Consider the following 288,358-nt stretch of genomic DNA (forward strand, 5'->3'; position numbering starts at 1 on the left):
TACCGCAACAGGAAACATTACCACTCTATAAATGCCCTGGTGGTGTGTCTTGCTAACATGATCATTTCCCATGTCTGTGCCCGTTTTCCAGGATCGTGCCACGATGCTTTCATCATGAGGGGTAGCAGGGTACCAGAGATGATGCTGCAGCTGCACAACCATCGGGCATGCTTTGTTGGTGGGTATACTCTGTTTGTCAAGTTTCAAGTTTATTTTTATTTATGTTTTGGAACTCATGACAGAGGTCCACATAAAATCATCAAACAATGATATTTATACAATTTTCAACAACTTACAAAGAACAAATCTAATATATATGCAAAAAACCTTTAAAAAAGTTAAAAACTGTACAACAAAACCTCTCGTTAGGCGGATTACAGATAGCATCTAAGAAAGCAGAGGCGGAGAAGATATTTAGTCGTAGGCAAGTAGGTCTCAACCATTTAAGACGGTGTTGTTTTAAGGCCGGACATACAAATAACACATGTTTAGCATCCTGTTTAAAATTGTTACAAAAATTGCACATCCCTGATGAGCCATACCATTTTGACAATAGGTTATTTAAAGGGAGTAAGTCCTGCCTCAGGAGAAACAAAAAACGACGTACCCCATGGGGGGAGATTCCAGGAAACATAAGGTTGAGAAGTCCTAATTTGATAGGAATTAATGACTGGTAGGGGACCTCTTTTTACAGTGAGGGCCTCCTTATCTATTTCAAAGCACAGGTTCCATGAGGCCAATTTTAGAGTCAGTTTTAACGGATAAGCAGATAAAGAAAAGAGTGTCAATTCATCTAATTTCAAAAGTTTAACTGCTAATCTAAAATTCTTTACAATTGAGGAGTACTCTTTTAGGGTTCTGAGAAGTTCTTTTTGGATCAAATATCTTAAGGTGCCAGGTTCACCCTTCGCCAAGCTGGAAACCCACCGTACTACCCCGGCAAGGCCCTGGACCCAAGCACTTCGTATGCCAAATTCCAGCCTAAGAGCCGCTATATTACACGGTATTAACCATACACAATTTCCGTAGAATTTTTCCTTCTGTGGTGTTCAGAAAACCCCATTTCCCCACTTCGATTAATTTTATGCCATATAGTAAGGAGGCCGAATATTATTAGCTATGTGGGCCTTATCACTTAGTGTACCAGAAATTTTTTTCCCCAGAAAAATATAGGATTGAACAACTTCCAGTCCAAGGCCCCCTATATTCCAGAAAAAACTCCCGTATTTTGGCTTTTTCCTTCCTACAATACACATGACTTTACTCTTGGATACATTTATCCTTAAATGGTGTGTCTCTGCAAAGCCGTGGAGAGCTTGCAGCCGATTATTCAATCCAGTGGGGGTCAAGTCCAAAATTAGTATATCATCTGCATATAGCAGACATACTATCGGTTTGCCCCCCAAGACTGGGGAAATACCAACACTTGACGATAAAGTTTGAGGAAGATCTGATAGGTATAAGGAAAACAGTAATGGTGCCAACAGGCAACCTTGTTTTAACCCATTGGCAGACGGGATAGTTTGAGAGAGGCCTCTTTCCCCTCCCAGAAGCACTCGGCACCATGTATCGGAGTGGAGCTCCCGGACCAAGTCCAAGAGCTCAGTTGGCATACCCAGATCAGATAGTTTTCTCCACAGCAAAGGACGTTCCACCTTGTCAAAGGCTGTGGAGAAATCTATAAATGCTGCATATATTCTCCCTCCCCGGAGCTTGATATATTTCTCCGATAAAACTTGTAAAGTGGTCAAATTATCCATGGGGCCATGATTTTGTCGAAACCCCGCCTGCTCAAAAGGCAATACATTATTCTCCACTACCCAATCATTAATTAATTCCAAAAGGCATTTAGCAAAAACTTTGCCAATAGCATCGAGAAGGGCAATTTGTCGGTAATTTTGGAGAGCATTTCTGTCTCCCTTCTTATACAGGGGGACCAGTATGCTGCCCTTCCAGGAGGAAGGAATCATGTTATGCAAAAAACAAAATTTAAACACTGGGAAGAGAATCTTACTCCAGATGACACTATTCTGTTTTAATACAGAAATGGGAAGCTCGTCCGGGCCCATTGCTCCCGACGAACGCATGCCCTTGATGGCTAATTCAATAGTCCTTTCAGAGGGTGGAACAAGGCCGGAATTGTTCTCTTTTGTTCTATTGTGAACAACTACTATTTCATTTCCGGCATACAAGTTCAAGATGTATTCTACCCATTTTTGTTCTTCAATCGGGACTGGTAAGGATCTAGATCTAAGATCGCAACCTTTCCCAATGAGTGACCAGAATAGCCTAGGTTGGCCGCTAGAAACAGCCTCCCGCAGTTTAATCCATACCGAATCCTCGCTTTCCTTTTTTAACTTAATTTTTAGCCTTTTCCTCCTTCTTTTTAATAGAGCCAATCTATGATGTCTTAAAGGGCAGTGACTCAGATATTGTTCTCTTACAAGTTTATTTATTTCTAAGTTGAGCAACTTCAGAATTTTTTAGTTTGTTCTTTTTTTGGTGTTTTTTTTGCAACCAATAACACCTTATTCAAGAAGTTAGCAAAGCAAATTAATTCAGAACCCTTCCAATTGATCAAATCATTCACTGCAATATCTAGCAGGCTCTTGATACCCCTAATTGCTTTAAAATTCCAAAAACATCTTCCGCTTTGAACTCCAAAATTGACCAGATTACCATCCAAGGACCAATGATCCGTAGGAGGAAGACTTAAATCTAGAGAGAGAGTTATTATTTTATGGTCGCTGAAGACGGTATGAGTGACCGTAAGGTCCTTAAGGAGGGGGAAAGTTGGAATATCTACCGCCACATATCTAAAATAGATTCACCAATAATAGACTTGTGCGTGAAATTTGCAGGAGTATCAGAGGGAAGCCTACCATTTACTATAATTCCATCAATTTCAGAGAGTTCTTCAAGTAACATTTTCCCTCTCTTTGTTGTTTTAATGTTCCTGGAAAAAGAGATTGGGGTATCTGTAGGGAATCCTCTTTATGTTCATTTCGAAAAATCTCCAAACTTAAGTTGGAGACTTTGCAATTAAAGTCCCCTAATAAAATTATATGGGGAGAAGCATCATTTACCAAAAGTGTTTTAATATAAGGGAAAACCCTGTATAAAATGTCATTATAGTAAACCTCCGGTGGAATATAGACATTTATTAAAATAATAGATTTGCTTTCAGAATTAGCAGAATTGGGTAACGTAACTACTTGGAAAAGGTTACTGGAGTCTAAAAAATGGGAAAAATTCCATTGTATTTTGGTGGACAAGAGGCATGCTATTCCCCCTTTAGCATGGCCTCTCCTTGAGGGACTTGCTCTACCTTCCAAAACAAAGTAATCCTTTCCTGTAAGAAAATTCTCTATACACCAGGTTTCTTGGAGGCATATAACACTGAACTCTAATGAAAGTAAAAATAGTCATTTTTCAGGGCTATTTCGTATTCCAGCAGCGTTCCAGGATAAAATCCTGAAATCTTTGTTAAAGATACGGGTGCAGTTGGGATTTATAGGAGGATTTACTCGCTAGGACTCCGGGCAACCAATTACATTGATGACACTCCTCTGCTGGAACACTTTGAGAGTGATAAAGAGGGGGGTTTGGATAATCCACATGCCACCCATTTTTTGCGATACTAATTTTTAAGTCTTCAAAAACAGAGGGATAAACCCCATTTCCAACTACAGCCTGAGAAAACCAAGGCTTGCCCATTAATCTATTGGATTGGGGTTTAACCAAAAACGGCATAACATCAATCCCCCTGCACTGAAAACTTTCAATTTTTTTAAGAATAAGGTTAACAACAAGTTTTGAGTAGAATCTTACTCTAGTTAGGGTCCCAACATCAGTTTTTCAAGATTTTTACTAAATCTATGTTGTTTGTCTGTAGCAATTTCAAACCATCCGTCTCATGGAGACATTGAAGAAGTGTAGATCTATTTAAAATATAATCAGAATCAAATAACAGAAGAAAATCTAGAATAAAGGTATCGATAATTTCCTCCTCAATTATCTCAGTTGGCCTTATTACATCTATTTCCCCTCCTGCGAAGGCGGGGAATGGCTTCGCTAGAGGATTAAGGCTAGACGACACTTGATCAACAGGTTTCATCAACTCCACAGGAGGAACTATATTAGCAAATCCCCCAGGTATCGCACAGGTAAAACCTGATATAGGCTGCATAGAGATAGAGGGGAGGGGATTTAGGGGGGAAGAGGGAGCAACAACCGTATCTGATGGGCCCAGTATCTCATAAGAAGTCTTATCCTCCCGAATTTCCTCAGGGGAATTATTAACTGTAATATTGAAGTGGTTTTCGAAGTTAATTTTCCTCCGCCTTTTTTTAGCAAATCTACGTAACTGTTTCCTCCTTTTCCCACCATTCTTTTTTAAATGCGTTATCTTTCCCTCATCGGATAACACCGATACCTCCTCTTTTCCAACTTTAACAGAAGGACCTATAGATTCGATTTCCAAATCACCCTCCACCACCCAGTTACTCCTGAGAGCTTCCGCCTGATTTATTGGAGAAATCTTCCGAACTGTTAGTACCTTCTTTTTATCTAAAGACGGAGAATTCTCCAGTAAATCGGTTTGGACTGAAACGTTAATCACATTCTCTTCCGATAAAACCTTCGGTGCATCAAAGCCAGATTGAGCAGTCACAGAGAATGGGCTAGAATCCTTTCTCCCCTTTTCTATCTAGCAGAACCTTTAATATTTGGGTCACAGTTTCCAAGACAGAATCAGAACCGCCAACAAATCTTTCCAACAGGGAAAGAATAGAAGAAAGCAAATGTTCAAGACATATCAATGATTCTGAAACTGGGTTATCATGCCTAACAGGCCCATTTGGGTCAGTACTAGTGATATTAAATTGGGGACTAGAAGAAATGTTTAACTGGGGCAAAGAGAGGAGAGAATTGTTGGAAAGAGTGCTGCTATATAATAGGAGCCCAGTTGGAGCAGGTACTGCCGGGGTTTTTCTTGGATCTAATGTCACATCAGTTTCATCCTCTATATACCTTTTGCAGAGATCCATATCTATATCAAGACAAAGGGGATCGATATTTTGCGCTGCCCCTTGCAATGAGGTACCAGAAGCATTCGCTAGAGGAGTTGGGGATTCACCGGAGTTAAACATTTTACTATGTACTATGACATCCACAGTTTTAAAACTTGGTGCAGATAATCTATGAGAAGGGGAAAAACCAAGTTTGTTTGTGGAGTCAACAATTTGCTGAGATGAAGTAGAAATTTTTGATAAAACGAGAGGACTCCCCAACTCCTCTTGAAGGGGGCCAATACTCTCCACCCTCGTAGGTACAACAATAGGGAAAAAAGGAGTGGTATCCCTATTCTCTACGTATTGGACCACATCATCTCCGACCTGTGAGCTATCGTTTGACGTGGGTATCCCAGTGAGGATTTTATCCTTGCCTCTTTCCCATAAGCTAAATAGCTGAGATTTTCCCTTTAATAAAGAAGTCTGGACATCCTTATTTCGTAAAGGGTTAGATTTAGTTTTTGAGCAAGACCTACCTACCAAAAGTCTCCCAGACCTCAATTTCTTGGCAGTCATAACTTAATAAAAATTAGCCTAAAAATAGACGATTTAGCCACAATAATACTAACACTAGAAATGCAATAAATTATACTAAAAATAGTGCAGGGGTCCGCACAGCACCAGCCTTTTCAGCCTCTGAGGGCCTCAGAGGGCCCTCCCTTTGCACGGGCTTCGCCCCGTGCTCCGTCCAGCGCGCGTCCCGCGTGCGAGTTTGTGTGCTGACCTATATACAGGGGAGGGGTGGGGCGGGAAGAGTCGCAGGTGCGCTGTTGGTTCGAGCGCTCTCCCTGCTGGGACTTGCAGTCCCGCACCCACTAACCAGTCAGGAACAGGTCTCTCCGGTGAGTTTGGGCGATTACAATCCGGCCCACGTCCTGCAAAGATTCTCCGCTTTCAATTCGGCAATTAGGCAAAGTGTCTTTCCACAAGACAGCTGCGAGCGGCGCCCGCGAAGCGGGGGCCTCGAGCCGTTATCAGCTACAGAGGAGGGCTGGGGCGGGAAGAGTCGCAGGTGCATTGTTGGTTCGAGCGCTCCCCCTGCTGGGACTCGCAGTCCCACTCCCACTAACCAGTCAGGAACAGGTCTATCCGGTGAGTTTGGGCGATTACAATCCGGCCCACGTCCTGCAAAGATTCTCCGCTTTCAATTCGGCAATTAGGCAAAGTGTCTTTCCACAAGACGGCTGCGAGCGGCGCCCGCGAAGCGGGGGCCTCGAGCCGTTATCAGCTACAGAGGAGGGCTGGGGCGGGAAGAGTCGCAGGTGCACTGTTGGTTCGAGCGCTCCCCCTGCTGGGACTCGCAGTCCCGCACCCACTAACCAGTCAGGAACAGGTCTATCCGGTGAGTTTGGGCGATTACTATCCGGCCCACGTCCTCCAAAGATTCTCCGCTTTCAATTCGGCAATTAGGCAAAGTGTCTTTCCACAAGACGGCTGCGAGCGGCACCCCTCTGTTTGTCATGTATGTCTCAATTTCATTCATTTCTCTAACGGCATCACATTGCCATGATGTTCAATTGTAGGAGACGCAGGATATTTTTTTATTTTTTTTTGCAGAGTTTTATATAGCGCGAACTAGACCCGAACTGAATCAGGTATCAGAGCGCTTTACGTAGCACCAGTTACGTTACATGAGGACACGCATTCATTTTAGGCACGGGGAGATTAAGTGATTTGCCCAGAATCACAGCAGTTTTTTTTTTTGTTTGTTTGTTTTTTGGCGTCGTTACCGAGACTCGAACCCAGATCCCTAGGTCCGAGGTCGAGCGCCCTAGCCGTCAGGCCAACTCCTCTCCCCTCAGGCCGTGGCTCATGACTCCGCTGCGCAACCCCAGAACAGCTGCAGACCAGCGGTACAATAATGCACTTGGGCAGACCAGGAGAGTCATTGAGCGTACGTTTGGACTCCTGAAGAGCCGTTTCAGGTGCCTCGACAAGACTGGCGGATCCCTCCCTTACGCCCCGCTCAAGGTGTGTGACATCTTTGTCGTGTGCTGCATGCTGCATGCTGCACAACATGGCAGTGGAGGAGGCAGTCCCACTCATCCTGGATCCTGATGATCTTGAACATCCACCCGTTGAGGATGAAGGCCTTGGGCAGGATGCAAGCGATGTGGAGGAGGATGATATCCGTAGTCTGCTCATACGCAACTTCTTCTCATAATGGTGAGTGGTAGGAATATAGTGTGCGAGCTTGTACCATAGAGTGGCCTGTGTAGCATACTGTGTGTCCAGCTGACTCTATGCAATGTCAATTTGCTGTTTGTTGTGCAGTGTCTCACAGGTGCGGATGTAATGCCACACACATATGTGCAAAGTGTGACTTTGGAATGTTAATGTGTACTACATTCTTACTGTATCATACATGACCATGTCTGAAATCATTTATTCAGAACGTGACCCCTTGTGTGCCTGTCATTCCCAGGTCGCCCTGCCTGTTGTCCGTCTGGGTCATCTTAATCCTCATGATGCTAGCAACGTCAGCCGAATCTGCGGGTCATGCACGGACATGGTGAAATGTCAGTTTGGGTAAGGATTACAAACAGGCTTTTTTGTGCTGGTATGGTTTCAATTGTGTGGTAAATGTTCATGTGTGGTAAATGTTCATGCGTATATTGAAGCACCATACATATATGTCACATAACAATGTATCACTGTTGCACACTTTGGAGTGGGAATAGTAATTTTTACCCCTACGCTATCCAACGCTTTCCCTACTGTTGCACCCTTTGGAGTGGGAATAGTAATTTTTACCCCTACGCTATCCAACGCTTTCCCTACTGTTGCACTCTCTGGAAAGGGAATAGTAATTTTTACCCCTACGCTATCCAACGCTTTCCCTACTGTTGCACCCTCTGGATTAGGAATAGTAATTTTTACCCCTATGCTATCCAACGCTTTCCCTACTGTTGCACCGTCTCGAGTGGGAATAGTAATTTTTACCCCTACGCTATCCAACGCTTTCCCTACTGTTGCACTCTATGGAGTGGGAATAGTAATTTTTACCCCTACACTATCCAACGCTTTCCCTACTGTTGCACCCTCTGGAGTGGGAATAGTAATTTTTACCCCTACGCTATCCATCGCTTTCCCTACTGTTGCACTCTCTGGAGTGGGAATAGTAATTTTTACCCCTACGCTATCAAACGCTTTCCCTACTGTTGCACCCTCTAGAGTGGGAATAGTAATTTTTACCTCTACGCTATCCAACGCTTTCTCTAGTGTTGCACCCTCTGGAGTGGGAATAGTAATTTTTACCCCTATGCTATCCAACGCTTCCCCTACTGTTGCACTACCTGGAGTGGGAATAGTAATTTTTACCCCTACGCTACCCAACGCTTTTCCTGCTGTTGCAATATGTAGAGTAAGTATATATATTAATTTATATGTAGTTTTTAATTTATTTTAAATTTGTATGTATTAGTTATTAATTTTTTAATATGTTTTAATGTTTATATTTTTAATTTGGTAAATTATATGTATTTTTAAATTATTTTTACATTATTATTAATACATTTAAAAAAACGATATTTTTAACTTCGATATTTTTGTATTACTATATTTTTTTTCGATATTTTTGTACTTACCTTTATGTAGATAGAACTCCGATATTTTTGATTTCGATATTTTTATGTCGATATTATTGTATGTCTATATTATGTCTGTCGATATTATGTCATAGATTCGTCAAAACAGATGCCGGAGAAGAGGTATTCCAAGAACTTTCACTAGCTTTTAAGCAGCTAGCTATCCCTGGTAACAGATTCGTGACATATTTGTCGACAAACAGATGTCTGCCGGTATCATCCGTCAAAGATTGACCGCTAAAATCATGAAAAGCTTCCTCAAAGCGGTTGAAGAAATCGGAAATGGAATCGTCAGCCTTTTGTTTACACGATGCTAAGACAGTCCAATCAATCTTTTTAGGGAGGATAACTGTTTTAAGTTTAGTTAAAATTGCTGCAGGGAGATCTAGTATTAACCGAAGTGGCTTTTTAGCAGGCTCCCTATCCACATCCATTCGTTCCAAATCCTTCCATTCGGCACCAAAGGTAGCACGGTCATCAATTTTACGAACAGTTCGCCACATATCTGGTGGCAAAATTCAACCGAAAAATAAATCTATATCACATAGAGTCATAGTACAGGAATTTAAAGTGCCTTCAACTTCCTCATAGAAAGCGGACGTATTTTTACGCGGATCGGGTAACACTGCTTTAAGCGCCATTACATCTGCTCTGTTCCAAGGAGTGTACACCCAATTATAAATAAAATATCCTTTAGCATCAGTAGAATTTTTATCATCACTATCACCCGCTCCTTTAGGAGGAACATACAAGGGCGCGGCTTCCCGCAAAGGTCTCATTTCGACTGGTATTATCTTGTCTGTTACGAAGATAGGAGACTGCGACATTCCGGACGGATTGGGCTGTGCAGCTTCGTCCGTACGCTTTTTCTGCTCCTTCAGGTGAACCGCAGCAGTTCGTAATTTAACCATCCGTCTAATCGTGTCAGGCACCTGAGAGAAAAGAAAAAGACCATCACGCATGGATTTACAATCAGCTGCTAAATCATCAGGTTCTATTATTGGAGAGAATTTTAGAAAAAATTCTATGACTTCTGTAGCAAATGTCACAGTGAAATATATGTGCTCCTTTTCCGACCATCCCTGTATACTTGCTAAAAGATCGGAAGCAGAGTCAATACTACGTAATGCTTTACGGGCAGCTTGTCTGATTTCGGACGAACGCGCAGCAGTCAACATGGATTGAGTGCCCCGCGCCTTTTGTTGTTCTGTGTCAGAATCCCCATCGCCTTCGGTCGGAGCGGACGGAACGGCATACGGAGGTGGAGGTCGATCTAGTAACAAAAAATCATCTTGCGGTTTGTTAAGGACAGGATAGAGAGGCTGTCGGACAGGATATTGGCCAGATACCTGTAACCTATGTTATTTCTCCTCTCTGTCTTTTAACTCTTTCACTTCTTTCTTTCTCAACTCCAGCACTTTCTCATACACATTCTTTCGCTGTTCCTTGTCAATCAACGCTTGCTCATGCTTTTCTTGCTGTCGCACTTCTTTTTCCCACATACGCACGCATTCAAACATGTCACGTCTAGAACTTCGCTCAAACATACATCGCTCCACATACTCAATCTTTCCTGCATCAAATGACCCATTCAGTGGCCACCGTAACTCAGGATCCCTTTTGGTATATCTGTGCCATAACGTGCTGTACATTATGGCAGAAAGACCAAATTTCACATACATAGTTCTATTAGACGTCCCCTCTGGGGGCGCCGGCTGCGATTCCTCAAGCCCTAGACTGGTACCATTACAAAAGCAGCACAACCTTCGAAGTGCGCTAAAAACAGGCATGCCAGAAATAATGCAAAATATGCAATATTATACACAAAGTAGCGCTTAAAGTACCTGTAGTACGTTGCGCCGTTCAAATCAAATAGTTGAAGAAAAATCTTCACATTGCCTGCCTATATCGGTTGCAACACATATATATACCAAGTTCCAAATGCAAATTAGACTAGTCTTTTCCAAATACAAATATGCCACAGTAAGTGTTCCTAAAACTACCTTACCATACAAGGGCATCCAAAACCCACAATAGGTACCGCAAAAACGGCTCTTACCAATTATAGGGTGTCCAGATTCCAACTGCCAAGTTCTAAATTCGACCAAACGGTCACTGCACGGCGAACCAACAGAAGAGATCTCAGTCGAGGACCGGCGCCGCCTGGATGGTCAGATCGGAAAGAAGGGAAGAAACGCCTCGGGTGCCAAGACTCGGGTCTTCTCTGGCCGCGATCGCATCCTCAGCGAGATTTCAAACCTTCGTCACGACCAATCCTTCGTGCATCCGAGTCACCGATGAGCCCCACGTGTCGGGCGCCAATTTGTCGTGCAGGCCTCAGCCAGACCCGCTATTGCAAAGGGTTCGCCCTTCTCTGCACGAAGTCCTCAGACCAGATTGAAAGAAGTTGGCAGAGAAACTGGAAATAGAAAAGGTAACATTTATTACACCTCATGAGGTGGTGCTACGGTTCAAACAGTACCCTTCGGCATTGCAAGAAGTAGCACCCCGAAGCTAGGGATGCATGGTTTATTTATACCCACACAGGGGCTCAAAAGAAGGCGGCACAATGCACAAGAGCACATTTTATGAACATATAAGGTAATATCGAGAGGCACAAACGATCAGTGGGAGGAGCTAACAGTCTTGGGGGTATCGGCTAACACATTCCATTCTAGGGTTAATCACTAACAGATGTGAACCCTAACGGTCAGCGGCGAAACAAGGGGACGCTATTAATAGCCTGTTGCTGGGCAGATTCAAGTGTCATGAACAGGAAGATAGGACAAAGCACATGGTCGGCACGAGGTAGCGTGTGGCAGTCAAAATGGCTGCCATGAATACAAAATGGAGTCTGTTAAATGTCAAGATAATGGCTAGAACTAAGATGTCTTTTGCTAATGCTCAATCTAATCGCTGTTAAATTACAACAGCTGTCCCTCCTGAAACTGCCTATGGAGGTCAGGAAAAACCACTTCCAGCCCCGGATCTCCTGCCACCTCTTGCGGATGTTCCTGATCCTCCGGCGAGGGCCCCCCGCACACCTGACAGCCCTGGATATGTCCAGCCAGATCACCCCCTTCCCATAGACAGTTACCTGTGAGGGAAACAAAGTGGAACAACATCAGTACACCTGCCCCATTTCCCAAAGACACACACTTGCACCACATTGACGATGACAACAGGGCATAGGATGCAGACAGGACTTGCATCATTGTCCATGTGAAAGTGGCATGTGAGCACACAGCAATACACTACATGCCTTTGAAAGGCAAAATATGCCATAAGGGGTGCAAAACACTCACTGAGCATGATACACACTGAACAAGCTATGCAACTACAGGCTGGTGGACAGCACGTGACATGCTGTCACATATCACACTTGTCACGATCGGCGCTCTGTGGTGCCGCTGTCCGCGAGATGCGTGGTATAAACAGCCCTTAATTCCCAAAGACTACGTTACCCAGGAACCTTAGCTGTAACGCTGCGTGGTGACGTGAGCTCAGCTGATGCAGGAACTAAATACCGGCAGCAGTAGACAGACGGTGCCGATAATTCTTGCTGTGTGATTTGTTTGGTCGGTAAGAAGGGGCTTAACAGATGAAATCGTGAGTACAATCTTTGTGTTCTTGCTGGCACGCGCTCTCGGAGTGGACCGAGTGCGTGTCAGATTTCCTGCTTTCGGAAGTACACGCGGCTGCGTGTAGACTTTTTGGGGTGTTTGGATTCCCTGCTCAGCTGCGTTATCGTTTGTTTTCCCCTGTTGTAAGAGGAAGACTCGCTTTCTCTGTGCAGGAGGAAAGCGATATTTCCCGGCCAAAACAAACATTGGGAGATGACTTATTGCTTGGTATGCTATTACCTGTAGTCTCACTTCATTTGCCTGTGGGATTTCTTTGGCAATTTGGAACCATTATTGCCGGGCGAGTTTCTCGCAGGGTACTTCAAGAAGTGCAAAGACTATAATAATGTGAACATTATTCTTTGTTTATGGAAGGAGTGTGATATGGTGAATTAACCTCACGTATTTCTTATGATTTTCTTGCACAACGTTATTACTTTATTTCCTTCAGTTTAGAGGAGACTCAACAGGGGGTACTTGATCAGAGGGAGCATGTGACCAAGAATAGCCCACAGAACTATTGTGGTATGTACGTTATGATAACCAGTGCATACATCTCCTTCACAAAACAAGGTATAGGTTCATGGTGTGTTGTTCCTTGTTTTCTTCTAGCTGGGGACAGCCCCTGGTAAACCCCTGTGCCTGTGCTCCTGTATTTAAAGAACCTATACTTTTCCTTTTCAGGTAGGGGGATATAACTACACTCATACAAGCTTAGAGGAATAGAGCATAGATATCCGTGTAGAGACAAAAAGGGGGGGGTTGTTCTAAACACCTGTCTTTGTCGTTTCAGATCTCCTTCCCCGCTGTTCCCTTCCTTTCCCGCGCTCACAGGACTTTTCTGGGGCCTGTGTTTTATTCCCGGGCTTCAGGGTTGTCGTGTGGGTGAGGGTATAGGACTTTCTTCACGGCCCCGAGGAGTATCGGAATTGGAGCCTGACAGAATTATCGGCCCACGTATACTGTTCTCCTCTTGGCTGTGTAGAAAATAGGAATGGCGTCCTTAGATGACGTATTGGCAGCCCTGGCCTTAGTACAAACTGAGTTAGCAGCCTCCAATAGAGAAGTGGCGGCTTCTAGGACTGAAAATGCACAATTGAGGGCTAGGATGGATGGGATCCAGGGGAATCCTTTTAGCGCTGGAACTAGTCCAACACCTCCCGCCTCTCTGGTAGTAGAAATGCCAACTCAAATACCACTTGCTCCTCCAGAGAGGTTTTATGGGGACAATAAGAAGGTCCAGGTGTTCATGACCCAAATTATGTTGCACTTTATGTGCAAACCTAAGATGTTTGCAACCAACCAGGCTCGGGTGGCTTTCCTAATTTCCTATTTAGGGGGAGAAGCAGCACAGTGGGAGGTTCCTGTCGTGAGGAGGGATGATCCTCTACTCTATGACTGGGACGAATTCAGAGTGGAATTCGAGAAAACCTTTGATCGTAGGGCAGAAACATTTTCTGTGGACAGAGAACTGTTAGTATTGAAACAGGGCAACACGGAGCTTGTAACCTATTTGAACAGTTTTCGCCGCTTGGTGGCAGAAACAGATTGGCCAGAAGCCAAACAATCTGCATTGTTCTATCAAGGCTTAAATGACGAAATGAAAGACGTCTTGGCGCACATCAATCCACAGCCCCGTACCTGCTCCGCTCTGATTGAACTTGCCTTGCGCTTAGATCATCGGATAAAAGAACGGAGGGGTGAACATAAGAAAAAAGAAACGCCGGTTTTGGCGTATGATAGAGGGGGAGAAAAACCTGCCTCTACTCAAGACGCCATGGAGATCGGAGCTGTGAGGACTTCCCTGACGTTTAGCGAAAAAGAATACTGGAGGAAACATGGTCTGTGTTTGTATTGTGGCAAAAAAGGCCACTTCCTGAGAGAATGCCCAGTGAAACCTAAACCTGGAAGAATTAAACCTGGTCAAGCTGCAGCTGGTGCAACTGACAAGCCGTCGGAAAACTCCCATGCTTGAGGACGAAAGAAGGGGACCCCTCAAGTAGGATACTAATCCCTTCCATTGCACCTGGAGGTAATCAGGAAAGGAGCCATGTGTTTTTGGAGATGTCTCTGTTCGTGGAAACCGAAGAGAAAGAAGTTAACGTAATGGTGGACTCCGGGGCTACTGGATGTTTCATGGACTATGTGGAGGCTGAACGGCTGGGAATCCCACTCATTACCAAGAAGACACCAGAAATGGTATATGCAGTGGATGGGAGCGAATTATTGGCAGGGCCTATAAAATACCATACGCCGGAGTATGTGCTCGGATATAAGGGGATACACTATGAGACATTATCCTTCAGCATTATCCAGGCCCCGCAATATGGAATCATATTGGGGCTTCCGTGGCTTCAGCGTCATGAACCACACATACATTGGACGACGAAAACGATCAGTTTTGGGTCTGATTATTGCAAAGAAAAGTGTCTATCGGGGTTTGACGTCCCGTCCCGGGTTTTGGCCTCTTTTCATAGCATCGCCACTGCTGAAGAGAAGGAAGTGGTACTGCCCTCTTGTTACGCAGCGTTCGAAAAGGTGTTTAGTGATACACAAGCTGAGGCTCTTCCACCACATCGATCCTACGACTGCCGGATCGACCTCATACCAGGTGCGGTTGTACCAAATGGAAGACTGTACGCTCTTACGGTGCCTGAGAACGAGTATCTACGTACTTATTTGGACAAGTATCTGGCAAATGGGTATATACGACCTTCAAGATCCCCTGCGTCGTCGCCTTTGTTCTTTATCCTGAAAGCAAATGGTGACAAACGATGTTGCATCGACTATCGTGCCTTGAATTCTATCACCATTAGGAACCAGTACCTGTTACCACTTATCCCTGTTTTGTTAGAACAGGTGAGATCTGCCAAGGTGTATACCAAGCTCGATTTGAGGGGAGCGTACCACCTTGTCCGAATAAGATCTGGGGACGAATGGAAGACGGCATTCAAGACGCGGTATGGGCTGTTTGAGTATAGGGTGATGCCCTTCGGGCTGTGTAACGCCCCCGCCGCCTTTCAATTTTTTTTGAATGAGGTGCTGAGAGAATTTCTGGATCGATTTGTAGTCGTGTACATCGACGATATCTTGGTATACTCGGACTCAACGGAGGAACATCCATTCCATGTGAGCCAGGTTTTACAGGCCTTACTCCATCATCATCTATACTGCAAGATCACGAAATGTGAGTTCCACGTGACCACCGTCGAATTCCTTGGGGTGATGCTTACTCCGTCAGGTCAGGTGATGGCGGAAAGAAAAGTGAAAGCTATAAAGGACTGGCCCGTCCCTGTAACGTCAAGGACATACAATGCCTATTAGGCTTCGCTAACTTTTATAGACGTTTTATACGGGGGTTTTCTGCCTTGGTAACTCCCCTGACTCGTCTTACACGAAAAAAAAATCCATTTCTATGGGGGGCGGAAGCACAAGGGGCATTCGATGGACTAAAGGCTGCGTTTACCAGTGCTCCAGTTTTGACGCATGCCAATCCGGATTTACCCTTTGCGGTGGAAGCAGACGCCTCTGAAGTTGCATTAGGAGCGGTTTTGTCACAGAGGAATGAAACTACTGGAACCATGCATCCTATTGCATTCATGTCAAGGAAACTTAGTCCAGCCGAGACAAATTACACCATAGCCGAGAAAGAGCTACTGGCCATACGGGATGCATTCGTGAAGTGGAGACACTGGTTATTGGGAGCCACACATCTAGTCACCGTCTATACGGACCATCGTAACTTGCAGTTTATGCGATCTGCCCGCCATCTTACTCCCAGACAATTACGCTGGATGATGTTCTTTGAGGAATTCAGGTTTCTTGTTACGTACAGGCCAGGTATCAACAATAAAAAGGCGGATGCGTTGACCAGACAAGAGAATCCCGCTTTACATACTACAGCACAGAATCGTTCCATCATCGATCCCTCCAAAGTGGTGTGCATGGCTCAATCTCGAGACTTTCTACAAGCAGTGCGAACCGGAATACAATCCTGTGTTTGGAGAACCTGGCTTCGTTATCATCCAGAGTGGAAAATGAAACAGGGGGTGGCCATGAAAGGAACGCAAGTACTGGTCCCCACGAAATCCCTGCAAAAAACAGTGTTTTCTTGGTGCCACGAGTCGCCTAGTGCAGGACACATTGGATACGTGAAAACGCTTGAGAAAGCATTAAGACAATTCTGGTGGCCCTCAATACGACTCGATCTGTGTCAATGGGGAAAAGACTGTATGCAATGTGCCCGAATGAAGTCAGACCGTCAACCACCTCAGGGATATTTGAAACCATTGCCCACACCTGGTGAGCCATGGGAAAGCTTTTCGGTGGATTTTATCGTTGGACTCCCGAAAGACCAAGGCAAAACTACCATCTTGGTGGTAGTGGACTATCTCACAAAAATGGGAAACTTTATAGCATGTGAACAAGTCCCTACGGCAGGTCGTCTGGCCCAGTTGCTGTTGGAACATGTGGTGCGGTTACACGGCCTCCCGAGGGTCATAGTTTCCGATAGAGGGGCTCAATTTACTGCTCACTTCTGGAAAGTCTGGTGTGCTGCTCTTCATATAACATCTTCTCTGTCCACTAGCTTTCACCCTCAAACGGATGGCCAAACGGAGAGGTTAAATCAAACCCTGAAGCAATACCTCCGTTGTTATGTGCAGGCTGATATAGATTCCTGGGTGGATTGGCTGTGGCTGGCAGAAATGGCTTACAACAGTACTCAACACTCTTCCACACAGCACTCACCCTTCTTCAGTTCGTACGGTCATCATCCTAGGGTGAATCCCTTGGTGCTCCAGAACGATTCGGTCAGGCTGCCAGACGTCAGGGCTAGATTATCACGCATTCGCCGAATACTATTGGCAACGCGGCGTAATCTAGCTCAAGCTAAGGTGAGGTACAAAATACAGGCTGACAAACATCGTAGGCCGTGTCCTGAGTATAAGAAGGGCGATCTTGTATGGTTGTCTACGAAGCACATTAGGTTTCGGAAGCATAGTGTGTTTAACCCTCGGTTTATTGGTCCTTACAGGGTGGTGGGCAGAGTGAATCCTGTGTCTGTGAGGCTGCGTTTGCCTGCTCATTTCAAGATACATCCTGTTTTTCATGTATCGTTATTGAAGCCCTCTGTGGCACCTGTACGCAGGGCTCCTCTGCCTATCTGGGTGCAGCAGGATCAGGAGTACGAGGTACGCAAGGTTCTTGACTCCAGGCGGGTGAGGGGACATCTGCAATATCTGATTGCCTGGAAAGGGTTTGGCCCAGAAGAGAACTCGTGGGAGCCGGTGGGTTCGGTTCACGCACCTCGGCTTGTGGCTCGTTTCCATGCTAAGTTTCCTTCTAAACCTGCTGCTGGACAGCGCCCCTTGTGAGGGTGGATGTACTGTCACGATCGGCGCTCTGTGGTGCCGCTGTCCGCGAGATGCGTGGTATAAACAGCCCTTAATTCCCAAAGACTACGTTACCCAGGAACCTTAGCGGTAACGCTGCGTGGTGACGTGAGCTCCGCTGATGCAGGAACTAAATACCGGCAGCAGTAGACAGACGGTGCCGATAATTCTTGCTGTGTGATTTGTTTGGTCGGTAAGAAGGGGCTTAACAGATGAAATCATGAGTACAATCTTTGTGTTCTTGCTGGCACGCGCTCTCGGAGTGGACCGAGTGCGTGTCAGATTTCCTGCTTTCGGAAGTACACGCGGCTGCGTGTAGACTTTTTGGGGTGTTTGGATTCCCTGCTCAGCTGCGTTATCGTTTGTTTTCCCCTGTTGTAAGAGGAAGACTCGCTTTCTCTGTGCAGGAGGAAAGCGATATTTCCCGGCCAAAACAAACATTGGGAGATGACTTATTGCTTGGTATGCTATTACCTGTGGTCTCACTTCATTCGCCTGTGGGATTTCTTTGGCAATTTGGAACCATTATTGCCGGGCCAGTTTCTCGCAGGGTACTTCAAGAAGTGCAAAGACTATAATAATGTGAACATTATTCTTTGTTTATGGAAGGAGTGTGATATGGTGAATTAACCTCACGTATTTCTTATGATGTTCTTGCACAACGTTATTACTTTATTTCCTTCAGTTTAGAGGAGACTTAACAGGGGGTACTTGATCAGAGGGAGCATGTGACCAAGATTAGCACACAGCACTATTGTGGTATGTACGGTATGATAACCAGTGCATACATCTCCTTCACAAAACAAGGTATAGGTTCATGGTGTGTTGTTCCTTGTTTTCTTCTAGCTGGTGACAGCCCCAGGTAAACCCCTGTGCCTGTGCTCCTGTATTTAAAGAACCTATACTTTTCCTTTTCAGGTAGGGGGATATAACTACACTCATACAAGCTTAGAGGAATAGAGCATAGATATCCGTGTAGAGACAAAAAGGGGGGGGGTTGTTCTAAACACCTGTCTTTGTCGTTTCAGATCTCCTTCCCCGCTGTTCCCTTCCTTTCCCGCGCTCACGGGACTTTTCTGGGGCCTGTGTTTTATTCCCGGGCTTCAGGGTTGTCGTGTGAGTGAGGGTATAGGACTTTCTTCACGGCCCCGAGGAGTATCGGAATTGGAGCCTGACAACACTACACCTAAGAATCCTCAGCAGACCACACATGCATGCCCTGGCACAGATCATTTGCTTGTCAGTGTCAGCAGTGTATCCAACCTCACTTTGCACATGTAACACTTTACAAAGATGTGACACAGGCATCATGCTAACTGCCCAAGTCATGCACACGGCACTCTATACTTGTCACTTCAGATGGGTACAGCTGTGGCATACGCCATGCATCACTTTTGCCAATCACACACACAATTAGCCTGGTGACAAATAACATTCACACTCTTCAATGTCCATGACTTCTAAGCATGCATTTGTGAAACATACACACAGGTCACGAAACACATTTGACAACAGTGAGTACATTCATCTGTCACTCTGGAGGGAACACTGTTGCACCTCAATAAATCATGGCAGACAAACATGCAAGGTGTGTCACAGCATAAAGTGTGATCCACATTGCATTGAATGTCACAGTTAGCACAATTGCAAAAAACAACAAGTGATGGACTGAATGTGGATCAATGTCACACACTCCCCCAGTCAAAAGATCTGGGCCCAAATCCATCGTTTTTTTGCACTCCACACCACCCTGGGTCAGATAATGGCTTTATGCAAATCAGCTCTGACCCTGTTGCCCCATGGGAACAGTCCAGTCCGAACTACAACAGCCATATCTTTCCCAGACCGGAATCAAGCATCCGAGGACCGGACCGGTTTCGAGGTAACACCTCTCTTCAGCCCGGCTAGCTTGACTCCAAGTGGTGTGGAGTGCCTGGGACCCACGTCTGGGCATCCCCAGCGCACTTAGGGCGGCAATTGCAAAAAACAACAAGTGATGGACTGAATGTGGATCAATGTCACACACTCCCCCAGTCAAAAGATCTGGGCCCAAATCCATCGTTTTTTTGCACTCCACACCACCCTGGGTCAGATAATGGCTTTATGCAAATCAGCTCTGACCCTGTTGCCCCATGGGAACAGTCCAGTCCGAACTACAACAGCCATATCTTTCCCAGACCGGAATCAAGCATCCGAGGACCGGACCGGTTTCGAGGTAACACCTCTCTTCAGCCCGGCTAGCTTGACTCCAAGTGGTGTGGAGTGCCTGGGACCCACGTCTGGGCATCCCCAGCGCACTTAGGGCGGCAATTGCAAAAAACAACAAGTGATGGACTGAATGTGGATCAATGTCACACACTCCCCCAGTCAAAAGATCTGGGCCCAAATCCATCGTTTTTTTGCACTCCACACCACCCTGGGTCAGATAATGGCTTTATGCAAATCAGCTCTGACCCTGTTGCCCCATGGGAACAGTCCAGTCCGAACTACAACAGCCATATCTTTCCCAGACCGGAATCAAGCATCCGAGGACCGGACCGGTTTCGAGGTAACACCTCTCTTCAGCCCGGCTAGCTTGACTCCAAGTGGTGTGGAGTGCCTGGGACCCACGTCTGGGCATCCCCAGCGCACTTAGGGCGGCAATTGCAAAAAACAACAAGTGATGGACTGAATGTGGATCAATGTCACACACTCCCCCAGTCAAAAGATCTGGGCCCAAATCCATCGTTTTTTTGCACTCCACACCACCCTGGGTCAGATAATGGCTTTATGCAAATCAGCTCTGACCCTGTTGCCCCATGGGAACAGTCCAGTCCGAACTACAACAGCCATATCTTTCCCAGACCGGAATCAAGCATCCGAGGACCGGACCGGTTTCGAGGTAACACCTCTCTTCAGCCCGGCTAGCTTGACTCCAAGTGGTGTGGAGTGCCTGGGACCCACGTCTGGGCATCCCCAGCGCACTTAGGGCGGCAATTGCAAAAAACAACAAGTGATGGACTGAATGTGGATCAATGTCACACACTCCCCCAGTCAAAAGATCTGGGCCCAAATCCATCGTTTTTTTGCACTCCACACCACCCTGGGTCAGATAATGGCTTTATGCAAATCAGCTCTGACCCTGTTGCCCCATGGGAACAGTCCAGTCCGAACTACAACAGCCATATCTTTCCCAGACCGGAATCAAGCATCCGAGGACCGGACCGGTTTCGAGGTAACACCTCTCTTCAGCCCGGCTAGCTTGACTCCAAGTGGTGTGGAGTGCCGGTAAGCAATACATACTATTTAACAACATCATTCACTGCATGGGAGATACCACAATGTACACACCTCGCACTCACTCAAAACCCCGTTGCATCTCTGTTCCATAAATACACGATGGCTGTAGTGACACTCATACATTCATCACTCACCTGCTCCTCTGGTGTCCCATACAGCTTGCAGTAGTTAGGTAGGAGGGCATCCAGCAGGGCCTGGTTCTCCTCCTCACTGAATGCAGGTGCCCTCTCCATGGTCCTTGACATACTGCTACAGGGAATGCAGTGACAGCAGCAGTGTGGTCCACTCCAATGTTGTGCAGGCAAGTGCCCTCTCACAGCCACATGCAGCCTTAAATCAGTGTTGCAGAGGGGCTGGCAGTCTCAGGAGTACAGTGTGATAGGCCATATCAGTATGCATCCTATGTTTCATCCAATACCATTCCAGCAGAAGGCCATGACACACATTTGCATGGTTCAAAAATTGAGCTCTAGCTCCACAACAAAATTTGCAACATTGTATAGTTTTGCCCAACTGAATTTTTCTGGACACGTGCAGCACACTCAAATGTCTGTTTCCTTGACAAGTAGCCTGCGTTCTGGGCATTCTACTCATCCCCTAGATGTTCCCTATGTATTTTCTGCGATCCCCACACAAGTACGGTGCGTTTAGCGTCGCGAATGCAACTTTTTCAACAGTGAAACGACCCGTACACGCACACGCAATGGTGGGGTACGGCCTGCTCGCGTATGTCTCGAATGCAATAGTGAAATGACCCGTACACATGCACGTACTATAGGGGTACGGGCCGCTCGCGTATGTCTCGAATGCAACAGTGAAACAACCCCTACACGCACACGCAATGGCGGGGTAAAGCCCGCTCGCGTATGTCTCGTATGCAATAGTGAAACAACCCGTACACGCAGACGCACTATAGGGGTAAGGGTCGCACGTGTATGTCTCGAATGCAATAGTGAAACGACCCCTACACGCACATTTACTATAGGGGTACGGGCCGCACGTGTATGTCTTGAATGCAATAGTGAAACGACCCCTACACGCACACGCAATGGCGGGGTACGGCCCGCTCTCGTATGTCTCGAATGCAATAGTGAGACGACCCATACACGCACACGCACTATAGGGGTACGGCGGCACGCGTATGTCTCGAATGCAATTGTGAAACGACCCCTACATGCACACGTACTATAGGGGTACGGGCCGCACGAGTATATCTCGAATGCAATAGTGAAACGACCCCTACACGCACACGTACTATAGGGGAACGGGCCGCACACGTATGTCTTGAATGCAACAGTGAAACGACCCGTACACGCACACGCACTATAGGGGTACGGGCCGCACGCGTATGTCTCGAATGCAATAGTGAAACGACCCCTACACGCACACGCACTATAGGAGTACGGGCCGCACGCGTATGTCTCGAATGCAATAGTGAAATGACCACTACACGCACACTAACCCTGGGCGAAGCACTACGCTACGCTCGCGGAGTTTGCGAAGTTTTTGCAACTTCGCACTACGCGAGCTGCACGTAGCACAGTGCGAACATGCGTAGTGCAGCATAGCGTAGTGCAGCGGTCATTTTTTGCATGTTCGCGGTCCTGAACGTCATGTCCGCGACCGCGAGCAAGCAAAATGACATCCCGGCGAGATTCTCAACGCGAGGAGGTCAGGTTTCTCATTGTGAGTGGTTGCGCATGCTCGCGACCGCTCTCAATGAGAAACTACCTGTTCGCGTTGAGAAAGCTGCCGCTCGAGTAATAATCTACTCAAGCAGCAGAAAACTACAGCTCGCACTGTGCAAGATGCCGTTTTCAATGCTTGCACAGTGCCGGATGCTTGTCCGCACTGTGCAATCATTGAAAACGCATCTTGCACAGTGCGAACATGCTACTACACAATTTACAATTGAGGAGTACTCTTTTAGGGTTCTGAGAAGTTCTTTTTGGATCAAATATCTTAAGGTGCCAGGTTCACCCTTTGCCAAGCTGGAAACCCACCGTACTACCCCGGCAAGGCCCTGGACCCAAGCACTTCGTATGCCAAATTCCAGCCTAAGAGCCGCTATATTACACGGTATTAACCATACACAATTACCGTAGAATTTTTCCTTCTGTGGTGTTCAGAAAACCCCATTTCCCCACTTCGAGTAATTTTATGCCATATAGTAAGGAGGCCGAATATTATTAGCTATGTGGGCCTTATCACTTAGTGTACCAGAAATTTTTTTCCCCAGAAAAATATAGGATTGAACAACTTCCAGTCCAAGGCCCCCTATATTCCAGAAAAAAACTCCCGTATTTTGGCTTTTTCATTCCTACAATACACATGACTTTACTCTTGGATACATTTATCCTTAAATGGTGTGTCTCTGCAAAGCCGTGGAGAGCTTGCAGCCGATTATTCAATCCAGTGGGGGTCAAGTCCAAAATTAGTATATTATATGTATATAGCAGACATACTATCGGTTTGCCCCCCAAGACTGGGGAAATACCAACACTTGACGATAAAGTTTGAGGAAGATCTGATAGGTATAAGGAAAACAGTAATGGTGCCAACAGGCAACCTTGTTTTAACCCATTGGCAGATGGGATAGTTTGAGAGAGGCCTCTTTCCCCTCCCAGAAGCACTCGGCACCATGTATCGGAGTGGAGCTCCCGGACCAAGTCCAAGAGCTCAGTTGGCATACCCAGATCAGATAGTTTTCTCCACAGCAAAGGACGTTCCACCTTGTCAAAGGCTGTGGAGAAATCTATAAATGCTGCATATATTCTCCCTCCCCGGAGCTTGATATATTTCTCCGATAAAACTGTGGTCAAATTATCCATGGGGCCATGATTTTGTCGAACCCCGCCTGCTCAAAAGGCAATGCATTATTCTCCACTACCCAATCATTAATTAATTCCAAAAGGCATTTAGCAAAAACTTTGCCAATAGCATCGAGAAGGGCAATTTGTCGGTAATTTTGGAGAGCATTTCTGTCTCCCTTCTTATACAGGGGGACCAGTATGCTGCCCTTCCAGGAGGAAGGAATCATGTTATGCAAAAAACAAAATTTAAACACTGGGAAGAGAATCTTACTCCAGATGACACTATTCTGTTTTAATACAGAAATGGGAAGCTCGTCCGGGCCCATTGCTCCCGACGAACGCATGCCCTTGATGGCTAATTCAATAGTCCTTTCAGAGGGTGGAACAAGGCCGGAATTGTTCTCTTTTGTTCTATTGTGAACAACTACTATTCCATTTCCGGCATACAAGTTCAAGATGTATTCTACCCATTTTTGTTCTTCAATCGGGACTGGTAAGGATCTAGATCTAAGACCGCAACCTTTCCCAATGAGTGACCAGAATAGCCTAGGTTGGCCGCTAGAAACAGCCTCCCGCAGTTTAATCCATACCGAATCCTCGCTTTCCTTTTTTAACTTAATTTTGAGCCTTTTCCTCCTTCTTTTTAATAGAGCCAATCTATGATGTCTTAAAGGGCAGTGACTCAGATATTGTTCTCTTACAAGTTTATTTATTTCTAAGTTGAGCAACTTCAGAATTTTTTAGTTTGTTCTTTTTTTGGTGTTTTTTTTTGCAACCAATAACACCTTATTCAAGAAGTTAGCAAAGCAAATTAATTCAGAACCCTTCCAATTGATCAAATCATTCACTGCAATATCTAGCAGGCTCTTGATACCCCTAATTGCTTTAAAATTCCAAAAACATCTTCCGCTTTGAACTCCAAAATTGACCAGATTACCATCCAAGGACCAATGATCCGTAGGAGGAAGACTTAAATCTAGAGAGAGAGTTAATTTTTTATGGTCGCTGAAGACGGTATGAGTGACCGTAAGGTCCTTAAGGAGGGGGAAAGTTGGAATATCTACCGCCACATAGTCTAAAATAGATTCACCAATAATAGACATGTGCGTGAAATTTGCAGGAGTATCAGAGGGAAGCCTACCATTTACTATAATTCCATCAATTTCAGAGAGTTCTTCAAGTAACATTTTCCCTCTCTTTGTTGTTTTAATGTTCCTGGAAAAAGAGATTGGGGTATCTGTAGGGAATCCTCTTTATGTTCATTCGAAAAATCTCCAAACTTAAGTTGGAGACTTTGCAATTAAAGTCCCCTAATAAAATTATATGGGGAGAAGCATCATTTACCAAAAGTGTTTTAATATAAGAGAAAACCCTGTATAAAATGTCATTATAGTAAACCTCCGGTGGAATATAGACATTTATTAAAATAATAGGCTTGCTTTCAGAATTAGCAGAATTGGGTAACGTAACTACTTGGAAAAGGTTACTGGAGTCTAAAAAATGGGAAGCATTCCATTGTATTTTGGTGGACAAGAGGCATGCTATTCCCCCTTTAGCATGGCCTCTCCTTGAGGGACTTGCTCTACCTTCCAAAACAAAGTAATCCTTTCCTGTAAGAAAATTCTCTATACACCAGGTTTCTTGGAGGCATATAACACTGAACTCTAATGAAAGTAAAAATAGTAATTTTTCAGGGCTATTTCGTATTCCAGCAGCGTTCCAGGATAAAATCCTGAAATCTTTGTTAATGATACGGTTGCAGTTGGGATTTATAGGAGGATTTACTCGCTAGGACTCCGGGCAACCAATTACATTGATGACACTCCTCTGCTGGAACACTTTGAGAGTGATAAAGAGGGGGATTTGGATAATCCACATGCCACCCATTTTTTACGATACTAATTTTTAAGTCTTCAAAAACAGAGGGATAAACCCCATTTCCAACTACAGCCTGAGAAAACCAAGGCTTGCCCATTAATCTATTGGATTGGGGTTTAACCAAAAACGGCATAACATCAATCCCCCTGCACTGAAAACGTTAAATTTTTTGAAGAATAAGGTTAACAACAAGTTTTGAGTAGAATCTTACTCTAGTTAGGGTCCCAACATCAGTTTTCAAGATTTTTACTAAATCTATGTCGTTTGTCTGTAGCAATTTCAAACCATCCGTCTCATGGAGACATTGAAGAAGTGTAGATCTATTTAAAATAAAATCAGAATCAAATAACGGAAGAAAATCTAGAATAAAGGTATCGATAATTTCCTCCTCAATTATCTCAGTTGGCCTTATTACATCTATTTCCCCTCCTGCGAAGGCGGGGAATGGCTTCGCTAGAGGATTAAGGCTAGACGACACTTGATCAACAGGTTTCATCAACTCCACAGGAGGAACTATATTAGCAAATCCCCCAGGTATCGGACAGGTAAAACCTGATATAGGCTGCATAGAGATAGAGGGGAGGGGATTTCGGGGGGAAGAGGGGGCAACAACCGTATCTGATTGGCCCAGTATCTCATAAGAAGTCTTATCCTCCCGAATTTCCTCAGGGGAATTATTAACTGTAATATTGAGGTGGTTTTCGAAGTTAATTTTCCTCCGCCTTTTTTTAGCAAATCTACGTAACTGTTTCCTCCTTTTCCCATCATTCTTTTTTAAATGCGTTATCTTTCCCTCATCGGATAACACCGATACCTCCTCTTTTCCAACTTTAACAGAAGGATTACAGATGGGAAATAAATCTTGACATATTCCTTTTCCCGGGACACCTATAGATTCGATTTCCAAATCACCCTCCACCACACAGTTATTCCTGAGAGCTTCCGCCTGATTTATTGGAGAAATCTTCCGAACTGTTAGTACCTTCTTTTTATCTAAAGAAGGAGAATTCTCCAGTAAATCGGTTTGGACTGAAACGATAATCACATTCTCTTCCGATAAAACCTTCGGTGCATCAAAGCCAGATTGAGCAGTCACAGAGAATGGGCTAGAATCCTTTCTCCCCTTTTCTATCTAGCAGAACCTTTAATATTTGGGTCACAGTTTCCAAGACAGAATCGGAACCGCCAACAAATCTTTCCAACCGGGAAAGAATAGAAGAAAGCAAATGTTCAAGACATATCAATGATTCTGAAACTGGGTTATCATGCCTAACAGGCCCATTTGGGTCAGTACTAGTGATATTAAATTGGGGACTAGAAGAAATGTTTAACTGGGTCAAAGAGAGGAGAGAATTGTTGGAAAGAGTGCTGCTATATAATAGGAGCCCAGTTGGAGCAGGTACTGCCGGGGTTTTTCTTGGATCTAATGTCACATCAGTTTCATCCTCTATATACCTTTTGCAGAGATCCATATCTATATCAAGACAAAGGGGATCGATATTTTGCGCTGCCCCTTGCAATGAGGTACCAGAAGCATTCGCTAGAGGAGTTGGGGATTCACCGGAGTTAAACATTTTACTATGTACTATGACATCCACAGTTTTAAAACTTGGTGCAGATAATCTATGAGAAGGGGAAAAAGCAAGTTTGTTTGTGGAGTCAACAATTTGCTAAGATGAAGTAGAAATTTTTGATAAAACGAGAGGACTCCCCAACTCCTCTTGAAGGGGGCCAATACTCTCCACCCTCGTAGGTACAAAAATAGGGAAAAAAGGAGTGGTATCCCTATTCTCTACGTATTGGACCACATCATCTCCGACCTGTGAGCTATCGTTTGACGTGGGTATCCCAGTGAGGATTTTATCCTTGCCTCTTTCCCATAAGCTAAATAGCTGAGATTTTCCCTTTAATAAAGAAGTCTGGACATCCTTATCTCGTAAAGGGTTAGATTTAGTTTTTGAGCAAGACCTACCTACCAAAAGTCTCCCAGACCTCAATTTCTTGGCAGTCACAACTTAATAAAAATTAGCCTAAAAATAGACGATTTAGCCACAATAATACTAACACTAGAAATGCAATAAATTATACTAAAAATAGTGCAGGGGTCCGCACAGCACCAGCCTTTTCAGCCTCTGAGGGCCTCAGAGGGCCCGCCCTTTGCCCGGGCTTCGCCCCGTGCTCCGTCCCGCGCGCGTCCCGCGTGCGCGTTTGTGTGCTGACCTATATACAGGGGAGGGGTGGGGCGGGAAGAGTCGCAGGTGCGCTGTTGGTTCGAGCGCTCTCCCTGCTGAGACTCGCAGTCCTGCACCCACTAACCAGTCAGGAACAGGTCTCTCCGGTGAGTTTGGGCGATTACAATCCGGCCCACGTCCTGCAAAGATTCTCCGCTTTCAATTCGGCAATTAGGCAAAGTGTCTTTCCACAAGACGACTGCTAGCGGCGCCCGCGAAGCGGGGGCCGCTAGCCGTTATCAGCTACAGAGGAGGGCTGGGGCGGGAAGAGTCGCAAGTGCACTGTTAATTCGAGCGCTCCCCCTGCTGGGACTCGCAGTCCCGCACCCACTAACCAGTCAGGAACAGGTCTATCCGGTGAGTTTGGGCGATTACAATCCGGCCCACGTCCTCCAAAGATTCTCCGCTTTCAATTCGGCAATTAGGCAAAGTGTCTTTCCACAAGACGGCTGCGAGTGGAACCCCTCTGTTTGTCATGTATGTCTCAATTTCATTCATTTCTCTAACTGCATCACATTGCCATGATGTTCAATTGTAGGAGGCGCAGGATATATATTTTTTTTTTTTTGCAGAGTTTTATATAGCGCGAACTAGACCCGAACTGAATCAGGTATCAGAGCGCTTTACATAGCACCAGTTACGTTACATGAAGACACGCATTCATTTTAGGCACTGGGAGATTAAGTGATTTGCCCAGAATCACAGCAGTTTTTTTTTTGTTTGTTTGTTTTTTGGCGTTGTTACCGAGACTCGAACCCAGATCCCTAGGTCCGTGGTCGAGCGCCCTAGCCGTCAGGCCAACTCCTCTCCCCTCAGGCCGTGGCTCATGACTCCGCTGCGCAACCCCAGAACAGCTGCAGACCAGCGGTACAATAATGCACTTGGGCAGACCAGGAGAGTCATTGAGCGTACGTTTGGACTCCTGAAGAGCCGTTTCAGGTGCCTTGACAAGACTGGCGGATCCCTCCCTTACGCCCCGCTCAAGGTGTGTGACATCTTTGTCATGTGCTGCATGCTGCATGCTGCACAACATGGCAGTGGAGCAGGCAGTCCCACTCATCCTGGTTCCTGATGATCTTGAACATCCACCCGTTGAGGATGAAGGCCTTGGGCAGGATGCAAGCGATGTGGAGGAGGATGATATCCGTAGTCTGCTCATACGCAACTTCTTCTCATAATGGTGAGTGGTAGGAATATAGTGTGCAAGCTTGTACCATAGAGTGGCCTGTGTAGCATACTGTGTGTCCAGCTGACTCTATGCAATGTCAATTTGCTGTTTGATGTGCAGTGTCTCACAGGTGCGGATGTAATGCCCCACACATATGTGCAAAGTGTGACTTTGGAATGTTAATGTGTACTACATTCTTACTGTATCATACATGACCATGTCTGAAATCATTTATTCAGAACGTGACCCCTTGTGTGCCTGTCATTCCCAGGTCGCCCTGCCTGTTTTCCGTCTGGGTCATCTTAGTCCTCATGATGCTAGCAACGTCAGCCGAATCTGCGGGTCATGCACGGACATGGTAAAATGTCAGTTTGGGTAAGGATTACAAACAGGCTTTTTTGTGCTGGTATGGTTTCAATTGTGTGGTAAATGTTCATGCGCATATTGAAGCACCATACATACATGTCACATAACAATGTATCAAGATTCATGGTACCCAACTCCCATGACAGGACTGTCACCCTTCTTGACAGTCATCTGTAGTTGAGTTTTGACTCTGGTGGTTGCATCAATGTGTGTAAACCTTGACCCAGACACATTGCAAATGGCACGGTATGACATCGTGGGGGCCATCACAACCACGGAGTCTGTGGGATATTGCTGTCACTGTGTGCAACAGGATGTGTCTGGAACATCTCCTCAACCTTGTGGGCCAGTACAGTTTGATTTACCTAAAACCATGTTGTGTAGGTGTGGCCCAGTGTATGTCCCACAAGTTCAGTCAACCGTCCTGTTAGTCTGTTGGCATGGAGGCATTACCCCTTGTGCCAGTATGTCATGTCACTGCCATGTCGTTACCTCAGTGCTGGTGGATAAAACTGCTTCGCTAGCCTTCTCTGTGAGTTGATGTCAACTTTCCATTTCAATGATGCAAGGTATATTGCGCTGATGCCATGACAACGTTGGGCTGTAGCAAATGTTAAATCTCCGTGACAGCAGTGGAGTGAGGTTATTCACAGGATTATCTGGTGCCGTGCAGCAGCTCATGGTAACGGTAGGGTATTTTTGTTGCTTTGTTCCTCGTTACTCGCTGTTGAGTTTGGTTACACTTGCTTGTCATGTTTAGCATAGTGAGGCACAGTTGCAAGAGCCAATGAGAGGCTTGTGTGGGGCTTCCTTGTGTTTCGGGAATTCCCTTCCTCATAGGAGGAGCTGCTTACGGCTCTTGCAGGTGATGTGTACTTTCCCTTCATGGACCATACGGATTCACAGGGCTACCTGCAGTTTGTTGGCTTTGTGTGAGTATCACTGCTATACATTACAATTCCTGAGATTAGGACCCTCAATCATACACTGGGACTTAGTTGTTGGCCGCATAGATCTAATTGCATATTAGCTGCCTTGTGAGCGTTACACATACTTCATGTAGGTGACTAACTGTGCTACATTTTATGTGTCCGTGTTCAAGCATCTGATCTTGTCTCAATGCAAAGACTGTGATCACACATAGGGTACAGTGGCAGTGCTTACACTTCACAGGTGTGACTGTTACAATGTAGGTCCGGATGTATTCTGTGAATCTGTGACAAAAGTATGGAATCCTCATGCTTGTATTCATTTGTTTCAGATCTCCCTCCCTGCTGTTCCCATCCTCGCCTACCCTCGCCTGATCTCCCTTTTGTGTCATTTGTACTCAGACCAAGGGGCTATTTGGGGATGGAACCCTTTCAGCATCGCTCCATTCTGATAATCAAAGGTACGTACAGTCCCTGGCAGTCGTGTGGAGATTCTTTCACCAGCATTACAGGGAACCTCATTGCATGACTGTGATTGTCTTCAGAGCAATGCCACTGGGCATGTACATTGGCTAATGCAGCATGGCCTCACAACCAACTGTATCCTTTTGTGAATGAAGTCTGTTTCACACTGTCATTGTGCCTCATAGCTGTCACTGCAGTTCTCTTGCCAGTCTGCATGTGTTCAATATGGCAATGTTTACAATGATTGCTCATATGTGGTTAGATGTACAGTGACAACATGCATGCTGTTGGTAATGGCAAATGTACCATATTGTGTGTGACGTACATGGTTGTGCATGTGTTGTTTAGCTTGCTACCCACACCATGCAGGCTACACCTGCTGACGCTGTGTGTCCTGTACCCGGCTTGGCCTTAGGGTGCCTAATCCTGTGTCCATGATATTTGGTGGTTGCTCACCCGTTTTGCTCGCAGTGAACCATAGGTAACCAGACACTCCTGCCTTCACATACACATGTCACTTTGTGACTTGAAAGAATCCTTGGTTTTGTGTGCTTGTTTGGCTTGTTGTCTCACCCCTTCTGCCGTCATGTAGTCACTCATTCCTGCTGCTGCATCCCCAGCCACTGCGCAGCACCAAGTGGCCAGATCCTGCACCACACACACCTTCAAGATACTCCTCCATCCATCCATTCTTGAAACATGCCGCAGCTTGTCTGTGCCACTGTTGCCCAACCTCCATGACAATGGCAGCTCCGTCAGCACATGCAACATGCACACTGCAAGACACTAAGATCATTTCATGACTCATGTGACACCACAGACTCATGCTCCAGCCACCCTCCACACAGTGAACACCAGGCATTCATCCACCTGGTATCACGCAACCCCAAACACACCCATGACAGCTTCTCAGCCTGTGTGTGCAACTCATACTGCCAACACGAAGCATCCCTACATAACAGTGCGTCTACGTACAACCAGGTAATGTTCCTTATACAGCACATATACAACTTCCAGCAGCACCACATCATACTGTGTTACCTCCTCCACACAACAGCCCAACACATTGCCTTTATTAATGTAACGTGGTAGTATTCAACCTCAGCACACCACTTCTACATAGCCATCGCCGACCGACAGTCCAAAACACACAGGAACCACACACCAACACCAGGATTATGATTGGTCTAACTTAAAGAGGTGCATCATTAGAGTCACATACAACACAAACGACACACTCCACATTGGCAAACATCTGCACATCGGGTATCAGACCAACAGCCTGACCACCATCATTGTAACTATCATCAACAGCTCTCAAATCGCTGACATTGTACCAGGCGGTCAGGTTATTTGTGTGGGTGTTGGTCTAGGGGGTGTGGACTCGTTTGTGGGTATGGGGGTAGCGGAGTGGAAGCTGTCGTGGATGTAGAGGAATCTACGGTGTAAGAAGGTGGTCAGTGTGTCACACAGGTCTTGTGATGGTGGTATGTCGTTGGTGTTGTAGGTGGAAGGAGAGAGTTCATTCCAGATGTTGATGTGCTGTTTGCTGTTGTGTGCGTTGCTGTAGGCTGTCCTGTTGGGGTTCCTGATGAGTTGGTGGTCTCTGCAGGTGGTGCTTGTGTGCGGTGTGGGTGTTTGGTTGTGGAGCCAGCTTCTCTACAGCTTCCAACATGTGCACTTGGAGGTCTTGAGGTCTTCAGTGTCCCATGCAGCTATCTTGTTGTTGTGACAGGTGGCGGAGATCTGCAGTGTGGTGAGGGTGTTTGCGCAGTCGTTGATCCACTGTTTAAGGTTGATGGCAGCAGTGTCGGGGTAGGTGTGGTTGGCGGGTGGTCCCAGGGCGAGGGTGGCGGTCAGTTAGTCCATGGTGGCCTTGCACCAGCAGCGGCATGGCATCTGCTGTGTGCGGGGGGGTGCTGGGTTTACTGGAGTTGAAGTGGAGGCATCTGTGGTCTGTCCAGTGGTGTTCGGTGTTGTTGTTGAAGGAGACGTGTGAAGTTACGGAGAACATGGGGTCCTGTGTGTGTCCAGCGGTGTGGGTGGGTGTGGTCAGGATTGTTTTAAATCCGAGGTTGTCTACCAGGGCAGTGGAGTTTGCGTCGTTGTTGGTCTCAATCTGGATGTTCGTGTCCCCAAGGAGGATGTTATCCGTGTAGCCGAGGGCGTGCATGCTGATGAGGTGAGTGATTGAGTTGATGAATTGTGCTTGGGGTCCAGGTGCTGTGTCGATGAGTGTTCCTCTGAGGGTGTTTTTTGCATCAGTGTGGATCTGTAAGTGCATGTGCCAGGTGGTGGGGAGGGTGTCGTTGGTGTTGGTAGTGTCTCGGGGAGTGTTCATGTGGATGATGGCGATACACACTCCCACTCAGTTTGTGCGTTGTCTGCATGAGATCTCATGGCCTTCTGGGATGGCTATGGTGATGTCTGTTGACGAGGTGGTGCTCAGCCTGGTCGCCATCAACAACACCAGCCAGCCCAACTACAGCAACAACCTCTGCACAGGTACAGGAACCAGACTCCAGGAGTCATTGTGCAAATCCTGGGTGCATGCACACCACTCATCCTCAACATCCCCTGCTACTGCCACATGACCGTCCACCTGAGATACCTACAATAGTCCCACAGTCAACTCCAGGTTCCCCTTCATACTAGTCAGCCACACTCAGTAGGCACTCCACAGGCCCAGGCCAATGAAGTAATATGTACGTCTACCATCCAACACCCCGTTGCCCACAGTCCATTTTGCCACTCTTGACCTGGGCAACATTCATCAGATCCACAGTACAACTGCATGTGGCAGATAAATCTCATTTCTCAGAAAAAAGATCCTGAAACTCCCTCCAAGGACACCTACTTATTATTCATGATCTGTACACCTCCAAGTGACTCTTCTATACCTGTTGTAATTGCGGTATTGCATGCCAAACCCTCCTTCAGCATTTACTAACCTTCACAGGTGTGTATTGCCATCCATGTGGAGGAGTGTGGCTCAATGGTTAGAGCGGCAGACCCTGATGCAGAGTTCTGGCCAGGGACCAGGGTTCGATTCCCACCTCGGCGGGGTCTCGGGCTCAATTTCCTCGGACCTGTTAATTCTCGCCTTGGTGCCTATTCAAATCACGGACCCCACGCTGCAACTCTGGGCAATAGCTTGCTTAGCCTCCACACCGGCCCCAACAGCGCTAAGGATGCCTGGCTTCACCCTGGGAGTGCCCAGGAGTGGACACTTCACAGGGAAAGCCAGGAGGTGTTCCACAGCGGTATGAGTATCAGCGCCAGGAAGCCGAATAGGCAACACCGCAAGGTGACCGTCTGGTGACAGTGAGCTCTATAAGTACCATGACATTTACATTTACATGTATGTATTTGTTGGAATATTGTGACCTATGTGTGTCCACAACCAGACTCAGATCCCAGTGTGTGGATGGCTGCAGTTTGTTCAACACTCTGGCATTTTATATCTGTCCCCACACATATGTTTTTGACACTGGGTACAAAACCTCTTCACCACTGCGTTTTATGTTATTTAGATTTATTTTCAGGTCTTGTGCGGGAAAAATGAGTAGGTGCTGTACAAAAAGGTGGGGAATCCAAAGTTCACAGCTGGAGATGTGATGCCTTACAGTTTGAGTCAACAGAGTCCAGGCTACAGTGCTTGGCATCATTGGGCACACTGCGACCAGCAAGTCCATGTGGGAGAGTCAATAAGGTGATGCTGTTGCATGCAAAGGCAAGATGCCAGACCAGGTGACCTTGGAGTTGTGCATGGCCCACTGCCTCTCAACGTCTTAGCCGTGGACGACCCACCTTCCTTGTGGGACCCTCAAGTGCAGGCCTTGACCATGCCTGGGACGCTCCGTCAGACAATTCCTCCTCTTCCTCCTCCCTCCCTGTGGCTGGTGTTGGTCTTTGCCTTGATGTTTCTGGCCTGGTGACACAGGAAGGGTGCTGCATGTTGACAGCAATCTGACGGAGTGATTAGCTTATTTCCCTATGCACCGTCAAGAGCTCATCCAGTCTTGCCTCCATCCGTCCCTGGTGTTGTTGTTGACTGCCATGTTTCTCGGCCTGCTTGCTTTTAATATCATTGAGGGCCACCACTACCTGGCTGAACTCCCTAGTGTCCCGCCGGTATGCCTCCATTATGTTTCTGAGTTCAGACATACCGGATCCTGCGGCTTCCTGGTCACATTCTCGCCTCCACCATGCCCCACTCCCACCTCCCCTGCCCACACGAGCCTGGCCTGCGCTTGTGGGCACATTGGATCGACGGGACCCATGAGTGATGGCAGTGGTGGTGTTGTCTGCCTCCTCCTGGGTGCCCGCCGAACCTTGTCCCTCATTTTCAGACTGGCTCTTTTGTGGATTATGGGCAGGGCTCCGAGCTGTCTGCTGGGATGTGGCGGGAGTGGGTGTGGTGGTTGGCACAGATATGTCTGAGCCCGCTGCTACAAGGGTTTGGGGTCCAGAGGGGCCAAGTTGGTTAGGGTCATCCACAGTGTGTTGAGAATGGTCAATGTCGGTGGGGTCTATGTCCTACTGAGCCTAGGACTGGGATCCATCTCCCCCCTGGTTGGGGGGGGGGGTTCCACACATTGCCCTGTGGGTGTGAGAGAGAGACACTGTTAATGCACTATCATGCAACATCCAAATTGGAGATCCATTGTCGTTCACACTGTTCCACCTGGTGTAGATTGTTGTCATTGTTTACTTGTACACATCCTTATACATCTCTCCCTGAAAATTGTGCCACTTGTTGCAAAACCTTGGTAAAACACCAAGATGTTGATGCCAACCCAAATAGAAGGCATGCAAACTGATACAGAACTCTTAACCACCTGAACTGCAGAAACTTGTGACTCTCCTTTGCAATAGGAATTGTAAAATATGCATCCTTCAGATCCAATTTTACCATCCAATCATTCTCCTGCAAGATAGCCCACCATAGATGGACCCCCTCCATCTTGGAATTCCTGTAAATGAAAAACTGGATCAATTCTCGCTAATTAATCACAGGCCACCAACCCTTGCTCTTCTTTCTGACCAAAAAGTTGTACTCAAAAACCCTGTTCTTCCTCAGATACTCTCTCTATAGCTCCTTCTCATAAAATGTCCTGCACTTCCTCTTGCACTAAATTTTGTAACTCTTCCTGAAAATCTAGCTGCCTTGGCTCCCCCATCTGCTTTGGATCCTTTCCGAATTTTAAAACATACCCCTGAACTGCAAGAAGTACCCACAGATCTTTTGTTAACATTTTCCAATTGTTCACAAACCACCTTAATCTTTCCCCTAACTTTTTTGCGGAAGAATCAAAAGGTATCTTCATACTTACCCTGAACTCCTTGGGCAACCTGCTCTCTTCCTCTTGATTGTCATGTGCAGCTTCTTCCCCTCTGGGATAAAACCTAGTTGCAGACGAAAGACCTCTGAATTTACCACGTCCCTGGGATTGGTACTGGGACCTTGTATATGATCAGCCAGGGAAACGTTCCCTTGCCCCGGCCCGATCAAAAACACTTCTGCCAAACATTCTTCTCAGAGCAGATTGAGCCTTGTCTAAACTGGTGAAGGTGGATACATGTTTCCCTACCCCCTTCACCAATCCTTCACCAAAACAAAAAAACCCTTAGTGTCCTCTGAAGGCTCTTTTTTGGAATAAATCACCCGACTTAAGACTTATCTCCTTTAAGCGCTGTGCGCTTCACTGCCATAATTGCTGCATTAGCTTTTCTGAGGAAGCAAACTGCTCTCTGTGACCACCCACACAAAACCTCGAGGTCTACCTGCACAGATTTCATCTTTGCATTCTCAGCCATGTCCAAAATTCTGGCTAATGGCCCCAACCCATCCAGCAAACGAACTTGACACTGCTTAAGAGCCCTCTCTAGTCCTTTTCTAGGATCTCATTCTATTTTAAACAAGATTCTCATTAAATCAGGATCCAAATCAGGCATTACACAAGCCTTGTTATAAATAATCAGCCAAGAGCATTCCACCCTCATTATCGCCCTGGCTTCCTTCTCTAATGGTCTCCTACTCTAAGGGGCCCATTAGGATGGCGAGAGGATTGCCCCCGCCAGGCTGGCAGTAGCCACCGCGAGCCTGGCGGGGGCATTCTGCCCGCCATCAGCACCTAAATTCCCCCTACCATATAAGGATGGCGGGGGGGAACGCGGCAGACGGAAAGACCGTCCGCCGCTTTTCCGCCCGGTCGCCTTGCGGCCGGGGCGGAAAAGGTTTAATATGGTGGCGGTGTCTATTAGACACCGCCAGCCATATTAGCATTGCCCAAAACACATGCCTTTGAAAGGCATGCGGTCTTCACTTCGGGGGCCCCCTGCGGGCCCCCGGAGTGAAGAACAGGTGGGGGGTGCACACATTTGCATTAACAAAGCGGCAGGCACCGCGCGGTGCCTGCCGCTTTTTTGATGCAAATGCATATGTGTAATTTTAGCATTGTGGCGTGCGATGCTGAGAGCACCGCCCGCCACAATGCTAAACATGCAGGATGCGCCTGCCACAGTGGCGGGCACATCCTAATCCCCCCCACGGGACCCCCGTGCCTTATGGCAGGCGGTCCCAAACACCGATAGGATGGCGGGCGGACTAAGTCCGCCCGCCATCCTAATGACCCCCATAGTTTCAAAAAATCTGCCACATGTGGAAGTGGCCACCAGTCCACACTTCTGGGATGCCTCCTTTCCTTTTCTACTTTGTCTAAATCCATATCCCATCCATCATCAAAATAATCACCTAAGTTTCTGCAGCACACATAGAATTAGGAAATCACCTCTGCTGATTGTATATGTACAGGAAGGTGTCCATTCATGCACGTAAATAATCATTAAAAATGATGTTTTTTAAGTTCTATGTGTGCTAATGCAGCACACATAGAAGATGTAAAACACCATTTCAGGTTCTTTATGTGCAGGAAGGGAATCCTTCCTGCATGTAAACAATCATCCCTGTGACACAGCTTTCCTTGCACAGTGGAGCAAGGGTGCCTGCATCGGAGTATGGCAGCCCATTGTGCCCCAATGCATGGGAGAGCACAAGAATGCAACATATTATTGTAAATATGTTGCATCCCTGTGCTTTGAAAGTGCTACAGTGTGGCGCAGCCAAAGGGCTTTCGGTACCATGTTGCTGCACTTTTTTGTAAATGAGGCCCCAGCAATATTTGGAGTTATAGCTTACTTGGCAGTACTGTGGGGTATACACACCCTGCTCCTTTGGAAGCTGCCCCTATTTGCTCTCTCCACCAGTATCTTCCTCTCTGTCACAACACGATTGCATTTACCCCACACACCATAACAGTGGGGAGAAGGTAACAAGGCGAATGGATGTTGTGCGGAGTATTGGGCTCCTCAAGAACTGGAAGATGTATTCAATTAGTGGTAGTTGTTAGTTTGGTGAACCTAGGAGATGTTCAGTCAGGAATGGGGGGCGGAGAGCGAAGCAGTCATTGTGGTCTACAGACAGCACTGTGACCAAAGAACCCTTCAGTGGACAGTTCTAGACAAAATCCAGCTCTGTAACTATAGGTGTTCCAGATACTTCCCCTGCTGCAGCGAGTAGTGCTATCTTCATTCATATTTGAGGTAGATAGCTCCATAGTGGATTGGAATATTAAGGTTTTTCTCACTTTACTTATGTTTGCACTAACCAGGCTAGTTTTTCAAGAAATATGCTCCCCATTTGGTATGCCAGTTTGCCTTTCAGTGCAAGACCTTGTTTTCTCATTTTTAATCCTGGTTGCTGGAGCAGGGGACTATGGGCATCTATTGTCTGCTAAGCATTTGCCTCCAGTATGTCTGTTCTCTGTTGCATTCCTTTCATTACCTTTCTTAGGCACATTTTTATAGGAAATGGGGATGCTTGTTTGCGGTGATGATCATTTCCTTTTCACCCAGGTGGCAATTGCATCTCCTTCTGTGCCTGATGTTACTGCTCCAGAGTAAATCTTTCCATTGCGTCTTTGTCTGTTGTGCCATCCTGCTGCGGCATCACTCTTCTGTTGACAAGTAAAACCATCAGCTTTGAGCTGAAAGGGTAAGGACTTAAATACTTAGACCTTGTGTTTTTGGTGTCCCTCTCTATTCAAGCTTCCCATAGGCCTATCCCTAAACAGTTTCCTGATCAAGGTGGTACAGTTCAAATTCCTTTATACTGTTCAGTGTACTTCTGAGTTCTGAGTTGGTTCTCCTGTTCCTGCAGTAGGCCTTTAGTTTGAGTTGTCTGTGTCAATGTTGTGGTTATGTTAGTTTATTATCTAGGCTGTAAGAGAGCATGTGGTTGGGCTACCCTATCTTGATGCTTTGACATTTAAACTTTTGTAGACGTTGAGGTTATGGAAGCCTAGAGTTCATGTTGACTGATCATTTCGTCATTTTAGAAGGCTCAATTTGAGCCTTCTGACGAGGTTTCTCAGGTTTTGAGGTAAGACCCCACTTAAAATTCAGGAAATTTACCACATGGAGGAGAAGGGGAACTGGACAGTGGAGACTACAGTTACGGAAGACAAAAGCTCTCACAAACGGATTTGAAACATGCTACACTAGCCACAAAAGTGACTTAGAGCTCAGAGAGGACAGAGTCCTGTAAAGAGTAAAAACAAACAAGGCCCTGTCTGGCAACATCATTTTTTTATTAATCACTTGATGTTACATTTCGGACTCATGATTCCATTCCCACACCATTGTTGTTTCTCCCCTTTGTCAGTTCCCTTAGTCTGCATTCTCCTGCTTCTCTATACAACCCCTTGTATTTGTTCTAGACTGACTTTGGTATTTGACTACGCTAATGTTTTTTAAACCTTCTCTACTTATTGTCAAAGCGAACCACGTCGTCCCTTACCTTGTCTTGGCTGAAGCCCTCTTGGATGACGTGGATGATTTCGCAGGGACGCAAGGGACCAACTTCCCTAATCTCTAATCTAAACTTACTGATTCAGAAGTATACAGCAAGATTTAAACTAGGAACCAGGGAGGAGGGCCGGTACTGGACGTTGAAGAGAAGACTTTGGTTCTTGCTGTCGACCTGCGAAGCAACAAGCACCGAAGACTTTAGTATGCAGGTCAGTAGGTTTTCGCCCCTAACTATTCTAAGGCCTTTTACTAACTCAGTCTGTCTAGAGAGAATACCTAAAATCAGTGTGGCGACTTTTGAGATTCCCCTACCTGCGATCAGGAAGTTGTTGGCCTTCGTCCAGTATTTCTTTGATTGATTGAGGTGATGAAGTCGTCAGACGTCCTCTACGATTAGTGGTCAGCTGGTAAGATGTCGGCTGGCTGGTCTAGAAATTGACGCAAAAGATAGGAAGGATTACTTTACATTCTTTAAAAGACCCTTGCAAGTCGTCCTATCTACTCCTAAAACTTACTTGATATTAACTTCTTGCTTCTTGGTCTGGGGGTTCGTGTCTTTTTCACTAAAACTGTTAAAGATAAACATAGACCAAGAGAACACCAAATCCTATATGTCTTTCTTCTAACACCTTGTTTAAGTAGCAGAAATCTAAACCACGATTATTATTAAATCTTTTCACAATTTAACATACTCAATAAATGAAAAGACAAATGTTCTTCCAAAAACTATGATGCATAAAATGTCCCAAGTCTCTTTCTTTGCATAATCTTCTGCAAATAAATGTTCCAAAAATTCTGTTGACCTTTCTTGCGAAGGGCGCCTTAAATTAAGTAAAGTACTTAGCTTTCAAATCAGAGTTCCAGATGCTTGCTCCGGGAAATGAGAAGAGCCGCCGTGAAGACTTGCCAGGATCGGATGTTCCTTCCGGTGAGTCACTCCAGCAGACGCGACCTTCTCCTCGAGAAATCTGAAGGCAAAGCGCCTTCCAGAAGGCTGGGTGCGCTTTAAATACAGGACCGCACCCAGCCGCTCCCAGCTACGCACTAGAACGTGCGCGAAGACGTTGCCTGCAATCCCCCTTGGACGCGCACCAAAAAGGAGCGTGCAGGGATGCGGGGACAGGAGGCATGAGACCTTCACTGGTGCATCGTCTCATAGAGCCATACGCGAAGGTTAAAACTCAGATATACTGAGTTCACAAGCCCTTAAACCAATGCCAAACAACACAAAAGTGAAAAGGTACAAGTTTTAAGCAAGTAGAATACAAATAAACCTAAGTGGTGAGAGGCATGAAATAACAAGGTAATAACACACCCAATCACACTGACTTTGATGCGTGCGGGGAGCACGGGACAGGGGTGGGTTTTACGAAGGGAAAACTCTGCACATGACTTCGGGATATGTGTAGCATGTTATGGGTTACGGGTACGCAGAACCATGACAGTACTCCCTCCTCAAGATCCCCCCAAGAACAGTGGAAATGGGCTTAGGTTTCTCAGGGTGTCTTAGATGGAAGGATCGGACCAATCTAGGAGAGTTTTTTAGATGTTCCAAAGGTTCCCATGATCTTTCCTCTGGGCCATAACCTTTCCAATCAATGAGGTAAAAAAGTTTTCCCCTAACTCTTTTGGAATCTAAGATCGTCTTGACCTCAAATTCAGGGTGATCTTCAATCATGATGGAAGGCGGAGATTTAGAAACACGAGTCTGGGGATGGAATGGTTTGACCAGAGAGACATGAAAAACCGGGTGTATCAAGTATTTGCGGGGAAGAGTCAGTCTCACACAAACTGGGTTAAGTACCTTCTCAATAGGAAAGGGGCCAATAAACTTTGGATTGAATTTCCTGTTTCCCTTTAGCTTTAAATTTTTAGTACTCAACCACACTTTATCACCAACAGTATACTGAGGTTGTTCGGATCGATGTTTATCCTTGGCTTCCTTTTGACATTCCTTTGCTTTAGCCAAGTGGAATTTAGCTTCTTCCTGAATGGTGAATACCTTGGATACATAGTCAGAAATTGCAGGTACAGAATCACAGGTTTTAGAACTTTCGGGAATGCTTTTGGGATGAAATCCAAAATTACAAAAGAATGGAGACATTTTGATAGATGAATGTTCAGAATTATTATAGGCGAACTCTAAGGGGCTTAAAAGATCTGACCATTCTTCAGGAACACTAGGCAACATACAACGGAGATATTGTTCGATAGTTTGATTAGTTCGTTCGGTTAAACCATCAGTTTTGGGGATGATAACTAGAAGATAAACGAACATCCATCTGTAACAATGAACCCAGTTTTTGCCAAACCTTTGAAATAAACTGTGACCCCCGGTCTGAAATAACCACAGAAGGAATACCGTGTAATCTTATCACATGTGTCATAATTACATGAGCTAGTTCTAAGGCAGTGGGAAGCTTCTTTAAAGGAATAAAATGGGCCATACGCGTGAACTGATCTACAACAGTTAAAATTGTATTAAATCCCTTCTTGGTTTCAGGTAGTTCGACAATGAAATCTAACGAAATAGTATGCCAGGGTTGAGGTGGAATTGGCAGAGGCATTAACAACCCACTAGGAGGTTGATGAGAGGTCTTGTGTTGAATGCAAATACTGCAAGTTTCAACAAATTGCTGAACGTCTTTGACCATACAAGGCCACCAAAAGGTTCGTTTAATAAGTTCCATAGTTTTCAAAATACTGGGGTGAGCGGATAACAGTGTGTCATGGTGAAGATGGATTATGGATTTTTGGATTTTTTCAGTAGGAACGAAAATCAGATCATGTACCATCATCAAATTATCTTTCTCATATAGAAAAGGATGATCTTTTTTCCACATCTCAACATCCTTTTCTTTCAAAGCCTCTTTGATGTTATCGACAATATCACTCATGGATATACTTCCCTGAAAACAAGAAGTTGGGATTACAGGGTGGATAATTTCAGGTAGTTCTGGGCCTTTGTCTCCAATTCTAGACAAAGCATCCGCTTTTAAGTTCTCTTTCCCTGGACGATAAGTTATTACAAAATTATAGTCATTGAAGAACATAGACCAACGTAACTGTCTAGCAGTTAGAGCCTTTACAGATCTTAGAGCTTGAAGGTTTCTGTGGTCCGTATAGATAGTTACTGGATGACGAGCCCCTAACAGGTAGTGGCGCCATTCTTCAAACACAGCCTTTATTGCCAATAACTCCTTATCGGCGATTGCATAATTCTGTTCAGCTTCTGATAATTTTCTAGAGAAGTATGCTATCGGGTGCATTTGGCCAGTATCAGAATTTCGTTGTGAATGAATACCTCCTAACGCATATTGAGATGCGTCTGCTTCTACGATAAATGGTTGGTTAGGGTCTGGATGACATAAGATTGGGGCCATGGTAAACCTTTTTTTTAGGATTTGAAAGGCTTCATCAGCATCAGAGGTCCATAAAAATGTTACTCCTTTTCTCAATAACTTGGTTATGGGTGTAATGATTTGAGAAAAGTTTTGAATAAATCTTCGGTAAAAGTTTGCAAAGCCTAGGAAACTTTGAATTTGTTTCACAGTAGTGGGGCTTGGCCAAGTTGTTACTGCTTCTACCTTTTTTGGGTCCATCTCTATTCCTTCGGGGCTAATAATGTAACCCAGGAAGTCTACCTTGGAAACATGAAATAGACTTTTTTCCAATTTCACATAAAGTGAGTTCGAGAGCAGTTTTTGAAGAATGGCGCGGACCTGTAGTACATGTTCTTTCTCTGAATCTGAATAGATGAGAATATCATCTATGTAGACTACGCAACAGATGTCAATGAATTCATGTAAAACTTCGTTTATAAAAAACTGGAAGGCGGCAGGAGCGTTGCATAGACCAAAAGGCATGACTTGGTATTCAAAGAGACCGAACTTAGTGCGGAAGGCCGTCTTCCATTCGTCTCCTTTTCTTACCCTAACTAAATGGTAAGCTCCTCGCAAGTCCAGTTTAGTATAAATCTTAGCCTTCTTAATTTGGTCCAAAAGAGTAGGAATCAGAGGTAAGGGGTACCTGTTCTTAATCGTGACATTGTTTATTGCCCTATAATCTATGCACGTACGCAATTCCCCCCCCTTTTTTGGAATGAAAAAAAGAGCTGAAGAAACTGGAGATTTAGAGTGTCTGATGAAGCCGTTTGCAAGGTACTCATCAAGGTATTCCCTCAGATGAGTGTTTTCAGCTTCGGTAAGAGCGTAAATGCGACTGCAGGGCAGGGTTGCTCCAGGCATTAGATCAATTCTACAGTCGAAATCTCTATGTGGGGGAAGAGTATTGGCTCTTTTCTTGTCAAACACATCAGATAAGTCACTATATTCTGATGGTACCCCATCCAAAAGCAATACATTGGGTGATTCTATCCCAAAATCAAAACCTTGAACCACATCCTTAGATCTATCTAAGAGGAAGCAATGTTCAATACAAGCGGATGCCTTAAAGGTGATTACCTTGGTTACCCAATCTATGCTTGGGTTATGTTTTACTAGCCAAGGTATGCCTAGAATCATCTTAAATTGGGAAGCGTCAATAATGTCGAATTGTATCCTTTCTCGATGTATAGGAGAACTATCCATTTCTAAAGGTTCGGTCTGTCTATTTACAAGCCCTGAAGTCAACTCTTTACCATCAACTGCTCTGACAGTTTCTGGGTGATCCTTAAACACCGATGTAAAACCTAACTGTAGGAAGAATTGAGAATCTATAAAGTTTCCTGTAGCCCCGGAATCTATAATGGCTTCAACTTTTCTTGTGTGAGAGTCAGGAAGCAGACCTCTGAGTTCAACTAAGATAGAAAAGTGTCTAAATCCAATGGGAGGAAGAGTTGAGGCCAAACTAGAAAAACTACCCGATAAACTGACCTCTCCTTTTACCGAGTTTTCTAGTTTTCCGACTTTTCCTGTGTACTGGCTACATCAGAGGATTTGATCTTAAACCTATTTGGTCGTGTGGGGCATTCCTTTACAAAGTGTCCTGTCTTCCCACAATATAGGCACTGATTTAATCGTCGCCTCTTTTCCTTCTCCTCCTTTGATAAAGGACCTCGGATTGAACCTATTTGCATGGGTTCTACCGAATCTGGTTTTGCACCGGTTTCTCGATTTGAAGCAGATCTCTCCTTAAAGAAAACTACCTTATGCTCTGACTTCCCTCTTTCTCCTTTTCTCTCTGAAATGCGATGATTTAGCTTAACCACTAAGTCAATGAAAGCACTTATGTCCTCTGGGGGCTCTAGAATCTGAGTTATCATGTCCTTTAATTCCTCCCTTAAACCTCTGTAAAAGATAGAGACTCTTTTGTCATACGGCCAATCAGCCTCTAAAAGCAATCGGTTGAAGGTAGATATATAATGTAAAAGATCAGAAGATCCTTGCTTTAAACCTAAAAGCTCGTTGTCTGCTGATTGAACAAAAAGATGTTTTGCAAACATCTTTTTTAAAGCCCTCTCGAAATCTTTAAAATTATACAAAATTCGGTCATCATTCTCTACTAAAGGAACCGACCATAGAGCTGCATCTCCACCCATATAGGATAACATAAATGCTACTCTGGAGGAATCGTCTGGAAAAGCTGTAGTCTTAGCTATAAAATGTAAGTGGCATTGTTGTAAAAACACTGAGAATTTGTTACAATCCCCATAAAACCTCTCAGGAGGGGCTAAGGGGGTGGGGAACGGAGTTACCACTTGGATTTGTGTCGTGGAATCAGAACTAGAAGATGGACTCTGAAAAGTGGTTGGTTTCAAGACTGACTTCTGCTGAATCGAGTCTTGGAGAGAGGACACATCCCTACGTAAGGCTGCGTTATCCTGTCTAATTGCCTCTAGAACTGCGGCCAAATCCTGCATATTTACTTGGTCCATTGCGTCCGGGCGAAATTATCTACGTGGGCTTTGCCTTCTGTCAAAGCGAACCACGTCGTCCCTTACCTTGTCTTGGCTGAAGCCCTCTTGGATGACGTGGATGATTTCGCAGGGACGCAAGGGACCAACTTCCCTAATCTCTAATCTAAACTTACTGATTCAGAAGTATACAGCAAGATTTAAACTAGGAACCAGGGAGGAGGGCCGGTACTGGACGTTGAAGAGAAGACTTTGGTTCTTGCTGTCGACCTGCGAAGCAACAAGCACCGAAGACTTTAGTATGCAGGTCAGAAGGTTTTCACCCCTAACTATTCTAAGGCCTTTTACTAACTCAGTCTGTCTAGAGAGAATACCTAAAATCAGTGTGGCGACTTTTGAGATTCCCCTACCTGCGATCAGGAAGTTGTTGGCCTTCGTCCAGTATTTCTTTGATTGATTGAGGTGATGAAGTCGTCAGACGTCCTCTAGGATTAGTGGTCAGCTGGTAAGATGTCGGCTGGTTGGTCTAGAAATTGACGCAAAAGATAGGAAGGATTACTTTACATTCTTTAAAAGACCCTTGCAAGTCGTCCTATCTACTCCTAAAACTTACTTGATATTAACTTCTTGCTTCTTGGTCTGGGGGTTCGTGTCTTTTTCACTAAAACTGTTAAAGATAAACATAGACCAAGAGAACACCAAATCCTATATGTCTTTCTTCTAACACCTTGTTTAAGTAGCAGAAATCTAAACCACGATTATTATTAAATCTTTTCACAATTTAACATACTCAATAAATGAAAAGACAAATGTTCTTCCAAAAACTATGATGCATAAAATGTCCCAAGTCTCTTTCTTTGCATAATCTTCTGCAAATAAATGTTCCAAAAATTCTGTTGACCTTTCTTGCGAAGGGCGCCTTAAATTAAGTAAAGTACTTAGCTTTCAAATCAGAGTTCCAGATGCTTGCTCCGGGAAATGAGAAGAGCCGCCGTGAAGACTTGCCAGGATCGGATGTTCCTTCCGGTGAGTCACTCCAGCAGACGCGACCTTCTCCTCGAGAAATCTGAAGGCAAAGCGCCTTCCAGAAGGCTGGGTGCGGTTTAAATACAGGACCGCACCCAGCCGCTCCCAGCTACGCACTAGAACGTGCGCGAAGACGTTGCCTGTAATCCCCCTTGGACGCGCACCAAAAAGGAGCGTGCAGGGATGCGGGGACAGGAGGCATGAGACCTTCACTGGTGCATCGTCTCATAGAGCCATACGCGAAGGTTAAAACTCAGATATACTGAGTTCACAAGCCCTTAAACCAATGCCAAACAACACAAAAGTGAAAAGGTACAAGTTTTAAGCAAGTAGAATACAAATAAACCTAAGTGGTGAGAGGCATGAAATAACAAGGTAATAACACACCCAATCACACTGACTTTGATGCGTGCGGGGAGCACGGGACAGGGGTGGGTTTTACGAAGGGAAAACTCTGCACATGACTTCGGGATATGTGTAGCACGTTATGGGTTACGGGTACGCAGAACCATGACACTTATCTCCTGTGATTTAGATTTGGGTCTTAAGACTCTGCTTCTAACCCAGTTTAGAAATCCCCCTGTTAGTTTGGTGAATACAGTTGTACCCTTCATTGTTGAAGAATGCTACTCATCTTCTGTTCTCAAACAAATGTCCAGATGTTCCTAGGTACTACTTAAAGTGACTCCTCCCAAAACAAAGAGAAAGATGCATAAAGTATTTCTATAGCACTTACCTGTTAAGAAGCTTCTTCTGTTATCAGATACTAAGTTTTCTATTTCCCTATTGACAGTAAGTCATATTGTGCCTCTACGATGCTGTGCCATGCTGAATCTCAGGAAGTGCAGTCCAGGTCTTCTACCAACCATCAAGCTTGAAATGTGTGCCATTCCATTTTTTTCTCTAATCACTCACTTCTTCTTCTCCATTTTTAGAAAAAGGTGCTCACTGCATTCCTGTAGTGTGATACACGGCGTGTGTGAACATCTATTAGGTGTGGAGGTGGGATTAACCTTGCTATCCTTCGGGCAGCGTAGTGTTATGTTAAACTATGTGTATTTGTGAAGCCCACTATCTGCAGCGAGGGTGTCCTGGTGCTAAGCAGATGTGTGTGCCTAGTCCTGCCTATGGTAAAGTGGTTAATTGAAAAGCCAGTGGTTCAGCTTCTTGTGGAATCCAAGCAGAGAGGAGGAGTCTCTGTTATCGAGTGGGAGGCCATTCCATGGTTTAGGAGGGATGTACTGATACGCCCCTCATCTTATCTGGTTCTTTGTATACATGGTATATTTGCAGGTAGGAGTCCTGTGGAATGTTGGTATCTCAATGGTTGGTGGAAGGAGATGAGACTATTCAGGTAGGTGGGGCCTACTTTGTATAGTGCCTTTGATGTGTGGATGAGGAGTTTGATTTGAGTGCATTTGTGTATTGGGAGCCAGTGGAACTCCCTGAGGTGTGGTGTGATTTGAGTTCTGTGTGGGAGGTTGAGGATGAGTCTGACTGCCAAGTTCTGGATGGTATGTAATCTTCTAGTCAATTACTTGCTGATCTTGGCATAGAGGATGCTCCCGTAGTCCAACCTGCTGGTGACCAGGGCATGAGTTACCTATTTCATAGTATTACTTGTTAGCTATTTGAAGATCTTCCTCAGTATCTTCAGGGTGTGAACGCAGGATGCAGTGATGACATTGACTTGTGGGGTTATGTCTAATTTGCTGTTGATGGTGTGGTCTGAGTTCAGCCGGCCACCAGTTTGAGTTCCATGGTGAAATGTTCTTTCCAACGGTCACTACTTCTGTCTTGCTGATGATGAGCTTCAGACAGTTGGCTTTCGTCCAGTTAGCAATTTTGGTCATGCAGGCGATAAATTTGTTTCATGTGTTCGGGGTCTTGTCTGAGAGGGAGAGTATGAGTTGCATGTCGTTGGTGTAGGAGAGAATGTTGATGTTGTATTCCCAGATAATGGTTGGCCATAGAGATCATGTATGCATTGAAGATGGTGGGGCTGAGCAACGGACCTTGATGCACTCTGCAGAGGATTTTGTGGCCTTCTGAAGTGTAAGGAGCCAGGATGACAGCTTGTGCGCTACCTGTTCAGAAGGAGCAGCTCTAGCAAAGTGTGATCTTTGGATGCCAATCTTGTGCAGGTAGCTGATGGCCTGATGAGAATGGGGTGTGAGACCATGTCAAATGCTGCAGAGAGGTCCAGAAGAATGAGGGCTGCCCTGCATCCTCTTTCAAGGATCACATGGTTGTGATGAGTGCGGTTTCTGTGGTTGGTCCTGTATTTGGATTGTGTGGCATTGAGGAGCTGGTGATTGCTGGGGTGATTGGTAGGGCATTGTTTGATCAGTTTCTCTAAGACATTTGATAGGTATGGTAGGTGTAAGATGGGTGTGTGGGTGAGTCTTTAGCTCGGTAAGTGCATGGTTTCTTGAGCAGAGACATACTTTCATGTGTCTGGAATGTGACTTAGTTGATGGAGGCAATGAGAAGGGGTGTTAGTGTTTCTCTGATTGGTGAAGGTGTAGTGGGGACGTGGATCAGATGCAGCCTCCGAGTGGATGATCTTCATGCTAGCAGTGATTTTGATGGTGATGACTGCGGGGCACAAGGTCAGGGTTCGTTCTTTGGCTATGATGGGTTGAGTTGCAACAAAGTCTAATTGAGGGTCAGAGTTGCAGTAAATGGAGGTCATTTTGTTACAGAAGAATCGTGGGAGCTTGTTGAAAAGGCCTTGTGAGGGGATGATGTTGGTGAAGGTGGCAGGAGGTGCAGTCAAATGTTGGCGATGGCGAAGTTTACTGTGCATCAATGAGTGCCTACATCAATTGAATTTGCAAGAGCTGCGCGTGTGGTGTTCTGTGTAAGTATGGGCGTAAAATCCTTTCCGTTCGCAGAATTTGCAGATTTTTGGCAAATTAGCGTTCCGAATTCTTTTGGTTGGTCGCGCTTGAAAAATACAATATTGCGCGCGCGGCGTTGACTTACTGTGATTCTGAGTTCGCCGAGTTGTTTTTCTCCCGGTTTGCGTGTGCTGCGCCATTTTGGATCTTGCTGCGTGATCGCACGTGAGTTTTTCGACCACGAGTACATCATCGCGGCCCGCCATCTTGCACAGCGAGAGTTTGACAACACAAGTACATCATAAGGGCCCGCGATCATGCATCGCGGGAGTAAACAATTGCAAACACGTAGATGCGGCGGGCAGCTGACTTCCGGCGGGAGATTTGAACAGCTCGCTTTACCGAACTTGCAAAAATTGCAATTCTGCACAAGAAATCAACTGCAGACAGCATAAACCTTCTGAAAATGATGATTTTGCTCAGAATAATTCCTCAGATTGACATTTGGCTGCACTTTTTTGTGCAAGGAGTCCATTTTTTGGGCGGGGGGTGGGAGGAAGGAAGTGCCCCAGAGTCTCCAACTTCCTGTTCCTGTCCAGCAGGCTCCTCCCAGTGCTTTGTCCCTGTCCTGGTCACTTTTCATTTGGATCTGGAGCTGGAAGGATTACTTTTTGTGGCTGCTGCTGGATATTTGTATTTGAGGACTTTTTGGACTTTGGAGTTTGGATCACTTTTGGATTTGAGATTTTACAAGTAAGTTGGTGTTGTTTGTTTGGGGCATTGGAGTTGCTACAACTACAATTTTAAAACTTTTTCACAGCTTTAAAAAAAATATATTGTGGGTAGCCACAGTATCCAGTAGGCCCAGGGTTAGTCATGGGTGCATGATACATCTGTTTCTGTGAGTTTGGTTGAACTTAAATCTCATTTATGTCATGGAATTTTAGCTCACTGTTATATGTGGATTTTGTTTTACATTTTGGGGTGCCTGTAAAGCCACACTAGCCCGAAGGCCCAGGGGTACTGAGTGGTGCATGGACCAAGTCTTTCTATCGGGTCTCTTGAATTTAAACATCATTGAGGGCATGGATGGCATTGGATTGTGGTGATTTTTATGTGTTTTTCAACTTTTTGGGGTGTTGTTGGGGCCAGGCCATGTGGATGTGGACCATTTTGAGGCCTGGTACAGGCAGGGTCTGGTCATGTGTTTGGGGGTCAAGGCTCAAGGGGCCATTTTGAAGCCAGGCAGTGTGCTCAGGCCTGCACCCAGTTTGCCTTGCTTTTATAAATTATGCCCAGGGGTACTCAGTGGTGTATGGGCCAAGACTTTCTGTGGGGTGTCTTGAATTTAAACATCATTGAGGGCATGGATGGCATTTGATTGGGGTGATTTTTGTGTGTTTTTCGACTTTTTGGGTGTTGTTGGGGCCTGGCCATGTGGGTGGGGGCCATTTTGAAGCCTGGTCCAGGCAGGGCCTGGCCATGTGGTGGGGGTCAAGGCACAAGGGGCCATTTTGAAGCCAGGCAGTGTGCTCAGGCCTGCACCCGGTTTGCCTTGCTTTCATCCATTATGCCCAGGGGTACTCAGTGGTACATGGACCAAGTGTTTCTGTGGGGTCTCTTGAATTTAAACATCATTGAGGGCATGGATGGCATTGGATTGTGGTGATTTTTGTGTGTTTTTTTACTTTTTGGGGTGGTGTTGGGGCCTGGCCATGTGGGTGGGGGCCATTTTGAGGCCTGGTACAGGCAGGGCCTGGCCATGTAGTGGGGTTCAAAGCTCAAGGGGCCATTTTGAAGCCAGGCTGTGTGATCAGGCCTGCACCCAGTTTGCCTTGCTTTCATCCATTAGGCCTGGGGGAGCTCAGTGGTGCATGAACCAAGTATTTCTGTGGGGTGTCTCTTCTATTAATGTAAATATCCATTTTTTATTAGAACTGCAATTTTTATTGTAGGTATTTCTGTTTTTGGGTGTGTTGTAAAAATAAATGCCTAGTTGCAAATATTAATTGAAGCATGACATATGCAACATTTATTTAACTGATGTTCCTTTGGCTTCCTTTGCTTTTAGGTGCACAAGAGAACCACAAATCAGTCATCATTCATCATCAGTGCCAGGAAGAAGTCCTGCTGCGGTGTGTGCAGCACGTCACGTGACGTCACGTGTCACCAAAGACAACTCTGCAACTCGTGCAACTGCGGCCTGCTGTTCTGACATCTGAAGAAGATGGGCCCAAAGAAAGGTGGCCGTAGCTCCTCCACCAAGAAGGTTGCCAGGGCCACTGCCAGTAAGAAGGAGCAGAAGAAGCAAGTAGCGCCACTTGCCAAGGAGACTGGTGTGCCTACAGACACTTTTTTGGGGGAACAAAAAGCTACCCCTGCAGCAGCGGGGTCCGCCGGGGACCAAGCTGGGAGCAGCACCTCCGCTTCATTGGGCTCAGAGCCACCATGCCAAGTTAAGTCCAAGGCCATGAGTGCTGCAGAGGCAGCCACTTTAATTGTTCAATCACTATCGACCAGTGATGTTGGCTCATCGCAAGAAAGTAGCATCCAATCAACGCAGGGTGTAACTCATCTGACGAGTGTTCAACAACCACAGCCACAACGACAACCACAGGTGCAACTAGTTCAAGCGCAAGTACATGCGCAAGGAGAGGCGCAAGTAGAGGCGCAAGGAGAGGCGCAAGGAGAGGCGCAAGGAGGGGCGCAAATAGAGGCGCTAGGAGAGGCGCATGGAGAGGCGCATGGAGAGGCGTGAGGAGAGGCGCATGGAGAGGCACATGTAGAGGCGCATGGAGCGGCACAACTGCGCACAATGCTTGTTCCTCCAGAAGTAGGGTCACATCAGGAAATCGAGATTCAAGCGGAGGTATCATCCGAGGAAGCCACTCCTCCTGATGATGATCCATTGTCTTCCAGACCCCCAGCAAGAAAAAGGTCAAGGAGAGCTACTACAAGTTCTTCTTCAAGCCCCCTTCCTTCTGATGATCTTGATGTGCAGTCTGAGAGTGAGGCACTCCATGAGCTGACAAAGGTAGCTAAGCCTAAAAGGAAGGTTCCCGCAAGGCTTCCACTTATGGGTGATGACGACGAACAAGAAGTGGTGTATTCTGCTGCTGATGAACAGTCTGACGACAACCCAGTCATCACTGTCGTCACTCCAGGCCCAGCAGGCATGCAGCAGACAGACATTTTGACCCTATCCCGAATTGCTGCTGAGCGTGATGTGGGCGGCGTGGCACTGGTACCACCACCAATGCAGTTAACTACTACACCAACACGACCTACAGCTTCCATATTTTCTTGTCAGAAGTGCCGGCAGGGAGCTCCATCCAGCTCGACCTCCATTACCTCATGTAGTGGTGCTGTAAGGGCACAACAGAGTCAAATTCAGCCACGCCCATCCTCCACTTCATCTGGCATTGAAAGTAGCACCTCCACCACCAGCAGACATCTCCAGTCCCCAGTTTGGGACTTCTTTAGTGTTAGCAAAAAGGCAGAAAACATGGTTGTTTGTTCGATTTGTAAAACTGTAGTTAGTCATGGTAAGCTTGGTACCAACTACGGTCATCTCCAAAAACACCACACTATCATTTGGGAGGCGCACATAAGGAAGATCTGGGAAGCGAAAAGTACAACAAATGCAAATGTATCCATTCATATTGCATCTGATGATGACGAGGGGCTGATCATGCAGGGGGGAAGTGAAGAAGCAACAGACATTTTTTCTGTTACACCCAGTACCCCTGGCAGCAGCACAGCAGTGGTAGCGCCCACACCCTCTACCCCAGCAACATGTATGAGGCACACTAAGAGTCTGGGAGAGACACCAATTCGAAAAAGTACATCAATGAGCCTATCTGGTTTGAAGAAGTCTGCATCATCATCATCACATATGAAAACGGTCAAGACCACTATTAAAAGCATGTTTTGTTCGGAGGCGCCAATTGAACGCATCCACTCAACGGCACGTCAGTATAACGCAAAGCTAGCTAAAATGCTAGCGCTGGACCTTCTCCCTTTTTCTTTCGTGGAAGGGGTGGGTTTTCTAGAATTTGTGGCAACAGTCTGCCCTAAATGGAAGGTTCCTAGCCGGCCCTATTTTGCCAGAGTTATGGTTCCAGCACTACATGAAGATGTGCTGGAAGTGATTGGGTCAGCTTTGCACAAGAGTGCTGTTCACACTATCCACCTGACAACAGACATGTGGACCAGTTGCCAAGACGTGGATTACATGTGCATCACTGCACACTGGGTCTCTTTTGCAGGGGTTAGAGAAAAGATGTCTGCAGGTGTTGACCATGCCACAATTTTTCAAGCGAGTCGGAAACATGCAACAGTAGCCATGTTTGCCATGGAGAAATCTCATACTGCATTAAACATTTTGGATGAGTTTAAGAGTAAGGTCTTTAAATGGCTGCATCCAAGAAAGCGCATGATTGGTTATGTTTCCACGGATAATGGCAGTAATATAGGTAAGGCCATACATGATGGTGGCTACTTCAGAGTGCCGTGTTTGTCGCTCTGCATTAACATTATTGTTCAAGATTTCTTTAAAAGAGAAAACACAGTCAGCAAGTTACCGACCACCTGCCGAAGAATCTGCACACATTTCAGTCATTCTTTTAAGGCCCGGAAGAAGATGAGGATCATTCAATGTAGCCATGGAGTGCCAGTCAAAGGACTCATCCAGGAGGTGGCAACACGTTGGAACTCAACATTCTACATGCTTGAACGTCTATTTGAGCAGTACTTGGCAATCAATGAGTATGTCACTAGCACTAACATACGGTCTGCTGCTATGAAAGACATGAGGCTGGAGCCGGAGGAATGGGACCTAGTTAAAAGCCTGACAGACATGCTTCGTCCTTTTGAGGTCTTCACCTGTGAAGTCAGCAGGGAGGACTGTAGTTTGGGCAAAGCTATCTTATTGTTGTTTATGCTAGAGCAACAACTGAAGGCGGTGTCTTCAACGTTCTGAGCTTCACAAACAAGACGCATATCGGTTGGCGGAGAGCTTATTAAGCCGCCTACTTGTCAATGAAAGGCTTAAAAAAATACATTCAGTACAACATTACATTTGTGCCACTATTCTGGATCCACGGTACAAAAAGGCACTGACCAGCAAAGTATTTATTCCTTTTGATGAAGAAGATGTTTCAAAGTGCAAACATTGGCTAGCTGTGTCAGCCACTCTATTCGAAAAAGAGCGGCAGGAAATTGAAGGAAACACCACATGTACTACTGAAGCAGCAGGCCATCCGGCGTCAAGGTCCACTTCTGTGGCCGAAGGCAGTCACTTTCCCTCACAACCGTTACCGACAGCAGTAACAGTATCCTCGTCCTCATCACCTGCACCAGGCCCAGCCATAATATTGTCGGAAGCAGATTGGATAACTCGGCAAGGGTTTGCTTGGTCCAGTGTTGATGCAAAGGAAACCCATGGTACGCAAAGTGGAGCACCACCCAGGGAGGCCCTTGAGTGGATGGTGCAGGCCTACCTGGATGACCCAACAGAGGTCTACATTGATCGTGACCCATTGGTGTATTGGTATGGGAAAAGGCCTCACTGGCCAAAGCTCAGCAGGCTGGCTATAAATTATTTGTCTTGCCCACTCGCAAGCGTGTCTTCGGAATGAGTTTTCAGTGCTGCTGGTGCCATTGTCACTTCAAAAAAGTCCCGCCTCTCGCCCAAAAATGTGCAGAGGTTAACAATGATCAAGATGAATCAGCACTTCATACCACCAGATTACAAAATACGTGAATCCACGCAGGAAGAAGAAGACACCGACTTAGGTGACGGAAGCTCTTCTCTGTTAGCTGACCTACTCCATGTTCAATTCACAGAGTTTGAGGACTAGCTCTACTTCCTTGACAACTAGGCTTGAAAAACTTACTTTTTGTTTTATTCCGTCCTTTTTGAATTTTATTTCTGTGTGTCTTTCTTTGATTTGCAACTTTTAGCACAACAAAACTTTAATCACAACAAATCCATCAGCAGCACTGTCTTCGTCTTATTTTCCATATTGAAGGTGCCGCTGTTTGCATTCCTGAAGTTCACAACTCAGTCATGCTCCTCTATCCTCCTCCTCCAGACTCCCCCTATCCATTTTCCTCAAGGCAGATGGCCGGATTATGCAGAATCTAGAAACTGTCCCTTCAGTCCATACACGAGTCCCCTCAAAAGAAGTGGGACTGGAATGACTCACTATGCTGACTGCACCTTCTGAAATTGACATGAGAGGCTGCCCTGAGGCCCTTCACTTAAGAATACGATGATGACAAGTGGAACAGGTAATGAATGATGAGATGGCATGCAGTGGTGGACAACACTGGCTGTCTGGCTCTGATGAAAGCAATTGTTGTTTGTTTGTTGTGCATGAAGTGAATCCTATCTATGTGTTCTGTTATTATTATTTAATCTTCTTCACACTAAATGTAGCTCAAGTGTACTCTGTTACCTTGTTTAATACAAATTGTACTTCTACTGCAGGGGCTAGCCACTACGTTGCATTTTTCTATATGGAAAATGTCCTTTGACTCAGTGTGTAGACAATATTGAGTTTGCCAATAACATACCATGATGATGATGAGTCTTGATGATTAAAGTTACATATTATCTTTATTCTTTACACAGTCACTCACTGGGATGGATGGATCATCATCATTGTCGGTTTACGGAAGACATATGGCAGTTTCTTGAGTGGCAAACAACAGGTAAACAAGTCAACAACAACTGCAGCAGACCTACATGTCTGTCTAGTCGTGGTATGGGAGTGGTCGAGCCAGTGTAGTGTATGCCAGAGACCAGACAGCAGTTCATGTAAAATTGTGGCTATGTGACTTGCTGCATAAAATTAGATATGCATTGTCTGTCTGTGTCAAAGAGGTATGCTACATCATCAGGGTGGTTCACTCAGTGGTGCCTGCCTTAACCATCTGCATGGCCCTGGCCTGCTGTGTGCAATTACTATCCTTGAAAAGGAGACTCAGAGTACACACTTTAGAAATGATGCCTGTATGTAATACTGTCGCCTCTGAAAGTGTTATTTTTGCACTACACACCGTACCTTATAATTTTTACTCAGTGCTGTTTTAATATCGCTTTCTGTTTTTCCATCAACAATTGCAGGCCGGCGTTTACCTTGTGCCATGGGAACAACATCAATCCGCAATTCAGCATCCGCCAGGCAGGCACTGCACAGTGTGTATGGTCACCAAGATTGATCGACGGAGGGTCAGATGGACTGGAGGAGTACCGCGAATAAGAGGAATGGCTGGATGCATGCAACTTCCCAAATTGAACAGGACAACAACAACATACAGTTACAGTATCCTTTCCTCTTCACTTCTCCTTATCTTTTAAATAACTTATTGTTGTGAACTTCTATGAGTGCGACTCTCTGCTTCGAATTCATCCCTACAGCTATTTCATAACTTACTTTGCAAAAAGTCCCTCAGAATCCCCAACTCCCAATTCCCACCCCCCCCCACAGTCTTTAAAAAAGGGGCAAGGGACACAGTCACTTCTGGCGGTGTCCTGTGGACAGGTGGTCCCGCAGCTCTCTGCGGAGTTCCTGGAGCTGGTGCTTCTGCTTCTCAACCCTGCGCTCCAGGTAGTCCACTCGGCAGGGTAGCCGGCGCAGGCATGCCATCCAGGCTCTGGGAGGGGCAGCTGCTGGTTTGTTGCAGCTGAGCAGCGGCGGCGGGAGGCTGTCGGACCACAGCGCCATACTGGAGGCTGCTGGCTGGTGGACCCGGGGGCACTGGAGGAGGATGCAGATGGTCTCGCCTCCTCCTCCTGTTCCCGAGCCCACAGCCGGTGATATTCTGCACAAATGGCCTCCAGCTTCTGGGCCCTGGCCCGGACAGCCATCTCCTTTCTAGTGAGCTTTTCTGGAGCATTGTTAGAAACGGGATTTCTGGTTGGCTGAGGCTTGCTCCAAAGCCAGGCAGAAACCACCACTCTAGTCAGGGCAAGGAAGTCACCCGCCAAAGATAACCCCTGCTCACCCCCTTGGTAGCTTGGCATGAGCAGTCAGGCGTATCTTGGAGGCAATGTGTAAAGCATTTGGGCACGCACCCCCAGCAATAACATCCCAGGCCCCCCACAAAAGGAACTCCACACAAGGTTATATAAAAATAGCCTTTGTATTATCAGAACACATCAGAATCATAATCACAGGATGTACATTGTGCCCTAGGCCGCCCTAGCTCTGTGCTTCCCGTGGGAGCTGAAACAGGTATCTAAAGGGGGGCACCGGCGTGGTGTTTCCCTACATCCCTCCCCCTGCCTGCTTCACTTATCAGCTCAGCGGGGGGGGAGGCTCTCTTCGTCGGGCGGTGGCTGCGCTTTGCGCGGCTCTCTCTACCCGAGAGCCCCGTCTCGATAGTGCGCCTGCTTCACTCTTCTCCCGGGGCTCCCTCCATCGCATGGGAGCCCCGCATCACTCGCGCTGCTTCCTGCGGCGGGTGGGCAGCATCTCCGGTCTCCCTCCTCCTCACGGGAGCCGGAAAGGTGGACATTGGCTTCCCCCAGGCAGGGGGAAGCAGAAGTGACCCAATCCAGGCCCAACCCACAGTCAGGCGGGCGCGTGCCTGGCTTCCGGTTTTGCCGCGGCGCTGGCATCATTTTCGGGGGCAATGATGAGGGTTAGGCACCCTTGATATAGAAAATAAAAGTAGAAATGGGGTGGGCACCCGTTAAGGCATATAAAAAGGGGTGGCACCCTTAATTAAAAATATAAAGACGCAAGGTGGGCACCTGCGCACTCGGGGACATTCAAAGGGCAGGAGCGCTTCCCTCCGAGGGAAAACAACAGCGCTCTGCCCAAAAAGGAAAAATAAAGTGCTGACAGGGTGCTAGGGGCAGCCACAGCCCTGAGGCAAGGGCAAAGGCACAGCAAAAGATCCTAGAGGTCAGGGAGGCAATGCATGGCCCAGGGGCCAGCACACAGGGCACTCCAGCAGGGAGACAGCCCCTATGGCGGTCCCTCCTGGGCCCCACCAATCAGCAAGGCCCCCTCTGTCAGGAATCCAAAAAGTAGAAGAGTCCCCCAGTCATCCAGCATTCAGGGCATCCAGGGGCTGGGCAGGGCCCAGGGAGGCAAACCTCCCCCTGGGCCCCAGCAGCAGCACGCCCCTGGAAGATTCAAGTCATGAAACAAGAACATTGAACATGAGGTCACTGCTTCATTTTATACACAAAAATCCCTTTGTCTCTAGGGTGCAAGGTGGGGGAAAACCAGACGCAGCTGGTTCTGGAGCTCTCTGTTTTGCTCAGCCCCTCTACCTATTCACAGGCTAGGCTACGGTCATCAGTCGTACCACAGGGGGTGGAGCCAGCATTGTGTGGGGAAAGCCCAGACCTATTCAGGTCCCAGGTGCACTCCTCTCTCACATCAGTTATGCAGACCTCTCCACTCACCACCGGGGCAGACCCATCTGGACTCCTGTAGCCAGGCTCACCAGCCAGCTCCAGCCAATCACAAGCCAGACAGCCAATTCACATAAATTACACAGACATGCCAACTTCTAGAAGTGGCACTTCCACACGCCGCACACATCATCGCACAGCATTTAATCACACGAGTTTGCACATACCAAACTCAACCTTGCACTCCCCACGCAGCAGAAATTACCATGGACACACATTTCCCCCATGCATTCCTATGGGAGGGCAGGCCAATCTCACACACGCACTCAGAGACCGCACGCACTTTACACTGCGCCACAGTGCGAAAGTACGCAAAGACCAGAAATCATTATAATTATCTAACACTAAAAGGCAAAAAGTTCAGGGGTGAACCGGCCAGAAGGGGCAAGTCCAACAAGCATCTATATGAAGAAAGAAAGAAAAATACTGTAACCAATACTCTTTAACAATAACACAAAATAATTCAACAGAAAGTTGTCTCACAGTAACACTAGCAACTTGCAAGCACAGTATAACATTTTGGCATGTATCTTTTCGCCGTCTTTGTAGGCCTGTAACATTAGTGGGAGTTTCAGGAATTCTACTAGCAGCACTATGGACTCACTACATAGTCAGAGAATCAGAGAGTACACCAGTTTTCTTCTTTTTTTCTCTAGTTTTACGAAAGAAATTACTTGTACGTGAACTTGTGGTAGCCGGCATAATGCCAGCTCAGTCAGCTTGCACCCAAGAAAAATAGACACAAGCCATGATGACGCAGACTCACATTACTTTAAGCAGTACATGCAGGTGTGGATAGGGAAGTTCTTACTTTTCTATAGGGGTGGCACTGGCCATACTCGGTTACATCAAGGGCCACTGCTTAATGTAATTTATATTTCGCACTGCCCCCCCCCCCCGCCCCCGGGCCTTCAGTACTACAAAAGGAAAATGAAGATTATTCATTTCTGATCATGTATCCAGCCGATCACATGATCTATGCTTATATGATGGATGACTTTAGGTGATTTGTTGTGATAGATTGCGTGAACAACAACGATAGTCCACCCATGATTGACAGAGCTGAAAGAAAATTATTAACATAGGGAGTGAGTGTGATACCCATAATTGCCGGCGGAAGGGATTCGACTTGATATAATGTCAACTATACAATACATACACAATATATGCTGTGCTTGCAAAGTAAACTACTGTAATGTTAGTCAAGGGAGAATTTCTGAACAATCACAACTTCTAGTATTTGTATTTCCTATGCTTTGATACTCTGGCACAGACATGCTGTTCAAACAAAGTAACATTCTTCATCCACTGAGTATCTGCACTACATACACCTCTGCTATCTATGAGGAAGAAGATACCATCCATGCTTCCAAAGTAAACGTCTATCATTCTTCTTAATGTCTGAACTGTACCAACTTTACTTTTTCTCAACAACCAACTAACACCCTTTTCATTTTATTTGGTAAACCACCGTCTTGACTTGCATTTCACTTTCACCCAAATGATATATTGCAATGCACACCACACATGCATTTTCTGATTCACCCACACAGGTAACCATCTTTTCTTTCTCCTCCAACCATCCTTGCTTCAAGCAGCCATGCATCTGATTCCTTCCTATCAGCCACCTCTACATGCATTCAAAAACACGTATCATTCTTTACAGTCATAAATGTTACGACTCGCTCGTCCTTCCTTACACCCTTCTTTCCCTTTTAGTTCATCACATCCCTCAAGTTCATCTGATCTGACTTGGCTTCACGATAAAAGTTTCAGTTGAAGTCAAATAGAGGGGGCCATGGCTTACTCGAGAACTACCGCTGCTGATGCTATGGCTAAGTCAAGGGTGACTGTCTTCTCCGTGATTGGCAAAAATGTAGTTCTAAATTAGTAACTGTTCATAACAGTACAGTGTACTTCTACTAGTGTACTGTCTATTGTACAGTACATCATACACCCCTTTGCGAGCCTACTCTAAAATGTAAATAAGTAAGGAGTATAATAAATTACCACCGTCCGCCGCTGCTGAGCCATCCCCCGCATCAGCTCCTCCTTATGGCACTTGTGGTGCCGCTGCATCCGCCCCTGGAGTGGACCCCTCCGCGCTGCTGGCCCCTGCCCTGGTGGTGGGAAGTGCCGCATCCGATGTTGTGATGACGCCTAGAAAAAACATGTCATATTTTTAGATGCCATACATCACCCCCTATTTCGTCTTGTAATGGAAGAGAAAATGTTAATACAAAACAATGTTTAATTATTGGGACTGAAAAAAAGTCACAGTTTTGGGGAGGGTGTTAACTTATATGCTTAGCTTCGGTGGATGTACTCTGCGACCAAGTGGGAAAAGTGCACGTAGAAACGGCCATTGGGAACTATGTGGACCTCAATTGGGGAGAGGAGCGCTTATCCGCGGCCACTAAGTGGGAGGCCCTGAAGGCAGTAGTGAGGGGCGCTTGTATGGGGCTTACCTATGGAGTTCGGAAACAGCTCCTCCGAGATCTCCAGAAAGAGGAGGACACCCTCCTGCAGGCTCAGCATATAGCGGATCCTAGTGAACCGCAGAAGCTAGAGGAACAAGCAGCCCGAGCTAGACTACATGACATCCTAGATAGACTCGACAAATACACCCTGGGCCAATATAGGCAGCACCTTCACAGAGAGGGCGATATGTCAGGGCGGCTCCCGGCATGGATTCTAAGGAGAGAGCAGACTCCCGAGCGTATTGTTGCCTTACGGGACCTGAACGGGCAAGTGGTTTACTCAGAGCTGGCCGTCCTTGGGGTTCTCCAATCCCATTTACGACAAGTATACGCGGCAGACCCTGCTATTTTGGAGGTCTCTTATCTTCCCTACTTACAGGGCCTACAGGGGAATTAGATGAGGGCCTGACATTGACCGAGGTCCGCGTGGCACTAGCCCGCTTACCGCGTGCAAAGTCGCCGGGAAGTGACGGGTTACCACCGGAGTTTTATCAAGAATACCGGGACGTATTGACTCTTTCATGAGGCGTTCGAAAGTGGAGTGCTCCCACAGAGCATGGCCCAGGGGGAAATCTGCATGATCCTGAAACCAGGGGGGGACAAACATGACCCCTCGTCATATCGTCCGATTACCATGATAAATTCTGATATCAAAATTCTGACTAAATTATTGGCCACACGGCTAGCTCCCCACATGGAGCACTTAGTGCACCAAGATCAATGCGGTTTTATTCCTGGGCGGAACACAGCTATGAATCTAAGACGTTTGAACCATATCGACCACAAAGTGCGAGGTAGGGAAGAACAGACTGTCTTGGTCTCCATAGATCTGGCCAAGGCATTTGATACTGTTGACTGGAGCTACTTGCAGGAGGTCCTCCGGAAGATGGGCCTATGGCCCAATTTCAGCCGTTGGATTTGTATCCTATATAGCTCCCCTCGAGCCAGGGTGCATCTAGGAGCCACGAGATCGGAGGAGTGGCAGCTGGGACGGGGCACGAGACAAGGTTGCCCCCTCTCACCACTACTTTTCACCCTGGCCATCGAGCCGCTTGCTATCATGATACAGACTGAGATGAGACAATGGGGTATTCAGGTGGGTGACACGTGCAATATTTATCGCTGTATGCGGATGACACCTTGTTTTACCTGAAAACCTCAAGGGAGGCGCTCCTGAGGTTACTACATCACCTGAACCGTTTTGGCGAGGTGTCGGGATTGCGGCTTAACCGTAGTAAGTCCCTTATTTTCCCGCTATCGGGATTTGAAATGGTTCCCCTGGAGGAGCTTGGGCTGCGTTGGGAACAGACCAGTTTCCGATACCTAGGCATTCATGTGGCCTCGACGGAGGAGCAGTTCCTCGCCCTCAACATAGACCAGGTGATTACGTTTCTCCAGCAATCCGTGTCCTTTTGGAACACCCTACCACTGTCCCTAATGGGGCGGCTGGCCGTCTCCAAGATGGTGATGCTGCCAAGGACACTGTATGTCCTTCAGAACACGTTGTGCCTTCTTCCGCCTAGGATTGTTCGGACCCTCAACACGCTGCTCACATCCCTGCTCTGGGTGGGTCGGCGATGCAGAGTTGCCCTCCATTCTGTTGTGCGCTGCTTTGAGGAGGGGGATTGGAAGCCCCACGCTTTGATCTTTATTATTACGCAGCACAGATACTTCCGGCTGCCAGATGGTTCGCAGACGCGGATGTATGGGAGACGCGATTACTTGCAGGAAGGGCGACAGTGCAGGAGCTTCAGCTGGCACTGATGCGGGGGGTAGGAGCTGATACCGAGCTACCCTATGTGGTAAGACACACAGCGGGCGTATGGCAACATTTTATAGAAAGGGTCCTACGCTCTACCCCTTTTCACAGGGATCTACCGATCTGGATACTGGCCCCTATGGTAGAGATAGAACACCATATGTCCTTCCGAGAATGGAGAGACGGGGGCTGTATGGTTCTAGCAAATCTATACCCCTCGGAGAGCTTCATGGCGTATGAGCAGGCAGAGGAGTCATTTGGCCTAAGTGGCGGACAATACTTACATTACCAAGGGTTGCGTTCTATTGTGCGCTCGGTCTGGCCGCAGTGTTCGGAGATACCCCTAATGACCCATACCTTACATATCATATTGTCCTGCGGCAGAGGACGTAGATTGATAGCCCTGTTGTATGCAGCTATGAAGTGTGATTCTGCCCCTCCGGTGCCACCGGCATGGGCGGCCTGGGAGGCGGACCTGGGAGCACCTCTGGATCAGAAACAACGGAAGCGTATAGGGGTCTTGACACGGCGGGTGTCCTGTAATGCGCGCTTTTAACGTATCCATTTTAACTTCCTGCACCGCACCTACCTAACCCCAAAGTCGAAGAGCCGCTTCTCGGAGGATAGAAGGGACAACTGCCCCAGGTGTAGTGCAGTGGAAGCGGGGTTTTTGCATCTGGCCTGGGAATGTCCACTGGTGGGGAGTTTTTGGACAGGGGTTGTAGCTCGGATAACGGCCACCACTGGCCTCCAAATCGAACTAACACCCTTACATTGTCTGTTGGCATTGGTCCCGAAGCCAAGGAAACGGAAGCTTTCATGCAAATTGTTGCAATTGATGCTCGTGCTGACTAGGCACAGGGTCGCCATCACATGGATGGGACAGAGGGCCCCAGACGTAGACACATGGCTCAAGGATGTGAGGGAATGGACACTCACAGAGGAAACACACATGCAACACACTAGGCGGGATGAGAATTTGCAAGAGGATTTGCTGGTGTGGCGAGCCATGTGTATGACAGGGTTGGCTGCAGAAGTGCACTCGTCACACAGTGACTCTTAAGGGACGAGTGGCGATTTATTCTCTGAGCAAGAATCTGAGGGGGAGGAGCCAACTGAGGGGTTATTCGAACAGTGCATGGAGCTGGGTCTGACCTGATTTCATCATGATGTCATCTGTTACCTGATTGTTATACTACTGTACTGCATGAACTTGTGTGCTTTCAGATGTTGTCCTAATCCGAGATGTGCCATAATGAGTCCGTGTCGATCTGTGTGCAAATGTTTTTAACGATGACTTGGAGGGGGGTTTTTTTGCTTTATATTTTGCAAAAAGTTGAAAAAAAACTTTAAACAAAACAACAACAAAAAAACGTACATGCTTAGCCATAACATGCAACACTTTTTGGCACAACTGATGAATGCTTGCTTTTTAACGTGCAACATTTTTCTAATTACAGACAGAGCCACTTACTCCTCATCACCACCAGGAGGACTTGAAGTTCCAACAAGGTGAGGGCTCCCGAGTCCCGCACAGTTACTATTAATAATTAGATGTGTTAAGTTGAAGTATATACTAGGGAAGGGTGTTAAAACTTTAACGTCATCTATCACCACTGCTCGAAGGGTATACTGCGCTATTAAAATTAAAGAAATTGTTTTTTTATTTCTTATTTGAAAATAAAACTTTAAAACTAAAAAACACTGTGTGGTTTTTGTTCACGAGTGAGTGAGCGGAAGGGTTTGCAGTTGCACTACTGTACTTTGCAAGCATGCTTTCGTGACTCTGATAGGTCGGGACTCAGTACTTTTCTTCTGTTCTTCTGGGTTGTATAATCATTGGTCAGACACACTAGATAGTCGGTCAGGGGATTGGGGGTTCAACTTCTGTTCTGACTGAGGTATGTGGAAAGTCGAACTGCACCTATCATCAACAATGTCCTATTTCTCTTGTCCATACTTCTGTATGTGCAGAATAGTCCCTGAAACACTAGCGGTACGGTATGTGCTACTATCAAATCAAAAAGCCAACTACTAGCTTAGTCTTGGTGGACATTGACATTTTGTGGTTGGAAATTGTCAAAGCACTAACATTAAGAAGACTGGAATAGACAGCAAGGGCAACCCAGAGGACTGCACTCAGTGCCTCTATAGCTATTGCTGGATCAGAGTTTTTGTAACATCGTTTACTGACTGGGCAAGCTTAGCTACCTACACAGACCGACTCATAATACAAATAGTAAATAGTAGTAGCACAGAGAGTGAGGCAGGATAAGAATGTAGAAACAGTCTACAAGAAGATCAAAGACTATTTTGTAAAAAATAGAATTAGGAAACAGTTTGGAATGAATAGGAGCTGTAAAAGTTAGGGAAGTATATTTATTAATATTAACAACAGAACAACTTACTGGGGCCAGCAGAAGAGCCTGCAGAGGACCGATCCTGCCTACCTTGCTCGGCTGGAGTCTGAGGTGTGGTCTTCTTGCCCCTGGGAGGTGCTGATGATCACGAAATAAACACAAACATGGATGATTGTTTTTTTGAAATATTTGATTTCTTTGACCCCAATCCAAAATTATCTTGGGGAAACAAATAACCAACAATTGCACTACATGTATTGATTGACCTATCTGATCTGGTCAACTAGGATAGATAGGACAGTATTGCTGGATTCGCAGACCGTCTACTTGGAAAGTTATGTAAATCACTAACTAAACGAACAACAAAAAGGTTCTACTACGACTGCCAGCACTCAGCAGCATGCGATGTGACAGACACAGTCTGTCATCATGATTGCAGACCACTAAAAAGTGTCCTACTACTAAATAACAAGTCATAATATACTCAACCTATCAATCCACCACTATCTCTTCTTAGTGGCAGCAGGAGTACAAAGGAAGGACTAGACTTGAGTCTCTAGTCTCTCTAGCATTATGCAGTTCTGCTCAAATGAGCACAAAGTTGCAAACAAGTAGGCATTGGAGCAAAGCCACTGAGCAGGCGAGCATCTGCAATCACAGAAACTATTTAAACATTAATTTACCTGCAATGTAATCGAATCTGCAGCATTCTTGCTCTTCGGGAAAAACATATATTAGCAATAAAACACAGAGCAGAAGAAAACAAAGTAGTTATTAAATAGCTACTCACCAAGGCCAGGGATCTCCACACCAACCCGGTGGAGCAGGTCCTGCTCCCAGTCAAGGAAGTCAGCCCACCGGTGCATCGCCTGATGGTAGGTGCGCCAGACCCCCGACTCCCTACACATGGCCCAGCACACTTTATCCCAGAGCTGGCGACGCTCCCGGTGGCCATTCCCTGAACGGGGCCTGCCCACTGCTGCCACGGTCTTGGGGATGTGGTGCTGGACGTAGAAAATCAGTGCGGCCACCTCCACCGCGCTGAAGATCTCCCGGGCTACTACTTGCTCCGCCTTAATCGCCCGCAAGGGAGCCGGGTACGAGGTGCGGGACCCTTCCCCTTGTTCTTCCCGGCTCCCTTTGCCATGGTCCTGGACAGGAATGGAAATAATAGAAAGAGAATAGAGAAAAAGTAAATAAAAGAAAAGAGTTAAAAAAGTAGTTTTAAAGTTACCAAAAGTAGAAAAAAACACAAAATATAGATGTAGAAAAAGAGAGGGATAGATAACGGGTAAAAAAGATTAAAAAAAGTTCAAAGAAACAAAGGATTGCAAAGATTAGGAGAGGATTGAAAAAGCATGCCCAGAACCATAGCAATGAATGAAAAACAAGATGGCCGCGCCCATTGAGGACCGCGTGGGTAAGTTTGCGCGATATTTCCCCCGCGAGCATGCAAAAACGCACGCGACCACGTAATCGCGCCCCACGCACAACACGAGAATGTAACTAGTGCCCGGAAACGGAAATAAGGAACGCAAACAAGATGGGTGCGCCCATGTACGACCGCATGGGTAACTTCGCAGTCGGCGCGCTGAAAGCGGCCCGCAAACACGCAAAGCAACCCGCGAACACGCAAAAAAAAAACCGCAAATTTGCGGATTATGCGGAACGCGAATTTGCTTTCGCACGAATTTGCGTTCCGCGAATTCGCAAATTTCACCCATAATTAGTTCTGTGTCTGCTGGTGCTGGCATCTTAGGGGTGATTTGGAGATGTCTTTATCTGTGGTGTCTTCATTAGTTCTTCATTTGTGCTCCAGTTTGATTCTGTAGGGTTAGGTCAGCCTGAGTTCCTCTGTGCACCAGCTAGCTTGTTGTCAGGCTCTTGCCTTTGGGGCAAAGTTTAGGGGTGCCAGGGTGTTGGTGCATGTGGTGATCCAGCTGTTGAGTTTATTGATGGCTTTAGGCAAGTTGCTCGTTTACTCAGGCTAGTGTGCATAGAGGCTTGATGCCCACTCCTCTTCTGTGAAGCTTTTTCAGCTGTGGCAGGTGGTTACAGTGATGGTAGGCCTGTGGTGGTGCAGGATAGGTATGCTGAACTGACAAGGGAATGGTCTGTCCAGGTCATATTTGCTGGGTTGTCAACGGTGATGTTACTGACTGAGGAGAAAATCAGGTCCAATAGATGTCTGGCCTTGTGGGTGTGTTTAGTAATGTGCTGTCTGAGGTCAAGTTTTCAAAGGTTTTCCCGGAACGGCAGTAGAGTTTGGGTTGGTATGATCTTCTAGGTGAAAGTTAAGGTCTCCAAGTTGGTGAAAGTGCTGGCATTGATGATGAAAGGTGCAACAAAGTTCATTATGTCACTGACGACATTTGTGAGGGGTCCTGGCGATCTGTAGATGTGGGTTCCGACCAGGGAGAAGTTCACTGTTATGCATATCTTGAACATAAAGTGTTCCATGTAGCTAGTGCAGGTGTCCGTTTAGAAGGGTCATCGGATGGTATAATTAAAAATGATGGTGACTTCACCTCCTGGCTTATGCTGATAGTCTTCCCTAGTCATCTTGTAACCTGCCAGGATGGCTATAGCGATGTGCAGTGCAGAGGTCTTGTTTAGCTATGTTTCCCAGTGGAAGAGTAAGCCTGGCACATTGTAATGCATGACCCAGATAACATGCAAGTCTGGGGAGTTGTGGGAGTGGTGTTTGATCTGTGTGATTGTGCGCGGGTAGCTGGTTTGTGTAAGTGTGAGTGAGTTGGGTGCTGGGTGCTGTTGATGCTTTAGTGGTCGTTATAAGGTGTGTGAGAGTGCATGAAAACTTGCAGGAAGTGCATGATAATGTTCCTTGAGTATTATGTCAGGCATGTGGAAGCAGTGTGGCAAGCAATAGTCAATGTTGAGAGCACAGAGGAGCACAACGTCATTAGTGGGTGGGGGCGGAACAAGAGTTCCTGGCGATAGGCGCGGTCCAGGCTCAGATTAGCACAGACGGGCTTGCCTTTGGCATGGCTTTGATGCATCAGCAATGTGTCTGCTATGCAGCTGTCAATCATTAGGCTCGGAGAGTAACACAGGGTGTCATGAGTGGGACAAAAGTGATGTCACTTCCTGTGCAGATGGATGTCGGGATATGCAGCCATGTGACTTCCTATGCAGCTGGGTGATTGGAAATGAAGTCCTCTTGCTTGGCTTCTTCTTTTAAAATGTTTGTGGTAAAATAGATCATAGGACTTGTGACAAGATTATAGTGATTTTTGACTACCAAGTTTTTCTTTTTGTATGGCTATTACCACTATTAGATTGCCAGGTAGCTAGGTTCCTTACATCGGCATCTTCTCAAATTCAAATCCAGGTTTCCCTCTTAAAGTCATCTTGGCCTTTCACCAAGAAAAGGGCATGATCCTGCCAGCTTTTTTGTACTAACACATCAACAGCTATTGACTTGCTTCTCAATGCATTCAATTTGGTGTCAGCTGTCCGTATTTATTTGTACAGACTGTGACTGTAGGAATTATTTTGGCCTATTTGTCAATGTTAGTGTGTGGTAAGTGTTACGAGTCATCCACAGCAATCCTGGGTAGGTGAGTTAAATCTGCCATTTTCCCTTTCTACTGTCAGGCTGATATTCCTTTTCCTCACCTTATTCAGGCTCAAACTATGAGAAGTGAAGGAGTCGTTCAAGCTTGAGATTAGATAGACTCTTTTTCTAACACCTGCAGAGCATTCACCTGGGCTTCACCACCCACCTTCATTTGTCATTCAAAGTGCATGTGGCAAGAAACACTGATCTGATTTTTGCTCCTAGTGTAATTTCGGATGCAGTGCAGATTTTGATTCAGGATATCTTCGTATACTGTAGAACAGGAATTATCAGAATTTACATGATGTTTCATACTAAAAACCAGCACTCCATCAGCAGGGAAGCAGAGCACAAAGTAGGTTGTAGCAGGGATGGACCTTTGACAAATATCTGACTGCAAGGCCTCCCCCTCATGCCCCTGTTGGGAGCTGATGCCCTGTTATTGTGGGGTAATTCCTCTTAAGAAACAGCGGCAAGTATTAGACTTGTTCCACCAAAATGATTTAATGTGCCACAGGCAAATTGCATGCCCATTGTGAACTCACGTCTTTGGGGGAAGTGACTTCATGGCATCCCGCCCTGACGAAAGCCCAGGACTGTTTTCTAGGCCATTAGAGAGAGATGAAACATGTTGGTGTCTAGTTTAGGGTCATAGGGCCATCACATCCTAATACCCTATTATAGTGTTGTTACCTTCTCTCCCACTCCACTAATAAAGGATACTTTAGGAGTGAGTGAGGAATGTTATCTTTAATGTTACGCCCCCATGAGGATGTGTCCCTTCCTACCTCTTTTGTGAGAACCTTGCTACCCTTCCAGGGCCCTTTTGGGTCTCTAACTTTGTAATACTGACTTTTAATGCTTGTAACTGCCTTAACAACTTATTTCCAATATTGCAAGAAGGCATTAACATTTTCAGTCCCTCCACCTGCTTTGCATATGCCTCTTCAAAGTTCAAAGTGACGGACAGCTTGGCGGTCCTCCAATTCTAGAGGATAAAAGGGCGTACAATCCTCAAAGCTACAGATATAACATATTGTTGACCCTTTGCTAATTATTGACTCCTTTTCAAAACACCAAATAAAGCTAGGGTAGGATCTGGCACAACTGATCAATAGATAGCCTGGCCAATAGCCTCAAATACTTGCAGCCAAATATTTTTAAGATGCGGGCATACAAAAAACATATAGAGACATCTCCCTTTGTCTGGTTGATTACAACGAAAACAAGTAAAGCAGTTGTTGGAAACCACACAGGATACATTCCATGGTATAGATTGCCATCCATCTTGACAGGAATGATATTCTTTTACAATTAGGTGCCCAAAGAGATTTATTTCCTATCTCAGCAATTAATTGCCAATCGCTCACTGATAAATGACATTGTGGGGAATATGTACAAACCCCTATCGCCTCCACAACATCATTTGTTCCTACATTGTGGTGGCGATAGGGGCATTGCCTTATTTACAAGGCAGCGTTAAGCCACTTAACAAGGTTTAACGCTGCCTTGTAGATAAGGTCCCCTTTCATGCTATGCTAAGGATGAAAGAGGTGGGCAGTGGGGGTTGCAATAAGCATTCCACCGCAACACCCATTGATTTTGACGCTGCCCCCTATGTACAAGGGTGACTTAAATATGAGGCAGCACCAAAATTAAGACCAGGGAAAATCTGGTCTTAAGCTGGCGAAATGAGGTGAAATGCATTATTTCCCCTCGTTTTTGCTTGCACAAGGCAGCACACTTGGAAAAAGTAAACTGCCAAGGGTTGTTTATGTACAGGAAGCAGCACACATAAAAATCACAAAATGGATTTTAGGATTGTTTATGTGCAGGAAGGGACACCTTCCCACACATAAACAATCCTCCCCTGCACGCACACCCCCTTGCACTATGGTGCAAGGGTGCCTGCATAGGCCCTACACTGTTAAGTGTAGCGTCAGCACAGGGGGAAATGCAGGGCAGCACCATATCCTTGTAACTATGGTGCAGCCTTGCGTTTCAGAAGTGGTGGAATGAGGCGTTAAGCCATGACTACTAAGGCCTCACTCCACCACTTCACTTGTACAAATCCCCCTGTATTTTTTCTGATACCCTGGAAAGAAAATTAGCTTGCCCAAGCTTCACGGAAAGATACGTCAGCAGTCTGTACCAATTTCAGATTCCTAGCCTTTTGCTCATACAGAGGGTACTGCTAATTGATTGGGGCTCTTGTATCAGACTTTTAAAGTGAACCTGTAGAAAGTGTGTGATCTTGTTAAAACTTAAAAAACGTTTCTTAGATTAAGGGCCATTCCTAGCTATTAGTTCTTTGCATGAAATATATTTCCATTGCCTAATGAAATCTCCAAAAGTTTATAGCCTAAAGCATTGCAGAGTCAGATCTCACGCTCTGTCAAAGAAAGGCCCAGATAGCTGCCCTTATCCAATCACACAAAAAATCTGTCAAAAGCTGACTTGTAGGATTTGACCAGGGCACTCATCCGCAGATAGATATCTGAAAGAAATGTATAGCTAGTTTTTTTTGGTAGCCTCAATATTTTTATAAACACTGGTAAGCGTATCTCTGATTCCTGAATCATCTCCTTAAACCATATTGAATCAAATATATAATCTGACTATATTTCCATGGTTATGAAAATGTCATGGAGTAAAAAATTGACAGTAAGTATGTAGTGTTTTTAGTGTTATCCCTTAGGATGTCGGTGGGATTGTCACCTACAGGCCGTCCATGGCTATCCTATCCAACATCCGGGAAAGTCGCCCGACCACTGCATTACGATGTGGTTGGTTGGACCACAGCGGTTAAAGGGACAGACAAACACCTCCAACAGGCTTAATAAGTCCGTCGGGGCATCAGTCGAACTGTAATCCTACAATAACGTCAGAGCCTGCGCAGGCACCACCGTAGGGATTATGATGTACATTTCCCACAGCCTTTTCATGGTGGTCTCACTGAAATGGAAAGGCTGTGGGAAAGGGACTTTGGGGGCCCCTAGCAGGGCCCCGTGGGCCTCCACTATATGGCCAGTGGGGCATATGTGGTGGACCCCATGCACCATGTGCCAGGCACGTTGTGGGGCCATGTTTGTACACATGTCCTTTGCTATTGCAGCTTGTGCTGAGACCCTTTTAATGCCCACAGCAAAAGCCACAATAGTAAACTCCATGTTTTCGACTGCCTAGACGGCGGTCATATCATAATATGGTGGGTGGAACCACCGACTGCATGTCTGGCAGTATGCCATCGTAATGAGGCACAGAGTTTCATTCCATATCATTTTGTTATGATGTTTTATTATATTGTTTTATTCTTAATTCAAGTTAAATTGTTAGATGTCATATATTTTTTTAAATATTATTGTAATGTATATTTTTGGGGTCGCTGGTCTATATTGGGTAGTTTTTTTAATGTATATGTTAATTAATGTTAGTCATTTTTTAAACATTTATATTGTTTGTTATTTATTCGTTTAAAAGTTTAATGCATTTTTAACTTATATATTGATTTCGATTTAAAAAAAATATATATTTAAATAAATGTATATTGGTTATTATGTTAATTATTGCACATATGGTAATAGTTTATGTTTAGTTGTGCAATAAGTTTTTAAATTGTGTACTATATTTCAATCTCTGGATATGCAGTTTATTATGAATTGTGTGTTAATGCCTATTTATTAATGTTACTAGATTTATAAATTATTTTTAGACTGTTATTTCTATGTTTGAATGCAATGTAAGTTGGCTGGGGATCCACTGGTTGTTTGGGTGAGTAACGATTTTATTTAAAATTGTTATCAGTTTAGATCAGTAGCATCTCGTGGTGGAAGTCCTGTGGGGCAGTGGGGCAGGACAGAGGTAAGTAAACAAATAAATAACTAATTTTGTTGCACTCGCTGCATCGCATTTGGCAATACAGCGCGCGCAGTGAAATTTGTTTTATTTATTTATTTGTTTACTTACTTCTGTTCAGCTGTATGTCGTAGTTTACTACCCCACACCCTGCTCATCCCCCTCCACTCCCCACCGCCCCGCGGCACTCCCACCACGAGTCACTAATGGTTTAGATTATCGGACTTGTGTGTAAATGATGCAATTTTTTAATGGGCAATTCATTATTTGTATTAGAATTAGTATTCTAATTTTAAAACATTTCTTAATATTATTTTTCAAATCTATATTTATTAACTTTGGAGGTTATATTCTGTGTTTATAATCACTAAAATAAGTACATGTCATATTTAAAATAAAGGAATAATGTTCTGTATATATTTATTTTATACAGATTGTTTTCGGGTATGTGAAGTGTTTTATGGGTGAGTTTGCGGTATATTGATTATTTTAAAAATGTTTTTTATTTGTTGAATAACATTCAGTTTAACCCCTTCGATGCTGATGACGGTCCCCAGCCGTCATGCATCACGGGGCTCGTGTGCTGATGACGGCTGGGGGCCGTCATAAACCCGCCCACTCGCGATTCTGCCGCACAGGCGCAGAATTGCGGCCACGCCCAAGGGGCCAAATTTTAAATATTTTAAAAATATTTATGTTTTTCAAAAACGTATGCATTTAATAACATTTAAAACATTGATTGCGTAAATATATATGCCATTGCAGGGAATGTGACATTAAAATGAATGTAGTTTCTTCAACATTTGTAAGACTTAATTTAGAATAGTAAATTTCACACATCCAATATATACTTTTCTCTCATTGTTTGTTGGACGGGAGTTAGAACAGTAATCTTGAAATCTGCTGGCCTCCCAATGTATGTGATTTCTCTAATGTTTGTTAGACTTGAGATAAGTACTAAGGGGCAGTGCTTAATTTGTAAAATAATAAGTGCCAGTGCTCTGACCAGGAGGTAAATGCAGCTTGCACCACCCATTACCCTTGTCATTGCTGCCAAAACAATTACTAAACATCTCTCTCGAAAGTAAATGAGACAGTTCAGATTATTACAGGTCGTCAATGTTAAAGGAATGGCTGGGGAGGCAGGTATTAGCAATTTTAAATTATATATTGGAGTCCTAAACTACTGCTGCTCATCTCTAAATGAGACGAGCAGCGCCACCATGTGGTGGACTGTTCTTAGTATGGTGTTGACAATTAGGTGCGGGTGCTGAGCGCCGTAAACCAATTAAGTGCCAGTGCTGAGCACCGGAAAGCACCGGCTCAATTTAAGCACTTCTGAAATGCACCACATTTACAACAATAAGGTGGAGCCCTGCATTTCCCCATGCACTGGCGCTAAAGTTAAATGCCTGATGCCAACCCAGGTACACTTGCATCATAGTGCAAGGGTGTCTGCACTGCAGGGGAAGTTTGTTTATGTGCAATCTTTAAATGGTGTTTTGTAACTTTTATGCGTGCTGCTTAATGGAGCATGCATAGAAGTTGCAAAATGTTTTTTATGACTGTTTATGTGCAGGAAGGCACACCTTCCTGCACATAAACAATCACTGGTGGTTTGCTGTTTTCATGTGTGCTTCCAGAACACAGCACACATGGAAAAGGCAAAAACTAGGAGGTTTTGCTTGGTAATAATTTTAGGGCTGCCTCATATTTATGGCACCCATGTAAATATGAGGCAGCGTCATCATCAATGAGTGATGTTGTGGAACGCCCACTGCAACACCCATCACCCTCCCCTTTCACGCTAAGTATAGCGTGAAAGGGTGCCTTATTTAAAAGGCAGTGTTAAGCCACGTTAAGTGGCTTAACACTGCCTTGTAAGTAAGGCGAAGCCTGTATCCAACACAACATCCAAAAAAGTGATGTTGTGGTGGTGTAAGGAGCTTGTAAATATGCCCCAAAATCAGATCCCTCCTCATTTATATATTGTCTGTATATTTTGTTGGTATGTTTTTAAACTTCTTTAATTGCTTGTTATGTTTTTATTTCAGTTTTTGTAATTGGTGAATATATTTGTATTAAGTTTTAACATTTATTAAATATTTGTTCAAGTGATATATTTTGAAATGTTTCCTTTAGAGTTTAAAATGCATGTAATATGTTCATATTTGGAATACCTTAAATATCATATATGCCTATATTGTGTTTTATGGTTTATTTTAAATAAAAGTATTATCTTTTTATTTAACTATTATTCTTATGAGTATTACAAAATGTATTTGCGAGCATAATGTAATTGTTTTATATTTTTAACATTATTTTAAAGATGAATGTTTTTTTAGGAAATATGTTTTAAAGTAAGTTCCTTGATGTTTACATTTATAATATAATATGTTTAAATAAATTAAATTTTTATAAAATTAATGTAATTCTTTCAGTTATTAATATATGCTTACCTCTGTATGTTCAATATTTTGGTTTGCAATATTTTTGTAGGGCACATTTTGTCATTTTACGTCAAATGTATAGTTTGTACCTTAATATTTATTCTTCAATATTTTTGTATCACAATATTTTGATGGTTGATATTGTGTAATACAAACATCCAGTTATGTAGAGTACTTAGAAGTCGTGAAGCCTATTACTATGGGCCACATGTATGACATTTTTAGCAGTCGAACACGGATATTTGGTCATTTGCAACCCCTAAAAAGGGTTGTAGCATATATCAACCTAATTATGTGAGTCAGTAAACTATTAGCTACTCGTAAAATAGGGTTTGTGGGTCGCTATTAGGGAGGAGTATGCCAAGGGCGTCCTTTCCTAATAGTGAGGCTACCACCCGTGCCTCATCCCAGGTGGCCAGTGGTAGGCCGTAGGTAGGTTTGTTCATCGTCCGCTTTATTGCTTTTATTGTATTGCCTGTGTTTTCATTGTTGTGTCTGTGACTGCTGCTGTCTGTCTTCCCCCGCTGCCTGTACGTGGTCTGTGCCCCTTTTTCTTCACTCTGTTCCCCTCACTCTCCCCGTGCTCTCTCTGCCCGGTCTTTCCTTCTGTACCCCTCGCGGCCCCCATGTCTCTGCCTGGTTTTCCATTCTGTTCCCCTCGGAACCCCAGTGCCTCTCTGCCCATTCTGCCTTCTGTTCTTAGCTGCCCCTGTATTTCTGTATTCTGTATTTTGCCTCTGTGCCACTCGTTTTTCCAGTATTTCTGTGCCCTTTTTGCCTTCTGTGCCACTCGTTTTTCCCTTGTTTTTGTCCCCCTACTGCCTTCTGTGCCACTTATTTTTCCCTCGTTTTTGTGCCTCTTTTGGTTTCTGTTCCACTCGTTTTTTGTGCCCTTCTGCCCTCTGTTCCACTCGTTTTTTGTGCCCTTCTGCCCTCTGTGCCACTCGTTTTCCCCTTGTTCTAGTGCCTCTTTTGCCTTCTGTTCCACTCGTTTTTTGTGCCCTTCCGCCCTCTGTGCCACTTGTTTTTCCCTCATTTTCTGTGCCCTTCTGCCTTATTTTCCACTCATTTTTGTGCCCTTCTGCCCTCTGTTCCACTCTTTATTTTGTGCCCTTCTGTCACCCCGAGTGGGATGGGTATGCTCAGACGTGAGTCCCATGCTCTCCATGCCACTGGAATCAAGCTATCCTGGCTGATGACGGCTGATAGCCGGAAACCGGTCCTAGGATGCTTGATTCCGGTCCAGGGAAGACATGGCTTGGCAGTTCTGGCTGGACTGTTCCCATGAGGCACAGGGTCAAGACTGATTTGCATATGACCATGTCTGAACTGGGGTGGTGTGGTGAGCAAAATAACGATGGGATAAACCCAGATCTGAGACTGGGGGTGAATGTTTTGCCAATGTGCAACATTCCATCCATCAATTGTTGTTTTTGCTTCTGCCCTCTGTGCCTCTCGTTTTCCCTTGTTTTTTTGCCCCTTCTGCCCTCTGTTCCACTCATTTTTTTGTGCCCTTCTGTCCTCTGTGCCACTCGTTTTTCCATCGTTTCTGTGCCCCTTTTTCCTTCTGTTACCTTCATTGTCCCTCACCACCCTCGCCGCTGTGTCCCCTACGGCCCCAACCCCTGACTGCCCACCACCCATTCGCTGCCCCACCTCCCTGCTGCTCCTTCCTCCCCATATATGCTGGCCACACAGCGGGCGCGCTGCTGGCGTGACCAAAGCGCGCCTAAAGCAAGCCCGTCCACGCCTGGACTGCGCCCAGCACCAGAACCCCTGGCCCCCGCACCTGCCACGACGACCGCTGCCACTACGACACCAGCACTCTGCACGCTCTCAACTTGGGACAGAGCCACACCTACTCTAAGGCCGCCCCGAAATGCACACACGGCTCCTTCACCTGCCGGAACTGCAGCTACACCAGCCTCAGAGCCGATGAACCACGCGCAAAGAAAGACCCCAACCACCTCCGATGCAAACTACTGAACACCCACTCTGCACGCAAGCATGCCGTCGAGCTCTGGGACCTGCTCAACACAACATCCCCGGATGTCGCCTTCCTGACAGAGATCTGGTTTAATGACTCCTCCGCACCCGACATTGCCATTGCCATCCCAGATGGCTACAAGACCGACCCGCAGAGACCGCATCAACGGAGTCGGAGGAAGAATCACCATCGTCCACAAGAACAGCATTGGGGTCTTGACTAGCACCGACGACGCCCTCAGCACCGCCAAACACATGCATTTCTAGATCCGCAATGATCCTAACTGCACCCTCAGAGGCACCCTTGTCTACCGAGCCCCCGGACCCCGCCCCCAGTTCAGCAACTCCATCGACCGCTCGCCCTGACCTCCACCGACTACATCCTCATTGGAGACCTGAACTTTCACCTTGAGAACAATGACGACAACAACTCCACAACCCTGATCGATAACCTCACCAACCTCAGACTGAAGCAACTCGTCACAACGCACACCCACTCCACCGGCCACATTCTCGACCCCGTCTTCTCCTCAAGCCTGCACGTCTCCGTCAGCCACACCACCGAACTCCTCTGGACCGACCACCGCTGCATCCACTTCTCCTTCCAGAAACCCACCACACACCACCGCACCCAACAGATTACCTGCCGCTGCTGGAGCAAAATCACTGAAGACCAACTACACGCAAACCTCGCTGGCAGCCCACCCACCGAACCCTCGAACACCGAGGATACTGTCCACAGCCTCAGACGCTGGATCGAGGACTGCGCCAACATCCTCGCCCCACTGAAGAAACCCCCCCCCCCACCAAGACACCAGCAAGAGGGCCAGCTGGTTCACCCCAGAACTCCTAGCCTCCAAGCAAGCCTGCCGGAAACTAGAGAAAAAATGGCACAGTGAACAGACTCTGGACAGCCACACATCACACAAGGACGCCATCCGCAACCACCACCACTTCATCAGGGCGGCCAATAGGACATCCTTCAAATACCGCTTTGACAACAACACACACAATAGCAAGGAGCTCTTTAACATCGTGAAGGAACTCTCCAACCCCAGCTCCAACACCAACGACATCCCGCCGTCGCAAGCCCTGTGCGACTCCCTCGCCACTTTCTTCCACCACAAGATAGCAGACATCCACGACAGCTTCAACACCCAGACATCCCCAACAGACAGCAACACAGCAGACCCTCCGCACACCATCCACCATGACCCCCTGCTAGCCTGGGCCAGCGTGAGCATCGAGGACACCATCAAGACCATGCGCACAATCCATTCCGGCTCGCCGTCAGTCCTATTCCAGCACCACGTCTTCAACAGAGCAAGCAGCTCCATCGCACCTCAACTGCGCAACGTCATTAATCTCTCCCTCAAGACCGCGACCTTCCCAGAGATCTGGAAACACGCGAGATCATTGCCCTAATCAAAAATTCTAAGGCAGACCCAAGAGACCTCAAAAACTTCCATCTCTCTGCTCACCTTCCCGGCCAAGGTCATTGAGAAAACTGTCAACAGACAGCTAACCCAATACCTCGAAGAAAACAGAATCCTGGACCCTTCCCAGTCAGGGTTCCGCAGCAACCACAGCACCGAGACTGCCCTCATCTCCACCACCGACGACATCAGGACCCTGCTGGACAACTGCGAGACCGCAGCACTCATCCACCTAGGCTTCTACCGCCTTGTACACCGTCTGCCACCGCACACTATGCGCATGCCTCCACGCTGCAGGGATCCAAGACAAGGCTCTGGATTGGACCACCTACTTCATCTCCGGCAGAACCCAGAGCGTCCGCCTCCCCCCATTCCATTCCAAAGCCTCCGAGATCATCTGTGGCATACCCCAGGGATCCTCCCTCAGCCCTACTCTGTTCAACATTTACATGGCCCCATTCGCACATGTAGCCTGACAGCACGACCTCAACATAATCTCCTATGCCGACGACACTCAGGTGATCCTCTCCCTCACCAAGGACCCCATCACCGCCAAAGCCAACCTTCAGCCTGGGACGACTCCTGGTGGCCGATGGCACTGGGGGCAGCGCCTACACCCACTGACCACGCACGCAACCTGGGAATTATCCTCGACTCAACGCTCTCAATGACCATGCAAGTCAACGCAGTCTCCTCCTCCTGCTTCAACACCCTCCGCATGCTCCGCAAGATCTGCAGATGGATCCCGACAGATATAAGAAAGACAGTCACCCAGGCCCTTGTCAGCAGCAGACTCGACTATGGAAACGCCCTCTACGCGGGAGCCCCGACTAAGCTCATCAAATGACTACAACGCATCCAAACCTTCTTGGCATGATTGATCCCCACCTGTGAAACCTGCACTGGCTCCACGTCAACAAGAGGCCATCCTTCAAGCTCCTCACCCACGCACACAAGGCACTCCACAAGACCAGCCAGCCTACCTCAACAGACGGCTCTCCTTCTACATCCCCAATCGTCAGCTATGCTCTCACTTGCCACCGTCCAGCGCATCCGAAGAACAACCACCGGTGGGAGATCCTTCTCCCACCTCGCCACCAAGACATGGAACACCCTCCCACTGAGCCTTCGACAGACCCAAGACCTTCTGACCTTTTGGAGGATACTCAAGACCTGGCTGTTCAATCAGTAGTGCCCGCCCCCCTCCAGCGCCTTGAGACCCTCGTGGATATGTAGTGCGCTTTACAAATGATTGATTGATTGAAGGGCATGTATGATTGTTTTGGGACCGAAATGATGTCGCAAAACATATGCAGTTTACTGCCTACTTCAAGTAGGTGGTAAGCCACTCACAAACAGGAAGGGGAGGGGTCAACAGGAGACCCCTTACCCTTTGTGATTGGCAGCTAAAACGTTTTTTAAGAGGAGGCAATGTTTTCACAGACCACAGCCTACTCTTAAAATTTTGAAACTGAAACATTTCATTTTTTTTATCACATCCCGTATTCCTGTAAGGAAAACGGGCTGCAATTAAAAAAACAGAAGTTGTTTTATTTAAAAAGCAACCACAGACATTGGGTACTGCTGTCCCCAGCAGGCCACCATCCCCACTGGGTTGCAAACTGCGACCTGCCACATGAATATTGATGAGGCAGGTCATGTGAGACCCCATTAGGAGTCGCAAAATGTGTCAGAGACACATTGGTACATTTCCTTTTGAGAGTCACAAAATGTGAGTCGCTAAAATTCGCAAATTGCGAGTCACAAAAGAAAATGGTATTACATGTGGCCCCAAATCTTTTACCCTCTTACTCATTCTGATTGAGCCTGGACTAAATTTACTTTACACCACTTTATTGTTGTTTGATCTTGTGTTTCTCTTGTTGCGAGAAATTCAAGAAATTAGGCAATCATGCAATTTAGCGTAGATAGCTGCTTTTCATGGTTCGGAAGAACCATGTACGACAGAAAGTGAGCTAATGTTGTTAGCCATGCTTGTGTTTTTTCACTCTATTTGCAGAACCAAATGCTTCTTTGAAATCATTATTAAAAGAGAGGACACTTTCAAGCAAAAATATATGCCAAATTCTGTTTATTCTCTTCACATAATTAAGTGTCATTACACATGATTTACCTGAAATTTAATAACATTTATGAAATAGCGAATTATATGAATTTTGCACACCCCTAAAATTTCTGATCATATGATATATATATTATTGTATTTCACGTGAAGTATTTCCTTTAAATTTCTATTAAAGTCCTTCATGTATAATTCCCAATGAATAACGAAGACTTTCATTTTGTAATTTGGCAATTTATGTTCCTATACATAATTATCTTATTTTTCTATATTTTATATGCTTGCAATATTAATGAAAACTAATATCTCCCTAAAATAAAATGCAAAATCTCGTACACAAGCATTTATAATGTTGATGAATGCTCAAAGAAACAATATTTTCTATGCAGTAGAAGTTGTTTTTAAATATACATCCAAAATAATTTTGCTGATGTTGTGAACTGCTGAATTGCTAATATGTGTCTGAGTGCTGAAGGTATTTAATTTTAAACTGTCAACTTTTTAAACTAATTATAAAGCTAAATGTTTTCTCTTTCATAGTATGATTAAACGCCAGCAAAGTTAGTATTCTGTTTTGTAACTTAAAGTAGATAATTTTCAAACAAGAAAATATTAAATTCAGTCTCACCTAATAATACGTTGCTCGAACCGGTTTAATGATGGGCATTGAAATCAGAGTAAGCGTCTTACCCTGTGTGAAGAAGAGTTGAAATATTGTGGCCATGCAGGGAAACACTGCTGAGATGCAGTCTTTATTGAGGTGAAGAACAATATTGTGGTGGAAATGATGCGAGAACAAATTATTTAAAACGATAGGAGTACTTTAGAACATCACGAATTAGCTAATCTGTGCAATTACTGAATTTGAATAATCTCAAGCAAACCAGCTCTGTCCCTCTTCAAAACGGGACGTCTGGACCAATCTGCTTGGTTATGTATTGCCTGCTTTAAGATATAGCAAACCTAGGGGTGTTTTTCCTAGTTTCCAGGTCTCTACAAAGAGGTGTAGCTTGAGCATGTAGACACAGTGAGTGTGGGGTCCATACCTGGATTTAAGGTAAATGAATGGAGAATAAATGAATCCCCTGGGAATCAGTGCTGTAAAAAAACATTAAAGTCACCCCATACAATAAACAATTGGAGAGGCCCCTACTCACCCCATCTTGTCCTCCACTCTCTGTTTACACAAAGCCTCAAAAAACTAGGTTATCCAATAGGTTACTCATACCGATAAACTCTTAATTTCCATAGGGTTATTCATCAGGTTTATCAATTATTGCTGCTTCGGAAATCATATGAAGCTTTTGTGAATAGTCGCTAACTCACCCTGTATCTCTTTTTTTCAGAACACTTCTAAACCAGAAATACTTACGTGCAGTACTCTATTTCTAAAGTATTTTTCATACTGCATGTGTACTAGCTCAGCAAAGCAGAATTAACTGATAAATGATCGAGTATTGACTAGCAAGACCGTACCTCGGAGTTGATGTGCATGAACAATCTGCCTGTGTCGATCATTGACCACCTCATGCATAGATTTTGCACACATCTATGCTACCATATGTACCTTGGCACGCATTACTGTGATTTGTATGTTGGGTTCAAGATCCGTGCTCTAAACCCTTCGTTCAAGATTAGTTGTACAAATCCTTTTCTTCGTTAACTATGAAGTAAAGCTATCAATAGAAATTTCTCATGAATTTTTGCAGTTAGTGTCGCCCTCAGAATATGCAAATATCTGCAACTCGCAGCTATGATGCAGCACTCATGGACACCCCTTAATTTTGATGCCTGAAGGTTCAGACTAATGGACATATTTACCATATATGTATCAAGTCACCAAATGTACAGTATTAAATAAATGAAAGACAGGAGGCCCTGAGGACTTAAGCATCCTCCTGAAATTGGACTAAAACACTCACCATGCAGTCCAGAGTTCCTGCCCATGCTTAAACCCCATACAATTAAAGCAGGTCTGCATCTTAGCAGTAGTCTTTTTAGATCTCTTCTAGACAGCACATGCACTTTCTCTTGTTTTTCAACATATTGTTGAAAGTTAGTGGGCTACAGCCCGCTCAAGGCTTACCATTTGTTAGCTGCAACACCTCTCTCATATCCTTCATTGCAGTTTACGATGGCATGCATGCTTAATGCCTCTTCTTGTTTTTAGTGCTCCCATTACGCAAGGACCAAGTACTTGTGCCCATCCACAGCGCCCATTTTTGGGAGCTACTTTTCTAATTGTGATTATGCACTCTATACGAGTGCTTTGTGTTCACTCATTCCATTCTCCATTCGTGTTGCTTCACTCTGCTCCTGTCTGTTTTTTCTTTACATTCCCCATCTCCGCTGCCCTTTAATTGTGTTTAACCTCTTGGGTGCTAGGGACTTCTAGACATGCTCTCAAGTCTGGCGCTCAGGTGCTGAGGATGTGTCCAGCACATCCTAGCACCCCCCCTAGCACTCCCCCCACACATGGGGGAAGTGGTGATGCTTCCCCACCGGGCCCACCTACTGCATATTCCACCAGGGGTGGCAGTGGAAGAGCTTCCGTTGCCACCCCAGGCCCCTCCCACGGTGATTTGATAATGTCAGCGCATGTACAGCACGCCAGTACCATCAAAACACGCCGGGGATGCGATGGAAGCCATTTGCTTCAGGCGCGTTTAGGAGGAAGGTAAGTCTTTTCCTCCCGGAAGGGATCGGATGGACAGAGAAATGCCGGGGGAAAGGAAAGAGTTTTTCCTTTCCCCAGTTGTTGCAGGGATTCTGCACATACACAGAACTATGCACAGGATTATGGGACCTCGGCGTACAGGGGCTGTACCTTCCCATCGCCTTAGTTCCCCAGAGCCCCGGACCGACTAGCTATAGTGTCTCACTTGCTCTCCTAAACACTCACAGAGAAGCAAATGATTAGACACACCAGAACACAACACTCCTGTATCTCTCAGGAATCGCGGTAACAACACACACCTTTTTGCTCACACTCTTGTACCTGTCCACAAAAAGATCTGACCAAGACACAAATATAGTTTATTTTATCTATTGTGCTCTAACATGCAATATACATGCCACAACAAGCAGAAATATGTATAACACAAGTATGGTTAGCATTGCAGCTAGAACATATATCATAAAGGGAGCAGTCATCATATAAAGACATTAGAGAAAGGAGCCTAACCTCCCTCCCCTTTTTGAGAAGGAGTGTTATTATATAATAGAAGATCTCTGGGCTTTGTCAGCAGACTCCATGCCTTAGATGGTATTTCTACAGCGCAGGTGCATGTTGCTCTTCTCCCTGGAAAGGTCCCTCTCACAAATTACTTGAACATGTATCACTATATTATCAAAGTACGAGCCTCCAGCAGCAGCTGTGTTAGTGTGTTTTGTCTAGGTGCTAGGGCCCGACTGGATCAAATTACCAAGGGGCATTGTTTATTGACCTTGCTCACAATGTTCAGCCTAACCTCCAGGAACAAGCAGAGAACGAACATGGCAAACAGTTCTCATGTGAAAGGCATAAACAGAGTCTTGCAAAAATAAAGTTTTGGAGTAAGGTGTGCAAAAGCTGCATTATGGCTGCTGTGCTTATGCTAATTTAGGGATGTACGGCATTACAACGCGGGCTTTTACACCACGTGCCGTTACAACGCTGTTTTTACAACGCAAGTCGTTACAACGACTTGCGCTGTAAGGGCTGGATAGTGGAATAGTTTAATTTTCTATTCCAACTCCAGCCCACGTTACAGTAGGGAAGGTGTTGGAATAGAAAATTAACTATTCCCTATCCAATAGCGCCCTCCAGCGCAAGTCGTCGTAACGACTTGCGTTGTAAAGGCAGCGTCGTAATAGCAGCGCGGGGTAATGCCCGCATTGTTAAGGATGTTTCCCCTAATTTAGTGATGCCGACACTGCCCTCATTGGCCACATGACAGTACTTGACACCAGGGATTTATTTTTTATTGTTGGGAGGGGTCCCTTGGGCAAGGGTAGCTCTTCATTATTTGGCACATGTTTTGACCATTTGCTGCCTCCACAGGAAAGATCGCCATTTTGAAGCCCAATATGCCTCCAAGGGCTGCAGTAAAATACTAGAAACCAGGAATTCATATATACATGTTGGGGAACGGCCTCTTGGGTATGGGTTCTCACCAAATTCATTATCACATTGCCAGGCTAATCTGCCCCCAAGGGTGGCAGAATACACTAGACACCAGGGATTGTATCATTTATGTATGTTGGGGAGCAGGCCTTGGGCAAGGGGGCATGCCCACATTTTTGGGAGCATGTTTTGGCAATTATCCACCCCTCTAGGTAAAGATGGGTCATTTTGAAGGCCAATATGCCCCCAATAGGGGCAAAAAATACTAGACCCTAGGAAATGTAACATTGGTAAATGTTGGGGAGCAGCCCCTTGGGAAAGGGTTGCTCCTCATTTTTGGCACTTTTTTGGCTGTTTTCTGCCCCCCACTGGAAGACTAACCATTTTCTATGCTGATATGCCACCAAGGTGGGGGGGGGGCAGAAAACCACTAATCACCAGGTATTTTATTGCTGGGGCACAGTCCCTTCGCCAAGCGCCATTCCCTAGTATTGTCCACACATGTACTTTGTGCTTTGTGCTCCTTGGGGGAGATCAGACTTTGCTAAGGCCGATCTGTCCAAGGGGGGAGGGGGCAGAAAACAGACACCACGAAATAAGTTTCGGAGTGTGAGCGAACTGGCATTTGGCTAGTGATCTGGGTGCACTGGTGATTGGCTGGTGATCTGCGTGTACTGGTGATTGCTGGGTTGTGTGTGTTTACTGGAGTTTTGCTGATGGTGTGTTTGAACTGGGAATTTTTATGGCTGTGTGTGTGGACTGGCTTCTGGCTGGCAATGTGTGGGGCTGACATTTCGATAGTGGTGCATGAGAACAGATGTTTAGCTGGGGTAAGTGTCTCTCCCCTCTGGTGTGCCAATATCTTGCCTTTGCTTTGTGCCCCCTTGGAGGCATATCACACGTCACAGTGTTTTATAATGTTTATTTCTTGTCAACACTTGCATTTATTATCTTAATGTTGTTTTCCTCTAATGTTTTGTTTTATCTCTCCTTTTTATTGTAGTGCAAAGCTTTCAATTTCCTTGATGGCGATTCCTGCTTGTGGTTTCGGCTCTAGTAGATCTGCAGGTGTTGTTGTTGCATCTGCCCTGCTAGAATGTTGTTTTTTATTTGTTGTAATAATTGTAGCATATTTACCTTTTGATTTTTTTTTCAAATTCACAGTTGGATTTGTGCAAGATCTATATTATATTATCTTGTGCGTGATGTTTTTTCCTTTGTAGGGGGATATCATTGGCGTTTGCTGCATCTGTGCAGAATAAGTGAAGTTGATCCTCAGTCTAGCTGTCTATGGCATGTGGAGGTATCTTTTTGGAGTATCAGATTCATTATGTGGATTGTATTGCTAGTTTTTTCCAGATCATTATTTGTCTATACAGCTAAGTTTGTTGAGTTCTAATTTAACACAGTCTTCTTTAGTGTTGTCTTGTTGGTTGTGTTCATAAGTAAGCATTAAGGTAGTGACGCCGAGCAGATTGTAGGTTTTCCTTTTGAATTTTCCTCTGAACATAGCTCTGGGACTGACTCTGCATCTGAGGCAGAGGACCAAGTTGAAGAGTCTGCCAGTGAATTTTCTGTGTGAGGGGATTGATCAGATGTGTCCACTATCATTGCTGATGAAGTGCAGTTCTTGACTTCCTTTAGTGGTGTATCAGGGTATAGAGTCAATACTAAGGGTGGGCGGCCAGCTACGCTCCGTGCACGGAGTGCACGTAGTGCCGTCTCCTACGCATTTTGCGTAGCGGGCGTAGCCAGGCGGCACTATGCGCGCTCCGCAGACGGTGCGTAGCCGGCCGCCACCCGCCTCCCTCCCGCCCTCCCTAAATATTTAAATAAAATGATAGAAAGCTTTTAAAAACACTTACCTTGTCCGCCGCGTCCCCGGGGCTCCCTCTCGCCGTCCCTGGATTCGCGCCGCCATTTCGGATACTAATGCGCATGCGCGGGCACCCGCGCATGCGCATTTCTCATGAGAAATGCGCATGCGCGGGCACCCGCGCATGCGCATTAGTATCTGAAATGGCGGTGGCGCGAATCCAGGGACGGCGAGAGGGAGCCCCGGGGACGAGGCGGGCAAGGTAAGTGTTTTTAAAAGCTTTCTATCCTTTTATTTAAATATTTAGGGAGGGCGGGAGGGAGGCGGGCGGCGCGTAGTGTGGCTACGCGGAGTGCGCGGGTGGGCGTAGTTTTGCGCCCACTTCGCGTAGCTCCGCAGAGCTCCACTCCGCACACTACGCCCAGGGTTAGTCAATACAGAAAAACATTTGCCTATCAATTTCTTCCAACTGTTTATTGATGATATTGTTGAGCAGACTAATTTGTATGTAGAACACTTTTTGATGGACAACCGTGCCACAATTAGGACTGTGGACTCCCACAAATATCCATGAGATTAATCAGTTCAGGGGTTTAAAGGTCCTGATGGGATTAATGAGATAGACATTACTGTCTTTATATTGGTCTACTAGTCCCTTGATGGCCATTGTTATATTTTCAGCAACTATGAGTCGTGACCAGTATTTGCTTCTGCAGCGAATGCTGCATTCTTTCGGATAATGCTAAAGCATTGCTATAATATCACCCTGAATATGACTGTCTCTTCAAGATTTGGCCTGTACTTGATAATTTAATAGGTAGATTCTCAGAGATCAATGTTCCAGGGAGAGATATATCTGTTAAATTCATTTTTTTCAAGGGATGTTTGGTTTTCAGACATTACATTTCCAGCATCAGAGCATAGTTATGGTATTAAACTGTATATGATTTGTAAAAGTGCCATTGGATAGGAGTATAATTTCAGGGTGAACATTGGTAGAGATTCTCCTGTAGATCCCCCTTTTTGTCCTTCCACTTTTGTAGTCAGTGAGAAAATTGTGTGGGAACTTGCCAGAGCACTTTTTTTTTACAAATGTCACGATTTATATGTGGCCAACTTCTATGCAGGTGTGCAATTATTAAAAGAATTGTTCAAAGTGGGCACTGCAGCTTGTGGCACAATATGCTCAAACCATGAAGGTTACCATAAAGAGCTTGTGTCTGTAAAACAACATAAAAGGGGATGGAGCAATGCTTGGCATAGTAATTAACTTCTTGCTGTTGAATATTTTGGCAAAGGAGCTGTCCAAATGTTTAAAACTATTCATGATGAAAGTACTGTACCTGCAACTGTTTGGGGTCAGGTTGTACAGTGCTGCTCAAATGTCCTCTGTGTGGTACTGTAGTGTAGTTCCTATATTCCCAATAGGCTCTGCGCATTGGAATAATATAAACAGCAGTTTAGACGTAGGACTGAGGTCATCTAGGTCTCTACTGACTATATTAGACTTAATTAGGTTTGCCAGCTAGCTCAGAGGTCACTAGAAACTTTCTCGAATGAACAGGAAGGAGTTAACTTTCCTGATTAGACAAGAAGGGATTAGTTTCTGACAACCGCATAAACATGACAACTTTGCTCCCTCAGAATAAAGAGTATATCTCTAGAGTCGTGTGAAAACAACAGACAGTTATTTCACTCAGTCAATCGTGCATACTTAGTTTCACCAGAGTGCAGAGAAATAGAGAGACGGGCATTTTCAATTAAAGGTGTTATTTATTGAGCAGTCTTCTTTCTCATGCAAGAGAAATGAGTTGCCACAATTGCAATACTTATCATGAAGTAAAGTGCGTACAGTAAAAGGAGTATTATGAAATAATACTGTAAAAGCATTGATATGGTTTCTTAGCTATATGATACTTTAAAACGGATAAAATATATACATACATATAAACATTGACTAACGTACTCAACTGGTGCTTCTAAGATACGCCGACCCCGGTGTAACTGACCTAAGCCTAATACGTGGGAAAGAGTAAGTAAGTTGCAGTTTAATTTAAGTTGTTTTTTTGCCAAGAATCTGAATCAAGAATTCTCTTAAGGTTTTAATCAGCTCCGTACCTTGGTTCTAGAATGAAGGAGGTCTTGTATCTCTCTCTCAGGACTCGATCTCCCAGCAACCCACAAGGGTGACTGGAAACACCGGAGCTGGAATTTCTCGGCAGGAGAAAAGACAGCGTCTCTCTTAGTGCGTCAAATGGGAGGGTCGGCTTCCTTCTGCATCTCGCATCAACTGGGCGTCGGGCAAGTAGATAGCCGCTCTGCCCCAAACCACCGTGTGTTTTCTTAAGGCAACGTTGGTATATTTTATACCTGGAAGGTGCCGAGTTTGACGTAAGGTTGGACATAAGACGTCACAAAGAACTAACAGTTCTTTCTGGACTCCAGGAGTTCTTGTGCAAATCAAACAAAAGCAGGGGGAATTCCCGGGCTGCTGGAGGCTTGGTTTGTTTAAAGAACGCGTTGTACTTTCTAGGAGTCTATGGGAGTAGCCTTGCCGTATTTGGACTGCATAGGCCATGACTAAATATGGACATGATTCTTATGCCTTTATAAGGACATGCTTCGTTATAACCACATAAGGGCATGAATCGGGGATATTTAATTAGGGTCCTAGATTCATTCACAACAGTACAAGAAGTTGGCTGTCATCTATTTCAATTAGCATCCTTCAATGCTTATGTTGTTATCAAAGATCGGTCTCCAGAATCCAAGAATACTTTTGTACAGTTTCAGCAATGCATTGTTGCAACTGAGCAGGCAAGTGTTCCTAGAGTCGGAGTGGTGGAGGATGTGGCTAGATTGAAAGATCGTAACTTTCCTGAATACATTCCTCCAACACCCAAACAATAATTTCCTTGTTGGAGATGTGGAATCTGTGTCCGGAGAGGAGTATGAAAGGAGAGTCGTCTGTACTAACTGAAGTGTTCTTCTAATCCTGGCATACGTGTGCCTACATGTTTTAAATTTTACCATATACAGCTCAAGTATTGGAAGCAACCAAGAGCGTATAAGAGATCTGACTGTGGCCTGTATTACCATATATTTTCTGCAGTAGCTTGAAGTGCTCAGTTACATCTGCTGTGTATTCAGTAATAGTTGCCATTTCATATTCTACCAACAGGTTGGTTCTTTCTAGTAGAAATAAATGTGCTCCTTTTAGTTGGCTGTTTAATTTTTTCCTTTCAGTGCTTTGTATGTGTAATCTGTTCATTGTGGGAGTGCATTAAAAATGAAATTGGTGAAAAGCTTCATGGTGATGACTGAGTAGCATTTGGCTGGTGGTGTTGTGTGTTAACTGATGTTTGACTGTCAGAATGTATGTAATGTCCAGTAGCAAGTCACTGCACATAGACTGTCACTGAAACGCCAGCCCACACATCCTCCATGTGTCAGGCGGTGTGATTGCTATGTCTGAACTGGGGTCTTGATGGCTTTTTGTGTGGCTGGCATCTGGCCGGCAGTATGTGGGAACTGGCATTTGGCTGGTGGTGCATGTGTAGTAGCATGCTGCTGATCACTACATACACACTGGCATCCAAACACCAGTCTACAGACTCTGCAGGCTGTCATGCAATGTGATTGCTGTGTCAGTCCTGTGGGCATATGAAAGTGATGGGCTCTTGAGTGGCACTGTTTGTTGATGTTGGTGTTAAAATGTGCTAGGTCTGCGTTTGGTGGTGTGAATGGTTTTGTGTGTGTGATGCATGAAATGTGTATTATTGGCCTATTAAGCAGTTGGTGCCTTGTCGTGACTTTACAGATCATGAGCTGTGAGTCACTGGTTCAGTATTGAAAAATTATAATTATCTTATTGACAGTGATTTCTAAGTTTTAATTTTTGTGACATCTTTTTTAACAAAATGCATATTTTGAACTTTTTACTCACCCTCGTGCTGAATTCAACCAGCAACTCATGGGGTAGGCATGTGCCTATGGCGCTGCGTCACCCTTACAGCTTCCATGAGGCAGTTGGAAGGTTTTGAAGCAGGGGCGTTTCAGAAGTGTTGCAGTGAAATCTCAATGATTTAATTGTGACACTTGTGCAACCCTTTTGTATGTGGTCTTTGCAAGGTGACGCATCTGCTGAGATGTGTCACCTTGTAAATATGGCACAACATGGCACATTTTTCATGTGCCATGTCTGAGCGTCAAAAAGAGATGCAATGGTGGCGCAAAAGTGTTGCAAGGCTTCATAAATAAGGCCCATTGTTTCTAGGGAAAAGACACCAACCCCAGATATTTTCATAAACTAGACACCAGGGGGACTCCAGGTTGGTTTTCTTGCATAGATCCCGCAAGTTGTTCTCACCCAACAGCTCTTATGTTATGTTTTGTTATGTTATGTTATATAAATTTATATTGCGCGCAGATACTCGGCAGAGTGTCCCGGCATGTACTTGGGAAAGGTAACATACGCCAAAGCAACTGTTAGAAGAGAAGGGTTTTTAACTTTTTCTTAAAGATCCAAGGATCTTGTATGCCGTGCAGCGCTAGGGGCAGTGCATTCCATGCAAGAGCAGCTTTCCCCACAAAGGAGCTCCTGCCAAGCCTTTGGCGTTTGAAACTGAAGTTGGGAAAAAGGATGCAACTGTCTCACTGGATTGTTTAAAGCAAATCTCTTCTGTAGGTAGGTAGGACCCAAGCCATGAAGAGCCCTCTGGGCAATAGCCAAAATGTTGTATTTTATTCGGGTCTCCACTGGGAGCCAGTGCAAAGAGCGCAAATGAACGCGCACACTACACCTGCTAGATAGCCCCAAAAGGAGTCTGGCAGCCGAACTTTGGACAACCTGCAATTTATTCAAGAGGTAGCCAGAAATGCCCGCATAAAGTGCATTGGCATAGTCAAGGCAGGACAAAATCAGGGGTGCGAACAACTGTTTCTTTAGAAGGTCTTGGAAGGAGAGGAAGAAACAATCCTCAAACATAATCTAAAAACACAACTTGTCTACTTATTTCTGTGGCTCAAAGCACTGGAATCTATGGGTCGCAGCAATTCTCCTGCTATCAGGAGTTCCCATATGTCTCCCAATGAAAATGATACTTCGCCTGTGTGGGTGGGCCGAGCACCCGCAAAAGAGTAGGGTCCTAGATGAAATGTAGCAACATCAGCAAAAGGGGTAGCTGCAGTTTGTGGGCCTGGGTTTGCCTGCTACCCATTGAAACCCACCAAAGCCAATCATTTCTGAAAACTAGACATCCAGGGGATTGCAGGCTGGTGTGCCGCTTGTGGATCCTGGAACATTTTGCAAACCTCAAATTTTGCCTAAAATCCCTCTTTTATATGCATTTCTATGATGTATTCTTCCAGAATCATGAGGAATCCACCTAATTCTTACCACCCAGAGTTCCACCACATACCCGAATAAAACTACTGCCCACTTATACGGCTGGGTCTAGTATCTGTGACAGGAATGGATCAAACTAAGGTCAATGGGAGTCCTCACAATTGGACACTCACTGCCCAGCGACACAAGTGAGGAACTTTTTTTATCAGGAGACTTGGGGGAATGGTAGCTGGTAGGAAATGTGTTACTCCCTGCAGATTCAACTACTTTCCATCACAGAAAGGTGAGGAAAGTGTTTTAGTCAACATTTGAGGTTTGGAGGGCTCCTAGGGAAGACAATCTGGTGAAAGCCATACAAATCACCCACCCTGGATTTCCCCAGTGTCTAGTTTTAAAAAATGTGCAGCTTTGCTAGGTTTCCCTAGGTGCCCGCTGATCTAGTGCCCAAAATCTACAGACACCCATATTGGAAAAATGGGTAGTTTTTCAAGGGAAAAATTTGATGTGTCCAGGTTGGGTTGCGGATCCTTTCTTATCATTGTCAGAAGGCCTACCCACACATGTGTTGTACCATTTTTATCAGGACACTAAAGGGAAAACAGAATAGTTGAACAAGAGTTATTGTTAATTGTATTTCTCTGCATTTATGTCTTCTCAATGTAAGCCAGAGTAAGAAAGAAGACATGTTGTGAAATACCCTCTAAATCACATGCTAGAATGGTCACCACTGCTCCTAAACTCCGTACATTGTGCCGATTTCAGAAACACAGAGGTTTCCTTCATGTCCATTTTTCACTCTTTATATTTTACCATATGAATTGTTCTATACCCAGTACACAATGAAAATCCTGCTGTAAGGTGCAGAGCTCATTTATTGACTCTGGGTACATCAGGTTCTTGGAAAACCCACAAACCCTATATATCCCGCAACAAAAAACGGTCTTCCGGCTGTCATGGTATATTGCTTTTGTCATGTGAGTCAGTCATCATGAAAAGAAGTTACAAATGAAAACTTTGACAAAAAATTTCAGAATTTTTTTATTTCAACAGTTAGTTTCTTTGAGAAAACCTTGAGGGATCAATACAATTGACCCCTTTCTGAATTCAAAATGTTGTCTACTTTTCAGAAATGTATAGCACTCCAGATCACCCATGGGTTTCACAGTAGTTTCCGCCACAAAGTGGAAGTACCTCGAAAGCACAAACATTAGGGAAAATGGTGTACCTTTTTGAAAATGCTAAAACTGTGGTAAAAGAATAGTTTCGATTCAGATCTGCATGGTCCTGTAAGCAGCGAAAAGGTGACTTTATCACAACAAACCTTTTTTTAATGCCAGTTTTAGAAACATAAACTGACACTTTTGGGCTGAACAGTTTTCTCCAATTTCCCCCCAAAACACAAAATGTAGCTACATTATGCCTATTTTCTTGTTCCCCTGCAAACCCTGGGTATATTGAGAATCCCCAGGATGTTGGGGAAAAAAAGGGCGTACATATAACATGGATACCTTATGTGGGAAAAACGTTACAGAGGCTTAAGCATGAACTACCCGAAATAGCCCAAAAAGGGCTTAACATTCTAGGGAGAAAAGGATTAGCAGCCAAGGGGTTAATTTTTCCTTACAAGGGCTTTCGACTTAGGTTCTGTTCTTATAGTTACAAACAAGCAAATGCCACTAACTTGTTATTACAACCCCTACACTCTTATTCTTTATAGCTGTTGTTACTTTCCCTTTGCCCTTGGAAGTGGTAGAAACTGCAATGTTTTGCAGGCAGAAGGTGAGCTACAGGAATACTATACAGCACAGGAGAAAAAAGCCCCAAACTGAAAAGATTTTAAAGTGAGGTTGGTTTCGAAAACGAGGGCCCACCGACGATGTACTCTGCACTCTCTTCTGGCAACTTTCAAACATATTGCTGGTGTGGCTAAAAGAGAAAAAAGAGGAAGCAGCCTTAATTGCCAATTACAGCTCATTGCATTATAGGCAGACGAACCCTGGAACGGCTTTCTTGACATTGCACTTATAGGCTAGTAAGAAATGAAATTGACATGCAGTAAAACTGAATTTGTCAATATTGGAGTCCCTGGCCTGGAGCAACACAAATTTTCTGCAAACAAAAAAACGACATAAAATGAATACATTTTAGTAACAAAATACTTGCATTTTAAACAGCTCCCAAGCATTTGAAACTGAATAGTTGGGTTTTTCTTTGTGTACCTGCATTGGGATAAATGTGTCCTGGGCCCAAACATACTATTTTCCACTTTTCAAAACAAATTGACTACTCAGCTATTGATAATAGACAGGAGCGTACATTACAATTCTCCCACTTCCTCATGGCATCACTGCCCCTCAATCTTCATCACACTACTGCCCCTCAATCTTCATCCCACTACTGCCCCTCCATCTTCATGGCACTGCTTCTCCCATTGCCTCCACGTGATACAGCTCCACTTCTTCTTCACATCACACTCCAACCCACTTCTGTCCGTCCCACTCTACCCCACCAAGCCTACCCCAACTGCGCATCTCAAATCTACACCACCGAATCTACCCCACTACAGTCTATTCCATCTATCTCACTCCAATCTACCCCAAATTAACCCACTCCAATATACCTGACTACAGTCTACCCTACTACAATCTACCTCATTTAAATCTACACCACTGCAAGGTACACGGACTCCAGTTTACTCCGATCTACACAATCTACCCCACTCTAATTTACCTTAACCTATGGCACACCAATCGAAACCATTATACCCCACTCCAATCTACCACACTCCAATCTATCCCACTTTAATCTACTCTACCCAACTTACCCCACTCCAATCTATCCCACTCTAATCTACCACCCTAATCTACTCCTACCAACCTACCCCAATCTACCCCACGCCAATCTGGCCCACTCAATTCTACACCACCCAATCTACCCCATCTGCCCAACTCCAATCTACACTACTCTAATCTACCAAAATCTATCCCACGCCCTTCTACTCTAACCTACCCCTTCTTACCCCTCTCCAATCTACCCCGTCCAATCTAACTCAAAATGTCACAATCTACCCCATTCGTCCTCAATCTAGCCCACTCTAATTTACCACAATCCACCTCACTCCAATGCACACCACCCATCCTATCCCAATCTACCACATCCCAATCTGCATCAATTTGCCCCAGTCTACACCATCTCAATCTACCCCACACCAATCTACCTCAATGTGCCCACCCTAATCTACCTCACATCAATTGGTCCCAATCTACCCCCTTCATTGACCTTAATCTACCACACCCCAACATAGCCCACTCCAATAAACTCCACTCCAATCTACCCCACCCCAATTATCCCTTATAAGATTCCCCATTCTACCCCACTCCAATCAACCCATACTACCCCAATCCAATCTACCCCCTCTAATCTACTCCAACCTATCTACCACACCCACCCTACCTCAGCCTACCTCACTCGAAAATACCCCACCCAATTCAACCCACTCCAGTCTACCCCATCTATCCCAGTCCAATCTATCCATCCCTAACCCACTTCAATCTACCTAACTCCAATCTAGCCCATTCCAATGTACCCCAATATGCCCACTCCAATCTACCCCTCTCCCATCAACCCCACTCCAATCTATCTCAAACTACCCACTACATTCTACCACAATTTACCCCACTCCAAAGTACCCCACAAATCCTACCCCATTATACCCTATACCAAGCTACACCAATCTGTCCATATTTGCCCGAGTATACACCACACCAATTTACCTCATGCCAATCATCTTCAATCTGTGCACCCCAATATATGTCACAGAAATGGGTCTACCCCAATGTACTCCACCTCCATCTCCACCAATCTACCACACATCAGTCGAGCCCACTCCAATCTAGCACAATCTACCCCACTCCAATCTATGTCAAAGTACCTCATTTCAATTTAACTCAGTCTATCCCACTCTAATCTAAAGCAATATATCCCACTCTAACATACTCCACCCAATCTACCCCACTCCTATCTACCCCAATCTAACTCACTCTAACCAATTTCAAACTACTCCACAACAATCTACCCCACACCAATCTACCACACTCCAATTTTACCCACCCTACCCCACTCCGATCTATCCCAATCTACCACACTCCAATCAACTCCTATCTACCGCAGGTACCCTTTCCAACTTTTCTAATCTACCCAATGTACTCTACTCCAATGTACCCCACTCCAATCTACACAACCCAACCTACCCCAATCTGCTCCACTCATCCACCCCACCCAATATACCCAAATCCACTCAGGTCTACCCCATGTATCCCATTCCAATCCACCCCAATCCATCCTAGTCCAAACTACCCCACTCTTCCACTACAATTGACCCTACTCCAATCTACTCCAATAAAATCTACAACACTTCAATCTAGAAAACTACAATTTAGTCCAATCTACTCTGTATCACCCACTAAAATCTACATCAACCTACCCCACTCTAATCCAACCCAATATACCCCACTCCAATCTTTCCAGCTCCAATCTGCCTCCATCTACCCTACTCCATTCTACTACAATCCATCCTACTTCAATATACCCAATCGCCCCCTTAAAATCTACACCACTTGAATATGCAACAATCAACACCACTTAAATATAATATAATTAACCCTGGGTTTAAAACTTTGCTACGCTGACGGAGCATGCAAAGTTTATACTAAATCGCACTTTGCTAATTGCACGTAGTACAGTATCGCACTTTGCTAATTGCACGTAGTACAGTACCGAAACTGTGCTTAATCGGAGCATGCAAAGTTTGTACTAAATCGCACTTTGCAAATTGCACGTAGTACAGTACCAAAACTGTGCTTAATCACGTAGCGTAGCATCTAAATGAACAAAATTCTCAGATGCTTTGATAAAGCAATTTTACATGCTTAACAGCATATAACCAATTCACAAAAATGAACTTTCACAATGCAAACATTAGGTAATGAGAGAGCTGATGTTTTTGGGGGCCCCCCTAACCTAGGGGAGCACCAAGCAGATGCCTTGAACACAAAGAGCATAAACAAAAAGCACATTTTGTTGAACTTCAGTGGTGATCCCATCATTTTAGGACCACCCCAAGCACAGTTATTGGCAAAAAACAATCCCAACCAAAGGCCCTGCAAAGCATTACGGGACAAGATTAGCAATGGCAGTGAATATTATAGTATCCAATATCAAAATAATTCTACAAAGAGCTGCAGTTCCACTGGTCGTCCCTAGATGTCCCTCACAAGTCAAATGCAAAGCATTGAAATTATTCTTACATCAAGCTGCAGTTCCACTGGTCGTCCCTAGATGTCCCTCACGAGTGAAATGCAAAACCATTGAAACCCTTTCATCAAGCATTTGCATTTGACTCGTGAGGGACATCTAGGGACGACCAGTGAAACTGCAGCTCTTTGTAGAATTCTTTTGATATTGTATACTATATAATATTCACTGCCCACTGCTAATTTCATCCCATAATGCTTTGCAGGGCCTTTGGTTGGGATTTTTTTTTGCCAATAACTGTGTTTGGGTTTGTCCTAAGAGGATGGGACCACAACTAAATTGTTCAATAAGATGTGCTTTTTTGTTTTCAAGGCATCTATTTGGTACTCTCCCTAGGTTAGGGAGGATCCCAAAATCATCACATCTCCCACTGCTTACCAATTTTTCAGTTTCACCATTGTGAAAGCTCTATATGCACTTTAGCATATAAATATAGAAAAGCTTATTTTATCATGTTTGGTCATGTACAGGAAGCTTTTTGCTATAATTTTGCAATTTTAGCACAGTACAGACAAGCACACAGTGTCTTCAGCTATGCTACGCTGTCTACGTACACTACGTGAAGTTACGAGTAGTGCAGCTACGCAAACTATGCCCAGGCTTAAATATAATCTACTCTATCTACCTAACTCTGATCTACCCTACTCCAATAAATCCCACTCCAATTTTTCTCAATCTACCACACTGCAATCTACCCTAATATATCTCACTCCTATCTATCCAGTCTACTCCACCCCAATCTAGCCCACCCAACCTACCTCACTCAAATCTACTCCAATCTAAACACTCCAATTTAACCCAGTCCAATGTACCCAACTCCAATCTTCCACACCCAATCTAACCTACCCAACCTACTCCAATTTACCCCACCCAATCTCATCCACTCCTGTCTACCGCATCTACCCCACTCCAATCTATCCCAATCTACCCGACTCCAATCCACCACAATTTATCCCACTGCAATCTACCCCTTCCTTCCCCACTCCAATCTACCCAATGATACAGCTTTACTTAGTTGAGTCATATAGGCTCAATTATACTTCTTTATAGCCACATTATAGTGGTTCCAATTACATACTTTGGCTTAACCTTGTGGATGTTTAGAGGCAATGTGAGAATGTGAGTTCAAATAACACGATGAACTGACAGAATCTGAGCTAGAACATAAGAAGAGTAAGTGTGAACAATATCACAAGCAAAGGCAATCTATGCATTGTGAACATCCTTCAGGCTACCCTATGCCAAATGTAGGATCCACCTGAATTTCATGAGGCGCTAAGTGAGCTTGGGGAATGTCAACAGTCTTCTAAGTCTGAGAACTATGAGAAGTTGTGAGTCTGAACAAAATCAGAAACATGGTGGTTTTGGCAATATCAGGGTGAGTGTTTGATTTGCTCAAACGCTCCGTCCATCATCCCCTTTTGTATCGCTTTGTTCGGCCTAAGTGTGGCAGGGTATGCTCAGACGTGAGTCCCTTGCTCACTTGGCCACTGGATTCAAGATAGCCTGACTGAGGAGGATTATGAATCCGAAACCGGTCCCAGGATGCTTGTTTCCGGTCCATGGAAGACATGGCTTGGCAGTTCGGTCTGGACTGTTCCCATGAGGCACAGTGTCAGACTGAATTGCATATAGCCATGTCTGAAATGGGGTGGCTGAGTGGGCTATAGAATGGTGATGGATTAAACCCAGATCAGTTGACTGGGGGTGAGTGTTTGATTTGCTCAAACGCTCCGTCCATCATCCCCTTTTGTATCGCTTTGTTCGCCCTAAGTGTGGCAGGGTATGCTCAGACGTGAGTCCCTTGCTCACTTGGCCACTGGATTCAAGATAGCCTGACTGATTAGGATTATGAATCCGAAACCGGTCCCAGGATGCTTGTTTCCGGTCCATGGAAGACATGGCTTGGCAGTTCGGGCTGGACTGTTCCCATGAGGCACAGTGTCAGACTGAATTGCATATAGCCATGTCTGAAATGGGGTGGCTGAGTGGGCTATAGAATGGTGATGGATTAAACCCAGATCAGTTGACTGGGGGTGAGTGTTTGATTTGCTCAAACGCTCCGTCCATCATCCCCTTTTGTATCGCTTTGTTCGCCCTAAGTGTGGCAGGGTATGCTCAGACTTGAGTCCCTTGCTCACTTGGCCACTGGATTCAAGATAGCCTGGCTGATGAGGATTATGAATCCGAAACCGGTCCCAGGATGCTTGTTTCCGGTACATGGAAGACATGGCTTGGCAGTTCGGGTTGGACTGTTCCCATGAGGCACAGGGTCAGACTGATTTGCATATAGCCATGTCTGAAATGGGGTGGCTGAGTGGGCTAAAGAATGGTGATGGATTAAACCCAGATCAGTTGACTGGGGGTGAGTGTTTGATTTGCTCAAACGCTCCGTCCATCATCCCCTTTTGTATCACTTTGTTCGCCCTAAGTGTGGCAGGGTATGCTCAGACGTGAGTCCCTTGCTCACTTGGCCACTGGATTCAAGATAGCCTGACTGATGAGGATTATGAATCCGAAACCGGTCCCAGGATGCTTGTTTCCGGTCCATGGAAGACATGGCTTGGCAGTTCGGGCTGGACTGTTCCCATGAGGCACAGGGTCAGACTGATTTGCATATAGCCATGTCTGAAATGGGGTGGCTGAGTGGGCTAAAGAATGGTGATGGATTAAACCCAGATCAGTTGACTGGGGGTGAGTGTTTGATTTGCTCAAACGCTCCGTCCATCATCCCCTTTTGTATCGCTTTGTTTGGCAATATCAGAACCAGAATGAGCTTTAAATAAGCTAAGTTATTCTGTATATTATCATGAGTCTAAAGAAATCCTTTGGCTAATCAGAAGAAGAAAAACAATGGACAATGTCATGAGCCATGTGAGTTTCAAAGCTAAATTTGTTGAGATATTATCAATACCTGGTAATATCACCATTTTATAGACCTCAAAGTCAGTCGGACAGTTCAAAAGACAAATATGAGAAGTTTGTTTCATAACACAATTCATTATCCAAATCTGTCAGGCACATATTATGTTATTTTGCCCCACTTAACTCAGAGGTTTAAAATGATTAATCTCATTAGATAACTTCACTTGATATTATTAGTATACAGTGCTTTAAATGGGAAAAAATAAGTGCAGGTACTCATTAAATTGAGCTAGGGGTGTGGCTAGTGGGCGGGGTCAGAGGCGGAGCGAAACATGATACAAAAACACTTCTATTGAGTATTCATTTTGCCCTTTCATTTCCTGGATAGTGGTCTCAAACTTTCCATATGTGAAGATTAATAGCTAAAACCCTGAATGTACCAAGCCATCAACAGGACTTTTAGCACTTGCAGGCTAATAATCAATGTGCTCTAGGATGAGAGAGACTCTGGCACTTACATTGGTTGCGTACAGAGCAAAACATGAGAAATGTGTCAATCCAAACAAAATGTGTTAACTCATTACACAAAATGAAGGCCAAACGCCAAATGTTCATGTTTCCTTGTTTTGTAATATTTACAGCTTCTTAAAATAATAATTCTAATGTTCCTACTTACTTGCATCTGGCATAATCCTTATATATATAAGAGTGCACACACACAAACAAGCATTCCTTGCATTTCTTTTCAAATATGTCCAGATTCTGTTCCTCTCAAATACACACTATCTGTCTTCACATCTCAAACCTAGCGATCCCTCCCACACTCACCTCTCTCCTGTTTATATCTAATTCTGTCCCCTATTGTATCCTATTACTCTCTCTCATCACTCTTTCTATTTCTAATCTGACCTCTCTGCGCCTCCCTACCTCTTTCCATAATCGTCTGGATCTCTTACATATAATACAGACGTCACAGCCAACATGCTCCCAAAAACCGTCACTCAGCTGGCCCTCGGCACCAGTCAGTGTCCATGTTATCAGTCAGAACCTGAGTACCGGTGAATGTTCCCTACGGTATATACTGATGGACCTTGTCTTTTATCTTGTAAATCGAATTAAGGGGCATATTACCAAGCAATAGCGATAATTATCGCTATTGCTTGGTTAGAGACAAAAATTTACCGCTGAGCTGCGGCGATTTTTATCGCAAATAAACCTTGGTATTACCAAGGTTTATCGCGAATGCGATAAAAATCGGCCGCAATGCATGAATATCGCTGTAAAGTCAGCGATATTCATGCATTACCGAGCTAATGCTCTTAGCCATGTTATCCACCTCCCATTGGATAACATGGCTAAGAACTGCTCAGGGCAGGTGTTAGCTTTTGGAGATATTCGCGCTTAGCGTGAATATCTCCATAAGTTGGTAATAGGAGATAGCGATGTTAGCGACTGTTTCCAGTCGCTAACATCTTGGCACGCCCACTTTGCATGTCATTAGTGATAAATATCACTGACATGCAAAGTGGGGCCCAAGATGGTCGCTATCTCCTACAAGCTGTCGCTAACTGGTGTTAGCGACAGCTAGGTAATAGGGAGATCATTTTATCTCCGCTTTCTTGGCTTTTAAAGGCAAAAAAGCAGAGATAAACCCCCTTGATAATATGCCCCTAAGTTTTTTAAATATGGTGTTGTTCATAAGAGGAAAGCTGTGGAGCTGTTGTCAGAAATGCATTACTTATATGTGGCTGTTCAAAATGTACGTTTTTTACTGTCTGTTAACCAGAGTTTTAATGAAGAACTTAATCCGTTATTATGAATGATCCTTGCTCTTGTCCATCAGTGCCTCTGTTAATGGCATTTGTGTGTGGTCTTATCCCGTCCGACTGTGCAAGTCTTGATGGTGGGGGCAATGACAATAAAGAGATAGACGATCATTCAAAATATTGGGTCTGCTAAGAGAAATTCTAGCCTTACAAGGATGAAGAGGAATATTAGAAACAATGCGGGAGCAGTAGAAAAGACTGGCAGTTTAAGAGGTATGCCGCTGGTTATATCTTACTCAACAGGTTACAGACAGTGTCTCTTAATTTTGTAGGCAATAATAAGAAATTGCCTCTTTCTGACTACCACAGAGATTTAAAAGGCTGTGGCAGAGCAGCAGTGTGAAAGGATACAAAAGAAACCTGTCAGTGAAAAGTAGAAAAAGACAGCATGATGGTGGGCGGACCTCCTCAGAACCACGCCTACTTTTTATGTAACTCCACGGAATTCTGCAGAGTGAAAGACAGTGAGTTCCACCCACCCTAGTTGATGGCATGAATCACGGAGGGTCCAGTGCCATACCCATTCTCTATAGCCCTGCACCACTTTTGTCACGGGTGAAAGAACCAGTAATGGAACCGAGTGATCTAGTGATCGAGACTACTCTTTAACAATGGGATGTCAGGCTCTAATACGAGTATCGTGGACAGTTCAGCTAAAGACTGCAGCTGGCCCTTATTTGGGGCATGAATGCATCCAATTTGTTTGCGAATCCCATTAAGATAACCCACTATGACAGCATACCAGTTGTCAACATCTTAGTAACTTTGATAAAGATTCCTGGCCTGACCCAGAAATAAACCATAGCTGTAGAAGCCAAAACCCAATTCCATTGTGTTATATGAGGGTTTCACGTGGGGGGTGGCTGTCGCAACATCCCTTTTAAAGGTCTCTCTGCCTCCAACTAAACTGTAGCAAAGTGATAGAATATCAAGATTGGTGAAGCCAGGGGAACCCAGGAGAAGAAGGTTTGATGCACTGGTACACCAGATGTCAGCCAGGTAACCACAAATTTCAGACAGTGCAACCCAGGATAAGATAACACCTCCCAGCTGGCAGGAGTATGGATAAAGGATAGGTATGAAAAAAGTCAAAAGTTAAAGGTCATACACCAGCCTAGGGGTTATAGACAGTCAAGATTCAGGCAGCGCATCAGAGTAAAAAGGCGGACTGATGTGGATCAGGCAAGTTTCCCAGTGCCTTTCTCAAAGAGGAAGTCGCGGCCAGCACTGATCCTGTCTCGTTCGTCTGCCCACAAATAATGCGTGCACTACTGCAGCCCTCTCTGCTTTCTCGGTGGCAGTACTTCAGCCTAAGCAGGTTGAGGCTCTGCCCTCCTGCAAGGCCATTTTTATAGGCCTCCAACAAGACCCACATGGCAAATGGGTAATCAAAGAAAGTAGCTTGCCCATCTACCATAGCTTTGATGAAGGCAGGGAACAAGAGCATATAGCACGCTTCCGTCTCTCTCATTTCTCTTTAAACAGTGAGGAAGGAGGCCCGTTTCAGCTGGATGGCCATTGAGTAATCAGGAGAAATGGCCAATGAGGAATTATCAATATGGAAATGTCAGGTCTCCTGGGCTTTCTATAGCCCTGCCCTTGTAGTGCAGTAGATGTGCAAGCACAGGGCACGGTGGCACCCCAAGCAGGGACGTTGTCGCAGGGATGCTGTGGGCCCTCTCCAGGTTGAAAATCTGTGAGAGGCCCTGAAATGCAACTTTCTTAGTCAGCCAAGAGTACGAGAAGGCCCCTGTATCTGTTCCTTCTGCTGTTTCAGGCAGTCCAACAATATTTCTATTATTCCGACAACTCTGCCCTTCAAGATCCTCAACCTGATGGTTCAGAAAATCTACGCAGTGGAGCAGGTCAGTTATCTTGTACCTGTAACCCTCGAACGGTGCACCCCACCACCTTGAATGTGTCTGTGTTGCATTTCACCTTGTCCACCACTTGCTATGGCAGTCCTAGAGGATCCCAAGGTCCACAGACACCTTGTCTATCTTGCTCTCTAGGACTTCACATGAGGCGTTCAGTGCATTTAGTACCAGTATCAGGCCCACATTACCTAGATGGTCAGTGGAGCTGCACGTCTGCACACCGCCTGGAGCTTCCTGTTGGTCCCCCACCAGAGTGTCTCAAGTAGATTTGGTGTGGCCCATGACACACATGGAGTCCTGAGCCTTCATAACGTTCCACAGTTAGCAGTATAGTGATCAGTTGGAGATTTTCAAGCTAAGGCACAGAGGTAAGGGGCCGTGGGACTTCCAGTCCCAGTCACTGCCTCTGAAAAATAGGCATGTGCCCAATGAAGAGCATGTCCTATGTGAGTTGATTCTACTAATGCAAGTGGGGGTCCTGTGGTTGGAACACACCTGTCAGGTACTTGGGATGCACCCCTCGAACAGCATTCCCACGATGGCAAGAGAAGGTGGGGGAATATAAGGTCATCCTCCACTTTCTGCAAATGGGCATTCCCCATGTGCACTTCACTAATGTTCCTCACTGCACAATGCTGCCCCCCCCAGCCAGCACAGTATTAGACCTCTTCACTAGGGCCCTCCCAATAGCAGCATCACTGTGTATGCTCCACCCTGCAGTCTGTGGCTAGCTGAGCTATATAGGCACTGCACCAGGGCTACTTGCTATCCACCAGTCCTCATCAGCGGCACCCCTCCCGCTCTGCACATGTGTTTTCCACTGAGTGGGGCATTTTTTGCATAGCCAGGCAGGAGTCGCCACACATCAGCGCCTCACTCCCCTCAGCAGCCCAAGCAGTCCACGGCAGGAAGGGGTCTGTCCAACTCCTATTAAGAGGAATTGGCAGTCGCGTGGTTTCCAGGCCCGTGGTCAGGCATAGACTGCCTTCCTCAATTGCCTCTCTCACCCCGGACTGGACCCTCAGCTTGCCTAATACTGGCACTTGGGGTCATCCCATGGCCAGTTAGTCGTCTACTGGGAAGCAGAGTCCAAGCTGTCATGGCCACTTGATGCCACCCGCCCCATCTCACTTGCGACGGCACAGCCGGGAGCGATCACATTGCCTGTGGCCTCCGTGTGGGCCTTAGTTAGCTGCAACCCTCAGATCATGCCTCCCTCGACTCTGGGGCTCGGCCCGTCTCACAGATTCTCGGGGCAGCCCAATATGGCGCTGGGGTCGAAAGCGACTCTCTGAGCTCCTCTAACTAGCAGCCATCTTAGCGTGCAGCTGGCCTCATCCCCCCCTCAAGTGACACATTCTTTAGATAATATGAAATGCTCTTAAATGAAAAAATATATCTGTACTGGGAAAGTGTTTAGTCTCTTTCTGGTCACAGAAAGAGTCATCCTGTTGCAGGGCAGGCACTAAAGGCACCACCAAAGGCATATGAAGCTTTGCTGGTAGTCTAGATTGCTTAGGTTCGACCAGTGTTGTCTTACCTGTATACATCTGGCTCAAGTTGGTTGCCCCCAAGCCATTCAAATAATCTGAGTTACAATAAAATACCAAACAATAAAGACCTAGTAAAATTGATTATGTCCTGATGATGGTCTCTTTTAGCTAACTTACTTCAGTTTTGTTTTATTGAATCTGTAAGCAGTCAATTTAAATGTAATACTTTTGAAAACTTGGATAGGTGTAAGGTTCATTTAACCCATAGGGATCAAATCTTGTGACTCACAGACAACACCTGATGCGAGCTGCAGTGGGTATTACTTATTTACTTAAACATATCTCTCTGTATTTCACTTCAGGGCTAAATGCAATCACATCCTACCTTTCCAAAAATATTTGGCATAATGTGACATCAAAAGTGGCATTTTAATAGTATGCTATTTACCATATAAATATAAGTAATGTTAGAAAATGTGTACACAACTAGAAAAGTGGGACTCAATTACAACTACAGCTTTTATTATCACAGTGACTCAGCTGGCACACTGGGAACAATCCGTGCAGGGAACATTGTAGCTATTCTTTAAATAAAATATACAAAACAACTGTGAGTTATCTTTATCTGCTGCTGTATTTTCACCACAGTTTGGCGTGTTTAACAAAATAATAACAGCTGTGACGGAAACAGTTCTGGGACATTGCCCGTAGAACAGAATATCTCCAGTACAACTGCACAGGGATTATTTCCATTTAAAGCACTACTGTGCATATTTACAAGGAGTTAATGCTACCACAGTGTCACTGTTTGCGATGTTCTGGTGGTTTTGAGTGCTTCGCTTTATTTATGAGGTGGCGTTAAGCCACTTAACATGGCTTAATGCCGCCTTATAATTACTGCCTCCATTCATGCAGCACTTAGAGTGAAAGGGGCGTGCAGTGGGTGTTGCAGTGGGCATTTGGCCGCAACTCCCATTGCTTTTTGATGCTGTCCCATATTTACAAGGTAAGGGGCAGTGCCAAAAATAAGACCAGAAAAATACCTGGTCTTAAACAGGTGATATGAGGAGAATTTTTTTATTTCTCTTCGTATTTTGCTCTTTCCACATGCGCTGCATTCTGCAGCTCATGTGGATAGAGCAAATCACCTGTTAAGATTGTTTATTTGCAGAAAGATGTCCCTTCCTGCACATAAACAATCCTCCCCTGCGGCACAGGCACCCTGGCAAAATCATGCTAGGGTGCATGCGCTGGCGCTAGGCTGCTTCTTTAGTGCACATACTGCGCATCCCTGCTTTTTGAAACTGACGGGGCGTGGCGTTGCCAATTTTGGAGTAGCATAGTGCTCCACCAGTTTCTTGTATATATGCCCCTACATTTTCACCCTGTCTGAGTCCATTAGAATAGTGTATGTATATGTATGATGTGAATGAATGCTACAGCTCATCTATTTAAGTGCAAAGGCAGTGATAGGACAAATTTTCAATTTCAGCTTGGTAAGTTGAGGTATACATTCAAAATAAAGGATAGAAGCTTCAGAGTCACTGGTGTGAGCATCCATTGAACAAGCTTTGGCAAAGCCAATAGGGCTCTCCCTGATTTGCTAATGCTTTATATCTATGATTTCTAGCATCTGCAAAAAAAGCCCTCAAAACAGTGTAATGATGTAGACGTGCATATGTGTCATTATTGATGCTGCTGCCCATTTCTGGAATAAAAGCACTCTAATATGCACCATCCTTCGTTTGTCGTCTGTACCTGTTTTCGCGTGTGCTTATGTGCTCTCGTGCTTCAGGACTGTGGAGTTCGAAGTGTCATTATGTGTGCACATATTTTTGTCACTGCTACAGCCCCAGCATGATGACATAGATGTGAAAATGCGTAACCACACCATAATGCTGCTCAGGCCTATTTTTTTTCTTTTTAATTTATCTTTCTAAGATGTCTGGCATCCATCTTGGAGCAGCAAATTATAAAGCACAAAATTGTAAGAGTATAAAAAATAAAAATGCGCACTCAATTGTAGTTGCCGGGCTCTGCAAGGAAAGAAAGGAAGAAAGAAAGAAAGAAAGAAAAAGGAAGAAAGAAAGAAAGAAAGAAAGAAAGAAAGAAAGAAAGAAAGAAAGTGATATGGAAGAGCGCAGGAGCAATAGTAGAGTAGAGGTTGGTTTGGAGGGTGGTAAGTGTACACAACTGAGCAATAGGAGTGACACGGATAGGGAGTGTTGTGGGAGCAACTGAAGAGCTGAGTAGGAGTTTAAAAAAACAACAATAAAAAGCAGAGCAGTGTAGGCAGGGGCAGAGATCTATTGAGGAAGCAATACCAAGAAAGGGAGCAAAAAATGCAAGCACTTTCATGGCATGGTATGGATGTGGATCTGTGGAAGGAGAGCAGCCATCACATCAAAAGTATGGTAAATATACTCAAGGGGTGGAATAAATACAAGAAGAGGAAGGAAAGCTATAAAAAAAGCAAGAAGGAATGAGACTGAATGAAACCCAGAAAAAAGCAAGCAGTGGACTGACCCAAAGCTACTGGTCTTATACACAATACGTCTTCAACAACAGATAGCTATAAGCTGACTATTATCAACACCTACAATCTGACAGCAGTAAAACCATAGCTTTTTCTATTGTCTTTCCTAATGTTTTTTGAGAAAAACACAAAATAGTGCTTCCAATGAATGCACATGTACTACACCAGAAAGTATATTTTTTTACACTCTGTTCGGAAAATGAAGCAACAAAGTAATTGTGAATACATGTCAACATCAAAACCTTAAAAACATTAACAGCAGGATGGTTCTTTGAGAGCGAAGTTTTATTCAGCTGACTGGCATCAACGTCTGGAGCTCCAGCAAGATGTCTGACAAAAAACCTCTTAGAACAGGGAGGGCAGCTTTTGGTTCCAGAACCACCAGAATGGACTAGGATCTACTGGAGGGTTCTGTCACCCCTACTCCAGCATTTTGGGCACTTCAACCTAAATGCTGGACCACACCTTATTTCACAACCTGTAAGACTTATTCTTAACAGGAAGTTTGTCCCCGGTGTCCATGCCATGGGTACACAGGTGGGTAATGACAGGGATAAGGGAGAATAGAGAGGAGTCATGTTCCAACACTTGGTGGCAGTCTCTCTGCTGTTTAGGAGTTAGAGTGGGAGAAAGGATTACTCCCTCCACAGACCCATCCTTCTCCTTTTAGGCTAAGAGGTCAAGGAGGGATTCACTCTCCTCTTCATCATCGCCATCTGTCACAAGCAGCATGGTGATCTCAAGCCTCTCAAAGTGGGGCTTGAGGCAATTGACATGCAGCACCCGGTGGGGTTTCCTATGGGTATTGAGATTCACAAGGTAGGTGGTCTCCCCCTTTCTCTCAATCCCATCATATGGGACAGTCCAGCTATCCCTGGGAGCTCTGGGCTCTACTGGTTCATTTACACACACTCTCTGACCAAGCTGCAAATTCAATCAATCAATCAATCAATCAAATAAATTGTATAGCGCGCTACTCACCCGTAAGGGTCTCAAGGCGCTGAGGGAGGGGGAGTCGCTACTGCTCAAACAGCCAGGTCTTGAATTGTTTCCTGAAGGAGAGATGGTCCTGGGTTAGCCGTAGGTGAGTGGGGAGGGAGTTCCATGTCTTGGCTGCCAGGTAGGAGAAGGATCTGCCTCCGATGGTGGATTTCCGAACGCGTGGGATGGAGGCGAGGGCGAGGCTGGCGGAGCGGAGCTGGCGGGTGGGTGTGTAGAAGGTGAGGCGGCTGTTGAGGTACTACGGGCCCATGTCGTGGAGGGCCTTGTGTGCGTGGGTGAGGAGTCTGAACGTTATCCTCTTGTTGACGGGGAGCCAGTGCAGGTTGGACAGGTGAGTGGAGATGTGGCTGCGGTCAGGGATGTCCAGGATGAGTCGTGCCGTGGTGTTCTGAATGCGCTGGAGTCTTTTCTGGAGTTTGGCTGTGGTTCCAGTGTAGAAGGTGTTCCCGTAGTCCAGACGGCTGGTGATGAGGGCCTGGGTGGCGGTCTTCCTGGTTTCGATGGGGATCCTCCGGAAGATCTTTTGGAGCATGCGCAGGGTGTTGAAGCAGGCTGATGAGACGGCGTTCACTTGCTTGGTCATGGTGAGGGAGGAGTCCAGGATGAAGCCCAGGTTGCGTGCGTGTCCGTTGGCTTGGGTGCGCTGCCCAGGGCAGGTGGCCTCCAGGAGTTGTCCCAGGCAGAGGGGGATGGTCCTAGGATGAGGACTTCTGTCTTGTCTGAGTTGAGTTTCAGGCGGCTGATCTTCATCCATTCTGCGACGGCTTTCATTCCTTCCTGGAGGTTGGCTTTGGCGGTGGTGGGGTCATTGGTGAGGGAGAGGATCAGCTGGGTGTCGTCGGCGTATGAGATGATGTTGAGGTTGTGTTGGTGAGTGATGGCTGTGAGGGGGCTCATGTAGACGTTGAAGAGGGTGGGGCTGAGAGTGGATCCTTGTGGTACGCCGCAGGTGACTTCGGTGGCCGTGGAGCGGAACGGGGGGAGGCGGACTCTCTGAGTTCTTCCGGCAAGGAACGAGGAGATCCAGTCCAGTGCCGCTCCTTGGATTCCGGTGTTGCTGAGGCGCTGTATCAGTGTGCGGTGACACACGGTGTCGAAGGCTGCTGATAGGTCCAGAAGGATGAGGGAGCAGTTTCCCTGTTGTCGAGCATGGACCTGATGTCGTTGGTGGCTGCGATGAGGGCGGTCTCGGTGCTGTGGTTTGCTCGGAATCCAGACTGTGAGGGGTCGAGTGATCCGTTGGTCTCGAGGAAGGCGGCGAGTTGTCTGTTGACGGTCTTCTCGATGACCTTGGCTGGAAAGGGTAGTAGCGAGATGGGGCGGAAGTTTTTGAGATCCGTAGGGTCCGCGGTGGGTTTCTCCAGAAGAGCGCTCAGTTCGGCGTGTTTCCAGCTCTCCGGGAAGGTGGCGGTTGCGAAGGAGCTGTTGATGATGTCCCGGACTTGGGGTGCGATGATGGAGTCGACTTTGTTGAAGATGTGGTGTGGGCATGGGTCGGTGGGGGAGCTGGAGTGGATGGTGTTCATCATGCGGGTGGTGTCTACGGTGCTGACCGCAGTCCAGGTGCGGAGGGTGGTGGTGGGGGGTGCTGGTTCGGTGGTAGTGTGCGTGATCATTGCGCCGAAGCTGTTGTGAATGTCGGCGATCTTGCGATGGAAGAATGTGGCGAGGGAGTCGCAGAGGTCTTGCGAGGGTGTGATGTCGTTGTTGCAGGCGCTGGGGTTTGAGAGCTCCTTGACGATGCTGAAGAGTTCCTTGCTGTTGTGGGTGTTGTTGTCCAGACGTTCTTTGAATGCTGTCTTCTTGGTGGTGCGGATAAGTTGGTGGTATTTGCGGGTGGCGCTCTTGAGGGCTGTCATGTGTTCTGTAGTTTGGTCGCGGCGCAAAGCTTTCTTGAGGGTGCGGCAGGTTTTCTTCGAGTTTTTGAGGTCGTTGGTAAACCACGAGGCTTTCCTGCTGCCGGGCCTGCTGGGTGGATTCTTCAGTGGTGCGAGTTCGTCGGCGCAGTCCTTGAGCCACTGTGTGAGGTTGCGGGCTGCTTCGTCGGGGTCTGTCGTGTTGGTGGGCGGGTTCTGGCTGAGGGTGATGGTGAGCTGGTCGGTGGTGATGTTGCTCCAGCTTCTGCGGGGAACCTGTTGAGGGCGGTGGTGGGTCGTGGTTCTCCTGAAGTTGAAGTGGACGCAGCTGTGGTCTGTCCAGTGTAAGCCGGTGGTGTGGCTGAAGGAGATGTGCTTGCTGGAGGAGAAGATGGGGTCAAGCGTGTGGCCGGCGCGGTGGGTGGGGGTGTTCACCAGTTGCTTGAGTCCGACATTGGCGAGGTTGTCCAGCAGGGCGGTGGTGTTGCAGTCTTTGTTGTTCAGGTGGAAGTTGAGGTCCCCCAGGAGGATGTAGTCTGTGGAGGTGAGGGTGTGCGGACTGACGAGGTCCGCGATGGCTTCGCTGAATTGTGTGCGTGGCCCCGGGGGTCTGTAGATGAGGGTGCCTCTGAGGGTGGTCTTGGGGTCGGTGTGGATCTGGAAGTGAAGGTGTTCGGCGGCGGTGAGGGTGTCGTCTGAGTTGGTCATGCCGCGGATGGTATTTCTGTGGACAATGGCCATGCCTCCTCCGGTTTGGTTGACGCGGTCTCTCCTGGTAATCTTGTATCCCTCAGGGATGACTATGGCGATGTCTGGGGCTGAGGAGGCATTCATCCAGGTTTCTGTGAGGAAGGCGACGACTGGTGATGTAGTGTTGAGGAGGTTCCAGAGTGGTAGATGTTTTGTCAAACCACTCTTTCATGATACCTTGGCTGGTTTCTAGGTTGTTGGAAGCTAACTTCTACAACATAGCCATTTGCTTCCAGAAGGCGAGCATGTAGCAAACTACATCCTGGGGAGATTTCCTGTGAGATTGCTCCCAGCTTTCACTGACCAATCTCAGGTATCCTCTAACAGGGTGTCCAAACAGTTCAAATAGGCTAAAGCCAACTCCCTTCAGTAGTATCTCCCTGCAGGCAAACAACAGGCATGGCAAGAGGACATCCCACTTTTTCCTCAAGGCCTCAGGCAGGCCTCCAATCATGCATTTAATGTCTTGTTGAACCTTCCCTTCAACAAGCCCATTGGTTTGTGGATGGTTAGGTGTAGAGAACTAGTAAGTAATTCCACACTCCTTCTACATGGTCTACATATATGCAAACATGATGTTTGTGCCCCTGTCAGACACAACTTCCTTGGGGAAACCTACTCAGGTAACAAATCTCAATCAAGGCCTTTGCCACTGCAGTTCCACTTGCATTTCTCAGAGGGATTGCCTCTGGATACCTAGTGGCATGGTCCACCAGAACCAAGATGAACATGTTGCCTGAAGCAGTCTGGGGATCCATTGGCCCTACAATTTTGATGCCCACCTTCTCAGTCCCTGGGCTTCAGCCTGTTGCCTCAGTCCCTCAAGGGTTGGCCACTCTCTCTGTGACCTATATGACTCTTGCTTGGTCGGTTCTTCTTCTACATGCCACCCAGCAATCACAGGCAGGTCACCAAGGAGGATAGTCCCTCCTCAGTGAACTCCAGGGCAGCCATCGCAGGTGCCCCATCCACCTCACTGGGATTACATTCTGGCTGGTTTCCCACCCCTCTTACCTTTCTCTTTTTTAGCAGCTAGTTGGGCCATTTTTCCAGGCTCCAGCCCTTTTTAATTTCCATCCTGGGCAGCCATTGACCTTGTAGTAGCACAGATCCAATCAGGTAATCCCAACATCTCCACATGAGTTGAGCTCCACTTCCTTCCAGGTAGTGTTCGTGAGGTAATTACCTAACAAAGATTCATCAGACAGGGCAGGGTTCATAGCAACTTTCAGAAGAACCGAACCCCCCCCTTCCACTCAATGAAACCAGGGCTACAAGATAGTGACCTTCTCTGTTGTCAGCCACCACAACCTGGTGGAATGTATTCGGAGTTACTTGCCCTGTGGAAATGATCTGATTCCTTACCATAGTCATACTGTCTCCTGTATCCCTCAGAGCCTTCACAACTTATTAGAGGTCACATTGATCTTGAGAACCATCTCACTGCCAACCAGGGGCACTAGGGTAACCTCAATAAACAACCCCAAATTAACTTGAACAAACTCCTTCCCTAGCACTAAACTTACCACCCCTGAAACCTTACCTCCGGTGGGAAGTTGTGCTCTTTCTGGACACTTGTGGTTTCCCTTATAGTGTCCATACTCGTAGCACTCATAGCACTTAACAGGCTTGGGTTGTTGACTTTTTTAAGGATAGTTTATCTTCTGGTGGCCGGATCGGGAATGAGAACAGACCCTTTCAACTGTGAGTTGGTCAGGGGGCCTGAAGGGAACTCCTTTTTTTATCACCCTCTTCCTTCTTCTGCTGGGAACCCTGACCAACCTTATGGGAGTCCCCCCAATGCTCTCTTGGGTACTCTGGTGCTGACCCTGATATCCGCCTCCTCAGCAAGCTTCCTAGGGTTAGTAAGTTTACTATCCACTAGGTGTTGGAGCAGCTGTGAAAAACAAATATCAACTATGTGCTCCTTTATAATTAAAGTTTTAGAGCCCTGAATAATTAACTTTGCTGTTCTCATCCAGCCCTTCAGTGCCTTACCAGCATACTCTAAGCAGTCAACCCAGCTGTGTGTGGATAGCGTGTGGCTGGCCATAAACCTATGTCAGTATTTCTCAGTGTCACCTCAAACTTACTGGTCAAGATGAATTTCATACCAGTGTAGCATGCCAGGTACCCCACTTATGGAGTAAAAAGAGTGTCCTTACCCACCGTAGGCATGTACCTCCATAGACTACCGCCCAAGAGCTCCTCTGGGACCTTGTTCACTCTTAGAGCCACTTCATAGGCTACAATCCACTTGTTCACGTCATCCCCCGCTAGGCACCAAATTCATGGGTATCCTGACCATTGACTCAAGGGAAGCCACTGCAGGTATGCTGCCACCATTACTGTTGCTGGACCCTACTTGCAGGGCTCTTACATCCAGCTCTCGGACGATCAACTTATGGGAGAGCTTCTTCTCCTCTAGAGCTAATCACCTCTCAACCTAAACACGCTCTTACTACAGCTTAGCAAGCTACACATGTGGCTTTCCTTTCTCCCTCCTATATGCCAGCTCCTCTGGGGACATGTTCATGGAGGTGACACTGCTCTCTGTTCTAGGAACCACCACTGCTCCTAACTTGGTGCCTCCCTCCACAGACAGTCCTAAAAACAAAACAGACCACCGGTCCAGTTCCTCCCCATCCTCAGTAATCTCTGGTTCCTCCTCCTCCTCAAGGACCTCATCTCCTGCCGCTTGGGCCTCTGCCCAAGCTCTCAAAGTTTTCTGCAGCTCCACATTTCACTTGAAGCCTCTCAAAGAGATTTGAAATTCCCTGCAATAGCTCTTCATCTGGGCTATAGAATAGTACTCTAACTGTGCCAGGTCAAACTCCTCTACTGCATGTGCAGGTACTGTGGCTACTTCCCCAGAGGTAAACATGCATAACGCACACAAATTAAACAGGCCAAATCCAGGAGAATGAATAAGCAAATTAGTCTTTGTAAGGAGTTGTAGTAAACAATGAGTTTCTATGTGGTATTGTTCGAATACCGCTGATCACCAATGTTTGAAATAGTTTTTTTGACTGGCAAATGTATGCACTCGGTCCAAGCAGAAGTCACAATCATAATCAGGGTAAACTAGATACACTCTACAAGATAAACTGTGCTCATCCTCTGGTAGCTTGGTACAGAGCAGGCAGGCTTATCTGAAGAGGCAATGTGTAAAGTATTCATAAAGCACACACATGCACACACACACTCACACACACAGAGTAACGCAATGAATAGACAACAAAATGACTCCACGCATGTTTACAAAACAGATTATTATATTCTGTACAAAACAAGATCAAAACAACAAAAATCCAAGGTACAAAGGTTGAGATATTGAATTTTAAATCAATAACTGCATTGAAGTGATTAGAAGCAAATGGAGTTAAAAGGTTTCTTTAGGTCAGCCTGCACCAGGCAAAGTCAAAGCTCAGGCCTACTCCATGGAAGTGCAAGCCGGCTACAGGACCTATGCAGACCCCAGTGAACAAAGTACATTTTCTGGTTACACAGCAACAAGATAAGTCGATCTTCTCCACACAGTGAAGACGATGCATCAGTTTGAAGACTGGTGTCAGAGTCGAGTGGCGTCAAGCGAAGTTCTGTCACGCAGTTGAAGGGATGTGTCGATCTCACCAAGCTGCAGCATCGGCGATACGCTGTCCAATGTGTTGATCCTTGGAGGCAAAACACTGGTTCCGAATAGATGTGCTCCCGCAACAAGTTCAGTGCTCCTGTTCTATTACACACAGATAGGAGAGGAGTCAAAGTCTGTGTTGAAAGTACATAGACCACTTCCGGTAAGCCAAGCACAGGAGCAGAGGTAGAGACTTTGATTTACCTGAGCCTCAAGCAACAGAGGCAAGCCAACAGGCCCTTGGAGATCACTTGGAGAGAAGGCAGAGTCCAGCTCTCCTTCAGTTGAGTCAAAGAGTGGCAGGCAGCAGAGCAACACAAAAGAAAAGCAGGCCTTCTAAGTCTGCAGTCCAAAGATGAGCCCTTTAAGCTACACAGCAGTCCTTCTCACAGAGGTTCGCCTCAAGATCCATACATGTCTGATTTGAGAGGGTCAGAGACCATATACCTATACTTAGTTGATGTATGGTTGCCTTCAAAGCAGCTCTTTGAAGTGCACAGGTTCCCCTTTCATCCCAGTCCAATCTGCCAGGATATCTATGTGATGGAGGTAAATCAGTTCTTTGTATGGGGACAACCCACTACCTATTCAAGTGATGTTCTCTGAATGGACTTGTAGTAAAAGTGAGAACAATGTTTGAAATGAGAGTAGTGGTGGCAGAGCAAGGAATGCTGACTGTTTGCAATAAGTTTCCTGAGAGGGAAAAATGGAGTACTTCAGGAGGTCTGATAGTAATGCTGGCAACCCCATACTCACCCAAGAAATCCACAAAATGCCCATTCACTCCCCCTTTCAAATAGGATCCTTCATGGGCTACTGTGAGCATAAAAGCAAGCAAGCAGTCACCTCACTTTGAGCAGCCCAATAGGACCCAGCCTGAGCCTGTGGAGACCTCTAATGCAACAGCAAAATAGGGAAAAGCACTGTTTAGCACAGATAACAGCTGAGCCACAGGTGCTATAGCAGAGGGAGGAGAGGGCGATGTCAGATAAAATTTGAATTGGCTCTCGGCAGGGGATTCAGAGCAGCGGTGTGGGCTGTGGCAGGTGCCGTTGATAGTGGAGTGAAAATATTTTTCGTGGCTAACCCTCGAGCATTACCCCTTCCTTGTACTGGGCACTCATTCCTTTAGAGCCCTGGCTTCAAGCACATGAAACATAGGTTTCCACAATCCCAGTACCCTCTCCTTCTTCCATTTTTCCAGACACCTGGGTTTCTTTGTCTACCACCCATGGGCCGGTCTGTTTGGGCATAGACCAACATTGCCTACAGTGAAGGTGGCATCTGTTGGAAAACACTTTTTGTACTCTCATCAATTTATTCTTAGCCTTCTTTTGTTTTCAATGAAGAAACACACTACAATACCTTGCACATGCCAAAATGTCCTCTATTGTTTTAGATCCCCAGTACATAACAGACTGTTGCACCTGAGTGCTAATATCGGGCCGCAACCCCCATCACGAAAGCTGACACTAGAATTCCCCACTGAGCTGACTTCTCTATTCCAATTTGCAGCTTATACACTTGCACTAATTTCTCATAATAAGCATGTACACTCATCTTCATTTTAGGTAATCTATATGATTTTGGACCTCTTTACACTTTATGGCGGCACTTTCTGTTTTAACAACTGCATCATTTTTGTTAGACTTGTCATCCTTAGGATTGACTTCCCCCAAACATCTTGGCTGCTTACCTTTTTTTTTTTCGTTTATTCTTTTTGTTTGGTTTACGATTCTGAACACTTTACCACTGCTGACCAGTACTAAAAGTGCATGTGCTTCTTGCCTAAACATTTTTACATTGGTGTGTACACAATTGCCACATTTAGTTTACTTATAAGTCCCTTGTAAAGTGGTATACCATATGCCCAGGACCTGGGAACTAAATGCTACTAGTGGGCCTGCAGCACTGATTGTGCCAACCACATAAGTGCCTGTCTCAGGCCTGCCACTGCATGGCCTGTGTGTCTAGTTTAATGCCCCTTCAACTTGCCATTTAAAACCTTTGCCAAGTAATAAATCCCCCTTTTATAACACATAAGTCACCCATAAGGCAGACTCTAGGTAGCTCAAAGGGCAGAGTGCTGTATAAGAAAATGTAGGACATGTACCTTTAGGTTTTGCATGTTGTAATAGTGACAAACATCCACATTTATTTTTCACTACTTCAATGCCTACTCCTCTCATTGGCAAACATTGGGAAATCCTTAGTACACTTGTAAATTGTAATGGCTGATTAGAAAGGAGAAGCATTGTCATGTTTTATATCTTGGAATTATGATGACAAATCCTCTTTACTAGTAAAGTTGAATTTAACAGTGCTATTTTAGAAATGCCAGAGAGCATAGTCACACCGCTAACAAAGGATGAACTTTGCTCAACCCAGAAGGCATGTTCGCACTGAGCATAAGTAGTGGACCGTACGTTGAAGAAAAGAAAACAGCAACCTATTCAATCAGTACCTGGTATGCTCAATGAAGCAGTTGGCAAACCAAACCTGTGAGCTGGCTCCAATTGAATCTACAACAGAATCGTCTTCTGCTACCGATCAAGCACAAGGGGTTTTTGAGAACCAACTAAGTCCTGGTCCTGAGGAGAACCTCATAATTGCAAGGAGGTTCGACACTCTTTGGCCTAGCGCCAGAGGGAAGAATATTTGCAAGAAACCATCCTGGTTGGGAAAAAATGGCAGATTGCCTATTCCACTTGTGCAAACATTTATAGTTAGCGGCCCCCAATAGCCTATACCGACAGGAAAGACTGTGTTAAAAACAGGAAATGTTAATTCCGCCGTGTGTTTTCATTTCTGAATGAAGGACTGGTCTACGAATGGTCAGTATCACTACTCATTGAATTGAACGAAATAACTGTTATGTCTTGTCATTACATGTTTCGTATTTTTGTTATGTTGATTGTCTAATATTTGAACCCTTTCCCAAAAAAGTTTTCCCTTTAAAGGACTTGTTAAAATGTCCTAACTGTTATTGAGTGAATACTGAAGAAATGTGAAATAAATCACAAAGGCTAATGAAAATGAGGTTATTGGCCATTTCATTGTAGAGTCAGTATAATAAAAACAGGCAACTAGATATTTTGTTTGATTTTACGCTTTTAGAAAATGGGCATTTCTCTGCTCTTGATGCTCCGTGTGCCTGAAGTGTGGTATATAAATAAATAATACCGGATCTATTTTTGGATGAATGAATGAATAACAGATAGCTCAATAAAATAAGAGTCAAGATTCGAGGTAGTAGGAGTTTCTGCAGGTTTATTACAGCATAAGGACAGGATCAGGACAACCTGCATAGGAACAGAGGTGACAGGGCCCAGCAGGACAACTGGGGCCCAGCAGGGGAAAAAGAGGCCCAGCAGCTGCTGGGGCTTGATCTGGGATGAGCGCGCTAACTTTTAATAACAATACATTGACTTATATACATAGCGCAAACACATAGCATTACATTGCAGTAGGCGTAACAGTGGGTGGAGCAGAAGGCGTGACGCGTAGCAGTCGCGAAAGATAACAGTAAAAAGAGGTGTAACTGGGCGTATACATAGACATGTGATGCAAACGTAACAGAATATGTCATGAAATGGGCGGAAACATTGGAGGGGGCTACCTAAGGAGCCGGGACCTCTAACCTAATGGTGCGCGAAAACTGGCAATGACGTATCACTAGGAGAAGCTGGGGGCTACGAACTCTGTGCTAGGAGCAGAGACTAGAGTCTGGAGGGTCGGAGCGACATGTACCTAAACCCTATCTGGTATCTGATGTTTAGGGAACATGTTGATATAAACTAGAAGTCATGAGGGGAAAAGCTAACTTGATTCTAAGACTGGACCATGCATTATTCTACATGTAGTGCGTGATGAAGAATATTAAATGACCATTAATACAGTATTTCTCTAACGTGGAGCCGAATAGGCTAGACAATGACGGAAACTATTGATGCAGTTCAGTAGCTTAGGAATGCAGAGAAGAAGGACTGAACTGATAGCTGGAACTATAACATACTTTTGGCAGACTCAGAGGCAGAGCCGGGCTGCACCGGGCACTGCGAGGCAGGAAGTAAGTGAAAGGTCGAGGAGACAGGTGGGGGCTGTATCGCTCCTCAGCGAGGCTTTCAGGAGACAGGAGCTGAATCTGTGGTCCGGGCCCTGTTGAGGCCTGGAAACGGGGACTTTATAATGGAATAACGTGCACACTGAGAAACGTGGCAACATTATTTTACATAGGCCTGATATTCGTAGTATTCACGAGGACTGGAAACTAACATACTAGAGGTGGACACAACTGGAATTGCGTCATTAATCGGACATGGGGAATAACATATGCATATTGGTCATGCACACATAACATATGATGGATGAGGCGTAGGGACACAGAACATGGCAAAATTTACTTTTCCACATTCCCTCCTTGTCACTACGTTTCCATCAGGAAACATCAATATTCATGATACCATCTATCATTTCATACAGTACCATTTGCTCGTCTCGAATTGTCTTGGAACGGGATTTAGAACGGGGCTTGGGACTAGGAATACAAGAGGTAGCACAAATGCCGCAAATCGCAGGGCCACATTGTATACAGAGGCAGCAGCTAAATATGATCGCTACTGCAATACCTAAAAAAGACAGGACTTTCCATCCCCATGCGGAAATTATATTCCAGAACCAACCGGACCATGTCCAGGTGCCTGGATCTTGGTGTAACAGATGGGCAATTTTATGGAGTCTGGTTATAGCTGAATAAACAGACGGCGCGTTATTTGGAATGAAAATGCAGCAACTAGATCCGATGACTCTACAGGCCCCGCCCCTATCGGCCAGTATGACGTCAAGGACGAGACGATTTTGCAAAACGACAAATCTCATAGCAGATTGTTCTTCGGTTAGGTTACCTAGAGCAGAGGCAGTCTCATTTACTACAGCTTCAAGGGTTCTTGTTAACCTACGGATCAGTTTACTATTCTGGACAGGTCCTACAAAGAAGAAGAAACCTTTATTGAAATCTGTATACTGTTCTAGAGTAGTTTCAGTATAATCGACAATTGGGGACTCCCTTCTATGTCTAATGTGTACTAGATGTGTGTTTCTGTGATAATCAGATGGGGCTAGGAAAACAGGTGGCAGTAGGAAAGCAATGTAACAGGTTCCCTCCCAATCGAGGGGCAGACGGACATATGCAGTTTGACCACAAATAAAATAAGAATGACGTGAAGCTTTGAAAACAGATTTCCCACTGTCACTATACTGGATAACAGTAGTACATTCACTATGACCTACATGTACGGAACCATAACTACGGACACATAATTCGCCTTTGACAGGTAGTACTGAAATAGCAGGTAAGTCTGGAGTAGTATCAGACTGAACATTCAGGACCATGAAATTCGACGAATAATTACCTAAATTATATACTTCATTTTCTAGATCTAAACCTGTTCTGTGGGGGAAGCCTTGCTTGTCTGGGAAACATGTACTGTTAAGAAAAGACATATCTGTTGAGGATGACGTTAACGTGGACCATGCTCCACACGAACCATTGTGTGAGAATGGATAAGGAAAGAGTGGCAGAACTCCTTTCGGTGTCTGGAAAGGGGGGAGTCGACCACATACCCAACAATTAGTGGCATTGCTGGTCTGATGTGAGTAATGTAACATACGGATAAATGAGTTGTTGCGCATAGCGAGGCGGTATGAATATTCGTGAGGAGGCAGATCACTAAACGTGTGCTCTACTGTAGCATTAGCAGACATATTTACATGAGGAACTGGACAATACAGATAGAACGCATAGCTGGTGCAGGAAATCAAAATGCTGATGAATAATATGAAACTCAGAAAAACGATACATCTGATTGAACTTTGACTGACTCTCTCACTATGGGGGTCTATTTTATACATGTCAGAAACAGTCTAACCGTTTCACCTAGGGGAGGACTTATACAATCAAACTGACTGACTTATTTTACTAGACCTGAGCTTTAACTTATACTCCTGTTGCGGAGTTTTCTCTAACAAGGGAGGGGTTGTAATAATGTCTTGTGCGGGACAGTCCTTAAGAGCAATATTCTGGCAGTCCTTCAAATCCTGGGAAATGTTTTTAGAAACGGATTTCAGTCCTTTAAAAAGTTTAACATGAGACAGGTGGATCCATCCTTTTCTGCCTTCCAACTTGACGGCAGTACGGGTGGTCAAGAGGACCTGACGTGGCTCCTTCCAACGTGGTTCCAGCGGACTTGATCTGTCGAAATTCCGGACCATCACTAGGGAGCCTGGAACGATTTCATGTGGTGCCACCTCGGTATTGTCTGGAAAGGCGGCAGCAACCTGTGAACGACATGAGTTGAGGGCAGACATCAAGGAAGCTAGGTAATCTGTCAGCATATTACATGAAACATCGGTAATACTTCGGGGTCTAGGAGTACCCCACATGTTAGGGGGGCGGCCGAATACGACCTCATACGGGGACAGACCTGATCTGGAATGTGCGACCATGCGCATGTAAAACAAAGCGACTGGCAGAGCTACTAGCCAGTCCACACCTTTTTCTTTACAAACTTTGGCAATACGGATTTTCAGGGTCTGATTATGTCTCTCGACCAGACCGGCTGCTTCAGGATGGCGTACACAATGGAACTTCCACTGGTACCCTAACAACAGGGAAACATGCTTCATTAACTCTGAGGAGAATGGCTGACCGTTATCAGAATATACGACTCTAGGGAGTCCATATCTAGGGAAGAATTCACGAACCAACTGCTTGGCAGTGGTCGCGGCTGTGTAATCTGGGACTGGATATGCTTCTGTCCATCTGGACAAAGCGCATACTACTACAAGGACATACTTGAAACCTCGACATCGCTCCATCTGAATATAATCCATCTGGAGGACCTCAAAAGGGTGGTCAGGGGGCTGGAAACCACCTTGTTCCACCGGGACACTTTTACCTGGATTAAACTGACAACATATCATACAGGTACGGACTTTCTGCTTGGCTGCAGCTCGTAAATGCTTGTTGAACCAAATATTCTGGATACTGTCTAACATAGCTTTTTCTCCTAAATGTGCTGGACTATGTGCGGTATTGATAATGACTTGAACCATAGAGTCGGGGAGAAACCATGTGGCTCTACCCTTCGTTAACCATCCTTGATCTGTCTGGACCCCTCCTTGTTCAGACCATTTCTTGATTTCTTCAGGAGTAGCATGCAACTGTATATCTATGACGTCTTGAGTAGGGTCCTTAACTGTCATGCATGTAGTCGGATCTGGAGTATGTGTCTGATTAACTGGAATGTCTGGAGTCTGTGCTGTAAGCTTGGCTGTGCGATCTGCTAGATCATTACCTTGAGAAATAATGTCAGTAACTTTCGTATGTGCTTTGCACTTCATGATAGCAATAGATGTCGGTAAATGTATGGCATCTAACAGGGCTTGAATAAGGAGACCATGCTGAATCTTGGTTCCATGAGAAGTCATGAAACCTCTCTCCTGCCAGAGCACTCCGAAGTCGTGTACAACTCCAAATGCGTAACGTGAATCTGTGTAAACATTAACTTTCAGGTTCTTGGCATGTATACAGGCTTGTGTCAGAGCGACTAGCTCTGCTGCTTGAGCGGACAGGGTATCAATACGGTGTGTTTCAATAACTTCGGTGTCAGTAGTCACTGCATACGCGGCGACTAGTTCTCCTGTACTAGTTCTCATACATGAACCATCCACATAAAGTGTCAGGTCGGGATCTTGTAACGGAATGTCTGTCAGATCTTGTCTTGGCTTAGTCGTAATGTTAACTACTTCCACACAATCATGTGTGTCTGGATTTAAACTAACTGATGGTAACAGTGTAGCAGGATTCAGGACGTTGCAGCGTCTAATTTCTAAGTGTGGCTGGAACAGTGTCAATTCATAACCTGTTAAACGTGCAATTGTCAAGTGCTGTGTTTGTGTTCGGTTTAAAAGAACTTCCACGGAATGTGGGACTTGTACTGTCAGGGAATGTCCTAAAACTATGGAATCACTTTGTCTGATAGCTAGTGCTGTGGCTGCAACTGACTTGAGGCACGCAGTCAACGCCTGGGCGACTGGATCTAATGTGCTCGAAAAATAAGCACAGGGCTTGTATTGTCCTGCTTGATCTTGTGTGAGAACAGATAATGCTGTACCTTCGCGTTCAGTAACGAAAAGTGTAAAAGGCTTACTGTAGTTCGGTGTAGCTAGAACTGGAGCTTGACATAGGGCTTTCTTTAACTCGTTGAAACTAAGTGTATGGTCAGATGTCCAAGGGAGGACAGTCGATACGGCTGCCTCCTGTGTCGTTAACTGTATCAGTGGCTTGGCTAGAAATGCATACTGGGGAATCCATTGTCTACAATAAGAAGTAAGGCCGATAAAGGCACGTACCTCCTTCTGGGTTCTGGGCTGGGGAAGACTCGCTATTAACTGGATACGGTCTGGTGTCAACTGCCTACCCCTCTTGGACAGCAAGTGTCCTAAGTATACCACTTGCTGGACACAGAATTGAAGCTTCGAAGGGGACACCTTGTGCCCCATCTCGGCTAGAAAATACAAAACTGTAAGTGATGCTCGCTCGCAAGCACGTTCAGAACGGGCTGTGATCAGGAGATCATCGACATACTGGAGCAGGGCAGTGTCAGTTGGCATGTGAATGTTGTCTAGTTGTCTCTTAAGTGCTTGACTGTAAATACTAGGACTTTCTGTGAAACCTTGAGGAGCGCGTGTAAACATATAGCTCCTTCCATTTAAACAAAATCCGAAAAGAAACTGGCTGTCTGGATGAATTGGAACACTAAAAAATGCATTCTTGAGGTCTATGACAGTGAAAAACATGGCTTCGGAATCAATGGCTGTTAACAGGGAAGAGATATCTGGGACAACTGGGTACTGAGGAATAATACATTTATTAAGCTCTCGTAAATCAATCACTAATCGATATACTGGGGGTGCATTCGGATCAGTACGTTTCATGACTGGAATGATCGGAGAATTGCATACATTGGAGTCAGTTTCTACAACTACTCCTTGAGCCATGAGCTCGTCAATAATTTTGGATAAGGCTGCTACAGCCTCAGGTGGCAATCTGTACTGTCTGATTCGGGGTAACACTACACCTGGTTTGAGAGTCACACGATGGGGTGTGATTTGCATGTAACCTACATCAGTTGGACCTTGCGCCCATAAGTGCTGCGGAACATTAGACAGTCTGGAATCAAAATCTCGTAATACATAGTGACCCTTAAAGTCACGTAGGAACAGACGTATTCCCTCTGGGGAACAGCAAATAACTGCACCTAATTCTTTCAGTGTCTTAATGCCTAACAGGTTTTCTGGACATGACTTAGTAAGTAACAGATCAGTAGTGCGGGACAATGGACCTACTTCTAGAGTGACTGGCTTAGATATCTCATTAACTATTGGCTTTCCTGAAAATCCAAGGGAAACATTTCTTGAGCCTGAGAGCGGAGCCCCTGGAACTTCGGCGTGACTAATTGTGGTCCTACTTGCCCCTGTATCAATCAGAAACTTTCTGTCTTTCCCTAATACTTGACTGTGAACATAGGGACCTTCTTGATCTACAGGTATCTCGATGAGAGGCAAGCCTACCTCCCTCTCTAGGCTATTTCATGAATATGGCTGGTACTCTGGATACTCGGACTGTGCATACTGGTACATCTGCGATGTAACGTGCTGTGTTGCAGCTATAGGCTGCGGTGCGGGAACTGTCTGTTGTGCATTCTGTGACTGAGGAATCTGTGAAACTTGTTCTTGTCTAGGCGGACGTGGTCTTTCTTTAGTCTTACCAGTAGCTATGTTATGTTTCAGAACTGCACACTCATTTATAAAATGACCTGGCTGTTTACAATAATTGCAGTTCCCTTTAACGGAAGCTGCAGGATGACTGGCTTGATTCGGACCCCTCTTCTGACTGTCTTGAGGAACGGATTGTGCAACTAGCACCTTCATTTTCGTGTCTTTCATACGTTTTCTCTCGTGTTCTTGCTCTTCTCTGATTCTATTCTGGTGATACTGGAGCATCTGGAGCATCTGGGACGGAGTATTTGCTTGCCAGGTGCTTTCGACTTTCAAAACTCGGTTTTTAATTTGTGGACTTGAATTCTCGACTAATTTGGTAACGAAAAGGTGAGGGTATGACTCACTACTTGTCTTGAGACCACTATTGATACTGAAACATTTCTCAAATCTAGAATAATAATCACTAATATCTTCATCTTGTTTCTGTTTACAGGCTGAGATTGCATCCCAGTCTTCTTTTCTCGTTGTCAATAATCTGGGTAAAACTTGAATCAATAATTCTGGTAATTCTTTACATTTATCTCCAAGACCGGTACCTGGTACTCGTGCCTTGTCTTCAGCTTCTAGAGCTGTCCAATCGATCTTTTTCTCTCCCACCTCCCATTCCTTTTCCTTTAACTTTTCATATACCCCTGCGGGCAGCAGGACCTTTAACATTTTAATGATATCTGGGTAAGTGTATTCTCCCATACGGAGCATGTCTTTTAATTCTCTATGGAACCCCGCTGGATCTTTGTCATGACAGGGAATTAATTTCTTCATTTCAAGAAGTTCCATCTTTGAAATCGGAGTGTATACAAACACTCGTTGCATTACGCCACCCGCCCCTTGGACTGGGTGGACTTCTCGTAACGGATTCTGTCTGTCTATGTAGAATGATTTACTTTCTGGGGGTGAGACATGAACAAAATGCGGGTTCAGGAACGTTCTATATTTGTGACGCTGTTCTAGAATGACACTAATTAAATCGGTACCTAGACCTCTCCATCTATACTGGAGTAACTCGTTCAGGACATCGTGTAACGGGCCTGGATCAGAGTGCTGACCCTCATACAGAGTAATGAGGTGCTGGATCATATACATACCCACCAGTCGTTGCTTGGCTGGGGGCAATTTCAGAAACATTTGTGCCACTATTTCGTCTGGAAAAGTGGTAGAATCAGTAATCCATCGGACTGCTGATCGGGCTAGTTCTTGTTCATGCATAGTACTTAACTCACTGTAACCGATTCGTGATTTCAGAATGTGATCGGTAGCTTGAAATACTTGTTCTAGAGAACCTTGTTCTGGTGCTGGATGATGAAAAATAGACTTGGGTTCTAGGCGTAAATGGCGATCTGGAAATCTAGATTTTCCTACATACGCTATTCTGGCGGGATTCTCGTCCTCTTCTTCAGGATCAGAGATACTTTCTTTCTCGCTTACTTGTGCTGCTTTACGCTGGTCGTGTAACCTTATTATTTCTTTACGAATTTTCTTGTACATACTCTCCATGGCACCGACGGTCTTGTGCTTACCCTCGGCTATATTATCACTCCACCTTGTCAGGATTCTCATTTCGGCGGAATCTTTAGACGGGTAATCTTGTTCTCTTATTAGACAATTGATCAGGAACTTTAATATCATGAGCTGGATCTCGGCTTTCCTTTGAGACATAGTCTCGCTAATACTTTCTGGATCATCCCCTGTACGGATGAAACGATATATTCTGTCTAGATCTTCTTTCATATTCGGTAAGGTGACCAGATACTCGGCCACCTTTCTTACGCGAAATGAATATAAAACCATATTATCCTCGCCTGGGACTGGATCATAACAACATTCGGCAAGGGATTTTCTTATTTCTGCAACAGACTGATATCTAGGCGTACGCTGTGATGCTTGTGCATGTAATTCGGCTAACGTTAAACGCTTGTGTGGCGGCGGGGTTTGAGGAGTAGCTCCTCCTGCGGCCCCTAGACTGGAGTCGTCTACTGAGGCTCTACGTCCTGGCAGAGTGGCAAATGGAACTGTAGGCTGGACCGGGGGTACCGTAACAGGTACTCCGGTGTCTGGAGGAGCGGGAAGTGCCTGATTTGCAGGGACTGGCGGAGCGCGAACAGGATTCGCATATTCTGGGACTGTGTCGTCCAAATAGGACGAAATAAAAATATCAGCTGCGGTCTGTTTGTGACGTAGCTTGGTCGGAACTAATGGTGGCGGGAGATTACTGGATGCCTCTGGGGTCGCTTTTGGCAAGCCCTCGGCAAGGAGAGGATACATACCCTTAATGAGGGCATGCCTCTGTCTGTCTGACTGTTCGGTTTTGACTTGTTCACCTATCTCGATTAATTCTCTTTCTTGGGCTCGTTCTTGGGATTCTCTACTTAACTCTGACTTTCTGACTTCCTTTTCGGTTCTTCTACGCGCTTCTTTACGCCATAACTCGATGGCATCTTTCTGTGACTGTCTGGCTTTCTTTTTCCATAATGCTTCTTCTACTCGCATGATACATTCGGCATCCCATGTACCCGATACGGGCCATCTATACTTTTCTTCTAACTGTTTGGTATACTCTACCCATAAATCTAGATACATTATGGCGCTTATGCCATGTTTCTGATACATAAAGTGACCTGGACTGTCCCTAGGTGGGACAGGAACTGCTTCTTCTAATAAACCCTTTCTAGTTTTTAACTGACGTAACTTGGAAAAGAGCGGCATTGTAAACTTGAATCGGAACACAATACAATACACGAAAAACAATAACAATTGGGAAAACAATTCAGGCATACCACGACATCGGAAAGACATTAAACAACATTATAGATAACAGTTCGAACAGAATATTACCTGGAATACTGAGAACAGAACAGAACAGAATGTCTCGAGAACGGAACAGACTAGAATTACTGGATGCACTGCTGCAACAGTACGGAACATACCGGTCCCATAAAGGGACGCATCAAGACCCGTATCCACCTAGGTGAACACTTCGTTTGTGAGTCTGGGCACCACCAACCCACGGACCAGGAGTCAATTTAGATTGGTCCTGTCTAGATACTACCCCAGCAATGGTACTCACCGGGCAGCACGGAACGGAAGGCCTCGGACGGGACTGGACTGCTACGACGACGAACTTCGGACTTCGGACTTCAGTTACGGGTGGGCCTCCGGATACCTCGGACCTTGGACTCTCGGCTTGGGCTCTGGTCGGGACTCGCCGCATTCCTCCACCGTCTCGTTTGGATGCTGGACCGCCTCCTCCGTCTCCTCCGTGGGCCTGAGGGATACTTGAAGCAGAAATATCTGCACGTGGCCGGTATGGTTCCGTCACGGCTGCAGAGGGTCAGGGGGTCGGCGTGGCTTCACCGACGCGTGGGGAAAGGGCAAGTCCCTGTTCGGGCGCCATTATGTGGTATATAAATAAATAATACCGGATCTATTTTTGGATGAATGAATGAATAACAGATAGCTCAATAAAATAAGAGTCAAGATTCGAGGTAGTAGGAGTTTCTGCAGGTTTATTACAGCATAAGGACAGGATCAGGACAACCTGCATAGGAACAGAGGTGACAGGGCCCAGCAGGACAACTGGGGCCCAGCAGGGGAAAAAGAGGCCCAGCAGCTGCTGGGGCTTGATCTGGGATGAGCGCGCTAACTTTTAATAACAATACATTGACTTATATACATAGCGCAAACACATAGCATTACATTGCAGTAGGCGTAACAGTGGGTGGAGCAGAAGGCGTGACGCGTAGCAGTCGCGAAAGATAACAGTAAAAAGAGGTGTAACTGGGCGTATACATAGACATGTGATGCAAACGTAACAGAATATGTCATGAAATGGGCGGAAACATTGGAGGGGGCTACCTAAGGAGCCGGGACCTCTAACCTAATGGTGCGCGAAAACTGGCAATGACGTATCACTAGGAGAAGCTGGGGGCTACGAACTCTGTGCTAGGAGCAGAGACTAGAGTCTGGAGGGTCGGAGCGACATGTACCTAAACCCTATCTGGTATCTGATGTTTAGGGAACATGTTGATATAAACTAGAAGTCATGAGGGGAAAAGCTAACTTGATTCTAAGACTGGACCATGCATTATTCTACATGTAGTGCGTGATGAAGAATATTAAATGACCATTAATACAGTATTTCTCTAACGTGGAGCCGAATAGGCTAGACAATGACGGAAACTATTGATGCAGTTCAGTAGCTTAGGAATGCAGAGAAGAAGGACTGAACTGATAGCTGGAACTATAACATACTTTTGGCAGACTCAGAGGCAGAGCCGGGCTGCACCGGGCACTGCGAGGCAGGAAGTAAGTGAAAGGTCGAGGAGACAGGTGGGGGCTGTATCGCTCCTCAGCGAGGCTTTCAGGAGACAGGAGCTGAATCTGTGGTCCGGGCCCTGTTGAGGCCTGGAAACGGGGACTTTATAATGGAATAACGTGCACACTGAGAAACGTGGCAACATTATTTTACATAGGCCTGATATTCGTAGTATTCACGAGGACTGGAAACTAACATACTAGAGGTGGACACAACTGGAATTGCGTCATTAATCGGACATGGGGAATAACATATGCATATTGGTCATGCACACATAACATATGATGGATGAGGCGTAGGGACACAGAACATGGCAAAATTTACTTTTCCACAGAAGCCTGTCTCCAATACATGACTTGGGTAGCTGACAGCTTCATTTTGTGCAGTCTCTATAGATAGTCACAAACACAGAAAGGTTGGGTGTGTCTGAGCACTCATCTGCATTCTGATGGCTTTTCCTTGGCAGGAAGGGGCTGACAATCACAAATGAATAGATGGTGTCCTGTCCATACACTAAGAGGTGATTACCCCTTACTGATAGTCTGTAGCCAGGACTGGGAAGAAAGGAGCTCTGGGCACTACAAAGAATCTTCTTTGAAGTCATCCGCCACTTCAAAGGCACATCTGGGTATAAGTACTGGTTCTCTGACCCCAACAAGCTACACTACTGCACCTGCAAAGAACTCTGTCAGAAAGAAGGACTGCTGTGCTGCTACAAAGACTGACATTCCGCTGGACTGCTGTTCTGGAAGAACTACTTTCCTGCTCTGCTGTGCTGCCTGTTGCCTGCTGCTGGCTACCCTCTGCCCTGCTTAGGAAAAGACTGGACTCATCCGACTTTAACCTAGAGTGACTCCAAGGGCATGCTGACTTGCCCCCTGTTCCTAAGTCTCAGGGACATCAAGGACATCCTGCAACCGTCCAACAGCATCTGAAGTCTGCCATCTTTGAGTACTGCTTCTTCAAGTGGTGCCAATCTAGTCCTAGGCCCTTGGAAGAGACTTTTCTGTGCTGACCCAGCAGAATCCATGCATCAACAACTTGGCGCAGATAGGAACCAGCACATCTCCTCCAACACAGTACTGCATTGAGGACATCACTTTGACGGACTGCGAGGCTGGAAGATGACACATTGCCTGCATTGCAAAATGGTTCGCCAAGGAAGTGTCTCTTACTGTACGGATAAGAAACGTTGATTCGCCGTCATCCAAGGGATATATGATAATGCATCGCCTCCTCTGCTCTCTGCATTGGGCTTTCGACATCTACGCATCTAGCATCCAAGTTACTTTCATGAGGGACCTGCTTAAGTCATGTAGCAGGCCTTCCATCCATCGTGTTTGGCCTGAACTTTGGATTTACCCCAGTCAAGCGCGACCAGATATCCCAGGTTGGCACTTTAAAACATTAATGGCCACATGCATCAAGGTAAATTGCATTCGCAAACGGTGCGAATCGCAAAATTTGTCCGTTTGCGAATGCAATTTTCTTTTTTGGGATGCATCATGTTTTTTTATTTTTTCGCAATTTAAGGAATCGCAATTATGTTGCGATTTCTTAAATTGCGATTGCATTTAAGAAATCGCAATTTTTGATTTCTTAAATGCAATGCATCACACTTTAGAAATTGCGAATTCGCAAATAGGGAGAGGTAAATTACCATGAAGTTCACCTTCATGGTAATTTGCGAAAACTTTGAAAATGCACAAAACTGCATTTTTCAAAGTTTCATTTTTACACACACACATGCCCTTGGGGCATGTGTGTGTGAAAAATGTTCATAAAGTTAAATTTCAGGGGCCCCCACCCTTTAAATGGCATTCTCATTTTGCGATTCCTTAATTGCGAATTGCAAAATGAGAATGGCTTCCCATTCATTCCTATGGGCCTTTAGCCCCATAGGAATCAATGGGCAGGGATTCCTTAATTGCGATTCGCAAATTGTGAATCGCAATTAAGGAAATTTAAGAAATCGCAAAAAAAATTGCGATTTCTTGATGCATAGCCGTTTGCAATTTCTTAATTGCGATTCCTTAATTTTCGCAATTAAGAAATCGCATACGGCAACAATGATGCATGTGGCCGTATGCACTATATTTTGGGAATATTCTTTACAGACTCATTGCACCCGTCTCATAAGCCTTTTCGCGCTACTGTAGAAAATAATGCATGCAAATCTGTCCACTGTATTTTGGACAACTGTATTTTCCTCTCCCCTTTCTTGCTCTATTTTTGTGTACTTCCTGTAAAGTTGAAAAGACCTTAGTGAATGACCACAAATTATATCTGATCCACGGCACAAGAATATGTACCAGTTGTACTAGTTCTCCGTTTTCCCCATGCTCATATTCTAATGGGTAGTCCATGGAAGTAATGCACTTTTGGAATGTCATCCTCAGACTCTTCTGCCTTTTTTCTTAGAGGCCCCTAACTCCACTCTCTCTTCATACCTTCCACATCCTCCCACTTTGGTATCTGTTCCAACAATTCCTCAAATCAATGCCACAACACCCACATTTCCTCTTGTTCACCTCATCCTCACTCAAATTTAGCATGTGTGAAATATATATTATTCTTTTGTTCAAAGCTGCTCCTAGCTGTAACAACCTAATGATATACTAATCTCACTACACTAATAGCCTGTACTACCAAATGTTATTAAATCATCGCTGCTTAATCCTTTCCATGCCGGCCCCCTCCTTGCTCTATTTAACAAAGTATTCAAATGGTTTCTTTAGCTCGTCAAGGAGTTTCTTTAGCACTCTTTTTGGCACATAAGCTTGTGGTGAGGAAGAATCTTCTCCCTGAGGAGACGAAAGCACCACTAAAGAGGGATAAAACCTAGGGGCATATTACCAAGAATAAGCGAAAATTATCGCTAAGCTTGGTTGGAGGCAATAATTTAATCGCCGTACTTGCCTATTTTTATCGCTTAGAAACCTTGCAATTATCAAGGTTTATCTCCTAAGCGATAAAAATCGACCGAAATGCATGAATATCGCTGTAAAGTCAGCGATATTCATGCATTACTGAGCTAATGCTCTTAGCCATGTTATCCACCTACCATTAGATAACATGGCTAAGAACTGCTCTGGGCAGGCGTTAGCTTTTAGAGATAATCGCGCTCTGAGCGATTATTTCCAAAAGTAGGTAATAGGAGGTAGCGATGTTAGCGACTGTTTCCAGTCGCTAATATCTTGGCACGCCCACTTTGCATGTCATTAGCGATAAATATCGCTGACATGCAAAGTGGGCCCCAAGAGATGGAGGAAAAAGGACCGACCCGTCGCCGAGCACAGAAGACTTCCCGTAGATAAGACTTTTTAAGAAGAAATTCAGAACCTACGGAATGAAGAGGATTTATTTGTGATGAGACAAACACTATATACAGAAGGAAGAAAGGGAAGTAGAGGTCCATTCAGGAACTGATTTGGGAATATAGGATCTGCGCTTTTGTGCCACGTGGTGTGATATACACTGACTAAAGAAAAATGTATCGGTGAATAATTATTGGAAGCCCTGATGATGTCCGTCATCGGACACAACGCGTTGGCTGTTTGATGTTATTGAGTATTTGGATTGATTGAGAAGCATTGAAGTGGACTGTGGAATCTGTCGTCATTTTTTGTGACTGATATTTCAATAAAGAATGAATTTGGGAATCAACAAATTTTGACCCTGTGATATTTCATCAATTGGATTCCGCTCCCTCAAATCGTTGGAGTTACATTGGACAATTTATGGATCTTTGAACGGTGGATTCTATGAGGTTTTGAGCGGACAACAGATCAAGATAAGACAAATATTTTGGAACTTTCTTAAGAATTTGGTTATCTGGTGTGCTACAGTGCCAGTACCCTCACCGTTGTTCTTTGGAGTATTGGGCCCCAAGATGATCGCTATCTCCTACAAGCTGTCGCTAACTGGTGTTAGCGACAGCGAGGTAATAGGGCGATAAAATTATCGCCGCTATAGGGGGAAAAATTCCCGCTAAAGCGGCGATAAGGCCCTTGGTAATATGCCCCCTAGTTTCTTCCACAGCACCTTCGCACAAAACACTCTTTCCACTACTGAAAAGTTTCTATTTTCATACCAGCCTACACATTGCACAGCTGTCCCTGTATCTTGCTCTGACTGGCTTCATAATTAGTTGCTCAATGTTCCCAATCATCAAGCGCCTCAAACTCTGCTGGTCGAGCTGGCTTCTTTCTTTCATTCATGCATCTTTGCAAATACTGCAGAAGTTTAATTTCAAATGAACTATTCTCAGGAAATTTCAATTGTAACTCTTTCTTGGTGAGCTCGTGCCATTCTTTCATCCACAAGCAAGTACGCATTCCAACTTATCAACGTTTTTCTCGCAGGCAGTTGTTTGGGGTCGTGGCTGTGCCTTGTCCACGCTGCTTTTGCTGTTAAACGTACCTATGAATTAAGGTGGGGAATCTACCCCTCAAACACCTGGAGGTGACCTTCCCGTCCTTAAATATTTCTGTACTCATACTCGTCAAAGAATCACACTCACAACCATTAAGGAAGAAACCTGGGGCCTTATTTATGAAGGCCTTGCGCTTTTAAAATGGGAAAAAGTGACGCACCGGCGGCGCAGGGCTTTCATAAATAAGGCCCCTGGCACAGTGTGTCTCTCTCCTCTGCATGTGAGATTACTTGGGTAAGTTTAAGGTTCTCAATCCCACCTGTCTATGACCTGTGATAGACTTTGAAGGGCCTACCCATTCGGCAGACAGTCACACACCTTAATTCATTTACTCCCTGGTAACGAGGAAACCTTTTACCTTACACACAACAACAGAGCACTCGGGTGTAAGAGAAGCAATCATTTGAAGCCTAGAATGGATATCCAAGGGAAACAAGGCATAATGGAGCTGCGCTGTGCGGCTCCACTTCAACGTTATGCTAAGCTGTGAGTATTGAACATTGTAGGCAGGTCTAGGGCAAAAGACATGTGGAGCCGAGCTCTGATATGCCGTTCACCTCCTCTGTTTAACTTCAATGAGCCCTGTCAGTGACTCCGTACCATGCCAGGATCATAAACGCTAACCATAGGCACATATCTCAATGTAAAGGCCGGGGTGAAGCAGCGTGCTAATTTTTTGTCCTGACCCAGAAGACAAAAATAAAGCATAAAACATCTGTTTTTAAATCCGTTTTAATCAGGCTGCTTACATTTTTTTGTTTGCACCACAGCACTTTTCACACTCTGCTTGCTTCACCACATGACTGACTCCATAGGGTACATAATATACCAAAACATCGGATGAGCTCCTTCCAATTAGAGTGGGAGCTGCAGCCGGCACTGTGACTTTCTGTTAGGGTGTGAGGAGAATACCTATGATGAAGCATGTCACCTGTGGTTGTTGAGGGATTCTATCCTATTAAAGGAATACTTCACTGACATTCTAGGTTTCAAATGATTGCTTCTCTTAGACACGGGTATTTTGTTGTGGGTAGTGCTTATGATTCGGGAATGAATGCCCGCTGATTTTAAAATATCCCTAGGCCCCCCTTTTTTAGGTCTCGCCTAGACGAAAGCAAAAGCGAAAGCTTTTGCTGTCTAGGGAGACAACTTATGTTGCCGCTTTCTGGGGAATGAAGGGGAATGTGGACAGCAGAGTGTTACGAATTTCTTCTGGCGGAGATTGGACCTCGTGAGCGCGCACGTCGTCACTGACGCATGCGCACAAACAAAGGCATCCACACACTGCATATACACACACGCACCCCCCCCCTTAAACATACACACGCGCACACAGACAGACGCACGCACAAACACACTCAAACAGACACACACACACGCGTACACCCCACCCCCACTCACCCCTCCTCTCACTCAACTTACCTGTTCTGGCGGTGCACGGCGGCGGCTCCTTCTCCCGGGTGGCGGTAGCGCTTTGCGGGGCTCTCTCACGACATGAGAGCCCCGCCTTCCCCATGCGCCCGGCCGCTCTTCACCCGGTCCCCCATCTCGGGACCGGGACTCAATGCGGAGCCTTCGTGGCTCCTCGGGCAGCTCTCTGTCTCTCGGCGCGATGGGGCGGGACTTCCGGTTGGGGCCGCGCTGGCATTGGCCGGCTTCCCAACCGCTTCCGGGTCGTCGCGGGCAGCGCGGCGGCCCGGCACAGCCATGATGTTTTTTTTCTTTTTCTTTTTTTTTTTTTGTAAGAATTTTTATAGAGAGGAAGTTGCTGCAGAACATAGTGTTTCTTGTATGGCTGACTGCTCCTGGACCTTGCATGCTGGCAGGGTGATGATGTATGGGCTTTGTGGGGGTCTGTGATATTTTGTGCATTTATGTCTCTACCCGCTCGTTCCTTCCTGCAATACTGTGGTCTGCGTTCACAACCCCTCCTCAGGTAGTGCCCCCCCCATAAAATAACCGCAATAAACAAAACAACGAGACGGTAGCTTTCTATGCCGTTATGAGTTGTCGTTTTCCCTCTATGTCTCATTAATTGCCAAGTGCAGTTGCAGTACCATGCTGTTCTCATTGCTCTTTCATGCATTTTATAGTGCTTCGTGCCCATGCGTGGCAACCGGGTGCTTTATGTAGAATCAGCTATGGAGGTTTGTCAAACAAGTTGTTCTTTACAAGGCAAGACCGCGTGGGTGCTCGTGTTCGTTTCACACATGAGTAGCTTCCAGAAAGCCCTCTCCTAAATCTGTAAATTATCTGAAGTTATTGTACGGTTATGACACCCGTCAGCCTTTGGCTAGACTCCTGTTTCAAAACAGCTGTAAACTTTATGGAATGAAAAAGGTGTTCTAGTCGTCGCCTTGATATTTCCAGTTTCCTTCGCTGTGAAACTATGAATACAGACCTTGGCAAGGGCTGAGGGGCCGTAGAAAAAAAAATCAAACGGTGTGCTGAACCACGAAAATGCCATATACATAAGCCTAATACAAACTGAATATTTGCGGGGCCACACCGAGTGGCAGAAGCACGCCACAGAACACTTGTTATTATTTATAATAGTGGGAGGAAAGTGCTGATGAATGTTTTCATTTTATTTTAGCATTGCCGCCTTTATCAACTGAAAATAGCGAGCATCTGGCAAGTGCTATAATTATGTTGACTAGGTGTGACGGATTTAGCAGGGCGGCCCTGGTTTTTCACTAGCTGTTCAAGATAGATTAGGAGGGCGGGCCTGGAGCCAGAGCGCAGCATATAAAAATGTTCCTCCAGTCTCTGGGATAGAAGTGGTTGCTGCTGGACGCGGTGCTCTGCGAGGGCCGGGGCTTTGAGCGCCTAGGCGTTTTTTTCCTTCTATTACTTTTTAAGTTCCTTAAAGGCTTGAAGCACCGTGTGCCGGTGGTAAGAGCCTCCCATCTAAATTCGGGTACCGCTTATGTGCGCACATTAACTCTTTCCATGGCAGCAGTACTCTGAGCCTCACCCCCCCTCCCAAAACTTGTACCCCAGAGAATCTGGCGCAAATTCGAGTCGGCATTTAATTACTTAAAAGACTACATACAGCTTGTTACCTCATAGTAGATGGTGTAACCAGGCGATGGCTGGGCTTCAGTCTGTCTCACAACGGCCGCCGACACCTCGAGTGCGCTAACTGCGATTGTGAATAACTTGTTCTGCAAGTTGCTAAATGAACTAATTCTGACACTCAAACTCCCCATAAGAGGTCAGTCTTGCTCTCTGTTTGCTTGGTGGCATGTGTGACTGGTATAAGAGTTATTTGTAGGTTTGCTTTTAGATCTTGTGGGCCTGATGAACAAAATTTCCAATGCAATAGGTCTTGCATTTGCGAGAGTTTAAGCTATTAGCTTTGCAAATGACAATGCCGTTTATTTGTTTTACAAACCAAAACATAAATAAAAGACATTGTCATTTACAATGCCAAAAGCTCAACCTTACGTAAATGCGAGACCTATTGCATTGCAAATGCTTGTTGTTTCTTGAAGCCTTTTACCTCTCATGAGCCACCTGACTGCAGTGTATTTGTTCCTTTGTTAGCCTTTATTCCTCGACCCTACTCCATATGCCTGTAGTCCCTCGGAAAGACCTGCTAGGGTTATGCACATGTCACTTAACATTGCAGCCAAATCGTGCCTGCAAGCAGAGGCCAGAAGGTTAGGGGATTATCCCTCCATTTGGCGGGCTATCTACATCTGCCAATTTCACCTGATCTTGGCTGCCACGGATCCTTCGATCTGATGATAGTTGTCAAGGAATGGTGTGCCTCTGTTCTCCACTGGAATAGTCAATGCCTGAAACCTAAACAAAATGTATAAGCAGGATCGTTCTTTCAGAGTGAAGTTTTGTTCGACTGAATACCATGGGAGCTCCTAGAGCTCCAGCAAGGTGTCTGACTAAAACATTGTAAGTGGAGGTAGTTATACTTTTGTCCAGTAATGGAAATTTACTCTACAGTTAAGTTCTCAGGCAGGACAGACAGATGTGCATTCTTATATGTGCAACTACTTCTTCCCGGTACATTTTTGAAACAGTGCACTCTTCCCACCAAAGAAGCAAGCTTGAGAAGCACTTGCAAATGCCAGAATGAGACCATTATATCTTACTCCCTGATATTTCCATACCATTCAGAGCTTAACTCTGTAAAATACTGTTAATTATTAGTCGCTGAAGCTCAAGCATGTATAAGTGCTGCATCAATGCATTCATGTGACATGGACAATTGCAATTTCGGCCTGGGCGGTCACTTATACACAGGGAGGGCACCTCCATCTAAGTGTGGGGGAGGGGGCGAGAAGCAGATCTGGTAACACTCAGAAAAACACTAACTGATCTGCAACCTGCAACACCCAGCCACTCCACACTTGTTTAAAAATGAAGAAAATTACTTCAAAGAAATGCAAAGCAGCAAATCCAATCGGCCAGCTGAAAGGTGGATGCCTGGGTTGTGCCTCCAGATAGTGTTCATGACAGTAGATAATGCCTTCGGTCTATAGATGTAGGATACAGGATCGATGGGCAATTGGATGACAGCAGGGGCAGGTGAATTAGTATTGAATTGGCTTTCCATTGTGTCACTGCTGGTGGAACACTGCCATTTATTTAGAAGTCATTCAGTTTGACCCCACTGGATAGGAAAATAATAGGTTCACTGAAAAATCAAAGAATAGTTTAATACCTGGAGATGGGTAGGCTTCAGAATCAAGCGCAACAAATTTTCAAACATGAAAGTGAAGTCCGAAAAATCTAATTTCGTTTTTTGACCCTTAGTAAAGGGCAATAGTCCAAGGGCGCATGACAAATGGGATCAAATTGTATATATTCTAATTTTAGTTTTTACCAGCAAAATATATATGTACTGTACAGAATCTTGATCTCACTATAGTAATTGTACAGCAATGTGTATCTTACAACTCATATTATTTAAATACAAAGTTAAAATTGTGTTTATCCTATCGGTTGTTGAAAGGCTCCCTAATTTCACATCGATTCTTTGATTTCTGAAAATAACAATTTTTAAGATGTGCCTGTTTTTTTTCAGTTTGCCACTGTTTCGCATTGTAAATGACATGTGAAGAGTGTTCTTATGAACGACTTTGTAACCATGAACGCTGAGTTTGCTCTGCCCATCCTGAATTTCAACCTACAACTAGCAGCTGGCACACAGATCTCAGTACTAGGGGCAAATTTAGGAAAAGCGGTGCAGCACAGCAAAACACCTAGCTGCACTGCCTTGCATCACTGGGAAAGGAAGGAGTGTGCCGTATTTAAGCCAAATGGTGAATTCCTGATGTTTCCTCCTGCACTGACGCACAATGGGCTGCCTAGCACCAAAGCAGGCACCCATGTACCATGGTGTATGGGTGACTGTGTTGCATACAGGATTGCTTTTGTGCAGGAAGGGACACCTTGCTGCACAAAAACTATCCTAAGAGGCATATTCCTCTTTCTATGTGTGTCCTCGTTATGCCACTCCTGGGGATGCGTATCTTTTTGGCGTATTACAGGTTTACATAGTCTTGTAAATCTGGGAAGGCGTCAAACACCATGGGAGTTGAGTGGGAACACCCATGCATCGCCCATGGAACGCCTTCCCAGGGCAGAGTGATGCACCACAGAGATTTGCACTACATTGCATTAGTAGAGATTTTTGGAGCCACTCAAAGTCAGGCAAAAGTGGCATTCTGTGGCTTCAAAAATCTGACTTAGAAGTTTGCGTCACACATGTACCGGGAAACATCCTTTACAACGCAACTTTTACCACGCAGTGCCTTTACGACGCAACTTTTACAACGCAAACCATTACAACGCATTGCACTGGGGGGCGCTCTAGGATAGGGAATAGGTTTAATTTACTATCCAACACCTTCCCTACTATCCACGGGGACTGGAGTTGGAATAGTAAATTAAACTATTCACTATCCAGTGCCCCAAAGCACTATGCGTTGTAAAGGCATGCGTTGTAAAAACCGTGTTGTAAAGGCATGCGTGGTAAAAGCATGCGTTGTAATGTCATACATCCACATGTACCACATTGCATGGTACAAACATGACACAACCATCTCATAATTATACCCCTTGATGTATAACTTGCTGATGTAACTTTATATGTATTATGCGTTACAAGCATTCTGAGGAAAGTATTTGAGTGAATAAAGCCACTTGGACGTTGATACCAAGGTACACCGAGGCCGAAAATGCAGATGATTGCCATATACCAAAAGTAATTTTCCATGTTACTTTCCACATCATAATGTGAATATTATAACATCATGCTGTTTTGAAAATGACATAGCTGACTATCATGGAAGGCATGGACAGTGGTCTTTACTCTATTTTCTTCAGGGAGCATATACTGCTGAGACCCATGCAACTGTAGGTGCATGACTCCAGTGAGAGCTTGTAATCCTTCTCCCAATACAGAGTGTGCTGTTGTCCGATTGTGACGGTGGTTAGTGGTGGTTTGCTCCACTGGATATCCTGTGATAAATACCTGTATTACTGTACAGTGAAAAACATTCATCTACTTACAGAGTGAGCTCAAGTAATGGCATGTGATATTTCAAAAATGTGAGAAAGTGGATCATTAATTGGAGTGGTTGTGACACCTCGCTAAGTAATAATGTCATTATCCTGTATCTTGTGCAGTTTTGGTACTTTAATTCAATCCTTTGCTTAGACCTCTGTAGTCGTGGCACAGAGCAGCCAGGCTTACCTCAAAGGAAAACAAGTGTAAAGCAGTTTATCAGTACCAAACAGTTAATACATCAAAAACACAACACAATAACAATCCCACTCCAATGTATATTAACAGTATATATGTATATCTTCAAATAGACACCACAATGACAAATATCTGATGAATGAAAGCATGTATATGATTTATGGGAGTTTTAGAGGTTTCTAGCACAACACAGTCCAAAGCGCCAACTGCAAGTATCTGGTCATGCCATACTGGGTCAAAGTCAAAAGCTAAGGCCAACCGCAATGGTGCGCAGGTCGGCTACAGGGACCAGGATCATCCCAGTAAAAAGTTTACCTACTGAATTAGTCTTTTTTCTGGTGGATTTTTTCATTGGTGGGGGACTTGTTGGCCTGATCAAATGGAGGGCTCGACAACGGTGGGGTGCTGCTCGGCCTTGGTCCTGGTGAAATTCTCCACATTGAAACTTTTTGGGAAGTTGATCTCCTTTCAGTGGGGCAGTCCAGCAAGCTGAGATGTGACTGGCGATAAGACAATGGCCCTAATCCCGTGGTACTTGGGGACAGTGTGTCCTGTTCTTGTGTCATGAATTCCTCCCCTCGTCACGCCTTCGCCGCTCTCAGCACGCCGCTATCAGAGCGGACTACAGTTCCCAGAATGCCTAGTGCGGCTGGATTATGCAACAACGAGAATTCAGGTTGCATAACATGAAAGGACCGCCTATATAGGCGGAAATGGAAAGGACGCCGTGTCGGATATTCAGACACCAACGCCGACGTACCCTGAAGCAGAGCTCCCCGTGAACTAGGACTGTTTGGGCTATTGAGGATCTTCAAGAGAACGGAGGTAGGAAAGAGCTCCCGCACTTAGCCCCGTGTCTCTGTTTCAATCCTGATAGTGGGCTTCCGCGCATAAGGCGTCTTCTGACTCGGACGGGTCAGCGAGGCTCGGCTCAGGGTCCAGAGTTGAGGCTGGTAGGATCGGCCGCTCCCAGCCCGGTCTGAGGGTCTTAGCAAAGGCCAGAACAACAGAGGTTGGTGTGAGCCGAAGCTCCCAGCCCCCGTCCTTGTGTTCGTCCGGGATACCGCGTTGAGACGCACTCCGGAGGAGTTTGCAGCGTCTCCGCGGTCCTAGCAGAAAAGGGGTAGGTCAGATCAAGCGGCTGCTCTCGACCACCTCTCTCTTTCGTGTTATCTTGTCGGGTACTGTAGACGCACACCGGGAGGTGCTGCCGCGTCACAGTCCCCTGGGGCATTGCAGTGAGAACCGCCTTCAGGGATACAGGTAGAGCGGCTGCTCCCTGTACTCTCAAGGGAACGAGTGGTAGAGAACCCGACTGGGTGACTCCCACGTTCCTCCAGACTGCTGCCCAAACAACTGCGAGTAACGACCCCTCACAGCTATCGAACGGCATTGTCAGGCGCTTTTAGCACAGTGCCCTCCGTTGGCGTACATCAGGACCGATGTACATGCGGAGGACGGTGCGACACACCAGCGCTGTGAATGGGGTAAAGTATTAAGACTGGTGATTCCAGAAAACCTTCTGTATTGTTTACTTCCCTTTACACCTTACCTTAAACAATAAATCCTTTGCACATATATTTTGGTACTGTGTTCTGTGGGTGTCTGTCCCCAATCCCGGGAATGCCAGGTCGTTACAGAATATCCAACCTTCTTCCCATAACTATCCCCCGGTCGGGTGACAGACATGGCCACGTTGGAGGAGGTATTAGCAGCTTTGGCTACAATACAGATCGAACTATCGGCGTCTAGGCAGGAATCTGCAGACGTAATGGCACGGCTGGACGCTATGCAGGGAGACCCTTTGATGCCTGGTCCTGCCTCAGCAACCGTTGCCCCTGCGGTAGTGGTTGAGATGCCTATCTCAGTGCCGTTGGCTACACCAGAGAGGTACAACGGAGACCCCCAACACGGTACAAGTGTTCCTCACGCAAGTAGCGCTGCATCTGTCCTGTAAACCAAAGGCCTTTCCTACAAGCCAAGCCAGGGTGGCTTTTCTCTTGTCTTATTTAGCTGGAGATGCGGCGCAATGGGCGGTTCCATTGGTGAGCAGGGACGACCCCCTATTGTGTGACTGGGGAGCGTTCCGAAAGGAATTCCTTCGAGTCTTCGATCGTAGGGCGGACTCATACACCGCAGACCGCGAAATGCTAGAACTGAGACAGGGCAACAACGACTTGTTGCAATACCTCAATGCGTTTCGCCGGCTGGTGGCTGAAACTAAGTGGCCTGTCGCCAAACAAACAGCGTTGTTTCACCAGGGACTGTGCGACGAACTCAAGGACGTAGTGGCTCAAATAGAACCCCAACCCAAGACCTGTGAAGGCCTCATTAGTCTGGTTCTGCCTTTGGATCACCTGCTAGGCGAGAGGAGAGGTGACCATAAGAAGAAAGGAAAGACTCTGCCTTCTCACCTCTCGGTGGGGAGCCCTGAAACCAGCTCCGCCGCCAAGACCGAGCCCATGGACATCGGAGCCATAAGAGCCAGCCTTACTACAGCAGAGAAGGAATCACGTCGGAAACAGGGTCTTTGCTTGTATTGCGGCAAGAAAGGACACTACGTCCGTGAGTGTCCTGCCAAACCTAAGAGCAGTCGGTACCGGAAAACCAGGCCTTTGACGGCTGTAGTAGACGTACCGGCGGAAAACTGATGGACTCCAGGAATACGGAAGGGGCCTCTTGGAGTCACACCTACATCCCTTCCATGTCTAGGTCCAACCAACGAGGAAGACAGCATTTGTTCATCACGGTGCACGTAGGGGTCCAGGATCAATGGCTTCCTGTGGTGGCCATGGTGGATTCGGGGGCCACAGGACTCTTCATGGATTACAACAAGGCACAAAGACTGGGGATCGCTCTCCTTCCCAAAGGAAGACCCGAAGACGTCTATGCTGTAGACGGGAGACGTCTGGTAACCGGACCCATCAGGCATCATACGGGAGAGATGCCGGTGAGGTTCGGCAGAAGGCATGCTGAAACGATCGATTTCAGCATCATCAGAGCACCACAGTACGGAGTCATATTGGGACTGCCATGGCTCCAAAAGCACAACCCTTCGGTGGATTGGACCACGCATCACATCGACATGTCTTCACCGTATTGCAAACAACGATGCGGTATGCATCTGGAACCGCAAGACACCCCACAGACCGAAGGACATACAGTGGCCACCGCAGCCGAGAAATCCGTTACGCTTCCTAGCGTATATCGCGGATACGAAGACGTCTTTGACGAAGTGAAGGCGGAGGTGCTCCCACCCCACAGGATATACGATTGTCAGATCGACTTGGTACCAGGAGCAAGGGTTCCCAGCGGTAGACTGTACGCCCTCACCGAGCCCGAAAACCTGCATCTGCGTTCATATCTGGACAAACTCCTGGAGTTAGGTTTCATCAGACCATCCAAGTCCCCGGCCGCATCGCCCCTCATTTTTATTCTGAAGGCCAACGGTGAATTGAGGGCGTGTGTGGACTTCAGGGCCTTGAACGCTATAACCATTAAAAACAGATGTCCCCTTCCTCTCATTAGCATTCTCCTGGAACAGGTCAAAAGGCTCGGGTGTACACCAAGCTGGATCTCAAGGGGGCTTACCATCTAGTGCGCATGAGGGACGGCGACGAGTGGAAAACAGCCTTCAAGACCCGGTTCGGCCTTTTTGAGTACCTCGTCATGCCGTTCGGGCTCTGCAACGCCCCTGCGGCCTTCCAGTTCTTCCTGAATGAGGTGTTCCGGGATGTGTTGGACGTATACGTCGTCGTATACATCGATGATATCCTCATATACTCTGACACGGAAGAGGATCACGTGCGACACGTCTTGTCTGTTCTACAGAAGCTAAGAGAGAACATGTTATACTGTAAGCTCAGTAAATGTGACTTTCATGTCACTTCCGTTGAATTCCTTGGGGTGATGCTGAGTCCAGGAGGACAGGAAATGGCGGAGCGAAAGATCAGAGCAGTGGAGGAATGGCCGGTACCAAGGGGGATCAAGGACGTCCAGAGTTTTATAGGCTTCGCCAACTTTTATAGGCGGTTCATCGAGGGGTTTTCCGGATTGGTAGCCCCAATCACTCATCTACTAAGGAAATCCCAGGTGTTCGAGTGGAACCAGGACGCGCAAAACGCCTTTGAGGCCCTGAAGAAGGCCTTCGGTACAGCCCCAGTGTTTGCTCACCCAGACCCGGAGCTTCCATAAGTGGTGGAGGCGGACGCATCAGACGTGGCACTGGGTGCCATACTGTCACAACGTAGTCCAGGAACGGGGTTGCTCCATCCCGTGGCGTACATGTCCCGGAAACTAAACGACGCAGAGCGCAACTACCATATTGCGGAGAAAGAACTCCTGGCGATCAAGGATGCGTTCACGGAGTGGAGGCATCTGCTGATGGGGGCTAGACATGTCGTCACTGTGTATCCGGACCACAGGAACCTGCAGTTCATGACAGCAACCCGACATCTTTCTCCCCGTCAGCTACGTTGGATGATCCTTTTCTCTGGATTCCACTTCAACATTACCTACAGGCCTGGAACCGAGAACAGGAAAGCGGATGCGCAGTCACGGCACTCAGACACCAAGGACCCCAAACCTGTCACAGAACACGCGATCATTCCCCACAAGTGGTCTTAGGGGTTATTCAACCTGATACGTTCCTCAGAGGCATCCAGAGGGGGATTCGCACCTTCGCGTGGAGGAGGTGGCTCCTCAGTCACAGGGAATGGAGGGTGACAGATGGCATACCTGTGAGAGGCCGCTGTCTGCTGTTACCCATGCCTCGGCTCCAAAGACAGGCCTTCGAGTGGTGCCATGTATCCCTTGTGCGGGTCAACTGGGATTCAAGAAAACGGTGGCGAATATGGGAAGGCAATTCTGGTGGCCAGCCATGAGAGCGGATGTGCGGAAGTGGGGTGCGGCATGTTCCATTTGTGCTACCATGAAAGCCGACCACAGACGAACGCAGGGGCTTCTCCAACCCCTACCCACGCCCACCAAACATCTCTCTCGATTTCATAGTGGGACTACCACCGGATCGAGGGAATACGGCGATATTGGTGGTGGTGGACTACCTCACGAAAATGGGGCACTTCATTGCATGCAAACAAGTCCCTTCGGCGGGTGAACTGGCATCGTTGTTGCTGAAAAACATTGTGAGACTACACGGCCTGCCCAGTGTGATCATGTCCGACAGGGGATCACAGTTCACCGCCCAGTTCTGGAAGACCTGGTGTTCAGCGTTGCACGTTAGGTCAGCCCTATCTACGAGCTATCACCCCCAGACGGATGGCCAAACGGAACGCCTGAATCAGTCCCTCAAGCAATATCTGCGCTGTTTTGTCGACCAGGGGAAGGAGGAATGGGTGGAAATGCTATGGATTGCGGAGATCGCATACAACGACGCCACGCATTGTTCCACCAAGACCTCCCCCTTCTACGGCAACTACGGGCCTCACCCCCGGTTCTTGCCATTTGTTCATCCGATCAGGGAGGGCAACCCACCAGCAACGGCCGAAAGGGTGGCTCACATCAAGAACACGTTGATACGTTCTCGTGCTTTCCTGGATGAGGCAAAGAGGAGGTACAAAGCTTTGGCGGACAGAAGGAGACGACCTGGGCCGGTATACAGGGTGGGAGACTATGTCTGGATCTCTACAAGGAACATCCGATTCCGGAAGCGTAGCATGTTCCATCCCAAATTCATGGGCCCATATCGTATCAGCAAGTGCCTCGGCCCTGTGAACGTAAGGGTGTGCTTACCCCAGTCCTTGCGGATCCATCCGGTGTTCCACGTTTCCTTGTTGAAACCCTCGTCCTCGCCCAAACGGGTGTCGCCGGTGCCTGTGATGGTGGCTCCGGAGGTTGAGTACGAGGTAGCGGGCATCCTGAATTCCAAATGGCGTCGGGGCAAATTGTGGTACCTAGTGGAATGGAAAGGGTATGGCCCGGAAGAGCAGTCGTGGGAGCCGGCGGCGGGGGTTCACGCACCCCGCTTGGTGTCTGCTTTTCATCGCCGATACCCTTCTTGTGCTGGCCCTGTTGGACGGTGAGATTTAAGGGGGATGTACTGTCATGAATTCCTCCCCTCGTCACGCCTTCACCGTTCTCAGCGCGCCGCTATCAGAGCGGACTACAGTTCCCAGAATGCCTAGCGTGGCTGGATTATGCAACAACGAGAATTCAGGTTGCATAACATGATAGGACCGCCTATATATAGGCGGAAATGGAAAGGACGCCGTGTCGGATATTCAGACACCAACGCCGACGTACCCTGAAGCAGAGCTCTCCGTGAACTAGGACTGTTTGGGCTATTGAGGATCTTCGAGAGAACGGAGGTAGGAAAGAGCTCCCGCTCTTAGCCCCGTGTCTCTGTTTCAATCCTGATAGTGGGCTTCCGCGAGTAAGGCGTCTTCTGACTCGGACGAGTCAGCGAAGCTCGGCTCAGCGTCCAGAGTTGAGGCTGGTAGGAGCGGCCGCTCCCAGCCCGGTCCGAGGGTCTTAGCAAAGGCCAGAACAACGGAGGTTGGTGTGAGCCGAAGCTCCCAGCCCCCGTCCTTGTGTTCGTCCGGGATACCGCGTTGAGACGCACTCCGGGAGGAGTTTGCAGCGTCTCCGCGGTCCTAGCAGAAAAGGGGTAGGTCAGATCGAGCGGCTGCTCTCGACCACCTCCCTCTTTCATGTTATCTTGTCGGGTACTGTAGACGCACACCGGGAGGTGCTGCCGCGTCACAGTCCCCTGGGGCATTGCAGTGAGAACCGCCTTCAGGGATACAGGTAGAGCGGCTGCTCCCTGTACTCTCAAGGGAACGAGTGGTAGAGAACCCGGCTGGGCGACTCCCACGTTCCTCCAGACTGCTGCCCAAACAACTGCGAGTAACAACCCCTCACAGCTATCGAACGGCATTGTCGGACGCTTTTAGCACAGTGCCCTCCGTTGGTGTACATCGGGACCGATGTACATGCGGAGGACGATGCGACACACCAGCGCTGTGAATGGGGTAAAGTATTAAGACTGGTGATTCCAGAAAACCTTCTGTATTGTTTACTTCCCTTTACACCTTACCTTAAACAATAAATCCTTTGCACATATATTTTGGTACTGTGTTCTGTGGGTGTCTGTCCCCAATCCCGGGAACGCCAGGTCGTTACATCTTGGTAGACTCACACATTCCGAGGGGTCGGTTTGTCTGAGATCTTTTCAGCATAAAGCCCTATGGGTGCGTGGGGGTGAGTGGCAGTGAAATCCTAAAGTGAAGTCTAAAAGATGGCTGGAGGTGTGGCTCAATGATTTATTAGAATAAATATCCCTCTGCCAACATTAAAAACCAAAAAGGTTGTGCAGCTCAGAGGGAGGTAATGGCCCACTGCAGCAAGAGAAATCTAGCATGCCCCTAATGGACATGTTTGGTGGACAATAGGTTTTGCGCTATCTATTGGTCTCAGGGGGAGATACTAAGTGCTTCTTCGGGACCGAAAAGAGTGCTGTGTAAAAGGGTAAATGTAGTGCCACGAAATAGTTGATACAGTATTCTGGAACGACAAAAAAGAAGAAAGCAAGAAAAGGTAAGCATAGTTAATGCATCCATATCCTCCATTAAGGGTAGTCCTTAAAAACAAGCGTGATCCTGGGTTTCCATTGGTGCGCCAGGTGCACGTTGTATATTATCGTCTATGGTGAATGTCCAGATAGTGGATCAAAAAGCAGGCAAAAGACATGTATTAACAATATAAGATGAAAGAACATATAATGGTGCTCAGGGCACAATGTCAATTTTGTAAAAAGACACAAAAACACATAATTGTAAGTAAAGCACTTGATCGCTGCCAAAGTAGTTAAGTATGGTCACGTCATCTAAACTAGGAAGCAACAATGATGGCAAACTTCAAGTCACTGTGTACACTAAAGCGTTTAAATTATCGTTTTGAGCTTACCTAGATAATAAGAGGCGATTACCCCATGAGATGCGGCTGTGGATATCCTCGAGACCTGTTATGAGGAGCTATGGCATCAGGTAAGGCAAATAAAGGTAGCGGTTGCGTTTGCAGCCGTGCTATCGGGTTGCAATGTGTGCGTTATGGCAGCGCGGAAGAACTTTCAATTTCTCCTAGGTTTGTATGGCCGCTCACCTACCCGCCCTCACGTCGTCTCTGCTGAGAGACAGCGTGAGGTCAGCAGAGGGATATTTTCTCTAATAAATTGTTGAGCCACCCCTCCAGCCATGGTTTAGACTTCACTGTAGGACTTCACAGCCGCTCACCCCGATGCACCCACACTGCTTTATCCTAAAATGGTCTCCAACAAGGTGACCCTTCAGGGGACCCATAGGGCATTGCAGGAGCATTGCCCAATGATGAAGCGTGACATCCTTAGGGGTATGTTAGGGCACTAAGAACAGGACACACTGTCAACAAGTATCACAGTATTAGGACAACTTTAGTCTTTAGTCTTTCTCTCTACATAGGAACAGTGACTCCAGTGAGATTAAGTCATTATGTTCAGGAGCACGAGTCACCAGACCTTCATTTAGCTCCTTGTACCACCTCCCCTTTATCTAGGATAAGACAATAGTGCCTGTGATTTGGCAGTTGTCCCATGGTAGCCTCTCATTCTTATTAGAAAAGTTAAGAATCAATTTCCAAGTGTTCACTTTTGCAATACTGAGGGGGACAGAGTACATTCTAACACCAGTAAAGTGTCCAGTACCTTTTAGGGACCACTTGGTGAGTTAGGACTCCATCTCCCTGAAGCAGGGTGCTCAGCAAATCCAGTTGGAATTTCTCAGCTTGCCTCTTCTTTGCTGCAGGCTTCTTGTGGCTTTTGAGTTCCAGGAGGCTAGCTAACTAGCCCTTAGAGTCTACTCTTCGGTTGTGCGTTAAAGTGGGAGCAGGTTCAGCCATTAGGTTTTCTCTCTATAGGTAAATCAGTTGGCTCAGTTCTTCTCCTGGGTACCAGTCCTTTGGTTCAGCAGGTGCAGTCCTTCTTCTGTTTTCCACATGTCCAGCAATGTTCTAAAGGAGGTAGCCAGGTGTGTCACTTTTATGACTGGCATTAACTTGTTGGTGGTTGAGATTCCTTGTCCAATAGGAGTAAAATACCCAATGGCAACCCTACCAACTCTTGCATCACTTTATGGGGGTTTGGTGATACACAGTCCCACTGTGCATTTCTCTACTCAAATCCAAGATGTCAGAATCTTCCTTCCTTGTGTGAGAGCTATGGGCACACCCCGGATGTGTGTCTAGGGAAGTGAGGGACTCCCCCTACAAAACCAATTCTGGGACAGGGTTTCCTTCCTTGTCATTGGTGTTGCTCTGGCAACTTAGACAATGAGAGGGGTAGGCCTGGATGTGAGCAACATCTGCCCTTTGAAGCTGGTACAGTTAGTGGCCACATCCTCAATTCCATCCTGTCAGGATGAGGTCACTCTTCCTCCCAGCCAAGGCCTTTTATTCCCTTTCCTGAAGGCAACTCACACTTTCCAGTAGGCTACCAGGTGACATATGATAATCTTAGTAAAGGTTACTGCAAGCTTTAGGTGGGAAAATGACAACTTTCTAAAACTGAAATTTTCAAAATAGTAATTTAAAATCTGGCTTTACCGTCAGGTTGAATTTTAAATTCCTATTAACATGAGTACATGAATCATGGGTATTCCCAAATCAAAGTTATACATTATTAAGTGTTATAATGCAACCCAGTACTTTTCTATGGGAGAGCCAGCTCACCCACAGTAAAAACAAACTTGGACATTTTTCACTGCCAGGACATATAAAACTTAACAACATACAATCAACTTTTTAAATACAGTGTATCCGGCCCTATCGTCAATTAGGGCCTACCTTGCAGTATTAAAAATGAAGGTTTAGTACTGGCAAAAGGTGTGTTTTGCCAGGTTGCATTTGCAGTTAAAAATCTTCGCAGTTAGCTTGCAGTGGCATGCCTGGAGTCATGTTTTCACTTGTCACTTTAGTGGTGGCACTATAAGTGCAGAAGCTGGCCTACATATGAACTAGGGGGGACTTTCAGCACTGTTGGAGATGTAATTTCGTCCTATGTATGTCAGCAGTTGTTGGAACAGGTGGTTGATACTTTGTGAGGTTCATTGAATGACAAAATCCCCCTTGAGTGGTCCTCACTAGGACTAGGGAAGGCTGTTTATCCCCAAATTCGTTATTGGAGCTTATGAGCTGCCACAGGAGCCTCCACTGGAGTTCAGTTCACTAGTGATCCCCATGTAGATTAAAGTAGGTCTAAAAGAGAGAGGTAATGGCGAGTGGAAGGAACTTGTGGAAACTGTCTGCATAAAGGATTGATATAACAATAACTAAATATGAGCAATGCAAGAAAATATAGCAACCCACATTGCATGAATAAGTACCACTACCACTACCTTCAGTGTGCTACATGCGATGTAAACTGTACACATTGCTAAAAAGACATTCTGTACATAGATATAGCCATCCTTTTAGGCCTACATTTTCTGTTCTGTGAAAGGGATGCCTGCTCACCCTTTCTCTTTCACCAGGACTGAGGGGAGGCACAGGCGGATCTAACCGTAAAGAGAAACAAAGTTACAGACAGTGTGGAGCAGCCATGGAGGATGGCAGGATAAAAAAAGAGTATGAAGAAGCTGAATGGGGTAGAAGCATGATAATGACAATTGAGTGGTGCAGTCATTTACAGGAGAGGACACAGGAACCCCAGTGATTGGAGAGAACAGTCATCCAGTGTTAGGGACCAGGGTGCAAGCAAATATAAGGTCGAGAGAAGTGGCGAGAACTGAACAGCTAAAGACCTGAGCACCAACATGGAAAACGCGGACCTAAAGTAGAGAAGCCAGTAGACCACTAATGCTGATGATGCTGATAGCTGGGTAAGAAATAATCAATCTGTCAACACAGAAGACACTGAAATGATAAATGAAAGCAATGAAGATGAAGACACTGAATAATATGGACTAAACTAGTGTTTTCCTCTAAAAGACCAGACGATTTCTTTCCCATGGAGACCATGCCCAAATGATGGGCTGTGGGCATGTGAGCAGCAGGAATTTGGAGACTAGGGTATGGACTAGAGAAAGGTGAACATATTTCTCTTACTTTCTAGACTCTCATGTTACCATCATCTCCACCTAAAAGAACTCCCATAGCCTTAAGCAATTTCTCATTTTTGCCAACTCCTCACTTTGATGTCTTTAGCACACAAGAAAATGTTAGGAGGAAAAACCCACAAAAGGGAAGAAAAAAACATAATTGCAATATGGATAGTTCTTGTTTGAAGATTAAGAGTTTAACAAGAACTGGGGTACAAGATGCTAACAATCCCTTGAGCCTGAGTAGGGAATGAGTTAAACATGTTCCAGGCTGAGGAATTTAAAAGGGAAACTGTTGTAAAACAAAGGATCGAAAATCAGGGACTTTGCAAACTATTCTCATTTCGAAGCTCCCTTGTATTTTAATGGAAAACGAATTGACTTGACAGTAAATGGTTGAGCACCATCTTGGACAGGGCAGCTAACCACTGAAGGTTATCCTGGGTAAGAATCTACATAACCCAAACTGCTATCGCTAGAAAGCAACATTGTCCTTGTGTGGAAAGAGCAAAAGGTGAGACTGAATGCCTATCATCCTGCCCTTGATCCAAATTGAGTATTTGATCCTCTATGTGTATTCTTTCCATTGCCAGTGAAACACTTTACAGCTAGCGCAGCCACAAGCATGCCAACACCGGTCCGCAGTCCTGGGCTAAGCAGAAAGGAAACCATTACTGGACATTAAGCATGCTATCTCCATGGAACCAAAGCCACTCTATGTGGAGTTCAGTGTGCAGATAGCATACCAAACACTAAAGGCTCTACACTTAATGCAATCATCTCACAAAAATAAATACTTGCTGTTGAAGCCCCCAGTTGATTGATCTGATTATTTCATTTTACTTTTCTCCATGGAGTAAACATATAGCAAATGAGCGGTCAACACGTGAAAGAGGACTTGGGCAAATCTGAACAATTTGCTTCGTGTTTTGAGGAATAAGTTGAATCACATTCCTATCTCATGTTCTGCATCTGCAGGAAACCCCCATTGTCAATACAAAATCCAGAGGTGTACCTACGTGCTTCTCACAGAAATAACTCACTGTGGTATGATGAAAGCTATTCTTAAGGTGACACCATCAAACAATTTCACTTATCTGGGCCCTAATAAAATTGCTAAAGGCCTTAAATATCAGCTCTTAACATATTGGATGATAATAAATCTGGCTATGTAACGCAATATTTTACGAATTTCCTTAGAACCCTCAAATTATGCTGAAGACCTTAATGATTTCCAACTAGTTTCTAGATTTCCTTTTCCTGAATAATGTCATTGATAGCTGTGTAGCCTCTCAACTCCAATGACATATCTACAATAACTATTACAGTGATACCATTAGGTAGCATTGTACTAGTTAGTCCATATAAAGTTATGCACCGGAACAATATGGTGCTTTGATGCAGAATGGTGTAACAGAGCTCAGGTTGAATCTGGAGTCATAGAATCATGATATTGAGGAATGCATTGTATTTTTGAAAAATACTTAGATTTGGGGTTTTAAATTAGGGAGGACTTCTGCAAGAAACGTTTTGTAATCTTTAAGTGAATCAGCTACAGTTGAAGGAGTGACGTATTGAAATTTCAGGTGAAAAATTACAATGTATTTATCAGCCCAGCTTATTTAAAGATACCCCAGTTGAAATTGGATTTGTTTTTTATAATTGTAAAATTAGAATTGTTCTAAATTTGGCTATGTAGATGGATTTATTCTGAACCTGAAATACATAGCAGGTATATTTTAAATATTGATGTATTGTGTGTATGTATTGGAGAAAATAAAGAAGAGATATTCTTTATGTTTTCTTATTCATTTTTTTCTTGTCTTCTCTTCTTCCGGTAGTGGGAATAACAATATTGACTGTGATGATTTGCACCCCTTTTTGTTATAAATACCATACGATTAGTTAAGAGTCCATAATAAACTTCAATGGATAAGAAGCTCAGAAGCAGTAAGAGCGCATAGCTTCTGAGCTCTTGCTGCCCTGGATGCTTCAGAGCTACAGAGGGTTACTCTGGAGATAGGGACATGATACCCTTCCAAGACCATCTGTATAAAACCGAGAGCTACTCCCAATTTATAGATGATATTATCAAGGACACACCAGTCAACAAATTCAAAAGCTTTTTTCTGCATCCACCCATATCATGACCTCCATTATACATTTCCTCATTGCAGTTTGACCACCTGGACAAAGCAACAGATGCTGTTGAGTATCTGCCAGTTCCAAATTAACCTAGCCTCCTCAGGATGTATTAAAACTGCATGGAGGGTGGTCAATTTAGTTAGTTCTTAGTATAACATTTAGAATCTACTTTGACCATTGCAAATAGCCAATAGGAGGAAGACAGTACAGGATTTTTAACTTCCTTTCTTATTGGGAAGATGTGAGTCTTGATCATCAAAGGAGGTTGCCCTCCTCTACTGCCAGTGAGTTAAAGAGCTCAGTTAAGTGTGGCATGACGGAATTAACAAAAGTTTTATAGAATCTGAACATGAAACCACCAGGGCCAGGTACTTTATGCAGCTTTATAGACTTAATAGCTGTGTGGATCTCCAAAGTTGAGGTGGTGACTTTGAGTACTACTCACTGGCAAGGTGTCAAGCGTGGAAGAATTACTGATGGTATTAGTGCTGTTTGGGGAATAGGAAATGCTGGCTCCTCCACAGTGCGACACCCCTAAACCCCATCACAATGATCAGAGAAACTCCAGGACACACACACTAGACAATCAGATATGTAGGAGGTCTTCACAGCAGATTAAGCAGTGGCTATACGATCCCCTGACTGTAGGGTGTTGTGTACATATCTCAGACATCCAGGAGGACCCTAAACAACCTGCTCTCAATACACTGGAAAGATACAATCTGAACAACCCCCTCACATTACTGGAGCTGCCTGGGGCTATCTGTGACAAACCCACGCAAAAGATCCCATGCCTGGATGGTAAGCTCCCACTGAGTTTTACAAGGCCTACGAGTGGCTTCTAGCTCTAAAATAAATGGAGGTATATAAGGCTGCCTTGGATGAAGGTTTCCTCCCGCAGTCCCTTAGAGAATCCATATTGGTGTGCCTGCCAAACCGGACAAAGACCCATTAGAACTAATATCTTACCGTCCATTGTCAATGTTAGGAACAGACAGCAAGATGTTTAGCAAAGTAATAGCGGTTCGTTTGATGGAGCACATGCCCCGTCTGGGGCATGACAACTAAAATGGCTTTATCTCTGAAAGATCCAACACATTGAATGTCCGGGATTACACAAAGTGATAGAGCTAGCCCCAGCGCGGTGGCAGTATGCACCCTGTCTGGTGTTGGATCTAGAAAGGCATTCAACACCGTCAAGTGGGGCTGCTTTTTTCCATACTGACTAAAGTAGGAATAACTGGGAGTTTGCTGAGCCTGATCAGTCACTTCTACACAGCACCTGCCAGCCGGGGGAAAATAGGTCAGCTTGTGTCGCCCTCATTCTTGGTGTGTAGGGGTACGTGTCTGGGTTATCCCCTCTGACCGCTGTTCTATGCACTAGCAATGAATCCCTTAGCACAGCGCCTCCACCAGAGCAGTGGGTAGTGGGGTATACCACTTCTATATATATGTGACATCCGAACTGGGATTCCTGAGATTGCAGGAATTCTTGAAGAATATCAGTGGGGATCAGGACCAGTAGTTAATTGGGCAAAGTCATGTGTTTTCCCTCTTCAAGTTGACTGCCCTCCACAAGAAATAATTGTAGGTGACCACTTAGTGAGATGGGAACCTCACACATTCAGATATTTAGGGGTCTGCATTTACCACAACACACAGGACATTATTGACAGGAACCTTATCGGGGCTACATGCTCCCTTCACAGCAGATGGAGTACCCAACCACTTACAGTGCAGGGTGAGTATCCCTTTTGAAAATTGTTATGCTGCTCTGTGTACTATACTTTTTCCATATTCTTCCAGTCCCTTTCCCATGATCCACTTTTCATGCCTTACACACGATGCTGGGACGTCTTATATTGCAAAATGCAGCTGCCGATAGATAAGGGGGGCCTGGGAGCTCTGTACTTTGAACACTGCTATTTGGCGGTGCAGCCACAGTGACCCTTGATATGGCTGGCAGGCAGGTATACTGATGAGGTGGGCAGGATGCCAGAAGCGAGAGCACAGGTAATGATAGGGGAGGCACTGCTTCCAAGGGCGGGGATTCCTCGAGAGGCAAATAATCTAGTTCGAAAAGCCAGCAAAAGTTATCGGAAGAGCTTACGCCTTGTGCTGCGCCTGGTGCCATATTCTCTGGCAATAAGTTAAACATTATAGCGCCATTTCGGGAACTTATAGGGGGGAAACAACCTTTACAACGCAACTTTTACAACGCACTACCATTACAACGCATTCATTACAATACAACATCCTTTACAATGCGTGCCATTACAACACAACCATTACCACGCATGACACTACAACGCATACAATTACAACTCATGTAATTACAATGCAGTCATTACAGCGCATACCATTACAGCACATACCATTACAACGCATACCATTACAATGCATAGTACCCTTACACTATCCAACACTTACCCTACTGTTGCACCCCCTGGAGTTAGAATAGTACACTATCCAACACTTGCCCTACTGTTGCACCCCCTGGAGTTAGAATAGTACTTTTTACTCCTACACCATCCAATTCTTATCATACATGCAATGTAATGGTATGCCTTGTAATGGTATGTGTTGTAAAAGTAGTATGCGTTGTAATGGAATGCGTTGTAAAGGTAGTTTTTAAACATTTGTTGTAATGGCAAGCGTTGTAATGGAATGCGTTGCAATGGATGTTGCGTTGTAAAAAATGTGTTGTAAAGGTGTGCGTTGTAAAAGTATGCGTTGTAACATCATACAACCTTATAGGGAGGTACGACCTTGTGATCTGGTCAGTTCAGGGACGGGGTTTTATACCCTTTGATCAGGTGCAAGAGGAATGTGAGATACTGGAGAGACATTTCATGGCTCACTGTAAAACAATGACGGAGCTGGGTCACCTATGGAATATCACTGACAATGAGCCGGAGTAACACCCAATAGCGCATACCCTACACATCATGTGGTGCAGCTGCCAACTAATCACCTGGTTTGCCAAAGGGCTAGCGCACACAACAGTTGACCCTCTGCTGGCAACACACAAAGCTGGGAGAGAGACATAGGTCAGGAATTGTCAACCAAAGAGTGGGAAAGTGCCACACACTATCCTCTGAAAGTATCCCGTAACGCCAAGTTTCAATACATACAACACAATATATTGTATAGGGCTTATCCTAACCCTGCAAGACTACACTTAGGGTCACACTATAATGGCGGTCAGACAAATGTCCAATGGTCATTGCAGCGGAAGTGGGGCCAGCCGACAAGTAGTCAGTGGTCCCACCCACCAGATTAGGATGTGACTGCTGTGTAGGCGGTCAGAAACATCCCTTTTTCTACAGCGGCTTGTGCTGCAGCCCAGAAAAGGGCCACAGGACAAGTTGCAATAGAATAAGGGATTTTTCTAAACATCCATGCACCGTGTGACAGGCACCATGTGCATGTATGTTTGGGGGGGCACCACTTGTGCCCCCTAGGCCACATAACAGAGGCAGAGAGGGTACGGGCCCTGCTTGGGGACTCAAAAGCCCCTTTTGGGTTTCTATTCATGGCGATGGGAAAACTGTGAAAAGGCAGTCAGAAAGGGATATTGTAATCCCTATGGCAGTGCCAGTGCATGTACTGCCCTCATTGTAGGCATTAGGAATCTCACCGCCGTCCAAATGGGGTCCTTGATCCTGCCGGAGGTGGTGGTCCTACCCCCGCCTTTGTGGTCCGACCGGCTGCATTGTACCCCTTTGCATTGTACTGCAGCAGTCGGATTAATGCCCTAGATAGCGGGTGGCCTGCCTGCCATTGTAATGAGGGCAAATGATTTAACCCCTTCGACGCTGATGACGAGCTGGGCTCGTCATGAGGTAGCCTCCTGCTACGCTGATGACGAGCCCAGCTCGTCACGTAACATGCGCTTTTAAATATCTCAGCGTGCGAGCGGAATTCCGCCCGCACGCATGCGGTTAATACTCCCCCTTCTGCCCTAGATGTTGTGCACACAAAATGATTTAATACTTCCCATTCTGCCCTAGATGTTGTTCATACAATGTTTATCTAGCGTACATGTTCTGGAATTGCCCTGTGGCCTCCGCAATGTGGAGTGCAGATCCTTGCAATCAAACAATACTGACCGGTCGCATTGACCAGCACACAATGGAAGGGGCATTACTGGGATTGTACAAGTGAAAGAAGCCCAAAAGTTGACCAAATCATAGACCTAGTGCTGCTCATTGCACGCCGCTCAATAGCAATGCACTGGACGGCACATACTCTCCAGAGTGTACAACACTGGCATGCAGTAACACTAAAATGGGGCAGAGCAGAGGCAGTGGCATTGAGGAGGGTGAGGCAAGGGGGCTGTGGAGGATACCCATAGCGGGGTTTTGGGAGAACATACCACAGGAGTTGCAGTCGTTCCATGATGTCCCCTAGGATGGTTAGGGAACAAGCTGGACAACACTATTTCAAGATATGTCTGCTCCCTGGAGTACAGATGACCATTGCCTCACACCCTGTCCCTGGTCGCCTACTGAGGGGTGAAGGTGAATGAGGAACTACATGCATCAGAATACTGAAGATATGGGTGTACACAGAAAAAGGGGTTCCACCAAGAAGAGGGAGGACACTAAAACAAATGCAGGATAACATAAATGATGACTTTGCTGTTGTAATCATAAGTAAGTCACTGTTTGTCATGGAATGATTTATGTACCGTATCATCTACTCCTGCCAACATCTTATGTCTGTCACATTTGGTAGCTCTTTAATGCATTTCTGAATAATGTATTGCATGATGTCTAGCATTGTGACAAAATCTAATAAAATGGTTTACAAAAAAAAAGGTGGGGTCAAAAGTGTAGAGAGGAGCAGAAATCCTGGAACACTTCCAGTTTGTCCTATTCTGCAGGGGGAGAAACTTTAATGATGATTGTCTATTCCTGAAAGACCCACTATCCAAATTCTGCCTCAAGAGTCTAGCAATAAGGAGGTCTCACTCTATTGCCTTTGTCATAGGAGATTTATTTAAGATGAAATAGTGTAAGGTCCACATTGTAAGTTGACATCACTTGAGTTTGCACTTCATGGCTATATTAGTGTGAAGACAGTGGTAATAGTGCCCCTACAGTCCCGTTCCACCTGGATACGATTACTCTCAATAAAACCTTATCCTTCCTCTTCAGTTTCTTTAGGTTGGACATAATCCCACTACAGCTACCAGGAAGCACTGTATTAAAGGCATCCCAGGTACATAGCCTGGTATGGTGGCTTAGAGGACTAACACGCCCACTGTAGGGGCCTGTGTTTGACCGCATACTAACAGGTTCAAATCCCTGCGGGCAGACTCAAACCTTTATTCCTTCGGAGGTTGATAAATTAAGTACCATTGGGTTGGGTAACAATAAACATATGTTATTCAGTGCCACGGCGCCTTTCTGTGTGAACGCGCACTTTACAAATACATGTTATGTTACATAGGCAACTGACCTCCCCTGAGATATTCCTCTATGATTCGTTGTAAGTCTACCCTGAACACTGGGGCACATAGTAGTAAATAGTGCAGTAACGATCTCCCTCAGTGCATGCCTGTGTGCCCTAGTTCAAGGAGAGCGTGATCGAAAGGTGGTCATGGATGAATATTTAAAGTGTATTAGTTTCCAGGGGCAGGTGACAGAGTATTGTTCACCAAAATGTAGTCTGCTGTTCTTGGGAGAAGAACATGTATTCCTTCGGGTTATCATAATGTTTGCAACATTGGACACGCAACCATAGATCATAGAGGGATCAATTAAGGATTTAACAGAAATTGCTTATGAGTGATGCCAATGTGTCTGATCAATCTCTTTGTTTCACAGCAGGTTAAAGCCCTTTCTCAGAGTGTCATTCTCATCAAAGCCAGCTAGGTCATCAAGAAAGGAAGTACGGGTTGGGTATGGCTAACAGCCGAGTCGAATGACGGCTCTCTAGTGAGGCTCCTCAGCCAATGCCACAATATCCAACGTTAATCCTAAATACATCGTGTGCTGACTCCGAAATACCGGGGGTAAGAGTGCTGCACCTCGAGAGCACAGAGTGAGAGATAGAGGAGTCCCAGGGTGCCCAAACAGTGGAAAAGAACTTGGACCGAGACGGATTAAGAGCACCAGATGGCGGCAGCGTGGTGATCGGCGGGCCGAGCCCCGGAGCTTGTGCGCCGTTTAAAAGCACCAAGACAATGCGGAGCCCCTTCATGGATTGACAGCCTCCAGATGGTCCGAAGGAACGGTTGAGGCAGCGGAGAGCGGATCATCTGGGACGGCGACAGTTCCGGACGTCGGGGTGGTGAGTGCGGAGTGAGAGTGCAGCGTCTAAACTAACCGGCCGGCTGGAGCTAAAATAGAGGCCCCGGCTGGAGCGAGGAGCGGGGCCTCTGCAGCAGCCCAGTGCCCCTTCCTCCACGCCCCCGTGACCTCCGCAGAGAAGTCCAGCTAGAAGGCGGCATAAAATAGGCGCAATTACGGGAGACATCGGGGAGGTGACGGCCTGGGAGCCCCCGTGAGGAGCCTCCCCCTCTCCCCAAAAGACATCAGGCACTTGGGAGCCAAATTGGGACTACGCGAGAGGCCTTGGTAGGACCACAGCAGTAGCCCGAGACGGGGAGGGGCGAGGTGGAACGAACTGGGCACCCCTGGAGAGGAGGGGGCTCCACAGAAGACCCGCAGTGGGCGCGGAGGCCCGGGTTCAAGCTGGGGCCCAGATCTATACTAGAAGAGGCCACTGGGCCCTAACTGTTAGTGCCACACAGAGGGATCTTACTAGCCAACGTAGACACCAGGGGACGCGAGGAGGCGAAGGTGCTGCACCATTATGATCCCCGGACAACCACAAGGGGCTGGTCCTTGGGAAACCCGACAGGCCACCGAGGGGGCTGTTTTCTCTACCGGGCAGGCGGCGGGGACTACTGGGGCAGGTCTCTGACAGAGGACACCTTCCCCAGCTACAATGGCGAGTGGAAGAGAACCCATCGGCTCAAAATAAACCGGCAAAATTTGCATGGAACAAGGCAGAAGAGGAGCAGGATAAAGAGCAGACGGAAGCCACAGATGGAAAACGCTCCATGACATAAGGGAAGCCATCTCGGGGGTGCGTTCCTCCCTAGAAGCTCACACACGACAGCTGAGCTGCAGGCAGACACATCCCAGCTCCAACAGCAAGTCCGCGAACTGGATGATTATGAGATCTTATCACAAAACATCTACAACCTAAAAGACTTTCCGGCTACTTCTCCATTGAAAGAGCCCATTGGGTCCCTGGAGGTTGTCCTAAACCGGGGGCCCCTCTGCGTTCACTCATTGCCCGAGTCTTTAATTTCAGAGACCGAGACATAATTCTGCAGACGGCCACAGCTACACCTCTACTTAAGATTGATAATAGTGTGGTCACCTTTTTCCCGGATTACACAGCGAAGGTCCAGACTCAAAGGCGCAGCTTTATGGCTGTTAAAAAAGAACTCAGAAATCGCAAAGTAAAATATGCTATGCTATTCACTGCAACACTACGCATGGAATCGGAGGGGAAGACGTGGTACTTCTCCGCACCGGAGGAAGCCGGGACTGGATGGGAGGGTGGCGCAGAGTGGGGGGTCTGCGTAGAGGGCGAAACGGAGGACCCCGTCCACCCAGCTCCACACAAGAGACGAAACAGGAAGATGGCGCATCTGGGATCGAAAAGAAAGAGAGATGGCGCGCAGTGGAATAGCCTGAACTCCAGTCTGTGACAGACCAGACTTGTTCACAGATGAGCGATCAACGTGGGCAGAGAAAATGGGCGGCTTATCTGCACACCACACTTGGTGAAGGGACAAAGACTTGGTGACAGTACAGGCCTTGGACATTACACGGAGCAACACTAGCAATACGGTGAAGTAGAGGGTGTGAGAGCTGCCAGCCAACACCCATGTGTACTTTGGGGGTCCGAGAGAGGCACTCTGCCTAGTTCAGGAGTGGGTCATTTTTAATCCACTGGCAGGGGGGCAGGGGGGAGGGCAGTTTGGTGGGGAGAGGTCGGGGTTTCTGTTTGGTTGTGTTCACTGATCACAGGTCAAATGCATGTTTCACGGTACATCTGGACAGTTGCATCAACAGGGTAATTGCCGTAATCTGGGTCGCGTTTGATATGCGTATCAAGTTGGGGTACGGTATGCAGGGGGAGATTTTCCTCCAAGTGGCTGCTATCCTACCTCTTAAGACCATGGAATATTTCAGTTCATGTCTACTAACAGGGGTTAACATAGACACATCACTTTCAGTGATGACGTGGAACGTGAATGGGATGGGGACGAAATCAACAGGAGAATTATGCAGCAATACTTTTAAAAAAAGGCCCCTGATCTGGTGCTACTCCAGGAGACACATATGGTGGGTAATAAATGCAAGGCCCTTACGTGATGGGGATGTAAGCTGTTGGTGCATGCAGATTTTACCTCAGGATCAGGGGGCACTGGTATCCTAGTAAAAAAGAATGTGGCACTCACATTGAAGCGCGCATGGGCTAATCCAAGGGGCATATTTGCTGTGGTGGAGGCGCAATGGGAGGGCAAGATTCTGAATGTGGTCTCAGTGTATTTCCCCCGGCATTGGGTAAAGAAGCTCTAGTGGACCTGGGGAAGATACTAGCAGACCTTTCCATAGGCACCCTTATAATGGGGGGGGCTTCAATATGACAATGGATGATAGCAAAGATAGACTTCCACCCAGACAGATGACTCGGCCGCACACACATTTGGAGGAGTTTGCCACGGCCCTAGCTCTCATAGACATATGGCGTACATTACAGCCGGACTGAGTTTAGTACGCCTACTATTCTAACACCCATTAAAGCTCCTCCTGCTTGGTTATTTCCTAACACATTCAGGTTCCCTTGGACAACTTCGCAATCCCCGGGCACTTCCGAGGGGCATCTCAGACCCCCCCCCAGTGACAGTGGAATTCACACTTTTTGAGCTCCAGCCACAAACCACACTGACTCTCAGTCCATGGTAGCGGAAGATCCCCGATATCATAGAGGAACTACTGGAACAAACCGGTAACTACTTTAAAGAAAATGTAGGTTCAGTGGACTCAGCACAGACAATATGGGAGGCCTACAAAGTAGTGACGAAGGGTCAGGCCCTGGCTCTCAGGGTAGGGCATACCAAGAAACGACAATAGCAACTTGTCCAGGTAGAGTGAGACCTTCAACGATTAGAAGACAACTATAATACTGCCCCCTCGGAGGACGCTAGACACCGCCAGACGCTCAAGCAAGAGGAATATAAGATCCAGGTAAGGGAAAAGATATAGACTAAGCTTCTTCACACAACAAACAGACTGTACGAGCTGGGAGACAGAGCAGGGAAACTATTGGGGTGGTTGGAGAAGAGGGACCAGGGTGAGAGGTGGGTGCCCCAGTTGAATCTCAGGGACGGGTCGCACGTTACACACCCAAGGGACATAGCCAACAGATTTGTGGACCACCTGGAACAAGTGTACATCTGATCTACTCCATACACTATGGAAGACTCCCGCCAACTCCTTGTGGATAGTGATATACCGATATTGTCTGACAGCGATAGGGATGCACTAGACGAGGATTTGACAGATCTCGAAATCCAACAAGCACTGAGTAAGATTCAGTCGGGTAAGGCGATGCGACCCAATGGGATCCCCATACAATTCCTAAAAGTAGTGGCCACCCAGGTGACACCCCATCTGCGGGCCATGTTTGAAGAGAGCTATGAGGGGGGTCTTCTATCAGAGGACCAGCGTCTGGCATCTATCGTAGTGATCAGAAAGCCGGGTAAACCCGCCAACGCATGTGGCTCCTACCCCCAATCTCCCTAATCAATGCAGAAGGAAAGATCTTAGCAAAGTCCTCGCCATATGTCTGATAATGGTCATCTCCTCGTTGGTCCACCCAGATCAATCGGGCTTCATGCCTGGGAGAAATACGGCACTTACCATCAGACGCCTCCATAACGTACTAGCGTGCCAAGAGTTTCTCGAAGTGGTCCTCTTACTGGACACCTCGATGGCATTCGACTCCATTGAATGGCCATGTTCATTTGAAGTATTGAGGCGTATGGGCTTTGGTCTCAAATTTATGGGATGAGTAAGATTACTGTACACGGACATAAAAGGACAGGTCCGAGTAAATAATTATACATCCAGATCTTTCCCACTGAAAAGGTGCACTCGACAGGGCTGCTCTCTCTCCCCCTTGCTCTTCTCTCTGATGCTGGAGCCGCTGGCCTTGTGGGTTAAACGGAGTGTCATGATGAGGGGTTTTAAATGGGCGGTGGGACATGATGACAGAATGTCACTATATGCTGATGATATATTGCTTTATCTTGCCTCCACCTACAAATCCTTTTATGGGATTTTGAATATTTTCACAAACTTTGGGAAATACTCAGGTTATGCCATACATTGGATTAAATCAATGCTGTTCATTCTGAAGGGCCTGGCTCCCCGACTGCCCGTGGGCTGCACGGTGGAGGTCACCACGAAAGGCTTCCGCTATCTGGGGATCTTTGTAACTCCAGACCCCCAACTTTTCTATGAGCATAATCTTGCTGCCCCTCTGGCTCGACTGAGGGCGGATGTTAAACACTGGAGGTCCCTGACCCGGACCCTGATAGGGCAGGCGACCCTTTTCAAGATGCTAGCCCTTCCGCGATTCCTGTATATTATTCAAAATTGTCCACGCAGGGTCCCAGACTCATACTCAGGGGTAGAGAGCGAAATCAGAACTCTGCTATGGGATGGTGGATCCCCTCGAATAGCCAAGAAGAAGCTGACCAAGGAGTGGTGTTATGGGGGCATCACCCTCCCAGACATCCACCTTTACTATTGGGCATCACAGCTAGTGGTGGTGAACCACTGGATCTATAGATCCCCGGTGGACAAGGCATACATGCTAGACAGATATCAGATGGGGAGGGCGAGATATCTGGAGGCTTTGTACTCTAAGGCTCAGAAAGGTCGATATGTGGGCCCGACAGCCCACACTGTGATGATATGGCACCAAGCAATCTTCGGTCTGGGCTTGGCAAAGACCCTCACCAAAGCTACGCCACTGTGGTGTACCCAGAGTTTGGGTCTCCTTGGCCGCCCTCCTGGGTTTGACAAATGGGACATTATAGGAATCTCTATGATAGGAGACTTGATAAAGAAGGGTGCACTCCTCAGATTCGGAGACTTACAGAAGACTTATGACTTGGCCCAAGGGGAGGTGTTCAGATATCTACAAATTAGACACACCCTCATGCCAGGTCTCCCAGACATGACAAATATCCCAGAACCATCCCCTCTGGAGGACAGGCTCACCAAGGCCCTCTCACTCACATATAAAAAACTATTCAACAATCTGAAAGATACTTTCCACAAACTTCGGGAGAGGTGGCAACAGGACTTGGGGCCGATTGATGACGATGACTGGCAGGCTGCATTGAAGTCTCCTTTGAGTGGCAGCCATAACACTCCGTTATAGACTCATCCAACTAAAAATCCTTTATAGGTCTTACCTGACAGGAAAAAGCCTGGCGAAGATTGGCTCTAGAACATATGCACTCTGCCTTCGAGGTTGTCAACAAGACGCAACTTTTTACCACGTGATATGGGACTGCCCGGAAGTGAGGCGCATGTGGGAAGGGGCCACGGAACGCATCCTAGAGGCCCTGGGGATGGAACACACCCTTAAACCTCGGCTGGGTCTCTTAAACATATGGGGGCCAACAGAACTTACAGAAATCGAACAACAATTCATGACATTAGGCTACACTCTGGACAAGAGGGAGATAGTGAGGAAATGGGGAATAGCAAACAGACCCTCACTTCGGACATGGGTTAGAGAATATGATAAATGCATGATTGCAGAAAAAGAGGTGTTTGAAGTGAGAGGGTGCCCGAAGAAATGGGATAAAAAGTAGGGCAAGTGGAATGCGCATCATACAGAGAGACAATGTCTTAATCCACCCTGATAGCAATGACTCTATTACCCAGATGACCGATATGTATGATGAAATATGCCAAATATCTTTCAAATTAATACATAATTTATTATTGTTCAATAAAAATACTTTTAAAAAAAAGTAAGGAAGTACGAAAGCTGTTTGGCTGATGTTTTCACATCAAAGACTTTCATGAATTATTGGAATTATTGGCCTCGCCAAGTGTTGCCTTCAAAGGCCTCAGGTTAGAGATTGATAGGTAGCGTTAGATGTTAATTGTTTTTATCATGGAGCTTCTGTTGGGCCCCTGTATCAACCTCTACTACATACTGAGATTGGGTCACTCCTTCAAAGTTGTACTGTAACAAGTATATTTTGGTCTTTCACTGTGTTATGCAGATCATGTGGGAAACTTTTTTCAGATCGGTGACTCAATTTGCACATTAACAGCTGCTGTAGGACACCATAAGAAGACCAATCTTATGGTGATTCTTTTAGCTGTAGGAAGATAAAGTATAAGAATGCTGATACTTGTGAGAGGATGCAGAAATCATATAAAGCCTACATCTGTTATGGTAGGTTATGTTTAAGGCTCCCTGTTTTCCGTTTCTACTGATTTTTACTGATAAATACAGACAGAAAACATTAGTTTTCTTGTCTGTATTTATTTTAAAATGTGGATAAAATGGAAATTTGGTTGCTTTTTGAGTAATGTTAAATCCTGTCTGCCATGACTGCCAGGCCAATAGCTGTGTGAATTGATAGGTGAGGGGGTTAAAAAGTAAGGAATTTTTGTTTAGAGGCTTTAACACCAGTATCTATGCACAAAGTTGATACTGAAATGTGCATATTTTCATATAAGTGCATTGATTTATCTTCTGCTGGGGTTCATATCACTGAAATCTGGCAGGCATTCAAGCATGAGTACATATTTATCGGTTAAATAAACGTGGAAATATACTAATTTCAGCTTCATTTTTCCACAAAACTCAAAATAAATATGGATAAATACAGATATAATTAGCAAAAAATAAATATGGATAAATACAGACGGAAATGTCAAAAAAATAAATACCATAAAACCGTAAGCCCTAGTTATGTTATATGGTATTTGTAAAGCGCAGCTTTCACTGCAAGGAGCATCATGGTGCTGAGCAAGTCGCTAACAGACAGGATGGCTGAGACTAGGAAAGAGAACTTAGATAAGTGCTTTACATAGCGTATCAGGGGGCGTAAAAATCCATGTTTTCAGAGCCTTCCTGAAGAGTGTTTCTGATTGGATGAAACGTAGGTGGTTAGGCAGTAGGTTCCAGGCTTTAGTCCCTAGAACTAAAATTGATTTCCCCTTTTGAGACGTATCTGAAAACAGGAGATTTTAGTAGATTAACGTTTGAAGATCTGAGGGTACGGCATGGCAGATGGAGTATAAACCTAGGTCGTAGATAGTGTGGGCCTGAGGAATGAAAGAAACGGAAGGTAATTATGAGGAACTTGAACAAGATTCTTTTATGGATAGGTGATCAATGCAAAGCCTTTAGTGCGGCGGATGCTGATGAGTTCCTGAGCCATTTTAGGACTAGTAGGACTGCAGCTTGCTGTACCATCTGTAGCTTGTGTAAGGCCGACTTATTGGCTCCTGCATGGAGGCTGTTGCAATAGTCCAATCTGGAAGTGATTAAGGCAACTGCAACTGCCTGTCTTGCCATACAAGGAAGTAAGTCAAAAAACTTTTTAAGTTACTTTATTAAATGGAAACAGGTTCCAGCTACTGCTAGGGACTGATGGTGAAAGGATAGTGCTGAGTCAAATTTGACCCCCAGATTTCTGGCTACTGTTACTGTATTGGTGGGGGGGGGGTGGAATGTCAGAGGGTCACCATAGGCAAGGGGAAAGATGTTCTCTTTCCCTAGTGGCATAATTTCAGTTTTTTCTGAGTTGCATTTTAAGTGGTTTGTTTTCATCCAACGAAAGACAGCTGATGAGATGAGCTCTCTGTGATATCTGTTGTGTGCCTTCTTTCATATCCCTATTCCCCGTTTCCTCTTTGCCATCAATGGGACCATAGCCTTGGATGTGTTCACCACTGCTCAGGGGGAAGGAAACTGGTGGGTTTCATGTTTTTCCAGCAGCAACATTCAGATATACATAGAGGTGGTGATTTGAGTGTGACACTGGGTCTACATCAGTGCAGTTAATTTAAGGAGTCTATGTGCTGTCCTGATTTGTCGTGGTTCTCAGTCTAGCCATAAATCTTTATTGCACTTTAGAAGTACTATATTGTCCCAGCAAGAAACATTTTTCACCTCGGGGCTCCCATGTCGCCAAAACTCAAAAGTACTCTTTATAGGATATATTGCAGGACCTTATGCAGATTCCACTCTGGTCTTCAGCATGCCTCGGGGTGAGGGGTGCCACTCTCACAGCAATTTGGCAAAAAACTACAAAGTCACTGGGGTGCCGGTCTCAGGCAACCGGGCTTGAGATGTTCACATCTCCACGCTGACTAGGGCCATCACTAGTCAGGGAAAAAAAGTGGCATGGTAGACCACAAACAGGCTCTCTTGTTCTCTCTGCAACCACGGATCATGATTATTCCCTCACCAGCATGGGCTTTGGGAAGGCAGGATGGTCCAGGGATGACTGTTGATAGAGGTAGGCACCTCAGGATCCCTGATGCAGCGTGTCTGCTTAGGCTTGTGTCACACTCCCCAGCTTCCATTTTTTATCGCAGCCAGAATCCAGTACATAGGTGAGACAGGGGGGCTGGTTCATTTTAGTGATATGAACGGATTGAGTTTTCTACAAATCACAAGAACCTCTGCCTGATTTTTGAAGTTCATGCACCAGGCTCATAAATTTGAGAAGGAAGAAAAGAAAAGAAGAACTACTGGCTAGACTAAGCTGAAAATCCCCTGTGTAGACCTTGGGAGTCTGGACTTGAACTTGTATTTTGAGTCTCTGCAATGATGGTTACATCAGTTCCCTACCTCCCCTTCCAGTTCCAGTAGAGAGTAGACATACTTCGGCCACTGAAAAAAGGAGTCCAAGAGACTTCTGTTGAACTGTTGTTGTGTAGTGTCTTGAGGAGTGAAATTGCAAAAAACACAGTTGATGGACAGAATGTAGAACAATGTCATACATTCACCCCAGTACAAGGAGCTGGGCCTAAATCCATATTTTTTTGCACTCCACACCACCCTGGGTTAGACACTGGCTATATGCAAATCAGCTCTGACCCTGTGCCTCATGGGAACAGTCCAGTCCGAACTACCAAGCCATGTCTTTCCCAGACCGGAATCAAGCATCCAAGGACCGGTTTCTGGCTATTAACCTTCATCAGCCTGGATAGCTTGACTCCAGTGGTGTGGAGAGCCTGGGACTCACGTCTGAGCATCCCCAGCCCACTCGGGGTGAAATTGCAAAAAACACAGTTGATGGACAGAATGTAGAACAATGTCATACATTCACCCCAGTACAAGGATCTGGGCCTAAATCCATCGTTTTTTGCACTCCACACCACCCTGGGTTAGACACTGGCTATATGCAAATCAGCTCTGACCCTGTGCCTCATGGGAACAGTCCAGTCCGAACTACCAAGCCATGTCTTTCCCAGACCGGAATCAAGCATCCAAGGACCGGTTTCTGGCTATCAGCCTTCATCAGCCTGGATAGCTTGACTCCAGTAGTGTGGAGAGCCTGGGACTCACGTCTGAGCATCCCCAGCCCACTTGGGGTGAAATTTCAAAAAACACTGTTGATGGACAGAATGTAGAACAATGTCATACATTCACCCCAGTACAAGGATCTTGGCCTAAATCCATCGTTTTTTTGCACTCCACACCACCCTGGGTTAGCCACTGGCTATATGCAAATCAGCTCTGACCCTGTGCCTCATGGGAACAGTCCGGTCCGAACTACCAAGCCATGTCTTTCCCAGACCGGAATCAAGCATCCAAGGACCGGTTTCTGGCTATCAGCCTTCATCAGCCTGGATAGCTTGACTCCAGTGATGTGGAGAGCCTGGGACTCATGTGTTGAGGAGTGGTCACTGAAGATTCGTACATGATACAGACAGTCACCCTGCAAGTGGAACAAGGCCTGGGAGCTTGGGGAGTGCAGATAAAGAGAGTGGTATGCTGTAGATGTTGCCAGGAAGATCTCAGTTCAGGAGATTACCAGGACTGAACAGGAAGACAAATCTAAGCACGAACAGCTCAGCTATAGAGAAGGAGGAGGATGCTTTAGTGTCAGAGATTGCCAAGAGGCAGAAGAAAATTCTTCATGAATAATCGTGGGTTCAGAAGCACCTGGAGTTGGCTGTCTGGAGCAGAATACCAAAAATTTGCTGGAATCTTTCCAACATGGAGAGACGTATCCCTATTGGATGTTGCCACTCAATTGCAGTTTTTACAAGTGGTCTATAAAGTCTGGGGCAAAGTAGGATAAGGCCTTGAGAGGTCAGATGGAGAATCAGGGGCTCAGAATTGCCGGATCATGAGGTCAACACTTCCAGGGCACCATATGTTATGTCAATATTTGTACAAGATTGCTACTCAATATTCTTGTTTATGGTTCCCGCTGGTGTTAGTTTGTTCAACAATGCAGTTCTTCCTTTGTTGTTTTTATCTTCCTGCTCTCTTTCTTGTGTTATCCTTGCATTACCCCTTTTGACCCAGTGCCCTCCGCTGTTTCATTTGTGTTTGCCTAATGATACTTCATAGCAGAATTACTTGACTTCTGACTCCGAGCACTTCTTCTACTTTGGCGTCCTGGTGCTCCTGAGATCATTACTGGCTACTGTTATCAGAGCATCAGGCAAGACTTACTCATGGGGAAGGGTTGAGGAATATGCATGATCAGCACCCATATTTAAAGAGATTTTCCTTGTGTATTTCTCTATTTTTTTTTAATTTTTATTTGGACATCAAACAAAGGAGTCATAAACATCACATGTGTTATACAATACAGATAAGCACAATGTCATATTTTGCGTTTTATCCACCCCTGCTCGCTCGATATCCCAACCCCATAATCTCCCCTACCTCCTTCCTCTGGTCCGAAGGAAATTAAGCTATAAATTACAGTAATGCACACTTGACCTTTAGATTACATTTATAACAAAACTCATTATAACATTTTCAGGGTAACTTAACTGGTCTTATGTCAATAAATCAACATCCTCGTTGATCCATCTAGTTACTGGCACCCAAATATCAAACCCTCTCTTTTTAGTTCTATTTCCCCTTTGTTTGTATACCGCTACCAACGTGTGGCACAATGGTTAGAAGGGCAGACCCTGATGCAGAGGTCTAGCCCGGGACCAGCGTTCAATTCCCCACCTCGGCAGGTCTTGGGCTCAATAATTCCACGGACCTGATAATTCTCAGCTCGGTGCCTATTCCAATCATGGAGTCCCACTCTGCAACTCTGGGCAATAGCTTGCTTAATCTCCACAACAGCCCCCACAACGCTAAGGATGCCTGGCCTCCACCTTGGGGGTGCCCAGGAGTGGACACCTCACAGGGAAAGCCAGGATGGGTTTCACAGCGGTATTCGTACAAGCGCCTTGAGACCTTTGCGGGTGAGTAGTGCGCTATACAAGTATCAATTTAAATTTTACCTCCCACTGGTATATTGCTAACAATTTCCCCAGCAAGACATGTATTGAAAGGGGATCTTGATCTAACCAAGCACTAGCCAAACATCGCATAAACACTGCCATAGCTGTAAATGACATAATCTGGTTTGGTTCAGACATTTCCTGATTGCTTACCCCCAGAACTATCACTTAGGGTGTGAGATCCACCCCAAATCCGAGCATATTTCTACGGTAATTGCCCATCTTGGTTATCAAAGGAACAAGGTTAGGGCAAGTGTCAAACTTATGCACACTGTCAGCAGCTAGAGTGCCGCAACTAGATAAATGTATTCCTGAAGACCCTCCCCATTTAAAAATCTGTGCTGATGTGATATATAAATTGAGCCAAGTTCTGAAGCACTGTACTTGGAGATTTGCCAAAATAAATGCTGTCTGGCTTGTGTATTTCTCAAAGGCAAACCTCCATACATCTCTATATTACTGAGTGCCCTAGTCTATTGCCAAAGAACAATACCTAGGAGAGGTGAGTCAAGATTCCTTCGAGTTCTCTCTTTCCTTGTACCCCTTTTCTCCATTTTCCAATGGAGAAATTGCATTACAGCGTTGGCTTGTACTCTCCATCCTCTTTCCAGTCTATCCTGTGTGGAATATTGGAGGATTATCATATTTTGTCACACATCATCTTCAGGATCATAACACTTGACCATGACCAATGACCTCTTCACCTACTTCTGGGAAGTGCTGTTGAGATAATTTGGCTTTAGTAGTGGGTGTAGTCCCCCATCCATTACGAACCACTCTTGTGAAGTCTCTGGTGTCTGTCTATGGTCATACTGGTCATGCTGCCATGGCCACTGTGAAGCCTCCCTCCAATGGCCACAACAAAAGAGAGAACCAGCACGCCCAGATAGAAAGGAGCAAGTGGGCTGTGCAGTCATAAGATTACACAGCTTACAGAAATGCCTTCTAGTCTCAAGAAAGAAATGTGTGGGAGCCCTACTATACCTTTAATCTTATATTAATATATGTAAGGACAGGAGAACCTGTGTTAAAATGTTTAGGCTATCATGTTTTTGGTTTAAATCCTTAATACCTGATAAAACCTTCACCAAAAGGCAAACAACCCTCATCAGTGTAAACATATAAATACTAATAAACACCTTTGAAGCACTAATTAAAATGTAATTAAAAGAAAGGAAAGTGAGAGACAATAATTCATTTACATTTCTTTCTGAAGGGGTCAACTCAATTTAACATTGTATATAAGGTAGCAGCAAGAAAGACTGGTCTAAAATTATTTTGTTTGGGTTTGGTTGTTTAGCAAGGTCACTAAAATATTGTTTCTTCTTCATTTGGTTTACTCCAGTTTTGTGTTCTTCGATAAAAGTGCAATGTTTATAAGGATATTTTAGGTCTGATCTAAATATTTTATACACTGTAGAGCATCTGGGAATATTAAAATCATATTTGATCTTTTGTCAGTGTTTAATTATTTCACTGATTGGTGAAATTGCTGACTCAAGAATCTTGGTGAATATGTACTCACATTTACCCACAGACATACCATGGGTAAACCCCTTTCAAACATCTGCACCCTTTGTAAACAAGTCATTATAGATAGCAGGTCACTCGCCAAACTCCCTAGGCTTTAAACAGTCAATTCAAGGTATAGTAACTGGTACCTATAAAAAGAGTAATGTCACCATGCACATGGGATAGTGGTGGAAACATGACACAAGATTTTAGATATTACAACAAAATTCATAGCTACAAGGTGTCTCATTGTTATGTTTGATATGTGTGACATGTGTGATATGTGGTATGTGTGATACATACAGCTAACACCAGCTTTTTACCCAACTGGACCTACCGTTAAGTTGGTGAGCGCGAAGGAAATTCTAAACGTGGGCGATCGTAGTAGGTCTCTACCACTCCAGTAGTAAATCTACTCGAGCAGCAGAAAGAAGAAGCATCCCGTCTGAACTGATTTTACAGCGCAGAACAAGCTCCCAGTGCAATAACTCAGCACAAGCAGTGCGAACTGCCAAATTTTCACTGCCCGCAGAACTCCGCAGAATCTCAAAGACTTTTTATGGAATTCCCCAGAATTTAGCAGAATGACACTCCACAAATTCCGTCCACCCCTAGTTTTTGAGCCTGCAATGCAAACAACAGAATTTGGAGCCCCAGAATACAATGTGATGGTCTGTTTAAAGGTCAAGACTAACTTTAAGTGAGATATTTGCCATAGGGACACTTGAAAGCTATGAATATACACATGAAAGCAGCAGCATATTAATGTAGTCAGGCAAAGTGTGCAGAAATGCAGTGGTGAGCATGCTTAAAGCAACACGTTTAGTTTACAGGGCATTAGAATGTAGGACTACAAATTAATCTGATGTAATTACATATTTTTAATGTTTCAGAAGGGACTATGCTATTGGCAGGATTGACCATCCCTACAATGTGATCATATTCAGTAAGGAGTAAACAATTGACCCCCATTGTGTCCAAGAATGTTTTTATTACAACATTAAAATATAGCACTCTTATCACGAGAGGTACCCGACAGGGATGCCCTTGCTCTCCACTTCTTTTTGCGTTATTTATTAATCCTTTTTTAATTAAGTTACAGGAATCATTATGTATTAAACCATTTATCATAGCTAATATACCTTTTTCAATATTTGCATATGCGGATGACATAGCCGTTATTACCATAGATCCCAGACAAGCAATCATAGAGATCAAACAAATTGCTATCAATTTTTAAGGACATAGCTCGGGCTATAAACTTAATGCTGCAAAAACGCAGGTACTTTGTACAGATAATCTTCAATATAATGATAACAGGGTAGTCTCAGAAGTAACATATTTAGGAACAACTATAAAATCACATACACAGGAGATAGTGGCAGCTAATTTGACTAAGGTAACATCACAAATTAAACAATCATTAGACAGATGGGGGAGACTTCAACTTTCCATAATTGGAAGAGGTAACATTATCAAGATGAATATACTACCTAAAATATTATATATATACCGCAGCATTCCTCTAGAAATTCCTCATAATTATATAAACAAAATACAAATACTATGCACGAATTTTTTTGGGGCACCCGGGAAAACCAGAAGAGCAATGAAATGGTTAACTTTGCCGGAAGAGAGAGGGGGGCGGGGGATCCCGGACTTTTTGTTTTATTATTATGTATGCTTTTTACAGAGAATGCGAATTCTCTTAACAGGAGACCGAATAGAGGACCCGGCAGAGTCTCCCTCAATATTCTATTTATTATTGGGAGAATATTCAAAGGGTTGTCTACTGAAAGAACTGGAAGGCAATTACTATAAACACACCCGGTTTAAGGTGATTAATGCAGCATATAAAGTATGGAGGAAAGTTAAAAAGATACTGAAATTAGATTAAAAAAAAATTTACACTCCATTTTCGGCAGAGAAAATCTTTCCACCAATATTTAGGGATCAGGTGACTAAGGTATGGAGTATGCAAGGGATGGCAAGAATTGGAGACCTATATTCGAAGGATGGAACCTTTAAAGCTTTCTCCGAACTAACTAATAAATATAACATCCAGCATTCTAGCTTCTTTAAGTATCTACAAATTAGGGATTTTTGTTTAAAGAAAATAACTAATCCGACATCTAATAGTTTAATAGAAGCGATACAAACAAAGAGAAAGATAGGGCAGATATATCAAATACTGCTGGAATACAGACAGGATGACCTGAATAAATATAATATATAATATATAATCTCCCTCATCCTGTTATTATTTTCTTCAACAAGGTCTGGTGGTTTCTTTTTCTTCTCATGTTTTCTTGCATACTTTGTCTCCCAATTTCTCAAACCCATTGCATTTGAAAATATATTTAATTATTTCTACAATGTGCAATTGCATTCTTGAAGAACACATGTTCTCATTTGCTTCATCATCCATATGTACCCTCAAACGTTTCTGAAATGGAAAAATTTCTGAAACACCAATTTCATATTTTTGAGCCAAATCAGTCAGTCTATCACGTTTAGTTACTGCACATGTAGCTGTTTCCTTACTAAGGAAAATTAATTATTTATACTGACACTGGTTCACATGTTTATGATTTAAACAGCAAGGACTGTTAATTTCTTCATGTTTAAATGTTGAATTTAAAACACTAAGCTGTTTCTCTTTTTCAGGGTCTGAGTTAATTTGTTCCCCCATGCTTTTTATCTTTTTAATCACTGTGGCTTCCTCAAACCAGGTTTGAAAGATCCCATCTTTAAATATATTCATTTTATCCTGGGCTGCAGATGTTGTAAAGACCATTTTCCCTCTACCTTTCAGTGCTTGGAAAGTCTGGAGTAGTTTCTGTTCAATAATCTGAGAATTCTGAGTTTCAGAAATAAACTCAGCCATAATCAATCAATCAGACATTTGTAAAGCAAACCCACTAACCCGCGAGTGTCTCAAGGAGCTGGCATGGGGGGAGCAGCTACTGATCAAACAGCCAGGTCTTGAGGAGTCTCCTGGAGGTCACAGGTCCTGGGTCTGTCTTGGCAGGGAAGAGGGAGAAGGATCTGCCATCGGTGGATGCGTGGGACGGTGGCAAGGGCAAGGTCGGCAGAGCGGGGCAGGCGGTTGGGGGAGTAGAACTTGAATCGCTTGTTGAGGTATGCTGGTCCAGCGTCATGTAGTGCTTTGTGAGTGTGGGTGAGGAGCTTGAAGGTGATCCTCTTGTTGACGGGAAGCCAGTGCAGGTCATTCAGGTGGGCAGGCTTTTGCAGGGGATGTTGAGGATGAGGTGTGCAGAGGCGTTTTGTATGCGTTGGAGTCTCTTCTGGAGTTTGGCCGTGGTTCCTGCGTAGAGGGCGAAGCCGTAGTCCATCCTGCTGGTGACGAGGGCCTGGATGACCGTCCTTCTGGTTTCGGAGGAGATCCATCTGTCTCTCATTCAGCACACTGCTAACAAATCTCAGCCATGCTGGATTCTTAGGCATCCATTTTATTTTGGGCCCAAAAACAAAACAAACACAAAAGAATATTCATCTATGAAATAAAGCCCATTATGTTTACCTCCCCATACTAGTACCCTTTATTAGTTATTACCTAGCAAAAGCTATCAATTTAAATCAGCGTTTCTATTGTTTGTGCACAACATTGCAAAATGTGCAATGTACAACATAGCATAAACATGCACCAGTGCAAATTTTCAAAGCACAAACAGTTCATACATACTCATAGCAATATGCTCTAATGTTTTAAATAGCTTTCCATTCAAAATGCATTTGCCCCACATGTAGTGTTGGTGCATGGTTGATTCATTAATACACATCATGAGAAATATGTATTATGAACTGAATATGCATTGTCTAAATATGCAACAAAGGCAAGAACTCAAGACTTAGTACCTAGATTCAGTGGTGGATTAGTGCCAGTAGGGTTTAGGTTTTAGCTCGGGGAGGTCCATGAGTAGCCATGTGCTCAACAATTCCAATAGAACAGAATAGAATAGAATAGAATAGACTGGGCACTATCATCAACAATTTGTCAATCTTGTCTTCTAAAATGCTGACCCCTGTGTACATAAGTCTATATACCATGCAACAAACCTTAATATCACTCAACAGCATTTCAACAGAGTTGATGTCTACTTTCGCCACTGGACTGTGTCTAGATATCAAACTGAAGCTGGACCCACATTTGCAAATGGCCTGGCACCTACACTGGACATAACGATGTACTTGTACATATGTTAGGGCTAGCTCCTTATAGAGTTCATGAGGTTATTACTGATTGTGCTTAACTGGTACCAGTTACTGCCGTGGTTGTTGTTCATTGACAAGTGTGAAGGCATTTCATCATTTATACAAGAAAACCTTTTTATCTCTACAGTTGTGTGCTACTTGAGCTCAAAAAGTGGTGTAACCTGTCTGCTTTCGGGTCCTCTTAAGCTTCATGTAAATTGCATTAGCGTTGCTTTATGAGCCTGTGGGATTCTCTTATATTGTTTTCTGCAGCACGTAATTGTGAAAATGTAGAAACCTCCTCAAATGTGCCCCCCGAAAAATGTCAAGCTTGCTCACTGGCATACTGCTACTGAGTTACGTATTTACGCCCACCACTTAAATGTTGACTAGCCACCACTGATCAATCTGTAAATTATCCCAGAAGAGACAAATAACCTTTAAAAAACATTGTCTAGGCCCCTAGTACACTGGAGCTTTCTGGCGCAGTTAGAACGTGGGGGCATATTATCAAGAAGGGCAGTATAATGATCGCTGCTTTAGCGGCAGGAAACTGCCGCTAAAGCGGCGATATTGGGCTTGATAATATGCCATTGAGAATTCCCATAGAAGCCCAGGTTCACAACAGAACATGGGCTTCTATGGGAATTCACAAGGGCATATTATCAAGCCCATTATCGCCACTTTAGCGGCAGTTTCCTGCCACTAGCGGCGATAATTTTAACGCCGTTTCTTGATAATATGCCCCATGGTTTTTAAGCGATCATTGTTTTTGAAGCTGTAAATACCATGGGGTTGAAAACTGGGAATCTCGCAAAGAACATGCATACAATCTTCCTTTTAAACAAAAATATACTCCGACCCCAAATTCTCTTGAACAGTTCATCTGTTGCATGTCCTATTAACAGCATAATAGCAACAAGCCAGCTCATCTTCGATGTCACGTCTATAAACTCAATCAGACTCTCCAACATTAAAGGGACAGAAAGTTAAAGACTACAGAAAATGGATTTTCTTAATCTTCTTACTGATCTCCATAGCAAAGTCTGCAGGATCTCACGTTTATCGGCCTGTGGCCTCGGCAGTGTGAAGACATGCCCACAATCTTCTACTGGTGACACAGTTGCCGAGTAAAAGAAGCAGGCCCTTAACACAGCAACCCAAAAGACTCAATAACAAGGTAATGCTCGCATTGCAGTCTGCGAAGCCCTGGCTTCCGTACTACACTGGGGTCCCCACTTCACCCAAAATGAAATTGTGTTTCATGCGCGTTCATCATTTAGTTCAAAGAAGCTCTTTCTGGGTCCCTTTGAGCAATACCGAGAAAATGCGCTCTGTGCAATCATAGAAGATGTGTTCCTTAATGGACAGCAAATGGAAAGGATAGAAACTCGTTCTGTTAATGGACAGGCTATGCATAGTGATAACATTCTGTTAGTGTGTGTAATTGCTGCTCGTGCTGCAGGCCATATTTGAAAGTTCATAACCTAGGCCCTCACTGCACATCCTACAGCACTTTACCTTTTGTCAGTGCCCGCCCACACTTCCACTCTGCGTCCATTTACCTTGCTAGGCATCGAGGCAAGCTGTTTAGAATTACATTAGGAAACAGCCTGCATTAACATGGCCATCTCTTGAATACAAAGCATGCAGCAGAGAGAGCGCCCAGCTCCTGCTGCATAATATGCTCAATGATGTGACACAGGACTCATGGTTAGGATCCTCTTGGAGCCACCACATCCTCCAGCCTTATTCACCCTATGAGATGGAGGTGGCAGCAACATTAGGACTAGCAAAAGTGATATAGAGGTCTACTTATATTTGGTTGATCTAAACCTTTAAGTGTTCCTTTTATTGATCAGCTGCTATTAGTCAGACTGCATTGCTTTAGGAAACACAGGGCGCCCCATCTTCATTTGAGGTTGGATGGTACTGACATTGCTTAATTTATTGTTAAACGTGAATTACAAAAGTGAATTATGATATCCATTTGCTATTGCCCAACTTTAGCTACTTCTACTGATATATTTATTAGAGGTTAGTTTCATAAAAACTATATTGCCTTTGTGATATAGATGCCAGGTTGTCAGAAGTCCAAATCGATCAACCCAAGCTAGCAAATCATCCAGTCAGAAGTTCACAACATGCGGACAACATAGTCCTATGCAGCAGGACTCCAATTGGCCTAGAGCGCTTGATAACCAAATTGCTGGAATACACAGATGCGCTCAGACTGAACCAAATTATAATAAAACAAAGATCATCTAATATAAATTTTAAATGGACAGAAGCAGGGAACAGAATAGAGTTGGTCGGATCATACAAATACTTAGGGGTGATTGTAGACTACAAATAAAAATGTAAAGAGCATCTAATGAAAAGATGAGTCCAAGCAAACAAACTGCGCATTGCACTTAATACATTACGAACAAAACTAGGGTACCCATCTCATTCCCACCTTTTACAAGTAATTGCTCCTAAGGTCCAGCCAACACTTATTTATGGCTCCAAACTCTTTAAGGGTAAAGATGCAAATTTTCTGAACCTACAGCAATCCAATCTTTTAAAACACACTTTTCGAATCCCACAATTTATCCCTCAGGCGCAGGTCCAATTGGAATTTGGGCTATTCCACCAACTGCCAGTTAGGTCAGCAGCAATAATCAAACTGTGCTGGAGAATGAGAGCGGCCCACCCAGACTCCCTGGCAGCACTCTGCTGGTCAGAATTACGGAATCAGCCCAAAACCAAGAATGACTGGCCAACAGTGCTCCAGCAAGCGTTAACCACCCTCAATCTAAATGAATCATAGGGTATAAATATCATCTTCCCCGCATTATAAAAAAACCGCAAACAAAGCAGCCAAAAAGCTTCGTTACTTGATAAAACTCAGATGAATGGTCTTATCCTCTTATGGTCACTGTGTGCAGCAGCCATACCATGTAAATCACATATCTCCAACAACACAGCACTCTCGTCCTCTTATTCGACAGGGAGCTTTTCCTTCAAAAGACCAGGTTCCATCGTGGAGACAAACCTGGCCGAACAATCTTTGTCGCCAGTGCGGGAGTGCGGAAGAGACAGTCCAACATTTTCTGTGCATTTGTCCGCTGTTAGTCAATTGAGATGACAATTCCTAGTTCCGGCTCTATGATCACTCCAGATCTGGGGCCAGATGTAGGAGCCCAAATACCGGTCGGTAACGGCCGATTTCGTCCGTTACCGACAGGTAGTTGGGTTTTGCAATGTAGGGGGCTTAAAATTACAGAATCGGTATATTTCCCGATTCGGTAAAATTACCGATTCGGTAAATTACAGAATCGGAAAATATACTGATTCTATAATTCTAGATGTAGCTAGCACTTCAAAGAGTGCCACAGGCCCTTAAGAGTCGGTATTTTACCACACAATTCTATTGTGTGGTAAAATACCGAATTCAGGTGTGCATGCACATCTGTGCATGCACACCTGTGCCATGTGACGCACAGACATGCCCTTAGGGCATGCATGTGTGCCACATGTCACACAAGCCTGTACTTGGGGTGCTAGAGGGTGTCAAAGTGAGACCCCCTGCACCCTTGCAGGATCCGGTATTTACCGATTCGGAAATACCGAATCGGTATTGCCCATTGATTCCTATGGGCTTCAAGGCCCATAGGAATCAATGGGCATTACCCATTCGGTATTTACCGAATCAGTAAATACCGAATCTTACAGATTCAGTAATTGTTATTTAAAAATTACCTACATCTGCATCGTTCTAATTTACCGATTCATAAATACCGAATCGGTAAAATTCGGTATTTATGAATCGGTAAATTAGAATTACCTACATCTAGCCCCTGGTCTGCAATTAAGGGCCAGATGTAGGAGCCCAAATACCGGTCGGTAATGGATGATTTCGGCCGTTACCGACCGGTATTTGGGTTTTGCAATGTAGGGGCTTAAAATGACAGAATCGGTATATTTACCGATTCGGTAAAATTACCGATTCGGTAAATTACCGAATCGGAAAATATACCGATTCTGTAATTCTAGATGTAGCTAGCACTTCAAAGAGTGCCACAGGCCCTTAAGAGTCGGTGTTTCACCACACAATCCTATTGTGTGGTAAAATACCAAATTCAGGTGTGCATGGACATCTGTGCATGCACACCTGTGCCATGTGACACACAGACATGCCCTTAGGGCATGCATGTGTGCCACATATCAAACACAAGCCTGTACTTGGGGTGCTACAGGGTGTCAAAGTGACACCCCCTGCACCCTTGCAGGATACGGTATTTACCGATTCGGTAAATACCGAATCGGTATTGCCCATTGATTCCTATGGGCTTCAAGGCCTATAGGAATCAATGGCCAATACCGATTCGGTATTTACCGATTCGGTAAATACCGAATCTTACAGATTCGGTAATTGTTATTTAAAAATTACCTACATCTGCATCCTTCTAATTTACCGATTCATAAATACCGAATCGGTAAAATTCGGTATTTATGAATCAGTAAATTAGAATTAACTACATCTAGCCCAAGATCTTGCCGACACGCAGTGATGGCTCTGCTGAACAGCCAGCCTCTGGAGCTTTCTTGTAGGACAACAAACTTTCTCCAACATGTTAATAAACAGTTAGAAATGTCGCTGAGGTAGAGGGCATTGGAAAAATACGTTGAACTATCATGCTCTTGACGTTTCAAAAGATATACTATAGAGCTACGGGTCTCATTGAATGTAAAGCATTTTATAAATGCACCGTTTTTATTACTTTAACACGGTCATATTAAGTGTTGCATATTGGGCATCGTTCACACTAAAACACGCACTCAGAAAACTCGGCAAAACATATAATGGGTTTAAAAATGTGCAAGGGTTCTTTCTAATGAAATAATAAAGACTTTGAGGGCAAAATTCACTTTACATACCAAGTTATTGCATGCAATCTAGGAACACCTAAGACCAACAATTGAGTGTAAGTTTACCCTGCCCAGTTTGCACACCTAATATACTCTTAAGGAAGGGTTGCATTAGGCTGCTATGTAAGAAATAAACGTGTATGATAGGTTCAGCTTGCACAATGCACTTTATATTCCCGGCAAATTAGGCCAGTGCATACTTTGAATACTTGTACACTGAATCAACTTCCTTAATTTTGCAAATGGCACACTAATCTTAGATGAAATATGTATTTTGTATGATATTTAATGAAGTCTGTGTTTTTTGCTTCAGCTAGTCTTAAATACTATGAGTGCTTACATAATTTAAACTGTTCAGATTATCTCCATATGAGAATGTAACGGCCCAATATGATGTATTTCATGTTTCCTTTTAATGAAGAAATCAGTTGTATTTTGTCTATTTTTGTTATGGTTTTAACTAACTAAACAATAAAAACTCTCTACATGTGTGATATATGTCATGAATATGAGTGAATGATCTAAGAAGTCAACCTATTAGTAGGTAGGAAGTTGGCTAAACATGATTTGCATATTGGTAATCGACATTATGTATTTGTAATACCTTTCAAAGTAAAGTACTAACTCAGGATGGCCTCTTAATAGTAGTAGTAGTAGTAACTTTATTTGGTTAAAATAACCATCAAAGTACACCCAAGCGAATAAAAACATAGCACCAACAATGAATATACAAGCGGAATGATACATAAAAACTCATTCGAAATGGGACCTGTGCGCGCCATAATGCATCATCATCACAATACCCTTTAAAATTGCACGCACAATATTCATTTAAAACTTTTCTTATGGGTTAATAATGTTCCTCCAGGCAATAAGATATAATAAAACTCAAAGGAAGGGTGTGCATAAATACAGCAAGTAATAAAGTGCATGCTAATTTAAAATATGTATTACTTAAAAATGTGCAGAGCAAGAGGCAATGCATTTACAAATGTGGTCCTAATATGTGCATTGAGGCTTAAAGTGACCGTGCATAGGCAGATAAGCAACAATACATCAAAGGAAGCGTCAAACTAGGGAACACAGCAATCTACGACATTTAGAAATGTTAGTCTTTTAAACCACACTGCCTGCAAAAATTTACTTACAGCAAATACTATTTTTGGCAACGTGTCGCTTTTTAAAATCCTGTACGATTCCAGATGGCTACGAGTAGCCATGTTGCGGCAGACTAGAGCTAGCCATATGCGACATGTAAGGTGATACTCACCACAAATGAACAATACATGTTTCTCATCTTGAATACATGTAGGGCAAATTCTGAGGTCTTGATTAGTGCGCCATTTGCTAATGAAAGATCTCAAAGGTAGGATTCCAAATCGGAACTGTGTATACAAATTCCATCCTGAGAATGGAAATAATACATCTAAAAGTTCTTCAAACCTGGCGATATGGTTGTCGCATAAAAATTTGCTAATTACAGACCCATTTTGGCTATTCATAGCGTTACAGTTGTTAATATAAGCCCAATATCGAGTTTTTAACAATTTGTTATAAGATTTAAAATAATTTTAGGCTCATCCCGCAAGTTCTGCATTCCAAGTTTAAAGAACCAACTTGATACTGATTTAACCTAAGGAATATCCTTGGCACCTTGTAAGTTCAATACCTCTACCAGTGAATCTTTAAAAACTTCAAGTTCAGGTGTAGAGGAAAGTCTGATCCAGTTTAATAAGGTTTTTAAAATAGCCAAGTCGGCAACTCTTTTTTATCCCACCATCCAAATACATCAGGGTTAGTGGAGAACTCGATGGTAAACCTAGAAGCCTCCTAATAAAGTGATTCTCAGCAATCATCATTGACTGTAAATTCCCAAAGCCTCAGATCTCCACTCCATAAAGAGCAGCTCCCTGTGAAGTTGCTCGATATGTTTCCACAGCAGTGGAAATTATATGTGACGTAGTTTCATTATAAAACCTTAAACTAGCATTAGATATATGTTCAATCATTTGTGTACATTTATCCAGTTGACTTGTCCTCCTTAAGTTATCCATGAGTCTGACTCCTAGGTAATAAAAGTTATGTACCCTCTCAAGAGCCTCGCCACCTACATGAATACTATGACTTCCCTTCTTTATATTGCCAAACACCATCAACTTGGTATTATTTATATTTAATTCTAGACCTCTTGAATTACAATTTTTTTTAACTTATCAATTAAAATTTGGAGACCCATTGCTGATTTAGATATAAGAAGTGAGTCGTCAGCAAAAAGTAAAATAGGTATCTTCTTGTTATTCAAAACCTGAGAGTCGTTCTTGCAGTGTTCTAAAACATCCACAACATCATTGATATACAAAGAAAATAAAGTATTTTTTTTTTAACTTTATTTATTGAAGCATCGCTCATAGCTCAGATTATATTCCCAGCACATCAGTACAGAGCAATGACATCACTTTAGGTATATAACATAACTCGTTTGTACATCTTAACAAACATTAGCCGCATAGAGAAAAAAAGAAAAACACAGAAAAGCAGTGGAGGGTTATAACATCACACAACCTATTCCAGTCTTCTGAGGTAATAGCATAGGAGGCGAGTCCGAAGTTTGTACAGGAAGACAGTGATTTAGCATGATAGGCAGTCATTCCGAGGCTTCCTCTGTTTGAGCCCATAGGTATTCCCTGAAGGGGGCCCAGATGTCCTTGGGCCTGGATGACCTCGGTAGTTCTTCTGAGTACAGCTCTAATTGTTCCTGACAGTATGCCATATCTTTAAGCCACAATTTCACATTTGGTTTCAGTCTGCTATCCCACGTGAACAATATACGTCTTTTGGCTAGTAACAGAGCCACTCGCACAAAACGACCCACTAACGACTTGCATTGTGGGGTGTAGTTTAGTAAACATTCTAAGGGCGTACATGGCAGTGCCTGGCCCGTCATCTTGTGTAGCAACTCAATGATCTACGCCCAGTACTCAAATACCGCTCCGCACTTCCATGCTAGGTGCAAAAAGTCAGCTGCATCTCGGCCACACCTCCTACAACAGGCCGAATCGCGCAGCCCTAACTTGTGCAGTTAAAGGGTGGGGTAATAAACCTGATGTATAAATTTAACGCGTATAATGCGGAGTTTGTTATTAGATGTCAACCTTCCCGTCAATGTGCAGATTTGTTCCCACACTGCCTCTGTGATGGGAGGCAGCAGTAACGCATTCCAGCGGGTCAGACTCCTATCAGGTGCTATAGGCGTGTCTCCTTGTATCGCTTTGTATAGTTTCGTTATCCGCTTCGTCCGATTAGAAGCGGCTATCACTTTCTGCAGCGCACTGGACACTGGTGGTTCATTAGGAAATGTAGTGTAGTGTGCCTTTATCGCTTGACATAGTCGGAAGCATGTAAAGTGAAAAAGTGGTGTGGGATGCTGTACATAATCAAAGTCGTGATCAGTCACATACTTCCCGTCTATGAAGAGGTCTCCCACTAGTGTTATGCCCACCCCGCGCAATGTCGTCATGGGGCCTCGTTCCTGCACTACCGAAATGGCGGGGTGTCCTTGTAACGGCAGAGCAGGTGAATATAGTGGAAGCCTGTTGGTTCTCCTCCCTATCTCCTGCCATGCCTTCACTGTGACGTCTATAGTGTTTATCTCGTGTTTGGGCGTGTGACGTCTGACGTGAGTGAGAATACCTGTTAGTGGCACTGGGTAAGCATCGCCCTCTACCATTGCTACATGAGGCAGAAAGTCATGTGGTTTGAACCAATGGTGAGCATATTGTGCTAATACACGTAGAAGTCCGGAGCTTGAAATCCCCCCTAGTCAAATGTCTGTGTAAGAGTGCGCCAGGCGAGTCTGGTTTGCTTGTTTCCCCATACCAGTCCCAGAAGCTGAGATCGAAGCTGTTTGAAAAAGTGTTGTGTTAGACGAACAGGAAAATTACAAAATAAATATAAGAACCTCGGAAGGACTATCATCTTAATGAGGGCTATGCGATCTGACAGAGAAAACGGCATCCCCACCGATCTATCAATTTGTTCCGTCAGTGTGGTGTAGGCTCTGTCATAGTTTTCTTTAACGACCACATCCGGGTCCCGGTGAACCCACACTCCGAGGTATTTCACTGGGTCAACTGACCATAAGAGCGGATATTCTAGCTGTAGCAAGGTGGTGATTTGTGTCAGGGGAATTCTAATGGATTTTTCCCAATTAATTTGAAGTCCCGAGAAGAGGCCAAATTTTATATATTCGCGGATCACTGGGGATGGGTATATGTGGGGTTCATGGACATAGATGACCATGTCATCTGCATAGAGAGAAATTCCCACAGGTCGGTTGTGAAAATTCAGGGCGGCTGTCCTATGTCCCTGTATGATTCTACATGCTAATGGTTCTAGGATGAGGGCGAAGAGGATAGGGGATAGGGGACAGCCCTGTTGAGTACCTCTCTCCAGGGCAAATGGTTCTGAAGCAACCCCGCCAACTCGCACCATTGCGGTGATGTCAGTGTACAGGACTTGCACCCATCTGATAAAAACCGGGGGCAAGCCCATCCGGCGTAGCATGAAGAAAAAGCATCGCCATTCTACAGAATCGAATGCTTTTGCCGCATCCAGTAATACAGCAACTGCGGGTAAGTCAGGATTTAACACATGGAGCATAGCAAATATGGTGCGAAGGTTGAGGGAGGTGGAACGCTCAGGGATAAAACCAGACTGGTCAGGGAGTACTAAGAGGGGCATGAGGGGTTGTAGTCTAGTGGCCAACACCTTTGCAAGGATTTTTGCATCCAGCTTTATTAACGAAAGAGGGCGGTATGAATGGGGCTTATCTTTCTTTAGCAATGTGATTATAAGGGCCTGTCGGAGGGAAGGGGGAAGATGGCCAGTGTTATGGGCTTCAGCGTACATCTCCAGTAGATGCGGAATAAGAAGGTCCGCATAGTGTTTATAAAATTCCGCGGTTAGGCCATCAGACCCGGGGGCCTTATTGTTGGGTAGAGCTAGAATGGCCTCCCTAACGTCTTTGTCATCTATTGGCAGCTCTAGGTATTTCCTGTGGATATCGGATAGCCACGCAATAGCTGTGTCCTCAAGGTACTCTGTCATGTCTCCCTCTGTCATACCTCCCTTAGTGGAGTACAGCGATGCGTAATACTGTTTAAACTGCTCCACAATTGCATCATGCGTGTGGTGTGATGTAACAGTGTTGTCTACTATGTGGTCGATAGGGGGGTTTACTGATCTACGCTGAAGCTTATCTGCTAGGTTTTTGCTGGGCCTGCCGCCCTCCCCAAATGCACGGGCAACATGTCGTTTGGATAAGTACTTAATTTCTGTTTCCGCCAGTGTGGTGTATTCCTCTGTCAGCTCTCGGATCTTGGCTAGTGTTGTCAGAGAGGGATCGTGTTCGTATTGTGCCTCCAATTCTTTCAGGCGTGCTTCCAACTTCGATAGTTGGCCTCTGAGGTCTCTAAGTATCCTTGCCGTCGTCTCGATACATACCCCCGGATCATCGCTTTGAAAGCCTCCCATAGTGTAGCATGACTGTTTACCGACCCTGTGTTTAAGTCAAAGAATTGCACTATGTTAGAGCATATGGTGTCCGCAAATATCAGATCTAGCAGCGATCACGTTCTAAATCGCCACGTGAATGCGGAACGTCTGGTTGAGTCATTTCAAGTGTGACAGGACTGTGGTCGGACACGATCCGGGGAAGAATGTCGACCCTTGCCACCCTTGCGTCTGCCTCTTTGCTAAGGAGCCAGTAGTCTAGGCAAGACAGCTGTTAAATGCTGGCGCTATGTGCGTGCTAGCGAGGTCATCCACATGCTGCAGCTGCATGGAGTCAACCAGTTCCATTTCTGCCATGGCCCCTCTGATGCAATGGGCCACTCTAACCATCCGGGCACCAACCGGGTCAGATTTGTAGATTGATGGGTTTAGATGAGTGTTAAGGTCGCCCCCCCATAATATAGCAGATTCCTGTCAAGATCGCAATACATCGAGCATGTGGAGGAAGGGTGCAGCATCATCTACTACGGGCCATATGTGTTTACAATGGTGACCACCCGTAGACCTAGCTTTCCCTGCACGACAGCCCACCGGCCCTCAGCATCGACTCTTGTGCGGAGAGCCTGAAATGGCACCACTTTCTTAATAAGAATGAGCACCCCCTTGCGTAAGTTGAGAATGATGCAGCTAATCAATAAGCGGCCCATCTGCCAGCTATGTTATATTCATTGTGCTTATTAGGATGTGTCTCCTGTAACAAAGCAACTTTCACATCATGTCTGTCTAAGTACGCGATTACCTGCCTTGTCTTTTTTGGAGTTCAAACGTCAGACATTCCAAGTCATACCTTTAATCGTATTGCCCCTCATATGAAATATCGGATCACTAAGTGATGAAGAGCATTACGGCTAGAATATGTGTGGCAAAGGACATAAAAAGCATATAGGCCAGCGACATACCAATCACTGCAGTTGTGGCATAGAACACATGAACTGTCCCACCCTCCCTCCACCCACTTCAGCTGCCCCAATATGCCAAAGGTTCCAACCCTATATGCCCCAACTCTCAAGGACATTAACCCAGTAACCTACAACCAACTATAAATCCCCTGGGTGGTGCTGAACCAAAGTAAAAGCAAGGGACACAAGAAATGGGGAATACCCATGAGGAATCGTAGTGGCGCATTATACCTCCCGATCTCTTGGGGAGGTGCCGCAAGGTCGATGAGGTATCCACCCTCCCGCGGCTAACTGATCGATCTGGCAAGGCAGGGGCTGGAGGATGATATCGACATCAGGGGACATTATCACTACATTAGAGATCTGCACCGGCTACGCCCCAGATACAGAGAGAAGCAGGTGTTGCAGGCATTACTTGAAAACAATCAGACGCTGCACTGTGAGCAGTGTACAGAACAGGTCCCAACCCAGGACATACCTGAGCAGAGGAATGATGACTTCCCACAGGTAAATCAAACTCTTGTTGGCACAGTCCACCAATTAAAATACTTTGAAGGTTACAATGTGTTGCCAGAGCAATGTGGGGGAAAGAGAAAAAAGAGCACAGTCACATCAGAGTTATAAGTGAAGCCCTCAGTTGTCTACATCTGACATATGTGGTGGGGGAATCTTGCGTCGACGTTGCGATTTTACATAATCCATAGCCATCTTGGGGTTCGTGAAGATCTTCGCTGTAGCCTCCTCTCCAATGCGCAGCCGCGTCGGGTAAAGCATGGCGTATGGAACGTGCTCTTTTATCAGCAGCTTTTTAACTCCGTGAAATTCTTTCCTGGCCGCCTGGACAGTGGCTGTAAAGTCTGGAAAAAACGTGAGCACATTTCCTTGATAGTTTATGGTACCCTTCTGACGAGTGACGCGTACGACCGTGTCGCGATCTCTGAAATTTAGGAGTCTAGCAATGTTCGGCCTCGCCGGGGCACCAGGGGGAGGATGTGCCGCAAGCGACCTATGTGCCCGCTCCACAGCAAACATGGCCGACAGGCTATCCGCTCTGCAGACATCATGTAACACCGTTTCCACATAGTCCTCAAGTCTTCCTACATTTGTGGTCTCCGGAAGGCCTAGTATGCGCACATTGTTGCGCCGTGAGCCCGCTTCAATATCCTCGTTTTTGGCTTGTATGACGGCCAGGAGTTTGGTGATGTCAGACATCTTAGTGGTGACTTGCTGTAGCCCATCTTCTGCGTCAGGGATACGCTGTTCTGCTTCACCCAAACGCGAGGCTTGTTTATCAAGTTTGGAGGAGAAGTGGTCCATCCTCCCATTCAACGCTTCTATTTTACCGTTGATGGCTTGTAGGCTAGCCTGTATGGCCACGAGGGACTTCTGCAGTGCTGTGGGTGGCGGCGCAGCGGCATCTAGCTCAGAGTCAGAGGCTGCGCTTTGTGCGGATTTAGCTCCTCTGCGCTGGTCAAATGTCAACCGAGGTTGAGATTTGTCGGGCTTCCCCATGATGGCTTATGGTCACAGGGAAGGACTGACAGGTCAGTGAAGTGCTCTGGAGGTCCTCTACCCGTTGTTCAACCGAGGCCTCTAAAGCTAAAGCAGAGTTGTGTCGCAAAGGGCGCCCAGCGGCTGCCTCCTGCGTGTCAGTCGCGTGACAAAGGACAGCACTACATGCGGTGCTGGATACACCACGTGTCTCCCTGATATGGCGCTAGTAGGATATTGGGCACACAGCATACACCTGCGATGATCTCCTCAGAACAATAGACTCGGTGCCAAGTGCTCAGCAGACAGTAGGGGGGTAGGGAGGCAGTGTATCGCAATATGTGCCACACGTGTCTCTGCACTCTAAAGTCCACCCTGTGAAGGGATTTCCTGGGCCTGTACCGCTTCGCGGGTGCTGCTATAGGCCGATGGCAGGGCTGGGGCACACACGCCTTACCGCAGTCTCCAGGCCTGGGCCTCGATGTTCGTCCCGCTCACCGGCAGTTGAGTAACGCGGCCAAGGAGGAGAGGAGGAGCTCCCGAGTGGCGCTCTTTGCCGCGCCGATCTGGCCCGCGGCCTACCACCGCCACAGGAGCCGGGGCCTCACGTAGATCTCGCACCCAGATGAATCTCGGAGGGGGGAGCCAACCGCTCCAGCCCCAGCGCTCACCAGAGATCTCCCCGTCAATCCAGCGGGAACCGCAGCACCCCGGGGGTCATCCACCACCGAACTGCCAAGTCGCCTCTTAGCGTACTGCTGCACAGGGTGGAGAATCTCGGCCTCAGGAAGCGCCGGCTCCTCGATTCAGGTGTCGCACGGCTGCCATCACAGCGTGGGCAGCCCTGGCGGGCGGTCCGCATGCACAGCGAAACAGAGCACAGCGCCAGGTAGCCCCCGTTGCCAGCAGGGCTCTCGTGCCAGTTTTAACGATGGATGGCGCAGGTGGAGGAGGATAGATGCAGGATAATTTCCACGGCCGGCAGAGCTACACTATGGTGCGGCCAACTTGCCAGACGCCTAGCCACGCCCCCACAAAGAAAATAAAGTAGGTGCTAAAACACAGCCCAGACGAACTCCTCTCTCTATGGGGATGCAATCCCTTAGTTCGCCATTGAGGCCCCGGCAAACTTGTGCGTAATTATTCACATGTTATTTGTTTATAAAGTGTACTAAGTTAGCTGGGACCCCCATTCTTATCAGGGTTTGCCAGAGAGCAGAACGTAGTCTGAGATTGACTGCTGCTCTTAGGTCAATAAAAGCCACGTATTTTTGTTTCTGGAGTAAAACAATTTTCCTATACAAAACCATAAATCGAAAAATCTGCTCTATTGTGCTGATTCTTAATCTAAATCCTGCCTGGAGGTGGGATAACATTTCATTAATGTTAAACCAATCAAGAAGTCTCACTCGAATTTGCTTCGAAATTTTTTGAGGGGCATTATCAATGAGGCTAATAGGTGGAGATGGTGCATAAAAAGTGCTAGTGCCATTAAAAGCCTGGAGGTCACCTGGAGCATAGAGGGTGGTAAAATGTGCCACCCATTTGTCCAGGGGAATGCTGTAATGATGTGAGTTTAGCTTTTCTAACTTAGTTTGGGCAACGAGGTGCCAGAATAATCTGATGTCAATAATTTTACTGGCATCCAAAATAGCTTGCCATAAATTATTTTCCCAGTCCTTCTTAGCTTAGGTCAGGGTAAATTTATATGTAATTCTAGCTTCCTTGATATTGGCACAAGTCCCCTCTATTGAAGCCCTCCTCAAAGCTGTCTTTGCTAATTTGCAGGTCTGGTTAAACCAATTCTCCACCTTGGGGGATTAGAAGTCTTAACAGTACTAATTTGATAAAAGTTTTCCTGTAATGTTTTATTTAGGCCAGTGTGTATATCCAAAATAGAGATTACATCCTCTCTCGACCCTTCGGATAGTTCAAGGTGATTTACATAAATGTTATAGGTCCGTGTAGACAATTTGTGGTTAGACATAACATTCGGTCAAGAAACATAACAATGGTTATTTGTTACCAAAGGGGCAGGCACAACAATTATCTGATTGTTTTTATCTTGATTCAGGGAGTTTCCAGCTAGAGTAACTTTGAAAGAGTTGTGGTCACTATCCAGACGGATGAGTCCTAAGTTGTTCCCCTGTTTTTAATCATACCTACTGGGGGTAAAAATAAAAGAAACACCACCCACAATCCCGGTATTTTTATTGGACACCTTCCTTTACCTCACATAGTCATACATTCAGTACTCCTGCGTAGTTTGTCTGGTCTCAGGACACCCCGTTCCGTAGCGGAACAGGAAGAACCCTATGGTGAAGAATGCCACCAAGGGGTAACCCTTGTGGGTGAGGGTTCACGGAAAAGTTTTTCCCACAAAGTGAAAGAAAAAGGAAATTAAGAACTCCACGCAGCAGGACTCTGGGTCCTTTGTTTTGTTTTCGGAAGAGATAGATCTACCGGCCTCCCCTGTTGGTTAGTCATGCAGTTTATCGCCTCATGCCTGCACAATACTCGGAAAATTCGACTGGGTCAGCAGGAGGTACAGTAAGAACATCAGTGCTCCCTATAACGTGAGAGGCTTTGTGGTCCTGGCTCCCAGCTGAAGAACATAAATCACCCATCCCCAACTGATTGTTGAACAGGGCCTTTGTCACTACACCCCCAGCACAATGGCCAGAAAATGTATTTCGATCAACAAAAGGTGGAGCAATGACATCAGTATGTAAAGGATACATGCAATCTACATGTTATATCAGATTCACGCGACTTCATTTGTAACTTAGAGTCTCTTATAGGAGGCAACATTAGTCAGTCAGTCAATTTCGTCCAAGTTCATTGTGACAGCAACAGGGTTCCATGAGATTCCAAGGAGAGGCAGTAATGCCTTTAACCGTATTCCCAGGGTTTGGTTCCTGTGCAAATTACATGTGTGTAACTCGAAGTTACCTACGTTTTAGACCAAATGTGGTGATATGAAGACAACTTGTATATAGTCATAGATCGAAGTGCTCGGTGGAAACCTTTTGAAAAGCACAATGTCAGATCTGGGCACTGAGACATTTCCTCTTAACTTTTAACCAATGGATTGCTTTGTTAATGAGAGCATCGGGGTTTCAGCTTCAGGACCTCTGTCATATAGATAGAATTGAGGTGGAGAGAGTGTAGATAATCTTGGGAATCCAAACGGCGATCATTGTCACATCGTCTCATCAATGGATTGGGCGTTGTCAGACGAGCGTTAACATTAGGCAGCCTACTTCTAACACTAGGATAATGATCTCCCAACATTCTTGGATTGGATAATGCAGGAGGTGTTGTTAGTAACATAGCTCCATGAGTTCTGTGGACTTAATGGCCTTGGTGGCTCTGCGCTTGATTTGATCCCTGCATGTTGAGCGCTATTCAGCGTCTTACTTGGGACGCCCACTTTTTCCAATTGAGATCTATTGTCGATAGTGGGGCTCTCCTGTTGGAGTGCAGAACTTATTATCACATATCATAGGAGAGAGGATTTTACGAGTCGTACTAGACTGAGCTATAGGTGAGAGATCAGTAACCCCCCTCCGGGAGATTTTAGCATATTGGCACAAGCAGGGGCTAGATGATAACTTGTTGGCTTGGTCCAACAGTAATAGAATTACATTTTTAAGGTGGTCTTATTTGCTATCCAGCTTTCCAAGGTGATTGTTGAAATCCTGAGAGGTGACACATGCAATGTTGGTAGATAAAACTTGATTTATGACTTTGGGCTCAGCCTGAGGCCCCGTGATTTCAACAGTAGGCTGTGACCCTGTGGCTTCATTAGCAGACGGCAGCAGCTCAAATCGATTGTAACAGAGAACATTAGCAACTATATAAATTTTGGGGTACAATGGAACATAAGGGACTCTCAATTGCCCCGAAACCACTCGAGTTGATCCTGTCAGGGGTTATTTCATTTGGGGTTTCCACAAGTTCTGGTAGGTCACAAACACAGCTAATAATCGAATCTGGTTGTTCACAAGCTTTCGTTGTTTTCCTGAACATCGTTGGCACTATTGCCCGATGACTCTTCTCCATACCTTTGCTCACTTTATTCCCACTAGTTTTTAGGAGTAGTTTCACTTGCTGAATAAGGTCCAGGTCTATCCTTCCCCGATTTTCTTGTTTTTTTGGCTTGTTTCATTTTTAACAGACTTTCCTGCTTTGCATTTGCCCATTGTCCGAAGATTATAACAATATCAAAGTAGAGGTAAATATAAGGACAAAATGACCAGCTAAAGCAGAAGCAGCCCACCAAAAAGCAAAAATTGACGAAACAAAAGAGATAAATTTGTACCTTATTGGGTGACGCAGTAAACCTTGTGTAATCGGACACTGGGTATGTTGATCTTCTCTCATTGGTTGGTCCCCAGGACAGACATTGAGGTGGGGCAGCCCAGCCTCCTTTGGGCTACGATGGGCATGGACGGGCTCGCCCTTGGCCCGGGTGTGCCCACGCGTGTCCCGTGCTGCAGGAGTCCGGGACCATTTCTGAATGCCTCCCAGTGCGGGAAATTGCATTGGCGCCTCCTGGTGCTTTTGTTGTAATTCTATCTAGGACCCTAATTCAATATTCCTGATTCATGCCCTTATATGGTTATAATAAATAATATCCTTATAAAGGCATAAGAATCATATCCATATTTAGTCTTAGCCCATGCTGTCCAAATTAAGCAAGGCTACTTCCCCAGGCTCCTAGAAAGTACAATGAGTTCTGTAAACAAACCAAACCTCCAGCAACCTGGGAATTCCCCATTGCTTTTGTTTTGATTTCGTCCTAGAACTCCTGTGAGCACTGTAAGAACGGCCAGTTCTTAGTGACATCTTTATTGATGTCTTATGTCCAACCTTACGTCAAACCCGGCACCTTTCAGGTATAAATATACCAACGTTGCCCTAAGCAAACACACGGTGGTTTTGGAGCAGAGCGGCTATCTACTTGCCCGAGAGCCCAGCTGATGCGAGAGCCCACGGACGCCGCCCCTCCACTTTGACGCACTGAGGGAGACGCTGTCTTTTCTCCTGCCGAGAAATCCAGCTCCGGTGTTTCCAGATACCCTCGCGGGTTACTGGGATATCGAGTCCTGAGAGAGAGATACCAGACCTCCTACATTCTATTACCCAGGTACGGAGCTCACTAAACCCTTAAAGAGAATTCTTGATTCAGATTCCTTGGCAAAACCAACTTAACTTAAACTGCTACTTACTTACTCCTTTCCACGTATTAGACTTAGGTCAGGTACACCGGGTTAGGCGTATTTAGAAGCACCAGTTGAGTACGTTAGTCAATGTATATGTGTATGTATATATTTTATCAATTTTAAAGTAACATATGGCTAAGAAACCATATGAATGCTTTTACAGTATTATTTCACAGTACTCCTTTTACTGTACGCACCTTACTTTACTCTAAGTATTGCAATTGTGGCAATTCATTTCTCTTTCATGAGAAAGAAGACTGCTCAATAAATGACACCTTTTATTGAAAACGCCCGTCTCTCTTTTCTCTGCACTCTGGTGAAACTAAGTACGCACGATTGACTGAGTGAAATAGCTCTCTATTGTTTTCACACGACTCTAGAGATACACTCTTATTCTGAGGGAGCAAAGTTGTCATGTTTTATGGTTGTCAGAAGCTAATCCCTTCTTGTCTATCCAGGGAAGTTAAACTCCTCCTTGTTTATTCGAGAAAGTTTCTAGTGACCTCTGAGCTAGCTGGCAAACCTTAAGTCTAATATAATCAGTAGAGACCTAGTCGACCTCAGTCCTACGTCTACACTGCTGTTTATATTATTCCAATGTGCAGAGCCTATTGGGAATATAGGAACTACACTACACTTTGATTTCTGGGGGATGGAGTCCCCAACGAAGCAGGCTGCAGCAACGGTATCAGAGACCCGCGCTGTGGGAGCGCGGGACGGTATTTGAACGTCTCCCAGCGCGGGAGCTCGTGTTGGCGTCTCCTGCCGCTTTGGTTTCTGGGGGTGGAGTCGCCAACCAAGCAGGCAACAGCAGCGGTATCAGAGTCCTGTGCTGTGGGAGCCTGGGACTGTTTCTGAGCGCCTCCCGGTGCGGCAAATTGCATTGGCGCCTCCTGGTGCGTTGGTTTCTGGGAGATGGAGTCCCCAACGAAGCAGGCAGAAGCAGTGGTATCGCGCTGTGGGAGCCCGGGACTGTATTTGAGCGCCTCCCGGTGTGGGAAATCGCACTGGCGCCTCCTGGCACTTTGGTTTCTGGGGGATAGAGGCCCCAACGAAGTTGTTAGCAACAGCGGTATCGGCTTCTTCATATGTTTATTCAGAACACAGGATACTGCTGCTAGCAACTTGGCATAACCCCATCTACTGTCAAGTGTACATTCTAACTTCATTCACATTCAAGCATAGAACTGCCCTTCACATTCCAACATCTCATGCATTACATCACATTACATCATTACATTTCTCCCCTCCCCTTTTTTAAAGATAAGAAAAGAAAAAGAAAATAGAAGAGAAGAAACTTTTCTGAACCTCATACCACATCTAATTATTCAACACTGTTCAATTAATCAGTGTGGTTTCTTTGAAATTCTCACAGACTTTCTGAGCAACTGTGTTGGACCAGAAGCTGGTGCGATAATGTCTTGTTGAAACAGTGAATGTATCTCTTTTTCTACCTTTGCCTGAAAGTGCATTGGAACTCTTCTGTGTATTTGCATCACAAGTTTCATTGGTTCATTAATATATAACGTAATTGTTTTGTCTTTCAGTTTCCCTAGTCCTTTACACTATTCTGGATACATTCAGGGTGATCTGTTGTGATATTACAAGTCATTGCTAGTAGTCCCATGACCTGAGTAGTGACATTTCATTTGATTCTTTAATTCCTCCTGCTGTTTCCCGACAACATCAGTGTGTTTCAGATTTTGTGCCGAGCGTTCTATACTCTCAGCTGCCGTTGTGAGGAGCAATTGAAACTATAGCTTCTACACTTGCCCAACGCAGAGGGGATGAAGCATACTGTGGCCCATGAAAATGCTGTTGGATTGCACAAAGAGGGTAGTCTTCTATCGGTAAAGGCAAATATGGGTAGGCAATTAATTCAACAATTGAAAACTCAGAATGATGAAGAACAAGATATCATACCAACTCTAGAAAATAATTACTGTCCTCTGCTTGATTATGAGGCAAGAGCTTTTGTGCCGAGGGTCATGGAGTCGGCAGTGGAGTGTGTGGTTGGTTACTCTGCAGGGGTGACCCCAGAGCATGACCTAGGGCCCCATTACGATCGCCCGCCACCGTAACTGAAAATGGGACCAACCGCTAGAGGTGCGGCCGTCCCACGGGGCAAATTAGAATGCGCCCAACACACTGGTGGGCGCTTTCTGGCCTGTAACATTGCGGTTGGTGCTGCTGCGTACTGCTCCGTCCGCAATGTTAAAAGTGCATGGTTTGCATTGCCATGCGCAATGTGACAGGCACAGCGCGGTGCCTGTCACCTTGTGTATTGTAATGTAGGGGGTACCATAGGTAGCCTCCAAGTGCAGCCACCCACACCATCCCCCTACCCCCCCCCCACACTTCCCCAGGGGCCCGCAACAGGCCCGCAAAGCAATTTCTGCCAGCCTTTCCATGGCAGCATCGCCGCCGTGGAAAGGCCTTTGAATTTGCACATCATAATATGAATGGCGGTGCCTGCTCGGCACCGCCACCAGTTATGCCCCAGATCCGCACGAAAGACAATCGTAATGTCTGCCACGGTACACACGCCATACTAATATGGCGGGAGTAAATCAGGTACAGATGGCGGGTGGATCGCCACCGCCGGGCTGGTGGTGACGATCCGCTTGCCATCATAATAGGTCCCAGAGTGTCAACTTCCATAGATTTTGTTTAATAAAAATTAGTGGCGTTAAAAATGTAGCTAGTCACTCAAATTTGCAGAATACATATTCTAGAATTACTTTTGTCTCATTGGTTGTTGCAAAACTGGTTGAGCAAAATTGTGATTTTTTTTTCTTTAAAAGGGAGATTGATGTTTTGTTTGTTGTGGAACACTTAGAGACCCCGATAAAATAAAAGGACACACTAAAAGTAAATAAGTCAGTGGTGGCTGCTGCATTGGGGCCTAATAATGACATTTGACAATGGAATCCTAAGCATATAGTTGTCTCACTAGGGCAAAGCTGCCTAGTGATTAAACATTTAGAGGGTTCTGTGGCTAATCGTCAAGTTGTTGAGTCTAGGGATAACCTTGTTAAGTGGAGTTGGGTGGCACTAGTCTTGAATAGTGCTCACCCCACATCAAAGAATGGTGAGCCACTGAGTTAGCTCTGGTGAGCTCCTCCTGTCTTGGAATGTGACTTTGTGGGCCATGATAAAGCTAAACTTAATTTTTTTAGGTATCTCAACCCGTTAATTGTATGTTTATAAGAATCCTGGACATGTACAAATTTTATATTTGCAGATTAGATTACTTTCTATTTTCTTGTAATGCAAGGCACTCAGTAAGGGGCCATGCCAACCATGGGTGATTTTACTTAAGAACACGGGCAACTGGAATCTAGAAGCCTTTATTCACAATTCAAATGTATGTATTTACTTGAATTTGGCAATCAAACATGTGAGAGGCTTCCCTTCCTTTTTCCTTTAGCAAATATGTGTATTCCTCTAGGGAAATCTTCGACCATTTGGTGAGTTCCTTTTTTTCTTTTGTCCATAATATTAGTACGGATGAAGACTGTAATATTTATGGTAATAATTATGGGAGACTGAAATGCAAAGGTTTCTAATTCTGATTCCTCAACCGTTGCTAATATTGAAAAAGAAGAAGTGCGGCCTGTTCATGAGATTAATTTACTGTAAAAAATTCTGAACTGATAAGTATGGCTTTATTTTACTGGAAACTCTTAGGAAGTATGATTTGGTAATTTTAAATAGAAGATCCCCAGCCGATGAGCCTGCCTCCTACACCTTCCATTCAACGTATAACTTACTGGACTATGTGATAGTATCCTATCAAATGTTTGGGGCTTGTGAGAAATTGACTGTGTTTATGAGTGATCATAGCTTAGTCGGTCAGACTGTGGCCTTTAACTTCTGGGAATTAGTTCCAGTGAATCCATCACTGAGTAAGGTTGGCTTTATAAAGTCAGCTTTAATAAGTCAAATGGGCAGAATTTTTAGACAGCTAGGAATATTGAGAACTTAAGTTTCAAAAAGAATGATGTTTTTTAATTAGTTTTAATGAGTCTTTATGGGATGACTCTCTATATTTTTAGTAATCCCATATGGAGGGATTCCATAAACTAGGTACTGTGAATGAAGGCACTCGGCAGCCGAGAAAGTATAACCCAAGATTGAAGGTTATCGAGCCAGGAAATAACCGATCGACATGAAATTGATTGTCTCAACATATAAAGTCTAGGTTCGAAGTGCAAGAGTGTAGGAGGGAAAGTGATGCTAAGTGGATCGATGAAAGGAAGGCCATGTTTTATAAGGACTCAAGGAAATATTGGTGTTTGCTTTCTGAATATTGTTGTTGTAGGGGGACATCCCTATCCCTGAAAATGTCTGCTTGGATTAAATTCCTAAATTTCGTTTTTTTTATATATATAGCGCACTTGACCCAAAGGTATCCCAGTGGTATCTATGTATTTTACTTGAGTGCCAATTGCGTTACAGAGGGACAGATTAATTTTTCTTTTAGGCACAGTAAAATTAGGTGATTTGCCCAGAATCACAGGATGTTGAGTGTCCCTCCCGAGACTCAAGGTCCACCGCCCTAGCTGTTAGGCCACATTGTATTGTAGCAATGCTGAGGAAGCTCATCCAATGTAGCTTTGCATCCATAAAGAGATGTTTGTAGTGTATGGTGAGATTGCTGATTTTCATGAAAAATGCAAGAACATCTGGAGCTATGGGGCCTCATGAGATTCCTATTACTGTCATTATAAAGGAGGCTTTAGCTTAAGGATCATTTATTAGACTTTGTAGATTATATAAAATGTGAGGGAAAGGCCATTTTGCACATTTTTGTTGGTTACTATTCCCCATTCACTGTATTATGCTAGTGAGGTGCTTCTTTGTGGGAATAGGAGGTTGAATTTTCCACCAGATCAGTGACCTGAATACTCTTGCAGCCTCTCGTGTTATTTGCCTGGAGTTCGGTTCATTGTCATCTTTCACCTTTGCTTTGTCAGTTGTTTTGAGGTGGGGAAACTCACTTTTGTGTGGAGAGGAGGAGAAACTTTGTATAGCTCTGAAGTGTGAAATCTTTCTCCTTCAAAAAGAAAAGAGTGCCTTCCACAGACAGATCCTTTGAGTTGGCTAAAGAAACATTTGGCCGTGACCTGAATTATTAATTAAATAATATATAATACATTATGAATCAATCAATTCATTAATTAATACTTAATTAACTTCCCCTTATATTCCTACAACCCAACAACCCGCACCTAACACATACCTTAAAAATACAATATGTACAATTTACATAATTATAACTTAATTTACTATTTTAATATGATCATTATAATTAATTGGTAATTGTGTATTACATAATTAACTTCCCACCCTATACCCCTACAAACCCAATAACCTGCTCCTAACATATAACAAAAAATATAATAATTACACAATTCACAAAATGACTTATCAATTAAATAATTAATACTGAATTAATGATCACTTAATCAATTATTACTTAATTAACTTCCCACTCTGTACACCTACAAACCTCACAACTGACTACAACACTATTAATTACTATTAACTATGAAATACAAAATTATAAGTAACCTAAAATGTAAAACTCAATTTAAAAGTATTAACAACAATCATACAAACAATAGATAACATATACATTTAAAATGTGAACTAAAATACATAAAGATAATTCGAAAATGAAATGTTTTCAACTATATGACTGAACACAATATTAAAAACAGATATTCTTTTAAACCATATTACTTACTGAAAAATCGAAGGTTTTGACCTCAATATTTCTGTGTCTCAATAGTAAAGTGTCACAATATAAAAAACTCAATATTTTTGTAGTTTGATATTAATGATCTGATAGTATGTCCAAATACCATTAATAAATATGTTAGTCAGAAAAGATTCAGTGTTCTTTATTTTACAGAGGTTGAAAAGAAAAGATAAAGGATGATATGGCCAGATTAGCAAGACCGGAGACTTAAAAACAACTTATGACTTTATAAACTGAGCATCGTTTACAGGAATGAAAGGCTGAGAAGAAAGGAGACAGCCATTTTGTTTTTCTGTGGTAAGGTATTCAATTCATAAAAGTTCTGAAGCCATTCTTGAATGTACAGAAGGACTAATGCAACTAAGAGTAAAAATATGTTCTCTTTCTGAAGAGGAACGTAAGAGAAGTAGAGATCAAGGGTTTGTATCCATTTTGATACAAATTGGCATATGGTTAATTCCTATACAATTTGCTCTAGAGACAGGGACATTCAAACACCAGCCTGAAACAAGAGAAGTGCATGAAGGTACTTGTTCTTTTATGCTCCCATCAATTGCCAACAGCATGTCTTCTTCCCTATTGTTACTTGAAGGATGTATCCCCTGGTCTTTAGACAGCAACATCACTGTTTCTACCATAGTTGATTCTGGCGATACTAGGTTGTTTATGGATATGATTTGAGCCTAAAGAATAATATACTGACAGTATCAAAAGAATATGCTGATATTGACCATGCAGCTGATGAATATGTATTGAGGTCAGGAAATTAACAGTTTCACTACAAATGCCAATTGAAACTCATGTAGAAATTTGTCCTTTTGACTTAATAACTGTGCCTCATTATACAGTAATCTTACAATTCATATATCAGCTGGACTATAAAGACCTATTTTTTCAATATAGGGATCCTGGTTGATTTCCATCTGTAAATAATAGCGTTCGCACCACACCTAAGATTTTCACATACAATCCTACTAGTGAGCTCTAATTTAATGATATTAAAAAAATATTGTACAATCTTTGCCTCCCTCTGAGGAGTACAAGTATCATATTTATTTTAATCCTGAAAAAAAATTAACATTTGGTAGAATGTATTTATGATCTGACCTTGAACAAAATGTTTTGAAAAACTATTGATATAGCACAATTTTAAAAATCATAACACTTATTAAATAAAGACATGGAAAGATGAAAATGTACTTTGCACACGCTAGACAGTGACACATGAAAATCAGCAAGTGAAGTAAAAGGAATGTAAAAGTGTGCTTCAAAATGCAAGATGAAGTAAACATACAAATAAACTAATACTAATACATATAAATGAGTTGCAGTAATAAGATGCTCTTATGAAAATATTGTTTATTATCTTTTATTGATGGAATTATACTATTAATAAAGTGGCCTAATGTTTCCGATGCTTTCTGTTTGAATGCTCTATTTAGAAAAGGTGGTTCAAAAAAGTGTAGTAACTAGATACGATCTTGAAATTTTGCAGAGTAATACTAGATATTTTATAGTTTATGAAAAATGAAAAACGAATTTTGTGAAGTAAATTTAGAAAATGATACACATGTATGAATGTTGAGAAAAATGGTGGTAGTAGGGAATTTCTTACGTTAGCTATCTTCATGTAAACATCTCTGGTGAAAATTCTATATATTCTCTATTTTTATTGATTAGATTGGTAACTTGGTATAGAACAGTCAGGCTTAACTTAGAGGCAATGTGTAAAGTATTTGTGCAACACTTCAAACAGCAAAACAGTTACCACACCACACAAAAAGATCCCATACCACGTTAGAAAAATAGAGCGAAATGTAATAAATAACATAAATAAAACAAGGCCAAAATGACCAAAATCCAATCAGTACATCCTGAGCTATGAATTCTTGAAGAATAAAGTGTAGAGTAGCGCCTGAAAGCACAAAGCACCAATCGTCGCTATCTGGTCACTCTGGACCGTGTTCAAGGTCAATGCGATGGAGCACAGGATGGATACAGTCCCAGGTTAGTACTGTGGAAAGTTTATCTACTCACATTTTGTGTCAAGAGTCCCTTTGCAATTGGAGAGGGAAGTGATAGTGTTGTGGGACGCTGTCAGTGAAGCACTACGAGCCAGCCGGCATCGTGAGTGAGCATTATTGGAGATTCGCTATGGTAGTCCCCAGAAGCAGTCGATGCTGCAGTGTGAACAGCCAGGCTGATGGAGCTTCGCACTCATTTGCAGTTTGATCAACGGGGTCTTGGTGCAAACGGGCCCGTTTGTGGTCACGGAGAGCCCAAAAACTTGGTTCCAGCACCAGTGAGTCACACCAAGGGTCCAGTAAGTGAAAGGCACCACTTGGGGGTCTGGTACTTGCTGTAGCTCAGTCTAGGAGCATCCAGAATGTGAGGAGCTTATTATACCCCAGAGGCTCAAATCAGGAACCCAGAAAACTAGCCCTTGAAGCCACTCTAGGGTCCTAGCTTCAAGTTGAAGTTGCAGATTCAGTCTGCCTTCCCAAGGCATGAGCGCAGTAAGCAGCAGGTCAGCACAGCATTTACTTTAGAGCAGCAGTCCAGCAGAGTGGCAATCCTTGCAGCAGCATATCAGTACTTCTTCCTGGCAGAATATCCACAAGTCCAGAAGTGTCCTAGAGAGTTCGTTTCTCGGATCCAGAATTTAAACCCAGTTGTGCCTTTGAAGTGGGTGTGAAGATTCTAGAGGAGTCCCTATAAAGTCCCAACACATCCCAACATGACCAGCACCTCCCTCCCATCCTGCTAGTGATGGCCAATCCAGGAATACCTAAGCTCCCTATTGTGTGTGGCTGTCTAGGAAGAAGACACAAAGCTTGACTGTCAGCTACACCGAGTCTCATGACCCAGATACAGCCTACATGCACTAAATGTCTAAAGCAAGAAAATGCCAACTTTCTCAAAGTGGCATTTTCAAAATTGTAATTTAAAATGCAACATCACCATGAGTTACAATTTTAAATTATAAATGTAGAGACACCAAACATGGACTGATGACCTATTCCCACTTGGAAATTAGACTTGTGAAATACAATAAGGTAACGTCCTGCTTGCCCCAGACACGGTCGCTCCTCCTCACGCTGCTCCCTGACCTGACCCCAGACTGGTATCGTAATTACAAGCCCTCCGCCTGCATTGTAGACGCATAGACGCATATTTAATATTGTATTCAGCCAGGTCGCCAGACATTGCCTTAAACGTGCTACATTTGTCTAAATTAGCATATCCCAGTAGCGCGAGTCGCCCATAGCGCGCTGCAACGCTCCTGTAATCTGAGCTGCATTTATTTCATTGTGTGCCTGCCTGTGTGATTACATTAGCGTTTTTCACCATCTTGTCTCCCAAGCCTGCATCGCTTTTGGCTGTCTGCCATTTTACCTTGTTTGTTGTTGTTTTTGCCCTCCCCAGCTCCACACCCCGCCTCCCGCCTCCCAGCTGCCCCTCCCTCCCACAGATCATCAGGCTCCGCTCTCCCACGAGCGCTCTGTGACCGTCCTGCTTGCCCCAGACACGGTCCCTCCTCCTCACGCTGCTCCCTGACCTGACTCCAGACTGGTATCGTAATTACAAGCCCTCCGCCTGCATTGTAGACGCATAGACGCATATTTAATATTGTATTCAGCCAGGTCGCCAGACATCGCCTTAAACGTGCTACATTTTTCTAAATTAGCATATCCCAGTAGCGCGAGTCGCCCATAGCACGCTGCAACGCTCCTGTAATCTGTGCTGCATTTATTTCATTGTGTGCCTGCCTGTGTGATTACATTAGCGTTTTTCACCATCTTGTCTCCCAAGCCTGCATCGCTTTTGGCTGTCTGCCATTTTACCTTGTTTGTTGTTGTTTTTGCCCTCCCCAGCTCCACACCCCGCCTCCCAGCTGCCCCTCCCTCCCACAGATCATCAGGCTCCGCTCTCCCACGAGCCCTCTGTGACCGTCCTGCTTGCCCCAGACATGGTCGCTCCTCCTCACGCTGCTCCCTGACCTGACTCCAGACTGGTATCGTATTTACAAGCCCTCCGCCTGCATTGTAGACGCATAGACGCATATTTAATATTGTATTCAGCCAGGTCGCCAGACATCGCCTTAAACGTGCTACATTTGTCTAAATTAGCATATCCCAGTAGCGCGAGTCGCCCATAGCGCGCTTCAACGCTCCTGTAGTCTGTGCTGCATTTATTTCATTGTGTGCCTGCCTGTGTGATTACATTATCGTTTTTCACCATCTTGTCTCCCAAGCCTGCATCGCTTTTGGCTGTCTGCCATTTTACCTTGTTTGTTGTTGTTTTTGCCCTCCCCAGCTCCACACCCCGCCTCCCGCCTCCCAGCTGCCCCTCCCTCGCCCCTCCCCTTCCACTATCCACATATGACCGATGCAATCGCGCGCAGCGGTCACGCGCAGCGGTCGCGCCGAAGTTGCGCCAAAGGTAAGCCCGTCTACGCCCGTCCGCGTCTGGACCGCGCCCAGCGCCAGACCCCCTGGCCCTCGCAAAACCCACTTCACCCCCATTAAGTACGACGCCGCCACCCTCCTAGCCCTTAACCCCGGACGCACACCACAATGCTACGAGGCTGCCCCAGGACGTACCCACGGTCCCTTCGCCTGCCACACCTGCAAGTTCGCCTGCAGCAAGACCCACACCAAATCCCCGACCTCCAACCACAGCTCCGACTCTAACCACCTAAAATGCATCCTACTAAACACCCGCTCGATCCACAAACACGCCACAGAACTCTGGGACCTACTCGACACTACTTCACCGGACATCGCCTTCCTTACAGAAACCTGGATGAACGCATCATCAGCACCCGACATCGCCATAGCCATCCCGAACGCGTACAAGATCACCTGAAAAGACCGCACCAACCAAAGAGGAGGCGGCATCACCATCGTTCATAAGAACACCATCAAAATCACGACCAGCTTTGACGATAACCCTACACCTGCCGAACACCTCCACTTCCAGATCCACACCGACCCCAGGACCACACTTAGAGGCACCCTCATCTACAGACCACCAGGAACCCGTAAACAATTCTGCGAAGACATCACTGACTTCATCAGCCCTCATGCCCTCCCCTCCGAGAACTACATTCTACTGGGAGACTTCAACTGCCACCTGGAAAAGAAAAACAACTGCAACACCACCACCCTCCTGGACAACCTGGCCAATCTCGGACTCAAACAACTTGTCGACACCCCCACCCACTTAGCTGGACACACGCTCGACCCTATCTTCACCTCCAGCAAACACATCTCTTTCAATCATACCACAGCTCTCCATTGGACGGACCACAGCTGTGTTCACTTCAGCTACAAAACTACCACAACTCACAACCCCCCACAACCTATTCCTCGAAGAAAGTGGAACAAAATCACCACCGACCAACTCCTCACATCACTCAACCAAAACACTCCCGCCCTCTCATCAGACCCAAACGAAGCTGCCACCAAACTCAAACAATGGATCACTCACAGCGCTGACGAACTAGCACCTCTGAAAAACCACCAGATCAAACAAGGTAGCAAAAAGGCCCCCTGGTTCAACGATGACCTTAAGAATTCCAAGAAACTATGCCGTACTCTCGAAATAACATGGAGAAAAAACCCAACCACTGACAACCTGACCACCTTCAAGGTAGCCACCCGCAAACACCACCAATTGATCCGCGCCACCAAGAAATCAGCATTCAAGGATCGACTAAACAACAACGCCCATAACAGCAAGGAACTATTCAACATCGTCAAAGAATTTACTAACCCCACTATAGCCTCAAACGACATCACTCCCTCCCAAAACCTTTGCGACTCATTATCCTCTTTCTTCTACAACAAAATTGCCGAGATACACAACAGCTTTAAGAACATTTCGAAAGAACAGGCCACCCCACCCACTTCCAAAACAAAACCGCTCTCCAACAACCTTAACGCCTGGAACCCAATCACCACTGAAGACACCATCCGCCTAATGAACTCCATCCATTCAGGTTCGCCAACAGACCCCTGTCCCCACCACATCTACAACAAAGCAGACTCCATCATCGCACCCCATCTCCGTGATATCATCAACTGCTCCTTCAACTCCGCTACCTTCCCAGAAAGCTGGAAACACGCCGAACTCACTGCCCTCCTGAAGAAGCCCACAGCTGACCCCTCTGAACTTAAGAACTACCGCCCCATTTCCCTCCTCCCTTTCCCGGCCAAAGTCATTGAGAAAGTTGTCAATAGACAGCTCGCCGCCTTCCTTGAATCCAACAACTCCCTCGACTCCTCACAGTCTGGCTTTCGAGCCAAACATAGCACCGAAACGGCCCTCATCGCAGCGACAGATGACATCCGAATTCTACTGGACAACGGAGAAACAGCTGCCCTCATCCTACTCGACCTCTCCGCCGCCTTCGACACAGTCTGTCATAGCACCCTCATACAACGCCTCAGCAACATTGGAATACAAGGAAAAGCATTAGACTGGATCATCTCATTCCTCGCCGGGAGAACCCAGAGAGTCCGACTCCCCCCTTTCAAATCAGAGGCCACCGAAGTCATCTGCGGAGTCCCACAAGGATCATCACTCAGTCCCACCCTCTTCAACGTGTACATGAGCCCCCTAGCATCCATTGCACGACAACACAACCTCAACATCATCTCCTACGCTGACGACACCCAGCTGATCCTCTCCCTCACTAAAGACCCTAACACCGCCAAAACCAATCTTCATGAAGGCATGAAGGAAGTAGCAGAATGGATGAAAAACAGCCGCCTAAAACTCAACTCAGACAAAACGGAAGTCCTCATCTTAGGATCATCCCCCTCTGCCTGGGACGACTCTTGGTGGCCATCGGCCCTGGGCACAGCACCTATACCCACAGACCACGCACGCAACCTGGGCTTCATCCTAGACTCCTCCCTCTCGATGACCAGACAAGCTAACGCCGTCTCATCCTCTTGCTTCAACGTACTCCGTATGCTCAAAAAAATCTTCCGTTGGATCCACACCGAAACAAGAAAGACGGTCACCCACGCTCTGGTCACTAGCCGACTGGACTATGGAAACACCCTTTACGCCGGAACCACAGCCAAAGTACAGAAAAAACTCCAACGCATCCAAAATGCATCGGCCAGACTCATATTGGACATCCCTCGCCAAGCTCACATCACCGGCCACCTAAAAGACCTACACTGGCTTCCCGTCAACAAGAGAATAACATTCCGTCTCCTCACCCACGCTCACAAGGCCCTCTACAAAGCAGGACCCGAATGCCTCAACACACGACTGTCCTTCTACACACCCACCCGCCAACTAAGATCCTCCAACCAAGCGCTTGCCGCAATTCCGCGCATCCACAGATCCACCATGGGAGGAAGATCCTTCTCCTTCTTGGCGGCCAAGTCCTGGAACTCTCTCCCCACTCAACTCCGCCTCACACAGAACCACATTTCCTTCAGAAAGGAACTTAAAACCTGGCTTTTCGATAAATAATGTCCTCCCACCACAGGCGCCTTGAGACCCTATGGGTGAGTAGTGCGCTATACAAATTCTGAACTTGAACTTGAACTCCAATGTTATCCTATGGGAGAGGTAGCCTTGCAGTAGTGAAAAACAAATTTAAGAGTGTTTCTCTACCAGGACATGTAAATCTTGAAAGTACATATACAACTTTTTAAATACACTGCACCCAGTCCATGGGGCTGCTCAGGGCCTACCCTAGGGGTTAACTATATGTATGAAAAGGACTTCTTGGGCCTAGCAAAAGGTTTTCTTTGCCAGGTCAAGATGGCAGTTTAAAAACTGCACACACAGGCTGCAATGATAGGTCTGAGACATGTGTAATGGGCTAATTAAGTGGGTTGCACATCCGTGCTGGTGAACCCACTAGTGGCATTTCATTTAAATACCCTGGACACCTGTGGTGCTACTTTACTAGGGGCTTATAAGTAAATTAAATATGCCATTTGGGTAGGAACCAATGTTACCATGGTTAGAGGAGAGAGCACAAGCACTGGAGCACTGGAGCAGTGGTAAAGTGCACAGAATCCTAAGGCCAGCAAAAACGAATTCAGCACAAAATGGAGGAGCAAGGGAAAAAAGTCTGGGGATGAACATTCAGAAAGGGTTAAAAATAAGCAAAGGGGACAAGTGGAAGACTAATTTCTATCCACATTTTGGACTATACTATGATAGTGTCCTATGGACAATGCAATGCACTGTTAGACCTGGCATCATTGGCGCGAGTCTCCCTTCCATTTTGACGGATTGCCTCCTTTGTTTTGATATGTTTTTGCTGGATTTATGCTTTGGGCACTGTGCCACTGCTAATCAGTGCCACAGTGCAAGTGCTCCCCATGTTAAATTAATGTACTAATTGGTTATTCGATGATTGGGTTATTTGATTTATCTGTCAGCCCCTAGTATAGTGCACCATGTGTGCCCAGGGCTTGTAAATCAAATGCTGCTGGTGGGCTTGCAGCACTGGTTGTGCCACCCACAGAAGCAGCTTGTAAAGTGTGTCTCAGGCCTGCCATTGCAAGACCTATGTGCAGTTTAGCACCGCCATGTTGACTTGGCCAAGTGCACCCACTTACCAGTCCCTCAACCTTCCCTTTGCTTCATATTAGACACCCCTATGGTAGGCCCAATGGCAGGGTGCATTGTAAGTATAAGGTAGGACATGCTCTGATGTGTGTAACATGTTCTAATAGTGAATTACAGTCATTTTCGTTTTTCACTGTTGAAGGCTACCTGTTCTCATAGGCCAGAGTGGGCAGTTAGAATATTACCTTCTTATAATCCTAACTGACTCAGGGAACACAGTAGAAATTCAAATTTAATATGCCTGAACTCAGAATAATAAAGTACATCTTTTAGTAAAGTTTATTTTACTATTCTGTGTTTGCAAATACCACTTTTAGAAAGTAGGTATTTGATTGCCTAACCATTTGAGCCTGCCTCTGCTGGGTTGCGTATTCCTTGTCAGGGTTCGTGAGTGACAGGGCTGGGGAAATTCCAGGAGACAGGCTGGGGCAGCCCGGTGGTGAATAGAAAGATCTGCATCTAGAAGTAGAAGAGTGGCTCAATGGTTAGAGCGGCAGACCCTGATGCAGAGGTCTAGCCTGGGACCAGGGTTCAATTCCCCACCTCGGCGGGTCTTGGGCTCAAAAATTCCACGGACCTGATAATTCTCGCCTCGGTGCCTATTCCAATCATGGAGTCCCACTCTGCAACTCTGGGCAATAGCTTGCTTAATCTTCACAACGGTCCCCACAACGCTAAGGATGCCTGGCCTCCACCTTGGGGGTGCCCAGGAATGGACACCTCACAGGGAAAGCCAGGACGGCTTCCACAGCGGTATTCGTACAAGCGCCTTGAGACCCTTGCGGGTGAGTAGTGCGCTATACAAGTATCAATTTACATTACATTACATCTGCATCTAGATGGGAGGGATGGGAGGGATGAGCACCTGGGACCTCAATAGGGCTGGGCCTTCCCTCTACAATGCTGGCTCCACCTCCTGTGGCTTGTCTGATGTCTCTGCCCTGCACTGTGGAAGGGGAGGAGGAATCATGTCAACAGAATGCTCCAGAGCTGTATCTTCCCTTCCCTGTGCTGGCTCCACCTCCTGTGGGGCGGCTGATGTCTCTGCCCTGCACAGTGAAAGGAAGAAGAGAGACATGTAAACAAAGTGCTCAGGAACTGGTTTGGACTAGGCAGAGGCCTCTCTGCCTTCAAAGAACAAAGGATTTTGGGGTGTAAATATTGGGACCCTGATCCCAAGAAATTAGATCACTTCTGGAACAAGAAACCTTTCTGCCAAGGAGAAGAACCAAGGAAGCTGCAGGAGTTGTACTGCCCCTCTGCCAGTGTGCTGTTTGCTGGGTTGGCCTGCAGTGGTTGCTTCATTGCCAAGGAGAAGGAACTTTTAAGGCCTTTAATCTACAGAATATTCTCCAAGGGCTTGAACTGTGCTTGCCTCCTGCTGAAGTCTCAGGGACAAAAGACTTCACCTCCAGCTCCCTCCTGAATTTCCTTGCAGGGAATTCTGACTCCAGTCACTTGCGTGCCGCTGGGAGCTGGAAGCGCGACGCATCAAGAAGAAGCGTGTCGCCGCCGCAGCTGAAATCCTCGCAACGCCGGAGAAGCGAGCCTTCGTCGCATCTCCCTGAAAGCATTTGTTCATCAAACCTGCCTGCTGTCGCATCATCAGAGAAGCGTGACGCCATCGAGAGAGATGCCATCACATCACCGGAGAAGCGTGTCGCAGGGCTTGTCTTGGCTTCAAAGTACAGAGTCGTCTCAAGGCTGCCAGGGCGTCATCGCATCGTCATTGCATCGCCACATTGAGGGCACCATCTTCTCGAATCGCAACCGGATCATCGCATCGCATCAAGGCGCCATCTTGCGCACCGCAACGGGCCCAGAGGCCGAGAATCTACGCATCACCTCCGCACCGGTAAGGCTCACGACGAGTCCCCTACTCTGCGCAAGCATCGAGGAAGGACGCAACCGTCCCCCCGGGTCACGGAACCGACGCATCTCCCCTTTTGCGAGCCTTTTGTTCACTTTGCGTTACGCATCCAGGTACTTTCTTGAGAACATTGTTGCATTTGCCAATAACTTGAACTAAGAGACTTTAATCATCCTTTAAGTAATCTTAAATGTAGTATTGTGTTTTTTTGTCGTTTGTGGTCTTGTGTTTAAGTCTATATAAAGAATACTTATTTTTATAAAACCTGTATTGTGTCCATCTGTAGTGTTTTCACTGTATTACTGTGTATATTCACAAATGCTTAACACATTGCCTCTGAGATAAGCCTGTTTGCTCTTGCCAAGCTATCAAGGGGGTGAGCAGGAGTTATTAAGGAGCGTAATCCCCTTATCCTGACTTACAAGTAAGGGTCCCTATTTTGACAAAGGTGAATACCATTGCCTAGAGACCCCCGGACCTAACATGCACCATCTATTTTTCAAAAGTTTATGAAGCAGATTTTATCTAATTTGCTTAATCAGTCAATCATTCACTATTAGAATGGCGTGATTTGTCGTCCACCTTAGATTTGCAATATTCATCTTGTCACTAAGATCTCACAGTGATTACAAACCCAAAAACTTGTGTATAAGCTAGATAAATGTGTCTTAAGGGTAACCAAGGTCGAATGTCTTGGTTGCATTCGTTGTGAGGAAGGTCCTTCCAAGGATCACAGAACAGTTCAGGTGTAAGTATTTGGCTGGTTCCCACTACTATTAAGGAAGACATATTTTTCCTTGACTTTGCCATATTTCACTGAGACTTCATTAAGAAAGTTTCACAGGGGGTGTGCCAGTTGCTAGATTGTTAAATAAGGGGAATGTATTTTCATGTGCAAAATCAAACTTTTGTGTAAACTTAATAAAGCTTTTGACATGGCCGCAATTTTGCACCATTCTGATCTTTACTTCCTTTCATAGTGGAACCCAATGCTTCGAGTAGAGCTGTTAGGGAAGTTCTTTTAAAGTAATTAAATACTGACCGACTAGAACATCAATTATTTTATACGTTCATTCGATAACTAGTTTTGAGGTAACATTTTCTGCTTTAGAGGAAGAGTTACTTGTTATGATGGCCGTTACAGAGTGGTGATATCTTTTACTGGGGGGCAGACATTGTTTAGAAGTACACACAGATTAAAGAATTTTGCAAGTCCGCAAAATATGCAACACCAGAATAGCAGGCAGAGTACATGCGCTTACTTCTTTTCACGATGTAATATTTATATATCTAACATTTACAGGTCTCATACTATTTTGTTGATGTACAATCAAAAAGCTTTCCTGAGAATAATAATCAAGATGAAGTATTAATATCCATTCTTTCATCCCACTGTTTTCGTTGGGAGTTTAATATCTTCTGGACAGAGTAAGAACGTGATTTCTTACATTACAGAATCCACCAACTTGTTTAAAACAAACCCCAGCAAAAATTGTAGCTAAAGATTGGCTGGCGTTTGTATCCAAGATATTGTGGTTATCTAATCCTGAGTCACAATTTCAAATCATGAAGGTGTGCAATGACACATTTATTTCAAAACACTGTGGTATGAAAACCAAGATAGGAGTCGTTTGTCCTTTTTGTGTCAGTCTTTACAGAATGACATAAGGTGTCATGTAGGGTCCTGTTCTGTTTGTACACTGGCAATGTGTTTAAGACATTATCCAGCAGGTTTTCTAAGACCTTTAGAAATCACTTGGGGTCATATTATCAAGAACGGCGATACATTATCGCCGCTTTTTTTCGTCAGGAAACTGCTGCTAAAGCGGCGATAATGTATCGCCCTTGCTTGATAATATGGCCCTTGGTATCTTATTTTAACTGATTTTATTTCCTAAAGGGTGTTCAGTGCTTATGGTAACCACTGTCAATTATAGTACGATGGCTCATTTCAGCTCATTACCCAAGTTGCCTTTTGCCCTGGAATTATCTCAAGTATTTCTATGAAATGTTTTCAGTCTCGTGGGCTAAGGCGGTAAATCATTTCATGGCAGGGATTCCAGTGTACCTATTTCGTATAATCCTATCAAAAGATCTAGGAATCCAACAAGTGATGTCATTAGGGTATCGCCAACAGACTAACAGACAGACAGAGTGCATATATTAAATTTAGGAGCAGTATCTGTGCTGCTTTTTCCAATGCCATTCAAGATAACTGGAAAGCTTACTAGCATCTGCGGAGTTTGCCTACAATAACGAATTCAGCCCTTCTTTGTGGCATATGGTATACATACAATAAAGGATGACAAGTCAGTTGCTACAGCTTCACTGTTTTTTTCTACATATCAAAAGGTACCAGAGAACTTACCAGCTAATTTACAAGCCGCCAAGGTTTGGCTGCAAGGGATGGCTAACATGATAACAAAGGCATTCCAAAAGCATAGCCCTGGAGACAAGGTTTGGGTGTCATCTCCATTCTTGTCCTTGAGGGGGATTTCGACGAATTGAAGGTCTTCTTGCTGTGATCCATTTACCAGCTCAAAGAATATTTATTCTGCTGCTCTTCAATTTTTCCTTTCTCCTTCTTGGAAAATGCATACGAAATTTCAGATTCACGAATGAAGCCTGTGCTTAGCAGTCCTTTTCGCTGGAAGATTATCTCCACCTCCTTTCAAATATGTTAATGGTATACCTATTTGTTGGTATTTTGGAAAGGATTCAATGCTCTGCAACGATTCTGCGAACCTGCTCAAAATATTCAATCTCCATTCCTTCTTTGTCATTTTTTGTCCGCCTGATCATCTGTCATTTCACATCCAAGGCTTTGTTTACTTTTATGTTGCATTGTTGCTTTTTTTTTTATCTTGTTAAGGGTATAGGCTGTACTGTTACACTCCACAGTCACAGCGGAGTGAGTCACACTGCAGATTTCATCGTGCATAGGACCTATGTGTGCAAAACGATGGAACATGCTCTTCCAAAAGGATGCTGGCACAACATTGAGAACAGGGCGTGTTGCGTTGTACAAAAGTCTTGCCCCTTTTGCAGGAGAAACCCCCATATGGTCCACACTAGGACTTTTGCGAATTAGCTATAAGGGCATCTAGTCCATAGAGGTCTGTATGAAAATAACTATCTTATTACAGGAAGTACCCTTTATGTGTATGCAGAATATTAGTACAAGACGGCTGCAATGCGTTTCAAGGTAATGTTTTTGGTTATCAGCACTAATTACCATATGAAGGGATGTTTTGTATTCTTCAGTGCATAACAACCCCATCGAGAATTTCGTCTTTGACATAATCAAAGCCCCTTGCACTCGAGTCCCTCATTTGTTTCTTCTTTCCATGTTTCGTATTTCATATTTTTACACGTGTATTGTTTGCTTTGCTGAGAGATTATTGTGCTGTGCACTTTTTTTCTTCTCTTAGGTACCATCTTTATATGTTGGCTCATTTCCTTCTGAGCTTCTTTTGAGCAACATTCCCTAACATCTCCTTTCTGTTTTTCAGTCACTCTGGAGGGCGGTGGCGAGGTTGCTGGGGAAAGTCGCCCCTATCATTCCTGCACCAGGGCAAGGTAAAAGAGGTGTGACCTGCCATTGACAGATTGCAGTGCCAAAAATTGTTATCACCTAACAATACGAGAACAAGCATGACGCAACTGTAGGAATTATTCTAAATCAACAGATTCAGCATTTGTCTCAAGGGAATGCTGCCTTGCTACAAGCAATAGCCTCTAGGACTTCATTAACTCCCCTTTTGAAAACATGTTCTTGTAACAATGAAAGCTTCATATCTTCCCTTTTGATATACATTAAGAATGCCACATAGGTCTCTACATACCTGCACCTTTCAGAAACATTGTATATACCAACTCTGTAAACATTGTGGGTCTTAAGAGCACAGAGCAAAGCTCAGGACATGAATCCAGGCTTTAGCAACCTTAGAGTCTGATGTACGAAAATGAAAAATAATGAATCATAATTTGGGAAAATAATGACTTACAAAATACAAATCATTATTGGTTATGTATAAGAAGATTTGGTTTAGAATAACGAGTCATTAAAATTTGAATTTGCAATGCACCGATTGGTAAATTTCAAATTTGTAATTCTCGCAAACTGGAAAGACTGCCATGACATATGCTAGCCTGGATGTGAGGGGAGCAGCAGTCGTGCTTTGGAGTATTCCATTAATACCTATCTGCAAAAAATAAATGTTTTGATTCAGAAATTGGCAGAGGATGGCAGAAGAATGTTCAAAAGTTAATTCAGTGATTGTGAATGTACAGAAGAGAATGCTAAACTGTTTGGGAAATCTTCTGTAATGTACCAAAAGGCACAAGAAAAATCGCCTGGATTTGTAACCACATAAATGCTGTTGGTGGTACAAAGAGGACCACTGAGGAATGCCAAAAAACGTGGAATGACCAAAGAAAGGATGGCAGAAAGAAGGAGTAATGAAAATCACACAGGCCAAGGTAGCAGCACTGACCTTTACCTACACCAATGAATAACATGATGGTGATAGCATCTAAGTCTCAATCCATTGTTGATGTGAGTTTTATCGACATTACTGTCTCAGTATCGAAACCCTCAGGTAAGATCAAGTTTTTGTGTTGATTTTTTTTGTTTAATGAAATTACTAAAAGAATTTACAGAATCCTGCTTACATGGTTAAGAATATCAATGATTTGCTCTGATTAAAGTACAAAATCCATTTATAAGTTTAATATGCACATGCAAAGAGCATTATGGGAATTGTAGTTATATCATAGTACACTCTATATAAAATATTCTTTTTACAAATCTAAACACTAATGCATGTAAAATGTTCACATGGTTGTCCAAAAACAACAACACAAAGCAATATGAGAATTAAGCCATAGGGTGGGTGATCTGCAAAAATATTTAACCATTGAGGAAGCATTTCTCACACTCTGATTGATATTTTAGATTCATTTGATTCAATTTGTAAAGGTATAGGCACAGAAGGAACAACAGCATCATACAAATACTCACCTTCAAACTTGTAGACACTTTGTAGAGCATTTAGCTGCACTGCATGCACATTTAATATTTGTAGATGCTCTTGAAATTTGCAAAAATAAATTGGCAAATCAACATTGGCATTACTAGGACTCTAGTTCAGGTAGTTAGCGTCGTAGAAGAACTTATAACAACTACAAATTAACCTGGGCATACATTGTCAGCACCTGAAAGAGAGCAAGGCACAAGTATGAGTAGTATTTCAGTACAACAGGGTATTAGGGCGTTGCGTATTAGGAGTAGAAGTGAGGAAGAGCCGAGAAAACTGGTGCCAACAGAAAAAAATACTTTTTGTTAGGAAACTAAAACCTTTTGTTTAATTTAGAAATCTTGTAAAAAAAATCAGGTTTACTTTCAGATAAATGTTATAAAGTTCATGTGAAAAAACAGAAAAACTTTTCGACAGTCAGAGTTCAAAAGTATTTGTCATTCCTAATCATTAAATAAAAAATATACATCAGAAATAAGTGTTTTTGGTTTAGGTTCAGCATGCTCTTATCTCAACAGAACACACATTTTCCAGGCCATATATTGAATGTCTTGGATGTGATTCTCCGTTGTCCTCAAAATCATTGTCCATTGTTTGGTCTGGCAATCCCCCATGCATTGTTATGTGGTAAACCATAAAACATTCTGCTATGATTTTACAGGAAGTCACAGGGGAGTGTTCGAATGCTTCACTAGCACTTTGGTGTCAACAATGAAATCGTCCCTTTAAATTCCCAAATGTCCTTTGAATAACTCCTCTGGTCTACTTGTCTGCTGCATTGCAGATCCTTCTCTCTGCATTTAGGTTTAAGGTATAGAGTGAGAATTCATAGCCTAATAGAATAAGGGCTATTGACTGTAACATACAAACATATGTATGAATGAAATGTTCTAAATGTTTTCATAAATATCATAGCACAATTTATTGTGTCATTCACCAAGAAATACTCCAACTCCAATGTCTCCTCTTGACAGACGTAAGTTAATTACATAGTAGCATAACATGATAGGCATAAGCTCTTTCTGGGTAAGGGGCAGCAATGTCTGAAATAATATAGTCATCATTACAGGATGCTTGGATGTTAAGGGAAAGCTGGCTTTTTTAGATTTCGACAAATAAACTCTTTTAAAAGGTAAGCGATATCTGTATGTGTGTGCAATCAACACATCCTATGACATTAGTAAAGGCTGAATTTGGACAAATTATAACATTTCCTTTTTGTATTTTGTAAATCAGAAGAGGTATTTGGAAATGGTATATGTTCATTTATCCTGCTTCGTATTGCATCCAGCTTTTGTCAAAAGAACCGGGAAGAGCCCTCTCTGATTATGCCTTCTGCCATGGAACAGTACTAAGGGAGCAGAACACCTCAGCTTCCTCAGGAATGACTTGGCTGTTTTAAATCTGCCTCTGTTGCACATGCAGCACCTCATTAATTAAGTCAAGAATCTTTTCCTTACGAAGCCTGTGTCTGGCATAAACCTCCTCCCTGTCTGATCAAACAGTTGTTGTTACTGAAATATATTACAGGAGCCATGGGGGCAATAGTGAGGCAAATTACATCGGTTGAAGAATCACTGTTTGACTAGTGGGGAATGTACAACAACCTCGGCAAATTCGAATCCTGCCATCTTCAATTACCCTAAGAGGCCTACAGCTGATAATGATGATGAAAGGGTCGTGGAAGTAAGGGGGGGTGCTGGCGAAAATAGGTGTCTTCAATTTATCTCTGAATCAATTTCATTATCTGAATCCAACTCACCACCACCCTCCAGAAGAGTGAGGAAAGCCCTAAATCACCCTGTAGGTACTGGTGCTATAAAGAAGTCCTCACAGAAAAATTAACCCACTATTCAAATAAAGGATCCCAGCCAAACTGATGACGCTCTGGTCGAGATCAATATTATGGCCGCTAATAAATTAATAAGCAGTACGCTGGATGCCTATGGGGAACCTTTTAAGCTTTTTGAGCAAAATTTGAATAACGCAGTAGGGGCGATACATACCCGGTTGGCAAAAGTGGAAACCACAACTAACTCTTGTCTGGTCCTGCTGAATTCTCTAGCAAATGGAGAAACGTGAAAAGTTAAACACATTATAAATAGTCAACCCTGTAAAGAGCTATTGAACAGGCCCATAATTAATGAGTTCATTCCTAGTAATTCCCACTCAGAACCTTTAAGGCGTACAAGCATTAACATACACAGTAATAAAGGTAGATTGTGTGACGATTTGATTTCAGCTCAGGAAGCGCCAGACATTAGGGTGGTGGGTGATAGGTGTTAGGGCCCTACTGTAGCAACTACAACAACAGATGATAATTGTTGTGAAATTTTAGAACAGATAGATGACCGTCTCGACCTGATCCTAAGTTCCTAGAAGCTGATTATGTTTGTCTGCTGAGTTGATCTAATAGAAAATACAGTTGTTTTTGGTGTGTCTGTTCAAATATATTACATTTCCATTTTTATCATGCCTCCTACATTCTCGATAATAGTAGCAAGACGGCCTGATCTTTTTTGTCTATGTCTTCTGTATAGGCAGATGCCTGACCTACATTGTTGCAAAACATTTTTGTACTCAACCTGGGCAGTATAATTTCTTTCCCACATATATATTAGCTGGATATAAATCTTAGCCCTCTGTTTATTTGTACAGGTACGCTTTCAACATAAAAACACCAAGACAATCCGTAAATTTACTGATTATACACATCCAAAGTAATCTCTTGATGGGTTGGATCCCATGTTGCTCCTAAATGGCTGATTAGAAGACTTTGATGAATATTCTGAATCAAGCAATATCATTCAAAGAAAATAAATGCCCTATTACATATGGTAATCTTCATTACTCCGGGTCCCGTAGTCCTCAACACCTTCATTGACAAATGAGATTACTCTATCTCCGACAGAAAAAAAGAAAGAAGGAAGGCTGGACCTACCTCACCCTCTCCCCTCCCTCCCGCCGGGAGTACATAAGGGTACAAGTCCCAGCATTCCCTCTGAAATACCAAGCCCAAGATGAAGGCCGGCACAAAGGGAGGGAGGGAGGGAAGCCATGAAGGTGTCGAGGACTACGGGACCCGGAGTAACGAAGATTACCATACGTAATAGGACATTACCCCCAGGTCCCTCCATCCTCGACACCATCATTGACAAATGAGACACACCAAAGTAGCAACCCGGCATTCATCCATAAGAAAAAACCACAACAAACCACCAGGACAGCCAGAAACCCAGAGATTTATTGAGAACACAGAAATCAAGGGCGAACACAACCCAACACCCCCAAAGCAAAACCGCCCTCCTCACCCTGCAAATTAGGAAGGCGATAATGCCGGATGAAAGTATTGGGAGAAGCCCAAGTGGCCGTCCTACAAATCTCCGAGAGAGGAACTCCCCGGACCTCAGCCCAAAAGCCGCCACCCCTCTGGTAGAACGACCCTGAACACCCACCGGAGGAGGGGAAGCAGAAAGAGAGTAGGCCAAAGAAATGACCTGCTTCAGTCAGCAACCAATCGAGACAGAGGAAGCCTTACGCCCACGGGAAGCAGCCCCAAAGGAGACAAAAAGGGAATCAGAAACACGAAAGGCCGAAGTGCGCTCCAGATAAACACGCAAAGCCTGGCACACATCCAGCAAGGACCAACAGGGACCACCCGGGAAATCCAAACCCGAGCCCAAAGCAGGCAAGACCAACTCCTGGGACCGGTGAAATTGAGAAGCGACTTTAGGAACAAAGGAAGAATCAAGGCGAAGCACCACCCCACCATCCGAAAAGGACAAGAAAGGCTCACGCGCCATCAAGGCCCCCAACTCATCAAGGCGCCGAGCAGAGGTGATGGCCACCAGAAACACAACCTTCAAGGTAACAAACTTCAAGTCAACGTCCGACAAAGGCTCAAAAGAAGGACCAAGCAAAGCCCGAAGGAACAAAGGCAAATCCCACAAGGGAAAAGAAGTCCTGGACACAGGACGAGAAAGGGAAAAACCATGCAGAAGGCGAGAAACCAAGTCCTCACCATCCGACAGGGTACCCTACGGGGAATGAAACGCCCTAACAGCCGCCCACTGAGCACACAAATTGGACACAGCCCAACCCTTCTCAAAACCCTCCCACAAAAACTGAAGGAAAGCCTGCAAGGAACAATGCAAAGGGGAAAGGCCCAACGCCGCACACCACCGACTGAAATTACCCCAATGACGATCATAAGACCGGAGGGTAGAAGGCCTACGGGAACCCTGAAGAGCCACAGCTAAATGCTCAAGGAAGCCACAGCGCTGCCACCCCTGCCTCTCAACCTCCACACCGACAGCCAGCAACCGGAGAAGAGACAGGGACGGGGACGAACGCTGGGGAGGCGGGGACAGGGGGATAAACCAAGGGCCCCGGACCGCCAACAGACGAACAGTCGGAAACCAAGATCTCCGAGGCCAAAAGGGCAGGACCACAACCACCTCCAGAGACTCCAGACACAGGCGGGACAGAAACCGAGGAATCAGCGCCAGAGGAGGAAAGGCATAAAGCAGGCGAGATGGCCAAGGAACCAACAGGGCATCCACCCCCCAATAACCCTCCTGCCGAAGCCGGGAGCAGAAGCGAGGCAGCTGAGCATTGTGCCGGGAGGTAAAGAGGTCCAGAAAGGGACGCCCAAACCTCACGCACAGAAGCCGAAATGCAACCCGGGTGAGAGACAACTCCAACGACCCCGGAAAGCAACAACTCAGGGTATCCGCCACACAGTTGTCCACTCCCCGAATATGAATCGCCGTCAGAGACAGAAGGTGACTCTCCGCCCAAAAGAACAGGGAAACAACCACAGCGTTCAGAGAGGCCGAACGGACCCCCCCTTGATGGTTCAGATACGCCACAGTCACCATATTGTCGGAACGCACCAGAACGTTCCGACCGAGGAGCAGGCCACGAAACCCCATCACAGCCCGACAAACAGCCGTCAACTCCCTCCAGTTGGAGGACCGGCGATACTCCAGGACGGACCAACGACCCAGAAGGGACCGAGACCCCAAGGTCGCTCCCCACCCCAGGGAGCTCGCATCCGTAGTCAAGACCAGAGAAGGGGAAGGTTGCAAAGGGAGACCCTGAGACAGATGTAACCGGGTCGACCACCAAAGAAGAGTCGGGAGGACCACAGGAGAAACAGGCAGAAGGAACTCCAAATTTCCGGACAACGGACTCCAGAGGGACAGAAGATAACCCCACAGGGGGCGCAGGTGGAACCGAGCCCAAGCCACCGTAAAGACTGTCGCCGCCATCAGACCCATAAGACGCAACCAGAGGCGCACAGGAAAACAACCCCCCCGCCCGAAATAGCCGAGCCAGGGACACCGGGTCAGGATACGAGGGACAGGCAGGAACACACGGTTGAGGTTCGTACAAAACCGGGCCCTAATAAACACCAAGTCCTGAGACGGGGACAACTGACAATTCGGGAAGTTGATCAGAAACCAGTGCTGACACAACGCAGAGCAAGCCACCTCCCTGGCCTCCAACAACAGGACCCGAGATGGAGCATGGATCAACCAGTCGTCGAGGTAGGGATACACCATCACCCCCTGAAGATGAAGCCAGGCGACCAAGGGAGCCACCACCTTCATAAAGACCCTCGGGGCAGACCTCAGACCGAAGGGCAACACCTGGAACTGGAAGTGACGCCCCCGCACACAAAACCGCAGGAAGCGATGGGACCCAGGATGCGCCGGAACGTGGTAGTAAGCATCCTGAAGATCCAGGGTACACATGAAGTGACCCGGAAGGACCAAAGGAATCACCCTTTGCAGAGTCTCCATGCGAAAGGGAATCCTCAGAACCACCGGTTCATAACCCTCAAATCCAGAACCAGTCGGTAACCCCCCGTAATCTTCGGCACAAGAAAAATCAGGGAATAGAAGCCTGACCCCACCTCCGCAGGAGGGACCTCCTGAATGGCCCCCTTTAGAAGAAGAGCCTCCACCCCTTGAGAAAGATGAGCCCTCTTGGACCGGCAAGCAGGCCAGGGAGTCGGGCGGACACCGGAGTCCGGAGGGGGAACAGAGAACTCTACAACATAACCCTCTCGCAGGACATCTAACACCCGATCGTCGGAACAGGACTGAACCCAGGCATCCAGGAAAAAGCGCAGCTGCCCTCCTACCACTAACCCAGGAACCACAGCCAAAGAGTCACGAACAAGGCTTAGCAGGAGGAGGGGACCTAGCCTTACGATCCCGACCCCGACCAGAAGCAAACCTCCCCTGGCCCTTCCGAAACTGCCTTTGAGAGGAAGGATGAAAGAAATGCTTAGGCTTAAAGGAGCAGGAGCAGCAGAAGAAGCCTTAAAAGAAGAAGAGTGCTTCTTCTCTTTAAACAGTTTATACAACGTGTCTTCCAACTCCCCCCCAAACAGCATAGAACCCTGGAAGGGCAAACGCAAAGCACAAGCCTTCTGTGCAGAGTCCGTCTTCCAGTCCTTAAGCACAAGAGAGCGACGAGCCGCCACACAAGCACCCCCAGAGAGTGCAGCAACCCGCACAACGTCAAAAGAGACATCAGAAAGAAGCTCCACCTGACGCTCGATGTCCTAAGAAGAGCGGAACAGTCCGTGGCATCATCCATCGACTGATAGAGGGACTTAATGTCAGACAGCAGAGACTGCGACACATAAGTCCCATAAACACCAGCCCTCAAGGCCAGATGGGATCCAGAATAAACCTTCCTGAGAGCAACGCCTGCCTTTTTATCAACAGGATCCTTCAGCACAGCGTCCTCCGACAGGGAAGTGCGACCCACCAAACTAGCCACAAAGGAGTCAATGGGGAGCGAATCCGGGAGTTCCATAGCCATATCCTGCAGGGGGTAAAGGCGGGCCATAAAGCGTGGAACCAGAATACGATCCGGATCATACCACTCCCGCTTCAGAACATCCTTGATAAAGGGGTGCGCTGGGACATCCACCGTGGCAGACCTCTGAAATTGCCGCAGTAAAGAACCCCCAGACGTACTGGGAGCAGCCACATTAGTGAAACCCATGTTCTCCTTAACATGCTGCAAAATCTCCGGCAGGGCGTCCTTGTCAATATACTTCCCCTTTAGGTCAGAGTCCCCTGCACCCGCAGACTCATCACCAGAGGACCCAGAGGAAACAGGAGCCGATGCCGCCCTCCTGCTGCGTGCCCTACCAGCACCCATCTCCGAAATGGTCTCCCTAATCAAGCGCTTCAAGCACGCATCGTCACCCCCACCATGGCGTCTGGACTTGGCAGGAGAAGGAGAGCTAGAGGAACTGGACGAAGAGGAAGAAGACCTCTCCCTATGACACCTCTTCTTCGAACATTTGCCCATCCTGAAAAGGAAAAGAAGACCAACAGCACGACAGAACAGGAAGCAAAAGGAAATAGCACCCAAAACCGCTATGCGGTACTCACCACTGCCCCGCGTTTTTAAATCTGCCACAAAACCGCCGGGACAGGAGTGCCTGACTGCCCTCAGGACGGAAGTCAGGCAGTGGAAACCGGAAGGCATCAACACCCAGCAGCCAATCCGGGACCACACAGGAGGCCACGCCCCCCAGTAAGCCCGGCAGACCAGGAGGGCCAACCATCGGGCGAGTGCCGAGCCCACGCGGTGCAAACACCCACACGCGGCCATCACAAGCGCAAAACAGCCCTCGCCACTCCCCCCAAGCCCGGCAGGAGGGGAGAGGCCAAAGATCCAGAAGAAGCTAATCCAAAAAGGTAAGTCCAGCGCGGGAGCATCTTCAAGCTCCTCGCGATTCAATCCTTCCTGTCAGAATAACAGAAAAAAAGAACAGAGGGAATGCTGGGACTTGTACCCTTATGTACTCCCGACGGGAGGGGGTGTGGGGGTAGGTCCAGCATTCCTTCTTTCTTTTTTTCTGTCGGAGATAGAGTAATCTCATTTGTCAATGAAGGTGTCGAGGACGGAGGAGCTATAACCTGGGGGTAATAGCTGTTTGTTCAACCGCCCACCACAGATTCCTCACAGGGTAAGAATTCATACAGTTTATGTTTGGCAATATATCCCTCGGATCACAAGGGTTTTGTCCATAGAATAAATGATGAAGGATTTAGAAGAGTACTTTCAAATGAATATTAGGAGACACCATTTTTAATGTTCAGATTGGGTGTGTCCCCATATCCCCACCATTACTAGAGCTTACTGCTCCCAGTATCTCCCATAACTAAACTCTCCCATCAACATTTTTTATAAGATTACCTTGGAAACGATATACAATCTCCACTGAGACCATCCTGATGTGAGACACCCAATAATCCTTGCCTCCAGTAACCACATAAATGTTCAAGTTCCCTGATACCTCACAGCATTCCCAATTTCCCATTAACATATACATGGCTGCTCATTCCGAACTTGAGTACTTATGATTGTAAATGCCTTTGGCTACACATAACTGCCAATCAGCAGCTGAAAGAAATTTATGTTGTCTAATGGTTAGAAGCAGGTATACATAAGCAAGTACACTTACAGAGTTTTTTGTCATTGAGAATAACTATACATTCTGGGACAAATTTACAATGGAAGTGACAGAGCAGGCGTTAGCCTTCTTGGCTTAACACCACACTCCGCCACTTCTGTAAAGCAGGGCTGCACCATATTTACAACAATATAGTACTGCCCTGCGCTTCACCCTGCGCTGGTGCTGAATTTAGCTGCACCAGGGTGTCTGCGTTGCTGGGGAAGATTGTTTATGTGCAGGAAGGTGTCCCTTCCTGTTTATGTTCAGGAAGGTGTCCCTTCCTGCACATACACAATCTTTTTTTTTTATTTCAAAGTGTTTTATTTATTTTTATGCAAAAACATTAGCATTTCTGTTACAAGGTTAGCCAATCAGTTTGTACAACAGTGTCCTGAGGCAGTATGACACATTTACTTAGCTAACCCCACATGATGTAATTTACTGAAAACAAGAAAAAGGTTGATAACAAAAGGCAGGAAAGAAAGGGGGGAAAGAAGAACAAGGAGACAGGCTCTGATAGTTATGTCCTTTGATCGCCTGTCAAAACTGACAAATGGCGTTTTATAACTTCTATGTGTGTTGCTTAATGCAGCACTCATAGAAGTTACAAAACATTATTTTTTTAATGATTGTTTATATGCATTAAGGGACACCTTCCTACACATAAACAATCAATGGCGTTTTGCTGTTTCCATGTGTGCGGCACAACGCAGCACTCAAGGAAACAGCAAACATGAGGAGAAATTAAACATTTCTCCTAGTTTTGTCAGGGTAAGACCATGTTTTCCTGGTCCTAATTTTGGCACTGGCCCATACTTATACCACTCTTGTAAATAAAGGGAAGCATCAAAATCAATGGGTGATGTGGTGGAACATCCACTGCAACACCCATTGCCCTCCCCTTTCATGCTAAGTATAGCGTGAAAGGGTGCATTATTTGCAAGGCAGCGATAAGCCACTTTAAGTGGCTTAACGCTGCCTTGTAAATAGGGCGAAGCCCCTATCGTCCAAAAACTGATGTTGTAGTGGCAATAGGGGCTTGTAAATATGCCCCTCTTTTCCTCTCCCCGATTCTGAGTCGTTGTCATGTCCCTCCAGCACTACACCTTCACCGGGAACCCAGTGTTGGTGACAATGCTTCACTCATATGGCAACAGGTACACTATCCTCTTGCAAATGGCGTCCGCCCCGCTGCTGTCAACATTCAGCATTAATAGAAAGATAAGAACAGAGGAGAGAGACACTTTTATCAGGTTCTGCTTTTTGGTTCACTTCACTGTCGGCAGCGATAAGACGCCTGTGAAAAACACAGATGCATTCCTATACGCCAAGGAAAAAGACAATCTGAAGAGAAGAAACTTAAAAAGATTATTTCAAATCGCTTCTCAGCGAACTTGTCATATTTTCACTTTTATGGGCTCCATTTTATATTCCCTTTACAATTCTCGAGGCTGTTTTTTTCAACAATAGAGTGTGCTGTAACCTGAAACTCTGTACAAACGTTTCCCAAAGGGACTCACTTTAATTTAAAATGTTGATGAACATAATGGAGCTAAGATATGTCTCAGAGACGAGCAGGATGGCGTTTTTGTCCCTGCGTCTTATCATACATATTAAGATACTCCTGTATAAGCTACTTACAATACACTGCAGCTATCCAATGTAAAGTTCTCAAAATACATTTTTTTTACCTGGTATATATCAACCAAAAGTATTTCAGGGAACAAAGACAAACGAGATAAGTTTCCATATTGAAAATGTATCTAAGTTCTTATGAATCATACTTGCATGAATGCTATGCTTCTGCTGCGGCTAACACTCTTCTCTTACATGCGCCGAATGCTCCAACTGTTTTTCCTCCATTGTGCATCTCACAATTAATCTATTGGCTCAGGCGGTAACCTGTTTACTCCCATGTGTGGTGCGCTGCTTCAGCTAACCTCAATCGCTCAAAGAGAACTTTGTGCTCAGCTTTAGACCTCAATTCATCATTCAGTTTGTCCTTACTGTGTGTAAGAGTTTACTGATATGTCAATATGAGCACCTCACTTAAGCAAACACAGTGACCAGTCTGTTAGAAGTCACAGACTGTAAAGCATTCTACATGTAAGCATGTTTTTAATATGAGAACAACAAGGCTGTGCTCTCTTTTTGGGTCTATATACAGAGAGCGTCAGTAGTTTGGAAATCTATGGTCAGTTCCCAACACACACCACACACACAACTGTATACACATACATACACAGAAATTGGCTTCCGGTCAACAGCACCTTTCACTGATTGGCTCTCATTGCCTAGTCCGGGCATTGACCCACTTAGTTGCTCAAACTGTTGTGGTAGCAGCCCATGACATTCCGTGGATACTTAAATTCTATTTAAAGCAATCGTTGCTTTTTTGATACACAGAATAGTCGGTGTGTCCCTTCCAGCTTTCCTTTCCCCGGTATGGCTGCTTCTCTTTCCCGCCTTTATCTCCTTCAAAAGTGGTTGTTGGCAGTATTTTTTGTTGTTGTATAGTGAATATGACCATTACCGAGTTTGTTATATTGTTTGACGGGCACAATGCTTACTTCCTTTAGTATAGTTGATTGTTAGTTTATAGTTCCATGCAAGCAACACATTGGGTATCTTTTCCTTTTTTTGTCCTCATTAAAGAAATAAAGTGAGTGGTCATAAAGCAGTACCATGGCACCCTCCTGGACTCAGTAGAGGGGATATGTAACCCGGCAGATCTCTTTCCACCTCCAAGGTTTTTAGAGCCGCCAACCGCATGACACAGCCTGGCCCTCTGATCCGGAGGCAGCCGACAGAATGTTCAGGGGCTAGATTAATAAATCTCTAGATCAACATATCCCAAAGAAACTGACTGAATCCAAGGGAGTGCTAACTCACGCCTTGTATAGGGAGACTCTTCGAGTAGAAAGGAAAAAGCGTAAATCTTAGAACGGGCATGGAGGCGGTCATGTGATGACATTGCCAAACAAAAATATAGAAAGGCCATAAAAATCTACCACAATCTAGTTCAGAAAACGAAAGCTTCCTTCTATGCTGCTTCCATCACCTCCAGTGCTAACCCCTCTAAAACCATTTTTTCCTTCGTGAAGGATATGCTGGAACCTACAAGAGGCTCCAATAACACCATCTCCTCCGATACCCAATGTGACTCCCTGGCAAAGTTCTTTATTAATAAGGTGGACCTTATTTATAGCGCTTTAGACGCTAAACAATGCCCGTCCAGCCCCATGGCAAATTACACCTCCTGGGTAGTTTCAGACTCTTTAGAGACTTTTTCATCTGTGTCCCCTGAAGACTTAGTCATCTTAACTGTAAAAGTCATATCCGGCTCCCCCGACGACCCTGTAAAACCTGAGATCTTTAGAAAACTCCACAACTGTTTGTTATCAGAGGGTAGAATATTTATCAACAACTCCCTCCAATCAGCTGTGATTCCCAAGTCCTGGAAGCATGCTAAAGTGGTACCGCTACTTAAGAAGCCCACTCTTGATTCATCTTTACCAGAAAACTTTAGACCGATATCTTTGTTTCCATATCTGGCCAAGATTATGGAATCCCATGTCAACACCATCCTGACTAACTATCTAGAGTCCAATTCTATTCTGGACAGTTCTCAGAATGGGTTCCTCTCTAAACACAGCACTGAATCAGCGCTTTTAGCTGTTACTGAGCAGCTTCGGGCAGCACAAGATGAAGGCAACGCATCGGCACTGGTGTTACTTGACCTCAGTGCGGCCTTTGATACGGTCTCCCATAAAATTCCCCTCCAACGTTTGGAAGAGATCGGAGTCAAAGGCAAGGCTCTGGCCTGGTTCACGGCATTCCTGTCGGAACGCTCCTTCCAAGTTCACGCCCCCCCTCATTGTTAAAAAATCTATCCTCTAAAGTGCGGCGTTCCCCAGGGCTCGGCTCTAAGCCCGACGCTGTTCAACGTGTACGTCCGCCCTCTGGCCTTGTTAGCTAAAGAGCGTAACTTCAAAATGACATCTTATGCGGACGACACTCAGCTGGTGATCACCTTTACTAACAACCCGGCTTCAGACCAACTGAAATTCCATGAGGACATCTTGGCCATCTCTGATTGGATGACCATGAACTACCTGCAGCTGAATTCTGCTAAAACAGAACTGCTCCTGGTAGGCCGCGACACCCATAAATGGGACCCCCAATGGTGGCACACGGCACTAGGCTCCCCTCCACAACCGAAGGACACTGTCAAAGATCTTGGGGCCATGATGAACACAGCTCTTATGTTTGAGCCTCATGCTAAGAAGGTGGCGGGTACTTGCTTTGGCCTCCTACGTAGCCTTAAAACTATTCTAGGCTTCTTTGACGCATCCACCCGCCAACTAATAGTGCAGGCGGTGGTGCTTTCTCGTGTGGACTATTGCAATGGCCTACTGCTGGGCACTAATAAATCTGTTACGGCCAGACTTCAGCGTGTACAAAATACTGCGGCTTGCATTCTTTTTGCTGTACCTAGGTTATGCTGTACCTCTAACCTTCTCCATCATCTCCACTGGTTGCGTATGAGACAAATAATTCAATTTAAGACCCTCTACATAGCTCACAGGATCATGCACAATCAAAGTCTCCAAATTCTTCAGGAGCTTTGCACAGCCTATGTCCCCAAGCAGGCTTTGCGCTCTGCCGATCCCCACCTGCTGTGCATTCTAAGAGTCCGCCGCTGTAGAGTTGGAGGTCATTCATATAAAGCTCAGGCGCCTGCACTCTGGAATTCCATCCCCCTGGCTGTGCCCAGCACCAGTGACTACTGGACATTTAGGAAGCTGATTAAAACCTGGCTTTTTACTTCCGTCTAGCCTCCAGCCCCCTACTCTCCGCTCTGCTAGCGCTGGGGCGTCCTATTGCTGGGGCAGCCATGCGCTCTACAAATCTTTATAACATAACATAACATAACAATGTCAAAGATGGTATCGCGCCCATAGTTTATACATTAACCATTTTCCCCGGAACTCACTTGCTTCATAATCATTGGACTTTTATATGTGCTAGAAAGTTGCAGAATCCAAATTATTAGCCCAATTATCCCAAAGCCCCCAAAACCTAGTTCTATTCTTTGCTTCACACTCCATATCCAACTTGTGGATTCTTTTAACAGAGGACACCCAATCTAACAACTTTGGAGAATTAGGTGCTATCCAATTTAAACAGATTTATTTTCTTGCCAGCAGTATTAAAACAAACAGTAATGATGCTTGGAGATTTGACAGTTTGATAGTACTACTGTCATCAGGTAAAACAAAATCCAAAAATAATTAATAGCAGGCTTACCTGAATTTCTTGGCCCATTACTTCTAAAATGATCTTACCAACTTGCCTCCAGAAGCCCTGGATCTGAGGACACTGCACAAACATATGCTCATCATCTGCGCTTCTCAAATTACATTTCACACAGACCTTCTCTATGCCTCCCAGCTTGGAAAGCCTCTTCGGGGTCCAATAGGCTCTGTGGAGTGTGAACAGATGGTTTCTCCTCAATGATGCAGCTTTGACAATCTTCCACAAAATGCATATAGATACTGGCCAGAAGATGAAATATCACTGGAAGGCAGTTCTCTTTTCCAGGGCTCCTCCATAGGCAATGGTGGCAAATCTTTTTTAATCAAAGTCCACTACCAATTCGCCACTTCTTTGCTTTGGTGGTTTGGGACTAAAAACCTGCTCTCCAGTTCTTCATTACTAACTTCATTTTTATCATGATTTGTAGCCCAGTGGGAGAGTTGATAGAATTTGAATCTTGATAACCTTTGATTTGTTTGAGAGTTAAGCTCATCCCAGGACAAGAGTTTGTTTTCTCGAAAAAATTGGCTCCATTTTTTAAATCCATTTTCCCATAAAGGGGCAGATAATTTGTCATTTAGGCATGATGGAGTGCCTGGAGAGTTCCATATGGGAGCACTAGAGCAGTAATATGGAATTTTAAGCAGCTTCCTCATCTGGAACCATAGCTCACAGGCCGACCACATCACCTTCAATTGAATTGTTTTAAGTATTTAGGGTGACCAAATTTAAAAAGAAACTCATCGCCCCCCTGCGGTACACTATTGGACATGGCTAAGAAGCAAGGCGTGAAATAGGTGGAATCAAGAAGCAGAGATCTCATGTTCTTAAAAAGAAAGGCCCAGCTATAGAACCCAAAATCGGGACTGACTATTCCCCCAACTGCTTTCTCACATCTCAGTTTCTTCCATGCGATCCTCACCCCTTTGTCAGCCCAGAGGAAACTATTAATATCTAACTGCAACTTTTTTAAAGCAGCTGAAGTAAATAATAAAGGGATTGCATCAAAAATGAATGTCATGTTGGGGAGAACCGACATTTTTACAAGATTAGAACGACCAAGAATTGACAATGGGAGATTGCACCAGGATTTCAATAAGGCTCTAATCTCCTTCATTTTAATCTCTAAATTAACCTGGGCCAAATCATTGATATTCTGTGTGATTTGAATACCTAGGTATCTTATTTGTTGGTGTACTAGAGAAAAGCTAGATTGCCAATACCCTGTCAAAATCTCGTTTTTTGTGAATTGATTTGATAATCTGATATCTTCCCGAAATCTGTAAGTTGTTGTTCTAATTTTGGCAGAATCGCTGGTGATTCTTTTGTAAAAATCATCAGATCATCGGCATACAGGGCTAATTTCTTCACCAACCCCTATATTCAAATAGGACAAAGGAATCACTAGACCTAATGATTTGGGTCTGTGGTTCTATGTACAGATCAAAGAGGAGAGGGGTGAGGGGACAACCCTGCCAAGTGCCTTGCTCTAAAGTAACTGAGTTAGTTAGGTTTCCATTAACTATAATCCTAGCTGTGGGAGTTTTATATATATTCTTAATAGTTCTTAGGATATTTTCTCCTAAGCCAAACGCTTCAACTAGATGATATAAGCAGAACCAGTTCACCCAGTCAAAGGTTTTGACTGCGTCAAATGCAAAGATGGTAAGTGGCAAGCTATTGACTGAAGCGATATCGATAGCTCCTATCAGCTCGTAAATTAAGTCTAATAAATCCCTTTTGATCCGGGTGAATTAATTTTCCCATTATACTGTTCAGTCTCCCTGCTATAATTTGCGCAAAGAGTTTATAATCGCAATTAAGCAGGGAGATGGGTCTATATGACTTACATTTTTTAAAACCTTTGTTGGGTTTTAAGATCAAGTAAACAGCAGCCTCGTTCCATGAACTAGGGATTGGAAAGTTGGTTGAAAAAATGCTGTCAAATAGTTTCTCTAAGAACGGGGCAAGCGTCTCATTAAGAGTAATATAAAACTAGAATATAATCTAGATAGAATCTAGGCCTGCAGCAATGCCTCTCTTTAAGTTTTTTTATTACAGTACTAATTTCGTATAGTGAGTGCTTCCTATTAAGTTGTTGTACCTGGTCTTCAGAAAATGACTGTAAGGAGGCTTTTGGTAGGTAATTTTTAATTTGGGAGTCAGTGACTTCTATGTCTTCAGTATACAGATCTTTAAAAAATAGTCCAAACTCAATTTCTATCTTGACCCTATCTTTGAATATCTCCCCTGTTTCTAGATTGCTCAGATTCCTGGTTAGATTGGCTCGAGATTTCCAGCCCAGGAGTTTCCCACTGCCTTCTCCATATTCATAGTTAGCAAGTCTGCTAACTTCCCATCTTCTTTTAGTAATATTATCAAGATAGTCAGCCATATCTTGTTGCTTGGATAATAGCTCGGGGCTTTCCTCCCTTTGTTCTACACTCCTTCTACTAGTTGTTTGGTTAAGCGAGGCTCTAAGAATTTCTGCTTCCAGTAGCTTAATTTGTTCTTTTTTTCTTATTGATTTTAGCTGTGATGCCAATTATTCTGCCTCTAATATAAGCCTTACAGGCATCCCATTTTATCTCCAAAGGGGCTACGCCTACTTGGGACCCTTAAAGCCATTGACATTCCTAGTACAAATTCTAGTTTCAGTCATTTATATCGGGCCAGCATGCCCTAACTCTGGGCCAAGGGAACGCACTCTGGTTACCGGCTATTCCTATCTGATTAACAACTTCCTTGAAAAAACTGTGTAAATGAGGACTTTTTCTTTTTTTTTTCCCTACTTTGCTCCTCACCCAGTGAAAACTCAAAATTACATTCTTCTTGTGTATCCCCACTCCCCCGGGAACCCTCTTATACCACATGGGGGATGATGTAAATTAACCCCTGTGAGCCCATCGCCCACCTACCCAGCAACCTATACTTATCATGAAAATTTCTGCACAAAATAATCCCTGAGCTTTAATTTGCTCAACGAAGGTCCCTACCTCCTTAGGGTCCCTGAAATTAAACATTTAACAGTAAGGCGGGAAACCTCGACTGCACCGTAGGACCCAGTGATCTTAGAATTGGAATGAATTTACCCGATTGCCATTGTCTGGCCTGTGTAATTCTTGAGAGATCCGACCTTATCCTGAAAGACCAGTTCCCCTTTGTGAAGGTTTCAGCTTTTAAAGCTTCCGATAGTACCTGCTCCTTTAAAGCATACGTTTTTGAAATTAACCAGTATTCGCCGTGAATTTTACCTATTTGGGTTCTTGGAGAAAGCATCTCTGTGGATTCTCTGAATGTCTGTTTCTAATTTCTTAACATCTACCGCAGGGATACATTCTCTTAAACAGATTTAAAATGTAGGTCTAAATGTCCTCCCCTCTGAATCCTCCGGAATGTTCATGATTTTAATATTATTCCATCTGGCATTATTTTCCAGTGTCTCCAACTTGTCAAGCACGTCTTTTTCTCCCTTTTTTAATGCCTGAATCTCGGTAGAATTCAGCTCCACTTGTTTATTCAGTGTTTCTATTGAGGCCTCCATTACACAAAATCTTTCGGTGACCGCCGACATTTTAGCTTCTAGGGATTCACATGAGTCTTGGATCTTAGCCTGGTTGGTCGTTGAGATGGCAAACTTACTCTGAATTTCTGAAGAAAGGCCACCTAACATCTATGCCAAATTCGACTGATTGGGAGCAGATGACATTACTGATGTTACCAGAGGGGTCGACGTGGAGTTTGAGGTATCGCAACCAGAGGCTGACCCCAAACCGTTTTCACCCAGTACCTCAAACATATTATCTGTTGTGATATTGGCAAATTCTGCCCCCTCGGGCACCCGGATTATTTCCCTTTTATCCATTTTGATCTCGGGTGCCTTTAGTACCCTAGTTGGTGGAGTCTTTCCAACTCACCTGCTAATGGCAGGCCGGGACTCCTCCAATGGTCGGGGAGGGATTAGTTGCGTTTTTTCCTGCACTTTAAAAAACGATCTTAAAGAAGCCATACATTAAAGTGAAGAGATTACCTTTAGCTGTCATGAAGACAGAGACGTGATAGTTTGCTGTTTTTCTTTTAAATTCTTGCCTGCTTTTTTGATAGTTTTTTTAGTGACGAGATTTCCTGCTGTAGGGACGTCTTCCAGGTGCTCCACCTGGTTGTGCATTTTTTTGCTTAAAATATATTTGTTAAGGCGCCCTAAAGTTACGGCCCTTCCCTCTGTGACCACTTGAGAGTACTGGCTCCATGATGTTTCATGTGGGTCAGAGAAATTGGGTGGGTTTACGTCTTCACGCAGAATCCCCTTATTTATACTGTCTGTGCTATGTAGTAGGGGAGGTGTCAGAGCTGGTAGCCTGGGTTCTAGTTTTCTTCCTTTCTTAGGTGGAAGGTCTGAAGGGGAACTCACCTTATAGCCCCCTTTGTTTGATTTTTCAGCTTGTCTGGGGGTTATCACCCCTGCAATCCCGTACGTCTACACCGGGAATTATTAGAAATTGGGATGTTTGAGGGAGAAATCTATGCCCTTGTAAATATTGACAATAGTGCTGTAAATGTAAGTGTAAGAGGTTCTCCCGTTGAAAATCCTTAAAATCCGTAAAATACCTGCCCAGGGAAACACTCCTACTCCTACTGCTGAGACCAAACTCTGATTTAGCCAACAAATGACCACCATTACTACTACGAGTAGATTTCTGACAGGGGAAGGAGATCCTACCTGGCGTTCCTCGTAGGGAGATCCCCACAGTTGCATGCCTGTCGGAGAGGATCCCGGATGCTGCCTGGATTAACCCCCCTCCCCCGCCGTGAGCAGCCCTGTGAACAGCCGTGGATCCCCAGTTCAGCCTTGCCAGGTCCCAATCCAGGTTCACATTTGGGACCGCCTAGACTCTTAAAACTGGACTCAGTGCCCCCCCCCCCAACATCTGCTCACTGCTCCCAGCCGCGGGAGGCAGCATTGTGCAGCAGCATAAGGCAGTGAGATGCAGGCGGGCAGAGAAGACGAGACATGGGGGACGGAATCCCTGAGGACACCGTGCTCGGAAATCGGAAGTATGAAAGCGGGCCTATCATGTCGCCGCCGCCTTCCGTAAACGACTCAGTGAGTTTTTCCGCAAACTTTTCACTGCTCCCTAATACTCAGGATTCTTAGAGAGGTGCCGGGAGTAGGAGAGGAGCTCGCGGTGTAACCTAGCCCACCGTCATGTTCCCAATGTGTATTCAGGAGCACCGACAGTTGTGCACACATTGGGTATCTTGTAATGGTTTACTAATTGCTAAAGTATAGCAAGAAACATTCTACAATGCATGTGGATGAAAAGGCAGACATCCTGTGATGTTTTTTGCTTTATTTGATCAATAAATATTTAAAGGGGACTGTCTCTGCATGCAAGACTCATATCTAACAAGGGCATAGAAACGACAGAGCCCTTTTGCAGGCTCAGATTGAAAGGTTTAACAGTATCTGAAATTCACTTGTATTCAATAAAAAGCAATGAGGGCCTATAACATAGCACCCATTAAATGGCTCTTTCTTTCCCTCATAGGCTGACAGTGGCTCACTGCCATTTAACCATACTAGATAAATAAGATGTGTAAATGAACTGGAAAAAAATCTCTTATGTGAAGTGAGGCTTACATCAATTCAAATGGAGATTTATAAACTTAACTAGCTTGCATCCCTGCAGAGTTCCTTTCAGCTGGTCCCCAATAAGGTAAATTGCACAATGAACATCTGGTACTATAGTTCTGTTTAAATGCTGCTTATTGGGACAATCAAAACTCTCTTCATTGCAGAGCGGAAAAGAAAATATTTGTGTAAAGAAACATTGGGTTTATTTTCTTGCTGCAAATTATTTTCTAGTAAATCTATTGATGCCTTTCTGGGATTTAAAATGAATTTTCTTTCACCAAAAGATCAATACATGTATGAAATGGCCCTTCTTGTAGGGTTATCCCAAACTTTTTGCTTTTTCCTCCTATTTTTTCCTGACCTGTGTTTGTTGGCTAAAGGACTCTGGGCACTTTACCACTGCTAATCAGTGCAAAAGTGCATATGATCTCTGTGTACATTGTTATTTCAATTGGTTATCCATGATTGGCATATTTGTCTTACCAGTAGGTCCCTAGTAAAGTGCCCTGAGTGTGCCAGGGCTGGTACATCAAATGGTATTAGTGGGCCTACAGCACTGATCCTGCTACCCACACGATTAGCCCTGAAAAGTTGTCTCAGGCCTGCCACAGTGGTGCCTGCGTGCAATTTGTTAACTGCCATGTCGACTTGGCAAGTGCACCCACTTCCTAGGCCCTAACCTTCCCTTCTCTTACATATAGGGCACCCCTATGGTAGGCCCACGATACCCCCTGGGCATGGTACAGTGTATGTGAAAGGTAGGACATGTACTGGTGTGTGTAACATGTCTTGATAGTGAAATACTGCCAATGTAGTTTTTCACTATTGAAAGGCTAACTTGCCCCATAGGACATAATGGGGGTTGCTTTGCAACATTCTACAAGCATATCTTCCCATAGGGATAAAATGGAAGAATTGAGTTTGGTATCCCTGAACTCAGGATTTAATAACACATCTTTTATTAAAGATGGTTTTTAAATTGTGTTTGAAAATACCACTTTTAGAAAGTGGCTATATTTTTGTTCAACCACCCTGTGCGCCTTGACCTGTTTGGGGTTTAACTGTCTGGCTTTGGAGTGACGCCTGGGGAGGTGCAGTGGCTCCAGGAGTCTGGCTGAATCAGCACTAGGCTGAACAGGCCTGATCTGCATTTGGAGTGGTGGGAGGAGTAGCACCAGTACCTTAATAGGGCTCTGCCTGCCTTCCACAATGCTGGCTCCACCCCCCTGTGGTGTGTCTGGAGCCAAGGCGCACACTGACAATGGATGTTGTTGTACACTTGCAGAGTGCCCCCCAGAACTGGTTTGAACTGGGCTCAGAGCCCCTTGCACAAAGAGAACAAAGACATTTTGGGGTATAAGTATCAGATCCAAAACTCCAGACTTTAGATCAGTCCTGGAATTCAAGAGGAACCTTTGAAAAGTAGAAGAGCTAAAGAGACTGAATAGAAGAACTGGCCTTGCTGTTTGTCTGGGGTTGGACTGCAGTTGCTATTTCCGCCACGGAAAGGAGAAGGACTTTGCTGAGTGCTGTGTCCCCTACTTGAAAGAGCTCTCTAAGGGTCCGAAGTGTGCAGGCCTCCTGTTCTGAAGTCTCAGGGACACAAAGACTTCACCCCCAGCTCCCTTGAACTCTGCTGATGTGAGTTTTGACCTGACAAGTGGTGCCTGTGCCAGTTTTGGGCCTCCGGAGTTTGTTGCTGCTGTTTGGGAGCTGGAAGCAAGAAGAAACTCAAAGAACTATATAAATTGACGCATCGAGGGATCGCGGCTAAAGAGGACCAACATAGCGGCGCATCGATCACCGCGCATCCTGGATTTCAACGCATCGTACCTGTGCAACAAGTTTGTCCGACACATAACCTGCGGATCGGTACCGTCACAAGGAATCGACGCATCACTCTCCATGCAGACCGGATTCGACGCAACCATTCCTCTCAGTGCAGCCGGACTGTTGCAATGCCTCCCCAAGGTCTCAGGAATGTTGCATCTCTTTGTTTTCTGACTCTGCGGCTGTTTGGCTTTTGAAACTTTGACGCATTTACCGGTACTTTGGTGAAAAGTCACGCATCCATAGTTTTCTATGGGACCAGTTCTTGAAACCTTTTGAAAGTCATATTTTTAACTGTATATGTTGAATTTTTGTCCTTTCTCTTGTTTGGTTTAGATAAAGATATTTTATTTTTCTAAACTAGTGTGGTTTAAATTTGTGGCATTATCACTGTGTTACTGAGTGTTGGTACAAATACTTAACACATTGCCTTCGGGATAAGCCTGTCTGCTAGTGCCAAGCTACCAAGGGGGTGAGCAGGGGTTATCCAAAGTATGTATCCTCTTTACCCTGACTAGAAGCAAGGGCCCCTATTTGGACAAAGGTACCTCCCTCTGCCAACTAGATACCCCCATTTCTAACAATGCCACTGTACCAGCTGTATCATCCAACATTGTTTTTGACGTTTTCCAACAGAATTGAATATGCCCTTTCAAAATAAGGGCATTTCTGAGCTAAAATATGCTTACTTTTTCAATTCTGAACATGAAATGAAAATGAAATGAAAAAGGGATTTATAAAGCGCATGGCTGCCCGTCACTGTCCCAGCGCTAGTGAGGGTGTTAGCAGAAGTGGGAAGAGAGGTTATGGGATCAGCCAGGTTTTAAGAAGCTTGCGAAATGTAAAATAGTTGGGTTCAGCGCAAAGGGACTGGGGGAGGGAGTTCCACAGCTTGGGGGCGTTATAGGAGAAACAACAGCCTCCTGTGCGGGTCCTCTTGATTCTGGGTATGGCGGCCAGATGAAGGTGGGCAGACCGCAGATTTCTAACAACAGTGTGGGGTTTAATCATGTTGCTAAGGATAGGGGAGCCCTTGCCGTGGAGAATTTTATGAGTAGTGCATAGGGTCTTGAAGTGTACTCTCTCCTGGATGGGGAGCCAATGGAGAGCTTTCAATGCAGGTTTTGCAGAGCACCTATTGTTTGTACCGGTTAAAAGTCTGGCTGCAGAATTTTGGACGACCTGTAGCTTGGCGATGACTTTCTTGGGGGCCCCTAGTTAGAGGACATTACAATAATCTAGTCTGGATAGTAAGAGACCCTGAATAAGGAGTTTCCTGGAGTCTGGGGAAGGATTTTGCGGGTCGTCCGAAGCATGTCATAGCATACGCCCGCGGTCTTCCTGGCTTGAGTGTTGAACGATAATTCCTGGTCAAGCCAGATTCCCAGGCTCTTGATGTCCTTTTTGGGTGTTGGTACGGGTCCGATACAGGTTGGCCAAAGAGTAGTGGGTAGTGGGAGAGATTGGTGGCCCAGCATGAGAATCTCAGTTTTGTCACTACTCAGTTTGAGATGTGAGCTGTCCATCCAATGGGATATATCTTGAAGGCAGGAATGCAGGTTGCTGGGTGACAGGCCCTGCTGGCTCAGGGAGACAACGAGCTGGGTGTCGTCAGCGTAAGTCACCAATTTTACCCCATGAGGGGTGACTATTTTATCCAAGGGGGACATGTAAACATTGAATAATGTAGGGCTCAAGGAGGAGCCCTGGGGAACTCCGCAGTGTACCGGCATCACGCAGGATCTGGAGGTTCCCTCGAGTACTTGGAAGGATCGGTTAAGCAGGAATGTTTTAAGCCAGGATAGGACGGACCCCGAGATTCTGATGTCCTTGAGCCGATGGATCAGGGTGAGATGGTTTACGGTGTCAAAGGCTGCGCTCAGGTCCAGGAGAATCACTGCCACTGATCCTCCTGAATCGAGGATCTTTCTCGCCTCCTCCACTACCGTGATCAGTGCGGTTTCGGTGACTTGGCCTGGGCGAAAGCCCATCTGAGAGGGGAAGAATAATCCGCTGGATTCCAGGAAGGCTGAGAGCTCTCGGTTGACAAATATTTCGGCCACCTTGCTAATTGCGGGCAGCAGTGAAATGGGCCGAAAATTGCAGAAATCAGAGGGATCTAGATGAGGTTTTTTCAGGAGAGCTTTTACAATCACCCTCTTCCAGCTCGGGGGGACAATGCCTTGTGAGAGAGAGGTATTGATTAGGACCAGCGGAGAAATGATGGTCGGTGCAACCAATCTTAGGATTTTAGGTGGGGCCGAGTCCAGGGGGGAGCCACTTTAGATAGATTGAAAAATGGGGAGAAGAGAGTCCTCTGTGATAAGGGGGAATGAGTTCAGGGTATCAGCTTGCTGATGCCAGCCAGAGGGGGATTCTGAGGGGCACACTGGGAGGTTGGGGGAAGAAGTTTAAGACTGTTTTCGATTTTGTCATAAAAAAATTCGGCCAGCTCGTTGCAGCGGTTGCCTGAGAGATCCAGTGGGGGGGAGGATCTGGTATTTTAAGAAGCTTTTTTACAATGCAGAAGGTTTCCCTGGATGAGCTAGTGGAGGATCTGATTTTTTCCTCGAAAAAGGCGGCTTGGGTGGTTTTTATAAGTTAGAATCAAGTGGTTATATTCTTTCTTTTTTTGTGGGGCATACTCCTTACTCCATGCTTTTTCAGTTTTTTTGCAAAGTTTTTTTAGGAGACGCAGATCATTGTTAAACCAGGGGGATTTGGGCTTACCACCATGAGTGGGGCCGTTTTCTTAGGGAGAATTGTGTCGAGGGAGTTCTTTATCCAGTCGGAGAATCTGGTGTCTTCTACTAAGGTGTAAGGGTCGGAAAGAGGAAGGGAAAGTACCAGGAGACGTCTCCATTCGTTTATATCTAATTTGGACCAGCGGCGCTCTAGCATATTGGGCCGCGGTTTGGGCGGGGTAGTTGCCGGGATGAGCCAGCTGAAGGGGATCAAGGAGTTGTCTGACCAGGGTACCGGGACAGGGTTAAGTATTTTAAAGTTAGTGAGATTCGAAAATATAGGTTCCAAAAGATGGCCCTTTATGTGGGTGGGTTTGGCGGCTCAAGGGGAAAAGTTGATAGGCAGCAAGGTCTAGAGCCAACTCGGTGGCCACTATATCTCCGGGGTTGTCAAAATGGAGATTCAAGTCTCCTAAGATGGTGAAGTTGGGGGAGGTACTAGCAAGGGCAAGAGAGGATTCTAAGAGGGAGCTACAGAATTGCCCAGGAATACCCTCGGCGCTTCCTTAGAGCGCCAAGAAACCAATTGGTGTATGTGCGCGGTACCAAATCTTTTTTAATAATAATACCCGGAGGACGATAGATGGGAATCCCAGACAGCGATTTCAGTGTGGAGATTTTAATCAGAAAAGAGATGTTTTCACAATCTGAGACTGGGCTGTTGAGGAAGGGACACGTCAGATGGTCTTTGTAAATTATTGCTAGTCCCCCTCCTTTCCCAGACGGTCTGTCATGGTGCTGGATAAGGAAGCCCGGGGGAAGGGCTAAGACAACATCTGAGTTAGAGTCTGGGGAGAGCCAGATTTCTGTTAGGAACCAAACCTCAAGGCAGAAGTCCAGGAGGAGCATGGATATCTCGACAGCGTGTCTGGGCAGAGACCTGCAGTTAAGCAGAGCCATGCTAAGGGGGGCATATGTAGGGTTGGAGGGTTCGGGGGAGGTGAGACTGAAGGAGCAGTGGTGGCAGTGATTTTGAGGATCTGTCATGGAAGTAGAATGGGCGCAGGAAGCCTGAGGGGTGGGTCTAAGTTGAAGGAGAGATTCCCTGGTGTATCTTGGGGGGAAGGTGGGTGGGAATGATGGTGCCGGGCCCTGGGCCTGGACTGGCACGGACGGGCACAGACGGGCTTACCTCTGGCGCACCTCCGGCGCGCCTTTGGCGCGCCCGCTGCGCTCGCCTGCAGTGCGGTCGGTGCATGGCGGGTTATGTACTGCTCCGCCTACCGCCTAGCCGAGGCGTAGGGCGTGCCAGGGGGAGTGTCAGGCCGTGTGTGTCCACCCTCCACTCAAGCAGCGTCAGCTGTGGTGGACCGGGGTCGGAGCACACAAGCCTGAAAATGACAAGCGCCTGGTGCCGGTAAGTTTCACAAAGTTACCTCAACAACAATGCAGGAAATGTCAAGTTTTGTGCAAGTTTAAAACTAGATTCAGTGCAATTTTAAAATACCACAAACATACGCGCTAGCAGCCCTCACAATCGGCTGCGCACTCTCAGCTTGCCGGTTATGTACTGCTCCGCCTACCGCCTAGCCGAGGCGTAGGGCGTGCCAGGGGGAGTGTCAGGCCGTGTGTGTCCACCCTCCACTCAAGCAGCATCAGCTGTGGTGGACCGGGATCGGAGCACACGAGCCTGAAAATGACAAGCGCCTGGTGCCGGTAAGTTTCACAAAGTTACCCCAACAACAATGCAGGAAATGTCAAGTTGCGTGCAAGTTTAAAAAAGATTCAGTGCAATTTTAAAATTCCGCAAACATACGCGCTAGCAGCCCTCACAATCGGCTGCGCGCTCTCAGCTTGCCGCTTATGTACTGCTCCACCTGCCGCCTAGCCGAGGCGTAGGGCGTGCCAAGGGGAGTGTCAGGCCGTGTGTGTCCGCCCTCCACTCAAGCAGCGTCAGCTCTGGTGGACCGGGGTCGTCGCACACGAGCCTGAAAATGACAAGCGCCTAGTGCCGGTAAGTTTCACAAAGTTACCTCAACAACAATGCAGGAAATGTCAAGTTGCGTACAAGTTTAAAAAAATTCAGTGCAATTTTAAAATTCCGCAAACATACGCGCTAGCAGCCCTCACTATCGCCTCACATTAGGCATAAGCACAGAATAAAATATAACCCTGTTCCGAAGATGAACAACTTTAGCTGTGGCATACCCATCACTGCTTTAACCAGTGCGTCACGTCTTTTAGGGTGCTTTGCCTAATCAGCAGTTTACACAAACAAACATTTTACTGCAGCATTACCTAGAAGAATTAGTGTCAAATGAAATTAATTGAGTTTGACAAATTATATATTTTTTCTAAAGTACGAGGCATAAAAGGCAGGTGATGATGGAGACAACATATGCATGTGTCACTCACAATGCACACGTTCATGTGGACACTGAAAGGCCAACATGGCGGTGGTGATATGATGCCCTCTGGCCTTGCGTGTGCACTGCAGCACCCTCCTTGAAACATTCACCCACAAAGGGTGGTTGCCAAAGGCTTTAAATGGGCAGGGTCCTGCCAGTGCGAACCCTAGCAGTTCTAATAAACAGGTGCTGAGACTGGTTCGTCCCCTATATTTTGCTACTTCATTATTGAAGCTGACTGATTGGATTGATTATGGACTATCAGACCCTGGCAGTGGTCAGGTCCCCCCCTTCCCAGTCCTGAGGAAGACCCGCTGCTGAGGAATCTACCCAACCTTTGGCACTAGGGTCGAAACGCCGACAACCCCATGCCCCCACCAGCCCCCCCCCCCCCGGGCCTATACCTGGTATCTACACCCACCACTACTGCCATCAGAGATCAATTCTCACATTACAGATTTTAAGTAATATTGTGACTGTGATTAGGGCTAAACCCACCAGTATAGGGGTACTGGACTTTTTCTGTAATTATATGGTTGGATCCCTTGTTTACAATCAATTGAATTTGAACTGTGTAAACATTCTGTGATGCACTCTTACCTTCCTTTGCCTTCTCACACATTAGCACTTATCTTTCACCCCTTCTCCCTTTCTCCTTGGAAATAACCATGCATAGAGCATGTCCCACGTACGTTATTCAGGTTTTGGGTAAAAAGAATAAATTGATGTTTGCTAATTAATCTTTCTTCTGTGACTTTTGAATGGTTTATTGGATGTGCTTATATGTGCTTGTTGGACTTGGCCCTTTTTGCAGGGTCATCCCTGAACCTTTTGCCTCCGTCCTATATTTTTCCTGACCTGTTGTTCGCTGTTTTATGACTCTTGGAACTTTACCACTGCTGATCAATGCTAAAGTGCATATGCTCTCCCTATTGTAAATTAATGTATGGATTAGTGACTCCATAATTGTCTGGTTTGGTTTACTTGTCAGACCCTAGTAATGCTCACTGCGTGTGCCCAGGGTTTGTAAATCCAAATGCTGCTGGTGGGCTTTCAGCACTGGTTGTGCCACCCAAAGAAGCATCCTGTAAACGTGTGTCTCAAGTCTGCTATTGCAGAGCCTGTGTGCAGTCTGGTACTGCCATGCTGACTGGGCAAGTGCACCCACTTGACCTTCCCTTTTCTTCATATCAGACACCCCTATGGTAGGCCCAATGGGCAGAATGCATTGTAAGTATAAGGTAGGACAAGCCCTCATGTGTGTGGCATGTCCTAATAGTGAATTACAGTCATTTTCATTTTTCACTATTGCAAGGCTACCTGTTCCCCATTGGCCAGAATGGGCAGTTAGATTATTACATTTTATTTTCCTAACTGACTCAGGGAACTAGGTAGAAATTCAAGTTTAGTATGCCTGAACTCAAAATGATAAAATACATCTTTTAGTGAAGCTGACTTTAACATTTTGTGTTTGAAAATACCACTTATAGAAAGTAGGTATTTTCTTGCCTAACTATCCAAGCCTGCCTCTGCTAGGTTGTGTATTCCTCGTCTGGAGTTTGAGTGACAGGGATGGGGGATTTCAGGAGACAGGGTGAGTCAGCCCAGTGGTGAATAGAGTTCTTTGCATCTAGATGGGAGGGAGGAGTTGCACCTGGGATCTGAATAGGGCTGTGTCTTCCCGCCACAATGCTAGCTCCACCTTCTGTGGTGTGTCTGATGTCTCTGCCCTGCACTGTGAAAGGAGAGAAGGAGTCATATCAACAGAGTGCTCCAGGGCTCTGCCTTTCCTCCACAATGCTGGCTCCACCTCCTGTTGGGCATCTGATGTTTCTGCCCAGCGAAAGGAAAGAAGGAGTCATGTAAACAGAGAGCCCCAGAACTGGTTTGGACTAGGCAAATGCCCCTCTGCCCTCAGAGGACAAAGGATTTTGGGGTATAAGTATTGTGACCCTGATCTCAAAATTTTAGATCACTTTTGGACAGCAAAAAGAAACCTTTGCTGAGGAGAGGAACCTGAAGAAAATGATGTGAGACTATCCCTAAGCTGAAGGGCTGCTTGGAGGGTTGGCCTGCAGTGGTAGCCTGACTGCCAAAGAAAGGAGAAAGGACTTTGTGTGCTTTATTCAATTTGTGAGGATCTCCAAGGGCTTGGGAGAAGAGCTTGCCTCCTGCTGAAGGACAACAGAAGTCAACCCCCAGCTCCCCAAGAGTTCTTTGGAAGTGCCTGCTGCTGTTTGTGCCTTCTGAGGGACTGCTTATCGCAAGGAGCTGGAAGCGCGACTCAAGAGGGAGAAGCATATCGCCGTCGCAGCCGCTGTCGTTGCATTGTGGATGTCGCCGCTGTAGCTGTCGCATTGCACCGCATCTCAAGAAACGTCCTGCAACCCCAAAGAAGCGTGTCGCCATCGCAGCCACTGCCATTGCATCGTGGATGTCGCCGCTGTAGCTGTCGCATTGCATCGCATCAAGAGAAGCGTCTCACAATGAGGAAGAAGTGCGTCACCATCGCAGCCGCTGCCGTCGCATCATGGATGTCGCCACTGTAGCTGTTGCATTGCACCGCATCAAGAGAAGCGCCTCGCATCCATGGAGAAGCGTGCCACCATCTGAGCTGCTGTAGTCGCATCACGGAACAAGGGTGTCGCCGCTGCAGTTGTTGCATCGAGCGGAAGCGTCTCGCATCATCGGAGAAGAGTGTCGCTGCCTAAGCCGCTGTTGTCGCATCATGGAACAAGGCTGTCGCTGCTGCAGCCGACGTATTGAGTTGAGACTTCTCGCAACATTGGAGAAGCGTGCCGCATCAAGAAGAACTTGACGTCTATATTTCTTTACACAGGATCTTTGCCGCATCTCCATCTCTGCAACACTTTTGTTGTGGAAGCGTGACGCATCCTAAGGTACATTGACTCAAAGTGTCGCATTTTAAGAACTAAAGAGAGCTATGCTAAACCTACCATTTTAAGTACAGTATTATGGATTTTTGTTGTGTGTGGTCTTGTGTTAAATCTATATAAAGAATACTTATTTTTAATGTACAACTTGTGTGGTGTCCATCTGTAGTGTTGTCACTTGATTACTGTATGTGTTCACAAATGCTTTACACACTGCCTCTGAGATAAGCCTGTCTGCTCGTGCCACGCTACCAACGGGGTGAGCAGGGGTTATTTTAGGAGTGTACCCCCTTTCCCTGACTAGAGGCAAGAGTCCCCATTTGTCACAAGTACCTACCTGTGCAAACTAGAGACCCCCAAATCTAACAGTACTTATATGTGAAAAAGTTATACTGAATTCCATACAATATACTTACTGATAGAAGTATGTTCTAGTATGTCAGGGACCAACTGTTTTCCTTACTGATCGACACCCAGGTCCTTTGACATTTAACTGGGTTACCCTATTATCTATAATGGTTGGCAAAAAACATCGCCATGGATGAGAGCGACAACTAACGCTAATGATATTCAGAGTAGGCGCTCCCATGTAAAAACACACGAGAACACCACTTTGCGATATTCTCAACGACCAGCCAGATCTGCGATGCGATCCAAAAACAGTTGATAAGGTGCGTTAGCAGCAGGGATTTAACACCTGCCTTTTACTGGTCTAAAGCAGGACGACTACTTGCAGTATGAAAGGTAGCCCAGCCCAGAGCCACATCTGAAGACCAACACATGTCATGGAGACACTGATCATGCTGCTCAGAGACCCAAGAGGTCCACAACATCCACCGCCACCACCCTCATGCCACCCTGGACTAACCCCTCCCCAGACGACTACAGAGGCAGCACAGGACAGCGGGCGTTCCTAACAGGCACCAGCCTCAGAGACTCAACAACAGAGGAAGTCATTGCCCACTACAGGCACAAAAGCACAACCGTTCTCCGCATCCCAACCCACATTGCCTACAGGCTGACAGTACCAACACAGCGGACAACCAATATGCCTCCGCAGAAAAAGATGCTGGCTGTGCTGCACCTGTTGGCCCCTGGTACCTCCCAACCAACAACTGCCAGAGTAGGAGGAGTCTCACGGCCATCCCTATCAAACTTCCTCACACATGTCTTGGATGCATGTCAACAATAGCAACGGTAGGCCCCTGTATCGGCACCACACAACAGTTCCATTCGTAGTGTTCCTGCGCAACCAACCCCAACGCCAGCCGTTGCCAGACGCCTCTGTGCCTCAGATCCAAGATTGTAGTACCTGAAATGGGGGTGCGCACGGCCATGAAGTCCAGTAGTTAACAGTAGTGCAAAAATTGTCCTTTATTACAAATACACAAATAAACAATACAAAAAGCACAGCCAACGCCCAACGGGAAACTTCATCAGAGCAATGTGTGGATTCAAGTAACTGCATATGCTGCGGGAACTCCCCAATACAATTCCATACTCCGGAAGTCAGTATTTAGAAACCTGTTTGACAAATGGTGACAAAGGTTAAGCGTCCGTATAGTCACAAACCCAATCTGGTACAGTGTATAGCACTCGGACAAACCGGAATGCTTACAGGAAGGACAAATCCTGCTCAATAAGACCGTAACAGAAGTACGTGTGTTCATAACCTTCGTAGAAAAGAAAAGGAAGTTTACGGTCACACCAACATCTGTTACGGTGTCATGATGCAGGATTTCTCATACCTGTAAGCATCACGGTTTGTATCAGCTTGATAGCCATGCACCTTCACTCCCCCCACCCAGCCACGAGGCCGCAGCCGTGACCGGTGGTGCCTACGCAACCCTGTGCGCCTGCTGCAACCCATCCCTGGTCCCCAGACCAATTCGCCGCCCAGCAATGACTGCCCGCCCCTGTGCACCAGGCCTCAATGCTTAGCTGCCGCCACCGGCGTGTCTCCGAAAGGGCTCACCATGGGCCAGTGTAACTTCCTCAGCCAATTGCTGAATTCCGCGCCACAGGCCCTCAGCACAATTTATTGCACTGCGCAGCGGAGTCATGTCTGTGCAGCCTGCTGCATTTGGCATACACTGCGGTCCAGCTGGGCTCACAATTCAAATTGGATCTTGATTGGCAGGACAGCATATCGAGGCATACACACCAGCACACCAGCTCAGCTCTGGTGCCACTAACTCAGTGCACCGCAAGTCATTGCCACGTGGTGGGAGGCCCTTGCTGGCAAAAGTGCATTGGTTGCCACTAACTCTGTGCACCACAAGGCACCATTTCATGGTAGTAGGCCTGTGCCAGCCAAAGTGCCTCAGCTGCCACCAACTCTGTGCAACGCAAGTCACCGTCTCGTGGCGGTAGGCCCATGCTGGCCAAAGTGCCTTGGCTGCCACCAAATCTGTGCACTGCAAGTCACAGTCTTGTGGCGGTAGGCCCATGCCGGCCAAAGTGCCTTGGCTGCCACCAGCTCTGTGCAATGCAAATCATGGGCCATTTATGATTGAGTCTCATGGTGTGGACACCATCATGTCACCTCCTGCAGTGGGGAATGTGATGTGGTAGGGCCCTAGGCCCTCATGCATAAATAATGACCACAAGGGCACACACACTCAGGTAGATCGTGGAAATGGCCTCAAGCACGTGAGCCCGGCCCATTTTGTTGGCAGGGTCACATGTCCTGTGATGCCTGTGCTGGATGGGTGTGGGTGTAAACCAGCAGTCAGGGAGTGACTGTGGCATGCTGACAACTAGACCTGTGATCAGCAGATCACTACAGGGAAGAACTGGGACTTGTCGTGTTGTCATCCCCCCTGTAAGCGTAAGGGGAGTGGGCTGGCCTGGTGTATGCCACTTCAGCTTAGGGGTGTGAACAAAGACCCCGGGGCTCTGTGCATAGTTCCGTTCTGGGCTGGACAAGAAAGTAACTAATGTCTGTGCCTCTGTTGTAGTGTTGGTGCCCCCTTGACAGCAATGATTAATGTTGCACCCTGTGACTCAAGTCCCACAACATGAGCAAAATGGACGTAAGGGGGAATCAATGACCCTACATTCATCCATACTTTCACACTTGAATGATCACAGACGTGACACATCTGTGTGAATTTGAATGTTTAATGCACATTAAGTGGAGTATTGTAGGTGGAGCATTACAGGGCCATGCAAACCTCACTATACGTTGTTTCCCTGTAGAGGGCCAGCCAGAGCCCTTTAGGGAATGACAAGTTCATCGGAAGAGGAAGAGTTCAGTCCGCAGTCGGATTGCTGTATCATTGGTAACCAAACAAAATATGGCAGTCCATGTTGAGGTCCAAGGTGAGTGTTGCAGAGTGTATCGAGGGACAGTGGAAGGTGATGCTGCAGAGGGCGGAACCAAGCAGAAACAGGCTATATTGCAGAGATGAATGCTACTGCGTCCTTCTTACCTCTGAGGCAGAATCTTCTTCATCTTCTTCCTCTGATATATCATGTGCCTCACATGTGGGTGGTGTTGTTTTGTCTGCATCACGAATGTGGCAGTGACACATCAGGAGCAAGAGGTGGAATGTCTGCCGCACTGTGTGGCACTGACACTTCAAGGGGCAGAGATGTGGATGGAGTGATAACAGCAGCATTCATCTGTGCTACGCCTTGTGGCAGCATTGTCATGATGAGGGTCTGCAGGGAACGGAAGAACCCAGCTACCTCTCACTGGTGGGCAGCCGTGGCAGCCGTTCTTTCCATGTTCTTCATGATCCTCCGCATGTGTCCCAACTCCCGGCTGACATTGCTGGAGCCACTCTGACTAGATAGTTGTTCTTGTCTCCAAGTCAGGACTCCAGTGATGTTAGCCATGGATTGTTGGAGAGCCTGGAGCGGACTGTGGGTGTCCGTTAGGGACTGTGAGTCATCCCTGGTGGGACCTAGACACCCATGTGTGGCATCGTATGCCATGAGGTCGATCCCCACCCGCACCTGTACAGCCATCTTCTCCTGGCACCCCAACACACAGCATTGGAAGGCCATGTGTTGGTCGTGGGCTCCTGGGAGACAGCCTTGGTCGTGGGTGCTTTCTGCTGTGTGGTCTGTGCAGGGGGTGGGGTCTACTCGATGCAGCTGGGCTGCCCTGCTCCTGGAGGTGGGGTGCCAAAGCTGTCCATGAGCTCTTGGAGGGCGTCGGTGTCGAAGGTGGGGAGGTCCTCCTCATCATCAGTGAAGAGTTGTTGGGTCTGCTCTGCAGTTTGTGTTGATTCTCCCTCTGTGATGTGAAGGGGAGATGTAGTTTAACATTGTGTTCACATGTGTGTTGACGCATTGTACATGTTTACATACACACTGCATGACAGTGTACATTGTGACTGTTTGGGTGGAGCTGCCTATTTGATGCGGGACAGAGGACATTCCGACAACATCACGGATGTGTGCTTGTACTTGTACATTATCAACTCACATTTCCCTGCTATGCCAAATGTGATTGGCCAGTTTCTACACACAAGCAGCACCAGTTGTGTCCTCTGTTCTGTTGTGAACGTGTTGCAGTTTGTACAACATTGTTGTCAATGTTGATGTGCTCTGAATGTTATGTGTGTGTGCTGCATTTTGGGAGAGTCGCCCCTGCAGCTCTGATTTTGCTGCCCCTTATCCATTTCATGCGGTGTGCCTTTGACTTCTGTGCTTGTACAGGTCTGAGATGTTGCATACTTGGGTACATTGGTCTCTTGGTGGGAGTTGGTGGTCTGGGGCATGGTTTGTCCGCAGATGTGCTCTACTTAATTGTGCATGTGTGCCATTGTGCCCATCTCCGCATCCCCCCAGTCCCTGGTCGTTACTCACCCTGGCGCTGTTGTGCCATGTTGAGCAGTGTCCGGTCTCCCAACTCCTACCACCGTCTCCCCACTGATGACTGTGGACACCATTATCTCCATATCCTCCATCTCCTTCCGTGGCGCAGGACTCCCACCTCCAGGCTGCATTGCTGCCTTCCAGTTGTTGGAAAGATTCAGCTTGATTTTGCGCTAGACATCATTCCAGTGCCTCTTGACCTCTTTCTTTGTCCTCTTCAGCACTCCCACTGCATTCACCTTGTCCCCGATGGACTGCCATAGTCCATTTTTGGTTGGGAGTCTGGGGCATGGTTTGTCCGCAGATCTGTTGTTGACGTCAGGGGTTGTTTGTGCACGTGGATGTGTCAGAGTGTGACCTGCTCCTTTACGGATGTGGTCCACACTCAGCCACCACAGTGTTATGGTGTGCAACATTTCATGATATATTGACTGCAGCAATGCTATTCGTCTTGCAGTGTCACTTGCATTGTCAGTGTTGTTCACAGACATGTCACTTTGCTTGGTTTAGCACATGTGCATGGGTTGGTTGTGAGATTGGTGAAGTGTGGGAAGGGCCCCATCTGGGCACATAGTCGACGGGTGTCTACTTGCTGTTTCTTGCTGTGCTGCAGTGTGCCAAGGGGGTCAGGGACATGATCCAGTCATTGTGGGTGTGCACTGTACTATACTTAATTGTGCATGTGTGCCATTGTGCCCATCTACCACCGTCCCGCCAGTCCCTGGTCGTTACTCACCCTGTTGCTGTTGTTTCAGGTCATGTTGAGCAGTGTCAGACCCCCAACTCTTGCCACCGTCTCCACACTGATGACTGTGGCACCATTTCCTCCAGCTCATCCAGCTCCTCCTGTGGCGCTGGACTCCCACCTTCAGTCTGCATTGCTGCCTTCTGGTTGTTGCCAAGTTTCTGCTTGGTTTTGCGCTTCACATCATTCCAGTGCCTCTTGACCTCATCCATTGTCCTCCTCAGCACTCCGACTGCATTCACCTTGTCCATGATAGACTGTTATATTCCATTTTTTGTTGCCAATGACACAGTGGAGGTGATGAACTGTAGTTGATGGTGTTCTATCACCTCCGTTACCAGGATCCTGTTTTACTGCGGACTGAACCGCGTCTTTCTCTTCTTCTTGCCCTTCCCTGACCCCAAGGTCCCAGGCTGGTTCTCCGTGGGGTCCTGCTTTAGGGGATGGTGGGTGGGAAAATTAGAGAACAGCCTCCTAGCGGGGCTGGTGTAACCTAAAGGTGGGCTGTGGGAGCGGTGAACAAAGAGGTAGATTTCACCGTTCCCCAGCCTTTTATTCCTCCTCAAGTATGGATGCCAAGCCGGTTCTAACCATCCTGACATTTGGGCTACGCGGGACCCTGAAGTGATTCTAATCACTTCCGGGTTGCGCTTCTTTGCCCCTGACCAATGGAACAGCGAAGCAGGCCTGTCACGCAATATCTGCGCAACAAACCCACCCCTGTGGTCATCGAGGGCCGGCTGACCGCCATACATTTGGCGAGGCCGATGCCGGCCATGCCTCTCTATATGGTCAAGTATGGCCTAGACCCCCTCCTCCCTTCTCGGTCTCTGAAATTAGTAACACGCTTTACTTCTAGAATGAAAGTTTTTTTGGATTAGGGAGTCGTGACAACCCCCCGGTCGTTTTTATTAACATGAAAAAAAGTAAGCAAAAATTAATATATACAATTTACATAATACGCATAAAACATTGTATTACACTGATTACATTGATTGGTACAGATATCAAATTGCTAACCTTAACATATCTCTAATACAAAGATATTTCTAACCGAATCTAAACATACCTTATTCAAAACAATGATTATAGCATTACTTTTCTGCGTATCCCTATTTTGAGCCTACGGCAAGGTCAATAACTGCCTTCTGATCCTTATCAAATTATGCCTGTCCTCCAACTGGAGAGCGCCTTCGCAGAGAGCCCGTTCACCGTGAGGGTACTTCCCCCCCCAGGTCACCCCCGTACGCTCTGTGTATTATCTCCATAAGGGACCCTTGCAGTTGTGCGCCATTGTGCATGTGCAGGGTGGCCAACCAGCCTACTGGATAGCGTAACTCCCACTTCCATGCACCCATCCAGCCAACCAGCTGTAACTGCCCCTCGAGTTCTATGAGAGACCACTTGTCCCTCCTCCTTGAGCGACCCCATTCAAGAAAGGCTCCGCCCCCTAAGGACCTTAAATTTACTGCTCACCAATCATGACCTTACTGCCACAGGCCTTCATAGTTGACCGACTATCTGCCCCCCCCAATGCTCACTGAAAGGTCATGACTTCTCTCTAAGAAACCCTCCCAACCATGCTAGCAGATTCTCCATAAAGATTTTGTTACCCAATTTAGACAGATAGACACCATCTTTTAAGAAGCATGGCTCCCCCCAGATGTACCCGTGGGCAATTGTTTGTAAATAAGGGGCCTTGAATAGTCTCTCTACTTTATTATTAATCCTCCTTACAGAATGGTTCAATGCCTTAACCGAATCTCCCCCCGCCACTGTCATCTTGGTACCTTCTGTGACCAAACTATGGTGCACCCTGGGCATGTCCTGGCTAGCTAACCCACTTCAGTAAGTAGCGTCTCCATCACCCCCTTCTGCCTAACTTTACCAGATCGTTCCCTCCCAAATGTACGATTATAATGTCAGGTGTGCCCCCTCTTGTTTTCAGCAAGTTTAACACATAACCCCTAAAATGACTAAAGTGGAGGCCCCCCTGCCCAAAGAATGACACCATAAAACCTGCTTGCCTTGCTCCGGACTCATAATTGCCTGAAAGATAAAATGCATTCAAGCATCTCACGTATGAATGACCATCTACCCAAACGACCTGTGGTCCTTGTTTGAGGGCCTGCACTTGTCCTTGCGCCGATCTCTGCTGTTGCTGTGATACCACTAGTTTCCCCCCTGCGTGACAGGCCGAAGAAACTGAAAATTGAGCAGAGAAGAAAAGAGGGATCAGAACAAGGACCAAGACATATTCATAACATATGCAATCGCACATACCGCTTGTAACAATTGGAGGACCACCTGCCAATTCTCTGTACATCCCCTCCATGCAACCCCCTTGCTGACGCTTCCGTGGCAGCCCCTACCTGAGAGAATGTGTACAAAAACCACTTGGGGCTAGACCTGTCTTCTGTACTTCCATATCCATGACTCTTTTGAATTGAAATCTTGTGAGTGGGGTACCATCGCATGAATTAAAAAAAAACCCTTGCTTCTAGGTCTCCCCTTCAGAAAGGACTCCAGGTGTGTAATAGGTCAGAAAGGATTCTCCTGTGCACGATGTAGCACTATGCCCTCCCCCCGGGAATATTAACATGTTTAAGCTTCAGACCACCTTCTGTATCCTGTTTGTTTTTGGACACCAGCTCTCCAATTCTAAATGCTCCATAGAATGCCAAAGTAAAGGCAGAGCTGAACAACCGAGCTTCCTCTGTGGTGGTGCAAATATGATGTAGAGCCTCTGGTAAAGAGAATAAGAGTTCCACTCCTATCATACGCCTTGTGTCTGGTTCTGATCCCTGTAGGCGCTGCCACTCTTTCCAAGCTTTCTTGACCGTGAAAGTATTGGTGGCATCCCCCTTTCCTTTAGCCTGCGCAAAGAAGGAAATTGCTGCTATGTGTCACCTAGCTGCTGCCACTGTTCGCCCTTCCTCATGTAATGCCCCTAGGTAAGCAAGAACCGCCCCCATGTCATGCCAACGTTCGCCCCCCTTGTCCCAAAAAGGCAAAAAAGGCAAAATATGACCAACACGCCCCTTCATATGCCTTCCTGGTCCTGGGTGCTAGACTGGCTGCCATGGGGTCCAGTAGTTGGGGGCACCTATTTGCCAAAGTAGTTCTGGGAAATGTGTGGGACTCTCAACTGCATTTGGGAGCTGTGCCCTGAAAACCTGCATCTTAAAGTGAGAGAGTGCGTCAGCAGCATGATTCAGCACCCCTGGCACATGGCTAGCCCTAAATTGAATATTCAATCTCATGCAGTGTCTGTCATTAAACCCAGTTCTGCAGAAGTGGTGAGTGGACCGGGCCATACTACCATGCCATTGAAGTCCTGCAGGAATGCCAACCAAATACGCATATCCTGCCGAACCTCAGCTGACAACATGGTGTGGTGGTGTTTCTCCTTGAGGCCAGACGTGGCTTGAGCGATGGATCTTGAGAATGGTCATGCCATGGGGATAACTTGCAAAGTAAAATTTAGCTGCCCTACCGTTTGTTGTAGTCGGTGCAAGGTGACCTTGTCTTTAGCCAAGCATTGCTGCAAACCTGCCCTAAATTTAATGATCTTCTCTTCAGACAATTAAAAACAACCCTGGATGGAGTCCAACTCTAATCCCAAAAACTCTATCACTGTGCCGGTGACCCCAAGAAAAGGATGTCATCAAGGTAGCGCAAAACATCTTGATTGTCTGTTACCTGCCTGAAAACCCATTCCAAAAATGAACTGACTTACTCAAAATATGCGCAGGAGACAGAGCACCCCATGGGCATACACATATCCATGTAAAATGTTTCTTGAAACTGTAAGCCCAGGAGATGGAAGTCTGACGGATGGACCAGCAACACGCAGAATGCTGACTCAATGCCTGATTTTTTGCCATCAATGTGTCTGGGCCTAAGCATCTGAGCATCTCCACCGCCTGATCAAAAGATGAATATTTCACACTACACAAGTAATCGCTTATAGCATCATTCAAGGATATCCCCCTAGGTGCAGATAGACTCTTTTTTAGGGACCACACCTAAAGGGGAGCAGACAAAGTTCTCCACTGGGACGTCTTGAAAAGGCCCTGCTTCCCTGCCCAAGCGCAAGTCCTTTTTAATTTTAGCTGCCGCCACACTGGGGTCATTCCTTACAGAGAGCTGATTCTTACATTCTGTTATCCCAACATAATCTGGCGCGGGAATCCTAAAACCATCCAGCAACAATATGGCAATTGAGTGATAAGGGTATCTGTTTAACCATGGAGTCAATTCCATTACCCTAATGGGCAAGCATGTTGTTAGTGGCCTAAGGGCCTCACTCTGGTTTCTTTCTCCCTTTGTCCTTTGACTTTTTGTAACAACTGGATTCAGGGTGTGATGTATTGCCACAGAAAGAGCATGCGTGTCTAAACATACAGGAACCTGCGGGCCTGTTTAAATTCCAACATGTCTCTTTACTCCCAACCCCACCGCTGGAACTAGCCTGGGAACCCCCAGGGGGGTGTAGCCAAAAGGACTGTAATGGCAGGGCCTTAAGACTGTCTTGTGACCCACATCCAAATCGGTCTAACCAGGCGATCATATCAATTTGATTCCAAAAGAGTGAGGGGTCAGACACCTTTGCCGTCCTTAAGTCTTTGTCATACTCCTTCCATCCCGCCCCACCATACTTGTCATGCGCCCCAGTGATCCTGCTCTGGCAGCATGCCTTTTCCGCCTGCATATTGGGAAAACGTTCTGCCATCATTGCCATGTAAATTGAGTAGCCTCTGACCCATTTATGTAAATTCTCTTCAATTCTATACTTTAGCAGTTCAGTAGCCCAGTCCCTTGGGAGCATCCAGTCTTTCTTTTTCTTGGCCTACTCCCGTTCTGTCTCATCCAGCAGCAAAGAAAACATACTAACATATCTCCCTTTCCAGATTTGCTCCTTCACTTCCTGTGTGACATGTCTAGCCAAGTGTTCCCTAGGGGTTCGAACCTCCTCTACACCTAACAACGGTAGTGTCTGAGGCTTACCTAATGGAGCGGTTGGCCTAATCCATTTCTCCTTTGCCACATCCTCAGTTGCTACAGTTGTTGGCAGTTCTTTTTGTTTCCACTGAGGTCACTCCACCCTCGGGGATGACAGGGGACGGTGAATCCAACTTTCCCTCTGGCTTGTCCCCAGGATCCTTGGTCAGCTGAGCCACTATCTGCCTGGCTTTTGCGAGCAAATCCTCACCATTAACAGATGTCCAAGCTGCTGGAGACCAATTTCCCCCTTTCCTCAACCAAGGGAGAACCACTGCTAAGTTTGACACTAAATCCTGAGGAATTGCACCATTGCCACTTGCAGTTCCCTCCTTATTGGTAACTGGGGCCTGCAGGCTACTATCAATGGGAGCCCCACCTATAAGGACAACTGTGTCCTGAGGGCTGTCACCGATGGGAGCATCCCCTGATGCACCTGCTTCCTCCCCTACCTCCCTACGGTCAGGCATTGGGACAGTAACCACTGTTTTTACCAGTTCATTTGTCACCCCTTTCTTGGCTCCACTCTTCATGAGAGGCGGTGGGGAAAACCGCTTCGGGCCACAATTGTGCGCCTTGGTCTCTCTTCTACCCCCTCCTGCCCAACCATTTGGTCCCTGCGATCTGCCAAAGCCACCCCCATCTCATCAACCTTCTTCAGTCTATCCTCCAAATTCACCATTTTTCACATCATGGTTTGCATCAGCCTCTCCAGGCGAGAAGGCTTCTCACCTCGTTTTGCCTTACTGGCCATTATCCCTTTTACAGCAATGTATCAATATAACTGAAATTATGTTACTAATTTGGTTGACACACCCTACTGCGCCCCAGTAGGATGAAACACTGTCCCAAGCACTTACCTTGCACATGTAGGAGGTACACAACAGGCCACAAGCACCTGTGCAACTGGAGCCACTCCACACCAGCTTATCCAGTGGGTCAGGGAGTATTCTCAAACCCACATGTCTCCCGGAAGCACTGGATGCAGGCCTGCCTATGTCCCCAGCTTGGTCACCATATGTACTATGATCCCGTATTATTTCTCAAATCCCAGCAATCATTCTGTAGATGACCATAAATTACTCCTGTTTCTTGAATAGAAAAACAAAGCAAGTGAAGCCTCTATTTGAGGTTGAAAAGACTTAAATATTGGGTGCTGTAGTGTCTAAATCACCAGGCCCAACCCTTTTCCTCTCCTATGTCAGTGGATGCTTTAACCCCCACCGCACAGTCAAAAACACTCCGTTTATTGCTTAATTATCAGCTGCCCTTTTAACATCAACATTGCACTGTATCAACTGCCCACAGCGCATGAGTACCAACCCACAAACACAAATTTAAAACAGTACCAACATTGAATCAGCATCAAAATTGCCCCAAAGTATTATACCAATTGGCCTTGTTTAATTATAACAAAACAGGAGATTTTAGCCCCTTAATACTTTTTCCCGATCGTGCTTTTTACAAGGAAGACAAGCAATGGAAAGCGGGGCTCTGGCGAGATGCTTAAGCAATGCGCCTGTACTTTTCCTTGCTCGTGCCACACTGACTAAGAAAAGGGGAGATTTTTAGCCCCAAAGCACTTTGCCTCGCTTCACAATGCGCATGTACCTTTTTGCTCTCCGATTGCGTCACACTGTTCAACAAAAAACAAGAGATTTTTAGCCCCGTAGCACTTTGCCCCTCGCACCAACATCACTCAGTTGCCTTTTTTGCCCCCCCGGTATTGCTCCAAACCTCTGTGCTAATCCCACTGCCACTCCACCACTCAGAGAGACACGCGCTGCAAAACACACTGCAGACCGCCTCCTTCTTACCAGAGCCTGGATTCGCTGCAAAAAAACTCCGGCTTCGGTACACCCCAGAACACCGCCCCAATACATCCTTGCAGTAAACAACAACCCAAGGACCTCCGGCTCCAACCTATGTGATGCTGGCCCAACCATGCTCTGCAAAACGGCGACAAAAGGGACCTCCGGCTTCGACCTCCGCGATGCTGGCCTCCAACGATGCTCTGTAAAACAAGAAAAAATTAAAGAACAGCCTCCTAGCGGGGCTGGTGTAACCTAAAGGTGGGCTGTGGGAGCCGCGGGCAAAGCGGTAGATGTTGGCGCTCCCCAGCCTTTTATTCCTCCTCAAGTATGGATACCAAACCGCCTGGCCTTTGGGCAACATGTGATCCGGAAGTGATTCTAATCACTTCCGGGTCGCGCATCTCTGCCCCTGATCAATGGAACAGCGAGGCAGGCCTGTTGCGCATTATCTGCGTGACAAACCCACCCCTGTGGTCATCAAGGGCCAGCCGACGGCCATACATTTGGCGAGACCGATGCCGGCACCGCCTCTCTATTCGTCTTCTCCGCCTCTTTCCTCCAGCACCCCCCCCCCCCAAAAGCTGCGCTGTCTATTCCGGATTTGCGGCATCGCACGGCAGTTCATGGCCCCTCCCTTCAGCCTGACTTCCGGGGTGGATGAGAAAGACAGAGCCAGTTCCAGTCTCTGGACTGTCAGGACCGTCAAATTCGCAACAAACGGCAAAAAAGGAAGGAATGCAAAAATGAGGAAAGGAGGCTAAAAGAAAGAAGGAAAGAGGGAAAACAAGAAAGTAAGGAATTACAAAAAGAAAGAAGGAAACAAAGAAAGGAGGAAAGAAAGAAAAAAGAAAGAATGAAAGAAACAAAGAAACAAGGACACAAACTAAGAAAGAAGGAAAAATGTATTCATGGACACTCTTGTTACAAGTCTATGTAAAAGTTAAACCTATGTAAATGTTAAATGGCTGTACTTTCAATACTTAAACCAAATTGTAGGAACCCTGTGCACCACTGACTCTGTTGAATCACCATTTAGTATGGTACTGCGAGGGACACTTGAAGCACTGTTCCCCTTAGAAATCGCCACTTATTCCACATGCTAGTACCAGATTTCGTTAGGATAAAGAAAGCCCAACAAATGAGGTGATTGTAATGAAGAGAAATCTATGAGATGACATTAACTGACATTTTCTATTGAACTTTCGACTCACCAAGGACATCATCAATAACCTGCTATATTTGGCAACACCTTACAACATAATACCCCCATCATGAAAGAACTGCTAACTGATACAAATGTGTCAGAGATTTCCACAAGTATATCATAATTGTCTCATATGCAAGGAGTGTGGCAAATCAAAGATCCTCTGAAGTCCCATGTTACATGATACATAAACTTTGTCTGCATATCAAAAAACATCACAAAAGCACTGTGAATTGTATGTGACATTCATGACTTCCCCCTTGCCAAAGGAAGCAAAGGCAGAACACCTTGCCATCAAGAAGGCCTACAGATGGCCATTTTATGCCACAATTGTAAATACATCGGCCTCAATATCCCAGTTCAGCGACGAATACAAATATGTTGTTCACAGAAATGAAATGAAATGAAATGAAATGAAAAAGAAACTTAATTAAGCGCACTGTGGCCAAGCGGCTTCCTGGCGCTGGGGGGTAAGGGGGAGAGGGGGGAGGAGGGGAGGGGGGGAGGGAAGGGTTGGAAAGGGAAAGAGAAAACGGGTTCGACACTGCAAACAATGGGGCTAACCAGGGAAGGCCTGAAGAAAAAGAAAGGTTTTTAGTGCTTTTCGGAAAGCCGGGTAGGTGGGAATTGATCGGATAGAAAATGGAAGACTATTCCAATACTGGGGGGCCAGCACCGAGAAGCGGGTGCCGCCAATGCGAACTTTACGGAAGCGGGGGACTTGAAGAAGAAGTTGAGAGGACGAACGAAGAGTGCGAGAAGGGATGTAGGGAGTGATCAAAGAAACAATAAACAAAGGGGCAGAGTGGGTGAAGGCCAGAAAAGCTAGGCAAGCTAATTTGAAAGAAGAACGAAGGCGTACAGGGAGCCAGTGGAACTTGTGTTTCTGGTACTTTTTTTAGCATGAAATGTGTACTTGCATGCAAAAATATCACAAGGCTGCATTTTGTGCCAACAGATAGTGCTATGAGCCAGATTTGCATTTTGCGTAATCGCACATAATTTTGTGTGTGTGTTTCTAAAATGTTGCATATTTACGTGAAAGTAAACTATGCAAATTGTGCACACTCCTTCAATATAAGCCCTAACAGAATCCACAGAGGAGCCCTTCGCAAAGGACAGACTCTTAGATGCTATTTAAACATTTTCCTGACATTAACCACTGAGAGCAATTCACAAAGGACAGGCTCGTGGGTGTAAGTTCATGCATGTTTTTTCCACACTGCTCGAAATGCTGTTTTATTATAGTATTGCCAAGCCAGGAACTTGCAGCATGCATCATGAACGTTAAAACACTTTGTTTACATCAGCTGAAACCATCGCACAGTATTGACCCATGGGTTCAACATATTCTATAATGGGAAACACAGCAGAGCCTTTAGCACAGTTACATCTAATGCATTCACAAATTAGCAGCTGCCATTAAGCTGAGTGTCACTGATGGAGGCATTGAACCTTATGAAAGTCTGCCTTATGTTCTTTGGCTATTCGTCTCAGGTTCAACATCTCAGAAAGTGTAGTGCAATAACATGCCCTATGATCTGAGCAGAACAGCAGTTGGTCATGGGATCCAGAAGTGATATACAGGAAATGTACATATGGTTTTCTACACTGTGCGAGCCTGCAGGAGTATTAATGGCATGTTGCTGATCCAGGTGCACAAACGTATGCTTAGAGGTGCTCAGTCAATTAACACTCCTGGGAGGGTCAGAGTGGGACATGGAAGAGCAGCCAATGCCTGTCATTGCGGGCATGCACTAGTATACTCACAGAGGATGCCCAGAGCCTCTGCGTAATCTTAGAGATATTGCTGCAGGTTCCTGCACCCCTTGTGCTATGCTTCTGGTTTGAGCTCAAAAGTCTCCCCAGACAAGGAATAATTTTCTAGTCAGACTCAGGCATAACTGTGCTCAGTTGGAATATTTTAGTAGATCTATCCCTATGTATATATGTTCTTTTATTTGGTGTGTCCCACCACTATCAACACCCCATCCTCCTTCATGTGCTACTTTTTCCCGGTGACTCTTCCAGCTTCAGCACCATCAACTTCATTTCTCTCTCGACTTTATAGTTTGTGGGTCCTGGGTATCCCCAGATGCTCCCTGGGCCTTTGCATTGCAAAATAGGGAAAGTACACGAATCAAGAGTGTGTTACAAGGACATGCCTGTTCAAGAAGGTAGAACACACTGACAAAGAATGTAGGTTCAGGAAACAAGGATAGCAATAGCTTAGTAATCAGGAATCTCTAGAAACACGGGTTTATCAAACAGGAACACTGTTTTTTCTTTTTTGCAGCTTTATATAGCCCAAACTCGACCCGAAAGTAATGGAGCGCTTTACAAGAGCACCAGTGACATTACACAGGGATCAGTGCTGGACTGAAGTAAACAGAGGCTTAAAAGAGCTAAGAAATGATCATGCTCACGCGTGCAAGCCACATTTATATTGAGTTATCCACTCACCCTTGGCCTGCAAAGGTGGAGATGAAGCCCTGAACAGGACATTCTCTGAATTGGGGGATTTTACTGAAAAAGCATACAGACTGCCACAAAGTCCAACATGGATCTGAAATGAAAGGAAAGTTCAGGATATTGTCCAAGAGGCTGGAAGTGAGCATTCTGATATACCAAAAGCTCAGTGAGCTTAGTCAAACTCAAGAACCTCCATCAGGCATGCTCCCTATGGGAGGGCACAGATGTGCAGGCAGTGATGTGATATGGTCTGGAAATGAGATGTGGGGTTTGTTTTGCTCTTGATTAACTCCTTCATACTTTTTGTATATATATATATATATATTTTTTTTTTTTTACAACTGTACTTCGTGTGTTTTTGTCTCCCTCTGTTTGAATTCGCCTTTGAGCTGTGTGGCTGAGTAAAGATGATGGTTGTGCCTACCAGCTGACAGATCAATTGCCTCACTGAAGAATAAGCCAATATCAGGGGAGATTAGCTTCTCATATGGAGGACGGGGCATTGTTGATAATTTTAGGATCTGTAACTAACAGTTTCTTGGTATTATGATCAGATTATGCTCCCAGCCTAAACGAAAAGGAGAGAGCAGCTGTCTGTCTCCAATACGCAGCAGGAGGCTCCTTTAAACTGTTTTAATGGGAAGGGTAGACCTCCACAAGAAGAGGTAAGCAGAGGGATTTGATATGATATCATTTTTGGAAGATTTTCCATCTTGCATCTTTCCCATCATGCTGTGTTAGTATCTGTTAGAGATAGAGGGCTAATGGGGCAGCTCTAGATTGGGTGTTTGTCTGACCAATAACGCAATTCTGCACCTCCCATTTTACACCATTGAACAGGCAGTTTGAGTTAATTTGTAACGTTCAAAGAAGAAAAAAGCCCTATGGGTGTACTCTCTCCTGATTGTATTCCTGGATTATCTTGGGCTTTCCCTTCAGGCCAGGTGGCACAAGTTCCTTGATTCTCCTGCAGACCTGGTGGGGAACAGACCTTCCTTAATGCCCTTTAAGAAGAGGCAGTGTAAATTCATACAGTTGCTTATAGTTATGCCCTCATTAATATTCATGAAGTAGGGTGAATGAACGGCGCCACCCGCTCCTAGGGGCGTGGCGCCCTTAGTGGCATCCGGGGCGGGAGCCAGCAGAGACGTCCTCGAGGCACAAAACAGGACAGGGAAGAGCCAGCAAGATGGAAGGGAGGCATGATCACGTGAGCCTACCACGTGAGCCTAACATCATCAGGAAGGCAGGGTCAACCCTCCCTCCCCTGAGGGTACAAAAGCCTCGGGGGAGGCTGAACTAATCCTCTTTGTCCTCTCTCGACAGCTCTGGCGGCAGCAGACCAGCAAAGAATTACTGCAGTAGCTGGGTCGCTGCAGGTGGAAAAAAGGGAGAGGGCCTCACAGCGTAGTCTCTTGGTGAGTGATGGTATATTTCTGTTTGTTTGTTACGAAACAATTCACCGAACTCCAGCAGTGGTACATGTTCAGAAGGGTGATATCGTTAGCTCTAAACTATTCTTCTGTTGTTTCACTTCGAGGAAATGCTTCGGTTGGAACGCAGTGATGGAGGAAGTTCCTGGTCCGCCACCACGCTCGGAAAGCGGCAGCCTAGCCCGGTAATATCGACAGCTCTGGCGGCAATGGCGGAGGCCTCAGGGCTCGTGCAAGGAACGGTATGTAAACTGCGATCGGCTGTTTCTGCCAGGGTTTAAATACAGGGATCGCTAAAAAATCACATTTCCCGTTGTATTATAACACAAAGGCCAACCAGTTTATAGGTTAATTTTATTGCGTCCACATTTTCCATTATGAGGGTATGAAGTTTGAATTCATTTAATATATGAAGGCGTCTTTATCGTGACCGCCTGTAGTTACTTTAAGGGTCATATTGTATATATTACTGCAATACTTCATTAGCTAAGATTAGGCTCCGTCAGCCGCGGTGAATACTTCGTATTGTCTATTCTCTGCATAATATTTCCTCGGGCTTCGCTTTGTCAGGCATCTTATTTACAATGGGTGAGGTAGCCTTCAAGAACATATAATCTCCAGCTGCTTCACAGGCTGGCAATTGTCAATGTGTATTTTATTCAGTGCATCATTGATGCCAGGTAGCTTGACAAGGAATGCATGTCACTGCAAGTAATTCCAGTCAGCCGAGAAGTTGATTTATTAACTGTCTACCTTCTACGGTAGGACTGGCAGCCACAGGGCAGTTGGATAGAAAGGGTTGAAAAGCAGCAAGTGAGGAAGCCACCCTGGAAATAAAGGGAGGATTCCAAGGTGCCAGAGGTGGGTTTTCCTGGGTTATTCCCATTCAGCTTACTACTGTGCAGTTGTCATGATCAGGCCTCAACCTAAGCATCATGATAGATGGTGGGTTACCGATGGGGGGCCCAGTGTGCCATCCGCTCTGAAATGACATGTAGTGGTAACTGAGGTGGCACCCAGCAGTGAATTCTGTTAGGTCGGGGGGAGGGCGAGCGCGCCAGTAAGCTACTCGCCTTGTGGCGGGGTCCCAGGCATGAAAAGGGTGTGGACTTCCTTTTTGGTATGGACTGGCTGCCCATGGAAAGGGCAAGCAGTCATTGTAGGCAGGGGCGGCTCTAGGCTCATGGCGGCCCTGGGCAGGGAGCGTAGGAAGGGGGCCCCGGAAGAGGGGGTCCGTGTGGGGCGGAGCCCCCTGGAGCTCAGGAAGGGGGTCAGGGTGTTTGGAAGTGGACCAGAGCCGGAGGCCGCCAAATCCCTGCAACTGGGGCCGCCACGCAAATATGTATCCATCCTCAGAGTATTATTATAATAAGGATATATATTGGCGTGGCGACCCCTGGGGTTTGGTGGCCCTGTGCAGGTGCACAGCTTGCACACGCCTAAGGCCGGCTCTGTTGTAGGGCTCTGGGCTGGCGGGAGAGGGGGGACTGACCTGCTGGTAGTCCTGACCACTCATGCCCTACCCAAGATGCCGTGTATGTTTATAAACATTGGAGGGGGTATACCCAGGTATGGTTGTCACAAGTAGTGGCAGATTATTTACCTGCGGCTCTGTTGACCGGAGGGTGGTCAACTTAAGGAGAGCAGGCTATCTTGGTTGTGGCCTGCTGACACAGCCCGAAGGACAAGCAAAAGGCCCCTTGGAGAGCGGGGCGTAAATATAATGGCAATGTATAACTTTGAGATTATTTTAATGTTGTGGTGTTGATAACCAAGTATTTTAAAGATTTACCTTAATCAATATGAATGAAGGAATAATGACACTGCTTGAAGTTTTCATAAAAGACTATGTGGTGAACGACAACAACCTGCTTCATGTCTTTTATGGGGGGGAGGGTGACTCGCACCCGGTAGGCACACTATTACGAGTCTGTATTTACTGAACTGCCATGATAGTACATAGATCGGTTCACAAAATACCCTACTGGTCACAAAAAATACTTGTTGGAAAGTGTGACAACTATTTTTCAACCAGCTCTTCGCACATCAATTCCTTACTGTAGGACTTATCTGAGCATGAGTGGCTGTGTGTGGTTGAAGATGGTTGAGCAGATACATTGACAACATCTATAGGGGGGTTCATGAGGGATGTATTGTCATGTGAGGGCCTGGTATTCTGCCCTGTAATGCTGTCTTTCATTGTGATGCCTTAGCATGTAAGGGGTGGAGAGTGTGAAACCAAAATAATACAATATTGAAAAGTATTAGTGAAGTGTTGATTGTACCCGGATGTGGAATTCTCTTTGTTGTATCACTTCGAGCCAGTACTCATCTTAAGGAGGGGAGGATTCCTGTATTGGGCTGTGCTTGTTGTGCATCAGAGTTTGGTGATACTTAAGGTTTAAAGGTACAATTCCCATAGGTGTTCTTTAGTCTATACAGTCAGCGTCATCCATGTATTTAAGGTTACACTCTTGTAGGAAGAGGTTCTACTTGTATATGAGAAGTGAATATGAGATGTTGCAGACATATAACAGCTCTTATTTTTATGTATTGTGTCTTAATCCGTATGATGAATTATAATGGTGTTTATGCGCTCTTTCAATTGTTACCTGTGGCTAGGTGTCATTTAAGCATGACTGTGCATGACCCTCATGTCCATATTTCTTCTTGGTTCATTCGGGCTCATCACAATTTTGTGACCTAGTGGTATATTTGCATACAGTTAGTTTCTCTTGTTATAGTGTGTGTGAGGAACAATATAGTATCACTGGTCATCACTGTGCTCCAATGTATGGGATGCATTAAGAATTACCTGTACATTTTCTAGGGAAAACTCAGAAAGATGATTGCAGGAGGATGCTAAGTGTGTTGAAATATTTCACGACGGCTCAATTCATAAATGTATCATAAACAGCAGATGTGAAATACTTTAAAATGAACCCGACATTTAAGGTTTATTTACTGACCAACCATTGTTTGCATTAAGCAGATCCAGGAACATTAAAGAGATTTTAACTCTCGAGAATTGAAACCAGGAGAGCAATTTCAGAAGAACTCAAAGATGCTTGAACTGCATTCAATGCAACAATGCCACCATATGTAATACAGTGGAGCATACTACAAAAGGTAACATTATCAGCTGAAACATTTAGCAAATTGTAATAGTAAATATGTAATATGTGCATAAAAATGTCCATGTGGTAGCATGTACGCAGGAAAGACTTCACCTTCACCTTTAAGCTCCTCACACACACCCACAAAGCCCTCCACAACACTGGACCAGCCTACATGAACCCCCGCTTCTTGTTTCATGCACCCCAAAGATTCCTCCACTTAGCTCAGCTCTCTGTTGTGACGAAAGCCTGCATCAAGAAGACCAGAGCAGGAGGATGCTCCTTCTCCTTCCTCGCGGCCAAGGCATGGATACCCTCTTTCTCCACCTCCGACAGACACTTTCACTCGTCAAGTTCCTGAAGGGACTCAAGACCTGGCTCTTAGACAAAGCACCGTAACATCCTGGAGCTGGACCCCTCTGGCCCAGTGCCTTGAGACACTTTCGGGTGAGTAGTGTGCTATATAAACCCCGGATTGATTGATTGATTGATTGATTGATTGATTGATTGATTGATTGAGAGAAAAGTCAAAGTCTGGATCACTGAGCATAAAAGCAACAGTCAAAATAAAACCAAAACCTCAAGTGCAGCAATGCATTTGATGGATGCAGATCATAACATCACCCTTATGTGGTTCCAGGTTTTGAAGCTGTCACATCATAAAAAGCTCTCAATCCGAATATGTTTGGCTCAAAAGACTAGATAATATGCATAATCAAGGAACATATGCATGCTTCGTTTAAACCCTCCTTTATACAATGTCACAAGTTAAGGATGTTTATATTTATATTTTGTCTTATTTGTTCTTTTACTGAGTGCTTCAAAAGCATACCTGTACATTATGAGCATACTGTATTGTGCTCTGAACTTTGATATTTATTTTATGACACTGAAACTCCTTGTTTGTTGGGGGTCACATCAACGTCCTTGTATTTAATGTTACTTTGGTGTCAATTATTTATTTGATGTAGTTGACAACAGTATTGGATTGCAAGGGGCATTATATTTTATTGTTGATTGTATTGTACTGTTACATGTACTTCCCATTAGGTTCGAGGAGGGTGAGCCCTTTGTTTCTATTCATGGATGCAGCCATTTAAGCCTTTACAGCTTTGTGTATTGCTAGGTTACATTTGAACCAATTTGATTGGTTCTTTGCAGTACATATCCGGGTTCATACACATTCCTCATCAGGTCACGTTGGAGAGAGGCATGCTAGAGATGGTTTCATGCGAACACAGTCGTTCACAAGCGGCACCATGAGCACTTTCACGGCTCATCCACTGGCATTTTCTAAGTAAGCACAGATGTTGGCACATATAGCAAGCACTAATATTTGGGCAAGCATGAAGCAAACTCTTTTAAGCACATTTAAATGCACATTGCCACTCCTAGTTGGGTTTTGAGGTGTGGGTCAGATATATTGTTTTTTTCACTGACGCTACACTTTGGAGGTTTCAGTACCTGAAGTGAGATTGGGCTGTCATAAAGTAACAGAGTAACTATAGGTATGATCACTAAGAATTGGATTCCCTGGGTGAGAGACAAGGTGCATGCACTCCAATGTTTTTCAATGTAAGACACTTGGAGGTTGTGGCATTCTAAAGTTTGCTTATGTACATCAAAAATGTAAGTGATGTTTTTTCAGCACATGTGTACTGGAGGAAGTGGAGACCCAGGTCCTAATTATGGCTTTGGCAATCTTGGAGCGGGACTGTCATCCCACCGCCATGCTCCAAGAATCCCAAAGCCGTACTGACACCGCATGCCAGATTATTACTTTTTAAGTCTCTGGCAGATGGTTGTTTGGCAGTCCCACAGCGGGGTCTATGTAAATTGTACCACAGTGGGTTTGTCAAAGGCAGTTGCTGCACAGCATGGACTGGTGCCATCAATGCTGTGCAGGAACTGGAGCACATGCACACAGGGAGGCACAACATTTGACCCCTTGCATGCACAACATTGCCCTGAGGTAACAGGGGACCCTGTAGGATCCCCTTTGTTTCCTCTCTGCCACAGCTTTCATGGCGGGCACCACCAAGCTTATTGTGGCCTCAAGACTGCCACAAGACCGCTAAGCATCTCTGATTGCGACAGTCCCATGGTGGTCCGAAAGCCCAACTTGCAATCGGTAGGTTAGACCACCAGTACGGTGGTGCCCGCACCGCCATTGTGGCTACAGAGGTCCATTGGACCGCCGCACTCATAATTAGGCCCTTAGACATAAGACACATTGACAATTATACTTAGGACAGATTATTTCTGTGTTTGTTGGCAGCCCTTGCGGTTCATATATACATTAGTATATTTTTTGCTTTCAGAGACCCCTGATAAACAGTCACAGGACCCAACATACATTGGGTACTGGAAATAATTTCATGATGTAAAAAACACTGTTCAGTACATGACGTTATGCTAACCATATGGCTATGAAAAATGAGAGGAATATGAATGAAGTTCAATACATATAATTAAAGGAACTAAATTTAAATATGCTGATTGAAGATCAATTATTTATCATTTTGAATATTTGGGCAAGAACCTTCGGGTCCAAGTAAAGTGCGTCTGGGAGCTGGTAAGTGGCAATCCACTAGCAGCACGTATGCTGAAATACTCAAAAGGTGCAGTACGAGACATTGCACACACCTAAACAGTATAATATGGCTAAATATGATGTGTTACAGAGATTGAATTATTGTGGAAAAGGGAGTGCACAATTGGAACATTGCTATTTATGCATTAGGAAGTTCCCACACAATCCAGTTGCATTGGCTGGCATGTGTGAGAATTTATAGTCCATGGGTGTGGGAGGGAACTGCTGCATTTGCATGGGTGTGGGAGGGAACAACTGCATGTGCATGGATGTGGGAGGGGACTGCTGCATTTGAGGGATGCTATTTCCCTCTGGATCGTTCTACACACATAACGTTTGATTCAGCAGTTGAAATTACAATGTTTAGGTGTGTGGACCTGCATCCTGTGCTGTTGCTAATTAGGTTTCTTTTACAGCTGTAGTTCGTTTGTTTTGCAGTGATGTCCATGTTTGGGGTTGTAGTTGAGGGTATATTGTTTAGTCATACAGATTACTCGCATTCACAGAGATTTTTTATTACCAGTAATGTCTTTGCCTAGACTTTACATTCGATCCTTTGTTCCATTGACACAGACAATGTTTTTGACTTGTATTGTGCGGTTGATAATCTAATTGTTATCATTATTTCTTCACATTTAAAGGAGTTTCACATCTTATTCAAACCAGCCTACAATATCTGATACAAATATTCAGGTAGAATGCCATTGTATTTCCATTTCACTTTAATTACCCTTTCATTCACAGTATCAATACGCAAAGTAGCAACAATACATTCGACAAATAACAAAACATTACCTTAGTTCCCCATGTTTTAATATAAATATTGCCAAGTCAAAACATAAGCACGATTTATGTGGTTCACATTAAGAATTAAATAAGTATATGATTAATCATTCAACAGTGAACCAGCATTACTTATGTATTTGTTTTTTCATGTTCTATACATTTTTCCCCTGCGAGACTGCATATTTTCAAGAAAGGAATGATTCTGATATTGATCACTTGAATTTGTGAATGAAAAATGTACATCTTCTCTGGCCTATGCAACTCATAAATGTGCCTGAGTACAGAGTGGCAGTTGTTCCCAAATGAATTACTTGTACAATTTATCATATAGAATATTAGAATGTCTCCTTTAGAGAAAGTTGAAAAAGTATCTCGCATCAATAGTATAATGAATGCGGGCTTGATCACATTTCAATTAGAGATTTTGCAATGCCTGAGTACAGATAAAGAAGTTTAATTGGTTGATAATCACTTTATTTAATTATTTCAAGCGTAAGGGGTTCAATTATAGCACATGTGCATACATGCCGATTCATAAATCAATATTTCAATGTCCAGTATTGAAGTAGGTGTATGTACTACTCCACTCTTGTATGATGAAGTGTCCAAGGTATATTTTGTGTCTCTTTCATCCAACTCTTACCCCCTTCTCTACCACTTTACTTCCCACATTCTTCATGCACACTCTCTCGGCTATCACATCCACTTTTCCTTAAAACAGCCTTACCCAACTGTTCCTTCTTTAACATACCCTCATGCTCATTCTCAACACCCTTTAATCCCGCAACCAGCCTTCTTTTTTCATATTATTACACCAGTTCATCACATGCGTTTTAAGATTCTCACTCTTTCACACATAAACGCACCCGTTCTCTCACGAGTAAGAGCTGTATTTCTACCAACGCCAATTAAAAGGGCAGGTGTAGAAAGCTCATTTGTCAAACCTGCATTAGTGAAAGCTGAGTTCCACAGTGCAGTAACATGACATCATCCTAAGGCATGTGTGTAGACTTAAATCAATGTACTACTGATTTCAAAATGAAATGAGACCCTTTAGTAGACATTTAATGGTGATATATAAAGCTCACAAAGTATTAGGAAACTGCTGATTCTTTAGTTTCACACACATTAAAGAGTCCTATGGTCAAGCCAGGCTCACCTGCCACTCCAGTCTTGGTTTTGCATTTGTGTATTATTGAGACATTTAAAATTCCGACATTGCTTTGGCCCTGCATTTAAAAAACTCTGGGGCATATTACCAAGCAATAGCGATAATTATCGCTATTGCTTGGTTAGAGACAAAAATTTACCGCTGAGCTGCGGCGATTTTTATCGCAGATAAACCTTGGTATTACCAAGGTTTATCGCAAATGCGATAAAAAATGGCCGCAATGCATGAATATCGCTGAAAAGTCCGCGATATTCATTCATTACCGAGCTAATGCTCTTAGCCATGTTATCCATCTCCCATTGGATAACATGGCTAGAACTGCTCAGGACAGGTGTTAGCTTTTGGAGATATTCGCGCTTAGCGCGAATATCTCCAAAAGTTGGTAATAGGAGATAGCGATGTTAGCGACTGTTTCCAGTCGCTAACATCTTGGCACGCCCACTTTGCATGTCATTAGTGATAAATATCACTGACATGCAAAGTGGGGCCCAAGATGGTCGCTATCTCCTACTAGCTGTCGCTAACTGGTGTTAGCGACAGCTAGGTAATAGGGAGATAATTTTATCTCCGCTTTCTTGGCTTTTAAAGCCAAAAAAGCGGAGATAAACCCCCTTGATAATATGCCCCTCTGTATTCCTACTTATGTGACGATGGAAGGTTTTTGGGTGACAGAGAAAGGTGGTACTGGTGTTTGAGGGCCTGTTAATCCAACCTATTTACCAACACCACATCAGTAAATTGAACGTAAACTTTTTAAGGACTATTTTACTGCTTGTCAGGGGAGAACGGAGTCGCCCTTTGTGAAGTGCAAAAACAATGCTGAAGGTGTCAGTGCAGTACTGCCTCGTGGGGTTGTCTGTGCAGAGCTTTTTGATGAGAGAAGGTACAGTGTGGAGAAAAGAATGCAGAGTGAGAGGAGGCACTGTGTGAGTGGATGGTGCAGGAAGCAGAGGGCAGGTTGTCTTCAGAGGGCATGGAGCAGAGGGGGCAGTGTGAGGCCAGAAGGGACAAGTAGCAAAACAGACAGAATATAGGCATGGGGCAGCATGTATACAGAAGCAGCAAGAGCAGAGATTTTGGCAATTATATTGGCAGCATTTTCCAATCTAACAATTGATCATGTTACAAGTATATCAGCCCGCTGAACCCTTGACTCACCTGCAGTTCTTTCCAATGTATATACAAAACTGGAATGCAAAGGGGTCAATGATTTTGTGAACCTGTCTGCCATAACAATAGCTTGTAACACTAAATACCAATTTTAACAGCCAGCTTTTGCCATGTACCATGAAGCAACCCGATTGCCAATCTTCCTCCCATCATTACTCAACCTTTCTAGTGTGTGTCGGCGTTGATCGTGATACAATATATGCTGGTATCTATAATTGTTTACTCTTTGTGTCAATTATTGCCTAAGGATATGGTAAAGAAATCTATGTGCCCCCCAACAATGTTTCATTTTGCATATTCTCAATCAATCAGTCAATCAATCAAGAAATTTGTATAGCGCGCTACTCACCCGGAGGGTCTCAAGGCGCTTAGGGGGGGGGGGGGGGGCGCTACTGCTCGAACAGCCAGGTCTTGAGTTGCTTCCTGAAGGAGAGGTGGTCTTGAGTAAGACGGACGTGGATGGGGAGGGAATTCCAGGTCTTAGCTGCCAGGTAGGAGAAGGATCTTCCTCCCATGGTGGCTCTTCGAATGCGTGGAACGGCGGCGAGGGCGTGGCTGGTCGATCGTTGTTGGCGGGTGGCAGTGTAGAAGGTCAGGCGGCTGTTGAGGTATCTAGGGCCTAGGTCGTGGAGGGCTTTGTGTGCGTGGGCGAGGAGGCGGAACTTGATTCTTTTGCTGACGGGGAGCCAGTGCAGGTCTTTCAGGTGTCCGGAGATGTGGTTGTGACGGGGGATGTCCAGGATAAGTCGTGCGGAGGCGTTCTGGATGCGTTGGAGTCTTTTCTGCAGTTTGGCTGTAGTTCCGGTGTAGAGGGTGTTTCCGTAATCCAGTCTGCTGGTGACAAGTGCCTGGGTGACCGTCTTCCTGGTTTCGGTGGGGATCCATCGGAAGATCTTACGGAGCATGCGTAAGATGTTGAAACACGATGACGAGACGGCGTTGACTTGTCTGGTCATCGATAGGGAGGAGTCCAGGATGAAGCCCAGGTTGCGAGCGTGGTCCATTAGTTTGGGTGCGCTGCCTAGGGCAGGGGGCCACCAGGAGTCGTCCCAGGCGGACGGTGATGATCCAAGGATGAGGACTTCCGTCTTGTCTGAGTTCAGATTCAAGCGGCTGTTCTTCATCCACTCGGCTACTTCTTTCATCCCTTCGTGTAGGTTGGTTCTGGCGGTGTCGGGGTCGTTGGTGAGGGAGAGGATCAGCTGGGTGTCATCGGCGTAGGAGATGATGTTGAGGCTGTGATGGCGTGCGATGGCTGCGAGGGGTCTCATGTACACGTTGAAGAGGGTGGGGCTGAGTGATGATCCTTGTGGTACGCCGCAGATGACTTCGGTGGCCTCGGATCTGAACGGGGGGAGGCGGACCCTCTGGGTTCTTCCGGCGAGGAACGAGATGATCCACTCCAGTGCCTTCTAGCTTGGAACGCTGGCTCTAAGTAAGATAACTACAGACTGAAATATATTTCACTAACTACTCGGAATTTACTACTTGAAATGCATAGTGGAATAGTCTGGTTAGCTACTGGTTTAGTTTCCCTTCAATAACCTCATTCGTCTCAGTGCTAACCAGAGTGAAACTAGAAGGTGCTCTAAACGGCTTGGGTTTGGGCCGACAGGGCTCTAGGCTCACGGAGGCCCTGAGCAGGGAGTGTAGGTAGGGGGCCCGAGGCCGCCAAATCCCTGCCAGGGGCCGCCACGCAAATGTGTATCTAAGGATATATATTGGCGTGGCGGCCCCTGGGGTTTGGCGGCCCTGTGCAGGTGCACAGCTTGCACATGCCTTAGGCCGGCCCTGGGGCCGATTATTGCCTGTGAGAGACTAGGGTCTGGATTTATGTTGCTAAATCTATTAACCTATGGAGAATTTGTGTTTATTATAGTGAAACCATGCAATATATTTTAGTGGACTGCTTGACTTGTTGATCATGTAGATCAAGTACAACTCGGAGTCATCACATGAAGCAAAGAATATGGCTCATCAAGCAGTTTTCACACTGTGATTATATTTCTAAAATTGTATATAACTCCTTTCTTGAGTGTTAGTATGAATATTTTTGCCTTTCCTATAATTTATATTGTTATTAATTTTATAAGGTGTATTTAAATCACATATAAACCAAGCAACGTTTCCAAACATGCCCCATCTGCTCACATCATTCTTCCATCATTTCTCGGTTTTCATTCTTTTGGAAATATATCCCAAAACATCCCTTTCATAAAAGAATTAGTCACAAAATCATCACAACATCGTATGCGGTAGAGCCTGCTTCAAAGTGCACACTTGTGCCACGAAAATCTTTAAAGGGTGTAGCCGTGCCAAAAGTCCTGGACCGCCACAAATGTCACATCAGCAACAAAGCCATAAGGGGCCATATCATGAGGGGCTCTGCTAGATCAGTGCAAAGCCGAGCGCCTGCGTTTATGCGCTTGCATTGTGTGAAGTTAATGCTTTTAACCCCATATTTCTTGAAGCTCGTGTTTTATTGTCAGACGGTGCGGCTCGGAGGCAGTGAGAAAGGTTCGCCTCTTTCTGTATCTGAGCTGTGCTCGTGGTGAAGCTGCAGGAGTACACCACCTGGTTGCTTGGGTTGCTTGTGTCAGACCTTTTTTTTTTTAAAGCTGGGCTGTATTTGGAAGCATTTACAGCAGCCAGAACCATAGCTTGAAAGCTCTTTGTTTGACTACCGCCGGGGCTACAAGGAGTAAACTTCCGCACAAACTATTAAATCCTATGTTAACCTGCCCATTCTGTCGTAAAGAGATGGATAGCTGCCCCACAGCAAAGCTTTTTCTTGGAAACAGACAATCAGTGCTTAGCAGTGACATTAACGTTCAAGATGTTTTCCTTCCAACGGAGCTTTCATTAGAGTTAACATCGCTTCCTAATGCCCTACTTGAACATTGCCACGAGCGCAGCTATCAGAAACCCCTAACGACAGCACGAGCTAAGAGGCGGCGGCACTCTGTGGTTGTCTGGCCTACGTGCCTTCCTCGAGCTGCAATCAGGCTCGAGAAGGAATCTAAAAGGCGGTGATCACGGGAATAAAGAGTGCCGGTGATGGGCCGTTTACCAGTAAGAAAATCACACTGCAATCAACTGCCCTTCCAATTGGGATTGTCAGCTGTGAACACCTGCTAAGTGTTCTAGGGAAAAAAGAGGTATGGCATGAAGGCTTTGTAAACAGAATGGATTAATTGACATCTCCTCCTTCAGAAAGTTCTCAACATCCGCATCCTTCCGGAGCTGCCCTGTCATCAGCCCATTCTTGATTGTACCTCTGACTGTCATTTTCTTTCCTCCATCTATCAATGACAACTTGAAAACAGATGTGATGGGCTCACAGTGCTCTGCACTGAAAGTGACACTTTCACAATTTTTTTTTCTGCTTATGCATATGTAAAATATGGATGATGGAAAGTAATGCGCAGTAATGCGCTCTTAAGTTTTACATATCTTGGTAGTGAACAACTCTTACATGTGTGTTTCACTGCTGCAAGGCCGATCTCTCCAATAGTATAACATTGCAGTTGCCATATAAAATGTCATAGAGTTATTACAAAATGGGAAGAGATGGCCAGTTCATGTTTGGTGTCTCTGAAATCCAAATTTAAAATCCTAACATATGGTGGAGTCGAATCTGAATTACAATTCTGAAAATGCCAATTTTTAGAACGTTGGAATTTTCTTGCCTTAGCCATTTGTTGCCTGTAGCCTGTCTCTGGTCATGTGACTGCTTGTAGTAAGCATTAGGGCTTTGCGTATTACTCTTACTCACACACAGTGGGAGCTTATTTGTGACTGGATGGGCAATTACTGGCAGGATGTGAGATAAAAAGATGGGCCCAGGCTCACTTACAGATGAGGGTGTCCTGTCTCCCCACAGAGGGCTGTATATCCCCCTGTAGTGAGTACGGAGCCAGGGCAGAGAAGGCAGGGCATCTGAGCACTTCAAAGGTATGCCTACTAAAGCTTCTCCCTAACTTCAAAGGCACAATTGAGTATAAAAGAAGGACCTCAGACAGCACCTCTTCAATACACTTCTGGGCTAGTGGATTCTCTGCCAGGAGAAGGACTCATGTGCTGCTACAAGGACTACCACTCTGCTTGACTGCTGCCCTGAAGGAACTGCTGCCCTACTCTGTTGACCTGCTGCCTGTTTGCCTGGGGAAGAAGACCTGGACCTGCAAATTCATCTAGAACCCAGGACCCCAGAGCGACTTCAAGGGCTAGTCTCTCCTGTCCTTCTGATCTGAGGCTCATGGGCGTAAGAGGCTCCCCAACAGCTCCTGGATCCATCTTCAGCCTGTTCTTTACCCCCAAGTGGTGCGTAGCAGGTCCTAGGTCCCTGGTGTGGCTCTCAAGCTCTTGAAATGAAGCTTTAGGGCTCTTCATGACAGCAAACGGGCACGTTCACACCAGAACCTCACCGCTTGCTCTGAAAATCAGCACGAGTCACGGTCATCCCCCTCTCTTCACACAGCAGCATGGCCCACAGGAGACTGCCAGCACAAAGTTCCAGCCAGCCTGTCCGCGGTGCCCAGCCTGCTCTTTGCACCACACTCACCACCGCCCGAGACAATCTCCTTGCGCCCTGCAACCCTCCCCGATGTAAACGGGACTCTTGGCACAAAAGTTGAGAAGGTAAATCTTCAGCTGGACTTATCTGGCCCATCACAGTCAACCTGAACTTTTGACTTTGGCCCGGCTCAGCGTAACCAGATAGTTGCAATTTGGCGATTTATGCCTTTATACACTATATTGCAGTTCATTCTTTAAAAATCATAACTCTGATTATAAAGATTGGACTTTTGTCATTTGATCTTATTTTATTTTTTTAATTAAGCTCTATTTTTCTGACCTGGTGTGGGATCTTTTTGTGTGGTGTGTTCACTGTTTTACTCTTTGAAGTTTTGCACAAATACTTTACACATTGCCTCTAAGTTAAGCCTGACTGCTTTGTGCCAAGCTACCAGGGGGTTGAGCGCAGGTTTATTTGGGGTTTGCTTGTGCCTTGCCCTGACTAGGATGATGGTTGCAGCTTGACCAGGGCTCACACCCCAGTCAACCAGTACCACAAGTTGTTACACCCTGTATGGCACAAAGGACAGTCAACCATAAAACTCCAGCCCACATTAGATCTGTGGATAGGAATGAGAGGTACATGAGACTAGGAGCGCCATCCTTTGTCTTTAACTGGAAACAAGGATTGAAGTCGGAACACAAAAATCACTTGTATTAACCCAACACTTTTTTGTGCGTTCATTTGCTTCACATGAAATAGAAACAACAGAAGGTATTCTTGGTCTTGTATCTCTTCTTCACTTGAGATTAGAACAGGACCCTTATTTTGTTATTGCATTTGTTTCTATGAGAAGCAATGCCGAAACGGATGGGAGCCTTCATTACAGTTTTGCTTTTTTTTCTATCACATTGAACTAAAATTAGGACTATAATAAATGCTTCCTTGACTGGAAGTTAGACAACAAAAATAAATATTTGAGCACTGCTGCAGGGAATAAAAGCATCTGGGATCTTACAAAATACACCGCTCCTGTGAGAGCTAAAAAAGAAAAAAACGTGGCCATGTTGGCATTGACAAGAAGCCTCCTGGACCGTAAACAAGGAATAAAGCTTGTGGTTTTATAATCTACAAGAAGAGGAAAGAGGGGATCTAACTAGAATTAAATTGAGTAGGGTCTAATGATGCAATCTTTCAGAGGTTCTTTCCCAGATACAGAGGTTGAACGTCCAGCAAGAAACAAATAGTGACCAGATTATCCCCCACAAGTGCATCCTCTTATATTGGAATTGGGATGGGGCCTTCTTCTACAGAAATCATCATAGTAAACTAAGAATAGATTTGTTTAAATCTACTCATGTAATGTGTAAGCTGTTGGGTGTGAGGCATTATTGGGAGGCCCGAGATTACTAAAAGTGATACAAGGGAAACAATAGTTTTTGCAGTGGCCATATTCTTTCAGCAGGCCTGGCAAATTGGAGTAAATGGGTCTACTCTGAGGTAATCCTTAACCTCACATGACATGAGGAGATCCAAATGTCATAATTATATGGTACATAATTATTGTTATGAGGATAAATAGAGTATTATGTATCTTGCCCTTGAGAGATTTTTACACTGTGATGATTTTATCTGAACTCTTTATGATTTATGTTTTTAAAGATGTATCCAATGCATTTTAAGTTACTTTTGGCCATCTCTATACCCATTGTGTATGATAAGTCTGATAAGTTGTTGTATTTGTGTGATGTTTGTATTGCTTTTGAGGTTTTGAAACTAACATAAAGTATTAATAATATTATTCTAGTATTACTCATGTTTTAAGGATGGACAGATGTTTTTGTACAGAGACAAATGACCAACCATTAAGACGTGGTCCCATACAGCATTTTACGAGTGTCCTCTCCAATAGGGTTCTCAAGGCGCTTCCTCCATCATGAAAATCCTGGAAGAGAGGAAACAAAGGGGGACCTACAGGGCCCCCTTGTGCCTTACACCCTGTGGATGCCTTACACCCTGTGGGGGGGAACAACATATGCATGCACAGAAGGTTCAGCATGGCATGGGCTTTTCAGTCCATACAGTTCTGGAATTGTTTTTGATGTCTCCAAAATAGGCACCATCATGGGAATGCCAAAGGAATCACCTGCCAATGACTAAAAAAGTCATTATATGGTGGGCGTTCTCACTCGGGTTTGGTGGTGCGACGGTGGTGCGGTCCCTTCACTGCAACAACAAATTCGTAATTGGCCCCTTAATTGCCAACACCAGTACTTATGACAGTCTTCACCATAGTGGTCCTTCTGTCTAATTTAGAGATGAGCACAACAACAGATGTTTATTATATCAAGATACCTTAAACATGTCTAATACCAGCGCTCAAGTTAGTCTTTTAGCGTTAAGGGCCTAGAATAGTCTGAATAGTCACACTTTTAGGAATGTGATGGTTAATAGTAGTTTGGTACTGTCATGGGCAATGCTGCCGTGAACAATGTGTGGTGCATGCTGCAGTGGCCTAATGGGGAGGGCCCCAGCACTTATGTTTGTTTTACAAATTAGTTACTGGGTCAGTCACTGACAGCAGCAGTGCAATCTTCCTCGCACATCCATAAGAGGTAAACGACAGACATTAGTGGGCTAAACGCTTCGAATGCATCGACAATAGTGCCAATATCGGCCCACTCACCAGCCTTCCCACAGCAACATGCATGTAACAAAATAAGCAGACAAGACAACTTTTTGTTGGGATAAAATTGCTGCAGGTTTATTAGCATAACACATGCCAACAAGGTGGGTTATCTTACAGACGATCCAAAGACAAGCCGCCCCTTGCGACCTACCACCTGATGGGCCAACTTGCATCGTGGCCTTAGCCAATCGGTGCTTAGCGGTTGTGGGAGGGGATAGCCACTCCCACTTCCGGTGAACCATCGGTCCACCCTCTTGCTCACGCCCCCCCTACGAGGGGCGGAGCAAGCGACCCCCGGTTGTTCAGGTTTCCAACCGCCCGTAGGATAGACGGAGCGCCGTCGCACCCCAGGGTCCACCGCACAGACTTCCTGGGGATATTAGGCCTCAGCACCCTTTGTGCTCCTGAAGAGGGTACCCCTGAGTACCTTTCCGCCTCTGGATCACCCTGTAACTCCGCCACAGCCCTGGGTGTGGCGACCGTCGCAACCAGGGCCCCCCACCAAGGCCGGCATTTCTACTTACATCCTGCTATTTCTAGGGCCTCTTCCTTAAGCCGCAAGAATCGGTCCATGCTTATACTGGGCAGATGAACCCTACCGTCACAACACACCTGTGAATATGGCGTGTAGCACCCAGTACTAATGGGTCAAGACTCCTCTGCCCAATGAAATAACGCAGAGCGCAGAACTTTCTGCACGCAGGCTCCATGGCCTCCCCTGCCAAGATCCCTGCCACAAGAGCCTGGTGTGCTTTCCTACCACTGATGTTTACCTGTCCCCCCTGGGTGCTACATTGCACCGGGTGGTCATTGTGGTCTTCTAATCTGCTTCGTGCATAGTCACATTGACCAGGCAAATCCCTTGTTAAATGAACTTATCCCTGGTACATATAGCAAGGTGTCCAACATGCTTGAGGGAATAAGTATATGGTGTCCGTCTTTAGACCCTGCACCATTGAAATTACGCATAGCTCAGAGGAACTTCCTACGCACTGGCTCCAACGCCTCCCCTGCTGAGCGCCTTGCCTACAAAGCCGGGAGGGAGTTCCTGACTACTCAATATCGACTGTTGGCTACTTCCCACCCTATGGTGGTATATTCTCACTGTATGTTCTTTTTGGTCTTCTCTTCTGATGCATTATTACGTCACAATGACCAGACAATTACATAGATGCCACAGCGAGGTGTCACACGGGTTTGAGGGAATAATTGTATTGTGCCCGTCACAAGACACTGCACCCATGTGAAGTGTCAACCTACATAGCCTATGCTGCTTGCTGCACCTTTGACTGGTCACAGGTGCTCGGGTCCTGCTAACCGCTTGTGACCTTAGATACTTACACCTGAAATGGTGTTGAACTACAAAACTGTGTGTCACAAGTTTCCCATATTGGTCTTCTGGTAGAACCACTGGTCCCCTTCTGGGATAGAGTAAATTCTGAGACAGGATGCACCACAACACACAAATGGCTGGCCGCAACAGTCAAGGCCTGTCTAAGGACGGGACTTAGTTTGCCTAGGGTGCTTTTGGGGATCCACTCTTGGTGCATTCTTGCACTTAATCAACTGCAATAGATGGACCGCCCACTGTTTGGCCGCTAACTTCTCCGACATGCGTCTAAGGTCAGAATTAATTTTTTAGCTTAGGCATAGATGATCACTTGTATTAATCGTCCCCCTTTGGCTGGCACTGCACCCTATACAAATGTATATACATGTTGTGTACAGGAGAAATGTTACTTTAACACTCGTACTTCTTGGTGTATGAAAACTGCAAAAGGAAACCTTACTTCGTACCTAAAACGATCAAATAACATCCTGTCCAGGTGAAAGCTTACCAGTGGACTTTAGCCAGGGCCCTCAAATGCGTGTTAACCCAGTTGTAGAATTGTAGACTGGTAAAATAGCCTGCCCACATCCGGACCCTACAAGTAACACAGGCCACAACAATCGCCTCCATGGCCAAAACGCACCTACCTATGTCCAGGTCCTAGTGGGGAGACTGGAGGAGATATGTGTGGCTGAATCCGGCCCACAGTTCCGTGTAAATAGTTCCCGCACCACCCTAGTGCCAATGGTCCTGAGTGTAAGAAACTGGTGATGCCACTTGTGTGGATGTCTCAACATGGGCCAAAATGTCACACTTACGGAAGTCCAGACTTGACGCTACCATAGCCCCACCCACCTGGACAGGCCCTCTCCCATGCTGTGAGCAAAACCTTATAGTGCGTCACCAGTACTGGCCTTCAGACTTCTGGAAAAGACCCCTGTACACCCCCCCTAATGATTATCAATTTATGTCTATTTTATTCCTGATCAAGAAATGTTCACTTTTTCCCTCATCGTTCCTGGAATGATGCGTTACTCATTTAATGTACATGTGTTTTTATATCTGTAATTCTTTTTCTAAATGTTGTTATATGTATACATCATGTATCTTTTATGGTCTTTTAGACCGAAATAAAGAATTTTTGGATTTGGATTAACAAACCAGTCTTATGCCAATGTACCCGTGTGGATATCCCTCAATCCTCTACGAGTTGAGGGCAGTAGTTGAATAAAGGAATAGAGCACCACTGGGCTGAAGTGAAAGGAGGCATGGAAATTTAACAAACGCTACACTTAAACCTACTTCTGCTTCTCCCCTACAAGAAGACGGAACCGGGTTGCCACCTTGTCCCCCAATAGCACTTAGCCCCGAACAGCATTCAGGCTCCTGGCCCAGAGCATGCCCTGGCAATTCCCGCTTCCGTTCCCCCTGTCCTTCTCAGAGAGGTGGCTGTGTACTTGTTCCGATTGTCCTGAAATTAGAAAATTGTTACACTCCAATCCTGGACATGCTGACCCAGAAACCCACACACTGGCCCCAGTGTGTTCTTCCCCTGCATCCGCTCCAAGTCCTGGCAGGAGGTCTGCCATGCTTTTTTGACCATTATGGGACGAAACCCGTGTGTTTTTGGGCGAGCGAAAATCCATGAAAACAGACCCTACTCAGCATTTGCTGGTAAGCCTATTGCTACCACGAACGCCAAGATCAGAGCCCCTTACTTGCTCCCTAGTTGCTGTACAATAGAACACATTCTAATATTGCCCTGTGAGGCATGATATGCCCAGATACACCATGTGTTTAAAGACTGCATTACAAATCTGTCACAGAGGATGGAACATTTTCCACACTCTGCCATAGCTTACAGTGCGAACACCCCAATAAATTCCTAGTAAACCAGCAAATTGCCCAGACTCAACAGTTGTTGTAAAAGAGAAGGTCGGGCAGTTTCTCCAGCGCGGTTCCTGCATGTGAAACATAAACATCCATTAGAAGCCCTGCCCCCCCTCACATACCAATATATATTCTCTGCAATGAGGCAGGGGCAAACAATGCCCCCCACGCTCCTAAGGCCAAGTCTGTTTGTCAGCTCAAGAATTAGTTTGACCATATAACCGTCACGGAAGGAGTTGGGTGGGGCAATAACTTACTTAGTGCCGGAGGCCGTAGTGTAGTGTTATGTCTCGAAACTAAGACCATACTGCAACTTCTAAGTCTGGTGATGCCCAATGCACCTTGGTGTGTGAGATGAGAAAAACATTGTACTCGTCCCCTTACCACTCTACTTAAGGAACACCTCATCATCCCAGGCTTAACACCTCATCATCCCAGGCTTACAGGCTGCCCTCAAAGCTCTCCTTCTTTAAAGACATTTCCAAAAGCCATACATGCCCTCACTACCATTTAAAGGAAGACCTAATATAACAAGTTCTAACTTCATTGACAATGGAAGTGTCTTCCCAGAGTGATCTTGTGTATAGCGAGTACCAAAATGCAGTATTAACCTTCTACTTTTTGGTACTCTTAGAAATATGCACACGTCACTAAACTTGTAAACCAGTTTGCTACGTCTTACATTGTGTTCGCTTCCAGGACTTGCACAAGTGCGACCACTGCTTACGTAACTTTTGTGCTTGTTTAAGACTGTCTGCCTTTTAATGCAGTCTCATACCTCTATTTGTACTTTGACTCTTAGTAACCTGCACTCCTGTCACTTTCTCCTTCTGAAAAGCACTGTTACCTCCTGCTTGTAATATTTGGTTGTGCATGTCACTATGTTCCATGTAACTTAGCGTTTGCTTTAAGAAGGTGTTCAACGGTGCTCCCAAGTATCCGTTCTGTTCCAATTGTGAAGCGCCTGACACCTATGGGTAACTGCTGCAGTAATAACTAAAATATAAGAAGGTGCAGCGACAGTAAACGACAAAACTGGGGTCTAGTCTAGTGTGCCGCATATTTGTAGTTTCTCTGTCATTACCCCCAGCTATATGTAACAATCTCATACCTATAGTCATGACTATTGGCTTTGTCAGTGGCTGGTCGCTGCCTGAGATAAATAATCAGCAACCATGGCTTGTATATAATGTAGAAAAGCTTACACCCCAGAGGACACCACCACAATATTGCTGCTGCAAGTATCATACCTATAAGTCAGGACTATTGGCTTTGTCAGTGGCTGTTCGCTGCCAAAGATAACTCAGCCGCAACCATGGGCTGTGATAATATTGAAAACGCTAACATTAGACGCCCTGGGGACACCCCGACAATATTGCTGCTACAAGTATCATACCTATAAGTCAGGACTATTGGCTTTGTCAGTGGCTGTTTGCTGCCAAAGATAACTCAGCCGCAACCATGCGCTGCGTATAATATTGAATAGTGAGTCGGGCAGTTCTCCAGCGTGGTTCCTGCATGTGACACATAAAACATCTGTTAGAAGCCCTGCCCCCCTCAATACCAATACATATTCTCAGCAATGAGGCAGGGGCCAGCAATGCCCCCCACGCCACCAAGGCCAAGCCTGTTTGTCAGGTACGAGAACTAGTTTGTCCAAATTACCTTCGCGTAAGGAGTTCGGTGGGGCAATCACTTGCATACTTCCAGCGCCAGAGTCAGTAGTGTGGTATCGTGTCTTGCAACTACGTCAACTTTTCAACTGCTATCTTGAAACACACTGTTTGCTACCACTTACATCGTGATTGCTTCCTGTACTTGCACACGTGCCACCACAGCTTACGTAACTTTGTTCTTGTGATAAACTTTCTGCCATGTAATGCATTTTATACCTCTACTTGTACATTGTAAGCTTATGCAACTTGCCCATAAGTCACTTTTCCTCTTGTAATGGAAAGTTAGCTACTCCCTGTAACATTTGCCCACGTTTGTCACTTAGATACATCAAACTAGTGTTAGCTTTGTAAGGTGTACACAAAAAGTGCTCACACGTATAAGTTCTGTCCCTATTGTGAAGCGCCTGACACCTTCCGGATTTATGATGAACATCCACAATTGCAGAACGTAGCTTGTGTAAATTGAAACGCTTCCACTCGCCTCCTGTTCATAAGCAACTTTAGTTGTTTCTATCTATTATCGAATTATGTAGTCCAAAGTCAATGTAATGCAACTGATTCTATGTAATGCGCTCTGATACCTATGGGAAAAGGTCACGCTATATAAAAACACATTTAAATAAACGTAGCTACAACTCCTGCCCAGCAGCATGAGGGAAGCAGTAAACATGGCATGTATTAATTAAAAACTGGTTCTTCTATGCAGCGCTCTGGCACCTTAGGATAATGTTCGCGCCTGTGTTTGGTACTCTTGTGTAACATACACATGTCACTCTTCTCTTGTAACACAGCTTTTGTAAATTGTTCACTTGTAAATTTCTCCTCCTGTGTCATTACTGTTCCTATTGTGAAGCGCTCTGACGCCTTCAGGTAAAGTCCGCGCTATATAAAAATGCATAAATAAATATATAAAGAGGCTGATGGAAAGATAGTAATATTTACCGGAGGCAACACAACTAGATAAAATGTCTCTGCTTCCAGCCATGGAAGCACCAAGCCGTAACGAATTCGCGATGAGCATAATTGAAAAACCATGCTACACGCTAGACCACGACCCGAGTCACAGTGCAGGGGCAGAAGGCGCACCGAAGGAAAGCGCCGGGGACATCCAGGCTACCCAGCATCGCTCCGGGAGACATCAGCGCAGGCGAGATGCCCCTCCCTCCGCACGACCCCCCCAGCTCGCAGCCAAACCAGTCCCAGCAAGGGAGGTGCCAGGCACCCGAGGCTTGCCCACAAGACACAGCCGAGAGGGGGGAAAGGCTGCCCCGGCTCGCAAGTGCGACGCAGGTCCAGCATGGCTCTAGGGTGCCCTATCCTTCAAATGCTGCGTCAATCCTTACGCCTGCTTCAAGCAGGCGCAGGGTTTTGACGCAGCATTGGCCTAAAAGTGACTGAGTGAAATCTTGTAGATTTCACTCAGCCACTTTTAGGAGGCGTTCCTGCGCAGGAACGCCCCCCCCCCTGCGCAGGAACGCCTCCTTATGGCGCAGGGCTTTACAACGTGACGCATCTCCCAGATGCGTCACGTTGTTAATACCCCGCACCATGGTGCATCTTTTGCGCCGCCGCTGCGTCACAAAAGTGACGCAATGGCGGTGCAAAAGAGGCGCAAGGGGCTTGTAAATCTGCCCCTACGACGCTAGTATTGGAGCACATACATGGGGACCATTGCAGAACCGGCGGACCCGAGCAAATCTCTATACTGTCGGACATGGGGAAAAGGTGTATGCCCAGGATCACCGGCATCGTGGCTCTGCCGGGATTTGAGCAACTGGATGAGACCAGGTCCAGGACACGAGCGGCCTGCCACGGAAAGAGGCCTACAAGTGGGGGATGGGCAAGGGACCCCTGTGACCGCCAGGTACGAGCGTCCCACATAGACTTACTAAATAATGCAATAGCATTAGTGGACTCCTCGGCCTATAAATGCAATAAAACGCTGCCTCGAACACGGCCCGGGTCTAGTCTGGGCATTCTATAAAATCAGGCATCATCAAAATCTCTCTTGGTCCCGTGGAGGAGGCGGGGCCTTTTACAATTGGGCGCAATATTCAAAAAGCTCGTGGCCCCCTGGCGAAACAGTAGTCACCAGCCGATACCCGGGATCGAACCAGGGACAAAAACTCTATAGAGTAGTGCTCTCCCTAATGAGCATGACGGCTCCATAAAATGCACACCACAAATACCCCTCAAAACAGTAAAAGTCCACAAACTCCGTAGCCTGCCAAGCCACGACATGAGCCCAAGACTTGTCTCTGCCACCGTGGTCAAACACCCACAGATGGTGAACAGGGGCGCCAGATGTGAAAAAGTGGGGGGCGGGGGGACGAAAGCCGCCCTCCCCTGCCAGCCATCTACCGGATCGGAGCTGATCGGAGGAAGCCGAAGCGACTAGCAGGGCCTCGCTCTCCTTGTCCGGCCTCCTCCGGAGGGGGGGAAAGTGCCACAGTGCTCACTTGCTAAAGGTGCGCAGTGGAGACCGGGCTCCCATCACTTGCACCTGGAGCCCCGCGCACTAGAGGGGGCCTCAAAGATGCCTGCAACCTCCCTCCCTCGTGGCCATCCCGAAATGGGCACCGTCCACAGACCCCGAAGGGAAGAGACCCCGCAGGCCAATCCAGGCCAGAGCCTCACTAAGTCCTCCTCTGCCCACTGAGCCCCAGGGTCTGAAACCCGGCTAGCGCTCACAAGCCCCTGACCGGCGGACCCACTAGGGGGCCGGGGTAATCCGACGGAGGGAAGGCCCCCCTACCCGAGCCTGTTGCCACGGCCTGCTGACAGGCCGACCGCGTGGGCAGCGGCCACAGTTCTCCCTCGGGATGCTGCAGGAATGCAGACGGCCACCTGAAGCAGGGAGATACTTGCGCCGAATACGAACCTTGGGCCTGAAGCACTCCATGGTGAAGGAGCCACGATGCTACGCCAAGCACAAAGGGACGCTCGTGACCAGCCTGAGGGAGCTGCCCCAACTCACCCCCCACCCAGACAGCTTGAAAGCATGACTGGGTCGCCCTGCCCTGTGTAGAACCTTGCGTGGGGGAGACCGGGCATGCGGTGGGGGGGTCAGATGAAAAAATGCGCCTGCCCGAGGCCACGCAGTGGCCATAGAGAGGGTGGGCCACTAGTCACGGAGGGCTGTCCCGCCCCCAACAGGATGTTCAGCCTCTCCTCCTCACTGGTTGGAGGAGGCGGCTGGCCGGGATTCTCGTCCGGGTCGGCGGGGAGGGGCCTCCGTGGGCTTTTATGCTTCTGCACCACGCTGGAGGGCCTCTTTGCCGCCCTGGACGCCGCCCTATGCTCATCGGGACACTCTTTTGAAGGTGAGCGAGGCCTTGCCCGGCCTATCTTTCCCCCCCCCTTCCCCTCCGCCTGCTCCTCCTTGTAGTCGTGAGCCTGGCGAGGCGGCCCATTACGCGTGGGCTGCTGTGGGTTGGGACGTCCGGTTCCCGATGTGGTTTCCGTCCTTGCCCCCCCCCTCTCGGCGGGTGGGGTTTAGCGGGCCGGCCGGTAATTCGTCGGTCCCGCCGCGGCTTTCGCGGCCGCGCTGACGGAGTGTCCCCATCCGATCCTCGCCCTCTCTCTGTGGTGGCGCTTTCTTCCCCTCTCCCCCCCCCCCGCCTTAACTGTGTGCGGTGGGGGGGCCAACCTTTGCAGGGTTGTACTTCCTTTCCAGGGGCGGCTAAGATTCGACATACCTCGTTGTCTGATCCTCGCCCTATCTCTGTGGTGGCGCTTTCTTCCCCTCTCCCCCCCCCCCGCCTTAACTTCGGGCGGTGGGGGGGCCAACCTTTGCAGGGTTTTACTTCCTTTCCAGGGGCGGCAAGGATTTAACATACCTCCGCACCCCCCCCGCACCTTCCTACGGGGAGCGGGCCATGCTGCCTGCCCTCGTGGTGATTGGGCTGCGCACGGGGTCGGTTCCCTTCGTTCTCCAAGCGGGATGCTCCTTACATGGGCTGGTGTCGGTATCGCGGCAGTGACTCAACCCCCCCCCCTGCCTTTGGGGTGCGGGCCATGTTGTTTTCCCTCGTAGCCGATGGAGCTGCACAGGGGGTTGGTGTCCCTTTCGGCAGATGCACTACGGCAAAGATTTACTCCCGCCCCGCGCCTTTCTTCGGGTGCGGGCGATAACGTTACCCCACACGGTTGCTGGCGCTGCCTGGGGGTTTTTTGT

Source organism: Lissotriton helveticus, chromosome 5_1, assembly GCF_964261635.1.
Source record: "Lissotriton helveticus chromosome 5_1, aLisHel1.1, whole genome shotgun sequence".
Taxonomy (NCBI): Eukaryota; Metazoa; Chordata; class Amphibia; order Caudata; family Salamandridae; genus Lissotriton; species Lissotriton helveticus.